The 226,332-nt window shown below is 42.5% G+C and overlaps 5 protein-coding genes and 2 long non-coding RNA genes across 27 annotated transcripts; 3 read left to right on the plus strand and 4 right to left on the minus strand.

Moving 5' to 3' along the window:
• Positions 1-437: 437 nt before the first annotated feature.
• RGS22 (regulator of G protein signaling 22) lies at positions 438-76,003 on the minus strand. The gene is made up of 28 exons (XM_081204351.1): positions 75,372-76,003; positions 73,764-73,792; positions 67,287-67,349; positions 64,143-64,367; positions 61,133-61,218; positions 57,186-57,351; positions 55,789-55,933; positions 52,534-52,599; positions 50,896-51,535; positions 50,152-50,313; positions 49,322-49,496; positions 48,611-48,765; positions 47,635-47,731; positions 45,905-46,030; positions 42,616-42,717; positions 33,268-33,462; positions 31,756-31,848; positions 28,620-28,792; positions 26,791-26,953; positions 23,131-23,289; positions 21,633-21,701; positions 15,138-15,299; positions 11,684-11,863; positions 8,605-8,745; positions 6,817-6,927; positions 4,830-4,938; positions 3,028-3,141; positions 438-542 (listed from the first exon to the last, which is right to left on the minus strand). Exons 1-28 carry the CDS (start codon positions 75,394-75,396, stop codon positions 526-528), a joined length of 3,948 nt encoding a protein of 1,315 aa, XP_081060477.1. The 5' UTR covers positions 75,397-76,003; the 3' UTR covers positions 438-525.
• A 4,282-nt stretch (positions 76,004-80,285) lies between these two features.
• On the minus strand, positions 80,286-89,863 carry FBXO43 (F-box protein 43). 10 transcript variants are annotated; one of them, XM_081205387.1, is made up of 7 exons: positions 88,773-89,863; positions 87,819-87,892; positions 86,710-86,778; positions 83,756-85,269; positions 82,817-82,919; positions 81,710-81,895; positions 80,286-80,833 (listed from the first exon to the last, which is right to left on the minus strand). In XM_081205387.1, the coding sequence occupies exons 4-7, from the start codon at positions 85,243-85,245 to the stop codon at positions 80,585-80,587; spliced, it is 2,028 nt and encodes a 675-aa protein (XP_081061513.1). In that variant the 5' UTR covers positions 85,246-85,269; positions 86,710-86,778; positions 87,819-87,892; positions 88,773-89,863; the 3' UTR covers positions 80,286-80,584. The 10 variants fall into 10 exon arrangements, with proteins under 10 accessions (XP_081061513.1, XP_081061506.1, XP_081061510.1 ...); XM_081205380.1 differs by lacking the exon at positions 87,819-87,892 and adding an exon at positions 88,452-88,531; XM_081205384.1 differs by adding an exon at positions 88,452-88,531 and having other exon boundaries at positions 86,710-87,892.
• Positions 89,864-91,383: 1,520 nt separating this feature from the next.
• Positions 91,384-94,462, plus strand: POLR2K (RNA polymerase II, I and III subunit K). 2 transcript variants are annotated; one of them, XM_081205398.1, is made up of 4 exons: positions 91,384-91,471; positions 91,903-91,966; positions 93,412-93,504; positions 94,302-94,462. In XM_081205398.1, the coding sequence occupies exons 2-4, from the start codon at positions 91,906-91,908 to the stop codon at positions 94,322-94,324; spliced, it is 177 nt and encodes a 58-aa protein (XP_081061524.1). In that variant the 5' UTR covers positions 91,384-91,471; positions 91,903-91,905; the 3' UTR covers positions 94,325-94,462. The 2 variants fall into 2 exon arrangements, with proteins under 2 accessions (XP_081061524.1, XP_081061523.1); XM_081205397.1 differs by having other exon boundaries at positions 91,391-91,525.
• Positions 94,463-96,829: 2,367 nt separating this feature from the next.
• SPAG1 (sperm associated antigen 1) lies at positions 96,830-125,964 on the plus strand. Of its 2 annotated transcripts, none has more exons than XM_081204458.1 (19): positions 96,830-96,846; positions 99,407-99,548; positions 100,233-100,392; positions 100,519-100,644; positions 102,096-102,163; positions 102,947-103,059; positions 104,047-104,152; positions 105,536-105,666; positions 107,880-107,986; positions 109,458-109,620; positions 111,115-111,534; positions 111,895-111,994; positions 114,992-115,144; positions 119,567-119,748; positions 120,097-120,238; positions 120,887-121,013; positions 121,316-121,480; positions 124,051-124,419; positions 124,563-125,964. In XM_081204458.1, the coding sequence occupies exons 2-19, from the start codon at positions 99,409-99,411 to the stop codon at positions 124,692-124,694; spliced, it is 2,904 nt and encodes a 967-aa protein (XP_081060584.1). In that variant the 5' UTR covers positions 96,830-96,846; positions 99,407-99,408; the 3' UTR covers positions 124,695-125,964. The 2 variants fall into 2 exon arrangements, with proteins under 2 accessions (XP_081060584.1, XP_081060583.1); XM_081204457.1 differs by lacking the exon at positions 96,830-96,846 and adding an exon at positions 96,860-97,034.
• Positions 118,592-170,848, minus strand: RNF19A (ring finger protein 19A, RBR E3 ubiquitin protein ligase). Of its 10 annotated transcripts, XR_014010629.1 has the most exons (15): positions 169,725-169,991; positions 169,466-169,549; positions 165,865-166,014; positions 146,779-147,559; positions 140,734-140,942; positions 138,680-138,824; positions 137,473-137,635; positions 136,937-137,051; positions 136,048-136,209; positions 135,331-135,544; positions 134,422-134,565; positions 132,765-132,952; positions 129,163-129,241; positions 118,956-119,057; positions 118,592-118,847 (listed from the first exon to the last, which is right to left on the minus strand). XR_014010629.1 is itself a non-coding variant. In XM_081204523.1 (13 exons), exons 4-13 carry the CDS (start codon positions 147,372-147,374, stop codon positions 129,207-129,209), a joined length of 1,971 nt encoding a protein of 656 aa, XP_081060649.1. In that variant the 5' UTR covers positions 147,375-147,559; positions 165,865-166,014; positions 169,466-169,549; positions 169,725-169,991; the 3' UTR covers positions 129,003-129,206. The 10 variants fall into 10 exon arrangements, 9 of the variants coding, with proteins under 9 accessions (XP_081060649.1, XP_081060647.1, XP_081060644.1 ...); XM_081204523.1 differs by lacking the exons at positions 118,592-118,847; positions 118,956-119,057 and having other exon boundaries at positions 129,003-129,241; XM_081204521.1 differs by lacking the exons at positions 118,592-118,847; positions 118,956-119,057; positions 129,163-129,241; positions 169,725-169,991 and adding an exon at positions 170,118-170,848 and having other exon boundaries at positions 130,790-132,952; positions 169,466-169,507.
• Positions 170,849-170,880: 32 nt separating this feature from the next.
• On the plus strand, positions 170,881-180,310 carry LOC308593122. The gene is made up of 3 exons (XR_014010749.1): positions 170,881-171,280; positions 171,556-177,233; positions 179,423-180,310. It is a non-coding gene; the product is annotated as an uncharacterized lncRNA (long non-coding RNA).
• Positions 179,441-199,950, minus strand: LOC308593115. Its single transcript, XR_014010739.1, has 5 exons — positions 199,721-199,950; positions 198,455-198,514; positions 192,063-192,157; positions 189,283-189,385; positions 179,441-179,527 (listed from the first exon to the last, which is right to left on the minus strand). It is a non-coding gene; the product is annotated as an uncharacterized lncRNA (long non-coding RNA).
• Between the last annotated feature and the right edge of the window lie 26,382 nt (positions 199,951-226,332).

The following is a 226,332-nucleotide window of genomic DNA, read 5'->3' on the forward strand; positions in this document are numbered from 1 at the left end:
TTGCATCTTGATAATCAGAATAAGAATGGTACTAACAGACCCTTTTGCTAATATCATTCCCAACCATCAGCAGACTCACAAGCCATCTGGATCCCTCCCCCTTTGGCTCTGAGCTGCACCAAGATTTATATTTCAAAGGGAACTTGAGCATGGATAGCTATCTTTAACCAAGGCTGTTAGTCCATATAATTTAGTATTGTCTACACTGACTAGCAATGAGCATTTCCCTACCTGGAAATACCAGGGATCTAATCAAGGAACTTTTCCATGCAAAGCATCTGTTGAACTATAGCCATTCCCTTACACATACTTCATACTGTTGTGTTGATGGACAAAATCTCCACCCCAAAGGGGGGGGGGGAGACTGTAGTACATAATAGCACAATAAATAAGGCCAGTGCCTCCCTTGCCACTGAAGGAACCGGGGTACAAGCAAATTGCCCACAATAGTTTATTTCTGCACTGGACTGCTCCCAGAGTAGCAGCAAATCCATCATGTCTTCATGTCTTCATCACATTCCACACTTAAAGTTTTGGATTCCCTGGGCAGAGGGAAACAAACCAGCGCATTAATACAACGTGAAATAAAAGGTGACAAGTCAAACCTGTAAGGAAGAAAAGTAGCAAATAATTTTAGGAGCTTATGCACTTGTGATTAAAAAAAACTCTAGGCAGAAAAATCAAATACCTATTTTGATTCCTTTCATGCTACTGCTAAGAAGTGCATTCTCTCCATCAAATACTGAATGTGAGACCCTGGAAAAACGCCCTCTACCATTGAGCTTTATTTCCTAATCCTGCAATAACATCACATATTGGCCTTGAAAAGTTACATCACACTTTTTGCACTTTAGCAGGGCTGGGGAATCTATGGCCAACTCAAAGCTGCTGGATTCTAAATCCCATCAGTCCCAGCCAGCATTGGTCAGTGGTCAGGGGTGATGGGAACTCCAGTCAAGCAGAACATATGGAGGGTCACAGGTCCCCCAATTTAGATAATTCACAACTCAGTACTATAGAGATGATCTTATTTGAATTGTAGAGCTTAGAAATATCTCTACTCAAACTGGAATGAGTTTGCATGTTTTAATGTTTATATGGTGAAAGACATTATAAATTGCTGATTGCCATCTTTATCACAGAGAAAAACAACACCTCCCAAAAACGGTCTCTCTGGTGGAAGAAAACTGATTTTCTGCAGCAGCTTGATCCTATGTGTGATTACTTAGAATAAGTACCACTTTAAAATAAATAAATAAATAAACAAACTGACTTAAGTAAGCATTTGTAGGATGGCAGTCTACACTGAACCAAGGGGGCTTGAGGATCGTATAGAAGAATATGCATTGTAGCAGAGAAAGCAATCTGATTCAACATGTGGTCACTCTCAAGAAAGCCCCACTGAATTCCATTTGACTTTCTCCCCAGTTAATGTGCACAATATTGCAGTTTTACCGCCTATTGCAATGCATGTCTATTTGGGATTGTCCTATTCTGCTCAGTGGGGTTTACTTGCAGGTGGGACTTCACAGGGATGCAGCCCAAAGGGTAAACGAAATCAGTGGAAATGTTAAGTGCATGCCTAAGTACACCCCACTGAGACCAAAAGCTTAACTTTGGGCTGGGTAACACCCTCAGAGTGTGAAAATACTACTATTTGTGAACAGGAACCCTGCTGTGTTGGCACAACACCACTGTGCAGATGGGAAGTTCTGCAATAAGACAGATTAAATCACCAATGCCAGTGTTTCATGTGAAAGTGGACTTTGGCAAGCACAGCAGGAGCAGCTTCTCCACAGGACAGGCAGAATGGCAAGAGTATGAAGTCAGAGCAGCACTAATAATAATAATAATAATAATAATAATAATAATAATAATAATAATAATAAATTTCTTATTTATACCCCGCCCATCTGGCTGGGTTTCCCCAGCCACTCTGGGCAGATTCCAACAAAATATTAAAATACAATAGTCCGTCAAACATTAAAAGCTTCCCTAAACAGGGCTGCCTTCAGATGTCTTCTAAAAGTCTGGTAGTTGCTTTTCTCTTTGACATCTGGTGGGAGGGCGTTCCACAGGGCGGGTGCCACTACCGAAAAGGCCCTCTGCCTGGTTCCCTGTAACTTGGTTTCTCACAGCGAGGGAATCGCTAGAAGGCCCTTGGCGCTGGACCTCAGTGTACGGGTAGAACGATGGGGGTGGAGACGCTCCTTCAGGTATACTGGGCCGAGGCCGTTTAGGGCTTTAAAGGTCAGCACCAACACTTTGAATTGTGCTTGGAAACATACTGGGAGCCAATGTAGGTCTTTCAAGACCAGTGTTATGTGGTCTCGGCAGCCGTTCCCAGTCACCAGTCTAGCTGTCACATTCTGGATTAGTTGTAGTTTCCGAGTCACCTTGAAAGGTAGCCCCACATAGAGCGCATTGCAGTAGTCCAAGCGAGAGATAACTAGAACATGCACCACTCTGGCGAGACAGATGGAGGCACAGAAAGTGTTGGTGGACAGGCTGGAGCAGTACCTGGGCTTTCATTGCCAGTCTGCAAAAACAACTTAAGTCTGCATCAGGCTATTGCTCCATCAAGCTCAGCACTGTGTAGAAGCTCTCCATGGTTTTGGACAGAGGGTCTCTCACAGCCCCAGCAAGATGTCAGAGATTGAACCTAGGATGTTCTGCATGCAGACCAGCTGCTCTACCACTAAACTGTGGCCCTTCCCATAATTTGGGCAAGTCACGTATGCAACAAGACAAAGGTAACTTAATGAAACACCAAAAGGATAAGCAAGATATTGGTCCATGAAGCATGCAGAACAGCTACAACATTTGAGATATATATTTACTTCCTACAACAGCCTTCCCTAGTCTGAGGCCCTCCAGATGACACCTCTGGCTTGAGTATCACCTAAGAGCATCAACAGTATTTCAGTTTGTTTAAAGTAGAATTAGCAAAACACAGTTTACTGAGCATCTGATGATATCACACAGTTCAAACAGGAGAATTATGACCCCACCCCCCTTGAAACTTACTTTCACCGTCTTTGGGATTTAATGGACGTTGTTTCACAAAAGCAGAGCTGTAAGTTGTTGTGATCATGGGTTTTTCTGACGGATCGCTCTTCAGCGTGAGAAGGTTTGAGAGCTCTGAATGCCAAAGAAAGAAAGAAAGAAAATCCGAAAACTGCAGGAAAAGCACATAACGTTTCAAGCAATGCAGCGTTGAGAAATGCTGCTATGTTTTATAGCTAGCCCAGCAGAATACATCTAAGGCAACTGTTGTCATGATCTGTGGGACAAACAGTGAGATGCTCTAGCAAAATTACAAATTGGGTGGGTGTAAGCTGGGAGTACTAGAGCAGTGTTTCCCAACCTTTTTTGGGCAAAGGCACACTTGTTTGATGAAAAAAATCTCGAGGCACACCACCATTACAGCCCCGTGACTTCAGCGCGCAGCGTCACGCCGGGAGGGACGCACGAAAGTGTAAGTTTCAATTTTTTTCCCTCCCCCTTGCCGGGGAACCTCCAAGCTTTGGGGGTGGGGGGGGAGGAGGCAGCAAAGCGAGGCAGGAAGGAGAGCGCGGCTTGGCTGGGTGAGCTTTGGCAGGGGCAGGGAATGAGAGCCGCGAGGCGGGCGCTGCGGACGGAGGCGCTGCCCGCCGAGCTCGCAGGCAGCCAGGCAGGCAGACGGCAAGAGCCCCGCGCTGGGCGGCCTCTCCTCGCCGCCGCCGCCCCGCCTCTCGCCGCCCGACTCGCCCGCCTCCCTACAGGCAACATCTCGCGGCACACCAGGCAACATCTCGCGGCATACTAGTGTGCCGCGGAACAGTGGTTGGGAAACACTGTACTAGAGTGTACTTGGGTACAGTACCAGAATAACAGCTGTACTTTCTTGCACGATGTATGCTACATCTTGACCCTCTCTTGTACAAGCAGTCCTTGGATGGAAATTCTCCTTGTCTCAGTTATATGCAGGAATGGATTATACAACTGACTAGGAGAGGCTGGCCCATAAAGGAAAAAGGGGGAGCAAACCACCAATAGCAACCAGTTCCCCCACCCAGTGGCCCCTCTCCCTCTGCCCTTCTCCTGCATTACAACCGTATTCTGCCTGTCTTCCTGCTTTGTCTCTGCATTACTATGTTCTGGCCCCCTCCCACAACTCTCCAGGAAAGAGGGGGAAACACACATTTCCCTATGCCCAAGCTATTTCTCTTGAGAAAATGGAGATCAAGCACTTCAGAAGCATGTTAAGGTCAGATGACTGTTCTCAGGCTTCTAAGAACTCTCATCCCCCCGCACTCCCAAAGGGACCCTGAACTTTGACAACCCTAGAACTGGTGTAGTTAATTCCCTCCCACTGGCTACAATGTGGGTTGGGAAAACCAAAAAGCTTCCAAAACCAAAAAGGGGAGGGAAGCTTCCTTCCTTCTCCTGCTAAGCTACAACAAGTCTTTGTTATGCTGTGTAAGATAGTGTCAATGCTTTTGCAAGCAAAACACAGTTGTTGTTGTTTTTGTTTTCAATGAAGCTGTAAAAGAGATTAAAATGCTGTAGCACTATAGGCAAAAAGGAGAACCGAAACCTCTATTGCAGCTCTTAATAACCACCTGTGACCAGCAAGGCATATCTTTGAGAGTCATGCAGTTGCTCCACCATGAAATCTTACTGCTACCACCAACAACCACCCTGCTCTGCCCAAGAAGCTCCATGAAAAGTATTCCATAGAAGTGACTGTGCATATGCAGCTGTTTCATACATTTAAGTGAGAAAATGAGTCATAACTAGATCCACAGCAACCTCACTCTAACAACAGAACCTGATGAAAAACTGACCTGTATACGCTGATGACGCTATTGATTTTTTATCCAGGTCATCTTGGATTTTCAGAAGAACTCTTTCCTGCTGGAGAGCTTCTAGGTACTTTGAATAAGACCAGGAAACCTACATTTTAAAAAACAACAACACCAAGAAATTAATTGTGGCACAATGGTTTAGTGGACCTTTGTTTTGCTGTGTAAGATAATGTTAATGTTTTTGGACTCAAAACAGGTTTTGTTTTGTTTCTAATGAAGCTCTAATAAGGTTTATCATGCTGTAGCACCACAGGCAAAACAGACAACCAATTTCTCTATTGCAGCTCTCTAATAACCACCTGTGACCAGCAAGGCATATCTTTGAGATTCATGCATATTCCCCAACCACAATTCCAGCCTGTATTGGATCTCTCCTGATTTATTTTACACAATGGGGTAAGTAAGAAAACCACAGCAGGTTGCACTTTGTAGATGCAGTCAGATGGAACACTGACATGGAGCTGTCCCATATGGTGCTGTATGTTCTCCAAATTCCCGCTTTGGAGATAAGGAGCTGAAACTCAAGCAATAGACGGTCCCATATAGATGTATCTCACATGCCTATTGAACCTACAATTCCACCAGGCAGTTCTCTTGAGCAATCCCCAGTGAAATACATGAGAACCAGCGTCGTTCATTTCAGTGGGGCTCACCTACGAGAAGTCCTGTGAGGGCTTGTATATTTTGACTCAGATCTAAGTCCCTCTAAGAGGTGAAAATACAAACCTTCCTTCTGCAGCTATTGTGAATGTGACAAGGAAGAAAATACAAGACGGGGCTCTAGAAAGCGTGCCTAAGCAAAATATGTTGGAAAGGCAAATTCCCTATATACCCTGGGCCCAAACCTGTAATTTTTCATTAAAATATGTCGATTTGGATTTGACATTGAACTATCATTCCCACTTCATTCTCATATTATGTAAACTGCTTAGAAATTTTGATTAAGTGGTATATAAATCTTGTTAAATAAATAACAATAATAACAGAGAAATCAGAAGTCATTTCTACAGCTCTGATTTCTCCGATTGTTAATAGATTAAATTTGATAAGTACCACCATATAAATGATCATTGTACCTTGCTATGGCATATTAATAGCTATTGGAGGATCAGTCCCTTTGCTTATCAGCTGAAAATATTTCAGTATGTGTGGAATATGCTAGGCCACATTTTGGGCTTTCTTAGGAATCTGAAAAAAGTACTCATGGCCCTTACACAGGTCTAGTGATCCTGTGTTTGATCTCTTATTTTCAAAGGACTATTTGTGTCTCCTCCTTCATCAAGCATAAGGACCATATGCAATAGAACAAAGTCCATGTTTTGGTATTACTGTCACTCAAGGGGTACAGCTTGCACTGGGTGTCCCTCCCTTTAGTTTTGCCTCTGGGGAAGTTCTGGATTTTTGTGTTTGTGTTTTTAATTAAGAAGGTGAAAACATTTGGGGTTTATCCATCTGTTTGCACATGTACCCCTTCAAAACAGGAAAATGCCCCTCCTTCTTTTTGCAATTCCCAGCATTTTAAAATATTTAGGGTATCATTGTTAGTGTAAACAGAGCTATAACTAAAGATCCTTGCCCGAAAGAGCTTACAATCTATATTCTGACAAAGTGGAAGACAAAGGTGGAAGGAGGGAAGGAAGGACAGAAACTACCGAGTAGCAAGGGGGAGAAAGAATATTAGCAAGTGCAGTTACGTGTGGGCAAGCTTCATTTCAGTTCCATGTACTGTACAAATTAAATCAGTTGGATCAGAAACTGCTTGCAACCCGCTCTAAACAATGTCACTGATCTGTAATGGACTGTGATAAATGCAATTAGAAATTGAAGAACTAATAGGCATGTCCGCCTCTTTAGCCTTTCTACAAATATCAAGCAATCAATTCAGATATGGGGCCAGTAACAGCAGCAGCTTCAACCTCCCGTTGACACATAAAGGAACAACTTTGCATAGTTTATCACCAATCACCTGTTTGCCATATTCAGTAAAGCTTGGCGTAGATGAAAGCTCACTTTTACTCATTTTACTCTCAAGAACAGAACCCATCTTAACAGACATGGGAGTTCTCTTCCCAGATACCTAGCAATAAAAAGAAAACTTGATTAATCTCAGTTTAAGGCGAGTTAAAGCACTGTACTTTATATGCTTCATGAGATTTTTAAAGCTTTGCTCTACACCCTTTTATACCTTCATATATATTTTTTTCAAATTCCCAAAAGCCAGTTAGAGCAACCTCTCAGTAGTACCACCTGTCTGGACAGCTAGAGGAGATGCAGAAGTGTCTTTGGCTGCTACCCTTCAGTGAGATACCATAACTCTTTCCTTACGAATCAAATGAGACCCGTTTTATGCAACTCTTGAGACACCACCAACAAAATAATCAAGAGCTTGTAAAGGAACTTCAAATTAACATTCACATGATGTGAGCACGGATCAGAGACAACACACAAATGTTCATTAATTTATATTTCGGGTGAGGGTTTTATCATTCCTCCTTCTCAGGTGCTCAGCCTCCACCTTCAGGGTGACTACTATGGGGAAAGATTGGGCTCAGAGACAGCACACTGCCACTGTCTGAACCTATTTCCCATCCCTTCTGCAATCACTTGAGGGTGTTCAGCCTCCTTTCTCCCCTCAACAACCTTTGGAGGAGAGCATTTGATGGTCCTTGTGCCTCGGCCCAGTATACCCGAAGGAGCGTCTCCACACCCATCGTTCTACCCGTACACTGAGGTCCAGCGCCGAGGGCCTTCTGGCGGTTCCCTCACTGCGAGAAGCAAAGCTACAGGGAACCAGGCAGAGGGCCTTCTCAGTAGTGGCGCCCGCCCTGTGGAACACCCTCCCATCAGATGTCAAGGAAATCAACAACTATCTGACTTTTAGCAGACATCTGAAGGCTTCAGGGAAGCTTTTAATGTGTGACATTTTAATGTATTTTTAATCTTTGTTGGAATCTGCCCAGAGTGGTTGGAGAAACCCAGCCAGATGGGCGGGGTACAAAAAATCATCATTATTATTATTATTATTAAGGCTGAAGGAAGCTACCAAAGTTAACCCCCCACCCTAATCCTGTTTCCTGGTCAGAATTAGCATCTGCATGTTGCCTCCTGCTGCCCAGGGGTATTCCAAGAAGGGTACATGCACCATCCATGGCTGCAGCTTGAATAATCTCTACTGCTGGTGGATTTCCTATTCTAATCTGCCTTCCCATCCAGTATGGGTATGGTGTTTATCGGCTACTGCTAAAGACCCTGCCTGGATGCCTCCCCTACCTCCCCTTCCGCTGGGACTCCCAGCATTCCAGATGTGGCAGAGCTACTTTGCTACTACATGTATATTTAGATGAGTGGGCCCGTGTTCATATGGAAGCAACTCTCTGAAATGATGGGACACCTTTTCTCTGGAGATGCTTGAAAGCCCAGGGTTTTCTGGCATCACTAGAAGCTGCTTTCATTTAGACTAAGCTTTAGCTTGCAATGTTACATTTCAGCAACATTTCAATGTATGCTTTATATTAAAATATTGTACCTGCTTCAAGTTCCAAGGAGGGCTGAAAACAAACGTAATGAATGAATTAGATTAGCATTTATGGGAGGGGGAGGGAGAGAAACAGAGCGGAAGAAACACTATTTTAAAAAAAATCTGGACAGTGATGTCCTTCCATTGACTTCAGCAGTCAGATTCATATCAAAATTGTTTTTACTGTCCCGCCTGTCTAAAGTTGGTGATGTTCTTTTGTTTCTTAGCTTTTCTCACCACGCCATCTGTTTCTCTTGTTTTTCTCAGCTTCTTTTCTCTTCGCTTCTCCAGAAGAGGCAAAATCTTCTCATCAGCCAAATTACTTCGGAACTCACAAAATTGTGGCCAAAATTTAAACAGAAGAGCAAAAATAGTCATCTGCGGCAGGAAAAAGAAGAGAGAACTTTTATTTGTTTTAACAGCATATAGAAGAAGTACGTAGAAGGTGGATCAAAATCTACTAGAAGATCTCCAACTGATCTGAAGCAGATTGACCGGGGTTCTGACTTCCAACTGTTCAGTAACAGCAAATGCAAAACAGCTTTCCCCACCTAAGTTGGGCTGCTGAAATAGAGAAAGCTAAGGAGGATCTCTTCCTGATGAACTGTGCTAAATGTTTCATCAAGCATTATCCCACCTTTGCAGTATGTTTCCCCATCAATTTCCTTCTCACAAAAATATCAATTTGGGAGTGGATTTCTTGAGCAAAATCTCCAAATCATCTTTAAACTTGAATTTGCTAGTACATAATAAGAATCCCACCTAAAAATAGGAACAGCCTGGAAGTGTGAAAGGACTTGGAGTTCAGATCAGCTCCAGTTCCTAGCCTTACAATGTGCTCAGAGACACCTTGTTCCTAAATTCTAGCTGTCTCTCTTTTACGCTTGGCTCTGGTTAGTAGATCTTGGGAGTTCTAGTAAAAACCAAAGTAGCTCCAACAAGCCTGCTGTCTGCTCATCCCTCGTATAGAGAGAAACTGATGGTGCTGCAGACAACTGGGATATTTGCCATAAAAACAAAGCACATCTCTTTCCTAATGCCCAGCACAAACCACCACCTCCCTCCATATTGTTGCCCAGTATTTTGCTTCAGACCTGCACATACTTCTAATCAGTATGTGTTTATTGCCGATGAGAAACCTACCTAAAACCACAGTTAATAAGCATTTCATTAAAAGAATGTCCTAAATAATTGCTTGCATTAATAAAAGCACAGAATGGCAGGTTTTGGTTTTTTAAAAAAGTTCGTGTGTGTGTGTGTGTGTGTGTGTGAAAGAGAGAGAGAGAGAGAGAGAGAGAGAGAGAGAGAGGGAATGAATGAATCGCAATGGTTGCTTTTAACCCAACTATTTTCCAGAATATTCTATTTACAAAGGGAAGGGAGCTTTTTAAACAACAACAACAACAACACATTGCTCTTTAAGAGAAATGGATTTCATCACTGATTAAGTTCTGAAAGAACAGAGCTGACAGGAAATGTTTCAAGCGATATAATCTTTTTGAAATCTATGTTTTAAACTGGGGGGGGGCACACAAAATTGAATGCAAAGACCAATACTGTATTCAAAGGCTGGTCTCAATTAAAGCATTAACGCATGAACCTATGTTGCGTGGATACTACCATTATATAGTTTAGCCAATAGGCGGCACTGGACTTAGTTATATCGGGGTGAAGTTGGAAGTCACTGTCCATCTAGCTCCCTGACAGGTGTGCCTTTTAAGCTTCTATGACAAATGACAGTTCCCAGGATTCTTTGGGAGAAGCTATGTCATTGTTAGCATTGTAAGCAGCCATTGTTATGAAGTTTTGTGGCCTACTCCAACAGCTCTCTCCAAGGCCTCTTTCCAGAACACAGGGAAAATCTCTTCACATGCAGATTGCCTCTAATGATGTTAATGGCATATAATCCACTAGAATATTGTTGGTTCTCACAATAAACACATTGAGTCCCATTTTAAAGAGGGAGATCTGAGGCAAAGCGTGAGGGAACACATTGTGCCTGGTGCTGTCCATGAATTCTTGGCTGAGGTGACATCTGAATCCAGGTCTCTTGGACTCAAGGCCGCCCACTATCCATATCAGCCTGGTGAAAGTATCCACCATCTCTGGGTTTAGCTGTATTTTCCATTCATACATTGGAGCCCTTTATCTACCCCACAATCTGTTCCTACTCTTGCGATCAGGGATGTTTTATGGATTCATATTAATATTTGTTTAAAAGGTAAGGGATGTTGGTAGGGAAGAGCTGTTGGTGGTATTTTGTGGAAGTGAAGAATTAGCTAAATGGCCTTTCAAAACAGAAGCATAAAAGGTAGTAACTGCTGGTGGTCAACAGTACTAGTTTTTACAGATGACCCTATTTGGTCAGTACAGCAGAATAGGCATACTTCTTTTATTAAAAAAAAATAGCAGGGAGGAGGGGAAGAGCCTACAACCGCATCCAGTAACATCAGTCATCTAAAGAAAAAGAGCAGTGCATCTGATCAAGTTAAGCTGCCCTTGTGCATTGCTGACATTTGCAAAATCCCTAGCACAGATCCAAAAATCCTTAGGCATCTGCACTCACACAGTGGGATACACTGATTTTTCATATTGGCAGCAGCTTTTATGAACTACATTGGAGGTCGAGAGAGAGAGAGTCCCCTGACTTTCTGGAGTAGTTTTACAAGGATCACAAGAAGCTGCAATGGAAAGGAGGCTTCAGCAGTGCCGGAACATGGGCAGAGTTTTCTGTGCATGGCTAGAAGGTCAGTCTATGAGTGACTACTTCAATATGAATCTTTCATATTTGTAACTTAATACAGTCATACCTCGGGTTGAAGTAGCTTCAAGTTAAGTATTTTCGGGTTGCACTCCGCGGCAACCCGGAAGTAATGAAGCATGTTACTTCCGGGTTTCGCCGCTCGTGCAGACGCTCAAAATGATGTCACGCGCATGCGCAGAAGCGGCGAAACGCAACCAGTGCACGCGCAGTCGCGTGTTACATTTACTTCAGGATGAGAACGGGGCTCCAGAAAGGATCCCGTTCGTATCCAGAGGTACCAGTGTACACTAAATTCTGATCCTGCCCATGAGTAAAGGTATTGCCTATGGCTCCTTAAATCCAGTTTCTAACACTTAAAATCTGATGAGACTTAGAGGTAGGTTCTGGTTTTCTGGGCTGAGATTTGTGCCGGTAAATAACTGTGGTGGACGAAAAGCTGTTTCTATAAAATTTACCGGCACAAATCTCAGCCCAGAAAACCAGAACCTACCTCTAAGTCTCTATTTCAACACCTCCTAACTAAACCCAGGGTTTTCATCATTCTTATTATACCTGTGCCTCTCTAAACACGTAAGGGCCTAGCTCTTTCCTGTGCTCCATGATCTTCTGGGCCTGCTCCTCAGGTATGTCAATCTGAAGAGCTGGTGGAATGGCAGAATTTATGAAGCAGTTGATGATGGTCGTGATCTTATTCTGGATGATAGCACTGTCACAGTGGGAATGGCACAAGTCCTGGAAGGGAAAAGTACAATAGGCAGGGTAAAGACTCTCTGTAATGTAAATATTTTATTTCAGGTAAAGACTCTCAGAGCAACAAACAAAAATGAAAAATAACACAATACAATAAATACATTAACACAACATAAAGCAGCAGCAACAACAACAACAACAACAAGAAGAGAAACAGCTTAAAGCAATATAGAAGCCAATTTCTTAAAAAGCTGGGGCAAATAAGGCTCTAGGTAAAGGTAAAGGGACCCCTGACCATTAGGTCCAGTTGTGACCGACTCTGGGTTGCAGCGCTCATCTCGCTTTATTGGCCGAGGGAGCCGGTGTACAGCTTCCGGGTCATGTGGCCAGCATGACTAAGCCGCTTCTGGCGAACCAGAGCAGCGCACGGAAATGCCGTTTACCTTCCCGCCGGAGCAATACCTATTTATCTACTTGCACTTTGACGTGCTTTCGAACTGCTAGGTTGGCAGGAGCTGGGATTGAGCAACGGGAGCTTACCCCATTGCAGCAATTAAAACGCTGACCTTCTGATCGGCAAGTCCTAGGCTCTGTGGTTTAACCCACAGCGCCACCTGCATCCCTAAATAAGGCTCTACTTGTTAAAAACACATTGGACTCAGTGCCAGATAAGCTGCCTTTGGAAGAGTATTCCATCATTGGCACAACACAACTGGAAGACAATCTCCCTGGTCACTGCTGCCTCATTTCAGCATGCAGAAGGACCTGAAGGAGGGTCTCAAATAAATATTTCAATAACGGGGCAGGTTGGAGGAGATTGAGGTGGTATTCCTTAAGGTAACCTAATAAAACCCACCCTTTAAAGAGGAAGATCTTATTCCTTACCCTTTTATTACCGCTCCTGTAATAGTTGTAAAAAGGATTTCTATTCTCTGAAGACCTTTTTAAGGTTTGTTCAAATACATAGCTTAGCTATATCATGTCACGTATGCATTAGCATTGTTCCAGACATCCACTTAATCACCAAAGTGGCAAAGTAAGGTAGCTTGTAGGCAGGTTAATAGCCACAGCCACAAGAATTTTCTACCACCTCAGTTCCATGATTATCCAGCTGTTTGGATACACATCTGCCCTGGTCCAGTGCCTCTACAGCAGTGTTTCCCAACCTTGGGCCTCCAGCTGTTTTTGAACTACAATTCCCATCATCCCTGACCACTGGTCTTGCTAGCTAGGGATGATGGGAGTTGTAGTCCAAAAACAGCTGGAGGCCCAAGGTTGGGAAACACTGCTCTACAGCACATGCAGGGGGTCTTCACTATACAGATCAACCTACGTACAACTTTCAGGTCAATGTTGGAAAAATACTCCATCTATTCAGTTCCACTGCATGTACAGAGCATTTCCCAACATTGAGAGAGATGTGGCAATCCTATATACTAAAGCACATGGCTTCCCCCAAAGAACTGTGAGAACTGTAGTTTGCCCACCACAGAGCGAGAATTCCCAGCACCCTTTGCACACTACTTTTTAGGGGAAGCCATGCACATTAAGTGTATTGTGTAGTTGTATTAAACACCCAAAAGTGAGGTCTATGGCAGCTGGATAGCTCAGTTGGTTAGAGTGTGGTATTGGCATCGCCAAGGTTGCAGATTTGATTCTCGTAAGAGACAGCTGCATATTCCTACATTTATGGGGGCTGGACTAGATGATCCTCAGGGTCCCGTCCAACTCTATGATTCTATGAGATTTCTTTGAGATATCTATGAGATAAGCAGGCTTGGTGGTGCCCCAAGGGTTGAGGAAATGCATGCATGCATGCATGCACACACACACACACACACACACACAATATTATATCATATAGATAGATAGATGATAGATAGATAGATAGATAGATAGATAGATAGATAGATAGATAGATAGATAGAACACAAAGCAGGGGAAACTCAAAATAGTCCAACAATGGCTGACTCTTTTCTGGTTTTGAGCATGCTCAAAATGATGAGTGTCTGTTGGGCGGTGAGACAGGGGTTGGGGCATAGAATGGAGTATCATGGAAAGAGGCCTGCCAGGTTGGCTGAAACTCTGAACAGAAGCACTCCACACACTGCAATATTCTGTTGGGCCCACTTGCCTACTTGAATGCTTAGACAAGCCTTCTGTATATATACGTCTGGCTACCAGAAAGATGGATTCTGAAAACAGAACTATTTTTCAAGTCTTATAGTTGCATGATGAGCCTCCAAATGGATTTCAAACATGCCTCATCTCTATGGCTGTGTACAAAGTATACCTTTACAGCACACCGGAAGCACATTCTCATTTTCCTCAGATCATTCCAGGCTCTACAGTTTAACCCTCACCAATGCACAATTCCAAAGCTGCCCTTAACAAACTATTGTGTGGGCACAGACTTATGTTGAATATTTGTGGTCATCCAGACAAGGGCTCCTTGTTCCCTACAACTGGAGGGATGTGTCTCATTAAGAACCACGTGGCTGTCATCACAGAAGAATTCAACATCTTTGACACAGTCGCCTGAGTCTTATACAAACAATGTGAGACGTTTTTTGTGTACAAAATGTGAAAATGAGCTTCAAGCCCTCTGGTCTTCCGGCCACATACTTACTCCCTCAACTCTGCTGGAGGAATGATATTTTGGGGGGAGAAAAGGAGGAAGTCTTCACAATGGGTTGCATCGATAGTCTCAGCAGAAATAAAGCAATGGCCCATCAGCAACCCACAAGCTGAATTGGGTCTCCTGAAATCCAGCCAGTCTACCAGCTCAACGGACTGTGTCACTGCCTCCCACACTACCAGTCCCGATGTGCACTAGTCACCACTAGACCCTTGTACCGTGTCAAATTCTTCCATCTATTTGGCTACTAAATAATATTATCGTCATCGTCATCATCATCATCATTATCATTAACATCTGTTACTACCTTTTTAAAAAAAAAAGACTCAAGGAAACTTTAAAAACAATAAAATGAGTGACAAGTTATCCATATAATGTAAAAAAAACAAAAACCCAGCCCTACAAAAACAACACAAAACATTAGCTAAAGCCACCCTAGTCTGTCCCATACTGAATCTGGCAAGCTCAGAGTGATAAAATGTGTTCTGATATCCATCTCCAAATCAGAGGATCCGTAACTATCATCCACCTGGTGTGGGGAGCCTCTTGCTCCAAAAAGCCTCAAGGAATCAAGTGGTCAGCCCCAGCTTTCCCCTATCCCAAAGAAATACCATTGCAGATATAAATGCCACAGTTTATGAGAAACTGAGTTGTTTCCATTCCTTGATAGCCCTGTACCTTATATTTCTGCACTTCCTGCCAGAAGATCACTCCATTCTCCAGTAAATCTCCTTTCAGTGACACATAGCGTTGAAACTGATAGGCTGTGATTGGATTCAACAGGGCTTTGCGGAAAGTAATTATTTCCCGAGATGAAGAAACCCACTTACTGTCCAAATGCTGTCAAAAGGAAAGGGAGAAAGCACGGTGAGTAAACTCTATTTTGAAAAGCAATACTACAAGCATTAGTTAGGGTAAACTGCCTGATACTTATCTTTGCAATGACCCCCAACTTTCAGTAGTTTATTACAGGGACACAATAAGAACTTGGCAGCCATTTTCTCCCTCCTATTCTTTTGTTTGATTTGGGCAACATTTCTTTGGAAGGGACAAAAGGGAAAAGGAAATGACTAACAGTGATTTAGAACATATGACTCCATAGTGTAAGTATGGAAACAGCCATCATTGTTGATTATGGCAAGAAACTCTTTTTTACTTTTTCTTTTGCAGGCAGAGTGGAAGGGGTTATGAAGAGAAGGGGAAGAAGATCAGTTTGAGATCTTGTGGAAACAAACAAGAGCTGGGAAGAAGCAGGCAAACCACACAGCCTACACATCTAAAACTCCCCTTGACAGCAACCTCACTAATAAAAGCCGCTTTGAAATCCACTGCCACAAGCACAACGGAAGCTGAAGATTTGTTGTTTCTGGAACTCAGTTTCACCAACAGTAAAACGCAATTGAATGTCATCAAGACATTTAGAGGATCTTCACACTGAGAAACTAGGAGCATGTAAAGCAGGTGCAAACAAGGAGAAAGCTCAGAAATAAAACTTGAAAGAATTGGAGAGAATCTATGGGGATTAAACAAAAGACAAAAATGACTGCAGAATCAAAAAGCTTCTCTTCCCCCATTCCAACAAATCACTTTTACGTCACTCATCACCAGCAGCAGTGCAAGTTTGCAGTGCAAATCTTACAGCAAGGTGTAAACCACTTAGGGGGTTATTTACAATTAAGCGGTATATTAATTCTGTTAAACAAATAAATAAATTACGTTTGAACATGGAGCTCTCACAAATACAGTGGTACCTCGGGTTAAGAACTTAACTCGTTCTGGAGGTCTGTTCTTAACCTGAAGCACCACTTTAGCTAATGGGACTTCCTGCGGCCGCCGCACCGCTGCCATACGATTTCTGTTCTCATCCTGAAGCAAAGTTCTTAACCCGAGGTAATATTTTTGGGTTAGTGGAGTCTGTAACCTGAAGCGTATGTAACCTGAAGCGTATGTAACCAGAGGGGCCACTGTATAGCATAAGCACTCGCAATTCCTCTTGCCCTCCTCCACCAGCAATTATAAGACAGGAAGTTACTACAGGGAATAGAAGTCTCTGTTCCCTGTTTCCAGGCTATTCTTTACCTCCCATATCAAGTCTTGACTTGAGCCAAGATCTCTGCCCACCTTTAAAAGAAACTTCCTACCTTTCTGAAAAAGCCCAGACAGCTGGGAAATGAAGTAAGCCGAGATAACGGAGCAATTGCAAGGAGAGGGGGCTTTACATGGTTCACTTGCCTCAACCCTCTTTAGAATTAACACACACACTTTTCTTTATTTCTCAGGCTCAAGGTGTGAATCCCAATGCTTATGCAGTCAAAACAGCAGCACTCACGTAGAAGATAAAGGTTTGGGGGAACACCAGATTTTGCAGAAGTTTCTTTTTAAAAGATCATTAGGGGGGAAACCCTGAAAAGGGGAATCTGCAAAGCAGCCCAGTGAGAAATGAGCATGATCAGTGGTCTCAGAATGCTGCCCAACTGTTTCACGGCAGGAGGGGTGCAAAAAGAGGAGAAGGGGGCAGAAGGATTGGAACAATTAGCAGGAGCACTCCACACCACAAAATGCTTTAGCAGGCACTGTAACTCAGCGTTATACGACACACTAGAATTCTATCATCATGCTAGAGGAGATATCTATCACACTTCCATTGGGCACTCTTGGAGTAATGTGCAAACTTACACATCTCACCCATTAGTATGTGTCAGGTGTGCCTGCCTCCAGGGGTACCATACCTCCTACGGGGGGACGGGACATGAATAGGTTTCCCTGTTGCAGGGGTGCCATCTTGGATAAAATATTGTGGTGGTCCAGGTAAGCCCCACCCTGCATAATCAATCACATGACACAGTACACACACCCCATTTGAACAGGAATGTCCATCAACTTTGTTGGGACCCAGCTCCCTCAAATATTTTCGGGGGGGGGGGAGCATTTTACCAAGGATGGGGGAGCTGTAGTCCTCCTGATGTTTCTGGAGCATCATCCCTAACCATTGACCATAAAGCTGGGGCTGACAGCTGTTGAAGTCCAACAACATCCAGAGGTCCAGGAGACACCAAGCTTTGCTTCCTTGAATTTGCCTGGTGCTATTTGGACCCTGCAAAACTTGGCTCTTGGTTCTTGCTATGACATACTTCCCAGTCCTGCCTTTGCCTGTATTCCCTGGTTTTCCTACACCTGACCCTGCCAAGATATACCTCTCTGTTTCTGATCTAGCAAATTGCATTCATATCTCAGCTGGCTCCTGGCACTGGCAATATGGAGCCCAGACAAAAAAGAGAAAGTCCCCCACCCCTTGCATAATGTATACAACATGTGTTATACAGAGCTTGCTGCTCTTTGAGAAAGAAAGGAAAAATAGAACAGAAAGGCAAAAAGCCCTCCTGAGATGACATGTTACAGTGCTTTAAGATGTTTAACAATTGATATGATCTTTGCATTAGAATGCAGTTCTAAATGAAACAGATACTGTGAGATATGATTAATCCTGCCCACTTTGCTACATGCTTCGAATTCTTTTTTGGTGACTGCATTTAATCGCTCTCAATAATAAATTATCTTCCAGATGCTGGAGTGAACAGCTTGTCCCAATGAGTCTAGTGAATGCAAAGCACTGAAAATGTGCATTAAGGTTACCACATTAATCCCTGACCTTACAGTCACGGCAAACAATTACATTTCACGGAAGTCCAAAAAATAATGATGTTATGGCAGCAGTGGAGTTGTCCGGAACCCAGTTGTCTTCTTGCACATGCAAGAGCTTCCTCAAGTACTGCAGCTTTGCTGGCATGAAATGGTGGTCCAGATCCAAACCCCAGTCTGCCAACTGCCTGCATCTGCCTCAGAAGGCAATGGAATGAAGCAAAGAACTAAACACGCCTTTGCAAGAGTCTGCCATTGCTCAAGAGGTAACACTGTGGCTTGCACAGAAAGGGATGTGTCTAGCGCCCCTGGAATTAAAAATGTGTGCCTATCTCCTCAGGAAGCATTTACATGCCCAGTTACTCCATGAGCAGTTTCCTATGTTAGATAATACAATGAATGCATCTTAAAGTCGCTTCCATATTTATTATAAATCACCTTCTAAACAACTATCTCAAGTCAAGAAGATAAATAAAAACAGTTTAAACAGCGAATACATTGAAAACAAAACTGAAAACATGCAAAGTAAATATTCATGATAAAGACCCATTTATCCAGCTGGGAAAACCAGTTGGGACAAAAATGTATTTGATTGTTCCTGGAAAGTGCAGTTAGCAGGCACCTGTCATATGCCAACAGGGATGCTATTCCACAGAACAGCGGCAGCTACACTAAAAGCCCTGCACCAAGTTACTGCTTCTGGTATCTTTGGAGAAACTTGCAGGGAAAACTCTCCCACCGACTGCAGCATTCTAAAAAAATGCATACATGTAAATCTTGTAGTGAACTCAGTTGTCTGGCTGCTGCTCCCTCTGTAGCCAAAGTACCATCCATGCAGAAGAGGGAGGTTATCACCAGGCTCAGAGGAACCCTAAGACTTGCAGAGTACAAAGAAGAACTTGCTTGCGGGGGGAGGGACTCCTAAGGGCAGGGCACCTGAAAATAGCCTAGTGAGCATCCTCAGTAGCCACAGAATGCTGGCCTACTGCTAGAGGAGCCAGAAATAAGCAAATAGAAAACTGCAAGAGTGGGTGTGCTGGAATGGAGTTTCCTGGAAGAGAGCATGACTAGCTGGCTAGAAACCTGAATAGGAGCAATCTGCTATCCTGCTGTAGGTACCCCTTGACTTACTTATATATTTGTAGCCATGTTTGCAGCTCATGGCAAAACATGCATGTGGTACCCAGTCTCCCATCCAGGCATAATCAGACCAAGACTTCCTTAGCTTCAGCAGCGGTTACTGTAGCTTATGCTTTCAGATCATGTCCCCTGGGCTCACTTAAGTTGGCACGTTGTTGTTGTTTAGTCATTTAGTCGTGACCGACTCTTCGTGACCCCATGGACTAGAGCACGCCAGGCACTCCTGTCTTCCACTGCCTCCCACAGTTTGGTCAGGCTCATGTTTGTAGCTTTGAGAACGCTGTCCAACCATCTCGTCCTCTGTCATCCCCTTCTCCTTGTGCCCTCCATCTTTCCCAGCATCAGGGTCTTTTCCAGGGAGTCTTCTCTTCTCATGAGGTGGCCAAAGTATTGGAGCGTCAGCTTCACGATCTGTCCTTCCAGTGAGCACTCAGGGCTGATTTCCTTAAGAATGGATAGGTTTGATCTTCTTGCAGTCCATGGGACTCTCAAGAGTCTCCTCCAGCACCATAATTCAAAAGCATCAATTCCTCGGCGGTCAGCCTTCTTGATGGTCCAGCTCTCACTTCCATACATCACTACTGGGAAAACCATGGCTTTAACTATACGGACCTTTGTTGGTAAGGTGATGTCTCTGCTTTTTAAGATGCTGTCTAGGTTTGCCATCGCCTTTCTCCCAAGGAGCAGGCATCTTTTAGTTACATCCTTCTTAAGTTACCATTTCAGATGCAGGAGCGACGTAAGAGAGTACTGCTATGCCACAGGAATGATTGACCGGAAGACTGGCATCCAAACCATGACCTCCTGTCCACATTTTGGGGAGCTCCATTACCAAACTGTACCGCATTATGAAACACAAGGCTCGCGTGGCAGGGGCTGGCAAACCAGGCAGTGAAGGGCAAACAAGGAACTCCGGCAAAGAGCTTTGCAGCCATTCAGGAACTAGCCTTGGAGCTGCATGCTGACCAGACAGGAGCCACCTTCAAGGTATGCTAATGGGTGAAGCAGAGCTTCTACGTGGTGACTGCACAAGCAGAGGTAGGTGGCAATTCTGGTTCAGTTGATGGGGGTGAGAAGTGATCTTGTCTATTTGATTTACTTGCCTCCCATGGGTTCCAAGCAATACACTGCAGCTCAGGTTGTTTTGAGATATAAGTGCCTGTAGATATCAGCAGTGTGGGAAAACAGTGTTTCGACATAAGGAAAACGTTTAAGGACAAGATGACTAATTTAGAAGGCAACAATTACTTTGAAGAATGACACCACTATGGCTTCCCCATGATCTGAAGGCCATAAGAGTTTAAGATGGAATAACCACAGACTGATAAATTAGACAATGCTGTATTCTGGGAATTATTCATCACTCAGTACAGTGCTGAAAGTAATAATTCCTCCTCACCTCCCTTTTTCCTTCTCACAGCCCCTCCCCTTTCCATGTTGCCTGCACTGCCTTTTGTTCCAGATACTCTCCCACTGAATGCCTGCTATACTGTCTTGTTTTCTGGATGTATACTGGTAAACATAAGCATGTATCCAGGTCAGGGATGGGGGAGAAATTCAGTTTGGTTAGGATTTTAATGTGAACCTAACCAATTCCCACTCCGCCCCTCCCCCACAAAAAAATCAACACTATTCTCACTATCCTTCAAAATTCTTACTCCTCCAAATTTTGTGAGGTCGTTCTCCAACCAAATTATGTGAAGAAAAACACAGTTATTAGGGGAAAGTGTCTGTGCAAATGCATATACAGTAGACGCTCAGGTTCCGAATGTAATCCGTGTGGGAGGCACGTTCGCAACCCGCAGTGCTGCATCTGCGCATGCGCGGGTCGCAATTAGGCGCTTCTGCACATGCGCAAAGCACAATTTAGTGTTTCTGCACATGCGCGAACGCTGAAATCCGGAAGTAACCCATTCCGGTACTTCCAGGTTTGGCATGCTGCGCAACCCAAAAACGCGCAACCTGAAGCGTCTGTAACCCGAGGTATGACTGTATTAGCGAAAATTATATGAAATGCACTTTATTGGGCAAAATTGTTTTCAATGATGTCTATATTAGGAGAAATTCTCACTAAAATTTGCTCTCACAATAACTTTTTTAAAAAATTGCAAACTGACTTGCAAATGTGCAGATGGAAGTGTTAATCTAGTGACATCTGGAGGGCTGCGAGTTAGCCAACCCTGGTTCACAGCATCATGAAAGGAATAATGATTGCATGTGCCCAGCACCAAGTCTTTGTGCCCAAATGTGCAAGTACTAAGCATTCTTACTAAGAAGTAAATCCCACAGAGTTCAATGGGTTTTACTCACTAGAAAGTGTCCTTAGTACTGCAGCCTTAGAGGTATGTAAACCCAGAATACAATCAAGGACAAGAGGTAACAAACATAGCTTGCCTTCCATGCTTCTGCTCTCTTCTCAAGTCTTTGAATTAAGATATCTTCTGCTGCATCTTGGAAGTGTGGCTGCAAGGAGGGAGTAGGAAGCAACACAGTAGTTATTGTTGATGTGCACCTTCAAACTTTATTTGAGTGCTCATTATAAGACTGGTGGACAACGAATTCCAGGGGCAAGGAGAGGATTGATTGTTCTGTCCCTAGGAAAGCAGGTGACAAGTTTCCATTGAAGTTAGGAAAATGTAACATTGCGTGCGCAGATTGCTTGTGTTTGTCATCTGAAAAAGAACCTTTTCTAACCTGAGGACAACACTGCCTTGTAGCTAACCTCATGTGAATTGTGGGCAGAGCCAAAAAGGTGTGTATAGCCAAAGCCTACAGGGCCAGCTCACAATCTCTCTCACAAATGCACATGAACATACTTTGCAGATATACAACACACATACGCACTCTCCCACATAAGCTGTCTTGTAATGGCAGGAGGTTGTGTGGGAGTCATCCTTAAAATATGACAGGTATGTGGGAAAACCACAAGGATTTGTTTCCTGAAATAATCTGAATCTGGTCGCTTTCAGAGAGAGAATACTGAACTGAACAGACCACTGCTGAAAAAGTACAGCTGCCCATATATCTGCATATGCTCTCGCCAAAAGTGATTATCTTTCCCGGTCAAAAACCCCCAAATATATAAAAGAAATCCTGGAAAACAAAAACAAAACCAGGTTTCACTCGTTTCTTTCTCTGGCAAGTGTGTGAACAGCCAGCAGCACTACCATAAAAATCAGTGAAGTGAAGACTATGCAAACTCACTAGTTTTTCCTCTCTGATGTGGCACCGGGCTCCAAAGCTCATCCCACCCAGTAGACTCATTGTGCAATGTAGCAAATAATAATTCTTTCACAGTCTGTCAAAGGCCTGGCTGATAGCCAGTCACTGACACTGCCTTCCTTAACAATTGTGCAGGAGAAGAAGGGATCAGAACCATTCTTAAAATAATAGACAGGCCCAGATGGGAGGATGAGGAGGGAGCAGTGTGAGAAACAGACAGAGTGGGGTGTTGGGAAGCCAGCTCATTTTCTTCGGGCTCATGTTCCTCTGTGCTACTCAGCAACTTCCAGATTCCAATGTGTGGCTGGATTGCATTTGTGTGCTCTAGAGAGAGAGGAACCGTGTATAGAGGCTGGAATTCTACAGCAAAAATTAAGCTCTCTGCACATGCAGAGCACTCCCCAATACACACTTCAAAAGTTGCCAGATGTGGAGCCAGACTTCAACATGTCTTTGGTTGCTAATGGGAATACCTGCTAGATGGGGTGCATGAGAAGCAAAACTGCATACAAAGCTATGAGTCTTATTTGGCTTTCTTCACATATTCTCCTGTTTGCAACCAATTCCGAGCTCATTGGCCATTCTGCTGTGTGTCTGCCTCACCCACAAGTAAACGACAGGCCACCACAAAGAAATAATAACGAGGCAATGCAGGCAGGTGAAGCCTTACCTTTACCCTTGTCTGTGGTCCTGATTCTTCGCTTGTATAAAATAGTGGCAGCCACTGCTTCTCTAGTCTCCTCTGAACACACTTTTGAACATCCAGCAGGATCACAGGAACAACTTGTTCGTGAAGTAAATAACCCCAGCCTCCACCTGATTTCATTATCTAAGGAAAACGCGGATATATCAGCAAAATATATTGCCCTATACCTTCAAAGCACATTTCCCCTCTCAAAGCAGTGGGGTATTTATTGTGTCTGACACCTCTGGGCAGAAAGATTTGCTGCCCTTGAGAAAAGAGAGCTGCACACAAAACTGTCTCTGATGTTGAGGTGGCAGCCTTCCCAAGAGCCACGCAGCTGGTATCTATCAAAGGGGGCTGTGGTGGGGAGGCTCTTCTGAGGAAAGGGCCTCAATTGAGGGGCACTACCCTTTGAGTGTCATTGCCAGTGCAATACCCTTGGCATGGCCTCCAGCTGCAGTGGCCCAGAAAACACCATCTTGCTAGTGTCTCTCGAAGGCAGCAGGGGGAGGTTCTCTGAGGAGACCTGGCAGGGCTCTGATGCTGCTGCAGCTGTTGGGGACAGAGCAAGGAGTTGGAATAGGTGTCTGCATCCTGGTGCCTCTTCTCTCTCCCCAGCCGTGATGCAACGCCTCCTCAAATTCACAAGTGCGCCAGTTTGCCCACCTCAAGGGCGCTGTAATTTGTGTCTCTGTTAGGGCTAAACTACAATGCCCAGAATGCTTTGAGGGAGAGAATGTGCTTCAAAGGTACTGTATAGTGTGTACACAGCCACAGTCCAAAAACAACTAGAAAAGCATGAATAATTTCTATGAAAAACAAAGCCTGGCTACTGTGCAAAGTACAATCTAGAAATTCTCTTTCCTATCAAATAATTGTTTATGCAGACATAGCTAAACTCAGCGACACCAGGATGGTGGTACGGTGGAACAGGGTCACCAATATGACACCCCTGGGTGTCTGTGTGCTCACTAGTCCTCCCATGGCAGCTGTGAAATTATCTTAGGAAATATCTCCTCAAAAATCCAAAATGCACAAGGGACTGTATGCTCGCCCTGCTCATTCCCTGATTTTCAGCCTATTGTTGTTCTGTGTCAGCTTCATTTCTGTTCAGCCTGGATCATTCTGTACTGGGTTTTTTAAAAATTAAAAAACACCCAAGAGCTGCATATAAATTGTGTGCACCTTTCGTATGCAGCCAGATGGGTGGGGTATAAATAATAAATTATTACTACTATTATTACTATTATTCCCCTAATTTTATTTATTTAGTTACATTTTTAAACCACCCTTCACTGGTAATGATCCCAGGGTGATTCAGAAAACACAGCAAAGTCATTCAATTAAAAACAACAGAAAACATTAATCTTTACTTTGAAACAATATTCAGACACATCAGCAGAAGGTAATATCAGTGTATCTGCCCTAAAACACATTTCTCTCTTAAAAGCTTGAATGAAGAGATTTATATGCTTTTCAAGGCATTCGTTCCCTCATATGTATGCTTTTATAAGTATTTTCCATGCAAAGCAAGGGATTTTAGTGCGGTTGGGTTTTTGTTGTTTTTTTAACAATGATTAGATTGCAAAATTCGGACACACACATAACTGGATTAATTGCTACGTCCCAATCCACATATAAATCCAGGTGAATTACATTGGTGAATTATGCTGGGTTTGAAATGCAGACGGAACAAATTTCACCCCTAGTGGAAGAATACTTTTGTATATATCTTGTCACCTTCAATGATTTTATACCAGGGATTTTATATATAACAGAAGCCACACAGAGCAAGTCCTCAGTTCTTTATGTTTTATACTTTATGGATTTGAACTTCTCTCTCTTTTTTATGTTGATTGTAGGTCTTGGCTCATTAGGCAGTGGGAAAATTCTTGGCTGTTTTCACATAATATCTTGGCTAGTTTTTCTTCAATTCCCTTTGTCTCAAGGCTAATCTTAGAGTTCCCTGACTCCAAGACACACCATAAAGTCTAATCTCTTTCTGCACTGTGGTAAAGCCATTGAGGGATTATTTCAGCGTATCAATTTCTTACCAATGCAGAAGTCTTCTGCATTTCTTACCCCTCTCCCCACTGCCACCACCAAAATGCGTGCGCACAAACAGTGGCAGCTGATGATACGAACCACCCTATAAATTAAACCTGAGAAAGAAGCACATCCTTGGGAATGTAAATACCAGCAGTCCACCAGATGGAGGTCAGTTTTATGTCATGGAGTTCCAGGAGTTTCCAGTCATGGGGACACAGCCAAACTCTCCACACACACACTAATCATGGAATGTTGCTTTAGCTGCAGAATAACAGGTCACTACAGCACAGTTTGAATGCTGTAACTAGTACAGATGGGGGAGAATCGCTTCGCCTTTAAAGCTGAACCTACCTACATTCACACACTCCAAAACAATACACGACCCAAAGCACAGCAATCCTTTGACATGTACCCTTCTCCAAATTTTGCAGCAAGCTGGGCAAGGGGCAGGTGGCACAGGCCGTTAGTGAGTGTGCCATGTGCCAGCTCCTCCTCCAACCTGGGGAATTGCTGTTGTCCTATCAGCCAGGCCTCAGGGTCTGCAGCTGCTGAAGGCCAGGTTGGCTCTGAGTAAGACTTCCTTCATCCATGATATGATTGTGGGTGAGAGGGCTTATCTGGTCTGCATCACCGAGACCTGGGTGGGTGAACAAGGTGGAGTTGGTCTCACCCACCTTGTGCCCACCTGGGTACTTGGTGCAGCGTCAGGGCAGACTCATGAGATGGGGAGGAGAAGTTGCTGTGGTCTATAGAAATTCTTTCTCTCTCTACAGGCTCTGTCCGGTTTATGGGGGAGAGGGGATCTAGTGCATGTGTTCCTGGCATTGGGCAATCAGGACAGTTTAGTGATTCTGCTGGTTTCCCACCTGCCTCCCGCCCAGTAGTCTTGCTGCCTGAGCTGACAGAGCTGGTCTTAGAGCCAGTGTTAAAGACTCTGAGATTGCTGGTTTCTGGTGACTTCAACATCCATACCGGAACGACGGGCTGTGAAGGCTGCCATGACAACCATGGGGCTGCCTCACACTGTTTTCTCAGCTGTATAGGAAGAGAGTGATCTGAAAGTGAGGGACATTGACCTCAGTCCTTTGTCATGGTCAGGTCACTTCCTGATGAGATTGAGGCTTTCAGCACCCTTCTGCAAAGGCAGGGGACCTATTAAAACGGTCTGCCCTAGGAGGCTGATGGATCCGGCGGGCTTCTAGATGGCTCTGGGGGATTTTCTGGCTGATTTGACTGACGGTCCTGTCGAAGCCCTGGCCAAACTCTGGAACCTGCAAATGGCTCAGGCTGTTGACAACACCATCTAGAACTTGGGAGTACATTTTCAGCAATATGCCAATGACACACAGTTCTACTTCTCTTTTACATCTGCAGGTAAAGCAGTGGATATGCTGGACCAATGTCATGCCTTGGTAATGGACTGGATGAGAGCCAGTAAACTGAAGCTCAGTCCAGATAAGACTGAGGCACTGTTAGTGGGCAGTTCCCTGGATGGATGAGAGGTGGCCTGCTCTAGAGAAAGTAAATGTTAATGCAATGTGAGAACGGATCTGTCCAACACTGTCAAATCTTAAGCTCTTAATAGCAACTGATTACCTGCTCTTGCTCCATCTTTGTAGCTGGACTGTCAGGCCCAAAGAAGTATTTCCTATTCAAATATTTATTCTTAATGTCCTTAGATTTTGCTTCTCTCAGTTCTTTATTTCTGTGAAGCATCCTACGGAACTGTTCAATGTCTAGCCAGCACGTGAGGTCGATGCTGAAAATAAGGTAAAAGAGTACTTATTTCCATCGCATTACAATTTCCATTAACCAGTTAAAAAATTTGGTCCTTAACAATCAAATATCCATTATTATATGAGGGCTAGAATCTTCAACAGAAAAACCAGGAGGAATTGCTCCTGAGTAAACACACAAAGGATTACACCAGGGAGTCACTGTACACCACAAGTAGTTTACCAGCCAGACAAAATTATTTTCCCACACCTTCACAGCAGTCATGAAGAAAGTCTGGCAACAGCATGGTAAGAGCAACAAAGAATCTTCTAGCGCCTTGATGTTTAACAACTCAGACACTATCTTCGCTACACATTTAAGGCTGTATAAGACCACAGTAAACAGTCGTGGCTTCCTCCAAAGAATTCTGGGAAGTTTGTTTAAATAGCTGGGGGGGGGGGGTTTAGGAGACCCCTGTTGCCCTCACTGTCATACAATCCTCAGAGGTCCCTGGGGAAGAGGTACTGACTGTAAAATCACTCTGGGAATTGTTTTATCTGATAGATAGATGTCATTTGTATATGTATATTGTTTTGTTGCATATTTTAGAGTCTCTAACTCTTAGACTCCATCTGTACCTTACATTTAAAGCACCCTTATACAGTGGTACCTCTAGTTGTGGACTTAATCCGTTTCAGGGTGCCATTCGCACCCCGAAAAGTCTGCAACTATAACGCCTCTTTGCGCATGTGCGCGGCAAGATCAGGCGCTTGTGCGCATGTGTGCAGATCGATTTTGCGCATGCACGTGTGGCAAACCCGGAAGTAAACACTTCCGGGTTTGCCACGTTTGTAAGCTGAAAGTCCGTAACAAGAGCGGAACGCAACTAGAGATACCACTGTACCATTTTGACAGCCATGGGTTCCCACAAAGACTGCAGAGAACCACAGTTTGTTAAGGGCCCCTCACAGAATCCCCAGAGTTCCCTGGGAAGAAGGATTGAGCATCCTTAACCCCTTAACCAACCATGGAATCCCAGGATTTTTTGGAGGAAGCAATTCAGACAGTAGTAGTACTTTAAATGTATGGCTATAATCCCAGAATCTCCTGTGAAAAGCCAGCCAGGGGAAGGGATTCTGGATGGGAAGCTTCAGCTGAGTAAGACAGCAAAATGTCTTGGACCAGCCTTGCACAGCTTTTATATTTCCTTTCAGTTATATTTTCCTTTCTGGTGAGAAATTACATCTGCGGATATGAACACCATGTGCCTCCCCCACTGACATGAATGAGAAAGACCTGATGAGCAGGCCAGAGGAGAGTGGAAGGTGCCCCACGTGTACCCGGGAGCATACATAAGGCTCTGGATTGGAACACATGTGTGTCTGTGATACACCTGCACCACCACATACCCACAAAACCCATTCCTGAGATGGAATTCTGAGAAACAGCTGAGAGGCTCATTCCTTCTGGGTGCATGAAGGAAATGACTTTTTTCATTGCAAAAAATATAGCTCAGACTTCCCTAACCCAGATGTTTCAGACTACATCACCTATGTTCCCAAGCTATATCTGGAGGGCACTACGTTGGAGAAGGCTGATCTAGTCACTGCAGCAATAATTTTATCATGAGATAAGATACCAAATATCACAGGCTCCGGTCAAGAAGACATACTTTCATTGCAAGGACGTACTAGCACAGGGAAAAATACCTTGCAGACTGCTGTTCAAGGAAGGTCCGGAAAGCTTCCAGCTCCAGTTTCTTCTTTAACAGGTTGTGAATGCTATATGACGTAGCTTCTTCAGGAAGTGCTTGACTTGGGGGTACTGTGACTACGGTAGGTTCAGGATGCAATGGGATCTCCTCTTCTGTGACAGCCGAAACCTAATGAAAGAATTGTACCAAGCACTCTAGCTAATCTAATTAACGACCCATTTTCATAAGCCTTATAGGTTTTCCTCTGCCTTCCTACTTTCTACAGATTGCTGTTGTTTTCTGCTCCTCCATGGAATTGCATTTCAGGACCAAACATGAAGGGGCAATTACATGTATCAAGATATGAGACAGGGTGCACTCCACCAAGGATGACTGCCATCGACCGACAGTTATTACAAAATGGCTTCTATGGGAGTCAAGCACTGATGAAGAGGAGATGGAGATGTGAGCTGAAATCAATGTTTCCTTATCTCTGAGATGAGGCTTATGATGTGACTGTAGAAAGCCTTTAGCTCACATTTTCTGGCCCAAGGGCCACACCCATACTTGGCCAACCCTCTGGGACTGCATGCCAGCAATGGATGTGGCTGAAAGTAGATGCTGAGGTAGAAAAATAAAAGTTGGTAGGACCAGTTTAATTCCTGCCCTCAGAATACTACTGATTAAAATGGGGGCCCTGATGTAAGGAAGGATTGCCAGATCAATCAATCTTTATTACGGTCCAGAGACCCAACAAATCGTTACAAAGCAATACGCAATTCAGACAGCCTACCTCCAGGTTAAACAAGCATTTTGTTCAGACTTAAAGATAGGGATATCATTGGTTCTTGCAACCACCAATAAAAACTTCGCCACTGCTAATGTTCTAGCATTTGTCCGGTCTTCCAATAGGAACCTGACATAGTGAGCCTCTGATTTTCCTGGGAAAGGCACCAGCAAGGGTAGTAGGATTGCCAGATCAGCTAACTAAGGCCACATTCACTCAGTATATTTTGAGCACTAAGATGCCACTTTAAACAGTCATGGCTTCCCCCAAACAATTCTGGTAACTGTAGTTTGTTAAGGGTGCTGAAAGATGTTGGGAGACCCCTATTCCCCCTCAAAGAGCTACAATTCCCAAAGTTCCCCAGGAAGAGGTGTTGTTAAACCACTCTGTGAATTGTAGCTCTTGAAGCGGTATCATGGTGCTCTAAATGAATGGAGTGAAAGTGGCCTAAAAAAACATGTGCTGTGCAAACTAAAGCATGGACAGCTAACTGGAGGCTACAATCAAGTATGGCCTATTGATTAAAATATTCAGAGCAGATGTGGCTCTGTCCTTTAAGGCAGCCTTTGCCAACCTGGTGTCCTCCAGATGGACTACAACTCCCATCAGTCCCATCCAGTATGGTCAGAGATGATGGAAGCTGTAGTCTAAAACATTTGGAGGGCAAAAGTTTAAGGAACCCTGTTTTGAGGCAGCACCCCATGGATTAATCCTCACCACCTAGACAATTCGATATAAAAGTGATGTGCATTCTCCTAGTGTAAAGACTTTGGGCCTATCCACACCACTTGAAATGCAAGCAAATAGAGGCTGTCCCATGTGTCAAAGCACCACTTGGGCCTCATGACTTTTCATAGACCTTGTTTCTGTCTTTCTTCTCCTCCTTTTGTAGTTTGCATGATGACTATTACTGATTTGTGTGTCTGGCCACTTCTCATGAAATACAGTGGTGCCACGCAAGACAAAATTAATCCGTTCCGCGAGTCTCTTCGTCTTGCGGATTTTTTCGTCTTGCGAAGCACGGCTATTAGCGGCTTAGCGGCTACAGGTATAAACTCGTTCCCGCAACTGCAAGCCTCGACCCCTAGGGAGCATATGGCCATTGCATAAGCCTCGTCCGGCCTCTTAAGCAGTCCCTCCTGATGCGCTTACATAACACAAGCCCCGACCGCCGCCATCCCAGCGACCCCGGAAGATAAGATCTGCAGCAAGCACCCCGCACCTCCGATCCCGGGGCGCGCTCAGCCAAAGCGTCCCCGGACACCTGTCCCGCCGCACCTTTGCGCAGCGCTCTGCAGAGTGGAGCGATGAGCCCGGCCGATCGCAGGCAGGGCAAGCGGCGGCGAAGGCGGAGAGAGCGAGGCCCAGAGGGAGGAGTCTCCAGCAACGCCATCGACGGCCCCGCCGCAGCTCCGGGTCCTGGAGCCCTCTGGCTGAGGGCTGCCTTTATTTTGCTGCAGGAGCCTCCTCTGCACCGGGATCCTCGCGCGCTCCCTCCGTCTCTCCATGCCTTTTAGGTGAGTGGCGCGCTCGGGCTGACTTTGGACAACCCACAGCAGGGCTTCCCTCGGCTGTGCGACCGGAGCCTGCCTTTGCGGTCACTTTGACAGGCGATGGCGCCACCCTCAGCCTCGGTTCGGGGGCACCGGCTGCTGGCAAATGGATGTCCCCCTTCTTCCCTTGACGGGGATCATCTTCCCCGCTTCCTCGGAGACGGGCAGGCAAAACTTTTCATGTCCCGTCCCCCCCGCCCAGTCTGCCCTCCTCGGGATCTAGCGGTCGCCGCGCGCGCTAAGAGCGCAGACGGGGAAATCCCACCCCGAGCCGGGTGTCGCCGCCAGGTCCCCTCCCAGTTCTAAGGCTGAAGCCTAGGAACTTTTCGAAGCGGCGCAGGGCAGCATCACCACCAGCTGTGTTTCCGGACGCTAATAATGTATCGATTGCTATTACTATTACATAGATTCCCCGCTGCTGCATAGATAGATTGGCGGTGAAAGCGGTTTGCGCGCTGTGCGGATCAAGCCCTTCGTCTTGCGAAGCAAGCCCATAGGGAAAATCGTCTTGCGAAGCGACGCAAAAACCGAAAAACCCTTTCGTCTTGCGCGTTTTGCGTTTTGCGAGGCATTCGTCTTGCGGGGCACCACTGTACTTCCTATCTAAGTTTTCCAAGGAGATGACATGCTGTAGCCATGAGCTGGACCTTAGCGTGGGTAGTGTGCCCCTCAAAAGCCAGTGATGCCGAGCCACAGTGTGTAAAAGTCTACAAGTGTCTACAAGTTATCCCACCCGAGAAATACAAAGAGTTAACCTCCTGGTGCTAGGCAAAAATAAAGAGCTTGTTTTTGTTAATAGGTGCTTGTCTTACCTCATCCTTCTTGGAAATGCTGTCTCCATGCAAAGCCTGCAGCTTTCTAAAGTACACTGAGTCCAGCTGTCGAGTTTCTTCCACCAGCTCCACCTAATAAAAATAATATCTTATGTCATCCGCACAGTACACATTATATAAAGGAAGATGAAGGGGTTGGAGAGGCAGCTTGCCAGTGACAGTGGGTAGAAAAGAACCACGTTTGCCAACAACAAGACAGATGTTTAGGAGGCATATCACTGGAAGTCGCATCCTCTGGAGCAGATGGTTCAAGGAGAGGATTCGCTGAAACAGCTAAAAGGAAATTCCCTCCCAGCGGTGCTGAGGCTTCACACTTGGGGGTGAATGCACCAACGAAAAAGGAAGCAGGATAAAGTTGTTGCGAGCTTTGTGCAAGGACTGGTTTTTTAAATTTCATTTCTAAAATGCATTCAGAAGAAAAACACACCAATTTTATTTAAACTCATCCAGGATAATGTTTTAACTTTCAGATAAATAACAAATACATATATGTACAGAGGAGTTATCTTGATGGTGGAGGCACAGAAAACTCCACTCCTTTTAATAGCGAGCTCAGGCAGCTAGTGCTGCTAGGATTATAGCCAAAACAGGAAACTAGGAAAGCAAAAGTAGGTATTAGCATCCTTGGGGAAACCCTGAGGTTTGCAAAATACCCAGAATGATAACAAAAACAAACAAACAAAGGGGGGGGGGAATATAAAATGCTGCCCAACATGGACTGAGCACGCTCAGAAGCAACAGGTCCCACCTGTGATTACCGAACATTCCAACGGCTGTTATTATATAATAAAAACTGGACAGTGTAGCATCCTGTTAGCCACGCTGACCTGGATTTCCTTCTTTCTTTAATAATGTTTTTATTTGTTCTTCATGGTACAAAAGATACATTTTGAGAAAACAATTATTAAACCAGTAAACAGCGAACTACTTGTCCCGATAGAACTAGAGATTTCTGTCATGCTATGTAATAAAGTTTCACTTTATTACTCTAAAATATCACGCTAGATCTGGATGTCTTGTCTTGGAGAATTTTGTCTAGCCCTCTCTGTGTACAATTGGGAAGGGCGTGATGACCATTCTCTCCCGGACAAACATCTATGACCCACAGGGCATCGACATTACAGGCAAGGGATCCGAGGCAAGAAGATGAACAGGCTTAAGGTTAAATCCTATTTTATTAGTTGCTTAGACCCCTCAAAAAGCCAATGAACACCCAGTATGCTAGAAAATACCAGGGCTTTAAGGGCACAGACAATAAATTAAGAGTTGGCACTCAATTTGGGGGAGAAAGAGGTTGAAGTTCTATGAATTATTTTGTAGCTTAAAGGTTGCTAGCCTCCTTACACAAGCCAACAACCAGTTCAACACTGCATGACTCCAAATGCAGGGATTTCACATGCAACAGCTTAGCAATTCAAACAAAAGGGGCCAGTGATGAGTTAAAAACAATACCACTTCTTTCTCACTTCGTACCATATATCCTTAAATTACCTGCCCATAAGTTTTTCTGTCTTGTTCTACCATCTTCATCCATGGATCTAAAAGAAGGATGAGGATGTATTCTTCTGCTGAGTCAAAAAGATCCTCAAACGGTGGCTCAATTTTCTGGTAAATCTCATTTTTTGTGATCTGTTGTAGTCCAATATCCATGCTAGCAGAAGGAGCAATGTAATTGGCATAAAGAAACTGTGTTAAGTGGAAAGAGAAGCAAACAGTTAGATGGTCATCCTAACAGACACAATAATTTCATTTGTCTAACCGCTTTGAGGATGTTGTTTTTAAATAATCAAGTGGTGTATACATTTTATGAAATAAAAAAGGGGGAAATATTTAAAAAAAAATTGTGTTTCCTGCAACATTAGCTCTCGCTTCCTATTCTCATTCTGCTATTAATTATTCCAAAATTCAGTATCTGCTGTCAGTTGTTATGCTGTTTATCAAAAATGTTTGGTTTCCTCTCCAAGTTCATTAAAGATGCTAGTAATGGAAGATCTATGAAGGGGAAACTACAGGTCCCCAGGATACTCTGTGGTAAGTCATGTGCTTTAAATGTGCATTGAACATGCTTTAAATGTACAATGTGGATTTGCTCTTGGGTGGCTTTTGTGATACACACTATTTTAGCACAACACAGGAACTCTGCAGTCTAAACACTAAAAGATTTGTTTTAACAAATTAAAACTAAGTAGAGCTAACAGAAAGCAAAATGGAATGATATATCCCACCTCTTATTGTGTTCTACCTGGCTGCAAAATAAAACGCAATTTTCAGATACTCAACAATACTACCAAAACTTGGAAACTTCATGGAAAACTAATGCTACAGTTACATCAAATTTTAATATGATCTACACTGTTCAAATGTAAAAAAGCTACATTAGCAGAAAAAGATTTTAAACAATGCAATATCTATAAACACTTTTTCTTAGAAGGGGATTAGCTATTTTATTCAGACTGAGCTGGGCCGCTTCAAGGCTAAATTGATTGCTCTCCTATGACTCATAAATTAACACATAGGAGCTGAGAATAGGAAAGGATGAAAGAAAGAAAGTTTTCCTTGCCTTGCTGGAAATGTTCTCTCACCAATGTGTGCGTTTTTAGAAGCTCAAATGTCATCTTTTGGTTTTACTCATTGGAAAAGTGGTGGAAGCTGTGTGTCCATTATTTACAAAGCCATTCCGCAGGCATTCATGTGCACTGTACAGAACAGTAATCCTTAAATTTTGTTACGTTACAAACATTACCTTTTGCATAGCAGTTGATACAAACAAGGCTGCTTGAAAAGCTTAAATTTAGAGGGCTTTTAGGCTGTTGCTGGCACGGCTGGGTTGGGACTCAGCTGCACTCCAGAAAATTCAGGTTGCACAGTTAACACTGAATTGGAGCGCTTGCACCACAAACCCACTTCCCCCAAATATCAGACTTTTTGCAATAAGTAAAGTGAGGGGAATCATAGAATCACAGAATTGTGGGGTTGCAAGGTACCCTGAGGGTCATCTAGTCCAACCTCCTGCAATGCAAGAATCTCAACTAAAGCATCCATGACAGTTGGCCATCCAACACTTGCTTAAAAACCTCCAATGAAGGGGACTCCACCACTGGAAAGTTTGGGGTAGCATTCGTTAGGCACAACATCATCCAACCCTCCCACAAACAATTCAGAATGAATGCTCAATAAATAGCTGGCCTTATCTGATCTCCCTGAAAACAAATCAATAAACATGCTCAATAAACTGGCCATTTGGAAGCAACCCATATTCGTACTTCATTCTGATGCAGAAAAACATAGGGACATGGGAAGCTGCCTTATACCAAGCAAATACTTAGCAGTTCTCCAAGGTTTCAAAGAAGGGTCCCGCTCCGCTCTATTTGGACATGCCAGGGGCTGAACTTGGGACTTTCTGCATGCAAAGCTGATGTTCTACCACTGAGCCACAGCTCTTCCTGAAAGGTTCTTTGCTTATCTGACAAATGTCTGAGTGGCACAAACATAGGAATCAGCTTTACCCAATGTCAGATCACTGGTCTATCCAGTTCAGTACTGACTGGGAAATGACAGTATGTAGGGCAGGGCTGGGGAACCTGTGACCCTCCAGATCATGTTGGCCTCCAACCCCTATTAGCAACAGACCAATGGTCTGGAATGATAGCAGTTGTAGTCCATCAACATCTGGAGGGCCACATGTTCTCCCAGCCTGTTTTAAGGGGTCATCGTCATCATTAGTATCCCACTTTTCTGTTAAAAGCAGAAGGAAGTAAAACAGTACCGTCAAAACCATACAAAACAAAAATCAATCTGTGCATAAAAGGTGGCATGCCTCTCCATCACTTTCCTTGGTACACACATTCCCACAGACATCTATGGTCCAACAAGTGTTGCAGCACCACACAAAGCCAGAGGTGATCACAGGATACAATATGAAGTAATATGGTTACTTCAGGTAACCATATTTCTACCACACAACTTTCAATTTCAATTCACACACACACACACACACACACACACACACACAAATCCACATAGTTTATCTCCAGTTTAATAATGCAGCCTTTTTTCTGGCGCAAACCTAAGTTTGAACATATGTTGGCAACAATTGCCAATGTTGTTCTCACTCTCAGTGGTGAAGATTCTCCTTTAAATATCACTTTATTTCCCACTCTATCTATGCTTTCCAGACTTTTTCTGGGGTAGTCAAACTTCTAAATGCCCCTTGTACAGGATAGGCCTCTGAACAATTAGAGTATGATACCGTCCATTACATGGGGGAAAATGTTTTAATGGGGTATCTATAAACACCTGAAAAGTTCAGAGAAAAGTCACAGTACATATAACAGCATATCAGACTTCATTTATTCAGCGATTTTTTTTCTTCAGTAAAAAGAAGAATGCATTTCCCTATATTGCCTCTATATAATTTCTCAATAATATAAAAGCAAATTCCAGATGTGGACTGTGTTCAGTGTTTGCATCTTTATACTATTTATAAAGATAAAATCTGGAGGCAGTAAATTTATCCAGCACCTCCCCCTATTCCCAAATCAGGTCAGCATTCAGGTATAAAACCCTGACCCCAGGAAAGTAAATTGGGCATTGTCTTGGCTTAGTACAGACAAAACTTGTCCTCAAGTCTTTATTTCTAAACTCCCAAGTATCCTGGTTGAACCAGAATTAAGTATTAAATCCCTTTGAAGTAAATGAGAAAGTTAAGCACGTAATGTAATGAAATGTCCAAAAGTTAGGAGATATATTCGCGAGCACACACACACACAATTCAAGTTGTCAACATTGTTTTCAAGCAATTTAATTTCTGTACATAAAACAGTGATAGCTCTTTTCATCTAAAATTGTCCCTGGCATAACAGCAGCATATTTCCTATAACAGCATTACATTTTTCTACCTCTAAATAGCATTTCTTCCTCCGGCCCCAAGCAGATTTCCACATGTGTTTGTCGTTTTCCCTTTCCAATTCATTTTACACTTTACTATATGTACTTTTAGCAAAATAACCACAGTGCATTCCATTCGCTGTGCATACAGTGGCGCGCACACACACACACACACACACACACACACACACTAAACCCCCTGGAATGCACTGTCGTTTCTTTAATATATCACAAAGCTTGAACAGAAATAATCAAAGAAATTATAAATGCTTTTTTTATTTTAAAAAAATCTAATTTAGTGCTTATTTTCAGTGGCATTAGAAGCACACCCACATAGCACATATGAAAGGCTTTGGGCACAGTTCATGCGGAAGTTGTCCTATGCAGGCCTCGAAGGAAGGAATGAGTTTTACAATGTCAAGCCCTGTGAAGCATTCAATTCGCTTGTACAAAAAAATCAATCCCATTCAAAGGCTCAAGGAAAGTTACAGCACCAAAGCATCCATTTGACAATAGGCTAAAACCTTGTGCCCAATTATAAACTAAAAACCCTGACCACAAAAAGCCAAACCAAATAGAAAGTTCTTTAATGCTTTCCGTGGAGGTTTGTGAGACAGGGCTTATGGCAGGGGCAGCCAATATGGTACCCTTCATGATGTTGGATTCCAGCTCCCATCAGACCCAGCCAAAATGACCAGTTGCAGAAACAGCAGCCGTTGTCATCCTTAACATGCGGAGGGCACCAGGCTGATTCTCCTTGTTCTATAGCAGAATGGAGTGGGGAATTGATCCAGCCAGCGGGCCAGATCCCTTTTGGCTCTGACACAAGTGGCTGAGTTCGCCCACCCAGTGGCGTAGCGTGCGTTGTCAGCACCCGGGGCAAGGCAAGTAATTTGCGCCCCCTAACCCGTGGATTTGCACCCCCTAACCCTAACCCCCAGATGCTGCGCCCGGTGCGGCCGGCCCCCCCTGCACCCCCCACGCTACGCCACTGCGCCCACCTGTCAAGCACGATCCCATAATGACATCAGGAGACAGCTTCCAAGGCGCACTGTCAGTACCCAATCAGACAACATATTCAAAAGGGCTTGCTATAACCACCAATCAGCTGAATCCAAACCACACTGACAAATTGCCATTTTTCCTCTGTAGGCAAATGCCATTTCTACATTTCTTTAAATGTATTAAAATACATAATTAAACACTTTAAAAAAATAAGCATTTAAATGTGGATTTGGTCTCAAGGCATGTGTTTACATGCATGGTTTGATACCTTTAAGCTACAGCAAATTATTTTGCCACTTTCAGAGAAGTGCAAAAACTGATGGATTAGCTAAGTTTCATTCCACACATGAGGTGTGGATAGATTGTTTTGCACAGGCATTCACAGATATCAAATTCCTCAAACACCCCTTTTTGAGTGGTAAAGGTAAAGGTAAAGGGACCCCTGACCATTAGGTCCATTCGTGACCGACTATGGGGTTGCGGCGCTCATCTCGCTTTATTGGCCGAGGGAGCCGGCGTACAGCTTCCGGGTCATGTGGCCAGCATGACTAAGCCGCTTCTGGCAAACCACAACAGTGCACAGAAATGCCATTTACCTTCCCGCTGGAGCAGTACATATTTATCTACTTGCACTTTGACGTGCTTTTGAACTGCTAGGTTGGCAGGAGCAGGGACCGAGCAACGGGAGCTCACCCCATCGCGAAGATTCGAACTGTCGACCTTCTGATTGGCAAGTCCTAGGCTCCATGGTTTAACCCACAGCACCACCTGTGTCCCATGAGTGGTATACAGTGGTGCCCCGCAAGACGAAATTAATTCGTTCCGCAATTTTTGCCGTCTAGCGAATTTTCCGTCTTGCGAAGCACGGTTTAAACGGCTTAACAAAGTCGCAAGACGTTTTCGTCTTGCGAAGCAAGCCCATAGGGAAATTCGTCTTGCGAGGCAAATCGCGGACGAAAAAACCTTTCGTCTAGCGAGTTTTTTGTCTTGCGAGGCATTCGTCTTGCGAGGTACCACTGTAATGCCTAAAAATCTGGATCGGCCTATGTGTTGTTGCCTAGCAGGGCTACCTTTCTTGGAAACATCCTCTGAACACTCAAACATGACTAGCTTTATTGAAGTACAGCAGACAGGGAGCTTTGCTTACTCTTAGGTCTCCAGGCTCAGACTGGCTTCCTTCTCCCATTCATATCTACAGAAGAGGTTCTGTCTTCAAGTACTTCACCTTGACCCGGAACTAGTTATATACATAGCCTCTAGGCTGGCATGCTTTGCCCCAGGACTTCTTGCTTTTCATAGTCAATATTGTTTGGCTTCAGTGCGCTCTTTCAAATGTCACTATTAACATAGATTTTTGGAGCTTTTGGTTATTTCATTTTACAATATTTTGATACAGTTTATATTTTAAAATTTCAAAGTGGTGTACAAAGACAACAAATGCCCAAAATAAAAGCACTGTAGAACTATAATGCAGTGTTTCCCCACCTTTTTTGGGCAACGGCACACCTGTTTAATCAAAAAAATCTCGCGGCACACCACCATTACTGCCCCGTGACGTCAGCGCGCAGCGTCACGCCGGGAGGGACGCACGAAAGTGAAAGTTTTCACTTTTTTTCCCTCCCCCTTGCCGGGGAACCTCCAAGCTTTGGGGGTGGGGGTGGGGAGGCAGCAGAGCGAGGGACTGAGGGACGGCGGCAGCTGAGGCGGCGGCGGCTGTTGTGGTGGTGGCGGCGATAGCGGGCGGAGGAGGGGGTGGCGGCGGGAGTTGCTGCTGCTGTTGTTGCTGCTGCTGCCCGGACATGCCGGCCTCCTCCTCCTCCGCTGTCTCGCGCTCCTCCATTTGCACGCGCTGCCCCGCCGCTCGGCACCACCACCGCGGAGCCGCCCCCGGCTCGACGCGGATCCTCGCCGCCGCCGCCTCTCACCGCCCGACTCGCCCGCCTCCCTCCCACGGCACACCAGCCGGTGTCTCACGGCACACTAGTGTGCCGCGGAACACCGGTTGGGAAACACTGCTATAATGCACAATTCACAAAAATGTAAAATTCACAGTGACCACAGTAACTGGCAATATGGGCAACAGTAACTGGCAATATAGCCAAGAAAAGCCTGGATAAACACATAGGTTTTCAGCGTGCACTAGAAGCACAGCAGAGTCAGTGCATGCCTTTTATCTGTGCCTTATTTATTTACTTTTTGCTATGCTGGTTTTTATATTAATTGTAATTATTGTATTGTGATATCTTTATTTATTGTTGTTAGCCGTTGGCAGTATGTGGAAAAATAAAATAAAAATAAAAATAGGATAAGTCAGTCTCTTAAGATATCTCCAGGGCACAAGTCACATAATTTGTTCTAGTTTACAGCTTTCAAACTAAAATAATAACAAACAGGATTGTGCATAGTAAAGGTAAAGGGACCCCTGACCATTAGGTCTAGTCGCAGATGACTCTGGGGCTGCAGCGCTCATCTCGCTTTATTGGGCAAGGGAGCCGGCTTACAGCTTCCGGGTCATGTGGCCAGCATGACTAAGCCACTTCTGGCGAACCAGAGCAGTGCACGGAAACGCCGTTTACCTTCCCGCCAGAGTGGTACCTGCACTTTGACAAGTGGTACTTGCACTTTGACGAGCTTTCGAACTGCTAGATTGGCAGGAGCTGGGACCGAGCAATGGGAGCTCACCCCGTTGCAGGGATTCGAACCACCGACCTTCTGATCGGCAAGTCCTAGGCTCTGTGGTTTAACCCACAGCGCCTCTCCATTAAATATATACCAACTGCACCAATGTAATTCTATGCCGGAGCTGGTATGCAGGAGCTGGTATACATATATTTTATGTGAATTGGGCTACTTTGCATGCATTTGGTTAGTTTGCACAATTTATTCTGCTTCTGCTATTCAAGGGGAGGGCTAAAGAGCTCACAGAACAGTATCCCCCCCCCCCAACCGCAGAACATTCTATTGAAGCCCACTTCTGATAACCATTTTCAAGCTTATCTTTGAACAGAGTTGAGGTAGAAACTTGCTCAACGAAGGGAAATTCTCAAGATTGATGAATTCTGCCTCCAATGTCATTTACTGTATCATCAGAAAACTGCAGAATACACATAGCACTGAGTAGTAATAAATGTTTGAAATAGAAGCACAAAGAACACAATATGCTTTTCAAATCTCCCCTCATCTGTTCATGGGCATAATCAGAATAAGCATATTAATTTCCATGCCAATGGTGAGGGCAGAGTTTGGAAAAGCACAGTGACCAAAAGCAGCCTCTTTTCTTGATTGGATGCAGCTTGAGACTCATCTGCGTTCCAATCGCGTTATTTATATATATATATGATCATGCTGCCATAAAAAGCAAACTCAAGAATGATACCAAATGTTGCCGCACATGTGTTGATTTGCTATGTTACATTTGGGTTGTTAGTTATGCTAATGGAACAGTTTCACATATTGCATTTTGATGTATTTGCTTTTAATGATCATGCGGATATCGCTTTCTGCAATTTCCTAGTTACACTCTTTGTGCAATGTTCTGCTGTCACCACCAGGCCCAGCATGGAAATGAGATTAAGAAGGAGAAAAAGAGTCAGAGGAAAGTCACAGCTTCAACATATACTCATGCACTGCCGGGCATATGCTCCAAATGCCCAAGTTTAAAGCAGTATTGAAATTGTACTAACAAAATTTCTTTCTTTCTTTCTCTTTCTTTCTTTCTTTGAACTAAGGTTGACAGGTCTAACTTACACAACATTAAAAAAAATAATTAAACAAGCATGATGGCTAAATGGAATGTTTCTTCAGAGAGGCAGACTAGGGTTCTAGTTCAGTGACAGAACACCTGCTTTGCATGCAGAAGGTTCCAAGTTAATTGTCAGCATCATGTCTGGTGTTGACCTATAAAGCCTTAAATGGCTCAGGATCACTTGCATGTTAAGCACAGTACATTGTGGAAGCAAGGCATGAAAGTGAGAAATGGAAGTGAGCACAGAAAGAAGAAACACCATGGTACACTTGCATTGACACGACCAGATGTCTTCATCTGTCTCATATTTCTTGATCAATGACCAGCATGCTGGCTGGGGCTAGGATCATGGAGTTCAACCACACAGGGGATCAAGCTTTTGGGAAGGCTGGTTTAATCATGACCCCCACTCCCTTTTAATTATCGTGCTTGTAATTGACAACATTCTCACTCAAAATGGGTGCAAGGAAATGCAGTAATGGCTACTGAAGCTCCATTTCAACAGGGACTAACTAAGGACATACTTTCAAGGCATAAATTTAACTGTTGAAGCCTGTGCTACAGAAATGGGGGAGGCCTTATTGGACCTAATAACCAGTATACCTGAAGGAGCGTCTCCACCCCCATCGTTCAGCCCAGACACTGAGGTCCAGTGCCAAGGGCCTTCTGGTGGTTCCCTCGCTGCAAGAAGCCAAGTTACAGGGAACCAGGCAGAGGGCCTTCTCGGTAGTGGTGCCCGCCCTGTGGAATGCCCTCCCACCAGATGTCCAAGCGAAAAACAACTACTAGACTTTTAGAAGACATCTGAAGGCAGCCCTGTTTAGGGAAGCTTTTAATGTTTAAAAGACTATTGTATTTTAATATTCTGTTGGAAGCCGCCCAGAGTGACTGGGGAAACCCAGCCAGATGGGTGGGGTATAAATAATAAATTTTATTATTATTATTATTCAACCACTCTGACTTTTTCACTGATGCAGAAATATAAGAGTGTGCTATTTCCAAATAACAAGCAGCACAGCGACTGCACAAGAATTACACAAAATGCCTGGAGCCCAGATACATATATGAGAAAACACCATGCCCTGCTAATGTTTAGATCTACAGAAACCATTTAAAGCATCTTTTGCTGACAGTGACTCCAGAATAATTTCCTTGGGGACAGACATACTTGGAAGCAGCCTTACTCTATATTTATGACTTACTTGAGCTTGCTGGCCCACTTTGAAAGGATGGATGGTTTCTTGATAGAAAAGCTGGTGATAATCCTGCAGGTCAAACCAAAAATACGTGCTGTTCTTCCACAGCTACAGATGGAGGGGGGAAATAGAAGTTATTGCTTCCCAATTTTTGTGAAGTTTTCCAAAAAAGAAAAGAAGTAGTTTACATTTCCAGGGTTAGTTGATTGCACAGCTCCTTGGGGTTCACCATAAATCACACTTAATTGAAAAGAGCTTGAGTCATGTGTTCCACGCTGGCAGAAGAAGAGCTCACGTAAAAGCGCTGCCACTGTGATACATGTATTTCCAATACGTGCTCTATCTTTTATTGTATCCTCTTGCAAATAATTGGCTATTAAAATTATTAGTGTGGTAGTTAACATTCGAAGATTAACCCACATTTGAATGGAATTAAGCCATCGGTTCATAATGCACATCTGAAACTTACACTGTGCTGGGACAGCATTTTTCTGCAATTGCTGAGATCATGAAATGTTTTTATCCTGACCATCTTACATTTTTTAATTATGCGCCTTTCATCCGCCCCTCACTAAAACTTGGTGCTGTTGCACAGAGCCAAGTATTTCCATAGGGACAAAGCACTTAATGAACTCCATTACCTCAGAGGCTCTTGTCATTTTGAAACAAAATCAAGGGAATTTTTTCTGAAATGTTACAACAGGCATCAGTGCCCCAAGTTTTGACACTTAGGTTTGAAGATTTTGGCCAGCCGAAGCCAAGACAAATGTAAATTTTGACTATGAAGTCTGCACTGTATGTGAAATGATAGAGAATTTTTTAGTAAGTCTGCTAGTTTGCTGGATTATGTTTTTAATTTATTTCCCTTTCTAAAAATTTGATTTATAACCTTTTCTGATTAATGAACAAGCAACCATAACATATTATCATCTTAAGAATTACACATCATTAAAGTATATATAAAAGTCAATATTACATAGTTCATACGTGGCACCCGGGGGCGGTTCTGATTCTTAATTATTATATATGTTCTGAAGAATTAAAAGTTAACACTACTCTCTGAATTGTGTCTGTTAACTGGATAATAAATCCAAATGACTACAATGAAGAGTACTTCCAAATAAGCCTGTTCAGGGTCTATAGGTAAGTCCCACTGATATCAGTGGAGTCTAGGGCTTGATTACGTTTAATGTTAAAGGCATCACCTGGTAATATTGTATGAGGTATTTCTACTTAATAGTAAACACAGGGGCTGCTTTGAATTGGAATCACAACATCCAGACAGAAGTTTAACGTTTATCTTCCCCACCACAATGCAGACAAAAATCACTCCTTGGGGTAGCAATTAGCAACATGAAAGAAAGCTTCCATTGGTGCCAATGGGAGCGTCTTCCTGTTGCTATTTGTAGAATGTGGAATTTTCTTTCCCCAGGTAAATTGGAGGTAAAAGTCCAACCTCCCATCCATGTGTACTGTGTTTCCAATTCAAAACAGACTCTGGCCTTCCTATTAAACACACACACACACACACACACACACACAGAGAGAGAGAGAGAGAGAGAGAGAGAGAGAGAGAGAGAGAGAGAGAGAGCGCTATAGACAATGCATTTTATGTCCCCTGTTGTTAGGCCCTAATTCTCAGGTGTGCGTTAAGATTCTAATTTTAGAATGAAATTTTAAAACACACCTACTTGGAAGTAGGGATGAAGGAGAAATTCAATTCAGCTTTCATGCAAAGAAAAAAAAAACCCTATTTGCTCTTTTTGAAACAATATGTGAGCTGAAACAAAGATATCCTTCTGAATTTACAATCTGAATTTTGCAACGCTGTTCTCCGGTCAAGAAATGCGTACAAAATGCTTATGCTAGGGGAAAGCATGAAGAAGAATGCATATATTTATGAAAATGGTCTACAAAAAATTGTTTTGTAAAAATGAGTAAATTGCATATAAAAAGGTGTATAATACAATTTTCATGAATGGTTTAAAAAAACAAAACCCAAACTGAAGTGGAAACATGGAGAATTGAAGTTAAGTTTGGAAAAATATGAAACCGAGAAAAAACAACATTGATAGATTTGCCGGCCCCTACTTTAAAATAAGATCCCAGAAATCAATGGGGCACACTTCCAAGTAAGCAAGTTCAGGATAGAACTTCTCAGATGGCAATTCTCTTGTCTTTACTCACATTCAGTCTGCCCTAAACAGAATATCCTACATAGGGTTTGGAGAACTGGAGTGGGTGGGATACTTCAAATGCTTGATTCTCTCCCCTGTCCTCCACGGATACATCCTGCTTTTAAAATCCTCCAATGTGGTTGATCCCTGACATCTCCGGTAGCAAGTGACAGGAAAGACCTCTGCCTGAGACCTTGGAGAGCCACTGATAGTCAGTGTAGACCAGACTTCCCCAACACAATGCCTTCCAGATGAGTTCCAGACTACAACTCCTGTCATCCATGACCATTGGCCATGCTGGCTGGGTCTGATGGGAGTCACAGTGCAAAGCATCTGGAAGGCACAGGATTGGGGAAGGCTTGTGTAGACAATACCAACCTAGATGGAGCAAAATAAGGCAGCTATATTTGTCCATATTTTTAAGCAGGGACTTTTTAGAAATACCTTCTCTAGCATCTTCCTTTAAAGGTAAAGGGACCCCTGACCATTAGGTCCAGTCGTGGCTGACTCTGGGGTTGCGGCTCTCATCTCGCTTTATTGGCGGAGGGAGCTGGCATACAGCTTCCGGGTCATGTGGCTAGCATGACTAAGCCGCTTCTGGCAAACTAGAGCAGCGCACGGAAACACTGTTTCCTTTCCTGCCAGAGCGGTACCTATTTATCTACTTGCACTTTGACGTGCTTTCGACTGCTAGGTTGGCAGGAGCAGGGACCGAGCAACGGGAGCTCACCCCATTGCGGGGATTCAAACCGCTGACCTTCTGATCAGCAAGTCCTAGGCTCTGTGGTTTAACCCACAGTGCCACTAAGCCGCATCTTCCTTTACCAAAAGGAAGCTTTTTCCCGATCCTCAGCCCAATCTAGCATCACCTTATTTAAAGGGAGATTATAAATATTTAGGCATGATAAGATAGCTAATGTGTCTCTGGGCCTCTGAGGTTCAAAACCATCCTTAGCTGCTCAGTTCAATGAGTTGCCTTGGGCAAGCCAGCGTTTTCTAGCCTAGCCATCTTCACTGGGCTGGAGAGAGGCCAAAATGCTTCTGCATATTCCTAAGAAGAAGGTGCAAAGTGCCCATCGTAAGAATAAAATACCTTGATTAAAAAAAAATCCTTATACCTTATTTTCTGACTTCTCACAGAATTCAGTAAAGATGTAGCCTGATCTGCTCTCCACGTTAAGGGACTGAAGCATTCTTTCCATTACAGAACTTCCCAGTTCTGAAACGGCTGCGGTCGTTGTGCCCTAGGATCACAGAAAGCACAGTTCAGCAAGGCATGAAAGCCTCATTCTGTCTCAGATTTAAACAGCGGCAGCCAAATAAGCCAGCTGAATGGTCTCACCTGTTTTCTAATCTCAAGTTTCTTGAATGTGGTACTTTTATCTCTATAGTGACACATTGCAACACTTGCCTCTCTCATGTGTCCCCTTCTTCAGTTCTTGCCGTACTATCAAATTTTAGGAAAGAATAGTTTAATCCTCCCCTGTGTGCCTTAGAAGCACTGTGGAACATGGTGGCATTTCATAAATATATACTAAAAATGAAATGGATGTTGCAGACTTAAACATTTGCGTGTTTTTACTGCTTTGTGATAGGACTGACAGGGTCCTTAGTGGTGGAGAGCCAGTGTGGTGTAGTGGTTAAGAGCAATAGACTCGTAATCTGGGGAACCGGGTTCACGTCTCCGCTCCTCCACATGCAGCTGCTGGGTGACCTTGGGCTAGTCACACTTCTCTGAAGTCTCTCAGCCCCACTCACCTCACAGAGTGTTTGTTGTGGGGGAGGAAGGGAAAGGAGATTGTTAGCTGCTTTGAGACTCCCTAGGGTAGTGCTAAAGCGGGATGTCAAATCCAAACTCTTAGGGGCACCTAGAATCTGGGAAATCTTGGGTGAGATTTGGTTAAAAGGACATAGCATCACATCAACTGTCTTCCCTCCTGTGGGATTCTCAATATGCATTTAGAAGGGAAATTAACTGAGTATGCATCTGGGAGCTTGTAGGGGGGGGGGGTTGACAGGAGGGAAAAGGAAGAGAAAGTGGCTTGTTGGGAAGGGTTAAATATTCCTAAAGCTCCCCAACAGCTTCCTAAGCCAAAACAACAACTTTCTGAGACTGCTTTTCATTATTTCTTTTCTTTTCTTTTTTAAAAAACTGTTGGGGCTTTGTTTTCTGCAGTTTGCCCCTTAAGCAAGCTTGGCACTGGTTTACATTTGTAGTGCCTAAACATCAAGGTTTTGGCCTGAAACAGAAATGGCCAAGAGGACAATTCTGGCCCCTGTAGGAACTTCATGTGACTGCTGGTAGCTCTGCCAGTTTTTAATCGAGGCATGGTAAAAAGGTTTGCCTCAGGTTCACTTCTAAGGAAAACAAAACAGAACAAAATAAAAAGGAGGTTTTGAAATTGTGGAAATAAGATATTTCACAGTTTGATGCCATCTCTCCCTCTCTCCTTTTTATTTTGCATGTAACATAAATAATATGCAAGTGTACTCATTTGTGTGGTCAATGCTTTGCCTGGTCACATGTAGTCCATTATAGCGAAGACCTTATAGTGTGACAAATTCATTATGCAGCTTGTCTGATCATGGTAGTTATGGGGTGAGTTTTATGCAGCACAATATACAATTCAGACCTCAGACCACGGTCTGGAGAACAAAGTAGGCTGCTTCTTGCCTTTTGTAGCCAGATTTGATGTTATCAAGAGGGTGGAGACTCAAGAGGTGGCTACCACAGGGTAAGCCCAAACAAGAAGCAATCATACCTCCACTCTGGTATGGAGGGCAGTATCATAGACACTTGGTCACCAAACCATTTTCAGCAGATCCAGGAATTCCAAATGCTACTCACAGGGATCATTTCCACGTAGGTGTATTTTCTATCCAGCTTTGGCATCAGATAATCTGTTTTGTCAGGAATTGTTGTCATATGAGCAGCTGTTGCTGGCCTGGACCCATGAAGAAGAAATAGGTTCAAAAGATGTTTGAGGATCATTGGAGACTATGTCATGTGTTACAAAGGAGATAAAATAAGTGAGTTCACGGTTAGGGTTATTGAGTTCTATTCCTAGAGACAATGTCCTTACCTTTAAATGTTCCAAGTAAAGAGAAGATGCAGACAGTGCACCTCCAAACTTATTCCTCCTCCAGCTCTTGCCCTACATCCCAGGTGTGGGGAGCCTTTGACCCTCCAGATATTGCTGAACTACAGCTCCCACCAGCCCCAGCAAATATGGCCAATGGAAAATAGCCAGGGATGATGGGAGTTGTAGTCCAGTTATATTGGAAGGAACAGAAGTTCCCCACACTTGCCTAACCCTTTCCCAACACTTGTTGGGGGGCATAATTAGAGCCCTGCCGGCAACAGCAGGTTGAAGTAAAGTAGAGGAGGACAGGCAGTGGGGCTGGTGAAGGAAGAGAATGAGAGCCACCAAAATGGGGTCCTTTCTCGGTGCCTCTGAACATTAAAAGACACATTCACCATTTCCAGGCAAGGGTCTTCGACAGGTGCTTATGACAAAATATTAAACGAAGATGCTGTCAGTGGAAGAATAAGCAGGCAATGAATGAAACTAAAATGTGGTAGAACATGTTATGAATGAAAAGAATAAACGCTTTTTGCATATAGGCAACTCCCTGTTTGCGCAGCTGTTGCATTCTGGGTCACTGCATGCGTCGGCGGTCATGCGTAAGTCCGTTCCGCCCCCGCCCAGTTCTGCCCCATAATAGGGCTGAAGATGACACGCATGCCAGCGGTCACACATCAATTAGACACATTCAAAATGGTGCATGCAAAATACTTTATATGTGGAGATCTAAGTGCTTACCGCTTCTTGTCAACATCCATTGAACTCAAGAGGAGGGCAGGAGCTTCCTGAATAGCACTTTGGCTCCGGGGCAGGACTGCCGATAACAGTCTGGAAGGCATCTGCTGATCTACCGTAGCTCCTTTTGGTGGTGGTGATGATCCCGTTTCTCCTCTCTAGAGAGAAAGAACTTCTCAGAATTAACTTGTCCTGTTCCATCTACTGCATGTCTGTTTTCAATAGATACAGTCTAGATATAGTAAAAAAATTAAAATCTTTTGTAATAACCAAAAATTCTTTGTACTAAAGGTAACTACAGCATCAGACCGAAACCATGAACTGCTTTTTCAATTCAGGACAATTTTGAAGATCAGTTTGGTCGTTCTGTAGCAGGGACAGCTCTTGAAAAGACACGTTTAAGTACACATACCCAACTCACATGGCTTATGAATGCCATATATCTACTTGATAAAACCATCCAAACAATGTAATGGTTCCAGGGCCAGCTTTGTAGGCCAAGAGAGCTGCATTTGATCCACTAGCTGAGACAAATTTCCCATTAGCTGCATTTCCCACCAGCATGTTACGAGTTACAGCACCGTCTTTCTTGACCAGGCCTCCACTATCACAGTTCTTGCAGATCAACATATATAATGGGGTTCTGCCCTCTTCACCACCTGGTACAGGCATCATATATTATGGATGAAAGCCCAAGAGTGACAGTAGCAGTACCTGGGGCTGTGCTATTTTTGGCATGCAAGATTTAGCTCTCAGTGGCAAGAGTGATACCATCTGTGGGAACGGATCCACATCCATACGTGGCTTCTGTTGCCGAGAATGCCAGATTTTCAGTTTGGTGCTGGCAGCCTGTGTGGCTCCTGTATGGATAACACAAAACCGGGGACCCCTGGAGAGGATATAAAGAAACAAGTAGTTACATGGACACTGTAAGTGGGCTCAGGTGAACAAAGAGAAACAATACTGCCTTTTGTTTCTCTTTGTGTCAGAGAGAGCCCTTGACCCATTCCTCTTCTTGCCCCCAACTGGCAGTGGTAGCAGAAAAAAGGGAAGAATGACAGGAAATATGTCCTGCTGCAAAAACTGAGACATTTTAAAATAGAATAGAAAAGGAGGAAAATCATATAAACATTGACATACCATATATCTACATCTATGTACAGCCCCCTTCCTAACAGTAATAACAACAAGCAAGAATCTTCACTCGCTCGTTAACTTTTAGGCTACCTTTGAGGGCGAAAGTCACAAGGCAGCTTGCATAAAAATGTATGAATAACAAAAATCAGTGCACCATAAGCCACCAATGAAGCAGCAATATATAGCATTACCCCATTAAAAGGAGCATAAAATACTAGTATAATTTCAAGCCAACAGACCATGACATCTTAAGAGAAAGCAGTTTGGTTCTTCCCATGTTCAGCATTTAGCTGCTGATGTAGAAAAACGTTTAGAGGCATAATTTTATCTTTCCTCCCCTCAACTCCCCACAAAGTGTTGAGACAAAACAGGATTTGATTGAATGGCTTTGATTTTCATCCTCTTACCAGTAAAGAAGCAAAGGTTTCACTACGTCAGGTTGAGCACGTCTTAAGTTATACATGTTCCACTGGTCCCCATCAATCAGGTTTAGCTTTATCAAAACTTCAGTGGTAAGGAAATAATCTCCATTGCTCACTAAGTAGGTTTTTTTCATTTTATCAAGCTGTCTTGAATGAAGGAAAACATTCACACAGAATATGCACAAATGCACTGCAGCTAACAACTATATTTTCAGATAAAATTCCACACAGCAGAAGATAGAATAGTTCTCTTCCCCAAAAGAAAATAAAAAATTAGGTGTTTCAAATAGTTCAGTATAGGGCAGTGCTGGGGAACCTGCAACCTTATAGATGTAGTTGGACCCCCAATTCCCATTAGCTACACACAGTCAGCATGACCAATCATGGCTGGAGCTATAGCCCGTCATGACATAGGGACCAATCAAACAAACAAACAAGATGTGTATTAGCTAGGATGTTTACTACTAACTCAAAAATAATTCTTCCACTGATCTTCTTAGGTGCTAACTAAATCCAGTCTTCGTTAATCTGGTGCCCTCCTAAACTGGTTGGACTCCAACTCCCATCAGCTCCAACCAGCACAAGCATGATGGGCAATTGAGTATAGCCCCATCCAGAGGGTACCAGGCTGACGAAGACTGGATAAACTGATTCAACATCCCCAGCCTTTTTTGGAACAGCCGAAAGGCTCAGGTTATAAATATTCAAAACAGGAAATAAGGGAAATACCTTCTCTGTCTTTTAGGATCCCGCAGAACCTTTAGTCTTTCAATGTCCAGCCAAAGCCGCAAGTACCTTTCTCCCAAAGTTCCTTTGATGAACCTCTTGAACCTTTCAAATTCATGCCTGTTGCCAATATCATACGTCTTGTGGCTAAGACACCAGGCAGCCCTGGTTTCAGTGCTATCCTTTTCAGATTTCGTACTAGCGCTTATTTCGCTCCCCTTATCTGGTATATCATCCGCAGGAAGTGGAGCTTTTGGTTCGAGTGGCTCCATGAAAGGTTGAATGTTTGATATCTCAACTATAAACACTCTAGACGTTCTGTCAAAGTCGATAGCAGTCGGGTTGACTATGGGCGGCTGTCCAGTAACCTGTGCTACAGAGCTTCTAAGTATATACTGAGCATAGGCTAATGAAAACTCATCTACTGTTTGAAAATACATGGGTGGTTGGTCAAGTTCCTTGCTCTTTGCTGCTTGGAGGGCATGATCCCAGTCCTGCCCTACGTATGCTCTTAAGACAGTGCTTGAAGGAGTATCAGGAAGAGACACAGAGTGGCCCTCATCTATGCTTCTTCTAGCTACTACCCTCTGAAGAAGTGATGTACCAGATTGGGTGCGCTTCTTCCTCATCCTGGTTTCCGGTTCTGCATTAAAAACAAAAGGCTTTATTGAGAACTTAACTGACTCACCACCACCCCTTTTTTTAATATGCAATTGTTGAATGCTGTATTGCATTCTCAATTGCTTTCAGGTTTTTCTCCCCATTGTATCTGTCTTTTATTTTTCTACTTCTGCATTCATTTGCATTATTTGTATTATTACTTTTACTGTGTTTTGTAAAAAAGAGAGAGAGAAGGTCAGTTTTGCAAAGCCCCCGCCCCAGGTCTTTGTATAACCTAGCACTTGATCATGAATAGAATTGTTATTTCTGGATTTGGGGGCTACCGCAAGCCACTAGAATTTGTGCCACCTCTCACTTACCTGGGATGTTGTTGTTTTCCCCCTCAGCACCTACGTGTGCACAAAAGAGAGTCACAATGCTGAAGTTCCTCAAACCGATTGCCATGAAGTTTCTGGCAATTCCAAACAGCTTGCTTAAGACACTGGTGTGAGGGGCCAATATTGCTTGGAAACTAGTGCTGCAATGCCTTTCTGTTTGCCTGCTTGCTTACCCTCTGCTCCTTCTGTATAAGTTTTTATTTACTATTTTTATTGTATTTATATCCCACAATTTATCCAAAGAACTGAACGCGGCATGCATGGCTCTCCGCCCTTCTCATTTCATCCTTAGAATAACTCTGCAAGAGAAGTCAGGGTGATATACTGCAACAGGCCCAAGGTCATTCATGGCTGGTTTAGGATTTGATCCCTTGTCCCCCAGGTCCTAGTCCAGCGCGCTAACTATTATATCACTCTGGCTTTCTTCTTCATTAAAAAGAAGCCATCTATTACACACACAAAAATGTTTTTGAGTATTCGGTAAGATTCCACCATGGTTAGGGGTCTGATGCTACAAGCCACTTTCCTCTCAAAATTCCTCACACTCAGGGAAGTGGGGAGCATGGCACCTCCTTTTTCTCCATTTCTGCTTTATCCCAGGTCTATATGCAAAGAAGGCTCCTACACGATAAATGCCACTTACCTCCAAGGGCAACAGCATGGAGAATGGTGGATGAAACACTAGGCATCCCTTGTACTCCTCTGAAATCTAAAGCAATGGAAATTAAACATTAAAACAATCACAAGCTGAATCTCAAAACTCTTAGCATCCACCTTGGTATTTCCACTCAGTTATTTGAACTGACAGACATCTAAAACCTGCCCACGGTGAGAACAGGATAAAAGACTAGATTGGCCTTTGACTTGATATATCTTATATTCCTATTATTTTTTGCCAGCCCTTCCTCTTCTTGGAATTCCTGTGAGGTGGAAGTTTTCTATTGTAAGATTATTTAGACAGTAGACTGGTTTTGTTTCTTTTGATGGTACTTTCTGATTCCTCCTCTACCCCCATTTAACAAACCAATTAAATTTGGAACAAGAGGTTTGACTGTATGTTTTGATGTCCCAAAGATAAACTCTTCCATGTGCTAGCTCACTCTTTCCATACTAAGCATTTTGTTAAAGGGGAGGTAGATGACACCAGTGGAAACTGGAAGTGTTTGCTAAGTTCCCCCACCTTGACCTGCCTAGGCTTCAAGATAATTTCAGGTGCTCTCCCCTTCTGAGATGAGTCAGACCACTATAAATGTCAGACAATTCCATTGAGATAAGAAATAGTACCGGAAACTGCATAAGTTCAAGTGTCTGTCTACAAACAGGAAAGGAAATCAGGCAGGCAATACGATTGGTATTTGCTATCACCATTTTCCCCCCAGTCTGCAGTTCACAGTTTTTATTTTTTCACTCTGTCATTATGTTTTCGTTCCCTACCCCCGCTGAAATCGTGTAATAATAAGGTAATGAATTCTGTAATCAAATTTGGCAACAGCAAACAGTGAGCTGAATATCAGACCCTGCAGAATCCAAACTGTAGCAGAACGAAACCAACGCTGCATGCAACAGGTATGGGGTGGAATGGAAAACAATGTCTTTTTACATCCCTACACGCTGCATCTGAGAAGACCAGCCTTTGTACTGGAGGTCTGCTTATGGAACTCCCTCTGCAAGGAATTTCATCTGGCAGCACCAAACAAAGTCATTTTTACAGCACAAGCCTCTACATGTCGACTTGAAAGTGAAGCCCCATTGAGTTCGGTGGGATTTACTCCCAAGTAAATCCCACATAGGATTGCAACCTTATTTTCCCAGGCTGTTTCTGGTTTTTAAGTTCTGCATTTGAACTTCTTTGAACTTCTGCTTTCAATTGACGGGTTTTATTGTGATGCTATCTTATTCTGTTCTATTCTTGAGATTTTTATTGTTTTTATGTTTTGTTTGTAAACTGTCTTGGGAACCGTTTTTTGCTGAGGGCAGTACAGAAGTGTTCCAAATAAATAAATATTGCTTCAGCTGGTTCCACTTCCACTTTTGGGAAGCTGTGTTGTCATTGCTGTTTGTTTTAACTGTTCTGCTGCTGTTAACTAGTGCGTGTTTTTGAACTACGAGTGACGGCCATTTTAGGAGAGTTCAATGGATGCACAACCACTGATACGTGGGTCCTTTTGGACCTGGAAGAGGGAGGATTGGGGGTGGAATGGGGGGGTGGAACAGAACCCCCACGCAAAATGGTTGCCACCTGTATTGGTTTTTATTATGATTGGTTTATACTAGCCCCAGGAGTGGCATTACTGAAGGGCAAAACACATCATTCTGACATCAGGTGAAGTGACAGGTGAGTGGCTTCACCCACCTGTCAAACTTGACCCATGGCGGTGGGGAGATAAGAATCTGGCTCCTTGGCCAGATCCTGTTCCCCACCCAATATAGATCTTAAAAGCTGCAATCCTCTGCACACTTTCTTATAAGCTAGTCCCACTGAAGACAGAGCAACTTAATTCTGAGTAAGCGTGTATAGGGTTGTGCTGCAAATAAAAACAGGCAAACATAAATATGCAAACAGGCATTAATTAACAAATGGTGATCTGCAGGGTTTTGACAGGATCCAATATGCATCCAAGGCGCTATTGACCACAGTAGCCTAAAGTCATTTTGATTTTCAGCCAATGCTAGTCTTCTGTCATGGTTCCAATAAAAGTGTCAGACACTGACAGTGTACATATTTAGCCCTGCTCAAAGAATCCCAAAGGCTCTGGAGGAGTAATAGTGATTACCTAACATCTTATTTTTGTATCAGTTCCCATCCCTGAGTGGCTCACTAACCCATAATCTAAAGCAATTTGTGGGCTGGGGTGTGTGTGGAGAAGACAGGGAAGAAAGAATTAAGAAATAGAATGTTAACACCATGTCTTACAAAGGGGATCAAATATGACTTTAAACCCTTTACCAAAATAAAATATGTTCCATATGGAGCAGCTCAACCATACAGGAGGGACCATAGCTTAATGGTTGATAGGGACGGGGGAGAAATTTGATTCAGCAAGCATTTAAAACCAGATCGTTCAAACTCCCTGTTTCCAAGACAATATGTAAACCATACAGAAATACCCTTCGAAATTGCAAAGCAATTCTCCAACCAAATGACGTTTGCAAAAATGCTCATATTAGGGGGAAGTGTGCACAAAAAATGACGACATTAGTGAAAATAACATACAAAATGCATTATATCAGGAGAAACCGCTTGCAAAAATATGCACAATAGTCAAAAGTGCATAGGAAAATGTAGGAGAAAATTGCATTAAAATGCTGATGAATTTTCATGCGAACTTTCTTTAAAAGAAACCCACAAATGTGGAGGACTGAACTTAATATTGGAAAAATGGAAAATGGAGAAAACAAAAATGGACAGCTCCTTCCATCCCTGGCTGCAACATGCAGAAGATCCCAGATATGCCCCAATCTTCCCAGTTTAAAAAGCAACAAGTAGCAGGAGATGAGAAATGTCTCTTATCTGATACCCAGCAGAGAGCCTGCCAGTCACGGTGGATATCAGTATGGTGCTTCCTATAGTATGACAGCTTCCTATGTAGTCAGGAATGCAGATAGGTGTAGGAAGTAAATTCCAAGGATATACAATTCTTATTGAAACTTTTGGTATTATATGAGCCTCACCATAGAGATGCATGGATAGGATGATGCCCTATATAGATCTTGATCAAAAGTGGTGTCCAATTCACTGCCAGAAACTCAGGATGTGCAGCAGTCTATTTTTTAAGACTATGGTATCTTTTGACTCTCCGCATCCCCCCTCCCAGTTGCTAATGCCTGGGGGATGGGGGAGTTCACCTGAGTGTGGCTGCATGTTTTGCTTAATACTTATCTATGTTGATGACATTACCAAGGATTGAAGAAGATGACTCTGAAGGCCAAGGAGAAAAATGAACGTGGGAAGATGCCACAGGATGAGTAAAAGAATCCGTAGTAATCATGCGCTGACTTAGCTTGGCTAAAGTAAACCAATCCCGTGTCTGGGTGACAGTAGCCTATAAAATAGAACATTCAATGGTTTAAGTTTATTTCAGTGCAAACCATTATAGGTTCAAAAAGAGGAACAGATTTGCAGAATCTTCATTCCTTTGACACTTGTGTGAATAATCAAAGCAGAGGTCTATAAAGCTGAGATGACACATTGTAGAGCCCGATAACACAACACAATACAGTGGTACCTCGGTTTAAGAACAGTCCTGTTTACAAACGATTCGGTTTATGAACTCTGCAAACTCGGAAGTATTGCCCCAGTTTGCGAACTTTACCTTGGTCTAAGAATGGAATCTGAATGGTGGAAGGGCACCAACGGTGGGAGGCCTCATTAGGGGAAGCGCGCCGCGGTTTAAGAATGGTTTCGGTTTAACAACGGACTTCCAGAACGGATTAAGTTCGTAAACCAAGGTAGCACTGTATGTGAATGTTTAAGCAGGTAAAGTTGTGTATATGGTGTATATGCAGTATATGCCATTTAAACCATACAGAAACTGGTCACTGATAGCTACAGCTTGCAATAAACTACACTACTGAGATGTCTATCCGACAAAAATACATAGATCTGCATTGTGATGATAGGGACCTGAATATTTGTACTCATCTTCTTAACTGTAGCCCAGCATGTTGTATATACACCAGTGAAGGGATTTCAATTCTATGTCCTTAAATCTGCATTATAGATGGCACAATTGTATTCTTCCATAGCTCTTGTGCCTTTAACATCATTGCGGCTAGAAAACGTTCATGCTTTTCCAGCATTGCAATGGTGGGAAAACATCTAGTTACATTCCCCTGACAGAGCTGAAATTCCTAGAGTTCCCTAGGAGGAGGGATTGATTGTTAAACTACTCAGAGAACTGTAGCCCAGTGAGGGGAACACCTCTCAGCACCTTTAACAAACTACACTTTTCAGGATTTTTTGGGAGAAATCACAATGGTTTAAAGTCTTTATGATACTGCTTTCAATGTAGAGTGCAGGTGGAACCAAAGAGTCAAAGACTCTAAAATAAGGAACAGAACAATTCACACATACAAATGACAAATAATCAGCAAATAAAACTATTTTTTAAAAAGTGGGGGAATCAAATAGATTACACAATTCTAAAAATAATAAATACAACGTAGTAAGACACAGATCAACCTGTGGTCCAAAGTCTTAGCCAAATTTCATGCAGGTTTCAAGGAGAGATACAGCTGCACACAGAAAAAGAAGGCTATCCTGGACCTGTTTAAGTCACACGGCATCTATTTTACCTGGCCAAGAGAGACATAGAACTTTCTCATAATTAAGTCATTTTCATTCTCTTCAGAGGTTTCTGAGGGTGGTAGGCTTTTGGTGAACCAAGGATAATACGTTTTATCTATAACAACGTTGACGCCAGTTCTGCTCCACTCCACCTGCGATATCAGCTTAGCTAACCTACAGTGAGGTGACAAATATCATACGGTCACTTAGATTATCTAACCGGTTTTAGCAGCAGCAATACTGTTCTCTTAAAGAAACCAAAATGTTGGAAGACACTTTATGAATCTACCGCTGTTATCTTTAATCCTATTCAAAGTTTAAAGCATTTTGAAGGGTACTTTAGGAAATGGCCTTGTCAGGATGCAACCCAGAGAACTCCTTCCCCAATGCTCATTTCAGTCTACTGACTCATTCCTCCTATCTGCTAGGGGAAGCAGGGGATATTGTTTTTCACTATAGCAGACTAAGAAGCGGTGTTAGGTGCAAGAACATGGAGGGTTGCTGGGCTGGAAAAGCAGCAGATGCACATTAATTTGCATCTCTGGGAAGTTGTTAAAAGCGACAGAAGGATACCCTGTAAATACAGCATGACATTAGCCTCAGGTCATTCTGGAGACAGATTGCAAGTTGGCAGGTTCCATCTGGGCTCTAACTGGCTTACAAACAAAATTACAGGTAGCACAGACTAAGGAGTCAAACCAGGATCAGTCAGTATGTATGGCCAGCTGGAATCCCATTGGCTCATGTCACCTGATCCCCCTTAGGCTGAAAGCTGCAGTACATCCTCCAGTCCTCTGCTGGAGCTGTAGTGCCAGAGTATAGGCCTATGCTTCCCTCTGCTTGTCAGCTGCCCTGCTGATGCACTGAGTCAGGCACTCGGACCCTGCCTGCCAGAGTCCCCATTTAGAAACCTTTGGAGCACTAAACTGCCGCAATTAAATATTTTTTTATCTTATTTACAATAAAATTGGACAACCCACTCTCCCCCTTCAATGGAGATGTTCAAAGCAAAATAAAACAAATCCAATAAATTAAAACAAGTAAAAACATTAAAAATTACAGCTCCTCCACACTAAAAACAGCTTTAGAAATCAAGGCGGGCAGAACCAACGCCAAACCACATGGAAGCAGCTGTTCCATTTGCCTTGATCTCCTTGTACTTATTGTAAAACAAATATATGTATTTTCTGAATCACTTCCATTTCCTCTATAGTTTTCTTGCCGCCCCGGGCTACAGACTGTGTTTTTGTAAACTACCCTGGAAGCTCTGCTGAAGGGCAGTATAGAAATATTTTTAAACAACTAAACAAACAGTGGCTAGATTTACCCCCCCCCCCGAGAAAATAGTATGTTAGAGGCATTGCTGCCCCTGGTACGTGCACACAATTGCTGATCATCTGCCTTGTAGGTTCTATATTCATATTACTGCCTGTTTTAAATCAAAGCCAAAGCTAATTTAGGCTTCGTGTATGAAAACACTCTGAGTTCATATATGTGTCACTCGCAATACCTTAATGGAGGAGGAGGTCTGGAGAAGGAGGAGATGGTGGTGGGGCTCCTTCACCAGTACTTTCTGTCTCTTGGAAAAATGTCCTTGCCATCTCCCTACCAGAGTTAATCAGGGCTCCTTCCACACTGGGCATTTCCCATAGAATAGCTACATTTTGTTTGCTCTTTTCTCTTTTCAAAAGAGCATCTGCATGTCATGAACAAAACACCCCTCTACTTCCATAATTTCCCTCCTGCCCCACGACAGCTCAGAAAATCCAGCTTTTTAATACAGTGGAGCAGTTCTGCAAGTTCCTCAACTTAACTATTGAGTAGGTTCTGGGGCTGATTTCGGCCTGTACAGATATTCCTCTACCCATTTCCTTCCCTATAGTCCATCACTCTTCCCTAGGAAACAACTTGGGTCGCTTCCAGAAGACCTGTTTGTTCAGCATTCAGACTGATTTGTTTGCAGTGTTTGAAAGGAAGTTATATTACATTCAATGTTTATTGAGCATTCATTTCCTTTGTTTGCGGGGAGGTATATGACATCTCATCAAGCAATTGATATTCCAGCTTTGCAGTACATTTTCCTGCTATTTTCCTTACCACAATTGGTGTTGGTGGGAAATGGGTTTGCGGCAAAAGAGTGACAAATCTAATTGTGCAATCTGAATTTGCAGGTATGCAATTGAAAACCACCCACAAAATAGCAGCAGTCTGGAATCAGTCCCTATCACTTTAATCCAACCCTTTCCTTTTTATCCATTTCTTCTTCTCCCTCCACCGACCACCACCACCACCACAATGAAACTGGGGGAATCATGATCATGGGTCAGAATATTTAATGTCTCCCCACTGTGGTAATAATTATTATTTATTATTATTATTATTATTAGTAGTAGTAGTAGTAGTATTAATTTATACCTCACCCATCTGGCTGAGTTTCCCCAGCCACTCTGGGCGGCTCCCAATCGAGTGTTAAAAACAATACAGCATTAAATAACCCCACCCCCACACACATTTGGAGGTGGAGAAAGGAGGGCCCACCTGGCTGCAGAAAGTTATCTGGATTTCTAAAGTCTAGGATCAGAGTTGCTATTCCTCTTGCAGCTTAAAGCAGAATGGCAATGATTGGGTGCTGCTAAACCATGCAAACCTTGAATCACCCCAGGATTAAGACTAAACAGGGTTAGCACTTAATTAAGCTTTGAAACCTGGGTTTGAATTTGGTTTCAAATTAAGAGCAACCTCTGCTCACAATGGTTAAATTTGGTGCAGACGTAAAAATTAAACACCAGTAAACCATGCAAAGAGGATCTGCCACAAAATGAGGGAGGCTGAGGGAGAAAGCCCACGACCCAATGGTACACTCCTGCTTCTCTTAACCATGGTTAAGGAAGCTGCCTTATAGTAATTCAGAATACTGATCCACCTAGGTCAGTCCTATCCACATTGACTGATCGCAGTTCTGCAGGGTTTCAGACAGGAGTCTTCTCCAGTCTTACTTGGGGGTGCCAGAGTCTGAAGCTGGGACCTTCTGCATGATAGAACACATGCTCTACTGCTGAGCTACAGCACCCTCCCTCCCCGGATTATGTCTACACCTCTTAGATCAGGGACAGGGAAACCTGTGGCCTGCCATAAATTGCTGGATTTCAGAGTATGCTTCTAAATGCCCATTGCTGGAAACCACAGGAGGGGAGGATGCTGCTGTGTTCATATCCTTCTTGCATAGGCACCTGGGTGTCCACTGTGAGAACAGGGTGCTGGTCCAGATGGTCCTTTGCCTTGATCCAGCAGCATCTTCTCACATTCTTAACATTCATCAGCCCCAGACAACATCAGTGAAGATGGAAGCTGCAATCAAATAACATCTGGAGGACCACAGGCTCCCCATCTCTGACTCAGATGCAGTTGCAATTTGTGTTTTAAAGAAAGGCACAGAGATATACAGAGCAGATCAGGCAAAATGAGCCACAATGGGAATGCTGTGGGAGAGATCTATTGATTAAACACATGCATACCAGTAAAGTTCGGTAATGATTAAATGTGGAACATTGTGTACAGGCGATAAATTAGGACTGCCTGTAAAAATTACAGAATGAGAGGCCATAAAAATAGCATCAGTTTCATAATTCACAGAAATCATTAAACTTATATTGTTGTTGTTTAGTCATTTAGTCGTGTCCGACTCTTCGTGACCCCGTGGACCAGAGCACGCCAGGCACTCCTGTCTTCCACTGCCTCCCGCAGTTTGGTCAGACTCATGTTTGTAGCTTTGAGAACGCTGTCCAACCATCTTGTCCTCTGTCGTCCCCTTCTTCTTGTGCCCTCAATCTTTCCAAACATCAGGGTCTTTAAACTTATATAAGCTAGGCCAAAAGTATCTGAGAATTATTATCATATTTGTTCAAGAGAAATGTACAGCTTTAAAAACCTGCGTTCCAATTAGAAGTTGCAGTACCTGTATTCAAAGTAACAGTCGCTCTCTAAAAACGATGGGAATCTTTCCTTCTTAATCCACGCAATAGCCTGCTCTCGGTCCAGACACTAACACACATACACACACACACACATAAAAACCTTTGTAAATTATCTTTCACTTCAGGTATTATATGCTATGTAGTCAATAAACAGATTTGCTTACAGATTAAGGAAGCAATCCTAATTCCAGCAGTCTGGCAGGACTTTATGAAACAGTGAGGCCATGGTGGAAGAGGGGGCAAGTCATAATTTGGCAGCAGCGGAGACAGTTTGAGATCCAAAGATATAATTTGAAAATCCCTGGATTTCAGAGGAATCCATATCCCACATTGTGATGGTCTGAGGAGATTAGAATGGGGAGAAATGGACCTCTGCTCCACCCTCAGTGGCGTGGCGTGGGGGGTGCAGGGGGGGCCGGCCGCACCAGGCGCAACATGAGGGGGTTAGGGGGCGCAAATCCATGGGTTAGGGGGCGCAAATTACTTGCCTTGCCCCGGGTGCTGACAACCCACGCTACGCCACTGTCCACCCTGCTAGCCACACCTGCCCCCCCCCACTGGCATAATGCTCCCTCTCTTTCCCCTGCCAAAAGTTCTGAAACAGCAGTCTAATTGAATGCATCTTCTGTTTGACAGCTGTCCAGTCCAAGACTGATTTAAGAATAAAGAAAAATTTAAAAAGGAGAGCGGGAGCTTTAAAGTTGCCCATTGACAGTTAGCAACACCAGGACAGCAGACTGAGCAGCAACAATTCTTCCCCATAAGAGTGAGATAGAGCACATTCCTTTTTGAATTACAGTAATCATTTCTAAATTTGCATCTCTGTATATAAATCACCACATTCAAATTGGTGGAGTATTTTGTCCTCTTTTTTGCGATGTTTCAGTTAATCATGCATGCCTTATCTGAAATGCAGGGTGAGCTGAATACATGTTAGAGCAGGGACATCTTCTGGCTGGTGGACCAGATCCTTATCTTCCCAACTCTGGCAGGCCAAATATGACAGGTGCTTGGGCCCACCTACCTGTCAGTCATCTATGCAGGCATAGGCAAACTCGGCCCTCCAGATATTTTGGGACTACAACTCCCATCATCCCTAGCTAACAGGACCAGTGGTCAGGGATGATGGGAGTTGTAGTCCCAAAACATCTGGAGGGCCAAGTTTGCCTATGCCTGATCTAATGTCACCGTGATACCAGATGATACTTCACTTTGAAGCCCTGGTTGTCAAGACTTCAAAGCACAGCACAATGCTGTTCAAAAGCCCTTTTGGAAACAGCTCCATGCTGCTTTTTGAATCTCTGAAAGCCAGACTTTTAAATAGCAATGAAGGGATATTTGCAAAAGGGCTTTCAAACAGCCCCACACTGATTCCGAAACAGTACCCAGCAGGACTGAAGTCTCAATTCATCAGCAGATGAATGAAGACCATGAATCTGCTCTCTGCAAGACTTTGAGCAGGATTTCATTCCCACTCTTCAGCTGAGCGTTTATTTATTTATTTTTATTTAATGAAGTATTCCTAATTTGCACTTTCATAAAAGTATAACAATACGGCATATAGCTTACAATATATATAATGAAACCAGTAAAAGCTTAACTAAAAATATCAACAAAACATCAGTGAATATGGGTTAGTTAAAAATAAAAAGGCCTGTTTAAACAATAGAGTTTTCAGAAGATATCTAAAATAAGGCAGGGCTGATTCCTGAACTTCTACTGACAGGGAGATCCACAGGGCAGCAGGGTCTGTCACATTAAAGGCTCCATCCATAGTAAAGGCCAACAAAACCTTGGGGGTGTGGGGGAACCACCAGACGTGCCCCATCAGAGCATCACAGTGATCAAGGTGGAGCATAAGGAATCAGACAGTGTTTAAGGTACTTTGGTAGGTTGTCTAGGACTTTGTAAGTAAACACAAACACCACAAGCACTTTTACATGTTCATTAATAGTCACTGCATCGGCCTGAAATTCCTTCTTTGTGTCTATTCTAAGTGGCAATGAATTGTTCCCAAAGGAAATAGTGAAATCCAAGAAGCCCTGCTACTTGGCAACCTTCATTTGGTTCTATAGGGTTGTGTGGGAAGCATGCTCCCTGGTGCCCCTGAACATCTGCAGAGAAGAGGGGGAAGCCTCACTCTAAACAACGTCCCAGAATAATGAATGCTGATGTTGGCCATGGATCACATAATACTTTTTGCAGAGGCAAAGGATGGCCGTTCTTCTCCTGTTAGAATATGCCTCCTATGGTTTACTGATAATGGTTTCTGGAAAGACTGAAGACCGCTTCTTTATTTTGGCCAATTTATCTGGATGTAAGAAAATAAATTTGTAATTATTTATGTTCAGCTGAAACAAATTCCAGCCTTTTGTCTGCAGTGTTCCTGAGAAAAGATGATATGCCAAAGTCAGATTTATCATGCTAAGGGAAAACAAACGTCCAAAGTTATGTTCTAAATTTAATAATACGGCAATACTATGCATGTTTATGTGTTCACTGGGGTCTATTCCTTTGTAAGTGTATATGGCATTGCACTAAAAGTATTTTGCTGTTGTTGTTGTTGTTAAGCAGATTATAAGGGCAGCCATCCTATTGAAGAAATCTTACCCCCTTATCACGCAGCAAATGTATATGAAAGCTTGAAAGGAGGGGGTGAGATTGTGTCCACCAGTGCCAATTTTCATTTCCATGCATTCCTCCACTGGTGTGTGCAAAGCTTAATACATAAAACTGTAAACATAATACAGTCAGGAAAAGGCAGGCTCTATGATCATGCCGGGGGCAGCCCTTGGTAATATGGCACCCTGTGCAAGGCCAAAATTTGAGGCCCAGCCCTGCCTTCCTAAAGCCATCAATTGGCTAAACACGGGACCCCACCAATTAGATAAAGATTTTGGAATTGCTAATATATAGCACATCATATTGGGTTAATACCTCTTAAATGCATAAGAACAATAATAAAAATAACAGTACCAATCATCAACTTACCATTGTTGAATAATTCGGGTCAAAATTTAACACTGGTGGGGGAGGGGGAACAGGTCTGAGGTCTGGAATTTCTTGCTTAGCTGGCCTTATGACATCGTAAATGGGATTCCGGGGTTTCTTTTCACGCAACATCTTTTTCAGCTGGTTTTCCAGACGCTGGGGGGCGTCGGTAGCAACTTCAAAAACGCCAAAGTCAGGATTAAACTTAATTGGCTCTGCAAAGGTCTACAACAACAAAACATAAAGACTAAAATATAATAATTATCACAGCACTGATAGGTACAGCTGTGTATTGGTGGATGTTCCTGAAGCTGGAGGTCCAGCTGGTTGCAAGTTCTCTGGAGTTCAGTGGGACTTACATTTGAGTAGGCTTGTATAGGATCGGACTTTTTTTCTATTCTTTTCAACCCATGTGATGTAATAATTTGCATTCTGGATGGGTTTCTTGCTGAATTTTTGTTGATGGCATTAGGTTTTGCTTTAGAACATTCTGAGATTGTGACCATTCACCGGGGATATGGAATCTGTGGGCCTCCAGATGTTGCTGGACACCCCCAGTTCCCATAATCCCAGACCCTTCACCATGATGGCTGGGGCTGAGGGGAGCTGGAGCCTGGCTACACCTGGAGACCCACAGATTCCACATCCCCCTGCCTTTCACCTTCTAAACTTACTAGGAAGATCTTCCATGCACTGTCAACATAGAAACCTTACTGGTTATGGGCATCTGGTGGCTGGTGGCTCTGCCTCCTCCACCTCCTGGTTCTGCCACCAGTAGGAGGCTGCTTCAAGCCTCCTTCCCCTCCCTTCTTGTTTATGTTATTTTGACATTTCTTAACTTTGGGTCAGCAGGAACCTAATTATACAGTCTTTGCAACGTAAGAATTTAAAGTTTCCTGCAGTTATTTAAAGAGGAGGGAAACACAAATAATAACAATAAAGGATTAACTTCTAATTCCAAATCCTTGAACCCTTGCTAGTTTATATGAGCATGCAAATGAAGCACGTAAATTCCATAATCTGGAGCTATTTGAATAGACACTAGATAATTTTAGTTGTACAATATTTACATAGAAAACTAACCAAGGATAACATTAATTAATCACTTGTATCTATTTTTAATTCAGTCCCTAGCTGTAGAGCCCAAGGGCCCATTTTCCAACATGCATTCCAATTAGCTAAATTGAAAACATCTGGTTCCTTTAATGTAGTAAAAAAGATGCCAATAACAATGTTTTAAATATAAATCGTATTGTCATTTTGGATGCTTCAACACCAATCATTTACACGATATATACAGGAATGGAATGAAACAACCAATTGCCTTCGCCAGTATGATTAGCACCAAAGTACTAAGTTAATCAAAGGCACATTCTCGAATTCAACAACTGACTTCACTCTTCTGAACTGGGCCTCACACATGCAAAAGGATTCAGTGGTATTGGAGGAGACGACTCACATTTTGCATCCCAAAGCATTGCACAAGCACAGCTGATCATATGAGTAGAACAGTGCTGGTCACTTGGTTGACAGTTGGGGGAACTAAATCCATCTCTGCCCCCTGGTGTATGGCTTACTGTGACTACATGAATATGCTGGCTCCCAAAGAGGAGCTTATATTCACTTTCCTCCTGCCCGGGCTTTTTAGGTCAGTGTGGGATGCCAGCTAAGCCAAGGTTTGGCTCACTGTATCATCTACACATGGGATCATGGTTAAGGTCTCCCTTAATCGTGACCAGTAAACATATGAGGAACCTTGGGTACAGACTGTGGTTAAGGAAGAGAGACCTCAACCATAATCCCAGGTTTAGACAACACACTAAGACAAACCTTGGCTTAGCTGACATGCCCCAATGAACCAAAAACCAAGGGAGGAGCAAAAGGGCTGTGATCTCCTCCCCAGTTAAGCCACCTGGCTAAACAAACCCTGTTTTAGCATTATGCTCAAGCCACGCTTATGAATAAACTTACTAAAAAGATCTATATGTATACCTGAAGGAGCATCTCCACCCCCATCGTTCAGCCTGGACACTGAGATCCAGCGCCAAGGGCCTTCTGGCGGTTCCCTCATTGCGAGAATTGAGGTTACAGGGAACCAGACAGAGGGCCTTCTCGGTAGTGGCGCCCGCCCTGTGGAACGCCCTCCCTTCAGATGTGAAGGAAATAAGCAGCTATCTTATCTTTAAAAGACATCTGAAGGCAGCCCTGTTTAGGGGAGTTTTTAATATTTAATGTTGTGTTGTTTTTAACACTTGATTGGAAGCCGCCCAGAGTGGCTGGGGAAACTCAGCCAGATGGGCGGGGTATAAATTATTATTCTTATTCTTATTTACATTCTGATGTAATTTCTATGCAAGAAGTGCCATTATTCTGCCCCTTAGAAGTAGACCATCCAACAACCACCATACGACTGAAATCCCCCATTATACAAAAACCACAATGTAATGGTTAATTTTGTCAGATGAACACTTCTAGCATCTATGCAGGCTAGCAACAATTCTTTCTCCTTAAGCACATGCTTCCTGGGGTAGATGACATTCAGCCCAATGCTATTCTTTAATTTAACCTCTTGCCTACATAGTAATGCTTACACCTGGGCCTTGTTTCTAGGCAACGGCTGCATAAGCACAACAAAGATAAAAGGCCAAATTGTAATGGTGTTTTAACAGGGGCATCACATTCTTCCCGAGTAACTCGTGTGATGAGCTGCAGGAGAGTCAAACTGGAAATATAAAAATGTTCACATTAACCACATTAATGTTGACAAGAGAAAACTCTCCTGAGAAAATCAAATTATGATGAGGTCAGGGTTTCTCAACAGCCACTTTCCATTTTGTTGCTTTGACATGCATTGTAGCATTGTTCTCTCGACCCCGAAACCCACTGGGGTTTCCCGCATGAGATAATTCTTACAAAGTCAACATTCTCTCTGCGATATTTTCATGGGCAACCAACTATGTGTGCTCACACTTCGGAAATGCAGTTTAAAATCTGCTGTGACCTGGAGGCAAGCAGGAGGGGCTATTCCACTTCACCTAGTCCACTTCAAGAATACAGACGTCACCCTATTACCCTATATTATCTCATAAACCACTTAATATTCACAGTAAGTGTTTAAGGAAAAGTTTATATCAACATACTTACGGGGAGATTCAAGAATTCATTAAAGAAGTCTACAAGCATATCATCGGTTGCTAAATAATCCTCCTGCAAGAGCCAAAAAGAACAAAACTATGTGATGTGATGTGATGAAGAAAGAGCAGTTTACATCTAACAGGAGTAGGGATGTTGGAGAATTAAAAGGTAGCAGAAATTGCTGCAGCATGCATGTTCTTCTGTGGTCAGGAATGGAAATCAGTTAAATATGATTTGCATTTGTTCACATTGCTGTTTCAAGTCTGCAAACTACATGTGGTTAATTATTTTTATAAAACTGCTTTTACATTTCCTTTACACTGAATAATAACAATAACAATAATTTATTTTTGTACCCCGCCCATCTCACTGGGTTGCCCCAGTCCCACTCAGCATCTTCCAACAAAATATAAAAGAGCACAACAAAACATCAAATATTAAAAGCTTCCGGAAACAGGGCTGCTTTCAGATGTCTACGAAACAAATGTAAGTTATATAATTTACATTCAACAGTTGGCAGCAAAACTAATAATGTAAAATTTGGTTCAACAGAAACAGTGCTGATTGTGATGAATGTAGGTTGGAGTGGAAATTGCTGACTTCTTACAAGGGTTGGCAATTTCCATACTGTGAGTTTGCTATTTGTGAATTGTTTTCAACTCTCTTTACAGGTACATAGGAGGCTGCCACACCAGATGAGACTGTTTATCCATTCAGTATTGTCAGACTAAACCATACTGGAATAGGATAAATTATTCGGCCTAATATAAGGCCAGCAGCTGCTTACTGGGCATTTACTACAGAACATTTACTATTACCTTGTTCGCTCACATTTTATGAAAGATTCTCCTCTCATGGTTTCTTTTTTATTATTTAATTATTTTATGATTTTCAATTCTATACATTTCAATAATTTTATAGTCATTTTAACATTTCAAAACTTGACTTCCTTCCCCCTCTTTCTGTGGTTCCTTAAATTTATTTTTAATATTTACTGCATATTCAAATTAGGTTAATTTGCTCATTTATTCATCTACTTTAAATATATATTCATAAAACTGCAGGTTATTAGAATAATCCTGCCAAAGTTCTTAACTGTTTACAGATCTTTTTGTAAATATTCAATAAACAATTTCCATTCCTTTATAAAAAGTTTGTTATCTTGAGTTCTTATTTTCCCGGTAAGTTTTGCCATTTCTGCATATTCCATAAGCTTTTGCATCCATTCTTCTTTTGCTGTGACTTCTCCTTTCCATTTGTGGCCTCTCCCCTCATGGTTTCCATCTTCTGTTTCCATTTTTAACTCAATACGGTAGCTGTGCAATTCCCTCACACGGCTGTTGCATAGATTGCTCTAGCCATTTTCATTCTCTGTGGTCTGCCTCTCCTCTCTAGGAATCACCTTCATCACTTTAGCTCTTAGCTCTTCAAATAGAATTGCCCTGATACCTTCCTCCTCTGCCCCTCTGAAGTAGGGGGCGATTGTAATGGGAATGTAGTGAGGGAGACGAGTGTATTTAAATATCCTTTTCCCACACGCAATGGTCTCAATGAAAATCATGCCTGCCTCAAACATTTGGGGTTGAGGAAATGGGGGGGGGGGAGATACCCACTTGGTCACTATTAGAAGTGTGACAGAACAGCTAAAAGAAGAAAAGCTGGAAATGGCTAGAACATTAGGTTAGGGTTCCTTGGGAGGGGGGCAGCAGCAGCCCCTATCCCTTTTGAGCCCCTCAGCTGTTCCTGTCTTGTCCTCTGCCTCAGGCAGCAAAATGCCTTGGACTGGCTAGCCCTAATGATGATGATGATGATGATGATGATGATTTATTATTTGTACCCCACCCATCTGGCTGGGTTTCCCCAGCCACTCTGGGCGGCTTCCAACAAAGATTAAAAATACTGTATTTTTCACCCTATAGGGCGCACTGGTCCATAGGGTGCACCTCGTTTTTTGGGGGGGGAATTAAAAAAAATTATTTCCCCCCCCAGCCGCGGGGCTGGGGAAGCCCGAGCTTCCCCCAACCCCAGCCCCGAGAACAGGCTGCTATCCGCAAGCCTTGCAAGCCCGGCGGCAACTCCCGCCGGGCTCGCATGGTTTGCGGACCTCTGCGCAAAGCACGGGGCGCGCTCCATGCTTCAGGCTGCAGGCTGCTGCCCGCAAGCCTGGAGAGCCCGCGGGAACTCCCGCCGGGCTTACAAGGCTTGCGGATAGCATCCTGAAGCCTGGAGAGAGAGAGGGGTCGGTGCACACCGACGCCTCTCGCTCTCCAGGCTTCAGCGAAAGCCTGCATTCGCCCCATAGGACGCACACACAGTTCCCCTTCATTTTTGGAGGGGGAAAAGTGCATCCTATAGGGCGAAAAATATGGTACATTAAAATGTCACACATTAAAAACTTCCCTAAACAGGGCTGCCTTCAGATGTCTTCTAAATGTCAGGTAGCTGTTTATCTCTTTGACATCTGATGGGAGGGCATTCCACAGGGCGGGCACCACTACCGAGAAGGCCCTCTGCCTGGTTCTCTGTAGCTTTGCTTCTCGCAGTGAGGAAACAGCTAGAAGGCCCTCAGAGCTGGACCTCAGTGTCCGGGCAGAACGATGGGGGTGGAGACGCTCCTTCAGGTATACTGGGCTGAGGCCGTTTAGGGCTTTAAAGGTCAGCACCAACACTTTGAATTGTGCTCAGAAACGTACTGGGAGCCAGTGTAGGTCTTTCAGGAATGATGTTATATGATTGAGTGCTCCTAAACTGTCCACATCTGGAAGTACTCGGAGTTATAACAAAAGGAATCAGGGCTCTCCATTCAAAGCATGTGTTCTACCACCCAACCAACAGTCTTTCTCCCAATGACGAGAATTAAGGCATGTTTCTCCGGACAATCCTTTCAGAGAAATGACCCACCTCCAACTGAAAATAAATACCTTTAAAATAAAAGACATTGGAATTCTTATCAGAAGGCAACTATATTCATCTTCCTATTTCAATTTCTCATACCTACCTAAAAACATCTGGACCACAATGGTGCCAGATGCTGGGATTTAGAAGTTTGCACAGGGAGTTCCCAAACTAGAAATCTTAAGATTGAAGATAGGGCCTACCCTGGTCAAAGGCAGATTTAGGGGTTCGGTCACACTGGGTGTCAAGCCTTGGGGGCACCGCAACTATAATTTAGTATGTAGAGCAAGAAGCGAGGGGGGGGGAACCAAATTTTGGCGCCACACAGGCACTGCTGAAATTTGAGTGCCCAAAGTCTGCCACTGCCCTGGTGAGCTACTGTGAGCTGCATATGTGTAGCTCTCAACACTCTCTTTCAATTTCAGAAGGGAACAGGAGCCTCTGTGAAGCATAAGCCTGTGATTGGCAGGAAGTAAAACGCCAGGCTCAGCCAGGTCTAGTCTTGAGATCAAGCCTGGTAGAAGACAGAGCAGCACATTTTGTTTGATGCTTTTCAGCATACACTTTCCCGCTCAGGCCACTGACTTCAGAATGTCAAGAACTGGATTCAGGTACAATCGCCACAGCCCCATCCTGGCCTTGACATCCCCATTGCAAACACAGTTTCTCGCATGGTTAGATAATGATGATCTCAAAGCGTAACAATCTCTGTGTAAAGCTCTAAGATTAATGGGGTTCACACAACAGCACACTGACACAGGCAATGATCTGAGTCTTAAATGTTTAGTTGTGTTTTGCATGAAAAATTATTAGAAACAGGCCACAGTCAATAAACTGACATATTTCACGTTTATTCAGTCATCATATGCAAATAGTTTTCCAATCACCCCATTGCAGATGACTGGATTTGAAAAATTAACAAGAATTGCAGATTTTTCTGTCCCCAGGGAACTATATAAAACAAATCACTTCTTAATACAGGAATTAGAAACCCTTTAGAAATATGCAGATGTGTGCTTTTATTTGACCATAACCATGTTATTTGGGGGACTAAAATAGGGGTAAGAAATATATACAAATTGTATCAATTAAGATATTTTACTACATTATTTGCACACTTAGCATATTAACGGAATTATCTTTTTTTTTAATATAAACAAAACTTTCCCGTAGATTGTTAATTGTTATTCTCCTTTTAAAAATCCACCTTTATTCCCCTTGTAACAATGGCAGCATCAGAGGGGGAAAATAGAGAGAAGGGGAGAGAAGGAATAAAGTAGATTTTGGAGGGAGCCAGTCCCAATTCACATCTTACAGTTTAAGGCTTAATCTTCTCAGATGAAAACAGCTGTAGATATCACGTTAATGTGTTTCACAAGTTACTCTGAATTCCATAAGAATTAGATTTGAGCAATTATGTTTTGAATTGAAGCCTTGAAACTTCTAATTTAAGATTCTGTTTAGCTTTGGATTTAGTTGTTGTCCCTTGGTGCTGGTAGAAACACAAATCTTTTTTTCTGACTAAAGAACAATCCTGGGAAACCTTGATCCATCTTGTAGGAGTACGTTTGCTTTTAAGAATTGTATGACAGAAATTCAACAGGAGGAAGTTATTGCTAACACTTTATGTTACACTGATGGGAAACGTCCCTGGGAAGTCTTGTGCAACAAATCCATTTCCCTAAAAGACTGGAGTCTTACAATAAGAAAAGCGATGAGGAAATACACTTGGAATTGTGAGTAGCACTTGCTTTGACATAAGGTCATCTAATCTTTCTGCAAATCAGAATGGATGCTTAATAAACAGGTCATTTGGAAGTGACTGCATTTTGGGATACTGTTACCTCCCTTCTCTTCCCTATTGCCTAAAAACCTATCCAAGGGTCTTTGTGTCCTCATCTCAGGCAGATTTAATAACAGAGTGCTTTGAGTCCTTTGATAATACAGCACTTAGTACATTCTGGATCAGTCCTTGCTGTGCCTACAGGGAGCCATCCCAACTTTCTAGAACTGAGGCAAAATGTACCAAGTATTTTATCAACACTGGGGGCGAACCAACCACTTGTTCCCAAATAATTATGCTATTTTTTGCCTGAGCCCTGAGTTTGAGCTAGCAGTCAAGACAAATAAAAGCACTAGAAATGGACTATGTCTTCTCCTAACTTCAGGGATATAAGATAGCACAGACTTCCATTCTGACCTGTATTCATCTTAATCTACTGTTTCCTCTCCGCTGCAGTTGGGTTTGTGCCAAACACTATCATACTCATCTCACTGTCTGCTATTTAACATAAATTATATGTGTTACATAACTATTCATGTAACATATTCATTTCCATGTAAAGGAAACATCAAAACAACATAAAAATGACTTAATCGTTAATTATGCATCATTTGCAGACTCCAAAAAACCCCAACAACCATGTGGGGTCGTATTCACTTGACTGATTTCCACTCCTGCCCATAGATGAGCTTCTTAACGGTAGATATTCCATTTCCTTTTCCAATTTCGTTGGAATTCTCTGACATCGCTAGCTAACTGGGGAAAGGGCTCAAAGAACAGGCAAGTCAATTTTCATGGGGCCTTGCTCACCGTGTGATGCCATCTATGCCTTGCAAAGATAAGGGGACAAGAAAAACGTTGCTATATTTAAGCCTATACAAAAAGTGGGTGGGTAAAAGAAAAATTGGATAGTGTTGACATGACCAAGCTCTTAAAGCCACAATGTAATAACAGTATGAGAGCTACATGTTTCAGGGAAATGATGATGTTAACATGCAGCATTGCAGCGGCAGTTACAACCTAAACCTTTGTTATCTTATTTTATTTCAGGGCCCACCCTATTCCTGTGATTGTAATCTGTTTTAACTGTTTTTAATTTTGAACTTTAAACTGCTGTAACCTGCCCTGGGACCTGCTGGTGAAGGGCAGGTAAAATTAAAAATTAAAAAAATGTGTGCCTAAGGTTGCAATCCTATACATGTTTACTGGAAATAAGTCCCACTGAAATTCTGAATAGACAAGCATAGGAATGCACTGCAGGTATATGTCCAGTAATTAAATGCATATCTGGCAAACCTTTAATTAGTAAAAATTAGTATGCTTTTCTTAGTTTAATTAGTCCATAATGCAATTTATCCTATTGTCCTAATTTTGAAATTTGTCCTAATTTTGAAATTAATATCCCCTCTGCTTTGTAGTTTGAATTTTCTTACAGCTGGGGTCTAATCCTATACAAATTTACTAAGGAGTAAATTCTATTGGACACAATGTGACTTACTTCCAGGAAAATATGCATAGGAAAACGTGCACCATAATAAAGAAAATAATAATAATTTTGAAATGATGTTTAAAAAATCTTTTCCAATTTCTATCCCTGTCTTGTGATATAAGAAGTTAATTTCCTTGGTTGAGTGGATGACAACTAATAGGGAGTGGAGTGTGAGGCATTGTTGCTCCTCTGTTTCATTCTTGTTTCACTTAAGAAATTCCATGACATATAGCAATTATATTTACATCATATTTATATTTATAATAACTACCTGATTCATCTATAAACTGAGGGCAGGAGGGGGGGAAAGTTTACTTACAAACTCATCGTCTCTTATGCTGGGGGGCACTGAAACACAACACAAAAAGAGAAAGGGAATAAAAGTTATTCAGCCAAAGCATTTTTCATTTGTTTTTAATCTTACCAGAGATCAGTGATCACTAACTATGCAAATGTAGTTGTAAATATTGAGAACAATGTACATTTTAGAACCAAGAACCCATTTGCATATCCAAAAAAAGCAGCTATTTCACAATAAAATAAATATATTCCAGATAATATTATTTGCAAGATACAGACTGATATACTTGTTTGTAAAGGACAGTAAGGAGGAGATGGAGATATATATCATTTTGTGGGGCTCATCCCATATTGAGGACCTCACTGGGCCCTTTTCAGGATGTTTGGGTGTATAAGTTTAGCCTTGGCAACTTTGTCATCAGCTCATTTCTTGCATATGTAAGAGCAACTTGTTTTGCAAATATTAACATATCATCTGTTTATTAGCTCTATATACCACCCACAAAAAAAGTTTCACCTGCTGATTACTGCATGTGAAGCTGCTGCTAAAAGCAAAGGAACTGTTTTGGAATTAGTTTGTTTTCTAGCCAGTGGCCAATTCTAATGAATTATTCTAAAAATTGATGTACAGAAGTGAAAACATGTAGTGGGCCTAAGCAATGAAAAAACCCGGGGTTTTAAAAACAATAGTTTCCTGAAATATACTTTAGGGAAATGACAACTGAATTGGCCAACTTATGAGTCTGCAGTATCCACCTATAAGATGTGCATTCAAAATCTAATGGGTTCAACTCCTGGATGAATTCTGCTAACAGAAGCAATCCTAAATGGCTGATACAATGGATACAGAACTGGACTCTAATCCAGGAACTTTTAAAACAGACACCTGTCACAAGTGCAGCTAATCTATGGGCCAGAACTTCCAACATCCCTGAGCATTGGCCATGACAACTGAGACTGATGAGAGTGGGTGCAACAACACCTGTAGGGCCTTAGTGATGCGTGGTAACTAGGCTTTTCCTTGCACAGCCTCAGCATCTGACCCTGTGCAATAAGTCACTATCTGTACAACTCAGTTTACCATGTACTGTAGATTAGAAAATGAAGGCTACACACGCTAGCACTTGTAAATAAATATATGACTGTGCACCTTTATAAAAAGAAGATAGGTTACCTATGTTACCAAATTTGTGTACAACAATCCCAGAATTTGGGACACATAAAATCTACTGATTTCAGTAGATTTCAGCGCACCGCTCTGTGTTAAAGAGTGAACAGGGTATTTCCCCTGTGGAATAGTGTGGAGTCCATAAACACACTAATTGGACAATACATGCAACCAAGTCCTCTGTCGTTTGTATGAGCTTTTGGAACATGAGAGCAGATTGCTCTTTCCACTTGAGCCTGCATGTTCACACGTGACGCATTCCAATCTAAAAAGCGCTTCTGATCATCACTTGTGAACGTGCCCTTTAGGGTTCTGGGGCTTGGCTGGCTGACAATGTATTTTCCTTCCAGCGTTCATCATCCCTCTCCCTCCCACTGAAACATGAACTGTGACGGGATGAAAGCGGAGCACATCCGATCCTCTTTACTGCCTGCTATGCTCTCCGGCCGCAGTACATACCCGTGGTGAGCTTCTTCTCCCGCATGGTGAGGATGGGCGCACTGCCTCTGTATAGCTCGTGATCCCGCCTAAGCGCCTGAGCTAAAGCCTCATGGTCCTCAGGGGAGCCCGGGGAAATAACTTCAGCTGGGCCCGGGGCAAAGAGACTGCAGCGGGCCTAAGCCTGGGCACGCACGAATTGCTCGGCGTTTACAACTTGTCCTAGTTATTGCGCGCTATCACAGCCGAGCTGGGTTGCTATGGAGCTGCTGCAGACTGTGCACAGGGGAAACAAGGCTCCTTGACTCCATGAACAAACATTTGCCTTCTTGGGGGCGAAGGCTTTCTCTCGGCTTGGCTAGCCAGCCGGATAAAGCAAGGCGCGCGGAAGCAACGAGCACACAAGTGGTTTAACCTGGGGGAGAAAATCTCCCCGTCGGTGGACAGGCGACCGGTTCCTTTCAATACGCCTTGCCTTCACTTTCAGCCTCGAGGGGGCGCAGGACCGCCCTGCCGGGTCTGCCAATCACAGCGCCCTCTCCAGTCCTAGCCGGTTAGGAAATAGCTTGAGGGTCTCTCCCTCTCTCCCCCCCGCCCCCCCCCAAAAGCCCGCTGCGTTTAGACGGCTGCAAAGATTTGCGTTGGTGATAGGATCCTTCAGGTGTTGCCCACGCTGCTTGCAGCTCCCATCACCTGCAAGAGGAGGGGGTTGGTTCGCCGATATTGTGATGCATTTAGCAACGCGTAATGCTGCCTTGGTGACGATTGTGCTGTGTAGAATTCTTATCTGCCCTTCCTGACAAGCCTCCCCCCTCTCTCCTTTAAGCAAACAACTCTTTGGCATGACCCCCCCTCGGCTTCAAAATAACGTCGACCAGTCTGGCAGGGGCACGTACATTCCATTTCCATGGAGGAGTTGCTCTTTGAACAGGCTTTTCTTAACTATCCTGGTGCAGATTCCAGCAGGTTTAGGGCTCAACAGGGGCAAAAGGTTTTCTCCATAACTTGAAGAGGCACGGCAAAATTTGAATGCAAAAAGGGTATGTGGCCTTTAGTTGCCCCGGATTGACTGATTCAGTATAAATACCTCCAACAATTCAGCCTAGAACAGCTGAGGTTCAAAATATCTCTGCAAAAGAAACGGTGCTGATGACATTTGTAATCAGAATTAATTTCTCTACATGTCATCAACTTTGAGAGTTAATTTGAAGGATTTCCAGGCCCCCCCCCCCTTTAGAGATATGTGAAAATACGGATGGTTTAAAAGCTGATAGTTTAATCCTGCGGAAACTTACTTTGGGCTATGGAAAAGTGAGAGGTGAATCGTAAGTCGTATCAAAGGGTTCCACTGTCTCACTAAAGTATTAATTCTGAATCCCTGCTCCTGATTATGCCCTTATTCCTATCTCTGCTCATGGGTTGGCTGTCTGCCATTTATTTTCTTAATTCATGCAGTCTCCTTTGCGCCAAGAATAGTAGATTTGCTTCAAGTTAATTTTCATAGTGGCCATAATAGCCTGTAATTTATATTTATTTCTCCATATAAAATGGAAATTGAATGTCCAAGATCCCCGTGGGTTTGTGCATGTTAACACTTTGTAGTAAACAATAAAATCAGATTTTATTTTATTGTTAGCAGAGGCTGACAGTGCAATCCTTTCATGTTTATTCAGAAGTAGCCCACCTCCATTCAAGGGGGCTTGCTCTCTCAGAGGAAAAAAATAATCCCTTCATCCAGTCTGGCATTCTTCTTTCCCACCCTTCTTCCATATCTGTGGGGGATTATCAGATGAAATTCATCAACATAAGTGAACAGTACTGAGCCTCTAAATGCCTCAAATCCCAGCTTCAGATTCAAACAACCAGACAACTACAGTGGTACCTTGGGGCACATACGCTTCAGGTTACATACGCTTCAGGTTACAGACTCTGCTAACCCAGAAATATTACCTCGGGTTAAGAACTTTGCTTCAGGATGAGAACAGAAGTCGCGCTCCGGCAGCGCAGCAGCAGGAGGCCCCATGAGCTAAAGTGGTGCTTCAGGTTAAGAACAGTTTCAGGTTAAGAACAGACCTCCAGAATGAATTAAGTACTTAACCCGAGGTACCACTCTAGAGTCAACCCAAATAAAACTATCACTGCAATCAAGATACAGCTCAGGTTAAGAAGTCCATTCACTTCCTATGCTAGCTCTGTTGACTAGCACTTTACAAATGTAATGATTCCAACAAAGACAAATCTTTTGACCCTACAATGAAACTGATATCGAAACCTGACTTTACTGATGACCAAAGTGTATTATTATTTTATAATTCTAAGAGACCAACAAAACACCCACTAAATGAGAGGATATATTCCACAGAGTTCTGGAGGCCCATGGTTAGGCTATTTTAATCATCCTATCACCACAAGGAAGCAACAAGCCTGGGATTTGTCAGCAACCTAATGACACCCCAACTTATTGGAATACTTGTGTTTCCAGAGCTAGGCTGAATATTCTTTTTTCCATCAAATGTCCTCCTATGTGCGCTAAGCCAGCTGAGCTGCTAGGGAGACCAAGAAAGAAGTCATAACTTAGTCCTGATGAGCCAGCTTCTTCTTGCCTTCCAGGTCTTTAACATGATCTCACTGAAACAAACAAAGACTTCTCAGAGCCATAAGTTATAACTGATAGCCAAAGGAAACACATTTTAAATATTAAATACTCATTGGCTATAGTTGGCAGGCAAGGCTGAAGCATGAACCTACAATGCTAAGTTTACAGATGCACCGAATAGCCTAAAAGCATTAGTTCAGGTTCACCCCCCCCCCCAGCTTTTGTGAAGTATTTTTCGAAGATGAATCTTTGATGTCCCCTAGCGGTGAAATTGAGTATATTTCAATGAACAATGCACAGAAGAGCTTCAGATATCAAACACCAAGGGAATAGAAATATGTTTGTCACTCTGAACCTACTCACTCCAAACCCTCCTACACGCCTCTTAGCACAGGCTCCCCTGAAGATCCAGATTCAACAAAGAAAGAATGCCCTCCGTTTCTCACAAGATCATCTGGCAGCAACTTAAAGTACTCAGAAGGGGGGAGAGTAGGCGTTTTAGTGTCTGGTTTATATCACTTGGGTTCGTATGGCATGGATACTGTTGAAATTAATTTCATTCTAGTAATGGAAAAGCACAGGCAATTTGGAACCATATTTCCATGCTGTGATAGAACCTTTTTTTGGAAAAGATTTCTTCTGGCTTGTTCTCTTTGCCCCTTTCTTATGAAATCTCGTATTAACTTTATCATTATCTGCTTCAACATACTTCATGTTGAAACAGTTAACATTGCCATCTTCTTTCTATGTATTTTATTTTATTTTATCTATGCCCATTACAAATTGCCATCTATGCTGATGATCCATAATTTCTTTAGGTAAACACTCTTGCGCTCTCTCTCTCTTACACACACCAACACACACACCAAGGCATTTCCATATGCAACAACTGGTTTGTGGACAAATTGCCACCGACTATGTGACTGCAGAAGGAAGACGAAACACACACGTCAAGGGCTTTGAAGAAACACAAACTCAAGATGAAAGGGAGAAATGAGCTAAGAGAAAGACACATTTGGCAAATCCTCACCATTAATCAACTCCTGCTAGGATACCTGTGTCCCCACTGTGGAAGAACATGTGGATCCAGAATTGGCCTCCACAGTCACTTACAGACAAGACTGTGTTCATGGAAGACAATCTTACTCAGCTACGAGTGATCGCCAAAGAAAGAAGACTGTGTCTAATTCTTGGCACCACAATTTAAGGATGCTGACAAGCTGGAATATGTGCAGAGGAAGGCAATCAAGAAGATCAAGGGACTGGAAACCTTATGAATGGTTGAAGGAGCTGGGCAAGAGGAAGCTGAAAGGAGATAGGACAGCCATCTTCAAATATTTCAAGGGCTGTCACATGGAAGATGGAACAAGCTTGTTTTTGCCTGCTTCAGATGGTAGGACCTGAACCAATGGATTCAAACTACAAGAAAGGATACTCAACTAAACATATTAGGAAGACCTTTCTGACAGAGTTGTTCAACAGTGGAATGGACTCCCTCCAAAGGTGGTGGACTTGCCTTTCTTAAAGGTTTTTAAGCACAGGTTGGATGGTGTTTCCTGCATTGCAACGGATTGGACTGGATGAGCCTTGAGATAACTTCTAACTCTACAATTCTGATTCTATTATCACTTGTAGAGCTTCACTTGCATTCGCAGCACAGTTGATTAGGAGGAAATGTGTATTATCAATCAGTTTCTGTTCCTTGTTAGGAGGATGTAGTATTAAAAACACAGCTTGGAATTAAAGCAGTCGTGAATGAAATTATATTTGTTTATTCTAAACTGATTATTTTAATGTATTTGTATATCTTCCAGATTGCCTTATGTTTGATCTCTTGTGATTTTATTATTCAGCTGCAACTGCCAGTTGCCTTGGAACTGTGGAAGGGGGTGAAATGATGGTCTAGCAATAGCCATCAAGCAGAAAGCTATGGACTGCCTACATGCTTCTGCAGGGAGTGTTGCACCTCTGTCCAGCTCAGATGATACTGCTGAGATTATCAATTTAAGGAGTAACAAATTTTATTAACTTGCAAGAACTGTTACCTAAATTTACTTGGTTTTCTCTTCTTTACCTTTTTCATTTTGCAGTGTGTCTATTAGATTGTTAACTTGGGCAAGCAGGGAGTCTTATCTTTTGATCTCTGTATAAGACTTCAAAAATAATAATAGTGATGCTTGATATTAAATAAAATAATTTTGACTTGATCTATGCAGTATGTTTTAATGTACTATTATGGCAATATCTTCTCACATTTATCATAAAATACTCCTTAAAATGTAACGAATATTTAATTATTTTTAATTTACCATTGTGACAAGAACAGTATTTAAAATCTCAGAACACGGTTGTAAGATGTAGTAAAAACTACATTGAAAGTACTTTATTGAAATCTCATTGAATGTGTCTGGCAAAGTGACAAACACCAAGACAAAGAGTTTAAAATGTTTTCACTTTTTTCTGGAATGTATCAAAAGTCAAGTTTAGGATATTTACACAGAGAATTAAATTATCAACTTGATTTATGGTCAAAATTACAATATGTAATACTTTCAAAATGCATAATTATTTAAAAGTGCTACCTATACAAAATAGAATTGAGGGGGAGGGGAAATACGTTCCATTCATTTGAAGATATTTAGAGACGTTTTAAGTTTCTCTTGCTTTTTGCACTTCCTGGCAGAGCATCTTTTCTGTTTTGTCGTTTAGCAGATGGACTGCTACAGTCTCTTGATCCGTGGAAGGCATAAAGACATAAAGTGCAAAAGTCAAACGCACAGTCCTCCCGGCTACAGAGTCCTCTTTTTTGAAAGGCTTGGTATTTTGCAGGACACCGACATCTTGGACAAGGTTTTAAAGCTTCGTCACTGAAAAGGGATCGGGCAACCTACATCAGGGGAAGAGATATTTAAGATTTGGTCATGCATTCATTTTTATAAGGCTGCTAACTACCCCATCCTGTTTCTTTAATTTCTAGAGAGTTGCATCGGAATGAGTAAATTAATTTTCACTATAGAAATATATCAAGATAGAAGAGTCAATAAAATTTTATCCCAGATGACAAGATACAGCAAAAGAGACAAATGGTAAATGTTACTAATATGGGCCTACGGGCAGTATCCAACTAAACAGTTCCTCTACTGCAGGGGTCAGCAAACTTTTTCAGCAGGGGGCCGCTCCACTGTCCCTCAGACCTTGTGGGGGGCCAGACTAAATTTTGGAAAAAAATATGAACGAATTCCTATGCCCCACAAATAACCCAGGGGATGCATTTTAAATAAAAGCACACATTTTACTCATGTAAATACACCAGGCAGGCCCCACAAATAACCCAGAGATGCATTTTAGATAAAAGGACACATTCTACTCATGTAAAAACACGCTGATTCCTGGACCGTGCGCGGGTCGGATTGAGAAGGTGATTGGGCCGGATCCGGCCCCTGGGCCTTAGTTTGCCTACCCATGCCCTACTGCAAGGACTTTTAGCTGCAAATTGGAACTTTCCCATCATCTCCTCTCTCCCTGTGCAACCCCTGAATCTGTTATGGGGTTTTCCCCAGCCCTCTGGGGCCAACTTAGGGGGTCACATAGAAAAGGACAGAGTGAGGAAGGTCCAGCTAAAAGTCCTTGCACTAGCAGAACTGTCTATTTAGATAGCCCCGTCACTTTCCCCTCATACTTCTTGTGGCAGCCTTCGCTTAACTTGTATCTGGCAACATTCATTACTTAAGGAATCTTTCTCACACATACTGCAGTTTCCTACCTTTACACACACTTCTTCTTTGCTAGCTGACTGAAGAACAGGGCTGCATCCACGAGGTGTCAAAGACTCGTCACAAGAGGGCTGCATTTGTAATACAGCAGGTTTTGCTTGAGCCTGGACTGATCGTAGTGCAAATCTGGTCATCAGAAGTCTAGTGGCAGCATCTTCAGTATCTGGCAGGTGTCTCTGGTAAAATAACCAAATACCACCAATTACTTCCGCAAAGAACAAACTGAATGTGCTGTTTACTATTTAATGCCAGCCATGGCTTATAGCAGAAGCCCATTCTGGGAAGGGGATGCCATGTGGTCAGAACCATCTTGGGTGCTGGCTGGAGAGGTGGCAACACAGAGACTGGGGAGCACGGCCGGCTGCTTTAGACTCAAGCTGCCTGAAGCCGTGAGAGAAGCAGGGAGAGACACTCTTGAGAGGACAATGCTGTAAGATCTGTAGCTCCCTCCAGCTACACTCAGGTTGTATATATGTGAATAAATTCACTAGTCTACACCATGTCTTGACTCTCAATGGAAGCACAACTCTGGGTGAGGGGGTGGAACCCCCCAGAATTTTGTGCACTGCTTGGCAGAGATTGGCAGTTGGTGTGCCACCTTTGTTACAATACAGCTTGCAAAAATAGTTTGGCACAGAAAGGAAATAAAGATGATTCGAGTATGGGTCAAAGGGAGACGACTACAAAAAGGACCAGGTTTAATCCAAAACTGATCTGCCAGAAGCATTTTAAAAAATCAAAACAAACCCCCAACAAACCTGTAAGAGGGCTTGAAAGAACTATTTAAAAATAAATGTGCTAAATGTGTGGCTAGACACTAAAGACAGTGGGTTATATCCAACTAAGTCATACTGAGTAGGCCCACTGAAATCAATAAACTATGAATCTAGTTTATAGACTCATTTCTATTCTCAGTATTAATTTGTTGGTTATCACCCTAAATCTTTTAATCAATAAGTAGCACATGTAAGCAGTACAACAAATTTCATCTGATGAAATGTCTATTAGATATGGAGTTTTATTTCTGCTTTTCCTCCTCTTCAACCCATACTGTCTCACCAAACACCCTCAATAATGCCCGTGCAGTGGTATATTACCTTAGCTTCAACTGCCAGCTGTTTTATGTACAACTTTCTCCTCCGATTCGCATGTCTATCTTGTATAACAATTTCTCGCCAGTTCTTGCTTACTTTCCACATACTAAAATAAAGAATCGCTATCAGCCACAATTCAAACATTTTGCTAGAATTCAGAATGGGGCTGCTTTGTCCTCAAGGAACCTGATCTGCATTAATGTCTTCATCAAGAATGAAGAAATCAGCTTCAATGATAGCTGCAGCACAGGATCAAGGGGACAAGTGCTCTGAAGCTGATATACATCAAAGTATAGGGGTATTTACATATATATTGGTCACTTTTAATCATCATACCCTCTTGTCACAGAGGGACAGACAACAATATTTTATTTGCTAATGTTTACCGTTAATACATAGCATTTTTAAATATTATTTATGCTTCAACCTTGCTATGCTTAATAGTTATATGCCAAATTCCCAAACCTTAATTAATGGAGGAATCCAAAAGATTTGTCATTTTGTAAAAGGTTATCATAATACAAAAACAGGGTATCCAAATGGGAAAACTGGAGTGAAGTTGTAACTGCAACAAAACATGGAGTGCTTCAGGTTTCTAGCTGCTCCCTTCCATTTTTCCTTCCTTCCCCGTTTTTCCCCCGTTTTCCTTTCCCCACCCCAGGCAGCTAACACCAGTGCCCACTAAGGATGTTCAGTCTTCTGTGGCCTGCTCTGGGTTTCGCTTAGATTTTTCTCCAAATAATTTTTGTTCTTCTGCAAATTATGATGCTCCCACAAGCCTCATGGTGCCTCCCATGTGTGTAGATGGTGCCATTTTGGCTACATAAGCATAAGCACTCAGATAACTGAATTCACTACTAGTATACAGAATTTCAATTATGTTACACTTGTACAATGTCATTAGGGGGCACCCAGTGAAAGTCCCAAAGTTGTTTCTTTTACCTGCATAGGCTTTCCACAGTCAGGATATCTAAAATCAAAGTAAGAACATGTCTTAAGTCTCTGATTCTTAATTCTGTTAATATATCTAGTTTCTCAATGCCCATTTTCCTGCCAATGAGTTGAGCCACAAGACACTTCAGCGCAGATATGTCAGCTCCATCAATTTTCTTCAGCAGGTCATCTTGTTTTGTTCTTTTACTTCTGTTTTGCATAAATAGCGCACGCACTATCTGCAAAGCAGGGGTTCTTGACAGACTGCCAAAATCTGGAGCCATGCATTTGTCATCCTCATGAAAAACCAATTCATTGCTTTCGGTGATAGAGCCAGCTATCTTTAGTATGCATTTTGAATGAGCAACAGTGGTATCACAGTCCTCCTCTTTTTCTGATTGGGAACCACATTCTGAAAGTGTGGATAATCTTCTTGAGCGTTGTAGCTTTCTTACCTTTCTTTTAGAGTTTAGAGTGCTAGATGATTCCGTACGTTTTTGAAGTAGTTCTTGGAAAGACCCCTCATGTTCTGACAAGGACTCCTCCGATTTATCTAAACTAAGTGAATTATAGCTGCTGCTACCAGGGGTTGATAGGCTCAAGTCACTTATTTCTTTAACTGGAGGGGTATTTATTTCAGATATATTAAGACTAAATCCTTCTACAAGACTATTGATGGGTGTGATAAATCTATCATCATTTGTCTCAGACAATGTACAGTTAGGAGTTTCAATCAATTCTGGACAAGTGCTTTGATCATTAAAACTATTAAGAACATTGTCAATAAAAATATTAGGTGTATTTGTAGATGATTTAGGCTGGATTGGAGATAAACAACCTGGCTCGGACAAGCAGCCGCCTTTAGATTTTGAATCATCTATTGTAGATGTCCTCTGCTGAGAGAAAACAAGCCTGAGTTTCTGACAACCAGAAATAGGGTCCTCACTTTTTAAAGTACTAGTAGCCAAAGGCTTGTAGCTCTTCTCTCTTGGAGAATCCAAGGCACATTTTGAAATTATTTCATCAAGACTAAGAAAGTGAGCTAAACATGCTTTTTTCTGACGGCTCCCTGAAGATACTTGTTTTTCAGAACACCCCAAAGAACCAACAGAAGCTGATTTAGACACAAGCAATCTTCTGCGGAGTGACAAGTCTTTTTTAACAACTTTTGGTGTTTCATATAAGTCTGTATGTGTAATTGGTTCCTTTCTTTCTGATAAAAAGATAACATTTTCATGGTCAATGGGAGACAATGAAGTGCTTAAACTAGAATGTGCATGTTTTGAATATTCAGGCAGGCCTGTGTCATTCTGTTCGTCTTTATGTTCTGTATCATTATAATCAAAGCTTGGGTCTTTTAATGATCCATTGTATCCACTGTCATGAAATATGGAAGGGGAGCAAGAATCTTTAAAGCTGAAGTATCTTGCACTGTTGCCAGGAGAGGTCAGTCTGCCTCTTTTAAGAATACTGGATAGAATTGAGTGGCTTTCTGACATCTTGTGCTTGGAACTGGTTATGATCTGTAAAGTGGAAACAGCATTTTACAATTAATAACATCATACCTGGAATCTCTGGGTACCAAACAAAACACTTATATGAAGCTATTTCATCAGAGAAGGAAGCCAGTCACCACAGTTGAATGCTGCTAGAATAGGGATTGCCTATGTACCTATTATAAAGTTATAGGAAAAATGCTCCGCTATGTTCATAGTAAGAGGTCACTCAAGTTATCATTTACCATTCAGTTGCCTCCTTTAAAAATACCATGACATTACACATTCACAAATAAGGGTTTTCAAAAAGCTCGTATTGAAGTAACCGGAAGCCCCCGCCATGCAATCTTAACCATATCTAATCAGAAGTCCTATTTAATTTAATGGGGCTTCCCCTTCTGGTAAGTACAGTTAGGAACGCAGTCATAGCCTTCATTTGAGTGATATGGCTTAGTAACCTTGCATATATAGACAGAGCAAAACAAAAATGTGTCTTATCAATAAGCAGTAAAATGTACTGCTAATAGCATGAGGGGCATTAGAGAGATTTCAGATTATGCTCCTATGTGGTATAAAGGCTCTCCTTAACTACAAGCAAATGTGTCTTGAGTCAGTTACTAGCAGTCAGTTAGTAAAAATGATTTTAAACATTAGCTTAAATTGGTCTCTGTTCTTAGTGATTTAAAATCAATCCACTCCGGGGGCGGTGCATTCTGTTTTGCTGCTTGCTGCTGCCTCACCATACCACACTTACCTATGTTGTGCGGCGGCAGCCACAAAGCACCAGCAGCAGCGCTGGCTTTCATGAGATCTTGTGAGATTTCGGAGAGATCTCATTGGATACCGGCACCACTGCCAGTGGAGGCAGAGAGACAGTGAGTGGAGGAGAGGTGGGTGCTGCCTGTTGGTATTCTGCCGCTCAAAGTGGGCACCTCACCTTGCCTCGCCAATAGGCCGGGCCTGAAACACTCCGCTCTCTCCCTAAGGCTTGCTAGTCTAATGGAATTGTTTGTTTTATTTAAACCGCTGACTCTCATGAAAGATCACAAATTATTTTTGCAAATCCACCCAGTCTTACAAGTGGTTTGCCATGCACCTTTCAGGAGCTGTACAAAAAACAAACAAATCCCGTTCTCATGGTATAATAGAACTAGCCGCTCAGTTCTTTGGATCCTGGCCAGTACAGTGGTACCTCGGGTTAAGTACTTAATTCATTCCGGAGGTCCGTTCTTAACCTGAAACTGTTCTTAACCTAAAGCACCACTTTAGCTAATGGGGCCTCCTTCTGCTGCCGCGCCGCTGGAGCACAATTTCTGTTCTCATCCTGAAACAAAGTTCTTAACCCGAGATACTATTTCTGGGTTAGCAGAATCTGTAACCTGAAGCGTATGTAACCTGAAGCGTAAGTAACCTGAGGTACCACTGTATTTGCAATGACTCTTCAACAAACTAAGATTTTGTACTTACCCTGATGGAGTCACAAGGAGGCTGAAGTTAAATAAATACTCCACAACTGTACAGGCATCACCTAGGATGCTGAGGGACAAAAACATTTGCTATTACAAAACATAGCATAGCTTTCTTAGACTTTAGTATATGGTGGGCCAAAGTTTCTTATGATTGTATGGGAATCACAGGTTGTGCAGAACACAGCAACCTATCCCATGGTAGGTTATCAGCTGACAGTATGAATGAGGTCTCCCAAGTCCTGCACTGCCTTCCAATTATAATCCAAGGTAGACCTATAGAGTCTTAAAATGCATTTGTAATGCAGTTACTACCTCCACCCTCCAGTTAAGTTTGTACTGTGTGCTTGGGATAACATTTCATGTGTTTGACGAAGTGGACTCTACAAAGGTATTGTGAATTATAAATGTTTCACTCTTTAAGGCACAAGACTAACACACCGACGCAGAGAACAAACTGACATTTTTAGTGTCTTCCTTGTAAAATAAAAAGGAGGCTTAAATAGCTAAGTTTTTAGCTTAAAGTAAAGACAGCTGAAGGAAAATGACACAGGATTATAAAAACCATGAACAATATAAAGAAAGTAACTAGAAGAAGTGTTATTCACATTCTCAACACAGGAGAACCATCTAACGAAGGGTCATCTAACGAAACGGATTGTTCTGAACTTGCTACTAGGGAGATGGAAGTACTTCAAACAATACAAACATTTACCTAGAGAATCAACTGTCACAGTTGTTGCTATAGCCACTTGCACAGATGGCTTTAGGGTTGTCAGATCACAACCCGGAGGTTTCCCTGTACTTTTAATCTAACACTGAATCAGAAGTTAATTTCTCTCTCCCTATTTCCCTGTCTTTTTGCTTGTGTCTTGTCCCTCTGTGATAGTAAGCACTCCTGATCAGCTGCAAATCATGTCTCATTCAGTGGTGGACTTAAAAGTACAGAGGAGCTTTTCAAACGACTCCTGGAAAGTGGAAACTTACTATTTTTTTAAAGGCTTAGATATATATACACACTGTTTACTGCTTAGGAAAATTGCAAAATGGAACCTCCATTGGTGGCAAGTTGTAATTACCAGCTATCTGGAGCAAACAGGAAATTATCACCTGTACACAAGATACCAGTGTCATCTTCCTCACTTGCTTGGAAGATGTTTAGAATTTAGAACTATGATCCTCTGCTTTAAGTAAGTAAGAAAAGAAAAAGTTATTAGTATAAATGCAGAGCCAGTACAAGACATAGAAGGCAATAGTGTGTGTTTCTGGAAACAACTAGATTGGGATCATAATTTCTTAAGGCACCATCCCCAGTATGCTCTGTTTAGGTGGCCTGCAAATTAATGCAAAAAAGGATAATTGTGCCTAAAAACAAAACTACAAATGTAAAGTCTTAACTTTACAGCTTTCTCTGTAGTGACTTTTAAAAATACTGACTATAAAAAACTGTTTGTCAATGTGTCTGTTTTAAGCAAGAGCATTAGAAAAGCAGGATTTTCTAGTGCAAATGTGTATTTTCTTCACCATCATTTCATCACCTATACCATAGTAACAGTACAATCCTACAGGTGTCTACTCAGAAGTAACTCCCATTGTTATTCCCAGATAATTGTGTACAGCCTCTACAGAACACTTTCTCCTTCCTTAGCTAGGATTTCATTAACTCCATCATTCAGGAGTGATTTAGGGGAGAACAGTGGCTGTGTGAGATCTCCCTCAAAACCACACAACAGCCCTACTTACCTTGTGAATTTGAAAGGCAGGAGTCGCTTCTCATGAAGGTTTCCTTATTGTTAAAATCAAAATACCAGTACCTTTTTAACCTGGGGAAGAGGGAACGGTGAAATGGAGGAAAGGCGTCCAAGGTTGAATAAAAGAAACAGAACAAGCCAAGCACTCTACCAAACATACAATCTTAATCATGAAACTGATAGGTATGGTTAGAGTCAAAGTATGTTCAAATGAATGGATTAACATTAAAGTTAATTAACTGTACTCTGTTTTCTTTTAGTAAATGGCCTAAAATAACAGGGACAGAAACGGGACTTTGAGGGGTTCAGTCACCTTGAGTGCGAAACACCACCAGCAGCAGTTCCACACCCCCCAAATCCTCGCACAAGTCAATGGAGACGGTGAAAAGGGCTCTGCTCCCACATGTGGAGCAAGAGATGGGTGGGAGGCGGCGGCTGGGAAGAGTGATTAAAGAGGGCTTTTAAAAGGGAACGAATTCGCACCCATCCTAAGAACTGGCAGGGGCTGCGCGCAAGATCTATGCAGAAAGAGCACGGCTCTCTGCCTGTTGGAGAAAAAGCAGCAGCAGCAGCAGCTCTGGGCTTCCCCCGCTCCAGCTCGCCTCAGCCCCAGAGCGTTGCCCTAAGCGAGAAAGAGAAACGCCTCCCGCTGCACTGCCCGCGTGCGCCTGCCGTGGTTTTCCCTCGCTCAGTTTTGAACTACCCGCCTTTTCCCAACTGCTGCAGCTTCTCTCCTCCGCTCCCTCTTCCTCCGCGTTGCCTCCTAGGAGAGGAGCTCAGAACGGACGCCACGCGCCAGACCGGCAGAAAGAGGGAGGGAGGGAGGCAGAGGGGAGAAGTTGCAGTTGTGCATTAATTGCAAAGGACAGAAAGTTTTGTGAACTGAGGCCGGGCAAGGAGCAAGTTGCAGAGCTTTTCTCTGAAGGCGTGCTAGCTAACACGCGTCGATGCGTGTGCATTTTTATAACCTGGGGGCGTGTGAAGGAGGGCTTTGGCCTGTCGATTTCCTATGGTTGACCTCCTTACCCCATGACCCACTTCCTTTCACAAAAACTGGATTTCTCTGACCGTCTTCGGTGTTTTTCAGCCACACATGAACACATTTTATACCCCATATTCATTGAGGTGGATGTACACATTCTCCCCCCCTTCCCTATAGTAGATTAGAATTTCCACTTCCCCCGCTATTAAGGAGAAGAGAAATGTCATCTTTCACAGCATACAGAACTAATGTGAAGAATGAGCCAGGAAATCCAAGGTCCAAATCCTGCAAGGACCACAAATTGCAGTTCCCTCACTCCACCTGCAATGTTGACTAGTGTTGACTAAGTGTAGTGAGGGCTCGCTGTGAGTGTATTTTTTAATTATAAGGTTTTTTAAAGTGTATTTTAAATGGCAATCTGCCCTGGGACTTTAGGGTGAAAGGCAATCAATACATTAAAAATTAAAATAATAATAAATATTATTACAAAACATTGCAAGATAATGGAAGTGAATTGCTTTGAACGGTAATAAACGGAAATCTGCCCTTATTCCCTTATGGGGTACACAAGAGCCCTTGTAGAGTCCTTTGCAGGTTCGCCATCGGTCGGAGAAAAATAACAGAGGCCAACCAGAGAATTTTGAGAAGCAAAGCAGCTAGTAAGCCTGATTTTTATTGATCTGTTGCAACAGGGTGCTCCCCTCACACGGAGGAGAGGAGGACCCAGAACCCAGCTTTGCCCTTATATAGACATTTTAAATTGCCCACCCTGGAGTTCAAGACCACCCCCAGAAACATCATAAATACACCACAGAAATCTGAGTGTGTTTTTTATCTCCTGTCTGGCAGGTTACCTGTTATTCCTTACTTGATTGGATACCCTGGGGAGCCTGGTCAGTCTTTTGTAATGATAAATACTTAGTTCCTGAGCTGAGTCACAGGCTCACACCCTATTCATATCTTAAATGTGCCCTTAAGACAGGATTTGTGAGAAAAGAACCAATGGGGAGGTTTCCCACTTTGACCTTGCAGAGAAATATTTGAGGTCAATTTGTTCAGGACTTTTTTCTGTGGGGTTTCAGACATGTGGTTTATATATTTTTGTATGTGTTTACTTGGTACATTTATGAACAGAAGTCTAAAATACTACTGTATACTCCTTAAAAGCTTAGTAGTAGTATTCTTACTATTTGCTTCTCTGTTTTTGGTTTGCTCCTACTGTATTTGGTTTACTTCTAGAGTGTGTAATTCTTTGTATAACTACTCAGAAACAAGCCCTACTACGTTCAGTGGGGCTTACAGGAAAGTGTTTGGGCACCCAACCTACCTGAAAGATACAGAACTAATTTGCATCAAAAGACCCCTTGTGACAAGACACACTGCCTCCTAACTCTTTTTTTCTTGGTAGGGGTGGGAATTGGCGTGACTACTTGACATGAGAAAAATACACGTTGCAAACGCTCAGATCTATTTTTAATCATAACCAGCTTATAAACTTTTAAGAGAGAGTAAAGGAGGGGGCGGGAAGTAGACTACAGTAAGGAAGTAGACACAACCCCTGATAAAGATTTTGGGTCTGAGCTCCGAGCCACAGTTCAAGTTTTACCTATGATAAATGTTTAAAACGTACGTTGCAGTGCAGTGTAATACTGGAAGCTAATATACTGAAGTTAAAACCTGAACAAATTGTTATAAGAAAAAACTGCTCCTTTGAATTCCTATAACAAAGTATTTGCTGAGCAAACCATTAACATCGCAATCCTAAAACATGTCTACTCAGAAGTAAGTCCCACTGAATTCAATGGGACTTACTCCCAGGTAAAAAGATTGCAGCCTCTTAGTTTACTGAGTAATTGCGAAAGATTATAAAGCGCTAAATACGGTTGCAACCCAGCTCTTTAACAACACGCCTGAACTAGCGGGGCGGGACTTGCGGGCTTGCTGTGTGTGCTTCTTTCGTCATCAGCCTGCGCCCAATAGTAGTGCTCATTAGGCTGCGCCCTAGAGCCGTGCATGGGAGATACGAACTGGTAACGGAGCTGGTTTTTAAAAACCTGTTTTGGGGGGATTGTTTCTGTTGAAAGGTGAGGTGATAAATTCCCTAATCAGGCCCTTCCCCAAAAGTTGTAGCTCATTCGTGCTTCCGGGATTCGTTTCCTGCCTTCCGGGATGAGACTATAGATCGACCCGCGAGGGTTGAGTCATGGGTTGGTTGGGGAAGCGGGTAAATAATGTTGCGTCTTCCTCGTGTCGCGTGCTCTTTTCTTTTGGCATACTCTTGCTTGGTTTTAAAAGTAAAAAATCGGCGTAATGAAGAAATCAGGTAGAAACCTTCCCTTTTCCAGCCTGTAACACCATCACCCGATTTTATTTAACAACAAGCCTGAAGTGGACTTGTAAGAGAACTATGCGTACGAAACTCATAAAAGATCTGCATGATTTGTCTTCTTTTTACTGACAGAATATGGACACCCAGAAAGATGCTCCTCCTCCAAAGCAGCAACCTATGATATACATCTGTGGAGGTAAGATCATGTCATGCCTAACTGGTAGGAGTTGTGTGGTATAGCTTCTTGGTAAGGTGGTTGTGCCATAGAGTGTTGCTGAAAAAGAGTTTTGTCTCATATTCATGCAGTCTGTCATTAATTGCATCTTAGAATTCTGTAGGTTTAAATGAGAGGGAGGGAGATGAAGATGACACAAGTGTCTGTTGCTGCTTTGTTTGGGGTCTCTGCTCCCCACCACAGGGCCATTGGCTACCAACTGTCCTGTGGAAAGGAGTATCAGATCCCAGCTTGTGCTCCAGTGGAATTAATTTTATTGGTGTATCTGTTGTATTTTATAAATGCTCTAGGCCACTTTGAGGACTGGTGAAAAATCAAAATATAAAATATAAATCTTCTATATAAATATTGAACTCAGATATTGAACTCAGTATTGAACCATTCTAATTTGACGAACTCCAATATGAAATGTTAAGAACCTTTCATAATTCTAGTGTAAATTAATTTATAAAATACAGTGTGAATATAGGTTTTCTGGCCTCACAATCTAAAGGAGGAGTAGAGGGGTTTGACAGAGCGGCAGGGCTGGAGCTACAACTGTGATTTAGGGAGCAATCCTATGCACACAAAACTGGCATAAAATAAGCTGTTGTAGTTATACTAGTTCCAAACCCTGTTCAGTAGCAGGACTGTTTTTGCTCTGTCGAAAACAGAGGGGAAACAAGCCTTTAAAATGGTGTTCTACACTGGATTGCCAGGTCACAAGACCAAGCTGGGCAAGTTTAGGATCCAACCGAACCCACCTTTTCTGGTTGCAGACCTGGAACACCCCTATTTTTGAACCTACATGGGCCTCGGCTCAGCTCCAGCTCCACCAAGATGAGCAAGGTACACTGTTGTATCTTCAGCTGAGCTAGGAATTAGCCAGCTGAACCAGAAATCTGTATTGTAAACAGCTAATTGCAGCATGTCTTGCCATAGGATTGCCCCCTAAATCTGGATCATGTCAGTGCCGTAATATGATGATAGTAGGGTCAGTCTGGGATTCAGAGGATCCTAGGCCAGCTCAGCCCCTACCTGGAATGTTCTAATTCAGGGTTTTCTGCCAGCTGCTGGTGGCAGAATCTCCCCCATTAGCACCTCCACCTGCATGTTCAGGTCGAATGGAGAGTTGTGTGCCAGCAGTGATGCATCACTCGACAAGTACAGGCCAGTAGGGCTGGGCGGAGGGACACCTCCACTCAATCCAACTTTCCCCTTAACCCCTCAGGACTTGGATTGCAGCCTAACTTCTCTAACATTTTAGTAAAATGAGTTAGCTAGACTCTGTTCTTTTCAATAAAATGTGACATTGTTTATAATATTTTGTGTGTTATAATAAAAGGACAGTTTTTCTCACACATTGTTAAGCTTTGTTCTCATTGCTTTGTTTCAATTTTCATATATTTTTTTATATATATTTTCAGAATGTCACACAGAAAATGAAATAAAAGCAAGAGATCCCATCAGATGCAGAGAATGTGGATACAGAATAATGTACAAAAAAAGAACAAAAAGATGTATCCTTCTATGTGGGCCTGTTCATTGCTTGATTATTGCATGCTGATCCTAACTACCTGAACTTTTAGAATTTGTTTAGAGTTGCTGTAATGTGATGGCGTAATTTTACACTAATAAAGGTCTACAAATCTCATCAGTACTGAAAATACTTGTGCTGCAGTACTTTGATCCACTTTATATATACAGATACTCTGGTTGGTAAGTGTGTTCTTTGCCTGCCTTTCATTATACACAGCTTGGATGGATTAGTCATATTGTGAAATGTCATGTGTAAACTGGTCAGGCATAATTATTTTCAACTAAGGTTGTTACAACACATAGCACCATACTTGTGCATATGTATATACTGTATCCTAGTGGCTTTTAATTGCATGTCAGTGCCGTTGCATTCAGTGGTGTTTAAATAGATCAGGGGTTGTGAACCTGGTCCCTACCGCCCACTAGTGGGTGTTTCAGGATTCTAGGTGGACATTAGGGGGTTCTATGGCACAAGCTGAATCCTCCTATTGAGCACTGGTGGGCAGTAAGGAAGTTTTACCATCGAGAAAGATGCATTAGTGGGCGGTAGGTATAAAAAGGTTGACTACCCCTGAAATAGAACAGCTGATTGCAGAGGGAGATGTGAAAGTTACACCTTGAACATTGGAAAGAAGCACAAAGCACAAACTTTCTGCTTCTTGCTTATGCCTCTTGTTGAAATGTGTTAGGAGCGTGAAATAATTGCTTGCATAATGCATATAACTAACCGTTGTTTTTTTCTCATGGTCTCCAGATTTTTTCTTTAACTCTACTATAGTGGTTGTGTTTGATGCCCGATGAAGAAAACAGAAGATGCATCTGGTTTATGGCAATGTACTTTATTCATGTTAGACTTTGATTTTCTTATGGGCAAATGCATTCTTCCATTCTGACAGTGTGTAAATTATTCTGTTATGACAATAAAGTTTTATTCCAGTACTTGGTTGACATTTTTGCCAGTAATGAAATCTGAGAAAACTTTTTTAAATCTTTTAAAGTTCTATATTATCACCCACTACCATAAAATCTAATTCTCTTCCTAACTGGGAACGAAAGGGATACTATTTTATGTTAATAATGATCCCATTTCTTTGGAACAGCTGGCAACTAATACAGGAAATCTGAATTTCGAGTGGCTCCAGAAACACCAATGACAACATTTGTTATTGGACGCAGGATTGAAAACACAGGCTAGCCAGCCATTAACATGGTTAGAGAATTTAATATCTATGTGTGACCATGTAAGGGTATGGTGTTATTAATTTATGGAGGATTTGTAAGCAATTTGATAGGCCCTCTAGAGGGATTATGGGAGGGTATGAGAGACAGTTGTGAATGTGACTGGACACCACTTTAGACAAACCAGTTAAATCTGTCTCAGCATATGTTTGGGAAAATTCTATCAAGATAATCCATAGATGGTATAGGACACTGGTGCAATTACCTCATATGACATATGGATTTGCACCTTCCGTTTGGGAGGGATGCAATCACAGGAAAACATGTCCCCTTTGGTTGTCTTTCTCTATAGGTAAAGGGACCCCTAACTGTTAGGTCCAGTCGCGGACGACTCTGGGGTTGTAGCGCTCATCTTGCTTTACTGGCTGAGGAAGCCAGCATACAGCTTCCGGGTCATGTGGCCAGCATGACTAAGCCACTTCTGGCAAACCAGAGCACTACACAGAAACGCTGTTTACCTTCCTGCTGGAGAGGTACCTATTTATCTACTTGCACTACGTGCTTTCAAACTTCTAGGTTGGCAGGAGCTAGGACCGAGCAAGAGGAGCTTTCCCTATAACCCAGGGTTATTGATGGACAATACGTTTGGAAGTACCACAAATTATCCAGGAGCATGTGGATTTCACTGCTTAGTGTAGTGGTTATGAAAGGGAAAAAGAAACCACACACACATTTTATGCTGTTTGATGGTCATTTATTACATTAGCCAACAAATCAGGTTTACAAAACAACTTATCACCAGTATCATCACAAATTTGGATGTCATTATATTTCTGCTCTGAAATTTATCCTTGAATATCTCAATCTCTTGGCTGAAGGAAATTGTGACATTATCTTGGCAATATACTCTGTAAGAACAACACAGGCAAGACTATGTATAAGAATGAATGTGATTACTTACCTGGCTTCTGACACGGGGGGGGGGAGTTGTTTTTTTTATTTCTTGTTATAGTCAATTTCTATTTTGTGACTTTGTACAATATGTATATCATTGAAAAACAAATTAAAATAGTTAAAAATTCATTTAAGGTCTAATGTGATTGTAGCATCTACGGTAAGTCAAACAAGTGGCTAAATCTAGTTGACAGAATCTCTTATGTCTGAGGGGATGGAAAAAAGCATGGGGTGATGATAGTGGGGTCAGAACCAGGTTAGTATAATGGTTAAAAGTGTAATCATGGAGCTCAAGGTTCAAATGCTTGCTTGGCCTTGAAGCCCTCTGAGGGCATCAGATCTATTTTTCCTTAGTTTTGTGTACTTTGCAGATACCTAATAACTTGTCCTAAATGCCCTGCCATCTGATGGTGCAGAAATAATACAAATTGCCACCAGCTGAGTGAAGGACCAATGATTTTCTCCATTTACTGTTCCTATGCCATCAATTTCCAGCAAGCAGATGGAGGAAAGCTGGATCTCTTTTTTTTCTATTTTGTGTTAAATTGCAGCGTAACCCTGACATCTACTCAGAAATAAATCCTGTTGAATTTAATTGAGGGTTAGGCTAAGGCTGCAACTCTAACTCCACCTAGTAGTGTGAGGCCCCACTGATTTAAATAGGATTTGCATCTCTGTGTACAGGGTTAGAATTGTGCTACTACTTGTGTATTCCATTGTGCAGGTATCTTGTTTGCCTCCTTGAGCCTACTAATGAAAAGCCACCTTTAAGGTGGCATATCGGTTGTACTGTTCTTATAGCAGAAGTTTGGTCCTGGGTGGTGTTTTTTTATTTATTATTAATTATGATGCTTTTTAGTTGCTGAACTTCATTGCTTTTATTGCCCGTTGCTTTTGTTCGGCGAGTGTAAAACATGGTGGGATTGGGATATATTTAGAACAAATTCAATAGACAAGAAGACGAAACATTAAACCGTTTTTAGATGTACGCTTTAATGAAGTGCGGGAGGAGGGGAACGAGCGCCTGCCTTCACAACGTTGGCAAGCCGCCCTTTCCAGAGCGACGGCGGTGGCGAAGCAGCGTCTCCTTAGCAACCGCCCCGCGCGGCCCTCGGTGAAGACTGCCTTCCTCGGGCGACTGCGCTGAGGTGGTGGTGGGCCGCTCGCCTTCTGCGCGTGCGCTTGAGGGGGTACGTTTTGTTGCTCGAGCGAATTCTATTTAAAAAGTGGCTCTCGGCGGGGCCACCTGTAGGGTTTCCCTCAGCGGCGCCGGTTCAAGGCCGCTCCGAGCGGCGAGGGGCGGCGGCAAACGGTTGCTGGGGTCTCTCTCCTGTGGAAAGGACGTTGGAGTGGCGGCGTTCGCTGGGGAAGGAAGCAGGTAGGAGCGTCCGGTGCCGGGTAGGGGATGCTGTGTGTGGCCGTTTGAGGATAACGGCAGGAGGAAGAGGGAGAGCGAGGAATCGCGGAGGATGGATGGGGAGGGCTGTGGGAGATCGGGGGGGGGGCGAGTCTAGGGTGATGCAAACGGGGAAGGTGCGATGATGCTGAGAGGCAGCTATAACTGGCAGAACAGGTTTCATAGGGGGGCAAACAGGTGGTGGTGCCAGTGTATGTTTTTCTTTCTTTAAAAAAAAATCTGATTTTCTCTCCAGTAAGTTCAGGGTATGCTTTTCTCTGTCTTCACAGCAACCCTGTAAGGTAGAATAGATTGTGGTGGTAATTGGCATGAAGTCACTCAGCTACATGGGTGTAGCCAGATACCCCCCCCCCAATCAAGTAAATAAATAAAAATGCTCAAGTAACTGACCAATCGTGTCACATGGAGCTCAGTTCTGCCCCCCAACATAAATCCTGCCCCCCCCAACATAACTCCTGGCTATGCCCGTTCTCAACTATATGGGTATTTGAAACTTCAAAAAGCTTCAACGATATATATTAAATGGGCAGCATACATGCACCACTGTTATCTTTCATGCTCCTTTTCCTACCCCCATGGGCGTAGCCAAGGGGGGCAGCTGCCCCCCAATCAATTAAAATCAATACAAATTTGAGGTTCTGTCCCCCCTAACAAAAGCCCGCCCCCTAACCAAAATCCTGTCTATGCCCATTCCTCCCACCACCACCCTCATTGCTCTAAGGGTGAACAAAGGGGTGTGACTGCTGTTGCTAAGGTCAGTTGTTGATTTTTGTGGGAACTGGGGCTAAGCCTGTAGAAATTACTTTGATAAAGAGGCGCTGGCTAGGCCCTTAAAATACTCATGGTACAGGTCCCTACCACAAATTCGTATGTGCTGCTTTATACAGATGGGTTCAAATTTAGACCTCTGGGCACATTTAGATGGTTGGTGGCTGGAGTCTTGCCAGCTCTGTGCTTTAAATCTATGCCCAGATGTCCTGTAAGCAAATAAAAGCATTTTATTTTTATTTTTTTATTTTAAAAAAAAGGAGAGGGAAGGAGATTGGGGGCCCAACACAAATGATCCAGTCATTTCAGACTTTCATATAGAATAAAGCAGAATACCTTCAAAATGTTGTTATTTTGGGAGCTTGCTGCATGTACTGAAAAAGTGAGGCTTGTTTCCATGGTCTTGTGAAACTGCGTAGGGCAGGGCCTAATTTCAGGAGATGGTGATCTCCTGAAATTTCTGAGCTTTGGGGCTCACTTCAGTACATAGCAACAGTTGCTAGTGGATTATTTATTTATTTGTTGCAACCTGTTCCTTTTTTTTAACTGTAGAGGGCATTGTCCTTGAATTATTCTTTATAAAAAACGTATTTCCCCATTACAGTGCTGAAATTGTGTTTTGATGCTACGTGTTAGGCTTAAATGATTCTTGTTTTATTTTTTATGTTTCAAAATGGGGATGGGTCAAAATTTTCTGGCATTCCATTTTAATGGGAAATTAGAGGGTTTGTTTGTTTTTTAATTGATGCTGACATTTTGCACTTGATAACCTGTACACAGTAAAATACTCAGTTTTCTTATAAACTGTAGCATTATAAACCATGTTCAAGAAATGAGCTTGTAGGTATTCTGTATGATTTGCATAAGGAGAACAGAAGGTACCGGTAAATAATGTGGAAGATCTCTCACAACAGATAATTCACAAATACACAATGTTCTCTGAACCTATGATTCTCTAAGATCATTAGTCACATAATTTGCAGACAAAATTCAATCAATGGATTTATTTATATGCAAAAGGATCTGAGAATAATTCTCACAAATAGGATTATGTTCAGTTAGTCTGTGTTATGGAAAAAAGTTTGACATTCAGATGGCTGCCAAGTCTGCACTTGGTATGTTGTAATAAAAAGCAACTGTTATTGCAAATACAAATAAGAAAACAGTGGCTGCAAAGATTTAGAAACAAAAACAGAATTATACATGTGAAAAATTCTGCTGAGAAAATTCTTTTCACTTAATCGTGTGTTTTTTCTAGCAGTAGCTATTTATACATATAAGCATTCATGGTGCATAAAGTACTACCCACACAGAAAGTCCTGGTCCTATAAATTGTTCCATTTCAATGGACTGAAGCTAGAAGGATTTAAAACAGGTGCACAAGCAAGTATGTTTGAAGTAGTTCGCAGGGTCAAAAATTAAGGCTGCAGTCTAATAATCTTCTGTAACTGAAAAGTGTTTGCAATGTACATAAGAGATTATAACACATTATTCAGTGAGCTTATGTAATTTCAAAATATATATGAATAGTGGGAAAATTTAAATATTACCTTTTATATTTCTAGTTATGAGTGCTGACCAAGTTTCATGCTTGTTAAGCCAAGGAACAACAAAAACATATCAAATTCCTATTGAGCATCTGGACTACAAATTCATTGAAACATGCAAAGATGTTAAGCATTTGGAAAAGATTCTTAAGATATTAAGGTAAACATTTAAATTACATATTTATTTTATTATGGTTTACATATTTTTATTCATATTAACTAAACATTAACTAGAAACTAATAAGGCTATCACTTCTTTTGTAGACCTTGTCAGAAAACTTGTTTAAAAGCTAAATATTGTCATAATTTTAAATAAGTGAAAATAGTTTAGTCTTGCTAGCATGGCATTAGTATAACATAAATTGGTTGTTTGGACTGAGAAAGTGATCTATTTATACTAGCTAAGGCTGGGATATTCAGATTTAAGATTTTACAGACCTTTTGGTCATGCAGAATTGAGCCATTGAATGGTTATTGAGCTTAAAAAAGCAATACAAAAGCAATACAAAATGTAGCAATGTCAGCTGTAAACTATTTACAAGTCTAGAGCAAATCAAACAAAAATAGTGGAAGTCTTTATCTCAGAAGGGGTGTGTGTGTTATAACAGCTCCTGAAGTTAATATTTATGGTTTATGCTTTAAAAATTGCTATTGGTGATATCTAATGCTGTATGTGTGGAGGTCCACTCATCCAGCAGAACTTACTCTTTCTCTGCACTCTCTCTCGAGTTTTCCCTAACCTGTCATAGCATATTTTCAGGATGCATGGGGGCTACAGGGGACAGAAGAGAATTCCTGTTGTGCTTACAGAAGTTCGTATAATGTCACATTTATTAATTTTTAGATCTGGTGAAGAAGGCTTCTATCCTGATCTTGTATTATTTTGTGAAAAACGCATTGAGTCTTTGGCTCCAAATAGCAGAGCTCTGCGAAGAGATAAACCTGCAGCGACTGCTTCTGATTTTACTACTGAGGAATGGAAAGAAATAGAGAATGAAATGAAGGTATTGCACTTCTTCATTCTGCAGCATGCTAATTTTGTATGTGACTTTTAAATAACAAATAGTTGTTGCCTGGTAAAAAAACAATTTCAGATTTTGAAATACGTTTATGTTTTTGATTTCTTTCAGAGCTGGATTACCGAAATGAAAGAAGATGAGTATAAAATGCGGTATGCTACAACGGAAGTATTCAAGGAAAAAGTGGAAAATTTGCCACCAGTTCGTAGTTCAGATAGCTCTCTTCCTTCTAGACAGGTGGGAATCTGTGTTTCTATACAATATTCAGTATCATATATTTTTTAATGTGTTGTTGGCATCTGACTACCGTATTTTTTGCACCATAGGGCGCACCGGACCATAGGGCGCACCTAGTTTTGGGAGGCGGAAAACAAGAAAAAATTATTCTGAACCCCAGAAGCCAGAACAGCAAGAGGGATCTGGCTTCTGGGATACCGTGTGGCTGTTCTGGCTTCTGGGGTAACCGCGCCAAGCCTCTTCAGGGCAGCGGGATGAAGGCTCGCCCTGCCCAAAGAGGCTGCGCAGGGCTAAAGCAGAAGCCAGGACAGACGCGTCGCTGAAGGGGCACTGTGCCTTCTCTCTCTCTGTGCAGTGCCCCTCCTTCACAGGAAAGGTGCTGCGCAGAGAGGGAGAAGGCGCAGCACCCTTCAGCGAAGCTGGAGAAGGAACAGAAGGAGTCCCTTCTGTTCCTCCTCCGGCTTCGCATGACAGGCGCGTCGCTCAAGGGGCGCTACGCCTTCTCTCTCTCTGCGCAGCGCCTCTCCTTCACAGGAAAGGTGCTGCGCAGAGAGGGAGAAGGCGCAGCGCCCTTCAGCGAAGCTGGAGAAGGAACAGAAGGAGACCCTTCTGTTCCTCCTCCGGCTTCCAGGACAGGCGCGTCGCCGCGAAGCCAAGGAGCCTGCATTCACTCCATAGGACGCACACACATTTCCCCTTCATTTTTGGAGGGGAAAAAGTGTGTCCTATAGAGCGAAAAATACGGTAAGTCATACCTGAAGGAGACCCATTGAAATCATGGCCAACTTGTCCCTATTTCAGTAGGTCTACTCTGAGTATGACTTGGTCACATATCAAATGGGAGGGGAAAAACATCTAATAACCCTGGAGAGAAGTACTCCACAATGGAACATTTTGTCACAGGACCCTACTTGATTCAATTCAATTCAGGACCCTACATTCAAATTGTGTGAGTGCCAGTCGTGTAAAAGGAAGCTATCAGTAGGTTCAGGGCATCTCAAAGGTTTGCAGAAGTAGGGAAAAAGTACAAACAAACCCCAATCAGCCCAGTGATGGCAGAGCATTCCATGCCCACTAACTGGAGGTGAGGAATGGAAAGCTGGAGGGGGAGGGGCTGGATTCTTGATGAGATAGCACTCTGTGCTGCAATGTTTAATTGCAAGTCCCACTTGGTTATGTATGTTTGCAGATGATATGTTTGCAATTCTCATTTTTCCCCATATGAGAATTTTTATATCAAAATATTGACATTTATTCTTAGTTGATAAGCACATGATTGTAGAAAGGATAGCAAGTGATTGAGTTACTTACTGAACATATGTGAACTCCAAAACCTCAGTTTGAGGTAGCTAAAACATGTTATAATGCTCATATCACATGAAATGAGAGTAACAAAACAAATTCTTTGATGAAGCTTATTTTTTTATATCTTGTCTGACTTCTCATTCTAGAGGAAAACTTCAAGAAATGGTGTAATAAAGAATAAAAATGTACCAAGGGACTATAGAGAGTGGGATAAGTATGTCAGATACCTTCTGCATATTGTTTAATTCAATTATTTTCTAATGTTCTATTTAAGTTGGTTTTGAAAAAGGAACGTTTGTTTCTGTGTTAACGTGCCCTTGAAATTCTCAAAATCTCACAGGGCTAACTATAGACAAATGGTATTCGAAAGTCTAGTATTAATGGAGAACTTTACACAAAAATTGCATGTTGGGAGAAAGCGCTCTAAATATGATGAGTTGTATTCAACATCATGCTAAGGCAAGTATTTGATCTGTGCAATAATTTTTCCTTGCACAACATCTTGCTTGCCCTGCCAATATCCTCCTTAAATTGTGGTGCCCAGACCAGGACACAGTACTCCAGGTATGGTCTTTCCAAGGCAGAATAGAGCAGTACTGTTACTTCATTTGATAGGGGCACTATACATCCTAGAATAGCATTAGCCTTTTTTTGCTGCTGCATCACACTTTTGAGTCACATTAAATGTGTGGTCTACTAAGACACCTAGATCCTTTCCCACATCTTATATTTGTACATCTGGTTCTTCCTACTTAAGAGTAGAACGTGCCCACTGCTTGCAGCTCAGTGGGTTAGAGTGAGGTGCTGATAATGCCAAGATCATGGGTTTGATCCCCATATGGGCCACCTGCATATTCCTACATTGCAGATTAATGGTCGATCATACCCTTAAACTATGTAAGTGTGAGGTCTTGTTATAGTTAAACACACATTTGTATAATTTATGGATGTTTATTATTATCATGTAAATATATTAAATGCTTTTCCGTTTTTCAAGGTTTGATGTGGAAAAAGAATGTTCCAAAATTGATGGTTATGAGGAAAATAAGAGTAAACCCAGCTTTAAAACTACTAACAAAGGGTTACCAAAATCTGATATAGACACAACAGGTAGGTTTTCATTCAATTCTACAGTGATTTTGGTTGCTGTTGCCTTTTATTGAAAAATAAGAAATCTACTACTCATAGGAATCTCTGTTTTCAAAAATACTGTGACTTGATGCTCATATAGAATTATGACAATTTTATATGAATTTGTTTATCAGTATTGTATGCATTGTCAGTAACTCCTGTATATATCCAATGTCTGCCTATCCTTTCCCAGAAATATTTCCCGCCCCCCATTTTACCATGTTACTTCAAAATTCAGTAATGCAGTCAGTACGGCTGAATTACAGCATTTAAAAATCCTGTGTTTTTGATTGCATAATTCTGCTAAGGTAGTAGATAAATCAGGAATATAGCTAGAAAACATTTTTTTGGAAACAGGGTTTTAAAATGTTATAACCCTTGCCAGTGTGGTGTAGTGGTTAAGAGCGGTGGATTCGTAATCTGGGGAACTGGGCTAGTCACACTTCTTTGAAGTCTCTCAGCCCCACTCACCTCACAGAGTGTTTGTTGTGGGGAGGAAGGGAAAGGAGAATGTTAGCCGCTTTGAGACTCCTTCGGGTAGTGATAAAGCGGGATATCAAATCCAAACTCTTCTTCTCTTCATCTTACCTTGAAAAAAATAGCATACCCTTAAACAATAAAGCAAAAAATTCCAAAGTGTAGTTTCAACCACTGTATAATTGCCTACTTTGACTGCTACTAGTATTTCAGGATCTCAGAGGTGCTTCCCAGCCTTGTTACAGGAGTTCCTTTTAACTGGACAGACTGTTAATTAAATTTGTTACCTTCTGTATACAAAGTATGTGTTCAACTATTGAGATATAGCATGTTGCCTGAAGTGGGTGGAGGCTCAAATCAACACAATAGAGCACTTGTAGATTATGTTTTTTACAATATTCTCTCTCTCATATTCTTTCTCTGTAGCATTAAAAGAAATGTTTTTGCCTGCAATTTTTCTTCCTTTAATATGTAATAGGTATCTTCTAGGTTTGACTACAAAGGAAAAAATATTCATTGCTAATCGTGAAAAAGAAAAAGGAAATGAAGCATTTGTTACAGGAGACTACAAAGAAGCAGTTATCTACTATACTCGGTGAGTCATCCATAGTAATTATTAGCCTGCTGCGGTAGCAATAATAATAATAATAATTTATTTATTTATACCCTACCCATCTGGCTGGGCTTCCCCAGCCACTCTGGGCAGCTTCCAACAAAATATTAAAATACAGTAGCAACCTGGATGCAAAGCAGGCATTAATATGTAGTCTTAAAAGCTACAACTTCCATTTAAAAAATCATTTAGCTGCTTCACTATCAACTTCGTTGTTTAAAAGTGGTTTAAACAAAATTTGTATTAGTATACATATATCAAATTTATGGTACACATTTTTCTGCGTATATGTTGTGTAGCCAGACAGCAACCCTCACAATAAGGCATTCTAGACTGAGACTGTGTACTGACAAAAACCTCAAGAACTTGAAAGTGCGACATGACACTATTTTTTTGTGCAGAGGCACTTCTTATTCTGTCCTATTAGGCAGCAAACATGGCTTGGACTGATCCTGATTGTATTGAATATGGTATATATAGATGCCTTCTTCCTGGTGGTCCTTGCAGTTGGGCTTTGTTGAAGGTTTGAAACCCGGCATAACTGTGGGGATGACTCCCACCCTCCTCCAGTTCCAAATTTGTAGGTGGAGAACTAGAATTTGTTTTGGCACTGGGCAGCTGATGTACTTGATGTACCTCTGCTGCCCATTACCCAAATGAGCCTATGCCAACCTTCACCTCCAAAGCCAGAGAGAAAACTTGTGCTTGTTTTGGTACTAGGCAGCAGAGGCACTTTGTGAATCTTTAACTGACCAAGGCCAACATGGCAAGCCACAGCCTTCCTCTTCCGCTTGGAGTTGGGGGTGGGTGCAACTTAGTTTGCTCTGTAACTCAGTGCAGTTGCAGGGGATTATCCCAGCTCTACCTTCACTTCTTAGCCAGAGAGTTCATCATTGTTGACATATGTAACTTTTGCCATTACAAGGGTGACAGGCAGAATTGTAGATCACTTGGCCTTTCTTACATGCTTTATCATATAGTCTTCATATTATGGCATTATGACTTGTAGTCAATTTTCTGCACTGAGTTGCATGAGATCAATAGAGAATGAAAATGGTTAGGTAACTACGGAAAATAATTTGTCCCTCTTTAGGCCTTTATGTGTATTCTTTATCTTTCTTTGCCATTTTCATTAGCAGATGGGAGGCCACACCCACTCTGATTGGATCTTTTACTCTTTTGACTTGTACTTGTTTTCATTTGTACTCTGTACAGTACTGTAACACTCCTATATTTTTCATTCTTGGGTCTTCTGGCTTTACTTTGTAACAACATTCCCGCACCTTAGGCTTTAAGGCGTCACCTGACTCTTTTCTGAAGTGTCTGTGTTCATTTCAGCCTGCCTAATGCCTCAGTATTTTGCAGGAGCATATCTGCCTTTCCCACTGTGGCTGCATACAATAATAAAGCTCAGGCAGAAATAAAACTTCAGAATTGGCATGTTGCTCGTCAGGATTGTGAGACAGTGTTAAAAATGGACCCTGAAAACATAAAAGGTAAAATTAAAGAAATCACTTTTGAGAAATTAATGCTAGCAAAATTCTTTTTAAATTAATGGAGCAAAATCAGCATAGGTGACAAACACTGGTTTTTGAAATTTGTGGATTGCATTTTGTGGAGTAACCACTCTCAAATTTTTATTTTTCCACTTCTGCTATAGTGGGAAATGAATTGTTCAGCACATAGTGGCTTAGTACTCATGCTAAGTGCTTTACATGGTTTAGTGAAAGGGAATTTATGGGGGTACAGTATCTGCTTTGCCATTAGAACCCTGAATATTTTCCCACGCATCTCCAATATTCACTGTAAAAGCTTGTATCCCTTCAATTCAAGGTAAATTCCGAGACAGGGCTAGCCAGGCGATGGTGGGAAATGTTTACTCCAAGCAACAAGAGTTCCCCTTCCAACTATTAATCAGCTGAAGGAAGTTTAGCCTACTTTGTCTAAAGCAATTTATTGCAATCCTGAGAGATGAAAAGTTGGCTTTTCCTAGACAGCGTAAAAGGGAAGTCCCCACATGTCTAGGTACTGCCTTTTCCTAGCACCAAACTAAGTAAATAAAAAGGGAGAAAAACAGAGCAATCCTACAGAGATCCGGGGAAGCACAAGAGTCTAAGCACAAAATAGGACATAAAGTGGTGCTATTTCCTTTATTCCTATCCCCAGTTGGTTTCAGTAGGAGGGAAGATATGCCAGTTCCAGTGTTGGCATAGTTTGTATAAAACTTGCCACTACTGCAATGAAGAGTCATCCAGGAGTGGAACTCCTCCACCTGGTGAGGAAGGGATTCAGGGTTCCCCAGCTGCCTTTCCTGGGAGTGTAGAATTCCTCCTTGAATTATGCTTGCACCTTTAAGAGATAGTTGGCCTCTCCCACTCACAGCAACTGTTATCTCTTTTGCTCTGTTTCCCCATGACAAGTGATTGTGTACAGATACAACATTTTGAATTTATGTGTACATGCCATGCAATTAGCATACATACATATACCATGTGGGAGACTTTTTATAGTGTGGTTGTTGGACTAGGACCAGGGAAACCTGGCTTCAAGGTTAGCCCACTTTACAGATCGTTTTGACAATAAAACTGGGGAGTAACATAAGCCACCCCAAGGTCCTTGGAGGAAGAACAGCATAAAAATGTAATGAATAAATAAGAAATAATGCCATGTTACATTACAGTGGTGCCTCGCAAGACGAAATTAATCCGTTCCGCGAGTATCTTCGTGTAGCGGTTTTTTTGTCTTGCGAAGCAACCCTATTAGCGGATTAGCGCTATTAGCGGTTTAGCGGCTATTAAAGGCTTAGCGGCTTAGCTGCTAAAAGGCTATTAAAGGCTTAGCGGCTTAGAAAAAGGGGGGGGGAGCAAAAAAAAATCTCAAGACTCGCAAGACATTTTCGTCTTGCGAAGCAAGCCCATAGGGAAATTCGTCCTGCGAAGCGCATTGAAAAACGGAAAACCCTTTCGTCTAGCGGGTTTTCCGTCTTGCGAGGCATTCGTCTTGCGGGGCACCACTGTATATAGGTTATTGCAGCTGTAATCACATCTCTTTTAGTGGGTTAATTTTTGGTAACAGATTATACTTTGATGGGAGACTGGGACAGATTAGAAATTTAGCAGAATAATTACGGTATTAAAATAAGGGTTGAGGATCCTTTTTCAACCTGAGGGCCTCATTCGCTTTTGGGCAGCCTTATAGGACCTTATGCCATTGATGAGCAAGACCAGAGGCAAAAGTGGGCTAAGCAACTACCGCCATTTTTGCCTTGTGTACTGTAGGTTGGCTTCTTCACACTCGCACATCTCTCTGTATTCTCCATTGAGGAAGCAAGAAGCCTTATCGGAGTTAAGGACACATTCCAGCCACTAGAGTGGGGTGTAAAGATGGGTGTGGTTCAGAAGGGGGTGTGGCTTGGGGAGAACTTCAGGGGCCAGATGGAGTGGCCTGGAGGGCTGCATTTGGCCCCTCGGCCTGAGGTTCTGCATCCCTGTACTAAAATGGATCCTTATATGTGAAGATGGTTTGTCTGCGTCAAATTGAAATTATTTTTTAACCATTCCTCTTTATTACAAAGCTATATTGCAATAGTTGCAAGTTATTATATAATTCAGAATTATTTTACATTTCCACAATTTCACATTATATTGACATATTTATTATGTAACTTAGAATATTGCAATAAAATAATGCATTCTTTATTGATCTGCAGCTTTTATGCGCCGTGCCACTGTTTACACTAATCTGCATAATTTCAAAGCAGCTGCAGAAGATTTGAAGAAAGTGTTACAGATTGAGCCAGAAAATGCTACTGCTAAGGTAAGTATTAATTGTTGACTTCATGGACGTATTGTAAACTATGGATACCGTTTGTATTAGACATATTTACTATTGAAAGATGGTACACAATGAAATATATCTAATACAAATACTGTATTTGATACAAATACTGCCATCCCACAGATGGCAGCAGGTTAAACTGGTTTTTCAAAAGGGAAAAAAGCAATAAGTTTCCATCAGCTGATCCATAGTGGAGAGCCCACCATTCTCCCAACTATTACAATACCATATTTCTCCCAGTTTTGATGCTGCTCTGCAAGCTAAGTTTTCTGATTTGGAGGGAAGGTCACACAGAAATAATCTGCACATTCTGAGGGTTCAAGAGAGATCTGAGCAATTGAATACCTCTGTGGTTGTAGCCACTCTGTTGTGGATATTGCTATGGTTCTGTACACTGAGTTGGCCAATTGCAGCCCAGTTCCTTCCAGAATGAGTATCTCAAGTTCCAGGGCATAGCATGCCTTTCAACAAATCCTGTAGCCCTCAACCAGTGGAGTACAAGATTGCTGGCTGAGCCATTGCAGCAGATTGAGTGGGGCAATCTGGTATTGTGTATGCTGGGGATGTGGTATTGTGAGTTCATTGGCTCCCTATGTGGGTGTTGTCACTGGCACCATCCCTGATTGGTGGGCTTTGGTAGAGTTTCTCAGCCTGCAGCTTATTTCCCCCACTCTGGTTTAGTGCAGGTGACCTAAGTGGCACATACATGTCAGGAGAAGTATGGTAACGTATAACTGCTCCACACAATTTATATTTATTTATTAAATTTCTATACCACCCCTTGTCTGAGGATCACAGGGTGGTTTACCAATTACACGTGGATGAATTTAATATAGAAGATATTCTCAATGGCAAAAACAGTCTAGTTTTTCTTGCCCTTTCAGTAGCTTAAGCTGGTGAATGAGTCTAATACGTACAGCAGTATTCAACAGATCTTTGGGCCTAATTGAGAGAGAAATCCTGAGCCAATTTCTAATGATGAGCTATAGTCAATCTGGTTCCAAAGGCCATCTTGATAGACTGATAGTAATGAAAGCATCAAACAAACTGTATTCAGTAATATCAATTGTGGTACTAAACCAGCTGCCTCATTCAGAATTTTATACATTTCTACTTTAACAATCTCCCACTACAGATAATTTAAAGCACCACTCCCAATATAATATTCCTACATTTACAACTGTATTACTTAAATTTATTAGAGAACTACTAGAGATTAGAGATCTGTACTGAACAGGTTCTTTTTAAATAGAATTTCCTATAGAGGTATATGTACTTTTCAGTTCTAAGTACTTTGGTTCTGATCTCACTTCTGACACTAGGTTCTCTAATTTTCTCCTTTTGCAATTACAGTATTATGTAATGTTGAAAATGTTGAGTGTATCTTTCAGTGGTGGAAGAATTTGTGTATTTAAAATAATAATAAATAAATATTGCTATATTACTACAGAAAAACTTGTTGGATATTGAGAAGAAGCTGAAAGAGTTGGAACCTATTTCTCAAACTAATAGCAAAGGGAAAAAAATACTTATTCAAGATATAGAAGACTCAGATGGTGATGAAGAACTAGGAGGAAATGAAGCAGAATGTGAAAATGGCAGTGGAGATAAAAGTAATTTTAACTTGTTAACTGTTAATGGAAGGACATGGAGCTGACTGTAGTGTCACCTCACTGGAAGATAGTACTTCACATCATCCCAGATTTGAGCAGTGTGAGATTCCAGGGGTTCCAAGCACTTACCCAGGGTTCGTGTTTCTCTCGGAATGAGGCACAGTGGAGACTGAGGTGTCTTTATTATATATGGTTTATTTACACATATATATGTATACCTGAGCCTACGATGGAGGGGTTCACAGCATTAACATCCCAAGAGGATCTTGCTTCCCGATAGCTATGGCCTGGAATTCAAACAGAAATCAAATATCTCTCTGACTCACCAGCTTCTCAACTTGTTTGTGTACAGTTCTTAGACATACTTTCAATCTGTAATATTGCACATTATTCCCCACCCACTCCAATTTTCCTTTTAAAAGTTTTCATAGCATAACCTCAGTTGTTTTGAATTCATATGTCTTTTAACAGTAGATTTGCAGACACTGGAGCTATTTTAAGAGGGAAACTCTCATAAAGTTGTGGTCTATTTTTGGTTTAAACAATTTTTGGTATTAAACCAAAAATTTTTGGTATTAAACAATTTTGTTTAATATTTTGTGTTTAGATAAGTAAGAAATAAACATGTTCAATATTGCAAGTTTTACTTTTAAAATCTGGAATTATTTGTTTTAGGAAGATGCTGCAAAATGATTATTTCACCTTTTTACGATCTCTTTAAAATGTCATTTCTTTAAGATGATTATTTCATACTATTATATGGGCTAACTAAGATAAAGCATATGGTAAATCTGTTTATCTGCTATACATTTTATAAATTGAATATTCATCGTTTCTAAAACTGATCTCCAAATTGTTCACTTTAAGCAATCTATTCCTTTTTTCAGAGAGTAGCAAGTGAATACAACTCTACTAGTATAAAAACTGTTAATTGGTTTATCCAGTACCATTTTGGCCCCTGTTTATCTATTCTAGACCATTTGGATATGAATAGAAAGCCTTTTTGAAATAAAGGGTAGAAGAATTTATCCTTACCTTTTAGTGGACCTGAAACTGTATGTGAAACTTCACAATACAGAACATGGCTTAATCTTTTTATATGTTTGATATAGTCTCAAAAAGGTAGATTGCAACTGTGACTTAAAATGCAGTTGTGATTTGCTGTCTAATTTGCTTGTCAGGCCAAATTTTAAGTTGAGCATCTAGTATTTAAAAGGTTAATTTCAAGGTGATTGTATACCATTCAGAAGAGAGTAGTGCCAGTTCTTTAAAAATACTGATTTGACAGTGTTAAATTCTCACGATGGCAAACTGTTTATACTTAGCTGTGCTGTCTAAAAAGACTGCAGAAAATGTTATCTTTCATTGAATTCATTTCAGTAAGCTAATATGTGTGATATACCGGTACATGCTTTTAATCCACCCCTCCTTTGCTTTTACAATGGTTCCTTCTGATGATGCAGAGTCTAACCTAGCCGATTAACTTCCTTGTAGAAACTGCTGTGCTAGTGGGAGGAGAGATCACAACTGAGAAGACAGAAATGGGGAATGCACAAAAGAAGTTTCCCAGCAAAGGAGATGGCTGTAAATGGGAACACAAGGAAGCTCAGAAGCTCAGAGACCCTTTGGAGAATAGTGTTAAAAAAGGCACACCTGAAAAAAAGACAGCCAAGGTTTTACGGGATTCTGAAAATGAAGTAAATGGCTATCTGGGCAGTGACAAAAATAATAGTGAAAACAAGGAAGTAGTACAGAAAAATGCAGAATCTTCAGCAGCTGGAAAAAACAGTTCTACTTTGCTCCCTTCCACTGCAGCAAAACTGAAAGCTGAAGGAAATGAATTATTTAAAAATGGACAATTTGGAGAGGCCGTCCTCAGATACTCAGAAGCAATTGAAAATGTGATTAGTTCTGGTGAGTTAAATCTTTATGCAATTCTTATGGTGATTTTAAAATGTATCCTTTCTTCAATTAATAATTTTCTAGGAGAAAACTGAATTTCTCTGTAATAATTATGTAGTTGTGAAAATATTCATATACAGTTGCCACAAGAATCAGATTTATTGTGTAGAATTTCATTGTAACTGAATTATGGCTGCATATTAAAGCAGTAGGATGTATTTATAGGTGATCCACTAAAAAAAGATCCTTGAAGCTTTGCTTCATCAGCACAATTGCACTACTGCAATGCAACTTACAATCTAATGAAGTATTTTATACTAATAAAACTTGATTTCAGTGATCATAATCCACTGTAATTTTTTGTAATTTAAGGAATCCAAAGTCCAGAGGATCTAAGTATTTTGTATTCAAACAGAGCAGCATGTTACCTAAAAGAAGGAAACTGTGTTGACTGCATTCAAGACTGTAACAGGTAAATACCATTCTTACGCAGATAAACAATCCCCCCCCCCATGATTTAACCTTCCTTTAAAGAGTTTAAACAGTTTGAAATGTGTAACCCCTATGAATATGATAGTGTTTCATCAGAATGTGTTGGAAATCACTTCCTTGCTAAGAGGGAGGAAGATGAGAAAGACAGTTAATATTTCTCCAAATTATATAAACATGTAAGGTTGGTTTGAATGTAAAATTAAAGCAAGTTCATTACAGAATTGTATGTAAGTTCCTATAGCTATTAATGCATTTTCCATTTGATTCCAGAGCCTAGAATTATGTTTGATATTATCCAGAACGTTTTAAGTAGTTGCATCATAATTGCAACATGATTGCAATTGTGTTGCAGTGGTTCCCAGAAAACACATTCTTGGTCTCTTAAGTATGGTGCAGTATAGGGTATAGTTCTGACGGCAAATGTCTTGAATCCTTTCTCTCATCTAGAACATGAGGGGAAGGGTGTAGCTCAGTGGTAGAGTATCTGCTTTTGCATGCTGAAAGTCCCAGGTGCGGCTCTTGGCACCTCCAGATAGGAGTGGGAATGTTCGCAGTTTGAAACCTAGGGAAGTCGTCACCAGTCTGTGTATACAATACTGACCTAGATTGACTAATGATCTTACTCAATACAAGGCAGCTTCATAAATTCCTAACTTGCTGCTGGCTTTTCTAAAATGTATCCTCTTATACAGTGAATGTATTTAATCAGTATCTAATGAGTTAGCTATAGCTGTCCAGGCCTTGCCTTGTTAAATGTAGACATTAGACGGTCAATGTATTTTATACAGGGGTAGCCAGTGTGATGCCCTCCAGGTGTTATTAGACTGCACTGCCTGCCAGCCTCAGGCAGCATGGTCATGATGAGGAATGATTGGAGTTGTAATCCAATAACGCCTGGACTCTGGAGGATGCCATGTTGGCTACCTTGTGTTAGGATTTCTGATTTAATTTCTGTTTTAATAGAGTTAAATTTCTGATTTAATAAGCATTTTTTTGGATCACAGTTTTCTTTAATAGCTCTTGAATCTCACAGGCAACATATAATTCATAATTGTTAGGCAACTCACACAAGCTTTCAGGTGTCAGAGTTGTCCGAGACAACTAATCATTGTTATATAAAAATAAGTACAAAAGAGGTTGGCATCTTTAATTGCACCAACTTTTGTTGGTTTAGGAATTTGAGAGTTTTAGAAGTTACAAAGAACTTGTAGTAAGGGGTTGTGATAACATTGGAGGCAGTGCTTAACTCTGTCATTACTCACTGCTCAGAACTCTGCCTTGAAAATAATGGACAGAGAGTGTAATCATAAAATTCTTTACTGAGAAGCTTTTGTTACTTAATGCTGAATGAGCTAAGAAGGATGAGCGGTAGGAGTAGGGACCAGTTTTAAATATTAAAACTGTATCCCAAATTACTGAATGGTGAGATTGGCGAGTCTGTTTTCTAAATATTCTCCAGGGGAGGAATGGAATTATCTGATGCTTCAGGAGGGGCTCAAAAAAGGAAATCGCCAGAAAATTCTCAGAAAATTCTTTGAGAAATTCCAGCTCAGCCACTCACCCACCTGCTGAAGTTCCTCACCACTGAAACTACGAAGATAGGCTTGAAAGTTGTGTGCAGTGCCTTAAGTCTTAGAAGGCAGAGAGTGGGCACAGCAGGATTTCCAGAGCTAAGCACCTTGGTTTGGTGTTTTGCATAACTCTTGTCCCTCCCTATGATTACCTGACACATAATAAATTATGCAAACAGGGGAAATATTTCTAAACAGTCTTAATTTGCATAATTTATATAAGCCACAGAATTCTGCTTTTCTTGATTCAAATGTTTATTTGAATTCAAGTCCTACCTAACATTGTTCATATTATTACATAAATGCTTAGAGTTCTCAGAACAAGTGCTTCTCCCTCCATTATAAAAATACCAAAATGTTGGATGTTACTCTTTTATGATATCTTTATTAAAGCTACAGAGTTCATCATATAATGGGATGAACCATTTGTAGGTAAATACTGTATATAGCAGTATTGTGTATTTTCATGTAGGGGTGACAAATTCAGGTACTATTACTTGTAAAGATAATTTGGACCAAGTAATTGGCAGTTGTGTATATTGCAAGGAGACAGTAATAAATAAATACTTTTTTCAGCTATTAGGCTCTGGGTGTACAGTGGTACCTCTAGTTGTGAACTTAATCCGTTTCAGGGTGCCGTTCACACCCCAAAAAGTCTGCAACTAGAGCGCCTCTTCCGCGCATGTGCGCGGCGCGATCAAGCACTTCTGTGCATACACACGTGGTGAACCTGGAGTAAACACTTCCGGGTTTGCCACGTTTGTAAGCTGAAAGTTCATAACAAGAGTGGAACGCAACAAGAGGTCCCACTGTATTTTGTACCTGTACATACTTAACGTTCTGCAACTATAACAATCTGCAAGCTATATAGATATAGATACAGATAACAACAACAACAACTAATAATAATAATAATACAATTTCTTATTTATACCCCGCCCATCTGGCTGGGTTTCCAGGGATGGGGAATCTGTGGCCCTCCAGAAGTTGTTGAACTCCAACTCCCACCAGCCTCAGCCAACATGGCCAATGGTCAGGGATGATAGGAGCTGTAGTCCAGTAGCATCTGGAGGGCCATAAATTCCCTACTCCTGACCTAGATACTACTTTAAGCACGACAACCATTAATCCTCTGAGTTGCTTCTCTGCTAATAAGTATCACTCAGTTTAAATCTGTCTCTTATCTATATGATTAATAGACTTTCCTTTATATTGTCCCAATATAAAAAATAATATAATAAAATAGCAATAGACCGCTTGGTCCATTATTTCCTTTCCCTTCGATTTATTTTAGGATAGGTCCATATCTGAAACATACATGTTTATAAGCATATCAAAATTCTGCATGTTTTTTTCTGTGTTTTTCTTTCAAGTATTTGTAATAACTTCTGGCCATTTGTCCTTAGTGCACTAGAACTTCATCCATATTCTCTGAAACCTCTTCTGCGTCGAGCAATGGCCTATGAGTCTATGGAACGATATCGGCAGGCATATGTTGATTATAAAACAGTACTACAAATAGACAGTGGAATCCAGGTAGCAAATGACAGTGTTAACAGGTAAAACCATTTATAACATGAACATAAAATTGTAGCATACCAATGTGGAACGACTACAAGCTTCAGTGTCAGTTCATCTAAATGGACTTCATATACTGATCTGTTGAATGGGGACAAAAATCTTTTGTGGCCAGGTGTCTGTTTAGTGATAATCTAATTCTGTATATATATAGCCATATGATGGGTAGAAATAATTAAAAATGGGGGCTGTATACTGCTTCCTTTACTGCATACCCTCCTTTTAAAATTCATCTATTTTTTGTGCTGTTTTTAGTTGCTTTTATTCTGTTCTGTACGTTACTTTGAGATATATATGTGGAAGGTGATTTAGTAAATATGCTCACCACCATCAGTTTCTCTGCCTTATTTAGCAGTAGTGGTTTTGATGTAAAGTGGTTTGGAGTCACCCAGGTTGGTGAACCTGAGAGAATTAATTATACATTTGTCTGGAGAATTTCAGGATTTCATGGCTGCATGACCACCATGGGTCAGCCTCAATCATTATTGAGCTTCATGCTTCTGGCAGGTTATAATGTTGATACAGTGTTTTGTACTTGACAGAATGATGGGTTCTAGGGAACTTGATGTGGTCCCCTTATAATGAACAGATTGCTGCCTCACAGTGTTAAGGTTCTCTGGGACCTCTAATCTCTGCAGGGGTGGGGAACCGATTTAGAACAGTTTGCCTGGGAATGGATGCATCTAAATGGATTCTTGGTGCTTCTTTGGGAGTTTTCTATTTCCAATGTCTAGCAGTCCTGTTGGACCCCTAGCCTACCTCTAGAATGGGGAAATGACTAGGGCAGTTGACATGATTGCTTCTAAATCTCTACTTCACTTTTTAAAGCCCAGCTCCAGTTTCTGGGATGATTGAAACAGTGAAATAGCAGGTACATCAGCTAGACACACAGTGGTGAAATATTCAAAGTGAATCCAACCCAACACAGACTAGAACCCATTTTCAGACTCTTTGGTGGTACTCAGTGGTAGTAGTGATGGTGGCTATTAAATGTTACTGTTCCATCATAATTTGGTCCGTGTGATTTTGGCAAGTGTAGCTTTTCCGAGTGGTGAGAGGGCATTTACCCTTACTGTAACTGATTTCATAGAATATTATAAACATATAATTGTAAAGTTTGAAGGGACCACAAGAGACATCTCATCCAACCCCCCCTTCAATATAGGAATCTTTTTGCCTAATGTGGGGCTGAAACCCACAACCCTGAGATTAAGAGTCTCATGCTCTAACAACTGATCTGTTGTCTACACTTGTTTACAAGACATTTCCTGCATGAAGTCGCTCACATCCACTCTGTCTTGAATGCCATAGTAATTGCAGAATCATTATGTGCATTTAGAACTCTTGCTCACCCTGTTATTATGGATACACTTCATCTTGCGCATCATTGGAGGTTTGAAGCCTACAACAGGCAAGGATCGATTGTACACATAATAGCCTTATACCTCCAAGGATCTTGCAGCAAGAGGTGGAATGATTGGTTGGGTGAATCTGTAAATGCTTCTTTGAGAGAAGGCAGGAAAGGAAGTTATGGTGAAAAGGTGACTGGCAATGTTTTCTTGGATGCCACCAATCTGGGCAATTAGTCGTCTGTGTCCTGCATACCCTTTTTGGACAAAGTGCGTAAGCATCTAGTGATGGCACCCAGCAGTAACAAATATTTATTATGGCCGTAAACCAGCATAAATGACACCCAAATTCTTTATATTTCTAGATAGAGGGCATTTAGATCCTTTTCAGTCTGGTTTCTTGTTTGGATTTGGGACAGAGACTACTTTGGTTGTCCTGGTAGGTGACCTTCATAGAGAACTGAACAAGCAAATAGTGTCCCTCTTGGACAGATGCTTTCAATGTCTGCTGAAGACTTATGTTTTTGCCCAGGCTTTCCCTGACTCATTAAGTTTTACAAGTTTGAAATCATCCAGATTTCTGCTTTATTTGCTTTTATGTGTTTTACTATTTCTTGCGGGTCTTAGGTTGTGTTTTTGTTTTAATGAAATATTGTTCCTTTTTAGACTGTATACCATTAGTTATTTAAAAATACTAAGTGATATATACGTACATGTTTTTAAATAAAACATGCATATAATCTTGTGCAACATCCTTTTCTGTGGATGTAACTCCCACGTTGCTGGGGATATTTGTACGAAGAAGCCTGCATGTATTGGAGCAGAATACCACTGCAGAGGTTTGCTATGAATGCAGCTTTCAAAATGAAACCATTTGGCCTAAACATCTTGATTAATGTACTAATAAGTTTGCTTTATTGCTGTGATAACTGTATTGGCACAATAAATTTAGTGCAGTTTTAGTTTCCCCGTAAATTGATCTCTAGTGTATTGCCAGATTTAATCTTAAGATCTGTACTGTACATTACTGTATTAATAGGGAGCCTTTAAGAAAAGTGGTTTCTTGTTGACCACTCAGTTAAGTGTTTCTTGCACTAAAGGCCAATTATTAATGTACATAATATACCTATATGTCTGTCACCATTGAAAGTCTAATATTAGTTTGAGGAACCATAATAATAACCCCACTTCACTTTTGGGACACACTACTTGGAAACTGAACTGACATGCCAATTAGGGAGCTATCTACCAAGATCTGCTACTATAAAGTTTTTTTTTCTTTCCTAGCACACTTTGGATGTTATTAAAAAGGGGGTAATCATTAAAAATAATAATTTTCAAGTTATAAAACTGCTTATATATAATAAATAATTCCCTTTTATTTTTGTCACCTGAGATGATTATATATGTCTCTTAAGTGCTATCAATTTTAGTTCATGTTTTAAGTTTTATTAAATATGGCTCTTGTGATTGCTCAAGATACTATTTTTCCATCATTTGTCCAAACAAGAGCTTAGGTTCATAACCCTGGAATTTTAATGAGTTTACAGTTGGAGCTTTGTAAGAGTTTAACATTCCAACACTAAGTCATATGTGCAATATTTCCATTTTATCTTGTATTCATCACACTGAATAACATTTTTTAATGTTCAATCCACAAAACATTGTAGGCCATACAATGTATTTTAGACTAGCTTGGATAGCCTTTTGTACTGTGGTTGTCTGGTGCAGATGTAAACTATTTGAAACTAAACCCTGTGATATTTAAAGAAATAAACAGTGTTCATGGCATGTCCATCAGTCTTTGAAAAGTGCTTGAGAGATTTGTGTCTTGCTTTGGTTAAACAGAAAATGTTTTATTCCATATTTGCTTTGAGAAATGGTGGGAAGCACCCAGTGTTAATAGACCCACTGAAAACCTTGGGCTTAACATAACTTGCCCATTGATTTCAGTTGTCCAGCTCTGAATATGACTGACATCAAATATCACTGAATATATTTAATTGGTGCTCTGTATATTCAGGTGTTTTCTGTCATGTGAAATAGATGAAGTAGAAATTGGAGGTCATAAACTTAGGATTTCCATTCTTTTCATCTTATATTTGCATTTAGATGTTTTAAGAATTACTCCAAATACCTTCTACATTCTTGCTTCTTATGATGGCTTCTCCTGCGTAATTCTGAACACATGGACTCCCCAGCCCCTCTCTAGGTCTTACTTATGCTTTTGCTTCACTGCTTATTGCTCTCTTCCTGGCAACCCATCTCCTTATTTCAGCTGCTTCCTTCTCCTTCTGGTAATTCATTTTCAGCTTGCAAAGTATTTGTTTCTGCACTATGTGAAATAGAATTAAACTAAGTTGACATAGTATTATAAAACATGAAGTTTGAAAAAATACTCTTTTGGTTTGAATTTGATTCCTATGAAGTAATTATTGAATACCTCAAAATATATGAGTGGAATGCTCCTAGCAATACAAAATAAACAGAATCTGATTATCTTGGGGCTGATTTGTGTGTACTATGCACGTGGTTCTCACTGAGTCTGAAAGAGATAAACAGTTCAATGTGGCTTTCATGCTTGTACTTAGTTGACATATTCAATAGATAATTCCAGTTACAGATAGGTAGCCGTGTTGGTCTACCATAGTCAAAATAAAAAAAATTCCTTCCAGTAGCACCTTAAAGACCAACTAAGTTAGTTCTTGGTATGAGCTTTCGTGTGCATGCACACTTCTTCAGATACCAGATATCTGAAGAAGTGTGCATGCACACGAAAGCTCATACCAAGAACTAACTTAGTTGGTCTTTAAGGTGCTACTAGAAGGAATTTTTTTATTTTGTCAATAGATAATGTTATTGTTACTAGCATTCTAAAGATAACATGGGTATGGATAATAAATAAAAACAGCTTAATGTGATTTTTCAAAAAGATTTTTAAAAACTTGAATGCATACCATTTAAATTGTTGCAGTATTTTAATTACCGTACCTAATTAGTTTACTGCATTTTATTGCCGTCAGTGAAAAAAAACAACACCTTGTTTTTCTCTAGGATAACAAGAACTTTAATAGAGGAGGATGGCCCAAATTGGAGGGAGAAGCTATCCCCGATTCCTGTTGTTCCAGTTTCTGCTCAGTTACATTGGTGGGATGGAGGAAGTGTTACTGCAGAGCCAAAGCAGAAGAAAAATGCAGCCAAGCATGGAGATCAACAGTCACATTTTCCTAGTATGTGTAACATGATTGTTGATAAATGTTTTATTTGAGAAAGCTTAATACTTGGGAAATTCCTGCTAGTAACAAAAGAGCTGCATATATAGCTTTCATACTCTCACTGCAGTGTCCTTGCATGGGCTGGGGGAGGGAGTTCTTAACTTTTGCTTCCTCTACAACTTTCTTGTTCCCCCAAAGCCTGGATTATCCAGTGAAAAGCGTGATGGTATGAACTTGGTCTTAAGAAATAGATCCATACCCTATGAATTCCAGCCTTGCTTTCTGATTGCCGCAAAACTAGTGCATGAATGTTCTCCCTACTCAAGTTTGCCGATGACTGACAATCTGTTTATCTGTTTGGGAAAATAGATGAAAAACCAGAAGAAATGTTCAAGTCACTTAAGAATAAAGGAAATGAATTTGTGAAAAAGGGTAACTATGAAGAAGCATTGATAAAGTACAATGAATGCATCAAATTAAATTCCCAGGAACAGACTATCTACACCAACAGGTAAGGAGAATTTTAAAACACTATCAGATGCAACTCAGCTTATTCAGATCAGCAGGCATTTGTCATTCATTTTAGTGGGAAATTGATTTTGTCCAACTTTAATTTTGTAATTGAAAGCTAGTTACATTGCCGTTCTGTTATATGAAAGTCTATGCCTTTATATTAAGACGTTTATACTCTGCTATGCAGGGAGGCCCATAAACATCTGGGCACACAATTCTCATATTGCCTTTCCAACTAGTAATCGTACCTCGGTTTTTGAACAGCTTAGTTCATGAACAACTTGGAACTCGAATGCTGCCAACCCGGAAGTAGATGTTCTGGTTTGCGAACTTTGCCTTGGAAGCCGAACGTCAGGCGCGGCTTCCGATTGGCTGCAGAACACTCCTACAGCCAACCGGAAGCTGCACCTTGGTATCCGAATGTTTTGGAAGTCGGGCAGACTTCCGGAACGCATTCTGTTTGAAAACCAAGGTACGACTGTATATCAGAATCAAACTTAGGTTGGCCATTTAGCCATTCTTATAACTACAACTATACACATTTCTTAATATACAAATGATGGGACTTTGAGAATTGGCCTCGGGGTTCTATGGGTGCTACCCTATGTTCTTACAGTGCTTTTTCTTTTTTCTTTTTACTCTATAGGGCCCTTTGTTATTTGAAGCTGTTTCAATATGAAGAAGCCAAAAAGGATTGTGATCATGTTCTTCAGATTGATGACTCTAACATAAAAGCTTTATACAGAAGAGCTCTAGCATACAAAGGATTACAGGTAAGAAAAGAGTTTTAGCTCTTAACTTGCTCAGTGTTAGTTATAGCATAAATGATAACATTTAAATTATCAAAAGTTTGAAGGAGGGAGAATTCGTGTTGTTTGAAGAAACAGAAATGGAAAAATGCTGACTGCTGATTTGGAGGAACACTGTGTGGTAGTCACAGCATCACTTGACCTGGTCTTAATGCCAGTTCTTACTATGTTTTGCTATGTTTCATCTTTCTGAGTATTTGTAATTTTTGTGATATTTCCAGCTATTCAGTTTATAAGGCCCATAATTGACTTTTTAAACATTTCAGAACTACAAAGCCAGTATTGATGATCTGAAGAAAGTTCTTCTAATAGATTCAAATATTGATGAAGCAAAGAAGGAGCTGCAGGAAACAACACAGTTGCTAAAACTGAAAAATGAGCATACAGTCAACGGGCAACAAAAGCAAAGGAAAAAAATTGAAATCCAAGAGGTATTCAGTTAAAAAAAAATCATGTACTGGGCCTATAAGTGTGTAAAATTCAGAAATGTCTGGATTGAACTGCTGAGTTCTCAAGCACTTTGTGGTAACTGGCAAGCTAAGTAAGTTGTGCAAGGCAGTTGTAGACCTGCTGGTTGTGGGGACTCTTTTCTGAGAAAATAGTGGAAAGCTAGGACCAGCTAGTCTATACTTTTGCAAATCATGCTTAGGGTCTTCTGGGCTTGTGTTTTATTAACAGGATCCTGTTTTGTTTGATGTTATAAACAAATGTGGCTAGCCACCAGCTGATTATCACATAGTAAACACCATATTAAAGTAAATAGTTTTGGCTTACTTATTGCTTATTATACAGCAGTCATAAAGAGAATCCCATTACAGTACTAAAGTAAGGTAGTTTAGAATGTTACTTATTACACCCAAAGTATTTGTAATGCTTAAAATCTTGATGCTATATTTAAATTTAAAATGCCCTCTTAGTCCCATTGCTTCCTTTTCTATATTACAGGTAACTCACAACTTGTTTGCATTCAGCTTTATGCGCTTGGCAAATTTTCTTTAAAAAACTATAAATGTGAAAATTGAACCACCCTGAGATGTTATGATGAAGAGTGGTATATTAACTTTGTGTTCATTTTCCTTTTCACTCAAAAAGGGGTTCCCAGTTAATAATGACAAATGCCAAGAATGTTTCCCCCCCTCTAATTAAATGTTTGAACTTTGCCTCCGGTTTCCTCCTTTGTGCATATAAGAATCTATCTGCTGTGATTGTATATTGAGATAATACTCCAAAATCCTTTTATTATGTATCCATTGGCCCACACCCAGTTCTGTATCTTCAATTTCCACTTCCTGTTGTATTTGCCATGTTTTTTCAGCCTTATCTAGTACCAACTCTTCCTTTTGTGTTTCTCTTTCCAAAAAGAATGCCAGAGATTTAATTGCTTTATCCCTAGGATCACTCCCAAGTCATAGGTCAAATTCTTTCTCTCTCAATTCCATCGATGTCAGATTATCCAGATCTCTCTTCATTTATGTCATTTTTGTTTTCCAAACTCTTACTTTCATTTCTCCAAACACTTGTATAGTGGATACTTCCATTTCATCAGTTTTCCTTGTAGTTTTGCCATAATTTCTGATCCTAATTTCCATTTCATTAATCTCTGGTTTAATTTCATTCCCCCTTTTCATTTTCTGTGAAGCTTTATTATTATTATTTAATTTTATAATGTTTCTAAAACAGAGAATCCTAACAGATTAAAAGATGAAAAACATAACTATAAAATAGGAATGAGTAGCACTTTAGTGTTTACTTGCACTTTATTTTAACTATCAACGTTGTTATGCACTTGCCGTTGAGTCAAAATTATTGTTGAGTGATTGAAGGACAGCAAAAGCCCAAATCAGCAAGTGGGCAGGATGGAAGCTAGAGGGAAATGCGCTGGATCAAGGGCCACCAACATTGCATTGCAAGTGCACATGTGATCACCAAGGGCTTCCCTGGCATCTGCAGGGTTTCCTCTCCTCCACTGAAATTACCATATTGGCCTGAATATAAGCCACACCTTTAAAATTGGAGGGGGGGGGGAGAGAAAAGAACCCAAATATAAGGTGTTCCTGGCTGCATACTGGGCGTCAGCAGAGCTGCGCTGCATTGGCAGCGGCCTTCCCCTTTCTCTCTCTCTCCCTTCCCAGCCTTGGGGGAGAGGACGGGGGACTGCACACAGGATGGGCACTGCTTTGCCGCTCTCTGGATGCATACCATAAGGTCACAAATATAAGCCGCACTTTTAACTTTTCATGGTCAGAATTTGGGAAAAAAGTGAGGCTTATATCCAGGCCAATATGGTAGGTCTGAAAGTAGCTTTCTGTTGTAGCTAGTAGAATGTGTTACACTGTGGGTGTGATGCCCATGGCAGTTTCCCTGGTTTGCAGGTGTGCCCACAGGCCTCCAAAGGTTGGTAACTCTTATCCTAGACTCAGCCCGGTCTCTTGGTTCTGAACACAAGTTTTTTGATGCTGGAGTTAACATTGAAACTGTTAATAGTCCCTCCCTCACCCAACCTCTCTGATTTTGTAAGTGCACCAGTTTGTTTACTGCTTTTAGTATACGCTGCTCTGATTGCAGACACCCCATCACATGTGCAGCCAGCCAGCTATGTGGAAGTCAGTTAAACATAGAGACCTGCACAGCATGGGTGTGCAGAGGATGAACATGAGCAAATAGGTGGAGCCAGGCATAATTTTTTACATCCTTTTTTACCATGCAGTTAGCACCCCACTGAGAGGGATGGAGCCACCACAATCAAGCTCACCTATGTTATAATCTGGCAGCTGCACATGTGAACAGGGTCAGACATTGAATATATCATTTTGATGATGTCTAGGACAGAATTAACTTATGAAAATCTTTCTCCCAAGAGACATTTTAAGTTTTACTCAGGTGGCAATAATAACTTCTCTGACTGTGCTCCTGCTTATCACAATTAAGAAATGTTACATGTTGCATATATATATATATATATATCAAAACCAACTGGGCATGTGGTTATTTCTTTGTGAAGGTGAATGAGGAAGAGGAAGCTAGAGAGACCTGTGCTTCAGAGAAGGCTACATCAAATCATGACAGCGCTAAAGGAGAGACTGACGCAGTGCCAATGAATAGTTCAGAAAAACTCATTATTTCAAAGCCATCTAATGCCTATGAATTTGGTCAGATTATAAATGTTGTGAATGCCAATAAGGACATCGCTGCTTGTGCAGAGCTCTTGAAAGCGATTGAGCCAAAAGATTTACCAGCCCTTTTAAGCAACAAACTAGAAGGAGACATTTTTCTGCTCTTTATCCAAGCCCTGCAGTCGGATGTATTTTGCCAAGACCCTGGACTGGTGTACCAGCATCTTGTCCACCTGAGTAGAGCAGAAAGGTTTAAGGTAAGGAATTATGGCATTTGCTGTCAATTATTTCTGAAAATGTGCATGTTTATGAAATGCTAGCATTTACTAGGCATTTAGACAAATACCATTTACAGATACCATTTATAAATGCTAACCACACATTTTTTTTCCCTTTTCAGATGGTGCTAACACTACTTAGTAAGAATGAAGTAGAACAGGTTCAACAACTATTTGATTCTCTTTCCAAAGAGGAAAACCAACAATTTTCTTTAGATGATCTGAAGAGCCTTAAGAGAGACTTTGAACTTTAAACAACTTCATTTTGGAACTGCCTCTAGCATGCATTCCCTTAACGCTTGTAGGACGGGCATATAAACTATGCAGGCTTGCATGAGGTAAAGTCAGCCTTTTACCTGGACTGTTCAATATGTTGTACATTTTTTTTTACAGTACTTGCACACTGAAAAATCTGCTCTTCTGTCTTGTATATATTTTATCCTACAGAGTACACACGCATGGCTTTATAAGTAATGGGCCTATTCACTTACCATTTTGTTCCTGCAATTATACAATGAGATCAGGAGCACAGGACTCAGGCTTGCACATTCTCTTCAGAGGGGAGAGAACACATGAGCCAGCGAGGACATGGTTCTCTGGGACAAATCAACAGTTTCTAAAATGTGGGTCCCATATATAACAGTATATTTATCTAATAATTAGAATGTATTCAATGACATCAAGCTGTATTAATGGGGCTGAATATAGCCACCTATGTTGTATTCCCTTTCTTGTAATACAGGAGAGTATTCTAAAGATGCTACTATTTCAGAAATGTCTTTGGACATGTAGCAGAATTGATGGAGAACATCTTGTACAAAAGTCCCATTGACTGAATGGAAATTGTGCATCATTACCTTTCAGTGGGACTTATGCCGATAAACAATCCTATTGCATTTGTGCCTATAGCCTTCATTTTCTTCCTGCTAGTCACATCTAATTGCAGTGCAGCTGAAACCTACCTTTCTTTCCATCAGTCGCCGATGCACTTGGACAAACACTTGCATCTAGCTCCAATTCTATGTGGCTTCAAAGGAAAACACTGGCACACTTCTTAAAATTCAATGCTAACTTAAATATATGCAGTAAAATACTTTATGGTACTGAATGTGTAAAGTTACATCTGCACTTTGGTAAGTAGGTTCCAAGAAGGGACAGTTTGGTCGTCTTCTACTTCGTGTCTTCTAGGTATGCAAAAATCATTTTATATGGCTTGTGGACTACTAGTGAACAGCAAAACAGGAGCAGGATAGACTATGTTGTTAAATGTTTTAAAGCAATAGAACTGTTATATTTTTAAACCAGAGACTCGTAATTTATTGTTAGTGTGCATATCAAATTTTATTATGGGAGGGACTGCTCAGGTACTTGCACTATTTTGAAGGTGATGTTAGTCAGTGACTTTCCCCATTATTAAATAAACTATGTATGACATTTCTGTTACCTTAAGACTTTAACCCGGTTGAAAGTTGTTTCCTTGAAGAACCCTTACAAGAAAATATTTAAAAATAAATATATTTGGCATATTTGTGTTTTTGCCTTTTCATTGCCCTAGCATAGCAAGGCAACAGTTTTAGGATGCTTTCTACACTGACAAGATGCTTTCTAGAAGACTGCAATAATTTAGATCTATTGTTGATAAATATGAAATGGGGACTTTTATGCTCCCAATTTAACGCTTGTTAATTGCCCAGTCCAAATGTAGGAATGTCCTCTGTAATAATTTGGTATCCTCTGATAACTGGCTACCTCAGTTCTGTTCTCTGTCACATATCAGTTTCTAGCTCATTAACAAAGAATAGAGATTACATTTCAGTTGCATTCTTAAGTAGGAAGAGGCATAAACTCTCTAGACAGTTCTCTTGCATAACAGCTTCTATAGGCAGATTCACATTAGAAACCTATTTGTGAGGTGGAGCAAGGCTGTGTCCTATAAGCCCATATACACAAAAAATTCAGGGTAAGCAGTTAATCTGCTCCAAGTAAAATCATGCTTAAGGCAGTTTTTCACTGCCATTTATTACAAGCAGTATTTTCTTGTTTTCCTTGTATATGCTTTCTGGGGCCTAGGCTTAGCAACCTGAACCATGGTTTCAGTGGATGTTAGTTAATTTTGGTTTGAACTAACGGTAGACAGTATTTTATTAAGTGTTTTGCTTATACCAGACAACACTATAAACCTACCTACAGATTTAATTTTGAAGGGTATCTGTACCTGAATGATTTGTAACTTAATGTATAGTGTTGAACATTATCCTAGTACGTGAAATTAGTTATTTTCCCTATTAGGTTTCATTTATTCATATTATATATTGTCTATATCCTTATGTGTGGGGTAGATTAGTATTAAACATTACTCTTTTTAACTGAAACAGAAAGCTGCATCGTCCATAATTCTTGTCAAAAAGTCCTACCCTACACAAGACACGTGCACACACAGCTTGCATTTTACCTACTTAATAGCCTTGATAGGTCCGATTACTAAATTCTCAGGGTATTGACAACTATTAGCCATTGATAGCCCTATAAGTCATATTATTTCATTCAGTCAAAGGTTGACAATACTGAGGACAGAAGACAGTTTACCAGGCTCATATTCATATGCAACTTTTAAAAAGTGCTTCAAAATCATTTCCCATCTTCAGTGTTTTGGTAGTTGTCACTTGACCACCTTGTCAATCCTAAGCTAGAGTTTTGTTCAGGGTTCTTCCATGGACACTGATTTGCAGATAGGTGCAGGGTACCTAAATGGTATGGTTTGCTTCCTGGAATGCTAATAGGTTTACATTAAAATGCTACTAGTGTTCTTAATTTAGAACTTAAGTAATTTTAGCTTACTCATCCGTTGATCTCTTGTTCATTTTCATCTTAAACTGAATTAACCTCATTATTGCAGTCTTGTAGTTAAGATGTGCTTTTTAATTAACACACTCACTTGATTTGGTATTTATTTAAAAGCCTTTATGTATTAATTATTTCAAAAATATGTTAAGTTGTATAGAGATTAATATTTCATGTATAGCCTAAACAATTATCTATTTCACCATATAGAGAACCTCTTTTTCTTATAAAGTCAAAGAGTAACATTTAATTTCAGTATTTTCTTCTAACTCAATCATTAGACTAAGATAAGGAGCCTATTTCCTTTGCTCAACAAGTTATCCTGACTTGCAGCAACACAGTCATCTAAACATCCTGCAACTTACTCAAGGTTGGACAGCAAATTGTCCACTCTGAAGTCAAGATTCATGTGATGGCTAGCACACTGAGAGTTGTCACAAAATTGCTATATGTAGAATAAAAATTGCTACTGGTGTGCATGAATTGCTACTTATATATTTAGCATAGCCATGTATATGAATACCTACAGCAATTACAGTAGATACCAACAAGTGAGACCTACTACAGTATATCCTTACCCTGTAACAGAAGTGCTCCTTTTCAGGAATCCAGGCAGATGTCCATGCCTTCCTCCAGAACACAGTACTGTAAACAGCTAAAGGAAGCCAGCCAAATTCCTGACCTTCAACTTTGTTTGGCTTTTCCAACTTATATAGCACTTAAGAGGCTCCTTCCAATGATCACTGAAGAAGCTCAACTCTCATTGGGCTGTTTAAGGAAGACGGTCCCATTAGGGTATTTGCTTTTTAGATGTTTTATACTTCTGGAACCTCTGGCTTTCCCAAGTGTGCTAATTTCTCATTTCTCAATAGCCCCACTTTTGATTGTGAGTTCACTATTAAGAGGAATAAGTCCTATATTTAGATGTCATCTACACAGGAATGTTGTAGAAGGCTAAAAAGCCCTAACTCCAGAGAAGACCCACTCTCTGAAAGCTTGTTTAGAAGTCTTCCACAAAGTAACAGAAATAAAACAAGGTCAGTAGAAATAGCCTCAAGGAGCTGGCAAAGACTGTGAGAAAGGGCTTAATAGTATTAAAAGCTCACAGTTGATCTAATATTCTATGGAATCGTAAAGACAATGCATATTCCAGTTTTCCATGGGCTTGTTCCACAAGTCTGGCAGGTGACTCTCCTAAAATTTTAAAAATCTTTAAATCCTGCTGCCAATAGAGAACATGAATTTAGAGATGGCTACTAATAGTCCAATGTCAGTCACAGATCCTTGCTTCATGCTTCCAGTCCCTATCTGTCCACCTATTCCCCATTGCTAGATCCTTCACCAGTATGCAAATATAGACAAAGGTGCACACATGCATAACTTACTGATTCTGTCAATATATTTAAATGCCAAAAAGTGGCATGCATATACTGGTTTCTGGAAGTACTGCGCCCATGGTTCTTGCAGCACAGCACAGCCCATCCACCTTCCTGCAGATATTCAGCTAACCTCCCATGTGAGGTTAATTAACAGCACTGGTTGAAATTCAGCCACTGCTAGTGATTGGTTAAAAGTGAGTTTGGAGAAAAGATAGCAACAATTATACTCTACAGAGAAGATGGTGTATTTAAATGGGCTTTTCAAACAGAGATTAAATGGAGACATAGACCCTGGAAGCCAAAAGCTATGCAAATGAACCCTGTATTAACACTGTCTTCCCATTTGAGGAAGGATGATTCACAACCACAGTTTTAGTTGTACAGGTATGAAAATCGAGTAACAGAAATACTGAGCTTTCATAGTTGCTTAAAAAGAACCCAAACCAAGAACTGCAAGACTCAAAACTTAGTGCACTCCAAAGGAAATTCCATAACTCCTTACATTTAGTCAGGTGTGGAGTACGAAGACAACGCATGAGCTTTTTTCTATCTTGGCAGCAGCTTCTTTCCTAGCCTGGGCCCTGCAGTCACACAGAAGTATGAGTGAATTAAAAAGATTCAAAAATGATGACATCTACACATTACAAACCTTGTTGGGCAAGTTTCTTCTGCTATAGTGGTTCATAAAACTAATTCTTTATAATATGTGGAACCTGTGATCTTACTTAACAGCACTGTCAGATCAGAGCAAAAGACTGTTTCCAACAGTGGTCAATCAGATGTTTCTTAGATACCTTCAAGTATGGCCCCAGCCCTCAGATGCTTGTCACCAGCAGCTGGGATTCAGTAGTACACTACTTCTGACCAAGGAGACTCCCATTTAGTTTGTTGGCTAATCGACATTGACTGATAGACAAGATTCATGGAGAAATTATTTATTTCCCCTTTAAGTCAGTGGCCATCACATCCTGCAGCAGTGAATTCCTTAATTATGTGGTATGTGAAGTACTTGTCTATCCTGAATCTACTTTTAGTGGATGACTCCAAGGTCTTCGTGCTTTGCAAAAGGAAATAATTTGTTTACCTACCCTAACTATACATTTTACAAACATCTATTGTGTCCCCCTCCACTCTTAGTATTTTTTCCTAAACTAAAAAAGTTCCTAACAGTTCAGTCTTTTATTTTTCATAAGGTACTGCATAATAGTTGGTCAGTAAATATATGGTTGCTGCAGCAAAGGAAATAACTGGGAGCACATATAGACCATTATAGCAAACCTGACTTATGCCATCACCACTCATGCGCTATCAGAAGTGAAACTACCCATTAGGAACTCCTACATCAAGCAGTTTTAAGGATGTTTTGACCATTTTGCAGTATCTGACTAGGAAGCAAAGGAATTTTACAAAATTCCTACCATATTATTATTTTTATTAAGTCTTCTTACCCATCCATCATAAGATCCCAGGGGGTGTTACACAAACTGAATATACAATTATAAAAAAACAACACAACAAAATTATAAAACACTCTTTAAATAAAATGTTCAGATCAGGTTTCCAATTAAAGTTAAAAAAAATGGCAAAACATGCCAAACTTTTGTTTCCAAGTTTACATTTATCTGTAGGATAAGACATACAAAATTATATTACACACTGTTTGCCATAAAACAGTTTTAATGTAGTAAAAAATACTGGAAATAAAAATAAGATGCTATATTGAATATTTTCTGTGAAATGTCACAGGAGAGATTATTTGCCCATGTAGCCCCGTATTGTGTACTGTGGCTGGCAGTAGCTCCCCAAGGTCTGACAGACAGACCAACTTCACATTCCCTGCTACCAGATCTTTTTAACTGGAAATGCCAGAGATTGAACATGACATTCTGCATGCAAGGAATGTATGTGCTCCACAGCTGAGCTATGCTTCTTGTCCTATATTCACTACAATAAACTATTTCTGATGGCCTCAGTCCAACTTGATAAGTAGCTGAGATGGGAGAGGTGAAAATGCAAGACCCTTTTGGGGGCCATTCTTTGAAACAGCTATTTCATCCCACACCAATAGTGTATATGTTTGATCTCCAGGCTAAAGGTTCTTTGTTCAAATGGACAGAAGACAACCAAAATAGTACTCAGACATTTATTTCAGGTATGCAGTTTACACACATCATTGAGCAAAAGAAAAGAGCAAATATACAAATATTGTAACAAGCGTTACCAAATGACGGATCTGGCACTAGTGTTATAAGCCGATTAAAGAAACTGGTGAAGGGAAGTCATGGAGGAGGGCTGCAGCTCACAGCAGCCGTCTTCTCATACAACCAAACTTTCAGTAGCACCATAATGGCAATACTTACAAAAAACACAGAACAAAAATTGGAGGCTATTATGCCAAGGATAATCATATTTTTTTTTCTTTTGGGGGAGGGGCAGAGGGCACATATCATTATGGATTGTGTAGCAAACATCTAACAGTGCAGACGCCTGAGCTAGCTTCAGGTTATGTTTAGCTGAATATCTTCCATAAGGAGGATAACGTGGGAAAGCCCCAAAAGCCAGCCAAATTTGAAGCCCAAATTTTGTATATGTGCAAGCTCTGCACTGTGCTTTATTTCTGTGCATGTGACTCGCAAAAGGGATGTCAGAAAAGTTATCCACTAAAAGCCTGAGTGAGTCTTTGGTAGGCTAATACTTCAGTATTATGATACCCATTAATCTACCATAGTCAGTTGATTTTCTGAAGTTTTCCTTTAGCTTCCAAAAAGGTGGCAAGAGAAAACATTCTGGAAAACTGTACAGTGAAAGCATCAACAGACCAGGCACTTAAACCCCCAGTCTTTTCCAAAGGCACCAAGAATTAAACAGCATAACTGAAGTCCCCTGTGTGAAAGGCGACTATATCAGCTTCACTATAATGGATTACAAATTAAAATGATCTTAAATTTTACAAAAACTTTTATACAGCATATCATAACCTTACCTTCTGCTGTCAGTTGCAAATATAATTAAATTACCCCCACTTGCTTGATAAGGAGACGTCACCTTGCTACCTATCATATATCAAGTACCAGTTTTTCATACTTAAAAGTTATATTAAATGCCATAACCTTGTTCAAGGAACGTTGTGTGTCTCAGCATTGCCTAGAACAGATTACATTCTGTCCCAGACAATATTAACAGCACTGAAATATTTGGTATGGTTAATGCAACTTATTTTTGCTAGGTGCTGTTCACCAGAGCTTGAAGTTAAGTTACTGCTGGGGACTACAAACCACTTACTGAGTTTTTACATGATATCTATGAACAAGTGGTCACTTCTGCAGTTGACACGAGTCAGCTTTTGCCCCTACCCAAATGCAGACCTTCAGCAAAGCTATGGTAATAATACAAAACATCAACATATTCATTTCATTGTAATGCACTTGTTTACACCTTCATGTCACTTCACATAGTTCTGCAACAGAGTTCCACGCAAAGCATTCTGCCTTAATAGAGATATATAAAATGTAAATTGCATTGAAGCTTTGCTTCTGATGGCCGCTGAAAGTTACCTGACCAGCTAACAGAAAAGGGCTCTTTAGTGGTAAATACATTTCTGCAGCACTTACAGGTTTAAATCTGTCTGAATTGCAGCATTTAACTCCACAGCGTGCTGTGAATGGTTGTTGTTTGCTTCTTTCAGTGTTTCACCAGTACCCATATCTGCAACACTTGAAGTCCCATTATAAACACATTCTTCAGCAATGTAACTCAGCTGTGGAGCCTCTGAGTTTGGAGCAGCTGGAATCAGCAACGAATTGCCACTTTGGTGTGGAGAGTTTTCTAAACGGTCATTTTCTACCTCTGGGAGAATGTTAACTGTGGTAAACCGGGTATGATAATCACTGGAACCATGGCTACATGAGGTTTTCATACTCTCCATATCAGAGCAACTAAACTCAGAAAAATGACTTGAGTGGGAATCAGCTACAGATGGGATACTGTCACTGAGAGAGGGAGAGTCAAATTCACTGGAGTTTGTGCTTTGTTGCTCTAATAATTGAGCATCCATGTCCTCTCTGGTCTCATTTATCTTCATGCTACTCTTTTTTCTTAGTTTACCTTTGCATTTTTTCCCTGCCGATGCATCTTTGGACCACTTGGTGGCACTAGATTTGTTTTCTGACAAGCAACCAGCGTTACTTTGACCTGCAGAACTACCATCGTCAACACTACTGCTGCCACTGTTGTGCCTGAATTTTGTGGGTTTTGATTCAATGTCTACTTGTACCTCCATACTGCTGCTATCTCTAGAAGGGGGAGAAGAGAGAAGTAATCATTAAAAAAATGTTTCAATTTGTGAAATTAAAAATGGGAAAATGCAATTTAAAAGCATTTTAACACAATGCAGTATAGCTTTAGGAAAAAATGGCACTAAAAGCCTGGTGACTCATTCTGCTAATATTGCCTTTAATAAAATGATGTAATACAATACAAACACAACTATTTCAGGTGCTGAAACATTGCCTCTATTTATCTCTACCCATCCCTTTAAGGAAAAATGAGCCACTATTATTCAAATATAAGTTTAGTTTCTTTTTTTTTTAGAACTGCAGATATAAAGCCTTGTGAACTGCAACTGATTTATGTGTTAAAACTCTGCTTTAAGAAAATAATTAACATATCAGATCTCTCACTGGACCTATGCACATAATCCATTATCTTCACTGTTCACTTCATGGATCAGTTGCAGTAGGGTTTTGCCTTGGTAGTTCTTGTCACAATCCATTTTAGTCCTTGAAGTGTCATAGGACTTTCCACTGTTTTTAGTACACATATCTAAAAGCACATTATGAGAACTTCTTCCTAACTTTAATGTGCCACGGATCCACAAGCATACATTCCAGAAGCCCATCAACCATTTGTAAAAGATATCCAGAAAGAAAACCATACAGGGTTGGATCCAGACATGCCAAATGGAAAAGGGTGAGAGGTAATTTTCAGCAATTCCTCCTTCCCCCTGCAGCCTGCCAAAAGCAGTTCAAGACTCAGAGGACTACCTGGAGGCATTGGGGGGGGGGGGGCTGCAGGAAGAATTGGTGGAAATCACTGCTCCCATCCAGCAGGAAGTCTCTACAAGACCTCAGTCCTTTCTGTGAATGAAATAAATCTGAAATTCACAGGATAGCCAAGCTGGATCTACCTTTACCAAGCTTTGCAAACTGTGGGAGGTGAGGAGATATAAAGACATCTCACACCAGTTTGTCAATAAAAAAGAAATGTGCAAATATAATTTTTAAAACCAAGCCAGGAAAAAAAATCTGCCAAGAGCTTTTATTCCAAGGCAAAACAGATGCACTAAGCGGACAGTGAAGATTTTGGATAGTTCTAGCAAGAAATCTGATTGACAAAGTTACTTCATAAAAGCAGAGATCCAAAGCTTTTTTAAAAAATGAATTTAACAAGGTTTTGTATCTGCAGGTCAAGAAAATTATATTTGAGTTATAGCAGCTCAAACCAAGAAGAAACTAAAAATCCCACCACCTCCCTGGCTCTGAAGGATTGAACTTTAGAAGGGTGGGGCAGAAATTTGATAATAAATAGATAAAAAATATTGTTACATCCAACAACAATCATACCAGAAATTTCAAAGAAGGGGAATTCATTAATGCTGCTTTTGCAGACTACTACAAGGTATGCATATTGAATACGACATCGTTCAATTAACAGAATTGAATAAGCTGTATTTCTATTCACATTTCCACTACTTAATTCTTACCTGTCCAATGGGATATATGAATTTAAAATGGATCCAGCCATTGCTTTGGTGCTGGCATTGTCACTAACTGTTCCTAAACTAACGGTGCCCGACTCTCCACTCAAACTGCACCTTTCCTTCTGCACGTCTGCTTGAACTTCCAACCTTGGGGAGAAATTCAATTTTAGTTCTGTTATTATCTTTCAACTTTCTTATCACTTGGGAGTCTTTTAGAAGCTTCTGCTTGCAAGCTACTCACAGGCATGTGGCTAGAGAATGAGACTCTTAATCTCAGGGTCGTGGGTTTGAGTCCCACAATGGGTCCTTTCCAACTCTACAATACTATGATTCTATTATCTAGTTGGCTACTGTCAGAACAAAAGCTTCCCAGACTACAAAAGACCCATGTTTAGACAATATTTTCCTGTTGCCCCTGAAGCCATACACATGGTAGAAGGTAGAACTCCTTATGCTATTTTGGTACATTGCTCACTGTAGTTGAGACAGAAAACCAACTACAGAAGAATAGCACTATTTGGCCAAAAAAAAGAGGGGCATAAAATATCATTTATTATGAGACCAACTCATTTCAGAAAAAAATCTTCTCTCAAAGCCCCCCTTTTTAGCAACAGTTCTGACACACCAAACACACTGCACTAAATTCTGTTGCCAGAAACTTTCAAAGTGGCCTATGTAATTTGTGGCACCTGAACTTCCTTCCCTTCCTTTAACTGCAATTGAGTAATCAGGGATCAGAAATCTTCTTTAATCCATGTAAACAAAGCAACTGTTTTTAGACTACATGAGATCAAAATAAAAAAGTATCACATCAGAATGTACAACATGAAAAAGTTCATCCTCTCAGAGCTAACTGTAGTTTGTTTACAAAAGCAGACACAAAAGCTGAACTTTGGACACAAATTATCTTACCTGTTAAAGCAGTTGACCATTGCACTTCCCGACAGACTCCCTGTTATACTGGCTCCAGCCAGGGCCATGGTGCTGGCAGTTTCGCTCAGATTGTCTCGAATTGCTCCCATTCTGTCCATATGGCTACCACTTGCACTCAGGCTTCCAGTCAATCCTCCAACACTTTCTTCCCCTATGCTGGGGTTATTACGTGCCTCTGCTACTGATGTGGTATCTAAAGGTAAAGACACTTAAACTCAGGACGCAAGGGAGAAACATGCTAAGATGAAAGCACAGTTGGCAAATCCACACAGTGATCAACTCCTGCCCAGAAACCAGTGTCCCCACTGTGGAAGGACGTGTGGATCCAGAATTGGCCTCCACAGTCTCTTACGGACTCATTGTTAAAACCGTGTTTATGGAAGACAATCTTACTCAGCTACGAGTGATTGCCAAAGAAGAAGATCTAAATATGAAAAGGGTGGTACTTAAAATTAATAGGAAAAGCATTTCACTGAAACTCCTTCAATGTAGAGAAAGACACTGCTCTTGGAAAAGCTGGAACAGTGACTACTAGGGTTGCTGCTAAGCTTTTCCATGTGTCCCAAGAATCTGGGTTAGTGCTGGTCCTAGACCGATATAACTACAATGTCTGCAAGAAGAGAGCATGTATACCATCTATCAACTCCAGCCATCAACTGAAGACATTGAGAAGAGACTGGAACAAACTTTCCTTACCTACTGCTGCATTTGTTCCACCAACAGTTATATCATTTTCATCATCAAATTCTATTCTGACACCCTTTCCATTGCCAGCCGATACACCGCAACCTCCGCTTCGGCAGAGAGAGATAGGAACTACTCCGTACACATAGGCCAACATAATCGGGACACCAATTCCTGCAATGAAAATGTAGAACACTATAATCAGTACAGAGTTGTCATGTTGTGTGGTATCTCTATCTGTCTGTCTGTCTGTCTGTCTGTCTGTCTCTCTCTCTCTCACACACACACACACATACACACACGAGAGAGAGAGAGATCACTATATATATCATTATATAATTTAATAGGCTATCACAAAAAGTGGCAAAGAAAAGAAAAGCTGAATTACTACTATAAATGAAAAAGACATCCCTCTCAGTCCTATAAACACCTCCTGATGCCAGGAGTTTCTATGTGGCACTGAGATCCTCTGCTTCTAATGCCTCTCCCATTCGTTTCAACTGATGAATCAGGTCTGTATGTACACAGTTTTGTACCACTGGGTGTGGTTCTTCCCTTGGAATTGATGGGGCTTGACCCCAGGGCTCACACACATATCTGAGCACACACAGGTATATTGTACTGAGGCCCTGGTTTTCAGAGAGAATCTTACCAAACCTACAATAATTGGGAAGAGTGATTAGGCACAGGGATTGTTTCAGCTCCACATACTTTTATAAGCTAGTAATCCATTCTTGAAAAATAGGGTTCAGAGCTGTAAAATGAATGCCTAGCAGCATCGATAATATCAATTCTTTGTGCCCCACCTTTACAGCAAAGTGTAAACAAAGCTTTTTATAAATCAGTACAAATAACTAATTCTGAAAGGGTTTTCCTGATTTTTACCTCCACCTTTACTTACCAACAGTTACTGCAGCTACAACTGGTGAAACAATTACAGACAAGGTTACGCCACCTGCAATGGCCAAGTTCCTCTTGTGCTTTGAAATGTCTTTACCTTCATAGCGATTGTGAATCTTTAAGAAAAAGAGCATTTTAGAATGCACTGCACATCACAAAACTGAGAAGTATTTCCTGCATGTGTGCGCGCGCACACACACACACACACACACACATTATTTTGAGCTGCCTTTTCTTAAATGAAGCGTCTTAATGCCACAGATTTATAGACAGAAACTGTTTGCAAATATTACTAGCTTATTTAATTCTATGCTGCTGCATACTTTTTTAAAAAAAGTGTGTTTTTAAAAAAATTACACTTTTTTCCTGGTTCTAGATACATTTCTTTATGTAAGTTGACTAAAGGCAGTCTCTCTCTCTATATATATATATTACTACAATATCTTAAAGCACATGTTGCTGTGTGAACAAGTCTTAAACATGTGCACAAAAGTATCCAAGTCCTATGTAACTGAACTAAACACACAGTCACCTTACCTTACGTCCAACATATACAGGTATTCCGATAATCATAGCTGGAATAGCAATGCCTGCTATTAAGGCGATTCCCACAGGTGCTCCCACAAGCGTCCCTAGTTGCCACAGTATTTTCTTCTTCCGACTCCATGGTTTTTTCCCCCAGAATGTACAACCTGATGGACTATTTGAAGAAATTTTCCATAAGTAAGGCGAACTTATGACTCTCAGTGAATAGTCTTAACTAACCATCAGTTTTATAATAACATTCTCTAACAGAGAGAGCAAGAATACTTGAATCTGCAATCCTGCTAAAAGTGTTAAGGTAATGTAACGTTTCAGGTTGTGGAGAAAGTAATCTGAAACTAATATAGTACCAGACCAGCAGTACAACATTTATATCCAGTGCATTTTCTTTTTGGTTCCATCAGATCATGGCTCTTCCCAGGGCTGATGCTAAAATGTGCAACTCAGGATTTGGAACAAAGTTTCTCCACCTACATTTTAAATGAACCTCTTTACTATGAATGGGGAAAATTTACCTTCCTCAAATTTAACTGAAACATCTGACAAGTTTTGTCTTTCTCTAGGAATTGTGTGTTTTACTTAGGCAAAAGCTCTAAGGCCTGATGATGAAGTGTTATGGCAGCAGCTGCCCCACTTGTTCTGAACACAACTAGACACAATAACAAACAGAATGTCCTCTTTGCAAAAGGCTTCTCCAAGCATGTAGGACATATGATGGGAGGCAGGGATTGTTGCGATAGAGTTGATTCCATTGCTATCTTTCCTAGTGAAATTTACTGCAGGAAGTCCATTTTCTAATCTCCCACAGTAAGTCCTGGGGTTTCCCCGTCACTTTATCATATTCTGAAGAGAGCTTCAGTGTGCACCAAGTTATAGAAAGCAGGGCACTTCCTGTAGTTGACACCCATGCAATGGAAAGTCCTGCCTTATCTACTGTCAGTAAACTCCCCCTCAAACCAGTTTTATATATATAAAAAATCTAACCAGGTATGAAAATAGAATTCCACCTCAAACTAAAGACTACATCAAATGTGCATGATCAAAACAAATGTCACTTGTTCCTTTATTCATTCACTCACTCACTCACTCACTCACTCACTCACTCACTCATTCATTCATTTTAAAGGATTTATAGCCTAGCCTGCTGTTAATTAGTGGGGTACAACATGAAGTGAGGTACATGAACTCTTTCAATACATACCTTAAATAATGCAAGTCTGAAATCTCCTTCATGCATAGCCAACAGAATTCACATCCACAGACCGCACATGTCATATGATTGCAGCTTCCATCATTCATCTTTATTATATAAGCAGCACAGCGTGGGCATGGCTTTATGTCATCAGCTGTTTAAAAAGAAACCCAATGAAACCATGCTGCTTATGAGAACAACCAACACTGAAAATCATGTCTGGAAATGTTTGTAAATTTTAACTGGTTGCAACCAATTCCAAGTTCAGCCTAACTTATTAAAGAATTAACCTAAAGGGAGAAAAATTTAACTGGAGGACCGGGAGATCTGTGGATGCATACAAAATTAATAAATAATAACAGGTACATGCAGGTACCCTTTACGCGATTTTTGTGCAATGAGCTAGCTCGGTTGCTTCAGCCTGTCGTTCGCAGTCAGCAAGGAAAGTCAGTGCTGTTTGGACACCTGGGATCCAAAAGAACTTCTGTTTTCTTCTCCCTTTTAGTGAATTATTCCTGCATCTGTCTTATTTAGAGTAGTCCTTGGAATCTCCATAGTTTGCCCCCTTTTCCCATGGCAACCAGGATACATATATCCTATGGATAGTTCATTTGCGATAAGGTACTCTCTAGAAGTTATTTTCTGCAACTACTACTACACAGTAAGCATGGGTGGAAGCTAAATAATCCCTTTTCTATATGGCAAATGCAAAACATGAACACTTGGGAAAGTGGCTTAGGCGTGTCTCTTGCAGTGTAGGAGCACTCTAGGCACTCATTAAGAATTCAATGTATACTTAACTTACAGTTCAACAATACCCATACCCCCTTCAGAAGTAGTTTCTGTGCTTAATGGGACTTACTCCCAGGTAAGTGGGTACAAAATAGCAGCCTTGGCTTTGGTTTAGAATTGACGCTGGGGGAAATGGGGGTTTTGTGCCTTTAACAGTTGCATCTCCACAAGACCAGCAGGACACAGATCTTCCCATGATAAACATAAGGTTGAGGAGGCTGACCATGTTCTCTTATTTTGTGTTATACCATGTTCCTATGGCAGCCATTTTGTGGCAAAACATGTTCACTGGCATGGGTGTAGCCAGGATTTTCCTTAGGAGGGGCAGGCCTTTTGTTAGGGAGGCAGAACCTCAGTTAGCTATGTATTTTTATTTACGGGGGGCAGCTGTCCCTCCCTGCCCCCCCCCGGCTATGCCCATGTCTACTGGTCCCAAAAGGTTAGCAACCCCTGCTCTAAGTCAACATCTGTGACTCAGTATAACAAAGAAGCACCTGGGTCAGATGTTCTGACTATCCATATCCAAATAAAAATACAACAGAGAGTACAGTGAAGTTTTTCACTCTAAATCAAGTCAGTAATTATACTCTAAAGCGATGCCAACTCCTTCCCCTTGCCCAAGATTCTGATGAGGTTTCTGGCTGTCCAGTGTGAAATAAGTTCACTGACAAAGCAAGGCATTATATGCAGTCAGTCCTCTTGCACAGGTTACCAAGGAGCTTATCATAGGTAAGTCAACAGATAGCCTGTTTTCACTTCATATTGTATAAATCTTTTGCCTTTAAAACAGGTGGGTAGGCAATGGTTATCAGCTGCAGAAGTGTAAGCACAAGGGCAGTTTTTTTGAAATAAAAAAAATCTAGTATAGTAAGCTCTGTCCTTCACTTTGTACTTAAGTCATTGCTTATATTTTGAAGGCCTCCCCAAAAGTAATCATAAAAACAAAATAATTCATGAATGGAATCTCAAACCAAGGCAATCATGAAAATGTCTAGTTTCACTGCACTGTGATCTTTGGATGAAGTATGGTAAAGAAATTTAATAAATAATAACAACAACAACGATATTGGTTAACCTCTATTAAGTCAACCATTATCAGTCGACTTTTGGATCATCTGTTTATGAAAGTTTGCACCATTTGCATAATGCTAAAATAAGGGCTACTGGACTCAGCTCTCCTTTCTTAATAAACATCAATAATCAGTGAACAAAACAGTTATCTGATAGTTTAAAATGTTTTAAAGACACCTAGTATTTCAGTTAATAAATACCTGCTGCTCCAGACTCCTGGCTGTAGCTAATGGACGAAGAACGAATTGTTCGCAAGCGTAGGCTCTGGGCTCTCTCCTGGCGAGCAGCATCACAAGTCTGGTTGGGATGCCAAATTTGTTTACAATGATAGCAAAATTCAGTTCCACAGCCTTCACGTCCACATGTAAGTTTAGGACAGCTTGCACACCCAAAAGCGATTACAGCATACCTTAAAATGTTCAATAATAAGTAGGGGGAAGATTGTTATTCTCAGTACTGCACAGTGGCAAGAAGAAAAGCTGACTTTCGGGGATAAATTAAGAAATATCCCTTATTCTGAAAACAAAGCTCCATTGTCATTGTGATCTAGCTAACAAAACTCTGAAGATCTGAACCTAACAATCTAAGTCCTTGTATTTCACTCTCTGTGTAGCATGTACTCTTTGATCTAAGTCTCAAGTTTAACAATGAGAATGGTACATTCCAGATTCCCACATTTCTAAATGCTTGGTGCTGACCTCAAGCCATCTATAATAATTGTGTTATTTTTTAAGGTCTTTCAAAGTTGCACACATTTTAGTGGTTAAGAGTTAGCCCAAATAAACTATGTAATTGCAGTTGCTTGTGTTCAGTGAAGCCCACAGTAGACACTACAAATGACAAATAAGCAATCAATAGGTCTAATCTTAAATTCCCCAAATCACCTCATCAAACTAAGGCAAAAAGGAGTACCCACCAGTTGCTTGCAGCCATTTTATATAGTAACTTGAGTTGTGAGAATAAAATTAGTTATTCTCAAAACCTCTTAAAGCCAAACTATAGGGAACTACTATCCTCAAAAGCAACAAAAGGTCAATGTTGTGTAGCGTGAACTAATATAACTTTAAAAAAAAACTACTTCCAATCCTGTGACTTGTCTGCTATATAAAATACGACATAAGGACCATCTCAGGCTTCCTCATCATCACTGTGGCAGCCAATGACTGGAACAGAAGATCCCACTAAAATGCAGTCTCTGATCCTGCATTCAAAATGTTATCTCCTGGTTCACCCTTTATGTTCCCTCCATGGTGTGGAAGCATTGGGAGGAATGTGGAAGCCCAAGGTTTGCTCTGAATTTCACAATCTGCAAAATCCCAGGGGCCCAGGTCCAGCTGAAAACAAGCTTAGAGTCAAATAATATTTCTGAGAACACAAAGTTGATGGTAATCTTAATTTTCATATTCCAACCCAACAATTATCAGAGAGAAGTGGGACACATTGTATCAAACAGACATAGTGCATATGTGGCAGAAAATCAGTGAGCACTGGAGAGTTAACAGCGTCTCTTATAATACACAAGAGGTTTGACTCTGAAATTAAGCTGTTAATCCCAGCTTTTCCCCATGAACATTCTCTAATCAATAATAGTAATGCAATAATGCCATTTGTAGAAGGGAAGGCATGTTCAATAGACCAACAGGGATTCTGACCCCTTTTGTGTAGAAATAGGGGCTTTGCTGGCAGAATCAGAGAACAGAGGTATAAAACATTAGGCGTCTGCATTTCAGTCTTCTCACATGCTTAGAAACTAATCCTCAGTATCTAGAAGCATCAAGCCTCAGGCTGTTTGAAGATATATGGGGGGGGGGGAGAAGAAGAGAGAGGAGGAGGGACAGCGACACTTTTGTACTATAGGCTACATTGCAGCTACACAAATACTTCAGGATTCCACAGACACACACACATACCCCATCCTCCAGCTAGGCAACAGCAATCAAGGAGGATGCAGAGCAGGGCTGATGAAAACTAACTTGGAGAGGAGGCATAGCCTAGGGAGAGTCCCAAGGGCTAGTGGGAGAGGTCTGTGGGGCTGTGTCATTCCCAGATTCAACATACTAAGCAACAGCACAGCACAACAACAATGGGGAGGAGCAAAGTTCTCTGATCTTTGCCCTGGGAGCCTGTGCAATTGTGCCAAGCCATGGTTTGGCTTAGCATGACATATGAAGCAGGCCACTCACAGAACTTGCTAGTCAACAAAAGAGAACTGATGTACTGTATATTAAAAATCAGCACACTTCTGGGCGCAGACTGTTTATATCAGGAGGGAACCTCAGGTGTAGGAGCTAAATGCAGGCCTCCAAGCATTTCTATCTGACACTTGGGACTAAGCCCAGCTCATGCCTCCTTCCCAGACTACACCAGCCCTACTCTATGCCTACCTTGATACCTTTTGGCAGGCTGGTTTTTGTGTGGTTGGAATGTAGCTGACCTCAAAGAAGTAAGAGTCATCCATAGCCACACCCATGTTTTGTCTCTGGCCTACCAATTACATGCTTCCCTCAGAAGGTCACCGTATAGTGGCCCTCAGTATGCAAAATGCTCCCCATCCCTGGTTTATATTATTGCTTTATTTGTCATCTAATATCTTGCTTTATATCTTAAAATATTTTTAGACTGGGCAGTTTTTGTTTTTAATGCATGTATTGTCTTTTTGGCATTCCTCTTTCAAGAAGGAAAGTGGATATTTTTATCCCAATCTGTATTGGATATGTACCGTATTTTTCGCTCTATAGGACGCACTTTTCCCCCTCCAAAAATGAAGGGGGAAAGTGTATGGGTCCTATGGAGCGAATGCAGGCTTTCGCTGAAGCCTGGAGAGCGAGAGGGGTCGGTGCGCACCGACCCCTCTCGCGTTCCAGGCTTCAGGAAGCTATCCGCAAGCCTGCGGAGCCCAGCGGGAACTCCCGCCGGGCTCTGCAGGCTTGCGGATAGCTGCCTGCAGCCCGAAGCCCGGGGAGCGCGGCGCTGTGCACCCCGGGCTTCTGGCAGCTCTCCGCAAGCCTGCGGAGTCCAGCGGGAGTTCCCACCAGGCTCCGCAGGCTTGCAGACAGCTGCCTGCAGCCCAAAGCCCGGGGAGCGTGGCGCTGTGCACCCCGGGCTTCGGGCAGCTCTCCGCAAGCCTGCGGAACCCGGCGGGAGTTCCCGCCGGGCTCTAAAGGCTTGCGGATAGCAGCTTGCTGTCCCCGAAGGCACCCCGCCGCCCTGCGGAGGCTACAAAGGATGTCCCCGAAGTCTCAAGCCTTTGGAGTGCAGCTGCGCCACAAGCTCGGGGGCAGCGGCAAGGCCTGCTCTTGAACGCACCTTGTTTTTGAGGGGGAGAACAAGAAAAAAAATCCCCCCCTATTCGCCCCCTCCTATGGTCCAGTGCGTCCTATGGTCCGGTGCGTCTAATAGAGCGAAGTATACGGTAATTGTTCTTATACGTGTCAGTGTTTTATATATGTTTTTATTGTATTATGAAATAGCATTGAGATGTTTCACAGGAAGTGGCTTAATAATAATAACAACAATAATGATGCAGAGCCCTTTAATTACAGGTTTGACCAGAGTGACATGCAATCCAGCCATGCAAAAGCAGCTCCCTCACCACTCTTGTAACACATGAATCATCTCTAACAAAGGAATCTATATGCAAGGTCACTGAGAAGTAAATCCAAGTGTGTTCAAATGAAGCTAACTACCAGAAAAGTGTATGTAAGATTGAAGCCCCAACCTAGGGCACAAAACTGAATCTGAACATTACACAGGACTCAGTAGATTAAAAAAATAAAATAAAAGGTACAATCAACAAAAAATCATTTAAAATGAAAAGTCACTCAAATAAATCCATAGCACTGTGAATCAAGGAAAGGGGTGGTGAACCAAAACCTATTGTATTGTACTGATTAAATAATCAGGTAACTGGTTCCATGGTCAATCAATTCTATTTCTCAAGGAGTTCCTCTTACTGTTTAACCAAAATCTAGCCTCCTATAATTTTAGTATTTTCTTGAAGGTGTGTAGTCTTCTCTTGGAACATGTTCCAACACATGGTTTGGAATCTATATGTTTCCAAGTTCATAAATGCTGTAGTGGGGCAGAGGAGGACATTCAAAATAGCTACAACATTGTCCAGAAAACTGGCAACATCTCAAATTAAAAGAATTTTATGCTCCATACTTTTGGTCTAGGATTGGACTGATAAGAACAAGATGCTAAGCGCAAAGCAAGAAAAGCAAACCATACTTCTGCAATGTTTCTTTCTAAATAGGACCACAATCTAAATTTGATTCAAAGCCAATACTGGAGAACATGCAATTACTGTCATTTGAACTACTGAAGAACTGAAAAAAAAAGTTATTCAGTCAATCAATAGATATTTAGAAATTACTATCCAACATATGCAGAAGTGAAAAAACATACTCATCTGTTATTCTCCATGGAAAACCAATTACTTCCCTACTACCAGCTCATTTTCCATGCTATTTTATTTACAACATCACTATACTTTTTCTCACCAGCCACCTGTTCCTAGCTACACACAGTCTTCTTGCTAACATGATAATGCAGCACTTCAGGTCACAGAATAGGTATATACTTTTAATGTAAAAAGTGCTTGGCTTAATGACTTCATGGATACTAATGCCATGTATACGATAAACACAAATGCGTAAATTGGTCTAAACCACAGAGCCAAGGGCTTGCCGATCAGAAGGTCGGCGGTTCGAATCCCTGCGACAGGGTGAGCTCCCGTTGTTCAGCCCCTGCTCCTGCCAACCTAGCAGTTCGAAAGCACGTCAAAGTGCAAGTAAATAAATAGGTACCGCTCTGGCAGGAAGGTAAACGGCATTTCTGTGCACTGCTTTGGTTTGCCTGAAGTGGCTTAGTCATGCTGGCCACATGACCAGGAAGCTGTCTGTGGACAAACGCCGGCTCCCTCGGCTAGTAAAGCGAGATGAGCACCGCAACCCCAGAGTCGTCCGCGACTGGACTTAACAGTCAGGAGTCCCTTTACTTTTACATTTAAGCTGAAATCAGCAGAGGAGGACGTGGCATACTGTTGTGTAAATTTTGTGTAGGAAGGTTTGTATGATTTAAGGTAAGGCAAGTTCAGGGGGGAGTGAAAGATGGATGGAATGTTTGTGTGTGTTGTGTGCTGAATGACAGGGTAGCTTATGGCAGAATAGGTATGTGTCTGGAGAGTGACAGTTGGGTTTTTGGGGGAAGTGAGAGTAGCTGGTGTGGGTGCTGAGGAGTAAGGGGTAGAGTAGGTTGGATAGGATACAGTTAGGAATAGAGGTATAAGCACGTGTTAAAATATTTAAAAAATAACACCGTTGTTAAAGCAAATCCCATAAAAACCTGTTATATTCAGCGTTTACTATACTAATGAAGTTTTGTTTGTTCCAATCACGTTTCATATTTGACCAAGCTATCACAGCTATGACAAAATAAGTCAGAGATAGGTGTTTATATGGTAGCAGCAGAATAACAGCAGTTAGGAGATTGCTTGAAGTTTTGAGAACCCAGAGCTGGGAACCGAACAAGGCAACCGAAGGTGGGGAAAGTGGTGAGAGGAGCTTTACCAAGCAAAACAGTGATTAGAATGAAAAGTACCCTCTTGCTCCTCCCAAGTAGTGGGCTTGGAAAGGGAAGAATATGACAAAGGGTACACTTGTTCTGGCTTAATGATGACAATCAAATGTGTTTCCTTGAATATTAAAACATTTGCAGCTTAGGAAAAAGTATTCTGGCATCAAGCAGCTACAACAAACTGGTTTATGCTCTCTTATACTGAATTTCTACTGGCAGCCAATATTTGGGGTTTCTGGCATTAAAACTGCCAATGCCAGGATGTGTAACTACAAAGTTAACTTCTTTATTTTATAAAAAACTTTCACAATTTACACTCAAGAAACTGCTAGGTTTCTTTTCAAAGTGTATTAAAATATTTCTATTTTATTTTAAAGGAACTAAAGTCACTCCTTTAAACACTCTACAGTGTGAAATAACAGCGTTTACCAGAATAAATCTGCCTGTCTGTTCTTTTACTTTGTCTCATCTATGCCATGAAACAATAAGGACTACTTAGCACAACCTGAGCAATATGAGGGAGGCACAAAACTTCAAATGTTAAAATAGTTACAAATTAGTAGACAATTAGAGCAATTTAATGAACTGAATAATATATTTCAGGATGACGACAAGATCCATGTGCTTCATTAGAATGGGTAGGAAGGGGAGTGGAGATAATAACTTACCCACAATCAGGAGCAGGACACCACCTACAATCAGGGTCTGCCACAAGCCATCTTCTAAGCATAAATTCTTCATATTTTTCCATCAATATGTCATCATTTAATATCAATCGAATATCATGGGGATTGAATCGCTCAGAGCACTCTGGACAGCTGATATTAACTCTGCTCTCAGAGATTTCTATCCGGAGATACTGACGTAAGCAATCCACACAAGATCTATGGTGACAAGTCATTATTTCCGGAAACCTCTCCTTGGAGTGTCGCAAAAGGCACAAGGGACACTCCATGAAGTCTCCGCTCTGTTTGCTGATGATGGTTGTTCCATTGTCAGAAGACGTATAGGCAGAGAAAATAGAGTTCTTGTCCATACACATTTCCGAATGTATGCTTTCAATACTTGCAATGCCATCCACACCTCCGTTTATATCTCTGGACTTGCGTTTTGTATCCCTTTTTCTTCGAAAGAGAGACCCCAGTGAAATCCTTCTTTTCTTTGGTGCCTTTTTAATTGAAGGCAAGCTTACAGAGGAGGCAGAAGATTGCAAGTCTCTATCAGATCCCATTTGCCGATGTAAACTCATGGCTAAAACATTCATCAGAAATGGATCAAAGCATGTGTACAACACTGATCACTTTAAGGAAAAAATGCCTATTGAGAAGCAGCACACTTAGAGGTCATGTTGGGGAGGGGGCTAAGTCATGTTATACATGGTCGGGTCTGTCTTCTTCACATACAAAATTCTTCACGACATATAATTCCAGGAAACTCTTCACAGCAATTCTACAAATGAAAGGGAAAGACAAGAGACAAATTAGCATCACATATATTCAGGTTCTTTGTTGTTTTCAGAGGACTTGTATTACTCTGCTAACTCCTATTACAGCTACCTCATCAACTAAACCTCCACCTTGTTTGCTTCAGCCACCTGTGCACTTCTGTCAATTAGCAAGTTGATATAATCAAGGGGTGGACCTTTTTTTGTTACAGTTTAATGATTATACTATATAGGATGTATACAACAAAAAGAAATAATCTAACAAGGAGAATTGCTTGGGAGTTTTCCATTCTGGTGAAATTGATGCATTATTTAAGAACTAAGGGAAAAAAGCAACATGATAACTTCATGGCAAGCTAGAATCCTTTTATTATCGTAGCAGCTTAATATGCTTTGAGTTGCAGGGGCTGTAAGACAAAGCGACACAAATGCTGAATATGCCAAAAGGCGATATCCTATATAGGTGGCAGAAGTGCACAAAGGGGGGGGGGGAGAACTGGAAAAGGATTGTTAATCACACTGACAATCCTCCCAAGTTATAGATGCATTTAAATCCAGTATTTTATTGAACTCTTACAAGGGAGACACTGTTATTGATAACGCTGATAAAAAGCAAAGGAGAGAGATAAGAACAACCAAACTCCCCAGTTAGATAGCCCAACTGACCCTGAGTGTCGTCTTGTTCAGGCAGGACCATGGAGAAAGTGAGTAGAACCAGCTGTAGCTAATAATGGACATCCAGTTACAAAACCAGCGCAGGCAAGCTGCAGTGGGTGTCACTGGCAGGGCACCCGTTAGGGAGACACCAAAAGAGAACTCTCCCCTTTGGCCTGTGCATTCGGGGTTGCAACAAGGGTACCCTCCTGCTGGTTGGGTTTCTATTTCCTGTGGTGTGTCTGTGATGTGGGTAGAAAATGTCTGAGTACCAGGTGAGAGGAAGGAGTACCAGGGAAGGGTCTGTGCAGTTCCACCTATCCTTGGGTGAGAAATAACAAAATGGGCGAGAGCCAGATTGCTATGCATTTCTTTTGATAGTTTACAGTTCTGACAGTGAATAGTTTCATTAACTCCTGGTGATTCTGCATACATTTTTAGTAGAAACAGTAGAATGATTGGTCACAGCAATGTGGCGAATGAGAGGGAGATATTGGAGTAACGGAGTGGATAATGTATTTTTAATGATGGATGTGTGTGAGTTGTGGAAGTGAAATGGGACGAGTGATACGGTTGGGCAGGTGGTAGTACATTATTTGTATTTATGTAGAAGGGAAATTGAGAATACATTTAAAATAGAATCTGGAGTGATATGCATGTATTACTGGAATGAGTTTTGCTTATTATGAGTAAACATGTCCCTTGGTAATAAGAGTGAAATTGTTTCCAAAAAAGTACTACTATGTTTTGCTTTAGGGGGAAAGTTATTATTTTATTTTGTATTGTAGTTCTTCAGTTTCATTGTTTATAAATATATTTGTTACTTTTGTAACCCCCTTAAGACACTTTCTGGGCATAAAAAGGTATATAACTCTATCAAATAAAAAACAGGAGACACACAGCTTCATATTTTCTAGTACTTCCCTCTTAAATATTACCGTTTTGGCCACATAAGCAACAGCACTCACATAACTGAACTGGAATCAGAAGACAAAATGCTGGTTATTAGGAAAGAATGGAGACATTTGTTTACATCAACTATGACCAGGGCTTTTTTGAGTCAGAACTCACCAGAACTCAGTTCCAGCACCTCTCAGGTAAACGCCGTTGCCATTGAAAGAGCAAAAGAGGCGCTCATGGTAAGTTCCAGCACCTCTTTTTCCAAAAAATAGCACTCGCTATGATCATAATAGAACATCAAGATAATAGAATCTTAGAGTTGGAAGGGACCCCAAGGGTCAGCTAGTCCAACCCCCTGCAAGGCTTCTTTCCTGATGTAGGACTAAGCAATGGACTTCTGAGAGCATATTGACAGTTGGAATGCAACGGAAGATTCAGTTTAGGGCACAGCTTTCCAAACTGTGCGTTGTGACATGTTAGTGTGTTGGCTGCAGTGTTAGGTGTATAGTATGAACGTTCCCCACGCTCCTCCCAGGACTGGAAAGGGGTTAGTTTAACCTTCGGTTTGCTAGTAAAACTAAATTACTGTGTCGCAAAATGATGCATGTCTAAAAAGTGTGTCACCAACATGTAAAGTTTGGAAAGCTCTGATTTAGGGGGTTGAAGGAAAAGGGGGACATCCTAGGAAATAAACACTCCTGTAACTACTTCTGCCCATGCGCATGACATAATTTTGAGCGTCTGCGCATGTGCGAGCGGCGAAACCCGGAAGTAACGTGCTCCATTGCAAAGCGCAACCTGAAAATATTCATCCTGAAGCATATTTAACCCGAGGTATGTCTGTAATGCAAAATTAAATACCATAAATTTAGAGCACGGTGTTTTGTTTCTTGTTTTGATTATCTCTTTAGCTTGGTTGACTTTGTGCACAATGATACAAATTTGTTATTGTTAGTTAAAAAGGAGAATTTATGCCTTGGACAAACGCAGTTCCCACGTTTTTATTCTCAAGGCTAACAGCTGCCATAGCAACAACCCAAGTTACCTTTGTATATTTGAGGAATACATGGTAATAGAAAGAAATTCTTCAAGCAGTTGAAGTGGGCTGGTAATACCAGAAAGACTGTACTCAAACCCACATGTCATACATATTAACATTGTAAAATTCTGTTAAATCATTGGAAAGTAATGTTTAAAATCTGAAGAAAATTGAGTTTCTTATTAAGAGATCAGCTGTCACTTAACAAATGGTCTGGTAGTGGCATTTTCCAAATAAAAGTTCTGCAATGGGAAAGGCCCAGAGAAATCTAAATTGGGACTTTGCCCAAATTCTCTCTCTCAGAATCATTCTATGGTTCACCAATGTGCTATATATACCTTAGGAAACAGCTACAAAGGAGCTGAGAAGTTGCTGTTAGACAAGTTCATTTGCCAGCCATCACTAATTTGGCAACTTCACACTTCCTCTCAGAGAGCTCATTCCCAGCTGATACAGAACCATACTTTACTTAAAGCAGAAGCATATATTTAAAACTTTTAATTAGCTGGCTGTACATTTAAAGTCTGACATTCATTTTTTCTTTCTGTAAAAGCAGTTGAACAGGAGTGTTGTAAATTACTTTAATAGGGCATAGGCCTAGAACATTTTGTTTTTTAAATAAGCCCCTCTCTTAAGTATTGATATTTCCTTTCCCAAGTTATTCCATCTAACTATCCACCCCCATATCTAATAATGGAGCTGAAATGAATAAATGTGGCTATTTAATTTAGCTGGAGATGTACGGTAAACGATGTACAAAATTAGTAAAGTAAATGTATGTATCAAAGTTATTGTTGGCATTAGCATTACTACAGATACAGCATTTGTTTTCATTTTTAATGCTTCAGCAAAAATGAAATAAATGTTTTACAATGCATGCAAATATGAAACATGATTTACATGAACTGTGATTAACAATTCTTCAAGGCACTTAGCAGGGAAAGTTCCACTATTTATGCATCATCAACTAGCCGTTGTTGTTGTTGTTAGCAATTCCAATAGGTTCACTTTTATTTATTACTTCATACAATATAGTATGAACTAGCACATATTAAAATTTAATTTGCACCTATTTCCACGATGTGAAATATGAATCTCCCTCTCCCCACGCCATCATATATTCTGCAGAAATAGGCCACAGCTCCGAAACCTAGAAGCTTTTAAATGCTCCCCAACTATAACAACACTGGCATGAACAATAAAAACATTCACCATAAAGAGTAGCAAATTTTAGTACAGTGTAACAAAAGCTTTTACAATCTGGAGTCCACTTTGGCTGATGCATGAAATGATCTCTTAAAATACACATGTGGGCACCTGGGTACAGATTGGGGGGGGGGGACAAAAATAGTGTTCAGAGGGTCAAAAGGCCAGGAAAAGGCAGGGGCAGCAGTAGATATTAGGGTGTGTGCAAGGGCTTCAAATTTGCCCTATATACCAGCATCTCTGCTTTGTAGTCTGATCTTTTTTTGAGTCACACTTTGTTCTGTAGTTCAGCTCCTGAGCCACTCTGAATGAAATGAAGTTCTGTGTTTTGCCATTCACTATAATGTGGAATCTATAAAATGGCCATAATCCCCCCTTTTGGCTGAAGTGGATGAAATTTATATACAAAGGAGCCCCTCCAGAGTGGATTAAGACTTCCAAATTGCAGACAAACTGCTACAGAGCCTCAAAGGAATGTAGGATTTTGGGGGGGGGGGTGGAACCTAACTGAAACTTTTAACCTTGCTAGTTTCAGCATCTGCATATTCCAGGCAGGAAACTAGGACTCCAAATCAATTTAAGCACCAGGGAATACAAGAGTACAGGAGACAAAAGGCATTATCCAACTTCATATAGAAAAGAAAATTAGCACAGAAAGGGGAAGAGAAACTGACAAAACAGCCCTACCTAATTTGCACTCTACAGGTCTGTGAAATATAGATTTTAAAACCAAGGATGGGGAAAGATAGAAGAACGCCTTGTTGATATTTAACTAAGCTAAATAGTAGATATCACATTCTAGCTGATTTGTTGAAAAAAATTTTAAAATGTATACTAAGCAGCACTAGAAAATGGCTGAATGAAAACAGGTTTTCAACATGGAAAATTTTGAACAATCTTCAGAAGGTCACCATAAAAGTTACTACATATTTGGAAGTCAATACTGTACTGAAATCACCACACCCTTAGCTTATATTTTCTATACTATGTTTGCTGAATTTAATCTTTACCCTGAAAAGTATTTTTATAGGTTTTAACTGAGAGGCCATAAACTCAGAGAACACAAAAAACAATGTGTGTGTTAACTTATGATGTATTAAAGAATGAGCACAGGATTTCAAACGTTGTCAAGCACTTTCATTAGGATTCCATGTATGACCAAACACTGATTGATGTGAACACTGCCACTGTTGTCTGGTAATACATACACCTCTGGTCATTACTACTGTAGGTAGTATACAATCAATAGCCTCAATTAATTTATTTTGGGGGGGTCTCTCCTGCTGAGTAATGTGAGCTGAATAAAGCTGCAACATACCGCTTGGGTAAAGAAAGTTTGTTTTTGCTAACCCTGCAGGAGATAGAGCCAGTGAATTGCCCAACTCTCAGGAGCCTACAATTTCTTCCATTCACTTTGTAATAATATATTCTCTCTCACACACAGTTAATGTAGTCTTCTACAGTTACAATTAAGTGTGTTTGTCAAACACATAATGCTCGTGCTGGTGCATCCCCTGGATAACTACCATTTGCTGGGCAACTATCACTCTGCATTGTGACAAGCACATTGTTACTCCCCTGCCCTTGCATAGTCTCCCTTCATGGGTCTGTACCCATGCTGTCTTTGGAGTCATGCTTGGTGCAAAGATCATATTTACTGTATTTCAAAGTGAAAGACGTTGAGTCAACAGAAGAGTCAGTCCTCTTAACCCTCGTCAGATTTCCAAAAAGATGCGAGTGCCTAACAGCTTTTAAGGTTTTGAAAGATACAGCAAGTCTTACCAAGAAAATATGCGTTATTGAGAAATTACTTCCAGTAAACGGGTAAAATGTAGGCCACATTAGCAATCTTGTCTTTGAACTACTTGCATTTCATATAACTATCTCAATAGAGAGGGAAAATAGCTAGCAAGCATAAATATTTTTCAAACAATAAAATTAAATGCAGTCTCATAAAAAGAAAGGGATAAAGTGCCCTTTTTCAGTGGATAAATCATAAATAAAACTTTAACTTAAGGCTTTTGTTGTTAAAAAAAAAGCAAAGAAGAGAAAGCATCTAAATGAAGTTGTGTGTGAAGAACTGGTTTTTCCACAATTGCAGCATGTCCTGTTTTGGATTTTGTCGAGTTGCAGCTCGGCATCCAGGGAAAAATCAGTCTCACACCAAGATAGGTTCCGAAATATGGCTGCTCCTAGGGCTATCGCAGCTCCTCGGGCTAATGCAGCACAGCTTTTATTGTGTGAAAATCAGAAAGATACAAGCCAAGTAAGGATACAAAAAATACAAGTCAAGCAATTTGTTCTAGCCAGCAGATAAAGACCTTGGTACTAGACCATGCGAGCGATCAGGCCATGCTACGTTAGCCAATCATATGGGACAGCACGAGCTGTTCACGCGCTATTCATGCTCCAAGGATGCTTCTAGCTATGAGATCACCCTGTAACAATAAGAACTTTGCTCATGCTCTCATGTACAAGCAATCATTTTCCCACATGTCCTCTTTTCTTATTATATTGTTAGAGGAAAAAAGAGGGACCATTAGTCCAAATCGTACACTTCATTGCCTAAGCGTCTACACTTTGCAACATAAATTCCTCTTGTAACCCCTGTGGTGGGCCGTGGTCGGTACCACCATGCAGTGCATTGGGAAATCAAAGAGGGTATGCATTGAATGCAACAACACACCACGACGAATCCAGCAACACATGCAATTACAATCAATAATACTTTTCTTAACCATACTCCATTGGGTAACCAAGAAGACAACCACTCCCATGGATCAAAACCTTCAGGTGGATTCAAAGGATTATGGGCTATCATTTGTTCCATATGATCAATAGTAGCAGAAATATTGGTTGATTGATCAGTTATATACATGCAGCAATGAGAATAAATTAAGGCACAAATTCCACCTTTAGAAGCAAGGATCACATCTAAAGCATAATGATGTTGAAGAACTACATTTCTTATTTCTGACATTTCTTTGTTAATCATTTTTAAAGCCAAGATAGTAGAATTAAACAAGGCTTCAGTCGAATTTGCCAATCTATGCAAATCACGGTAATTCATCCCTACACCTAAAGAGGGAAAAGGGATCTAGAAATGGCTGTTCCTGTATAATGAGAAATAGGTGATTATACTTCCCTTCTGTTACGCAAACAAACCTCTGGGAGCTTATCTATTTTATATATCAGGGGTATCACTATTTCTGCAACAACAAAACACAGGTGATAAACTTATACGACTGTCCTTCATATTATTGCTAATCTTACATAAAGCATTTACTGGAATGCTAGAATACCATCACCAAAAAAAGCTGAAAGCTTCGAGAAGCTTTTTAAAATCATTTTTCTCAGCAGCTAAAGGGCACTAGCCAAGCATATTCTGCTTGCTGTAACTAAAAAGATTGCAACAAGGTCGAGAACAGAGCCCATTGTCTTTGCAGACCCTGCCAAAGAACCACATCGCAACCCGCTTTCTGTCCGGGAACCATGCCAAAGCACAAAAATGAAACAACTGGAACACACTAAAATTCCCTCACCCCTCCCTTGCCAAAAGTCCACAATAGTTCCAAGACAGCCCTCTGTACATGCTCAGGGGAACACATCATAGGGCAGGACTCCTGAGGGAGGAGAAAAAAAGAAGAGATCTGGGGGGGTAAAATCCAAGCGATGCCAATCCAGCGAGGGCATCCTTCAAAGCCAGGCTCACTTCCCAAACAAGAGGCAGCAAAACTGTAATGATGTTTGGTGGTTGAAGTGGCTTCCCAGGGAAAAGGGGGGCCAATGCAGTAGGGATGAAGATGGCCTTTCAGCGTGCCAGGAAACACTGGAACAGCTGTGGAAGGTGACTTTATCCATTGCAGAGGTGACTGTGATCTTGTCTGCTGGATCCTTATGTCCTTTAAGGGCAGAAAATAGTGGAGACAGAGTAGAGGTGGGCAGGTCCAAATAACTCTTTATCCGATTCAGCTGTCCAAGAATTTGTTGTAAATCCACCAGTTTAACATGATCAGGGAACTGTAGTTGAGGCGTAACTGGAATGGCTGCAGATGCTGGCAGCTTGTGTCCCAGGTACGTAATGGGTAAAGTCTGCTGGATTTTTCGTTAGCCACTGTCAATCCAACAGGTTGTAGCCTTTGCAGGATTTTGGGACACGGCGGAGGACCAGGCCTTGGCTAGCAGGCCATGGCTAGCAGTGCCCACTAACTGGCAGGCTTTAAGCATATCAGCAATGGCTATATTTGATGTTGTCATCAAAAGGCGCAGTGCTTGCTTACAGTCCTCATTTGCAAGCTGGCGTACAGTCAGTTCTTGTGCTGCCAGGTCCTGAACTTGCCGCTTGAAGGTATTGTACAAGCGATCAACAAATTGTCCATAGGGCTTTGCAGGGCCCTGTCTGATGCTCCCACATCGGCCATCGTGCTCAGTTTTGTCATCAGGGACAGAGGCCAAAGTCTCTTGGGCAGCGGCTGTAGTGGCCTCCCAATACTGAGGATGGAGAGTTAGCTGTTGGGCAGCAGTAAGAAAATTGCCTCCTCCCGTTAACCCATCGAAGACATCAGCTTGGGTTAACATGACGGGGGCTGGGGGTGGGGCGGCACCAGCAGCGGCAGCGGCCAAAGCAGCCTGATGATTAGCCAATGCAGCATTATTAAGATTATTCCGAATCCCATCAACACGACGTTGGCAGGCCCAGTGCCAAACTTGTATAAACAAAATCATTTGATGAGGCTGCATTACAGTGCGGGCCAACAGCTTAACATCCTCTGGTATCAAATTTTGTTGAAAAATAGTGCCAAACAAGCCCAGGGTGTAAGGAGATTGTAAACCATTGTCCTTGACAGAGGAATGCAGTTCCTTTATAAATCTCAAATCAAACTGTTCGTGCCGGGCTGGGCCTCCCCCTGGCGCGGCAGGAGCAATCACAGGGAAGAGATTAGGAGTTGCACAGTCAAAACCCAACAATGGGGCAGCGGCACGGAGAGATTCTTGGAGAGGAGTAGTAACAGCGGTGCCAGAGGCCTTGGGCGCAGGAGTTGGAAGAGTGGGGGGTGCTGAATGCAAAGATTCTTGGAGAGGAGTAGTAACGGGAGGTGCAGGAAGTGAAGAATGCGGAGAATGCAGGGAAGGGAGGACAGGAGGAGCCGAAGGGAAAATGTCCGGCGGTTTAGGAGGTAGGTTTGAGGCAGGCAAAACAGGTACCTGGAGGGCGGGCGAAGAAGCTGTCGCAGCAGCCAGAAGAATGTTTGAAGGAGTTAAGCACGACATAGCTTTGTATACGTTACTCCAGGCATGCAAAACCTTGACATCAATTTGTGGATGATTTTGAAAGAAGTGTCCAATTTTTTTCCAATCATCTAACTGCCAATTGCCGTCCTGGGGGAACCACGGGCAGTGAGTGTCCAAGGCTATTATAAGGGACTTAAGGTCAGCTTTCTGAACAGCAAGGTTGTTACTGGCCAAAAGGAATTTAAGGTCTTTATAAAATTTTTTCTGTGGTGCAGAGAGAGATTTTCCCATGATTGCAAAGTTGCAAAAAAAGGCAGGGAGCACTTACCGAGGGATCCTTAGGAGGATGAGGGAGGCGCCTTTTAGCCCTGTCCGGGCGGAGATAAGTGCTGATAAGTCCGTAACGTAGTCCAGAATCACATTCACACGGGAGCTCTCACCAGGGATCCACTACGTGGATGAACGACGCGTCTGCAGCCCTTGCGGGGCGAGGTGAGAGCTGAACGTTGTAAAACAGCATGAAGTCCGAAAGAAATCACACGGGAGCACTCACCAGGGATCCACTACGTGGATGAACGACGTGTTGGTGAGTGCTGAATAATGAAAAACAGGCAGTCACACGGGAGCACTCACCAGGGATCCACTGCGTGGATGAACGACGTGTTGGTGAGTGCTGAATAATGAAAAACAACGTGAAGTCCGAAGGCAGTCACACGGGGCACCAAATGTCGAGTTGCCTCACACGGGGCACCAAATGTCGAGTTGCAGCTCGGCATCCAGGGAAAAATCAGTCTCACACCAAGATAGGTTCCGAAATATGGCTGCTCCTAGGGCTATCGCAGCTCCTCGGGCTAATGCAGCACAGCTTTTATTGTGTGAAAATCAGAAAGATACAAGCCAAGTAAGGATACAAAAAATACAAGTCAAGCAATTTGTTCTAGCCAGCAGATAAAGACCTTGGTACTAGACCATGCGAGCGATCAGGCCATGCTACGTTAGCCAATCATATGGGACAGCACGAGCTGTTCACGCGCTATTCATGCTCCAAGGATGCTTCTAGCTATGAGATCACCCTGTAACAATAAGAACTTTGCTCATGCTCTCATGTACAAGCAATCATTTTCCCACAGGATTTCCTATTTTCCTGGGGAATTATATATAAGAACCTACAAACACTATAGGTAAAAACTGGTTATCATACATCTTCATTGCAAGCTTTAAACCACTTAAAGGTAAAGGGACCCCTGACCATTAGGGTCCAGTCGTGACAGACTCTGGGGTTGCAGCGCTCATCTCGCTTTATTGGCCAAGGGAGCCGGCATACAGCTTCCAGGTCATGCGGCCAGCATGACTAAGGTACTTCTGGCGAACCAGGGCAGCGCACGGAAACGCCATTTACCTTCCCACCGGAGCGCTATCTATTTGTCTACTTGCACTTTGACGTGCTTTCGAACTGCTAGGTTGGCAGGAGCTGGGACCGAGCAACAGGAGCTCACCCCGTCACGGGGATTCGAACCGCAGATCTTCTGATCGGCAAGTCCTAGGCTCTGTGGTTTAACCCACAGAGCCACCCACGTCCCTGTTTTTCAGCATACCTAAGTGGTTTAAAGGGACACAGGTGGCGCTGTGGGTTAAACCACAGAGCCTAGGACTTGCCGATCAGAAGGTCGGCGGTTCAAATCCTCGCAGCGAGGAGAGTTCCCGTTGCTCGGTCCCAGCTCCTGCCAACCTAGCAGTTCGAAAGCACGTCAAAGTGCAAGTAGATAAATAGGTACTGCTCCGGCGGGAAGGTCAACGGCGCTTCCGTGTGCTGCTCTGGTTCGCCAGAAGCAGCTTAGCCATGCTGGCCACATGACCCGGAAGCTGTACGCTGGCTCCCTCGGCCAATAAAGCGAGATGAGCGCTGCAAACCCAGAGTCGGTCATGACTGCACCTAATGGTCAGGGATCCCTTTATCTTATGCTGAAAAACAGAAAAAGAACTTTCCAGGGGAAATTGTTTTGTATTTCCAGGGGAAATTGTTTTGTATAATTAGAAACCATTTTAAACATTTCCATCTCAGCTTTCCATAAATTAGGGTAGCTAACAAAGTGCATATATGTGTAATTTCTAGAAGAGTTAGCTTGACTGTTGATTTAAAAATATATATTCCTGAGTCGTTGATTCAGGCTTGTTTTAAAGGACTAAACAGGAAACCTCTTCAGCAATTCAACTAAATCAGGGGTAACAACCACAGCCCAGGTCAGGCACACAAAGCCATTTTAAATGGTGCACAAACCCTCATTTTACTCAGAACTAGAGCACTAGGCCAGGGGGATTTTTCACCCACCCGTGCCACACAAGTTAACCGAGATTGTTTCCTCATCCTAGGCGAGTTAACTGTGGGTGCAAAGGCACTCCCAAGAATGCCTGGTGGAGGAAATCTCACACAGCAGGGAAGGAGGGAAAGTATTCAGCCCATTACAGTTCTGGGGCCTGTGAAGACATAAACCTCTCCCAGCTAGCTTAGTGCTGTGATGCGGAACTTGCTCCATAGCAGGGCTGGGCTGAAAGGAGGGGCTTAAACCTCCAAATCCAGCCCAGCGCTATGAGGAGAATGAGCATGGCTTGTCCCAGCATGTATTTGTGGTGTGTTTGTGTGTATAAGGTATGTGCACTGTGTGTGTGTACGTTTGTGTGTAGTACGCACACACAATATGTTTGATGGCCACTTTGGCCATTATGACTGCTGGAATGCTGTTCACAGAAGACTGACCAATCTTGAAAGTGGCTGTGAGACTGAAAAGTTACCTCTCCATAGACTAACTAAGTACAATCATTTTTTAAAGTATCCAATTAAATAGAGGAAGTCATGGGTAGTTGTGTCCCATTGCTGGCTATGCATCTGCTTATGTAGTACAAGATATAGAAACTAGTTAACCATTTCTGCCATTTGTATTTGAACATTACAGCTGACATGATATGAAATTATATTTAATGTGCCTTATTTAATAGTCTTCTTTAAAGTTTGATGCAAATTGTTAGCTTTCTTACTCACCCTTCAACATGAGGCTCTAGGGTTGGTTGCAATAATTTAAAGATACAATATTTTAAAATAATGAATTACAATTCAGAGAGAAGGTGTCAAGGGCCAAGGTAAAGAGATGTCTGGGAGATGTGGCAGTGGTCTTTGACAATCCATAATCCGTTTAAATCTCCAGAGCACAAAACAAATCTGTTAACACTATCAGAAAACAGTATTAGATTAAAACAGAAATAATCTACCAGAAAACATTATAAGATGCTTTGTAAGTATTTATTTATTACTAAAGCCAAACAATTGTGCTAAGGTTCTCTGAGAAAAAGGACCGTCTGAAACATGAAATGGGATCACAATACAAGGAGATAATTATCTACCAGGATATTTTAAACTGCTACTTTGTTCTTATATATTTTATGGTGCATGACTTTTGAAGCAGGTGAGTAATATCCTGTTCTCTTCTAATGTCGTACAGGACTAATGCCGGAATCCAGAGATAGCCTGTTGTTGCCTGTGACTATGTACACAAAACTATGCAACTATTCATGCATGAATAGCTTCTAGAAGAAAGCATCTAAAATTTGAGACACACTGCTGGCAGAACCAATAAAGGAGACTCATAGCCCAGGAGTTAAATGAATACTTAAGGATGAACAAAGATCAGGCCTCCTTACTTGCACTCATCTCACCATTTTCAGAGTGGTAGGTTCACAGCTCCAGTGCTTTTAGAATTTGAAAATTGGAAAACAAAAAGGTACAGAAATAATCCCCACAATCAACAGACCTTTATAACTACTTGTAATATATTTAAAAATGGCTGAAAAATAGCTGGTTTCTGCTTTTGGCAGTGTAATAGCTGAATAACAGGAAATGGTTCAGACTACAAAAACAACTGTTAAAGTTAAAACACATGCATTGGAAAGCATGTGATTCAGCCGTGAAAAGAAATGATTTTATTATGGGAAGTGCTATAAATTTCATCTTCAAGTGTTGAACATGAGAAAGAATATAAGCAAGTCAGTAGAACAGAATTACAGTCAAATATATGCTGCTAAGCTAACAGCTAAAAATATCTACTTGCCAATATGGAAAAGATAAGGAAGAAGTAGCCAATACTAGTTTGCCCAAAGTGAATAAAAGTTTGCTACAATTCAATTTCTATTACTGGAAGATATACAATTCCTTTTTTATATTTTTGCTCTGAAGTTAAATCTTTTTAAATAAGTGGATTCCAGTTTATCTGGAAACAATTGGTGCCACTCTGGAAAGTCCTAAGGAATAGGAAGGGAATGTCATCCACCAGCTCATACAAATTCCTTTAATCTTTTAAGAAGTGTATATTGGGTTATGTGTGATCGCTGAACTCTGAACACTATTTTAGTACCTACTTAAATCCTCACATGTATAACACTAGTAATTACAATGCACTATTGACATTATAAAGTGACTACCATTGAGGCAGTCAATGGGTGCATCAGCTCCATGGATGTTGGCAACATGGCAGGAGACAGAGCCAAGGAAGCTATAAATGCATAGATTTCCTAAGAATACTAGACCAAATGATACAAAAACTCATTCATTTATTCCAAAGACTTCCAGTTCATCAAAAGCCCCCAAAGTAGCTACACAACCTGCATAGAAGGTAACCTCCTAGATAACACAGATGCTCCTTGATAGGGGTGGGGAACAGCTTAAGGGCAGCACTATTCTAGGCAACTTTCCAGTGCCTACGTGCCACTAGTGGATGGGGCCAGAGGCGAATGTGGGTGAACAACAAGTGTAAATTTTACCTCTGCACAGTAGGCAAGTTTCTACACACAACTAATGCCCTTCACTATTGTCCACCTTGAGAGGGAACCACTTGCGGGTATTAAGTAGGGATAGTAAAAGGTGTGGCCTGGGGAGATTCCCAAGTGCAAACAAACAGAGGCTAGGGGGCTGCATTTGACTCCTGGGCCTGAGGTTCCCTACCCCTGTTCTAGAAATATTATTCTTATGGCTCTCTATGTTATGATTGCTGCTGAAGTTGTGTTAACTTGATTTGATATGACAGTTGTGTTTTATGGTGTATTTGTGTTGCTATTGACTGGTTTTAAATTTTGAACTGAATGTTTCCAATATATACAAGACCCAAGAGAAAGTTTGTTATCAAGCAGCTGATAAATGGAGTAAATTTAATAGCTAAAGGCTCAAATCCTTCAGAAGGGATAAATGGCCTATGGGGGGATCAGAGCAAAGCAGCAGACACATGCAATTCTGAAGCCCAAAATGCCTTGGCACCTATGACCAACATGTAGTAATATGGGGTGAAAAATTTTCTGCAGGGCAAGAAGTTTTCTACCACTATATTTTTCCATTTTTATAATGTTCCTTTTCTAAAAGTACATTTTTCCCATAAAATTGTTTTAACATAATGAACGGATACAATAACAGTAAAGTTGCAGTTTCAAACATGCAGTTTAATATTTTAGGTTCCTAGGAATCACAGCTTGCCTACCCTTGTGCATGCCTTCATACCCATATCTCCAGCCCATTTCTGGAAATGGGATGGGATAGTAAAACTAAACGTCTAAATGATCCAACTATGCCAAGTCAGATCACAGTCAATTCAAGGCATTTGAATTTTTTCGAACTAAAGTGCCCTAAAAAAACTTTTTGCAACTTTTTTGCAGGGCAACAGCAACACAGTATCAATTATTGTAAGGATATATGCTTCCTACAGTTAAATATTTTATTCATGATTTTCCTAGCGGCTTTAGGGGACTTTCTGGGTTTTGATAATATAAACACACTGATACTAAATGGGTTAAAAACCTCAAGTGAAAAGATATATTGATGGAAATCTAAAATTTGCTTAATATTTAGACTCAGTAAGCCCTTGGAGATTCTAGTTCGGAACTCCCATTTCCTAAACCTTTGAACATATGGCATCATGGGTAAATATTTAAATCAACAATTGAAAGAACCACACTAGCACATGCATAAATGAGCCAAATTTTTGTATGGTATTACTGTGGGCTTCATATAGGACCCACTGACTAGCAAATAGTAACAGGTGCTGGGATCCAGGAGATACCATCCATATATTTCTAGAATAATCCAATGAACAACTGTATTCTTATTTTAGGTCCTTTAACTAGCTGATCTCTGCAATTTGTTGTTTGATTCTACTAACCAGAAAGAATGAACATTTACTTCCCAACTCATGAAGTAATGACAGTTTGTACAGTAACTGATATGGCTTATGAAAAAGTTCTGGGCCCAATCTTTAACTAAATAATCTTGCCTAATATTCCTGCACAAAGACAGCCAAACCAAAATCTGCCTGCCTCTAAGCAAATATAATTCTGCAGTGTGTGCAAACTACATGACTGAAGGTTCAGGTTATGTTCCTAGGTTGTATAAAAGCTCTATATATTTTAATTGCTATAGCAACCATATTTATTAACTTGCTATATTTGTTTGACTGCCCAACATGTTCTCTAGAGGCTCCAAAAATTAAATAATATGTCATATCAAGAACACAAGCTAACCAAGATGTTTGTTCAGGAAATGTTAAATTTCAAAATGGAAAACTTGATTTAAAAACCAATCCACCCTGTTTCCAGAATGTGCAGTGTCCTCCATGCAACATTCATTTATGTAGAGCTTCCTCCCAAAGTTGCTTCTTCCTTCCCCCAATGATCCCCCTGCCCCCACATAAGCACATTATATTCCAAGATAAGATGGTACAGAAACAGTACTATACACATGGCCATTAGAAGCATACATGTAATTTCACAATTCATTACAGGGTCATTAGGGAACTTCCACATGAACGCCAAGGTCTTTGTACAACATCTGGAAAAAATAACCTCTATGACATTAAGGACTTGCCAATGAGTCCTTATGGATACCAATTAGCCAAGCAAGTTTGCATGACAACCCTATACATGTCTACTCGAAACTTAAGTCCCACCGACTTACTTCCAGGTAAGTGTATAGGACTACAGCCTTCATTGTCTATAAAAAGAGAATAACACCATTCCAGAGACTTCCCTCAATAATAGTAGTTCATATGTAAATACAAGCATAATAAAAATAAACAACTGAAGCATCCTTACGGGGTTAGGGAAAGGCAAAATATTTCACTTAAAGTGCAGTGACTCTCAGAGCATGAACAATGAAATACAAAGCCATTTTTACTGTGAGAGTAGTGATAATTGTTAAAGGAAAACTGAATAATATAACTGGATGCAAGAAACAATTTTTTAATAAGCTAAAATAATTTCTGATATGCTAAAAAGCATAGATTAAAACTGCAGAGTGGAAGGAAAGGAGGACCTTTTTATGCCTCCCCACTTCCAGCTACTCTCTGAAGACTGGAGACCCTCTAAAGAATATCAGGGGGGTGGGGCAGGGGAAGGACCAGAGTCCAGACCATGTGAAAAATGAACATAATATTTAAGCTGCAGTTTATTCATTTTCAGCTTCGTAATCTTGTTATTAAAAAAGTGTGCCTAGACATTCCATTGTTACACCCATAACTTAGGTTTAAGGTGCCACTTAGCCCCTAGCTTTCGTATCTGTTTCTAACACTGCTTTGTTCTTGAAACAAAAAGGTGAACTTGATCCAAAATAAGTTTATTTTTTAAAATTCTAGACAATTTTGTCTGTTGGTTGTCCAATACATTAGGCTAGAGTAATTTTTAAATAACTGAATGCCTCAGTTTTTTCTAGTGTAAAATAAATGACGTTACTGTACTTCTATTGTTGTGATAAAATGGAGGTAGGAATTTATATCCTCTAACCTGGATGCATTCAACTCAAAATATTGCCATCACATTTCTACTGTGACATGTAGCTTTTACTGTGCAGTGTCTATTTCAGAAAAGCAACCCCTTTTCTCTCCAAAGCAGCCTCCAGGGCACATCCTTTAAATGTACAATTATTGAAGGGATGGAACAGGAGCAAGGTGGCCATAATAATGACAGTTTTTAAAAAGGCAGGCTTACGTTGTGTTATACCTGCCAAAAAGGTAGGAAGAATTTGGTAGAATAGCTCTATGCTATGTAGATAAAATAAGCTGCTATCTAGAAATTTTCCCTATGGAAATGTACACAAAAGTTAAATATGATTGACAGGTAAAGGGACCCCTAGCCATTAGGTCCAGTCATGGCTGACTCTGGGGTTGCGGCGCTCATAACAGCTTCCGGGTCATGCGGCCAGCATGACTAAGCCGCTTCTGGCGAACCAGAGCAGCACACGGAAACGCCGTTTATCTTCCCGCCGGAGCGGTACCTATTTATCTACTTGCACTTTAATGTGCTTTCGAACTGCTAGGTTGGCAAGAGCAGGGACCGAGTAATGGGAGCTCACCCCGTCACGGGGATATGAACTGCCGACCTTCTGATCGGCAAGTCCTAGGCTCTGCTGCCATTTCCCAATTCCTAAAGGAAGTCATCCAGTCTTTTTGCTGAGGATCTCTTGAGGACAGTATCTTTTCTCCAGGGAAGGAAGTTATACAAACACAAGGAAGCAAATAAATCCACCATATGAAAAAGTGTTATTAAAGCCCCTACTAAGTTACTTACAAGACAGAATTGTGTATTTAAATATTTTTATTAAAAATTAGTCTGATTTGCAAGCATCTTACATTTCCAGGGTTTGGGCTACACAAGGGTAAGAGTGAATTCAGTTTTGTTTTCTTTCACCTATGTGCACAGGACTTTCCGCCTTCTACAGCAGCATCTGACACTGCCATAAGTAAGGACACAGAATACTGGATGGGAGAGACTTCTATATCCATACAATATTTCCTTTTGGTGATATATGCCACATGGTTTTGCTTCATATTAAGAATGTTCCATTTGTAGGTCATAAAATAATTCTATGCCAGGTCAGATTGCCTAATGACAGATTTAGCAAAAGTCTTGAAAAGGTAGCAGCTTACATATTTATCTTGCAACTTGCAATTTAAGGAATTATGTTTATTGCATTAATGCTGTGCAAAAACTGAGCTATAAAGACATAAGAGGTTTTTGGTCTTGAGAAGTTAAAAGTGAAAGAAAGCAGAACAACTAGAAAAAGAACAAAATGCAGGTAGCTTAGGAATCATATCTTAAATAGGAATCGTATCTCAAAAGAATGATACGTCAAGATATAGCTGCAAAGCTTGGCATTTATTTAACACAGTTTATGTGTTTTCAATACAGAAAATAAAATTTATTAATTTATGGAAAAATGGAGTGATATATACAATGCAACTCAAGAGTCATTACCTTCTTGGAGGAAATCAACCTCCATGTGCCAGTCAGATGTACATATTAAGCCGAGGAACCTTAAAGATCATGCTCAATCTTGTAATGCTGTCATCTGTTGAATTAGTCCATTATATCTTTTGCCAACTAAGTGAAAGTGGAACTTAAGAGCTGAAATACAAACAAAAGGAGAAAACAGCATTAAGCCACGAACAATAGAAGGAATCCCCTCTAACAATACACAAAAAATGTCTTAAGCAGTAGATGCAAATTCCATAGGAAGGAAGGGAAGGGTGGACTGGAGATGGTGTAATTTTATACATCAAGGAGACCAAGCTAGATATCACCCAAAAGGGTGGCCACCTTCACAGAACCAATATGGGTAGCAATACCAAGGCCGAAAGTGTGATTCAATACTGGGGACGTACTATGATAACCCTGACCAAAATGCCCACAATGATCTTCAGGTGGCTAATAAATCAAGAACGTCCCTGAAAGACGACCTTGCTGTAGTAACAGGACACTTCAATTACCCTTCTAAAGACTGGATAGATGCATGTTCCACTTATGACAAAGAGGTAGAATTTCTAGATCCCTAAATATCTGTGTATAGGTGTAATGTGGGGTGTATGGGGTGTCAGCAGAAGAGTAGTACCTTTGTGGCTCCCAGAAGCTGTCAGCATGTGACACAGCCACAATGCTGAGAGGGGGCCCTGTAGAGGTCACTAGTGCAGCAAAAACGTGTGAGGCAGCAGTTTTAAGTTATCAGTCTCTGCAGCCGTAGCAGGTGCGGTGATTGTCCAGAAGTTTGACTTTACCCCTGGAGACACACTCCATTGTAAAAAATGACTGTACCTAAAATATGAATGAACCAGAGGGGCAACAAGCCTGGACTTTTACGTAGTGCTCAAGACTTGATGCAATATGTGTTGTCAAACCAACTGGCCACAGCAACTACACAGTGCTTTCAAATTCTATATACAGTGGTGCCCCGCAAGACGAATGCCTCGCAAGACGAAAAACTCACTAGACGAAAGGGTTTTGCGGTTTTTGAGCTGCTTCGCAAGACGAATTTCCCTATGGGCTTGCTTCGCAAGACGAAAACGTCTTGCAAGTTTGTTTCCTTTTTCTTAACACCGTTAATACAGTTGCGACTTGACTTCGAGGAGCAACTCATAGAACGCAGTGTGGTAGCCTTTTTTGAGGTTTTTGGTGATTTTTGAAGCTTTTCCAAAACTTTTCCGACACCGTGCTTCGCAAGACGAAAAATTTGCTAGACGAAAAAACTCGCGGAACGAATTCATTTCGTCTTGCGAGGCACCACTGTATATATGTAAGTTGACAATTCCCAAAAAAATCCAACAGTCACACCTGAGTTCAAAAGAGGAAACTTCTTAAAAAAAAAGAGGGTTGGTAAAAAGGAAGTTGAAAGGAAAAGTGAAGACCATCACATCTTTCCAGAGCACCTAGGGTTATTCAAGCTACAAGTAGCTAGAACGTATGTGGTACCGCAAACAAGGAAAGGCACCATCAAGGCCAAAGGGATGTCACCATAATTAATGAGCAGAGTCAAGGAAGCTCTTAAGAGGCAATAAGACTTTCTTCAGAAAATGGAAGCCCCCTCCAAATGAGGAGAACAAAAGGGAACATGAACTTTGACAAAAGAAATGCAAGCAGACAATAGTGATGCAAAAAATAATTTGAGGAGTACAGTGAATAGCTAATGAGAACACTTTGTTCTTTCACTGTTTAAGTAAATCTAACAGGCTTAGTTCAGAATTCTAACTTTACTTTTATGAATTTGAACTGATGACCAGTGATCATAGACCTCTCTCTGTTTTCAACCTAGTATTTGAAAGAGAAAAGTTATAGCTCAGTGGTCGAGCATCTTATTTGCATGCAGCAGGCCCCAGGTTCAATCATTAGCATCTCCAGGCAGAGCTATTAAAACTGCTGCCTAAAACCTCAGGGTGTAGACAATACCGAGCTGCCTTTTATTATGCCAAACTTTGGCACATCTAGCTCTATTATCCACACTGACTGGATGCAGCTCTTCTGCATTTTAGGCAGAGGTCTCCCCTAACCCTACCTGGAGATGCAGGAATTGAACCTGGGGCCTTCTATATGCAAGTCAGGTGCTCTACTACTGAACTATATCCCTTCCCCTTCAAATGCCAGTGCCTATGATCATTCATTTTAATCAATTTCAAATTCATAAGACTAAAGCTGGACTTCTAAACTAACCCTGTTAGTTTGGACAAATTCACTGAAATAGTGACTGAATGAAGTGTTCTCATTCACTATTCCATCTTTAACATGTTAATTAAGACAGTTAATCTGTTTAGTCAGAATCTGCTTATCATGAACACTAAATACTTTATAGTGGGTAAAAGTAAGAACTCAAATACCAGTCCTTGCACTTTTTAAAAACAACAGTTTTTATTTTAAAGAGAGACTTATAGAACTTCAATAAGGTTCTGGGGCCATGTATGATTAGCACATTTAGTCCTACAATTCCACAGTCCCCTCCACAAGCACCCTCTGACCTTTGTGCAACTCTCAGTGACTTTAACTGCACTGATGTGACACCAGTGCCTACAAAAATGTTTTACATTAGCAAATTCTGTGTCCACCAAGTGGAAATAAAGGTGGATTGTGGTAGAAGTTATACTATTGTCAGTTCTCCCCCACACTCTTACAATCAGCAGCATTCCAATCTGGGCACTGAAAGCACACTCTGAAGTTTTGGTTTCAAACCAAGAAACTAGCAAAAAGATCCCTCAGGCAGTACAGTTGTGGTTGCCAGTGAAATACTATGGGGAAATTCCACATTACTTCATATTGAACTCATGGTGCAGTTCATTTGATCAGCAACAGCTCTCCTTTCATTAGACCTAAGCTTTTTAGATGTACTTCTGATGCCTATGTAGCTCTCAGGGCTTATTATTAAAGCTCCCATGTCCACTTGTATGAAAAGGATCCCATTTCTGCAAGCTACTAAGCTGTGCTGTTATTCATTAAAAACTTTTCAGACACTGGTATCACCCAAGTCAGCCTCACAGGAGTTCCAGGCATAAGTAGTGAAATGCCAGTGACCACCTACAGGGCGAGTTGCATTGTAGTTGCCTTTTTCGTTTTTAAAATTCAATACTCCTCCACTGAGAAATACTGTACAGTTCAATAGAGTATTTAAATATGTCAGACTGCCCTTTGAACACAAGCTTCTTTAAAGAGATTACATTTAAGGCTACCCAGCTTATTCAACCGCCCCAAAAGGCAGGATAAGGGAGGACGACGGAATATCCACATTCCCAATAAATTGTAATCCGAGGGGAAAAGGAAGAAGTAGCAGCAGCAGCAGCACTGCAGCCTAGGACAAAAGTTAGCTAGTCTCGCCCCAATTTGGAGTGGATGTGGAAAATTTCCCCCTCCCCTGGGAGTGAACTTCCTCGTAGTTTCGGCTGTGCGTGTGTTAATGTGTCTTTCTAACGCTTTCGGTTTTACAGAAAGCCCCATTTCTGACAGAAAACGGTTCTGTGCCACAACTTCTAAAAGGGGTCTTTAATAAAAAATACTATTTTTTTCAGATTCCGCCCCCCCCACCCCACGGCAGAGAATGTACCTTTGTTTTACAAGAAGGAAGTGCAATAGAGACGCTCCGAAGCTGTATGAGAGAAAGGAGAGGGCGTTTTTCCAAAGTCCTTTCCTCAGAAAGAAAAAAAAAAACTTACTGGGGTGTGGAAGCGATCGAATATGGAGTTTCCACCCCCCGCACCCCACCCCGAGTTTCTCCTCGGACTTTGCCCCGCGGAGTGGATGAGGGTTTCAAAGTCTGTCCAGTATTAGCCCCCCCCCGGGGGCGGGTGGGAAAGAGAATTTACCCGGCGGCTTCGGAGAACAAGGCGGGCCCCACGGCTGGTTGCTGGCCTCCCCCCTCTGGCGGCCCAGCCGGGGAGCTGAGGGGAGACAATGGCCACGATGACTTCACCCTCCAGCAATGCGAGGAGCAGCAGCAGCAACGGCCGCCGCCGACTAATCCCCTCTGAGCGCCCGTGAGCGGCGGCCTGGGAGGGACCCCTCGGTGGAAGCCTCCCCCCCCCCTTCAGGCGCCAGTTCGCTCGGGGAGCCACTCCCGCCCGCCCGCCTCCCTGACGGGCGGCTTCTTCGGGGACCCCTCCGCCCCCCCCCCCGCGACCAACTGCCGATACCCTCACGGCAGAGGCCCTCGGAACGTCAACGGACGCCGCCCGCCTGTCCCTTCCCTTCCCCAATACCTTTTTAACTCCGCCGAGGCGGCAGCAGCAGCAGCAGCAGTCTCCCCCTCTCCACCCGACTGGGCCCGGCCCGGCCCCGCGCAGGAAGTGCCTGTGAGGAGGAAAAAGAAAGCGGAGCGTGTGAGGGAGGCGGGCGGGCGGGCGGGGGAGGCGCAAGGCGAAGCGAAGCTACCAGGCCCCAGGCAGGGCTTGGGTTGGGCTTTGCCCGGCCGGGAGGAGGCTTCTTTCCGCCTCTCTTTCTCCCCCTGCTGAGATCACAGACGAGGCGGGGCCGCCGAGCGGTTGAACCCGGTGTCCGTCCCGCGGGGGGGGAGGAGGGAAGTCTCGTGGATGTGGGGGGAGAAAGGGGCAGGAGGAGACGGCATTTTTATCCCCGCGCCTTGGAGGGCGGAAGCTGCTCCCGGTTCCTTTACCTCGCCGACACCTGAGAGGTAGCAGCCGCGCTCCTCTGCCAGGGGATTAAGCTCACCTGACGCTCGCACACCCGGAGTCTCAAGGACTAGGGCTGCAAGCTCCTCCACGTATCTGCGAGTAAGCTCCATTGAATTCAGTGGGGTTTACTTCTGAGTAGGATTGCTCTACAAGAGGTTTTATTGCGGCGTGTGGCCCACCCACCCCCTTTTTTTGGCACTGGAACCCAATTCTGTCACAGTCTGTTAGCCTTGACGGTAGGTGCCCCCAAATTATTATTTTTAGTTATTTACATAGTAATACCTGTTCTTTATTTAGGCTTTATTTATTGCCTCCGGCATTATGTCATGGGGGGGAGTGCTCTCCTAAACATGTTTATTCAGAGTTAGACGTCTTCCCCTAATAGGTGGGCTTAGGCATCCATGAGAAAAGCTGAATTTTTGCTTGGTATGCAGTATTTTTTATAGTATTTTATAGTATTCCTGGGGAAGGAGGATTTAGCAATCTAATCCAATGTAAAACAACCTAGTAAAGTATAAGATGCCCTATAATACATTGAATTAGAAGAATAAAAGAAAACTTATCTTACTGAAGAATGATCTGTAGTTTCTTTTATAAACTTTATACTGTAGGGTTTGTTAACTATTTTCTAGTAAAAATGTTGAATTGGACATTTTCACAAAGGTTAAACTTTGGTCTTTAAACATCTAAAAAGAAATAGGCGCTTCCCTACTCCACTGGTTTATACAGTGGTACCTCGCAAGACGAATGCCTCGCAAGACCAAAAAGTCGCAAGACGAAAGAGTTTTTTGTTTTTTGAGTTGCTTCGCAAGACGAATTTCCCTATGGGCTTGCTTCGAAAGACGAAAACGTCTTGCAAGTTTGTTTCCTTTTTCTTAAAACCGTTAATACCCAGGGTGCATTGCTTGAAGAGGTGCAGTTGCGACTTCGCAAGACGAAAAATTCGCAAGACGAAAAAACTCGCAGAACGAATTTATTTCGTCTTGCGAGGCACCACTGTACCCAGATTATAGTGTGTTCCAGGACGCAGATAGGTGTTCCTATGTTTCAATACAGCTCCACAAAGAAAAAGATAACATGCCAGGGAGAAAGCTGAACTGAGCCATTCTCCACACAAGGGAGTTTTGTTTTAAAGAAGAGCATTCAAGCAAGTCAACTTCTACCTGTTTTTCCCAGCAAGTACTAGTCACTGGATTCTACTGGATGGATTTTACTGAACCTTACAACTTTTGGGAAATGCCCTTCAGTTTTCTTGGTGTTCCATGGTTGCTATGGGGAAACTGGAAATGCTGGTATGCATGTGTCCTTGTGTCCAACCTCTCAGCAAATACATATAGTTTGAAATACTGTATATGTCTCTTTTCTTTCTCACTCACACAACTATAATTAATTATTCTCCTCTCTGCAAGGCTGAGTGTCGATGTGGGTGAGACAACAGAAAACCCAGTACGTAGTTCCATAATCCATAAACCACCTCCTCACACCCACATATTCTTAGAAGTGCACTTTAATTAGTTTTTAAACCAGTAGTAAGTGTATTTATTATTGGTCTCCACACTCATAATTTATGAGTAAATCTCAGAATAATTTTGTTTTATACTTCCAAACAGGCCATACTACTTCACACCCACACTGAAAGTGTCTCAAAAATATTTTGTAAAGTTGTTCCACTTGTTGATTTTAGTTCACACACATTGTGTTTCCTCAGTAAATGCATGATGGAGAATTTCCATTCTAAATTAAAGTCACCGTCCAGTAGAGAGGACTAAATATTAAAATTACACACATACCCAACTATATTATTTATGAACAGCTAATCCTGACTCTTGGCACACATCCTTGGAAGGTGTGTGAAGCTTCCCCAGTGAAGCGGGACTCCTGGTAAGCTTGGTAAACCAGCCTGTGTTCATTGCTTTTTATATTTCCTGCATGCGTACAATGACACCACACAGTGACCCTGTTTAATACATGTTCAAATCTTAATGCTTTTGTTCTTTGACAACTGCCTTTCCATAATTTCCTCCTATAGGAAAAGCTACATTTATACTGTATGCCTATGCATTTCTAAGTAACACATAGTGTGATATGTGACTGATAATGCATAACTTTAATAATAACTGGTTGAGAGCAACAGGAAATAATGTAATCACTGTATCATTGAATTAGTCATATTTCTTAGAACTATCATTTGAATTAAATTTACTTTCCTTTGTTACATGTGACATTAACCATATGTTCATACCGAAAACTGTATGACTCTCCACAGGCCTTCTGTTGTTCCTTATCAATCAATACACCAGAAGTAAGTTTGCATATATGGAATGCAGCCTTAAACAATAGTTGGGGATGCAACTGTGTAATGAAAACACAGGCTGTATAGCCATGCCGTATGTATAACTGTGCTGTCAGATTTATATTTTTCTTGTATCATATCAAATTTTTAAGAATTACAACAGTAATTCAAAGTAGTTAAATTACTTTTGGACCTCATGTTCACTGATAAGTAAAAGTACAGAAGAAAAATTGATACTTGAATAAAGCAATATTGTTATGTACTTGTTGACCTGCTAATTGGATTTTTATTACATTTAATTTATTTCATAACATTTATACACTGCTTGATTGTAAAAAACATCAGAGCGGGCCGGTCCGAGTATACCCCGGACTACAAGGTCTGAGGAATGCTTATTTTGCTTAAACCATCTTTCAGGAAAAACTACCCCCTGCTTCTGAACTTCCTTGATGAATCTGGCTAGCCCTTTTCCACGAGAAAGAATGCTAATGTAGAGGAACTGTTGATCTAATGTAGGGGTAGGCAACCTAAGGCCTGGGGGCTGGATGCGGCCCAATCACCTTCTCAATCTGGCCCGCAGACGGTCCGGGAATCAGCATGTTTTTACATAAGTAGAATGTGTCCTTTTATTTAAAATGCATCTCTGGGTTACAGTGGTACCTCGGGTTCCATACGCTTCAGGTTACAGACTCCGCTAACCCAAAAATTGTGCTTCAGGTTAAGAACTTTGCTTCAGGATAAGGACAGAAATTGGGCTCTGGCGGCGCGGCGGCAGCAGGAGACCCCATTAGCTAAAGTGGTGCTTCAGGTTAAGAACAGTTTCAGGTTAAGAACGGACCTCCGGAACGAATTAAGTACTTAACCCGAGGTACCACTGTATTTGTGGGGCCTGCCTGGTGTTTTTACATGAGTAGAATATGTGCTTTTATTTAAAATGCATCTCTGGGTTATTTATGGGGCATAGGATTTGTTCATTCCCCCCAAAAAAATATAGTCCGGCCCACCACATGGTCTGAGGGACGCTGGACCGGCCCACAGCTGAAAAAGGTTGCTGACCCCTGGTCTAATGGTACCAAACATGGAAATCCTGGCACTGTTAAGGGCTTGTGCTGGTTTTATAACCACTGAAGTGGGCTCTGCTTATTGTCTCAACTCTTAACATTTGTTAACAACAAACTGCTAATTTCAGACACACACAAACCTATAAGCTATACCGTATGTTTTATTCACCCACTGTTTCAGCTTTGTCATTCAGCTCCACAAATTTGTGTTGTAGCAAGCGCAAGCAGAAAAATAAGTAACTCAGAAGAATTCAGATATTTCTTCTATTAATAAATGTATTTTTTTAAAAAAATCAGATAGTTAACTACCAGAGATTTCATCCTTTTGGCTGCTTTTTACCCCTATAGATGAAAGTTCCTAAAAAGAATGATTTCTAGATTAACTCAACTTACTAAAGATATAAAAGGCAGAAATCTTGAAGAATATAAGGAACTTATTAATAATCCAACAAAGGCAATGGAACTTGCTTGACATTCCCATGAATTGTGAAACCAGATTTAGACCTGAACTGTGCCGTTGTAAAGAGAGAAATGAAATTTAAATTGCCAGGGTTTGCTGTGCACAAACGTGGATTTGTATTACCAATTTACCCACAATTGCATTAAAGTTGGTTTCAGCTGCTATGGTGATTCTTCATCTGAAACCTTCCAAAATGAAATGTAATAATAGCCTAAGTTGCTGAGCTAAATATTGTCAAATTATTGTTCTGGCTGAGTGATGCCCTTTTAGAGCAGATTTTTCTGGTCGCTTCTCTATAAAACAGGGGTAGAGAACTTCTGGCTTGCAAACAAACCCTGGCCCACCAGGAGATCTGATTTGGCCCATGAAGCTACGTTTCCCATAGAGTATAAAAGGTGCCAATTTCCCGATCCAGTTTCTACACAAGAGTTAAAACAACTTTGCATCAAAAACAATCAGCTGAAAGTATTAGTATCTCCCCTTTGTTCAGTTTGGAACTTTGAACTTCATTGGAAAATACATTTTTGAAGCTTTCTAAAAATGGTAATGTAAAAATGAGAGAGATGAAGGAGGAGACTGGCACTCAAGGATAATTTATGCCATCTGCTTATTTCAGTCTGTCAGAGGTTGCCAAGAGAGGTTGCCATGAGAGTTTGCTGCGCTTAATGGCATGGCTGAATCGCCTACCCTGGGATGCCCAGTCCTTCTGACCTGAAATGTTCAAAAAAATTGGGTCAGCTTATAAAGACTATAATGAGATGGAGTTTGAAGTAGGTTCTGTCTAGATCATTTCTTTTCTGTAGTTCACATTGCTTGTTTCCAACTGCCCCATCAGGTCCAGGGTCTAGTAGTAAGTTGTCTGTTCTGTTCCTTTTAAATGCACTTTAAACAAATTCTGTTGCAAGGAAATGCCAAAACAATCCTGCTGGCAGAAGAGAGTAAGGACTTATTCCTCTTCCTTTTAAGCACAAAAGGAGAAGTACGGAACTGTCACTAAAGGTAACGGTAAGTTTGGCAACAGGGCTGTAATTAAGAGAGCAAAGAACAATACAAGTTCTGTGGTGGTGGGGGATTCGGTAGGAAGGAGCCTTAAGGGTGGTGACAGCTTTGACTCCTCTACAACAGCTCTTGCTGTGAACAACATGGATTAGTGCTCTTGGGCTCTGTCTGCGCCCGCTTAAAAATGCTGGAAGGAATTGTTAAATACTGGCCGAATGCCAGCACTCAGCCAACCTTCATAAGCTGCACCAAATCATGAGACAATTGCGTGTTGGCTATGTGCTGATGTGCAGCTAAGCCAAGATGTCTAGATTCCAGCCTGATGTGATTAAGAATGCCGTCATGCCACTGGGGCCCAGTTAATTTATTTTGTGATGCAGTAGCTAACAAGAAGATGCCTTCCCATGGCCAGGCTCTTACATCACTGATAAAATGTGAAAGCACTAATCATGTGGATTGTCTGGGTCATGTGGTTACTCCTATGCCAGCTTCAGAACCCCCCCCCCCTTTGGGTCGTAACCCTGATCCTAGCACATGATTCACGTTTACAGAATTTTACACCTATTTGCTACTAGCCTGTTTCTCACTTGGAGATTCTTGGACCTCAAATGAGTGAGAAAATCAGCTGTGCCGGGGAATACAAAACACGTTTGTTTATCATCTGTTAGTTCAAACATTTTAGAAATGTGCAGTATTATCAACATCTTTGAGAGGCATTTTATGCTAGCCCTACTCAGAGTAGATCAACTGGTGGTTTCAATAACTCTAGCATTGCTGTTTCCCCCCAGAGTTCCTAAGCCTGCAGTGCTCTACGGATCTCTTGGGCAAGACAAGGGTGGGGAATTCCTGACTGCTGGTCAAAGCTGGCCTGCCAGGCCTCACCAATCTCGACTGCCAGCTATGAGCACCCACAGGATCTCCCCTCCCTACCCTGATGGTGGGGGCTAAGTATATATTGCAAATAGATAAATATACAGACATCCATACATTAATAATAAGCACCAGAGAGCAGTGTATCTGGTGAATGGGCAGTGCCAAGGCCTGGCTAAACATTGAGAAACTTGTATTCCAGATCTACCCTTACATAGTTTCTTAGTGAGTAGACCTGCTGCCCATCTATGTGTAGATCTGGCATCTAGACATCTTTCCAGTCACAACTGAAACCCTCAGTTGTTTTCCATGGGGTGGCAATCACTTCTCCACCAGCACAGAAGGCTTTAAAAACAAACCAGGAAGTTCCTTCTCTAGAGTCTGGACAACGGGTGTTCCACTCTAGCCTTCTCTTTGTCTAATTACCGGTACCTGCTTTCCTAAATGTCAGCCATTGCTCAGACTTCACTCATTGACTAAAAATGCAGACAGGCAGGTATAGCCTAGTTTTTCCCAAAACAAACTTGGTGAATAGTACCTGCACAATGTGTGTCTCATAACTTGCATTCTACAAGGGCTAGAGACTTGGGTTGGGGTTTTCCCTCCAAATAAAAGCTGAGAATTGGGGAGGGGGTGTGGCTCATCTAGTGTGTGTGTGTGTGTGTGTGTGTGTGTGTGTGTGTGTGCGCCACTGTTCCTCCTTCCCACTTGACATGTATGCTGCCAGCCTCTTCATAAGCACCATCTCCTCTGCTGCTCTGCTTCTCCTGCTTTTCAGCTGAGAACAGTCCTATGAAAGGAGTGGAATTTGGTGGTGAGGACCATCTCTTCCATCATCACCAGCCAAGGGTGGTGGCCCATGTAGTTCAGCTTGTTCTCACGGTGGCCAGCCAGATGCCTGGGAAAACCCACAAGAAGAAGCTGAGCCCAAGAGCCCTCTCCCCTCCTGTGGTTTCCAGCAACTGAATTTTGTTAGCATTACTGGAAAGGCAGCCGGGAAGGTAGAGCATAGCCATCATAGCTAGTAGCCACTGATAGCTCTCTCCTCCATGGATTTGTTTAATCCTCCTTTGAAGCCTTCTAAATTGGTGGCAATCACTGCTTCCTGTGGGCTTCTTGTTGCATTTCCTCTCTGTGCACTAGAAAAGTGTTCTCATTTCTCAGCATGCTACAGAGAGAGAGAGAGGGAGAGAAAATATGTGAAAGGAAAGAGCATGTGGTTCTCTGGTGCATCTATGGTTATGCCACTGCAGTATGCACTGGGGTAAGGACAGCACCAATGGAGGATGCCTCTGTAGCATACTGTTCGTTCGAGTTAGTATAAGCCAGAAGAAGATGAGAGGGAGAGTTTCCAAGGGCACGTTGTTATTGCATAAGCATATCTCATATTGGCACCTGCCACCTGGATAGGAGACTTCCTGGAAGCCCCACACAAGCTGCTCTTGAGATTCTTGAAAGAGAGATCGAGAAATGCTATGTATTAAAAACAACCCCCGTGATCAATAAATGATAAGGCCAGCAGGAGCAGGACCTTGGCTCAGATGCCTCTGCTCCAAATGGCTCCATTGCTGAGTGCTTCGTTGTATCAAATAACATCTTTTAAGAAATAAGGCAACTAGAATAAAAAGTACTCCATAATAGCAATGCAGTATTATAATGTGCAGGTGCACCCCGCCCCCGCTCACACCGCCACATAAAGATGTGTGGTATGGACTGCGCATGTGTGGCATTCCATATGGAGTGCGCATGCACGGGATGCCGCACATGCACAGTCCGTACGGCCTGCACCACCCCGGGAGCCAGAGAGGGTTCCTCTTCCACTGCTCACATCATCCTTGACCAATGGCCTTGTTGGCTTAGTTGAGTTGATGGGAGGTGTAATCCAGCAGCATGTGGAAAGCTACAGGCTCCCCACCCTGACTCCCAACATATATAACGTAGTTCTACTCACCTCATGTCATGGTGGGTGGCAACTTCATAGAGGACCATTGTGGGAACAGCCTCTTTGAGCAAGTGCATCAGGCACCAGAGAAGTGAGATTGCAGGTAGATGTGCGTATATACCAGGGCAGCTTTATAAGATATATGTCTATCAAGACATACAAGGTGTATTTATATCCTATTAGTTCTCCAAGGAACTCAAAGTGTTTTGCATACTGTTTATTTATTTATTTAATTAATTTATTTCTAACCAACTGTTCAGGCAGCTCACAAAAAATGTTAGAAGACAATGGATGAACATACTAATGAAAACGTTTATCAAATATATATATATATGTGCTTAGCAGGATCAACAATTCTTTCACGTCAATTTAAAGCCTGAAAGAGAGGGAGCTAAGCAGAATTCTCAAGGGATGGAATTCCACAAGTGTGGGGGCCACCAATGAAAAAGGCCCTGTTCCTGGTAACTGCTAAGCAGATCGCTTTATCAGAGGCGCACAACAGATAGCAGGGCACTCTTAAGACCAATCTGAGGACCTGGGTAGATTCATATGGGTGTAGGGAAACGTTCAAATAACGTGGTTCCCAAACATTCAGGGTTTTAAAAGGTTAGTTACTAGTACTTTAAACTAAGCCCAGAAATGAATGGGCGACCAATGCAGCTGATGCACAATTGGGTTGATATAATCAAACAGGCTTGCATTTTGCACCAGCTCAAGTTTGCAGACTGTCTTTTAAGGCAGCCCCACATAGATTATGACAGTAATGTAGGCTGGGTATTTAAGAGAGTGTGTATAAGAAAGAAGCCCATTTTTCTCAGATAATTGTCCTTGGAGTGCTCTTAGTTGGGCAGCCCTCTTCAGAATCTTTACTGAACTCCCCACCCCCCAATGCACAGCAAAGGGGCTGGTACTAAATTAAATGCTAACACCCACTATCAGTTCTTGCAAAGCACATGCAGGTGGAAGCAGAATGTATCCCCATATTTAGAGCAGAAACACGGGCCTGTCTTCTTCTCCTTCATTACTGGTGAGGATGAGACACCTTTTACATGTGTCTCAAGGCCATTTACAAACACACTATCAAAACAGATAAAATAGTTTTTAAAACAGTGCAGATGCAACAACTAAAGATAGTACAAAAATAACACCCAAGGCCATTTCATCCAGCTTGGAAAGTGTGTCCAAACAAAAAGGCCCTCAGTCGTTCTCAGAAAGGAGAAATAGCGAGTGTCTGTCGTATCTCAACAGGGACGCTGTTTCGCAAAATGGGGCCAGCTACTCTGAAAGCCCTGCTCCAAGTTACTGTAGAACACTGGACAGAAAGGGAGAAGATGACTTCTGGAGAGCATTGACCTGGAAAAGTAATGCAAGAAGTGTATCACCCGGGTATAATAACCGCTGGTGGTTGCATCAGAGCCTCTCTCTTTAAACAAATGCTCCCCATGCCAGCAGCTTCCAAGCAGAGTGCTTGAAATAATAGCCACATGGGGCACGTCACTAGATTTTCCGAGTTCTTCGTGCATAGCGAGAAGAAATATGCATTTGCTCAAAGCTTCCCCTCTATTAATTGCTGTGTGAACTTCCTCTATAAAAATCACCCGCGTCTCAACAGTAAAATGTTCCAAAAATAAATACAACAAACCATGTTCACATTACAGGTCTAATTTAAATGTAAAAGCAAGCCAACGGCAAAAGCAAGCCAACGTCCAAGAACAACAGCAAACAGAAAAAGCACTCAGCAACCACAGAAAACAGCAGAAATGCATTTCTAAAGCAGAGGCAGATGGCAGAATGGACACTCTTTCAACCACCTGGGAGCGTTTACCTCTCTTGAAGGAGTTAACATACTCGAAAACCATGTTGGCTATATATGACACAGGTCCGAATAATCTGCTTATCACAGATGTTTTCATGGATTTCCCCCCTCTCTCTTTCTAATGTCCAGGGAGCTGAAGCACTGAAATTCTGATAATCCTCACTGTACCTGCTGCTGCTGATCCTTCGTGGGGAGGTTATCACTCCACAGATTAGAGTCTTTTTGAAATGCTATTTCAGTAGGCCGCTGCATTCTCCTACAATTATTTCAAAGTTCACTAGATTCTCTCTCAATGAATAAATGATACCGTTGCTCTTGTATAGATGCTTACAGCGGCAAAAAAAGGGGGGGACACCTGGGAAGGTCAGCAATTCTGTAACACACGGTGTGTGTTGTAGTATCTGGCGGGCAGCACAATCCAACCCCCTTTCCCTTAGCCTGGGATGCTGTGTGTGTTGAAATACAGTGGTACCTCAGGTTAAGTATTTAATTCGTTACGGAGGTCCGTTCTTAACCTGAAACTGTTCTTAACCTGAAGCACCACTTTAGCTAATGGGGCCTCCCGCTGCTGCCGCGCCGCTGGAGCACGATTTCTGTTCTCATCCTGAAGCAAAGTTCTTAACCCGAGGTACGATTTCTGGGTTAGCTGCATCTGTAACCTGAAGCGTATGTAACCCGAGGTACCACTGTAGGTGGTGGTATCCCTCTGCCAAGCCCTTCCAGCCTCCTGGCTCTCCCTGAATACAGGAATAGGTATTAGAAGAAAGAAGTCCTGCAATGGGGTGATTTGAGGGAGGACAGGGTGGGCCTGAGGTGGCCCAGGATTTGCAGGATCCCAGTTTCACAGCTGCCATACAATGGCATCAGGCCCAATCTAACTGATTGGGTACAGATCAGGCCTGATCGTCCTACACCTTCTATTGCAGCCACTGTGAGCAAAAGGGCTACAGATGTGGCAGTGGTCCAAAAGCCCCACCACCCCCTGTTGGTGGCAGGTAGGAGTTAGGGTTGCACCCTGAGTCATGCTCAGAATCAACCCATTGAAATCCGTGATTTTCAAAGCAACCTACTGGGCACACGTGACCAGCCTGATGCAGTTGTCGAGGGCTTGCAAAAGAACGCTAGAAACTCAGTCCTTTCAACCATACAGTTTCAGAGATGTAACTGCATCGTGGTAATTTTCCAGGTGTCCATTTTTTTCCACTGATGGCAACTCATGGGTGTCTTCTTCTTCTTCTTAGGAAGGGGACATCAAATGTCAAGCTGGAAGTTATATACCTTATTCACTATCACCCTTTTAAGAGAGTAGCAAAAAGCAGCAACACATTCAGGTGGGATCAGGTGTGCTTAACATGGGGAGCACATTAAAATATTGCTGCGAGCCTAGGGATGTGGACAAGAGATTGATAAGGGGCCACATCTGGCTGATTGCATCCTTTGGTTAGGTAAAGTACAGGATCCAAATAGTTAGTCAACTGCCTCTTGATACAGCATCTTCTGGGGAATGTTTTGAATATTCAAAATGAGCAGACATTCCCACTTTCCAGGAAAGGTTGATGCAGTCCAGGTGTCTGTGTGCAAAGGACAGGCTGTGTGTGTTGTATGAGTCAGAAACAAAGAGACAGGGAGCTGAGCAGGGATCTGTAAGGGTCTGGCTGGAATCTTATATGGGTGCAATGTCCAGTTGTTTGTCTACAGAGGTGTGTACGCTTTGCCTCTACCTATAGTCAACCTGTCTATTTGAAAGTAAATAAGTACTGCAGACCTGGAATTTCTCATTGCTACCCAAAGAAGGGGTACTTAAGTATTCTTCAGGCCTATGCCACCAACCCTCTGCTGCCAAGCCTTCAGCCCACTCAGTGCGCCTCCCATTGGCCTCAGGGCCCCAACATCTGCGCCACCATGTCATCCTCTTTAGCCGGCAATGAAAGAGGATATCCCATGTCACAGAACGCATATAGCAGTACTATGTCAAAAAGCTAAAGAGGCATTTTCAAAATGTGGCCTAACATAGTTTGGTTTGCCATATAAAAATTGAAATGTCTTTCGTCAGCTGCGTACGATGCAAGAGATGAATCTGCAGCAGCTACACTTGAGACCATCTTTATGGCCTATCTCTCACGGAGGGCGTAAAGCTGTGTCCGGTCTCTGCCACTTTAGACTGCTGGTCAGAGGTCGCAAGACCGGATGAGCTTCTGCCACAATCCCAGCATCAAGTAGCAGCCAGGATTCAACCAGCATGATGGAAGTGAAGGAGCTGGATGAGCTGGTGGGATCTTATGTCAGACCTGGGGGATCAGATGCAAAAAAAATGATAGGGCTCCTGCACCTCTAATAGTCGCATAAAAAATTATGTTAAAATTGCAGGAGCCCTGCCCTCTTTTACATCTGGTTATCTTATCTGCAATAGCCACGCATCAGTGCAAGGAGCCACCAGGTGGGAAGCAGCAAAGAGGTGAGAGAGTCTAGAGCAGGGGTCAGCAAACTTTTTCAGCAGGGGGCTGGGCTGGCCCACTGTCCCTCAGAGCTTGGGGGGGGCGGACTATATTTGGGGAGGGGGGAAATGAACGAATTCCTATGCCCCACAAATAACCCAGAGATGCATTTTAAATAAAAGGACACATTCTACTCATGTAAAAACACACTGATTCCTGGACCGTCTGCGTGCCAGATTTAGAAGGCGATTGGGCCGGATCCAGCCCCCGGGCCTTAGTTTGCCTACCCATGGTCTGACTAGGCTTTCAGGGAACTCCATTTCTCAGCAAGGATGTCAAACCCTGGCATGGCAGCCTGGGGCAAGAGAGATGAAAGGCCTCAATTGGAACAACTCACTTCTCACTTCCTGTTATCTGTGCGTGATCCTGCAAGTGTTATGTCTGATCATCCTTATTTTCCAGGCCCTGGACATGCCTGCATGCTTGCTACCCTTGCCTTTGTAAGTACTGGACTGGACTGTCTGGTTTGCTAATCACAGTTATCTCCTGCACCCAGTCGACTGACCAACCCTCCTTCCACACTTGCTGTGTCTGAGTTCTGGCTTCCTCAAGACGGACAGACAAGCCCCCTGCATAGAAAACTAGCTGTCAGGGATATTTATTCTCCCCCCCCCCCGACATCCAAGCCCTCTTCATGTGAAAATCATGCATGCAGCTAATATGTGGAGCAGGGAGGGGATCAGGGTGATGCCCCGAGTTTCATCCACCCATGGCCTCCACATGTTCAGCTACAGATGTGCATAGAGCCCTACAGACATACAGTTAGCTTCCTATCTCAAGTTATTAAAGAGCAAATGATGTGTGTTTAAAAATATATATTAAAAAGTGAAACAAGTGAAAACAACTTTGGGGAAATGATTTTTGGGCAGGAAAATGACTGAAAGGGGGAAAGGGTTAAGTGCACTTTCTCTTTCAGAATCTCAAACTCCCAAACCTGCTTTTCATTCTTTTAAATATCCGGGCTTTGTTGCTCATATTTCCATATAATGCAGTTTGCCAATCAAGCATTCATTTCCTAAGGTTTCCACCCAATATTCACATTGCCTTCTTTCGCCACCTCTTCCCAGTCCGGCAGTCAGTTCCCATATTATCCCTATTTGGGCATTCTCCCTCTCACAATTAACAAACATGTAAGCAGAGGGGGCGAGAGCGGAGGCATCACCCGCCGGCCCTGATGTGTGCTGAAACATCATGTCCCTGCTACTCACACTGGAAGGACACACCTGCTGTACGGCACACAGGCTCTCCGTGATTTACAACCTTGTGATTTACGATCCTGTTAGTCATATGAGGGAGGACACCCACATAGGGCTTTACTTTACAGTTTTCTGCTGACTCTTTAGAGGAAACAGACCAGGAATAATGACTTTGGCTGTGCACTGAAACAGCTCAGATGTGAAAGTGAGCATATGGAAACCACATGGTTGACTTAATCACATGCCACTCACTGCACAATCCACCCAGAGATTTGGGATAACAGGTCACCATCGGTCTACCTAAGAAGAGGATCATATGGCTTGTGATTACATATTCACCACCACATTTCAGAGACGAAAAAAGGTTAGCCATGTATGCCTGTAACATCCCTGTGTCCAAACCACCACTTAACTCCGCACACCCAGCTACTATGAATCGCTGAATGTTCTTCCCTGTATTTATTGACTCTGAAATAACCCATCTTTTGCTGGATTCTGAAGCATAACAGTTTCCTTTTATTTAAAAAACCCAACCACCTAGGAATTTTCAATTGCCTATTTAATCACAAAGCAGATCTGGTTGTATTGATTGCAGAATGGCAGCAACACCCAACACATTTACTATCTCAATTGCTAGTTATGGGGAGATCGAAGCAAAACGACCACAAGCTGATGTGCCAGTGTGCAAAAGTTTTTACAGGCACCCTAAAAACATCCCTGGAAAGGCAAAACAGAGACAAAAGAGACACCAGAATCAAGACAGCAGGGAAACAGGGGCCACTTCTGGAAAATCGGAACAGCTGGGTCATATGTAACTGTGCTATAGTGAAAACCTCGCTTGAGCATTTCTTAATCCAAAACTAGAGACTGCTTCTTCTAACAGGAAGAGGCCATAGCTCAATGGCACATCACATGCTTTGCACATAGAAGACCCCAAATTCAATCCCAGGCATCTCCAGTCAGTGCTGGGGATTCTCCTGCCTCAAACATTGAAGAGCTGCTGCCAACCAGTGCAGGCAATTCTAAACTAGATAGATGGACCTATGGCAGCTTCCAAGTCAGATGTCGCTCAGAGGGAAATGATGTGAAGTAAGCCTAAGCCAAATGCTGTTTTGCACGTACAAGATGTTAGCACATGATGAGGTCTACAGAAAGAGAAATTAATGATTGCATTCCCCCCACCCCACCCCCGGAACAGGAAGAGCTTATTTGATGTGCTTTGTAGCAAAAAATAGCAGAGGGGAGGAAAAGCTCTTTGCTTCAGATTTAAAACAGAGGCTTTAAAGACGACGCAAGTGCTTTACTCTCAGCAGCCAGGAGCAAGCAGTTCATGTAAATACTTTTAACAGCATTAATGCAAAATCTGCGAAGGACGAAACAAGCATACAGGCAGAAAGATAATCCACAGTTTTCGGGGCTATAACTGGCAGTATGGGTGGAAGGAGCAACAGCATACACAAACCAAGAGAAGAATGTAAGTAGGATTCAGGCATTCCTGGGACAATTTACCCTTTATTACTTAAATCTAACTTTGTTACTCTCCTGAATTTTAATCATGTTGCAGACTTTGGTGTTGAAAACACAAAACTGAAGCACATACTGTATGTGGCAAAAGGAAGATAATTCCAGACAGAAAAATCTTTGCCCTGGAGCTGAATTTTATAGGAATGTATCTCTCTCCCGTTACAAATTTATTGTGAAATCAGAGAAAATGAAATGCAGAAAGCAGAGAGAGTGATAATTAAGTTATTAACAGTAGCCATTCACAAAACAGTTGTTGGTGATAACACAGGCACCTTGGCATTTAATTAACACATGTAGTGCAATGGGGAAAAATCCTTCTCTAGTGTCAAGCCAAAAAAGTACAACTGATCCTTTTGATGAATTGTGATTCAGTGGTTTCCCAGGGCAGTCTCTCTTTGAAGTTCCATTGTTCATTAGAATATAAGAGGATCTCTGCTGGATCAGACCAAAGACCCCTGTAGCATGGCATTTCTTTTCTCTCAGTGGCCACCCCAATGCCTATGGGAAGCAAGGAGACGAGCCCAACAGCACTCAACCTGGTTGCGATCCCAAGTGACTGGTATTCAGAAGCACATTACTTCCACTACTGGGGGTAATATAGCCATCATGGTCAATGGCCATTGACAGCCTTATCCAAGATGAATCCATCTAATCCTCCTTTAAAGCCATCCACGTTGTGGGGGCCAAGTCTACAGCTGTGTGAAGAAGCACTCTTCCTTTTGTCTGTCCAGAATCTCCCAACTTTCAGCTTAATTGGCTGAAGCCTGGTTTCAGATTAGGAGAAAGGGAGAAGAACCTCTCTCTAGTGACTTTCTTCATACCATGGATAATCCTATAACCTCTTCCATGTCCCTTCTTACTTGCGTTTCCTCCCCCCCCCCCCCGAACTAACAGAGATGCTCTATCTTCGGGATCAAAAGGAAATCACAGGCTGCATTCACACAGCAGTTTATTCCATCTCCCTGACTTTCCCCCAATTGTTAATTTCCACACGGTATTTGAGTCACATGATGTAAACACCACTTCCAGGCGGATGCCAACCGCTCCCCCCTCCAAAACCCCCCCAACCCAATAGTGCAACTTTAGTGCTCATTTCCGTGTTGTTTCAAATGGACTTTTTCTGGAAGCAAATAATGAGCACTAAACTTGCGCTACATTTCTGGAAGGGCTTTTTACCAGTGTTAGAAACTGAGATATGAAAGCTAGGAGCTAAATGACACCACAACGGAATGTCTAGGCACACTTTTTTTTAATAACAAGAATACAAAGCTGATAATGAATGAACGGCAGCTAAAATATTATGTTCATTTTTCACATGGTCTAGTCCAAGCATAAGCAAACTCCAGCCCTCCAGATGTTTGGGACTACAATACCCATCATCCCTAGCTAACAGGACCAGTGGTCAGGGATGATGGGAATCGTAGTCCCAAACATCTGGAGGGCTGGAGGTTGCCTATGCCTGATCTAGTCCTTCCCCTGCCCACCCCTACCATTCTAGGACATAGCTGTCAATGTTTCCTTTTTTTAAAGGGAAATCCCCTTATTCTGAATAGGATTCCTCGCAAGAAAAGGGAAAAGTTGACAGCTATGCTCTAGGGTCTCTTCTCCAGTTTTCAGAGAGTAGCTGGAAATGGGGAGGCATAAAAAGGTCCTCCTTTCCTTCCACTCTGCAGTTTTAATCTGAAATCTTAGACTAGTACTGCGCCCAGAGCTCAGAAACTGCTCGCTCTAATGAAATTCCTTGTCACAAAATGCACCTAGAACAAAGGGAGTTTCGAACACTGGTTTTTACATTGTGTGAAATATAAAGGAAAAATTAAAAGTTAGGGAAATGGAATTAACTATCATGTGAATGCAGCCACAGAGTGATCTAGAAGGCTGAAATGTTTCCCCTCCAGTTTTCAGAACCTCCCATTTCTGATGCTATATTTTTATTTGTTTGTCTTCAGTGCTCCTAAGAGCAGTTTACAAAATATTAAAAATTACACTACAACACATTAAAATGGCCTGGAATCCACATAACACCACATGGGTAACACCTCTTCCCATTCCAGACCGCCTGTGCCTCAAGATCTTCCACAGAGCCCCTTCTCAAAGTACTTTCTTTAACAAAGGTACATTATGTGGTCACAAAAGAAAAGGGGCTGTGGGTCAGTTACAGAGTACATGCCTTGCATGCAAAAGGTCCAGGTTTCATTTCTTATTATCTTTGAATACAGCTGGGAAGGACTCCAGCCCCAAACCTGTTATCTGTCACTGTAAAAGAATATAGGGCTAGATCATGGGTAGGCAAACTAAGGCCTGGGGGCCAGATCCGGCCCAATTGCCTTCTCAATCTGGCCCGCGGACGGTCCGGGAATCAGCGTGTTTTTACATGAGTAGAATGTGTCCTTTCATTTAAAACACATCTCTGGGTTATTTGTGGGGCATAGGAATTCGTTCATATTTTTTTCCCCAAAATATAGTCCGGCCCCCCACAAGGTCTGAGGGACAGTGGTCCCTCAGCCCCCTGCTGAAAAAGTTTGCTGACCCCTGGGCTAGATAGACCAATGGCCTGATGAAGGGTACTCCCGGACAGGGGCTTAATGACGCAAATGGGTAATTTGGATTCCTCATAAGATTAACTTTTGATGCTGATATCATGTGAACATTGCAAAAAGAAGAAGAAAAGAAACACCTTCATGCATGAACACATCCCATCATAAGTACACCTCTGAAAGTACCTTCATCAGAGACTCTCATTCCCTTCTCCCCGCATGGGATCAGGAGTAGCTCACATCTCCGACCATTAGGTATGCTGTCACCAGCCCTTCCCAGGGCAATTCTCAAGGCTACAAAATATTTATATTAGTCAGGGAGATGAGGAACATCCAGCCTGCTCCTCTTCCTCTTCTGGGAGACAAGGCAGCATGCTTTCCTCCAATTCTCCCTAGACACAAATATGCAGTGTGAGTTCAAGGGATCTAAGCACAGCAGGGAGAACACAATCTCCCATGAGCGGTCACAGATGCACAGCAAACCCCAGCAGCCCGTTTTAAGAGTGTTTATTAAGAGCACGGTTTTAAGAGAGCAAAGGGGGAAGGCAAAACAGTTCATGAAAGAAAATAAACTTTTCAAATTTACCTGCCCTCTGCAGCTGCTTTTACACACACACACACACACACACACACACACACACACACACACAGCATCCTGGATGATCAGAGGGATGAGGGATGGGTGAAGAAATGCTGGCAACATTCCATTTTTCAGTGCTCTTGACCCAGATAATTGACAGGTGGCTCTGAGCAGCCAATCACAGTATAAAAGCACACACAAAGCAGTATAAATGCATCAGCAGAATTAAAAGCAAACACTAAAAGTTGAATTACAACACTGAGGCAATGTACATATTATTAAAATGTCTGAGAAAATACCTGACACCATGCAAGCCTCTCGCGGGGAAAGCATTTCATAGACAGACATCACCAGCAGGGAGACTCTTTTGCCTGTAGCCTTCAATGCTTAAGGGTGGGTTGTTTATTTCTTATTACTGTTTTAAGCCTGGGAGGTTGGATTGGATGAAGACCAAGGTCCTTCCAACTCATTTATTCTGATTCCAAACATAGGATGCTGCCTTATATTAAGGCAGGCCACTGGTCCACTTGGCTCAGTATTGTCTACTATGCTAACTGGCAGCTTTCTAGGATTTTAGACTGGGAATCTGTCTCGGGCCTACCTGGGGATTGAACTTTTGGCCTTCTGCTTGCTTCAAAAGATTGGGGCTTGGAAGAAAAAGGTTAATGGGCAAAAACAGCCCCCACCATTGGGTTTGCATGGCGGCCATTTTGGGTCATGTGGGTCATGTGATGAAACCCCACAAAGCGGTGTCCTGTTTTTCACCCTGATATGTTGAAGGGTAAGTGATCTGACATCCAACTTACAATCTTTCTTTTTTTTTTAAAGCCCTGCCACTGTGCTTTATGCAAACCAATGTATGTATTTTTTTAACAAAATTTATAGATTGCTCCAAGCAGTTTACGATAATGATAGAGGAAATGCTTTTGAGGCATAAAGATAAAACAAGAAAGGTCTCACCTGCATCCTCTGTCTTGGTAGCAGAAGCTGTGGAGTAAGGTCTTACCACTTGCTAATCACCACACTTTGCAAAATGGCTGCTCTTAAAGGCACAGGGCTGAGGCTGTAACAAAAAGATGACAACCCTTAAACTACAGACATTCCTCCTGGAATTAACTGAATTTATTTTTTGCTTTCGTTAAAAAATAAAAAAAGTTAAGCCAAACTGGATTGCATACTCTTGAGTTTATTTCTTGCTATGAAAGAATACACTTCAAAAACTTTTTAGCAGGGGTCTTTAAAAAAGATAACTATATCTATCTGTCTGTACATCTATACAGCATATGTTTGTTCTGTATATGACAGTGTACATCACAAACATTCTTCCTGAGAATATTGAAGCACGAGAAGCCAGCTGATCTTGTAGAAACAAGCAAAGAAAAAGAGCAGTCATTTTTGACTCCTGGCCAATCCGCTTTGTATATACTAAATCAACAAACTGGACAAGTACTTTCATGGTTTTTCCCTTTTAGGTACCTTAACTGGCCGCATCTAATCTAGATGCGCATTTCCAACGACTATTAAATTCTTTGCTAAGACTTTCTAAAAGCTGGAGCAGACACAAGCCTATCTCACAAGCAATAAATGCTGCCAGGCCTTAGCAACAGCAGTTTATATAGGTGTTTTGGATACCATCCAAAGATTACATCAAAACCGCTCTGCTTATTGAGTGATTGAGAAGGTGCTAATCACTATATTTATATATATATCAAGCAGCCTGTGGTTTTTCCAATGGTTGTAAAGTTAAAAAGAAAAGAAAAACCCATGTATTCTTTGAATCTGAACTTCAGGACATTCGTTATCAGTTACTGGTAATATGTTTGGTGCAGTGCATTGTACACTGACTGGCAGCGGCTCTCCAGGGTGTTTTGAAAGGAGTCTTACCCAGAATTATTTGGAGATGCCATGGATTGAACCAGCGATCTTTTACATGCAGAGCATGCGCTATACAGTGGTACCTCTGGTTAAGAACTTAATTCGTTCCGGAGATCCGTTCTTAACCTGAAACTGTTCTTAACCTGAGGTCCACTTTAGCTAATGGGGCCTCCCTCTGCTGCTGTGCCACCGCTACACGATTTCTGTTCTCATCCTGAAGCAAAGTTCTTAACCCAAGGTACTACTTCCGGGTTAGCGGAGTCTGTAACCTGAAGCGTTTGTAACCCGAGGTACCACTGTACTACCATTGAGCTTGAGCTTTGGTCCTTCCCCAAAGGTCAAGCCTGACACTGTTCTTTGATACAAAGAGACATGCGTTATCTTAGCCAGTGAAATGAGGGAGGAAAATGGGTTTGAAGGAAATGGGATGGTTTCAAAGCGGGAGAAAGAAAGTCTCCAACTCCTGCTGCGCCATGGTTGAAACAAGCCTGAATTGAAATTGATGTTTCATCTGAACCCAGGGCCCATGGTTTGTTTCCTTCAGACAAATCATAACCAGCAACCAAGGTTTGTTCTTGCTTTGTTTTGGAGAGGCAAATCAAAACCTGGATTCAGATGACTCAATAAGCCAAACACTGGCTTGTTTCATCAACAGTGCAGCTGCAGAGCAATGAGAAGCAGAAAAAGATCACTGCATAATCTTTTGTCAGGGTTCACTGTGCTGCTTGTTCACATTAAAACCATCGTTTGTTTGAAACTGGTTTATTGTGGCATGCGCATTGGACCAGTGTATGCATTCTGAAGCACTTTGTGCATCGTAAATGTGAAATACAAATGCTAAGTGCTTCTATATATTTTTCATTTTTTTCTAGCACACTGCCAGCTGTGTACTTTTTTATATTTTGTTTGGCTTTGGGCTACAGCGAGCAACCTTTCTTCCTGGTGTACACAGTTCCTTTGCTGAGAATGAATGAAATGGCTTGCAGCGCTTTCCCTTCTCTGTCTTTTCCCTCTGAAAAAGGCACCTCAACGCCTCTGCCTTTCATCTGTCAGCACAATGCAGACCCCAGTCTGGAGTATTTAACAGGGACCCATCAGAATATTTCCTTGCAGGTTATTAGGGAACGATGTATTGACAGAGATGACAATGGGAACATTTTACTCTCTGCCAATCCACCAGGCACAGGCAAGGTGGCAGACCCTCATCATAGAGTGACAATTAGCTCCCTTTGAAAGAGTTCTCTTGCAGATGAAGTAAGGAGAGATGAGTCAGCCTGAGAATGCAGAAGTGTTTCACTGGAGATGAAAATAAGCCTGCTGTTCTGGGAGGGCCATCTTTCATCTGTTAGCGACTGATGGATATTTCAAAGATTGACAGCTGCTCTGGGGTGATTTTAATAAGAGAATATGCATATCTACAGTGGAGACTTTAAGTGGTTTAATACAAGGGCTGCACTGCATTCCCTTATGGCTAACTTTCCTGGGGCTGCATGCCAGCAGTGTGCAGGAGGAGCCAGTGCAAAATGGGTGGCGCTGTGGGTTAAACCACAGAGCCTACGGCTTGCCGATCAGAAGGTCAGTGGTTCGAATCCCCGCAACGGGGTGAGGTCCCGTTGCTTGGTCCCTGCTCCTGCCAGCCTAGCAGTTTGAAAGCACGTCAAAGTGCAAGTAGATAAATAGGTACCGCTCTGGCGGGAAGGTAAATGGCATTTTTGTGCACTGCTCTGGTTTGCCAGAAGTAGCTTAGTCATGCTGGCCACATGACCCGGAAACTGTATGCCGGCTCCCTCGGCCAATAAAGCGAAATGAGCACCGCAACCCCAGAGTCATCCGCGGCTGGACCTAATGGTCAGGGGTCCCTTTACCTTTATGCCCTGCACACAACATCCACATACACCCATTAAGATAGATGGAAGATAAGCCTTTTAAAGCCATCCAAGTTGATGACCATCACTACTTCCTGCGGAAGGGAATTCCAGAGTTGTTTATTATTATTATTATTATTATTATTATTATTATTATTATTATTATTTCAATTTATATACCACCCTTTATCAAAATATATCAAGGCAGCGTACAACTTTTAAAACAATTCAGATCAAAGCTAGTTTTTTGAGGGGGGGCGGACTGCATAAAAAATAACATTATAGATATGGGTTGCAGCTAATGTTATTTATACACCACTTCTCAAACCAGTGATGGGAGTGCAATACATTCAGAGTAAATGGGTGTATATACACAGCCTATGTCCAGTCTTTATTGAGCATGCATTCTGATTTGTTTACAGGGTGGTTCTATGACAATGAGCTTAGAATCACAGAATTGTAGACTTGGAAGGGAGCACAAAGGGTTATCTAGCCCAACCCCGTGAAATGCAGAAAGCTTTTGCCCAACATGGGGCTCAAACTCGCAACCCTGAGGCTAATAGTCTTGTGTCCTACCGACAGAGCTACTCATATCTGCCTGTGGGAAGCTTGCAAGCAGAAACTTCTAAAAGACTCCAAATGCAAAGCAATTTGAAAGCTGAAATATAATTAACTAAAAAAGCTGAATATGGATGATCGTACACCCCAGGTAGTGTGGTTGCTGACCTTGAGCCAGACATCCTGTAGAGTCAAGTCAAATGGGCCTTAGAAAGCACTGCAAATAACAAGGCCAGTGGAAGTGATGGTATTCCAGCTGAACTATTTAAAATTTTAAAAGATGATGCTGTTAAGGTGCTACACTCAATATGCCAGCAAGTTTGGAAAATCAGCAGTGGCCAGAGGATTGGAGAAGATCAGTTTACATCCCAATCCCAAAGAAGGGCACTGCCAAAGAATGCTCCAACTACCACACAATTGCACTCATTTCACATGCTAGCAAGGTTATGCTTAAAATTCTACAAGGAAGGCTCAAGCAGTAAGTGGACCGAGAACTCCTAGAAGTGCAAACTGGATTTAGAAGAGGCAGAGGAACCAGAGACCAAATTGCAAACATGAGCTGGATTATGGAGAAAGCTAGAGAGTTCCAGAAAGACATCTACTTCTGCTTCATTGACTATGCAAAAGCCTTTGACTGTGTCGACCACAACAAACTATGGCAAGTTCTTAATGAGGTGATCAGGCACTCCCATTTCTTTAAGAAATCTCTACGTGGGACAAGAAGCTACAGTTAGAACTGAATATGGAACAACTGATCAAAAATTGGGAAAGGAGTACGACAAGGCTGTATATTGTCTCCGTGCTTATTTAACTTATATGCAGAATTCATCATGCAAAAGGCTGGGCTGGATGAATCCCTAGCCAGAATTAAGATTGCCGGAAGAAATATCAACAGCCTCAGATATGCAGATGACACAACCTTGATGGCAGAAAGTGAGGAGGAATTAAATAACCTTTTATTGAGGGTGAAAGAGGAGAGCGCAAAATATGGTCTGAAGCTCAACATCAAAAAACGCAGATCATGGCCACTGGTCCCATCACCTCCTGGCAAATAGAAGGGGAAGAAATGGAGGCAGTGAGAGATTTTACTTTCTTGGGCTCCATGATCACTGCAGATGGTGAGAGCAGCCACGAAATTAAAAGATTCCTGCTTCTTGGGAGAAAAGCAATGACAAACCTAGACAGCATCTTAAAAAGTAGAGACATCACCTTGCCAACAGAGGTCCGTATAGTTAAAGCTATGGTTTTCCTAGTAGTGATATATGGAACTGAGAGCTGGACCATAAAGAAGGCTGATCGCCAAAGAATTGATGCTTTTGAATTATGGTGCTGGAGGAGACTCTTGAGAGTCCCATGGACTGCAAGAAGATCAAACCTATCCATTCTTAAGGAAATCAGCCCTCAGTGCTCACTGGAAGGACAGATCCTGAAGCTGAGGCTCCAATACTTTGGCCACCTTATGAGAAGAGAAGACTCCCTGGAAAAGACCCTGATGTTGGGAAAGATGGAGGGCACAAGGAGAAGGGGACGGCAGAGGACAAGATGGTTGGACAGTGTTTTCGAAGCTACCAGCATGAGTTTGACCAAACTGCGGGAGGCAGTGGAAGACAGAAGTGCCTGGCTTGCTCTGGTCCATGGGGTCTCGAAGAGTCGGACACAACTAAACGACTAAACAACAACAACAACAACAAAAAACTGAAATATAATTAACTAAAATTGAATTTCATCCTGAAATACTTGCAGGGTGTTTACACATCTCCCCATTAATCAGTCATTCATCCCACACGTACCCCTATCATTTTCCAAACTGCAAAAAAAGTCTTTAAAAAAAAGTTGGTTCATTTTTGTGCTAAGGCAACAGAGCACTTTAATTCACTTTAAACATTAAATCCTAAAGTTGTGGAATGTATTTGAATCCCTCTTGCAAAATACTGACAGTCTGGAGGCACCCTCATAACTTTTAGTGTGGGGGAGAAAGTACTTCCCTTTGTCAGCTCAGAACCTATTGCCAAACAGCTCTCCATTGGATCTGAACATGAGAGAGAGCGATCATTGACTTGAGCATTCATTTTAGAAATAATAAGAGTGCCTCTTTGCTGAACTAGCCTGTTAGTATTTCCACAGTATGATAATTATGAAAATATGTGACAGGTTGTTCTGGTTTCTAATAGGAGACTAGAATGTGACCTTCTGTTCCAAAGTTCCCCACTTTATCACTTCCTTCTCCAAAATATCTGGTTTCACTCTGGTTAACTAAGAACTCTTTCTGCCCAGTTGAATACCAAAGACAGTCTCCAGTCTGCAGGACTGGTTTAACAAGGGCTGCTTTTCACAATTGGCTGTAAGCCAGGGGGATTCTCTTGCAAGTAACTCACATGATTAAAAATCAAACCAAGGAAAGGGTGCATAGTACATGTGTCTACTCATAATAAAGTTTGATGAGAAACCCAGACAAGCTCATTATGTACTGGATAGATCTTCGGTGAGATTTGGAAGACTACTGTAAACATCAGAGAGAGATTGTGTGCATTATCTGATTAATTACATTAACAGAGATTGCATGAATTAACTTTTTACAGCTTAACATTTCCCCAGCTCTCAGCATCTGAAAATATTTGCCACAGTTGTATCTCACCCTTTCTCCAAGGACAAAAGAGCCCTGTTCTAGCCTGATAACAACCCTGTGAGATTGGTTAGGTTGAGAGCCAGCCTCACCACAGCTAAGCAGGGTTTGTTTATTTTTTAAATGCTTTTAAACCTTTTCTCTCAGGAGCTCATGGCAATGTTCATGCAATGTTCTCCCCTGGCCCCATCATTACAACAACTCTGTGAACCTGGATTGCCCATTTATCTCTGGATGTTGCTAGACTACAACTTCCATCGTTCTAGTTACAGGTAGGTAGCCGTGTTGGTCTGCCGTAGTCGAAACAAAATTTAAAAATTCCTTCCAGTAGCATCTTAGAGACCAACTAAGTTTGTTATTGGTATGAGCTTTCTTGTGCATCTGAAGAAGTGTGCATGCACAGGAAAGCTCATACCAATAACAAACTTAGTTGGTCTCTAAGGTGCTACTGGAAGGGATTTTTTTAGTTTGTTTCAACTTCCATCATGTTGACATGTCCACAGAATGGAAGACGGTTTGCTCTTTGGGGAGCTGGCTTCAGGCACCAGGTCCCTTGGCAGACCAACTCTACGTTGCAAAGATATCTGCAAACAAGACATGAAGGCTGGCAACATTAGCCGTGCTATGTGAGAAGCCCTTGGAGCCGGCTGCAGTGCCTGGAGACAGACAGTCGGGTCATGTTTCCATAGCAGTGACCAGAGGAGGAACAACCACTGGGAGGAGCACAGAGAGAAGAAAGGCCACGGTGTATCTGCAGCGGCACAACCAGACGCCCCAGCTGCAACAAAACATGTCTCTCCTGTATCAGTTCCTACAGCACAGCAGTTGCTGCAGCTCTCCAGCCAAAGGTGCACCCCCCCTTTTTGTCTCCTAAGACAGACAGATGCCAACAGTGACAACTTCCATAATCAACCACCATTGGCCATGCTGGTTGGGCTGATGGCATCTGAAGTGTAACACGTGTCTCCTAGTGCTGCTCTACATTCTAACTCAGGGGTGGCTAATCACAGGACTGAGAGCCAAATGTGGGTGGGACTTCCGGGGTGGCGCCATCAGTAATGGCGGATTCCCTCTGACTCGGAGGGGTCTGGCTCTGCGGGAATCGGGTCCGCACTGCTACGGCAAAGCGGGGGCCCTTCAAAAATCACAGGCGGGTGAAGCCTGTGACCATGGGACTTGGGCACCTTTTGCGCCCCCCCCAACTTGCAAAGGAGCCCGATTACGTGCTACGGAGTGAAGCGGGGAAGCGGCGCGGTGCTGTGAGTCAACTGCTTCTTCCGTGGAGCGAAGCCGCACAGCCGTTACCTGAGAGCGCTACCTTTTTCCTGTGACAATTTGGCTACAAAACAACGATGCGTGAGTAGGTTAATTTGGGAAACAAAGGAGAGGAAAAAAAGAAGTAATTGGATACCGAAATGGAGAGGCATAAACAGGAAGTCTGCCTTCCGTTCTTTGTAAATAGAGGAAAGCAATGAACTTGTAAGCTAAAACCTTGAAAGACGCTTGAAAAAGACTATAATTCTATCATCTAAAACAAGCGATTTCCCCCCTTGATGGCAGTAGAGGAGGGGGGAAAGGTTTGAACTGTATTTTCCTGTAAAAAGAGAGAAAAGGAAGCTAAGAGTCCACCGCTTAAACCTGGGAACGGACTGCCAATGAAAAATAGAATGCCGTACTGTGAAATGCGCTGTTGGTGAAAGTATTTTTTGACAGCTAACTCCGCAAGTCTGATACAAGTGAGATACAATATTTCTGGCTGGTCTCCCCTGGTTTCAAAGTAACTGGAAAATAACTGAATCTAAAACTGTCGTCTATTTTGTGAGCTGGGGGATTAAAAGAAAAAGGACATTTATTTTAAAGTAACAACTGTTGCCTGCTACTGTGTCCCCCTAGAGGAAGTTTGAGATTGTTACAATAACAACTGGGCCAGGGGAATTTTCCACTTCATAGCAAATTTTGATCGTGGGACTGACCTTGAGTATTATCTAGACTGTTATGGCAAATGGATACAACAGCAGCAAGAATACTTATTGCAAAGTATTGGAAGACACAAGATCTACCCACTCTGGAAGAATGGCAGATGAACGTGATGGACTACATGGAATTGGCAGAAATGACTGGCAGAATCCGAGACCAGGGTGAAGAGTCGGTGGAAGAAGATTGGAAGAAATTTAAAGACTATTTACAGAAGTACTGTAAAATTAATGAATGTTAGAATGATGTCAGAATGAAATTAAGTGGTTCTAGCAGCAATGTCATAAAGGTGTATGAAAAAATGGTTGGTTAATAGGTGAGAATTTAAAGCTATAATATATTAAGTTAAAGGACTAAGACAAAAACAAAGAGGGAAAGGAATTGCTGAATTAACCAATTGAACCAGAATACAAAAAAGGGAGGTGAGAGGAGGTCAGGAGAGTAAGCAAATGAAATGTAAGATACGGAAGGATAAATTTGTTTCTAAGTGTTTTTTCTATATATTTTTTCTATACTTTGTATTTTCTATGTTTTTTCTCTCTCTTTTTTCTTTTTCTTCTTTTTTTCTATATTTTTCATTGTCTTTTATGTAATTTTTTGTTTTTGAAATTTAAATAAATATTATTTTAAAAAAAGAGAGAGAGAGCCAAATGTGGGTGTTTTCTGTCTGGTTCTCAGGACTCTCCCTAGGCCAGACTCCTCACCGGCCTTGCTTCACACAGTCCTTGGGTGTTTATGCCTGGCTGGAATATGTCCTTGAGTTCTGGTACTGTTTCTCGCTTGTCTTAGAGGGGGGATACAGAGAGTGGGAGGTGTGGGCATGTATAGTGAAGCCCTGACTAGGGAAGTTTTTAATGTTTGATGTTTTACTGTGTTTTTACTATTTTGCTGGGAGCCACCCAGCGTGGCTGGGGCAACACTGTCAGATGGGCAGCATATAAATTATAAAGTTGTTGTTGTTTGCTTCTGTTGTTCTGCCGGTTTTGGCTGCTGGCCTGCTCACCATTGGCACATGACCCTTCAGTGGTTGCCCAGAAGGCATTGCAAAAGGTGAACCACACCTGTTCTAGTAGCTTCACCACCCAGGCTCTCTCTGTTGCTAAAAATGATGGGTAAATTCCACACATATCCAATCCTCCCCTCCAGGGTAAAACAAATCCTAAGTGTGCATAACACAGGCAGCAATAAAGGTCACTGGGTGACCTTGGGCCAGTCACGCACTCTCGGCTTCACTTACCTCACAGGGTTGTGGTGAGAATACAACGGGGAGGAGAACTTTGTACACCACCTTGCGTTCCTTTGACGACAAAAGGCAGAATATAAACATAATTAAATTTTAAAAATATTTTCTCTTACTGCTACCATTGCTTCTCTTTCCTCTCTCAAATTTCTGATTGCTTGCTCCTAGGGGCAAGTGCCCTGCTTTGCAGGGGGAAACCTCCATATGTACTATATGAAGTCAACTATTCAGCCTCCACTTGGCATTTGAGGTTGTACAGCCTGGCTGGGCTCAAGCTGAGATTTCTACATTGCAGGGGGTTGGACTAGATGACCCCCAGGGCCCCTTCCAACTCTGCAATTCTATGATTCTGTAAGGAGGGCATTTCCAAAAATGCAGAGCTGGTATAGGCTGCTTCCCATGTCACTTGTTTTACTATTTAAAGACCATATTGAGCGTTTCTCCTTAAAGAATCCACACAGCTGTGGAGGATTTGTTCTCATTGGGAAATTGATTGGTGGAGGAAGGGACAACAGATTTAATTATGCAGGGACAATTTCTAGCTATCTTTCTAAGTACCCAGATGCAAACAAGGCCACCCAGAATTTCCTATGTCCGGATCCCCTTTCTCTTTGATCCCCATTGAGTAAACTATCAGGCATGCTTGTCCTCAATCAATATCCCATCAAAAGTGCCCTGGTTTTGTAAAACACCCCTGATTTCTCAAACTAATGCCAAGTCATTGAGGCAAGGGCTTGCTAAAGGAAGCACAGCAGGAAGCAAAGCGCAAGCAATGAGCCATTCCTCATGGCATTGCCAGGACTGGGAAAAATCGAAATGGAGCTGCTCTAGCAAGATGTAGCTATATTCAGCACGTCCATGTTAGGCACTGGTGGGTGAAAAAATGGACAAGTTGATGTTTACTTCCTTTACATAAACAACTTAATTTTTATCAAATTTCCCTCTTGTGTCAGGGACAGGACTAAACTCTGGACTGTAACCACTTGGAGGCCCATGGAGGGCGGTAGTCCTGTAGCTCAGTCCACCCTCTGTGAATTTTCAGTTTTCATTTAGAAAACAAAAAGAAAACTTGGCTTTTTTGTTGCGCCTAAATTTGCTCACAGTATTTTGCCCAGTGAGTACAAATGAGGCAATGTGATTACTCACAAAGCGCTAGGCCCTTATTCTTAACTTTTAGGACATTTGACATTATTTTATTTTATGTTTAATACCATATAAGCCTTCCTTTATTTGGGTTCTGGCTGTTCAGCATCAGTTCCCAACCTCATCAGGCTTGTCAGGCAACAGAAGGACTCTGATAAGTTGGATCTGAGAGCTGCCATTTAAATTTCCCACAATGCCTTGGGAAAAGCTGTATCGTGGGCAGGTCTCACAACTCACCAAGGGCCATCATGCCCTGCAGAATCATTATGAGGAATCCTTTCATGTTACAGAGGATTCTAGGAATTGGGAAGCACAGTAGTACCTCGGGTTAAGAACTTAATTCGTTCTGGAGGTCTGTTCTTAACCTAAAACCGTTCTTAACCTTAGGTACCACTTTAGCTAATGGGGCCTCCCGCTGCCACCGTGCCGTGGTGGTGCAATTTCTGTTCTTATCCTGAGGTAAATTTCTTAACCCGAGGTACAGTGGTACATACGCTTCAGGTTACATACGCTTCAGGTTATAGACTCTACTATCCCAGAAATAGTGCTTCAGGTTAAGAACTTTGCTTCAGGTTGAGAACAGAAATCGTGCTCCAGCGGCGCAGCGGCAGCAGGAGGCCCATTAGCTAAAGTGGTGCTTCAGGTTAAGAACAGTTTCAGGTTAAGAACGCACCTCTGGAACGAATTAAGTACTTAACCTGAGGTACCACTGCATTTCTGGGTTAGCGGAGTCTGTAACCTGAAGCGTCTGTAACCCGAGGTACCACTGTACTGTAACTCAGTGCATAATGGGGCCTGAACAGACAGGCTGGGCCTTATTGTTGCCTTATATGCCTTGCACCCAACACTTCCCTGCACAGGAGATGAGTCAGGCCTGGTGGGCAGCTTTGACCTGTGTTCCTGGCCTTATCACTGCATGCAGGGAGTCAAAGCAGTGTTTGCTGTACTATTCTCTCCTTCATTTTCACAATGTGGAGATATGGGGTGTCAGTCGTGGTCAACAGGAGGCTTATCTATGGCTTGACGACTCAATGTTATGTTGACCTTCTATCTGTTGTAGCTTGACTACAGAGACATGGGCTATCAACAAGCACACTCCTCGTCAACATTTCTGCACAATTCAACCTTTTTACCCCACAAGCAGGCAGACAACCCACACTAGCCAGCACAGCAAAACAGTTTGCCCAGGAAATCCTCATGTATCTTGAAATTCAGTTTGGATAGGAGGCATGAGTCCACTGAGCCAGCTGACGTGAGGAGTTTTCTGGAGATGGGAATGTATTATATTTGGTAGCCCAAAGCTTAGTTTAGAATTTGCACCCTACCCCTCAGTTCCTTCTTTGCAATGGTCAAGAGCATTGTGAAACAACAAACACGCCAAGCCTAGCTGTTTAGATTGGAGAGAATTCTTGCAGACCTTGAAGGAAACTGTTTCTCAGTCAAGGAAGCTCATTAGACAACCTAAAGCTCATTCTGCAGCCCAGGGACACATATGTATCAACTCCAGTTCTTTATTCAGATTGCCCATTCAGCCTTGTTTTGAACTTTTATGGGAATAAGGAACTGGAAACAAGAACTCAGTTTTAGCCTGGCATATATTCTCATGTGCTTTTTTGGATTTCAGCCTCAGCCCATGATAAAGTAGGGGCAGTGGAATGATTTGTCAGGGTCTTTTAAAAAAAGGTAAAAGGTAAAGGACCCCTGGATGGTTAAGTCCAGCCAAAGGCAACTATGGGGTTGCAGTGCTCATCTCACTTTCAGGCCGAGGGAGCCGGGTGTGATGGCCTGGGATTCCGATTCGGAGGATGAAACGGAGGAATCCCAGCCTGCACAGGAGTCCCCGCCTCCAGGGCCGGCTGAACTGGGGCAAGGCCTAGAGGCTGAAGAGCCTGCACCTGTGGCAGTGCAGCAGGAGCTGGCCCCAGGTGAAGTCCTCCTGGCCCCAGAGGAGCCTGATGACTCAGTGGCCACAGGTGAGCCTCCTCCGGGGCCCAGTAACCCTTCGGCCTCTCCTGATCTGCAGAGGCTTAGGGCAGAGAGGCGAAGGGAACTAGTTGCCCCCAGGAGGAGTGCTCGCCTTAAGGCCAGAGTAGGCGGGGCTCCTGGGGGTCAGGACCGCCCCTGACCTTAGAAGAGGATAAAAGCCCACTCATCCCGGCCCCAGGTTGCGGGAGCAACGTCGTTGTTGGCTTCGGACCTTCCTGTGATCCTGATCCTTGCTCGGCCTCCTGTTCCTGACTAACCGGTACTCCTGTTCCCTGCTCGGCTTCCTGTTCCTGACTGTCCAGTACTCCTGTTCCCTGCTCGGCCTCCTGTTCCCGACCATCCGGTGTTCCTGTTACCTGCTCAGCCTTCTGTTCCAGCGTTCCTGTTCCCCGCCCGTCTCTCTGCATCGGACCTCGCCCCGCTTCGTGTGGACTCTGCTACACTCACGGTACCTTACCCCCGGGACCAGCACACCGGTGTTTGTGCACAGACAGCTTTCCAGGTCATGTGGCCAAGACTAAACCACTTCTGGCGCAATGAGACACCGTGACGGAAGCCAGAGCACACGGAAACACCGTTTATCTCCCCTCCGCAGCGGTACCTATTTATCTACTTGCACTGGTGTGCTTTCGAACTGCTAGGTTGGCAGGAGCTAGGGCAGAGCAACGGGAGCTCACCCCATCGCAGGGATTCGAACCACTGACCTTCCGATCGACAAGCCCAAGTGGCTCAGAAAGCTCCCCTTCACCTTTTCTTTATCAAAATAGTGAGTGTGTGTGTATGATTGTCAGTTGAAGCAACATTTCTGCAATAAACACCACTTGCCTACTGAAGCTTTCTTTAACACCTATACAAATAGGACTGGGGCAGAATTGAGTAAAAGCTGAATCACTTAACCAACTGCATTTCACATTCATGTTTACATCCTTGTAGCCTCCTATTGTTTTAAGCTTTTGATTCCCTTGCTTTAAAGAATGCCCCTTGTGCCCCTGTGCCACCCCAACCAGAACCCTATGGGTGCATGTCCTCAGGCTGTTCTAATGCCAGGGTTTAAAGTGTTCCTGTAGTCACCACCCTGCTGGGGCTGGGTGGCCACACAGTTAATTGCAAATATCCTTTCCAGGCTGTGGAACGAGTTCAGCGCCTTGCAGTGACTCAACTCGTGGTGGAATGTAAGGCTGAGGATAGTTCCCCAAATATGTACTGTGTGTCTCATGAATAGCTTGGCCACACACAAGCTCATAAAACTTAGTAATAACAGATCACAGGGCTGTGTAAACTGCAAAATGTGAGTTTCAATAGATAAATACAGTGGGAAGTTTGATTCAGGTCCAAAATGAGTTGGCAGTCGTTCCCATCTTCTGCCCACAATGGACATTCAAGAATATTACCTGCTGAACAAGTGAGGACATGTAGCCTTAGAATTGCTGTGGGTGTATGCTGCGATTCTACACAAGCACAAAAGTCATGTAGAACTTGGCAAGGAGTGCAAAACCCGAAGTTCTGAGAAATCTCAGTGGTTTTTTATTTTTTTAAAAAGAATGTTTCCAGCCTTCGTCACTGGAAGGTGGGATTAAAATGGGTTTAGCAACATCTGATGAAATAGTCAAAACTAGAAGTGACTTCAGCAGGAATTCTAGACATTCAGGCCCAAGGCTGCAGTCTTTTTGCCCTTTTCCTTAGTTATCAGAAGTGAGAAATCTCACAAGGTGGAGAATAAGCAAAATAGAGAACATGCCTCATTTGCACCATTGATATACATTACAGAACTCACTTATTATTCATTCGGTCACAAATTGGGTTTCCTTGGTGTGTAGTTTTAATTTCTTCAGGGTACACACAAAGGAGGGTTGTTGTTGTTTTACTACTGGCTCCATGTTTCAGATGATGTATAAGCTTGACATTTTTGTTGGTTTTGTCCCATTACTTCTTGCTGCATCACATAATCCTTAGATCCGTAAGCCCTTATCATACTGGGTAAAAGTTGCTAAACATACCACAGGACATTATTGCGTTCAGCTCAGTTTACAACTTAATATTCACTGTAGTTGCCCAGCAACAATAGACTATTTTTAACATTTCCGTTAACATTCAAGCTCCAGCTTGACAAGATTTCCAAATAAGCAGAATGGAGGGCACCAATGTATGCATTCGTTGTGAGGGAGGGGGGAAATCATAACCCCTCACTGCATACGCAAGCAATCTAACAAACCCATTCTTGTCTAGCTAGGTGAGAAACACCGCATGCCAAGGCTAGAGTCTCCCAACTCTAACCATGTTTTAAAAAGTCAAAATCATATAACCGTAAGAAGAGTCTGGCTGGATCAAACAAAAGGCCTCTCTAGCCCGGCATTCTGTTCTCGCAATGGCTAACCACAGGCCTCTGAGAAGCCTGCACTTTCCCCTGTTGTAAATAAAAATATGCCCTTTTCCCTTATGGGGTATCCAAGAGCCCATACAGAGTCCTTACATAGGTTCCCTATTGGTAGGAGAAAATAACAGAGGCCAACCAGAGAATATTGAGAAGCAAAGCAGCTAATAAGCTTGATCTTTATTGATCTGTTGCAACAGGGTACTCCCCTCACACGCAGGAGAGGAAGAGGACCCAGAACAATGGCCTGCAAGGCCTTATAAAGACTTTTGAAATTCCCATTCTCTAGATCAAGACCACCCCCAGAAACATTATGCATACATCACAGAAGGGGTGTAACCTAAGACCACCCCTCAGACACATCGCACCTACATCAGAGAAATTTAAATATTGTTTTTCTCTTGTCCTTGTTTATCTCCTGTCTAGCAGGTTACTTGATCATTCTTTTGTAGTGGTAAAATACTTATTTCCTGGGCCAGGTCACAGGCTCACACCTTATTCAAACAGACATATCCTTGAGACAATGGGGAGGCTTTTCTAGGTTAACCTTGCAGAGAAACATTTGCTCAGTTTAGGAATCAAAATGGTTCCAGGTTGGCTTTCCTGTGTTGATCTATGTATGTGCAGTTATGAACATTACCATATATCTAAGACCATAAAATTCCTATCACACCCCCATGTGTGACTCCCAGCAACTGGGATTCAGAGACATACTGCCTTCAACACTGGAAGGACGCAAATCACTTACCCACCAACTTCTCTGTTTTAAGCAGGACACCCCAGAAGCATACAAGCCAATCCCAGCTTCTGTTCAATTCCTGGGTGTCCCATTTTTTTGGTCCGGCGCTCTGGTGTGAGTCCTTGCACCATGGGACCAAAAGACTCTCAATCTGGCACTCGTCAGCAGGGTCGCGCCAGAGTGCTGAAGATACAGCAGTCTGGATGGTGCGACCCTCTGACAAGCCCAGAGCACCAGTGCTGTGCTCTCTCGACCCATGCCTTGCTCTCACCCCGAAAAAAGCGGGGCATGTGACCCGATGTATGTCCCAATTTCAGGTAAGAAAATGTTGGACAGTATGAAATCCTAATTACCTTATTCACCCTTTCTTTCCTATAATAGGAACTCAGAATCCATATATGGGGAAATCAGGAATAATTAAGAGACATGAATGAGAAACAAGAAACAGGAGGGTAGTATGGTGGTTGTTTTTTTCCATTGCCAAGATGCAAGCTAGGTTTAAAAGCAATGGACACCTTTGTAATTCAGCACTGGCTAGGTTTCGTACCATTTTTACGGGGCCTTTTAACAAAGGCAGAAGGTATTTGTATCCTAAACTGCTCTGCTGGTTGCTAAGAAGTTGCTCTTTAGGGAATGGAAATGTCCATACTACATTCCAGCAGCTCAAGAGTGGCTACTGCAAATAGCTGGTTTATCAGTAAAGAAAGAACAGTTTATAGAAAACAAGACAAACTCGATAAGCATGGACAAATTTGGACGTTTTTCTCTTCATAGTGTTTTGGAAGCAGTTCAGGTTTGGCTTTGGTCTAATCTTGGAGGATGGTTTTTTGGTGTGTTTTTGTTTTGTTTTGTTCTGTTTTTCTTCTTTTCCCTAATAATAAAATTATTTTGAAGACAATTTTTAATGTCTTCCCACACATTCCTGCTGGCTCTTCTCTGCTCATAGAAATCCTTACCCAGCACAAATAATATCCTCCCTTCTACCACCCAGAAAGCCTCCCAGAGTGGTTGGGGCAACCCAGTCAGATGGATGGGGTACAACCAATAAATTACTACTACTATTATTGGGAAGGGTCCCAGAGCACCTGCTTTGTATGCAGATGGTATTGGGTTCAACCCCTGGCATCTCCAGGTAGGACTGAAAATGTCCCTTGCCTGAAACTCTGGATAGTTGCTGCCAGTCAGGGCAGACAATACTATAGTCAGACCTCGGGATGAATACGCTTCAGGTGGAGCATTTTCGGGTTGTGCTCCGCGGCGACCTGGAAGTAATGGAACACGTTACTTCTGGGTTTCGCCGCTTGCACATGTGCATAAAATGACGTCACACACATGTGCGGAAGTGGCAAAAAGCGACCCGCACAGATGCGTGTTACGTTTGCTTCAGGATGCGAACGGGGCTCTGGAATGGATCCTGTTCGCATCCAGAAGTACCACTGTAATCTAGATGGACCACTGGTCTGAGTTGGTATAAGGAACTGTGTTCCTGTGGTCCCTTGTGAATTAGGAATGTTGTTGTTTAGTCGTGTCCGGCTCTTCGAGACCCCATGGACCAGAGCACGCCAGGCACTCCTGTCTTCCACTGCCTCCCGCAGTTTGGTCAAACTCATGCTGGTAGCTTCAAGAACACTGTTCAACCATCTCGTCCTCTGTCGTCCCCTTCTCCTTGTGCCCTCCATCTTTCCCAACATCAGGGTCTTTTCCAGGGAGTCTTCTCTTCTCATGAGATGGCCAAAGTATTGGAGCCTCAGCTTCAGGATCTGTCCTTCCAGTGAGCACTCAGGGCTGATTTCCTTAAGAATGGATAGGTTTGATCTTCTTGCAGTCCATGGGACTCTCAAGAGTCTCCTCCAGCACCATCATTCAAAAGCATCAATTCTTCGGCGATCAGCTTTCTTTATGGTCCAGCTCTCAGTTCCATACATCACTACTGGGAAAACCATGGCTTTAACTATACAGACCTTTGTTGGCAAGGTGATGTCTCTGCTTTTTAAGATGCTGTCTAGGTTTGTCATTGCTTTTCTCCCAAGAAGCAGGCGTCTTTTAATTTCATGACTGCTGTTACCATCTGCAGTGATCTGAATTAGGAATAAGGAACTGGAAACTAGCAACTGATGCCAGTCTCATCATGGGCACATAACATAAGAAGAGGCCTGCTGGATCAGGCCAAAGGCCCATCTAGTCCTGCATTCTGTACTGAGGGTGGCCCACTCTCCTGTGTATGTTCCCCAGCGACTGTATGGCTCTCTATAAATGTGCAGCTTTTGGTGCCTGCTTGAGACTTTAAAACCAGAGGGACTGGCTGCGACACGGCAGGCTGCGGACATAGCCGGCTGACTTCATTCTTCTTGGTGGGTCACAAGTTGCAGAGTCCCGGAGTGGCTCCTGTGGATGTTTATTTGTCTGCATTTTGCAATGTGGGTCCACTTAATCCTGCCGCTCCTTTAGAAGGCCCGGAGGTCTGCATTCCATTCTTTGCAGCGCAGATGATCTGACACACATCCTATTTGGAACGCCTTTTTTTTGAAGAGAGTTTTCTCTGGCCATGTGCCCAACCCTGCAAGTGCAGGATCAGGATCTCATTTCATCAGTAGCGCTGGAAATAAAATAGCTATTTTAACATGCGCCTTCCATGAAGAGACGGCCGCCAGTTTAGCCTGGAGCCTGGTTTCTGATCTGTCTTTCATTTTGGAGCATGCCCAACATTACACAAAGTTAAACCAATTTTCCTAAAACATTCTGCGTGTGTTCTTATGCCGCAGGAGTTCTTAACCGTTTAAAATCATCCTTTTTTAAAAATAAAACTAAAAATTGTGTTTGAGGTTTTTTTATGTTTATTGTGACTTTTATGAGATAAGTACTGTTGTTTTTAAGTCTTTGGTTGTAAGTCATTTTGAGTGCTGGTTTGGTTGGCAAGATTATTCTGTTTACAAATAAATATGTACACCAATAAATCTTGCGTCTTGACAAAGCTTTGCCTTCATGTTGTCCCCTCTTATTTTAATATGCATTTTGACCAACAGATACAAGACAAAGCATAACATTCAGTCCTTTTTGAGGAAATGTAGGCTGAGTACACACCATACATTTTAAAGCACATGAAAGCATGCAGCTTCCCCCAAAGAATACTGGAAGCTGTAGCAGAGCTACAGTTACCAAAGTCCTGGAGAGGAATGGCAGCTTCAAATATCTGGGCCAGTGCTGACCTCAGAAAGCAGCACTCCTCAGAGGCGACCATTTTAATGTACTTATTAAGCTGGAGTGCAGGAATCATGTTGTGCATTCATGGGGTTGGGGAACTCATTGTATGACAGCTTCACTCCGCATAGTAAGAGTTTTGTAATAGGTTACAATATGAGAAATGGGTAATTTACCAAACCATGCTGTTTTTGGCAGCACCCTGTGGTAAAATAATGTGAGATCCAAGTCTCAGTGATGATTTCTTTCTTTTCTTTCTTTCCTTTTTTGTGATGATTTCTGAGGCCGTTAAAGCTCTTCCAACTTGGTTACTTCACTATTCAGTTTTGTGTGGGAAAATGTTTGCCTCGCGCAGGCATGAAATAATGGATCATCGTGACAGGGAGGCTGATCGTTCTCTCTAGTTGCCGGAAACTTCCGGCTTCTGCATGTGGCACCGGGTTGCCCTGCTCCACACAAGCACACGGAAATTGAAGAGGTAAAGACCGTAAACTCATTTCACCCGCTCGGAAATAAGATGTCTGAAAACCAGCCCATTGTTTGTTTAAATACACAGGGGACTCAATTTTCTGTCAAAGTTAAAGGGAAACAGAGCTGGAAGAACACAGATTCAATTGCAGGTCATTCAGCTGAAACTATAAATAAGAATAATAGATAAGAATCATTCCAGAACAGGATGCTCCAGAATTTTTTCCAAATAAACAAATGCAAGTGGAGAGCAGATCAAGACAGCATAAAAGTTTCTATTGCCTAAGTTTCTATTACACTTTTGAAGGCAGTCCAAATTCTCCCCCTTCTCATTAGTATGCTGTTAATCGATTTATGAAGCTTCCTGAACACTGTGTTTTGTGTGTGCATGTGTAAATCACACACAGCAACTTGAAGGTAAAAGAGAAATTACAAAAAGGGCCGTGTTGGTAATTCTCTGCTCTCTTCCCCAAAGCCTCTGAATACCCTCCCCCAGCAGAGGCCAGCTTGTTGGATAAAATCATAACTTGTTATACACACACACACATGCTTACCATCCAATTTTTGTTTCCTGGAATGAAGAAAGTAGGAATTCAATCTTTGGCTACTTCCAAACATTACATCTACAGTTCTCCCTCATCACTGAACAGAATTTGAGTTGGTTTGTTTTTTTAAAAATCACCTTCTGCTTGATCATGTGAATGATATAACAAGCGTATCTGTCAGGGGTTCAGGAGCAGAGGCAAGGGCAAGGGAGGAAACAGAGAGCGAGGGGGAGGAGGCAGAAGAAAAGATGAGTGATGACGACGACCCGAGATCTCCGAGTCTTTCCAGTGAATCAGAAGATTCACAGAAAGGAGCACCAGTGGTCAGGGCAAGGGGGGAGCCTAGGGGGACACCCCAGGAAGATAGAGCCAGAGGGGACTCAGAGGAGAGCAGTTGGAAATCGGGACCAGCGTCACAGCCAGAGAGCAGGGAAGAGGAAGAGCGCCAGAGATCAAGCGCTGGCAGCTCGCAACAGGGGGGAGGGCACGAGTCAGGAGTGGCCACACCTCCATCGGGGAGCGAAGAAACGGTCAGACGGAAAGTGGAAGGTTGGGCGCGCGCGCCAAGTTCAAATGCACAGGAAAGTGACGCAGTAGGCAGCCAGGAAAGGGAGCCAGGTCCTAAAGCCCGGCGCAAGGAGACAGGGAGTTCCGGGGGGTCGGCGTCAGAAGAATCCCGGAAGGAAGAGACCCCGGGGGGCAGAGGGACCCAGAGGAGAGCAGTCAGGCGGAAAAGGTGGAGCAGGGCTAGGATATTAAGTTGGTGCACAAGGGGCGGAGACTCAGACGGAGCTTCGCCGATCTAGCCATTAGACGTAGAGTTGCACGCAGCAGCTTGGGAATGGAAACTGTAACTCAATAAAGACTTTTACTTAATGACCGCTGGCTAGCGTGATCCTCTGTGAGCTAGGATCTTGAAGCAGCTCTGACAGTAAGCTCCGTCCCCAAATTGTGGGCATCTACAGCCTCGAGGAGAGGAGAGAAGCAGGTGCCTACTAGCTAGCTCACGAACGGCAGACAACATGACGGCTGAGCAGCAGATAGAGGAACTCAGAAAAGCAGTGTCACAACTGAATGCCGAGGCTCTCGCATCCAGGAAGAGAGAGGAGGAGGCAGCTGCCGCCTGCAGGGATCTCCAGGTCAGGTTGGACATGCTTACGAAGCACGGGCAACTGACACCCAGACAGGAGGGAATTGGGTTGGCGAGACGAACAGGCGGTCTGGTCTCTCACTTCGATGGGAACCTGTAGCAGTACCCCAACTTTAGAGCAGATGTAATGTGCGCACTGGAACTGCTGAAAAAAGACTTTAGAGATGAGCAAGAGAAAGTGGGGTTCATCATGTCCCATTTGCATGGGGAAGCTAAAGCATGGCTGCGCAATTTGTGGAGGGATAAGGATCCGGCGCTCCAAAATGCGGATGCCTTTATTAAAGCGATGGATGGGTGTTTCTTATCAAGCATTGACGTGGATCTTGCTCGGCAGCAGATACATGGACTGAAACAAGGGAGGGCCAGCGTAAGGCAGTATCATGCCCGCTTTTTCGCTTTGGTCAGTGCTCTGGAATGGGACAGGGATTCGGCTCCTGTAAGAGACCTGTTTTGGGAGGGATTGCACGGCTCTGTTAAAGATGAAATTGCGAGGGGGGAGAGACCCCGGACCATGCAGGAGATCGTTCAGAGGGCGCTAGCCGTGGGGGTGCGGCTGGAAGAACGTCCGTGGAGCAGGGACGAAGGGCGTGGAGGGCGCGAACCAGCCAGGGGCTCCTCCTTCCTTCCCAGAGAAGCAGCACGTGCGCAATCCACGCCTCCGCCAGGAGGAGGAGTGGAACCTATGGAGGTTGGAAGTGCAAGGGCTCAATCAGCAGCCAGAGCCCTAGCACCGACAACAGTGAAAGCGAAGCCTCCTAGAGGGAACAGGAAGTGTTACATCTGCGAGGATCCAGGGCATATGGCGAAAGAGTGTCCCCGGAGGCTCCACAAGCACACTGCAGCCTCAGCAATGGTAACTGCAGCAACGCAACAAGGAGGACCACAGCAGGGAAACGACGATGTCTGGCTGGAGGAAGAGGCAATGGGGCCCAGCCAGATGTGTCAGTGAAGAAGTCCCCGGAGATTTCACAGCCCATGGACCCCCTCCCGCCCAAACCAGTAGTGAGGCTCACCGCATCGCTCCAGCTGCCCAATGGAATCACCATGGACGTGCCGCTCACCATTGACTCGGGAAGCAATGCGGACTTTATAGGGCAAGACTTTGTAGACCGGCACGCTATACAGTTGCTGCCGGCCACGCTGCCCCTGCAGGTGGTCACGGTGGATGGCAGGGAGCTGCTAGGGGGGCAAGTGGTGAAGCAGACGCCACCAATGGTGATGCGCCTTGGGAATCACAAGGAAATCATCAGCTTCAACGTCACTCAACTATCGGACACGCCCATTGTATTGGGCATGAGTTGGCTGGACAAGCACAGCCCAACGCTGGCTTGGTACCAGAGGCAGCTGACCTTCGGCTCTTCCTTTTGTGCTGAACACTGCATCGTCCCCCGGCAGGAAGGAGGGGAAGAGGAGTCACAGCTGCTGCTAGGCACGCTGCAAGCGATTCCCCACAAGTACGCAGAATTTTTGGAGGTTTTCTGCGAGAAGGAGGCGGACAGGCTACCCCCCCACAGACCATATGACTGCAAAATTGACCTGCTGCCGGGGGCGGCGCTGCCTAAAGGGAAGCTGTATTCCATGTCTGAGGACGAACTGCAGGAACTCAAAGAGTTCATAGATCATAATTTGGAGCGCGGTTTCATCCGGGAGTCCAAGGCAGCGGGGGGCAGTCCTGTATTCTTCGTTAAGAAGCGGGACACGCCCCAAAAAAGACTTGTGGTGGACTATCGCATCTTAAACAGTGTGACCAAGCCATCGGACTTCCCCATGCCCCGAATCGACGACCTCCTCGCAAAGGTACGGAAGGGCAGCGTGTTCACCAAGTTAGACCTGCGAGGGGCGTACAACCTCATTCGCATGCGGGAAGGGGATGAGTGGAAGACAGCCATGTTCACGCCGCTGGGCACCTACGAATATAGAGTTATGCCTTTTGGATTGCAAAATGGCTCCCACGTTTTTCAAGCGTTCATGCATCACGTGTTGGCGGGGCTCCTCTACAAGACGTGCGTCTGTTTCTTAGATGACATCCTGATCTTTTCGGAATCGCAGCAGGAGCATGACAGACACGTCAAAGAAGTGCTAAGCAGGCTACAGCAGCATAGGCTCTACGCCAAGCTGGAGAAGTGCCAATTCGACGTGACGGAGGTGGATTTTCTGGGCTACAAGTTGTCTGACAAGGGGCTCGCCATGGACAGCGCCAAGGTTCGAGCGGTGTTGGACTGGAAGAGCCCACGCAACCAGAAGGAGGTCCAACGGTTTGTCGGCTTCGCGAACTTCTATCGCAAGTTTATCAAAGGCTTCGCTATGCAGACAGCGGCCATCACGGACACGCTTAGCTCCAAGAAAAAGAAGTTCATCTGGACAGAGCAGGCAGAGCAGTCCTTTCAGGCACTCAAGCGTCTCTTCGCGTCGGAAGAGCAGCTGCTGCATGTCGACCCCAGCAGGCCGATGAGGGTGGAGACAGACGCCTCGGACAGAGCCGTGGGAGCAGTCCTGCTGCAGAAAGACCCGCAGGGGGTTTGGAGGCCGGGAGCGTTTTACTCCAGGAAGCTCAGCAAGTCCGAACAGAACTACACCATCTGGGACAGGGAGTTGCTGGCCATTCATGCAGCGTTCAAAGCGTGGAGGCACTTCCTGATCGGCGCCAAGCACACGGTGCAGGTCTGCACGGACCACAAGAATCTGGAGCACTGGCGCACGGCACAGTTCCTGAACCAAAGGCAGATACGTTGGGCTGAGTTCTTTGCGAACTTCGACTTCCGAATAGAGTACGTCCCGGGGGACACCAACATCATGGCGGACGCTCTCTCTCGTAAGCCACAGTATCTGGAGGAGGCAACGCCAGCGGCCGCCATGCACATCTTCGCACCTACAGTGTGGGCGTGCGCTGCGGCAACAGTGGACCTGGAGGCGGTGCGACGAGCGTTGCAGGATGACTCCTTCGCGCAAGCAAAGATGGCAGAGGTGCACAGGGGCACGGCAGCGACCGACGAGTTCCAGCTGAGAGATGGATTGCTCATTCGCAAAGGGGCCATCTACGTGCCGGGAGACGAACTTCGCGCCAAGGTACTGCAGCAGCTGCACGACGCGCCCACTGCCGGGCACTTTGGCAAGGAGAAGACGGTGGAATTAGTCGCCAGGGACTTCTGGTGGCCCGGAATGAGAGGGGAGGTCGCGGACTACGTGGCGAGGTGTGACACCTGCCAGAGGGCCAAACCGGTGCACAAACCGCCGGCCGGACTGTTGGAACCGCTGCAAACTCCGGTCGAACCATGGGAGAGGGTGGCCCTGGACTTTGTCACGGATCTGCCCAGCTCGAGGGGCAAGACGGCCGTGCTGGTGGTGGTGGACTTGTTCTCCAAGATGGCACATTTCATTCCGTGTGCCAAGGTGGCCACGGCGGAGCGAACCGCCAAACTGTTCATAGACCACGTGTTCAAGGTTCACGGTCTGCCACGGTCTATTCTGTCCGACCGGGGGCGACAGTTCATCTCGAATTTCTGGCAGAAGCTGATGGGCTTCCTGAACGTCAAGATCAACCTGGCGTCGGCGAGACACCCGCAGACCAACGGGCAGGCGGAGCGGGTCAATGCCATCATGCAGCAGTACCTGAGATGTTATGCGAATCAACAGCCTGCGACGTGGGTGGATTACCTGCCGCTCGCCGAGTTTGCCTACAACAACACGAAGCACGTGTCCACGGGGGTCACGCCGTTCTTCGCTAACAACGGGAGGCACCCCAGAACCTTCCCGGGACTGGAAAGGATGGGGGAGGGGGAGCCGCAGACAGCAGATGCGTTCGCGTCGGAGTTGCAGGAGGTCCACGATCAGCTGCGGCGACACCTGGAGCTGGCCAAACATGCATACAAGGTGCAAGCGGACAAACACAGAAGGGTTGGCGAAGAGATCCATGTGGGAGACTGGGTCTGGTTAGCAGCCCACGCAGTGCCGGCCAGGTCGTTGGCCAAGAAGAAGCTGGGGCACAAGCAACTGGGGCCCTACCAAGTCGAAGAGCAGGTCAACCCGGTGGCTTTCAGGCTGGCGCTTCCGGAGGGTTCCAGAATGCATCCGGTGTTCCACAGATCGGTGCTCACCCCCTACAAGGCACCGCACAGGTTTCAGGAACCCGGAACGGCACCGAGTCCGCTCAGAGAAGGAACCGGGCACGCGGGAGTGGCACAGAAGGAACGCATCAACGAAGTCACGGAGATTTTGGACTCCAGATGGGGGGAAGAAGGGGTAGAATACCTTCTCGCCAAGGAGGGCACCCCGGCCAGTGCGAACAGCTGGGTGCCGGGCTACGCCTTGGACGAACCTCTGCTCAAAGACGAGTTTCATGCCCTCTTCCCACATAGACCAATGCCAGCAGAATTTTTCGACGACTGGCTTTTCACGCCAACGCTTTCTGCCAGCACGTTCCGGGGGTTCGACTCGGACGAGGACCTGATACGAGACGCCCGTTCCCCGGAGGGGTCACCCTCGGGATCTGCCTCAGAACCCTCGTATTGGTGGGACGATAGACCAGAGGAGCAGTGGCGCTGGAAGTGGCAGGAAGGTCCAGGACGAGCAACGCCGCCAGGAGGAAGTGAGGGAGAGACGGACATGGACGTTTTCGGGGACGACCCTGGTTTCGAGCACGGCGGCACAGAGATGGAAGCGGAGGTGACCGTCGTCGACGAGAGCAGGGAGGCAGAACCGGGAGACTTCAGATGGAGGCCCGCCACGGGAAGCGAACTGTATCCGACGTTCGTCCCTCTGACACAGCAGCACCCAGTTCCCGCACCGGAAGGAGGGGAGGGGGGAACGGGGGGCTTCGAGGGGGGGATGGATGTCAGGGGTTCAGGAGCAGAGGCAAGGGCAAGGGAGGAAACAGAGAGCGAGGGGGAGGAGGCAGAAGAAAAGATGAGTGATGACGACGACCCGAGATCTCCGAGTCTTTCCAGTGAATCAGAAGATTCACAGAAAGGAGCACCAGTGGTCAGGGCAAGGGGGGAGCCTAGGGGGACACCCCAGGAAGATAGAGCCAGAGGGGACTCAGAGGAGAGCAGTTGGAAATCGGGACCAGCGTCACAGCCAGAGAGCAGGGAAGAGGAACAGCGCCAGAGATCAAGCGCTGGCAGCTCGCAACAGGGGGGAGGGCACGAGTCAGGAGTGGCCACACCTCCATCGGGGAGCGAAGAAACGGTCAGACGGAAAGTGGAAGGTTGGGCGCGCGCGCCAAGTTCAAATGCACAGGAAAGTGACGCAGTAGGCAGCCAGGAAAGGGAGCCAGGTCCTAAAGCCCGGCGCAAGGAGACAGGGAGTTCCGGGGGGTCGGCGTCAGAAGAATCCCGGAAGGAAGAGACCCCGGGGGGCAGAGGGACCCAGAGGAGAGCAGTCAGGCGGAAAAGGTGGAGCAGGGCTAGGATATTAAGTTGGTGCACAAGGGGCGGAGACTCAGACGGAGCTTCGCCGATCTAGCCATTAGACGTAGAGTTGCACGCAGCAGCTTGGGAATGGAAACTGTAACTCAATAAAGACTTTTACTTAATGACCGCTGGCTAGCGTGATCCTCTGTGAGCTAGGATCTTGAAGCAGCTCTGACAGTATCGATTTAAGGAAGTACTGGATCCCAGAAGGAGTGTACTTCATTTGTGAACGTTATTATTAAATTCTTTGTTCATTATTATTGTTATTAACGGGACGGCTGTAGGTCCAGCTTAGCATCCACTGATGGTTGACATGGATCATCACTCCACATTGCTCAGCCTGTTTCTGCAGGGAGCTGACAACCATGACTCAGCAGAGAAGGGACTCCACAGCTGGAAGCCCTGGCTGCTGTCTGGGCATAGACCCAGTATGATGAGGTTTCTTTATAGAAGACGTGGCGGGATGGAGAGAGGCAAGGAGAGAGACAGAAAGCACAGAGAGACAGAAAGCATAATCAGATAATATGCTTCCAGATTTGCAACTGCGAGAGTCCTCCAGATAATTTATTTGTTGAGCATTCAACCGGATTTGGTTGCACAAAGTTTACATGGAGGTTAGATTATAATCTGGAGTTTAACTAAGCATTTATTATGGCTTGCTTGTGGGGTGTTCACACATCTTCCGATTAGTGATTCGTTGATCACACACTTTCCAATCCATTTCCCCATCAGTTTCCAAGCTGGGGGAAAGAAAAGATATATTTTTAAGTGGATTTGTTGCACTAGGTCAATAGAGCCCTTTAATCCACTTTACTTGTAGAAACCTAACAGTCTAGTAGGTGCCAGAATTCCACCCACAAAATAGTGACAGTCTGGAGGCATTTTCAGACATGCCAATTCGTAATATCTGATATGGTCAAGCCACAAAGAAACTGTGATGATCCCTGAGCTGATGGCCAGTACAAAAACCAACCCGCAGAATATATAGTGCCCAGCCAGCCATCACCCTGCTGACACTTTCCTTACTAGGAAGCTCTAAAATCCAGAATGGCTCAGTCACCCATCATCACCCAAAAAGACAGAACTGCTAAATTAACAGCTGAGACCGATTCAACAGTTTCTTGCTGCCTCACCATGACCCTCTGATGGATCCCAATTTTGTACACCAAAATTCCCTTATTTGCATGCACAAGCTTAAAAGAGGCCGAACGAAATCACTCTCTCTTTTTCTTTAAGCAAGAGAGGTCACATCTCCTTCACGTGATTCACAACATCAGTTCTAGTTGGCTTTGCTAAATGTTTTGTGATTACTTTAATCCTAATCATTTACACCAAAAACAGAGGCTTTGACCATGTTATAAATTGCCACCCAGTTCAGAAGCAGGTGAGAGTTCATGCATGGCTTAAAAAATAGTCAGAGGAGGCAACATGCCATGTTCTGCTCTTTCCAAGAAGCAAGGACTTCCGCATATTTTGTAGCTTTTATGCTCTAAAACCAATGCCACTGGCACCACCCAGAACAAAGTCTCCTGTATATATCAGATGTCCTGGGAACTGTGCAGACATCTTGGTAATGTTCCAGCAATTTAGCTCAAAATATACCTATACCTGGTTGTTTGCAAGGAACTGCCTGCTCTGTTCAATATAATGAACTCTGAAGGAAACTGTGCCAGAGCTGACATTATCTCGTATTACTGTGATCTTCTTTAATAATACTGCCAAGGCCACAAAGGGATGAGATGCCCTTATTATTATTATTGTTGTTGTTGTTGTTTAGTTGATAATTAAAGAAGTGTCCTCAGTGAGAACTAGTAGCTTGAATAGGTTTCTTTAGTGGGCTTTTATGGCTGATAGCTAGCTGTTGCTGTACACATCTACTAGGCTGAGTATACATTACCATTTACTCTGACTCCAATGTGCTCCCACTGGTAGTGTTTGAAGCTTTGTACACATGGCATGTACTGTACAGAGCTTCAAACACTACCAGTGGGAGCACACTGGAGCCACAACCCATAGTGTTATGCAGTTTTTCTGGGCAAGGGTAGTCTGGATGATACCCTGCATGCCTTCCAAAACTGTGATCCTGCATGTGTGTGTGTATGTGGAGGGGAGAAATGTACAGTGGTACCTCGTATTACATACGCTTCAAGTTACATATGCTTCAGGTTAGAGACTCCGCTGACCCAGAAATAGTACTTCAGGTTAAGAACTTTGCTTCAGGATGAGAACAGAAATCGTGCTCCAGCAGCGGGCAGCAGTGGGAAGCCCCATAGGCTAAAGTGATGCTTCAGGTTAAGAACAGTTTCAGGTTAAGTACAGAACTCCGGAACAAATTAAGTACTTAACCCGAGGTACCACTGTATAAGGGCAAGCTTGCCAAACCTGTTCCTTTGTTCAGGTCAGTGGTTTTCAACACTGGCCTCTGTCCCTCTTTATCTCCCTCCTCTGATGCCCTCTTGCCAGTGGCGAAGCTACCTGCTCCAGCACCGGGAGCGGCGTACATCCAGGGGCATGGCTGGCGCCCATCCCAGGGGGTGTGGTGCACATTGGGGGTATGTGTGCAGCAAGCGGAGCACATCGGGGGGTGCTCGTCGAGCGATGAGCATCCCGGGGGGTGGGGGCAGGGGTGGCCGTGATGTCACCCCCCCGGATGGCACCCGGGACAATTCCCCCCACCCCCGCCTTTGTCCGCCAGTGCCTCTCGCGTCTCTGCCTCCCGAAGGCTTGCAGAGCTGTTTATGGCAGCAGCCCTGGCTACAAGCTCCCCAGGTGAATGGTACCTCTGGGGCTGGCCAGGGGGTGCTTCCCAGGCCCCTGTGGGGCATGGTGAGGAGGCACCTCTCTTTGGGGCAGGCGGAGCAGCTCAGAGACCAGGGGGTGGCAGCTGTGGCTGCCCAGAGGACTCCCAAGGAGAGAGAAGGTGAGAGGAGACCGAGGGAACACTCCACAAGGGAGGGTGTTTGAAAAAAGGTGAGAGGCTGCCAGCTCTGCAGGCAAGGGGTGATATAACTGAGCTCCTGGGCCCCACAGGGGTGTCACAGAAAGAATGTAACTGGTCAAGGGAGCCGTAGACTCAAAAAGGTTGAAAGTCTCTGGTATAGGTAATGGCTTTGGCTGACTAGTTAAGTAACATGATTTACACGTCCAAAGAGATTGCAATAGCTGCAGCTAAGTGATGGCAAATAGAAGGGGAAGAAATGGAGGCAGTGAGAGATTTTACTTTCTTGGGCTCAATGATCACTGCAGATGGTGACAGCAGTCACGAAATTAAAAGACACCTGCTTCTTGGGAGAAAAGCAATGACAAACCTAGACAGCATCTTAAAAAGCAGAGACATCACCTTGCCAACAAAGGCCCGTATAATTAAAGCCATGGTTTTCCCAGTAGTGATGTATGGAACTGAGAGCTGGACCATAAAGAAGGCTGATCGCCGAAGAATTGATGCTTTTGGATTATGGTGTTGGAGGAGACTCTTGAGAGTCCCATGGACTGCAAGAAGATCAAACCTATCCATTCTTAAGGAAATCAGCCCTGAGTGCTCACTGGAAGGACAGATCGTGAAGCTGAGGCTCCAGTACTTTGGCCACCTCATGAGAAGAGAAGACTCCCTGGAAAAGACCCTGATGTTGGGAAAGATTGAGGACACAAGAAGGGGACGACAGAGGACGAGATGGTTGGACAGTGTTCTTGAAGCATGAAGTTTGACCAAACTGCGGGAGGCAGTGGAAGACAGGAGTGCCTGGCTGCGGGAGGCAGTGGAAGACAGGAGTGCCTGGCGTGCTCTGGTCCAGGGGGTCACAAAGAGTCAGACACGACTAAACGACTAAACAACAACAAGTGATGGAAAACAATAGGTCCAAGGTGAACTGGTCTAGAGAGTTGTGTGAGTGAGTAAACTGGAAAAGGTGAATGCAAGAAGTGACAGAGACAGAGACACATACTTAGCTTTGTGCTGCTCTGTTCTAGGGCTCTGCCAGGAACTTAATGGGGAAGCAAGATCTGTTGAGGCTGTCAATGCTGTGAGCCCTTCCATCCTATGCTCAGGTTGTATATATGTGTAAATAAAACCATATATCCTAAAGACACCACAGTCTTTATTGAGTGAGTCTGACCGCTCAGAGATTGGAGTGGTGTGCAACAGCATCTGTCCTGTAGCTTCTTGAGAAACACTGCTGTTTCATGTGTTTTCTCTCAAACCAGCTGCCTTGCAGTTTGGAAATGTAACCCACAGTTAAGCTGAGGTGGGTGCGTTTGAGACGGCCATTTCACATGTTGTGGTCATGAAGAGCATCTGTCCATCAGAAATATATGCATAAAATGGAAGAGAGGTTTCTGGCAGAGTCTCACCTGTTCCTGCAGCATCCATAAGCTAGTTTGCCTGACAATTTGAGAATCCTAGACCTACCAGAAGTCTTTCTTGAAGAAGTGCATGTTGCAGAATTGGCTCCAGGTTCCTGGGTCCTGGGTCAACTAAGGACTCTTGTCAGTGCCATCCCTATGAATCTACCTTTGTACACGGTACTCATTGTTCTTTACACTTCACCTGCACTAACAGAAAAGCATGGCATTTTTAGAAGGGGTGGGGGGGATGCTTCCCTGGTCTAGAAACAAGCAATTTGAGCCTTTCCCAAGAGTAGCTCAGAGAAAACAAGCATGACTCAGCGAGCAGAACTTGCTTTTATCCCAGGCAGAGAGCCAGGTAGATCAATGGCAAGTGGAAGGAATTTGGCTAGCCTTTAAGGTCTGTTAGTGTTCAAGGAGGGAAAACTTTTGCAAAATGCAGGCAGCCCTTCTAATTCTAGTCTTGAGCGCATTAACCCGGTAAGCGGCGAGGAACAAAATGAATTATTCTTATTGTAGAACTGCTCCCGACATTCCCCCCTCTGCCTCTTTACCCAAGCAAGACATCTGCAAAGTGATCAAGCTGTTGCAGGCTAGATTTCATTTCGGCAGGAATGGAAAAGGGAATAATGCACACTCTTGAGTCAATGGTAGGGGCGTCCCATGCAAAATGATTTGTACGATAAAGGATGGAAAATGAGGGCTTCTGTCAATTAGTCTGTACTTCTATGAAGACAATGCAGCAGATGAAGAAATCTGCATGTCTTGCATTCCTACTGCTCTCATACTAGATGAAATCCCATTGGCACAGTTGGTGCCAATGGCACATGGTCTATCCATTTTGCTTTCAGTGTTTGTGCGATTTTTAAAATAAAATTAAGTCACTCACAAATAGTTGGGTTCGACATGGAGGTTCTGTGCAGTGCCTGCAAAGCCCTGTGCACAGTGCTTTGTAAGACCCAACCATCAGCTAACTATCAGGTCAGGTGGAGTGTTTTGCAAGGGACATTGCAAGTGATAATCAGCACTTTGTGGGCTGTACCTTTGCCTGCATGGTTTGAGTTCAAATAGCACGCAGGCAAAAAAGGGTCACCTGATCTCATTATGATGCCGGGTGTTTTGACAGGTTGGTGGTCCTGCCTTCTGGGATGGTCGTTTATCGTGCCTCTTGTAATTTCTGGAAAAGCATTTTAAGTCAGTAGCGTATTAGTCAACCTTTGGTTCCAACTATAGCTCCTGCCCCCTTAATTTAGAGGGGAGAACCTGGATTTCCAAATTAACTATTTATTGAGAATCCATCCTCATTTGTTTGCACAAGGCTTCTGGGAAGGTTAGACAACATCAGCTTTCTATAGAGTATCCATTCTGATGTGTTTTCAGGGAGATTACAGAGATTAGATGGCATCAAGCAAATGTTATCCCACACTTCCGAGTGTATTTTCTGATCACTGTCTTTATTGAAGAAAGTCCTTTTTTTTTAAGGAAGCTGGTCACCTTGGAAGAGCTCCAAATCAATTAAAATTTGCCAATAAAGGATTGAATATTACCCCAAAATAGTAACAGCCTGTGTAATCAATTGCAAGATTTCAAAAAAGACTGCCGGTCGCCCTCACCCCTAATGTAATGCCTTCCAGATGTAAAATCCTTTGTGCGGGTTTTAACTGTAAGTCACATCAGGGGCAAATCTTGTCTGAAGATCAAACAGGATCTATATAAATTCCATCTCTAAAAGAGGCTCACATGTCATCAGCTTTGAGACTGATATTCAAAATCGATTCACACAAGTTAAAGGCATAAGGGAATTCTTTTTCCAGCTATAAGGGTGGATGATTTGAGGTCCTGAACTGCAAAAACAGCTGTTACTGAGATAAGAGATGCCACCTGAAGTCTCAAAACTGTATTGATCCCACAATTACTGCCTCCCCACATCCAGGAACAGAAAAAAACAGCATTGCCTTTAGATTGCAGGAGGCAGGCTGTGATACACGAAGGATGAACGTTGTTACATAAAACTGATTTCTCGTTTGGCCCCAAAATAGAAGCAAACATGAGTATAGTTGGATGGCCTACTTTTCTGATGAAAAACACAGCTTGGAAACACAGCATGTCACACCAAAAACCTGTTCCCTAAAGTCATTTGAACCTTGATTTCTAGCTTATGCCTCTGAGTGGGAGAGAGTGGGAATTTATTTCTCAAACTGCTTCTTAAAGCTTTGGTGAACAGAATGATTCTGGTACTTTGCTCAGACTGTAAGGCTATGCATGGGTACCTGAGAGTAAGGGTCCTTTTGCAGGTGGATTCTTCAGCATGTCATTGATGCAATAATCATGCAATAGTGGTGGATTTATGCTGGAGCATCCACACATCATTCCATATGCTTTTCCAATGATACTGCTTTGTTGCTATCCGGAGGGGCTCCCTTGTGCTATAGCTCAACAAAACTGGAACAAAAGACAAACAAAACCAGAACATTTGTGGCATAAAAAGGACTTGTCCACACCAGAAATTACTGAGTGTTTGCAGCTTTTTGCGTTCCCATTTAATCAACATATTCCACATGGTGCTACCCTTAACACCAATCTTGATGCCTGTCTCCTGTAAATTTGAATTTATTGGATATGGGAATATTCCAATAAATTGGGGGACGCGGGTGGCACTGTGGGTAAAACCTCAGTGCCTAGGACTTGCCGATCACATGGTCGGCGGTTCGAATCCCCGCGGCGGGGTGAGCTCCCGTCGTTCGGTCCCAGCTCCTGCCCACCTAGCAGTTCGAAAGCACCCTTAAGTGCAAGTAGATAAATAGGTACCGCTTTATAGCGGGAAGGTAAACGGCGTTTCCGTGTGCTGCTCTGGTGCTGGTTCGCCAGAGCAGCTTCGTCACGCTGGCCACGTGACCCGGAAGTGTCTGCGGACAGCGCTGGCTCCCGGCCTCTAGAGTGAGATGAGCGCACAACCCTAGAGTCTGTCAAGACTGGCCCGTACGGGCAGGGGTACCTTTACTAGGTGTTGGGGGGAGGGACTCCTGTTCTATACTTTGGCCATTGGCCTAGGGCAGGACTTGCTAACCCACTGCCTTCCAGATGTTGGACTACAATTCCCATCATCCATGACTATTGACTATGTTGGTTGGGACAGATGGAAGCTGGAGTCCATTAACACCTGGAGGGCCACATCCTATAGTGTCCTGCAGGAATTCCACCTTGTTCCCCCATGCCATTAACAGCTGTATGAAAACTCTGGGCAAGATAAATAATACAAAATGATGATGATGATGATGATGCGGTGCATCACATTTCTTTTCCTTCCCCTGCCCCAAAGCTAGAACAGATTCCCCTGCTTTCCAGAAGAAAGGAAATTTGACACATTTATGTGATGGCGGTGAACTCCTGGAAAGTCCCTGGATATTTATCAGTGGTGACTACAACAAAGAGTTTGACATGAATTTTGTTTCACACTGTCATTATTGGCTCAAAACACATAGGGTGGGCAGACTAAGAACAAAGTCTATTGTTTTGTACAGTGCTGATTATTACTTCTCCCTTACAAAAAGGAGCCGCTAGCTTTACTGAGAGGTTTCTCAGGCTGTGTTGCTAGGCTCCTCTCTGAGCCAAGAAAGAGAGTGAACTGCAGCTACTTGTCTCCCAGCCCTAAGTTGAACAAAGGACAGTGGGGAGAGAGGGCAGGGGGAAGAATCACAACTGAAATACTGGCTGACCATGTGCATTCTTGCCCCTGGCCCAGGACTGAGCAATTCAAGAAAGATGCAAGAAAGGCAAATAACTTGTGAGCTTCTGTCCTCCACGGGACAACTGATGCCCCTCACAAGACAGAAATTGGGCAGAGTACAGATTAATTTTTTCCTTTTTCCTTGGAGCCCCTTACTCAATTTACCACACAGGCCTCAGCCAACTAGCTAGCTACAGACACAGGCAAGACAGACAACTGTCTGTTCTTCATCACCAGATGGCCATTGACCATCCCTACCAAGTGCTGATGAAATATTTCTTACTGCACATCTGCACCTGATCAGAAATCTGGGGAAGCAGGGGTGACAAAATTCTCCTTACAACTTGGTGGGCCATTATAGACAACAATAGCAGTAGCATTTGTACCTGTATAGGGCTTTTAAGCAAGTATTTGAGGCGTTTTGCATGCATTATGGAGAGTTGCAGTCCTTACGACAAAGGCAGTATCTCCCATACTGCAGATGTAGAAAACGAGGCTGAGAGAACGAGAGGCTCACCTAATGCTATCTACTGAGTTCAGAGCAGAGTTCAGACTTCTTTATTCTTTTTTTACATACACATGTCCTTCCATCATGGAGCCGAAGGTGGTGCAATTGTGGGTCCCAGGTTGTTTCCCATCCAGACCACTGACTGGACTCTGACTTGCTTAGCTTCAGAGGGGTTGTGGCCTCACGTGTCCCTTCACACCATACCCTGGGAGTGGAGATTTCCTGAAGGACAACCTGGACTCTTAGGAGCTCCTCCAGACTTGTGTTTTATTGCAGGTGGGTTCTCCAACAGCTTCTTAACACAATAATAGTGCGCTAGTGATGGATTTATTCTGCTTTATTGGTCGTTCTGCGATGAAAGCCCATTAGAATGACTAGAGAATGCCTGTAGCTCAGTTGCAGAGCCTATGCTTCACATGTTTAGCTGAGGGATCAACAGATCAAAAGAAGATCTAATGGAAGATCTAATGGATTCTGCCTTCCCTTCAAAAGAAAAGGGAAGGCAGAATTTAAGAAGCATCAGCTGACATTATTTGAATATGGCACTATTTCAAAACAAACAGCTGTAAATAAAGTTCAAGTTCTAATAAATACCTTAGTATTAAAATGGAAAACACAGACTGGGACACATGTTTATAAACTTATTTAATCTATTCCCCTAGCAGCAATTCAGATCTCATGCGTGTTTCCCTCGTCCAGATACAAGGAATCTGTGGCCACAAGGCTTGGTTCTAACTAACTGCTTTTTTCATCCTCCTCCACTCCACCCCAATCCATCCGCTGTTCCAGGGATTCGTACCAAGGACCATAAATGGGAAAAGGATTAGGAGTTGAATGAGGAATGGGATTGGCAAGGCTGAGTGGCCCAAATCAAAACCCTGGTCAAAGTGTGCTCTCCATTGTCCGCTCCCATTTCTGTATAAGATTTCTCCCTCTCCTTCTTCCAGCTTCCAGCTGCAGCATCCACCTTGCCGAACTCTCAGCCTCTGCTCTAGAAACATCTGTTTTCCGAGTGTGTGTTCTGAAAACATTTCACAATGATAACTGCCAGGCAGGTCAGCTGCTGTGGAGAGCTATACAGGGACGTCCTCTGCCAAAGATATTAACCCTTATCCTGGAAGGAATGAACCCACTAGCCTTTCTTAGCAGCACCAAAACATCTTTCAGAAAGCTATGTGGTAGAGAGGCACTTGGGGGAATGTAACTTCATTTGAAAAACACCTCCAAGAGAGAAAACTAGTGTTGGGATTCCTTGACTCAAAGCAGGAATTTATTTTGGAAAGAGTTTTCTCATTTCCTTTGAAAACAAAAAGAACACACACACACGTGACATAAATGTGCTGTTAACGTAAGAAATGCAAAAGACTGCCGTTTCCTTGGAAAGCATTGTACAACAAAACAAGAATTATAATCCGACAGCAAGAGGCTTTTCTTAGGAATCTGAAAGATTCCTAAGCAGCACGAAGGGAAAAAAAAATACAAGGCCAGGCAACAACTTCCAGGGTTTCAAGGAAACCAAATTAGTATTATAGGAACCACAAATTGACACTTACATGGGAAGAACCTGAATCCAGCAGCCCTTGGCACTCCTGCTTCTATGAATGATTAAAGCCTAATATAGTTATGACACGACAAAGGTATGCCTGAGTTGCTTAATTCTTCGTTGTCATAGTAACAAACAACTCTTCTAAAGCTTTAAGATGGATACAAATCATGCTCTTGCATTGGGAATACTTTGCATGTAGAGAGATCAGAACAGTGGCCAAATGTGGCTGTAATCTACGCTTGGCTTCCTCGAGGCAGGGATTTCTTACAACCCGGTCTCACTCCTCAGCAAAAAGAATGCTAAATGTTGTCTTCCCTCCCACTGTGCTGGTTGTGCAGGAAAAAAATGCAGGAGAGGAAGGACCCATAGGATGTAGTGGATTAAATTCAGTGGACTGAAGGAGATGGAAACCTTTGAGAACTTGTGAAAGGTAGCCAATTATTTGCATTATATTAAAAGGGGTGGGAATTAAAGCACATTTTTTAATTTGAATGATTCAACAGGCAGTGTTACAACCAGCTAGTCATCACTGACTGCTAATATTTATAGTAAGCCCACAACTTACACAGGGGTTATGTTCTGGGGACAGTGCCTAAAGCCAAAATTGCATATAGTCAAAATTGCCAAAGTCTTTCTTCCTGAATGCCCACCCCCTTTTTAATTCATTCTTTTTTCCCTGCAAGGTGCTTAAAGCTGAATTTGCACAAGTTAAATGTGCATAGGTTTCGGGCTAACTATATTAACT

Source organism: Podarcis bocagei, assembly GCF_964188305.1.
Source record: "Podarcis bocagei genome assembly, chromosome: 8".
NCBI lineage: Eukaryota > Metazoa > Chordata > Lepidosauria > Squamata > Lacertidae > Podarcis > Podarcis bocagei.

Coding starts and splice junctions, on each gene's coding strand:
- POLR2K (XM_081205398.1), top strand. CDS start 91,906: ATGGACACCCAGAAAGATGCTCCTCCTCCAAAGCAGCAACCTATGATA. Junction 91,967..93,411: donor TATGATATACATCTGTGGAG/GTAAGATCATGT, acceptor ATATATTTTCAG/AATGTCACACAGAAAATGAA. Junction 93,505..94,301: donor CAAAAAAAGAACAAAAAGAT/GTATCCTTCTAT, acceptor ACTCTACTATAG/TGGTTGTGTTTGATGCCCGA.
- RGS22 (XM_081204351.1), bottom strand. CDS start 75,396: ATGCGGGAGAAGAAGCTCACCACGG. Junction 73,793..75,371: donor GGAGAAGAAGCTCACCACGG/GTATGTACTGCG, acceptor GTTGTGTTTCAG/TGCCCCCCAGCATAAGAGAC. Junction 52,600..55,788: donor GTCATCTTCTTCAATCCTTG/GTAATGTCATCA, acceptor CCATTGCTTTAG/ATTTCAGAGGAGTACAAGGG.
- RNF19A (XM_081204519.1), bottom strand. CDS start 147,374: ATGAATGTTTTAGCCATGAGTTTACATCGGCAAATGGGATCTGATAGA. Junction 137,636..138,679: donor TCAGACTTGCATTATTTAAG/GTATGTATTGAA, acceptor TTCTTCAAATAG/TCCATCAGGTTGTACATTCT. Junction 137,052..137,472: donor CTGTATATGTTGGACGTAAG/GTAAGGTGACTG, acceptor TTTTTCTTAAAG/ATTCACAATCGCTATGAAGG.
- FBXO43 (XM_081205388.1), bottom strand. CDS start 85,245: ATGTCAGAAAGCCACTCAATTCTATCCAGTATTCTTAAAAGAGGCAGA. Junction 81,896..82,816: donor AGCTGGCAGTTGAAGCTAAG/GTAATATACCAC, acceptor TTATTTTACCAG/AGACACCTGCCAGATACTGA. Junction 80,834..81,709: donor AAGAAGAAGTGTGTGTAAAG/GTAGGAAACTGC, acceptor CCCCTGATGTAG/GTTGCCCGATCCCTTTTCAG.
- SPAG1 (XM_081204458.1), top strand. CDS start 99,409: ATGAGTGCTGACCAAGTTTCATGCTTGTTAAGCCAAGGAACAACAAAA. Junction 104,153..105,535: donor GCAGTTATCTACTATACTCG/GTGAGTCATCCA, acceptor AGTATTTTGCAG/GAGCATATCTGCCTTTCCCA. Junction 119,749..120,096: donor GTCACATTTTCCTAGTATGT/GTAACATGATTG, acceptor TTGGGAAAATAG/ATGAAAAACCAGAAGAAATG.